The sequence below is a fragment of the Malaya genurostris genome, chromosome 3 (assembly GCF_030247185.1).
Source record: "Malaya genurostris strain Urasoe2022 chromosome 3, Malgen_1.1, whole genome shotgun sequence".
Lineage (NCBI taxonomy): Eukaryota > Metazoa > Arthropoda > Insecta > Diptera > Culicidae > Malaya > Malaya genurostris.
This window is the reverse complement of record NC_080572.1, coordinates 53,714,677-54,003,034: the sequence shown is the minus strand read 5'-3', so window position 1 is coordinate 54,003,034 and position 288,358 is coordinate 53,714,677. Positions and strand designations below refer to the sequence as shown.

General features: G+C 37.0%; 11 protein-coding genes and 2 long non-coding RNA genes across 14 annotated transcripts; 6 read left to right on the top strand and 7 right to left on the bottom strand.

The window, feature by feature from the left end:
* Positions 1–8,488: 8,488 nt before the first annotated feature.
* Positions 8,489–17,126, bottom strand: LOC131438183 (uncharacterized). Its single transcript, XR_009230890.1, has 3 exons — positions 17,027–17,126; positions 9,591–9,719; positions 8,489–9,403 (listed from the first exon to the last, which is right to left on the bottom strand). It is a non-coding gene; the product is annotated as an uncharacterized LOC131438183 (long non-coding RNA).
* A 30,547-nt stretch (positions 17,127–47,673) lies between these two features.
* LOC131437197 (cytochrome P450 4d2-like) lies at positions 47,674–50,919 on the bottom strand. The gene is made up of 2 exons (XM_058606375.1): positions 49,577–50,919; positions 47,674–49,517 (listed from the first exon to the last, which is right to left on the bottom strand). The coding sequence occupies exons 1-2, from the start codon at positions 50,209–50,211 to the stop codon at positions 48,692–48,694; spliced, it is 1,461 nt and encodes a 486-aa protein (XP_058462358.1). The 5' UTR covers positions 50,212–50,919; the 3' UTR covers positions 47,674–48,691.
* Positions 50,920–53,633: 2,714 nt separating this feature from the next.
* LOC131437412 (ceramide phosphoethanolamine synthase-like) lies at positions 53,634–74,048 on the bottom strand. Its single transcript, XM_058606724.1, has 2 exons — positions 74,005–74,048; positions 53,634–54,976 (listed from the first exon to the last, which is right to left on the bottom strand). Exon 2 carries the CDS (start codon positions 54,894–54,896, stop codon positions 53,775–53,777), a length of 1,122 nt encoding a protein of 373 aa, XP_058462707.1. The 5' UTR covers positions 54,897–54,976; positions 74,005–74,048; the 3' UTR covers positions 53,634–53,774.
* Positions 74,049–85,618: 11,570 nt separating this feature from the next.
* LOC131436127 (uncharacterized) lies at positions 85,619–86,811 on the bottom strand. Its single transcript, XR_009230584.1, has 2 exons — positions 86,619–86,811; positions 85,619–85,995 (listed from the first exon to the last, which is right to left on the bottom strand). It is a non-coding gene; the product is annotated as an uncharacterized LOC131436127 (long non-coding RNA).
* Positions 86,812–96,093: 9,282 nt separating this feature from the next.
* Positions 96,094–97,693, bottom strand: LOC131438426 (angio-associated migratory cell protein). The gene is made up of 3 exons (XM_058608441.1): positions 97,434–97,693; positions 96,470–97,364; positions 96,094–96,412 (listed from the first exon to the last, which is right to left on the bottom strand). The coding sequence occupies exons 1-3, from the start codon at positions 97,552–97,554 to the stop codon at positions 96,211–96,213; spliced, it is 1,218 nt and encodes a 405-aa protein (XP_058464424.1). The 5' UTR covers positions 97,555–97,693; the 3' UTR covers positions 96,094–96,210.
* A 9,130-nt stretch (positions 97,694–106,823) lies between these two features.
* Positions 106,824–149,036, top strand: LOC131435956 (Y+L amino acid transporter 2). Of its 2 annotated transcripts, none has more exons than XM_058604265.1 (8): positions 106,824–107,144; positions 119,237–119,915; positions 139,067–139,285; positions 139,352–139,622; positions 139,678–139,798; positions 147,683–147,886; positions 147,998–148,147; positions 148,214–149,036. In XM_058604265.1, exons 2-8 carry the CDS (start codon positions 119,594–119,596, stop codon positions 148,448–148,450), a joined length of 1,524 nt encoding a protein of 507 aa, XP_058460248.1. In that variant the 5' UTR covers positions 106,824–107,144; positions 119,237–119,593; the 3' UTR covers positions 148,451–149,036. The 2 variants fall into 2 exon arrangements, with proteins under 2 accessions (XP_058460248.1, XP_058460250.1); XM_058604267.1 differs by lacking the exon at positions 106,824–107,144 and adding an exon at positions 118,903–119,089.
* Positions 149,037–170,472: 21,436 nt separating this feature from the next.
* Positions 170,473–186,277, top strand: LOC131436430 (zinc transporter foi). The gene is made up of 7 exons (XM_058605151.1): positions 170,473–170,782; positions 170,850–171,757; positions 177,853–178,378; positions 184,719–185,048; positions 185,117–185,271; positions 185,332–185,932; positions 185,990–186,277. The coding sequence occupies exons 2-7, from the start codon at positions 171,581–171,583 to the stop codon at positions 186,253–186,255; spliced, it is 2,055 nt and encodes a 684-aa protein (XP_058461134.1). The 5' UTR covers positions 170,473–170,782; positions 170,850–171,580; the 3' UTR covers positions 186,256–186,277.
* A 9,440-nt stretch (positions 186,278–195,717) lies between these two features.
* LOC131434818 (cytosolic Fe-S cluster assembly factor NUBP2 homolog) lies at positions 195,718–196,678 on the top strand. Its single transcript, XM_058601984.1, has 2 exons — positions 195,718–195,937; positions 195,992–196,678. Exons 1-2 carry the CDS (start codon positions 195,827–195,829, stop codon positions 196,655–196,657), a joined length of 777 nt encoding a protein of 258 aa, XP_058457967.1. The 5' UTR covers positions 195,718–195,826; the 3' UTR covers positions 196,658–196,678.
* A 52-nt stretch (positions 196,679–196,730) lies between these two features.
* LOC131434816 (probable ATP-dependent RNA helicase DHX35) lies at positions 196,731–219,254 on the bottom strand. Its single transcript, XM_058601982.1, has 5 exons — positions 219,115–219,254; positions 217,469–217,686; positions 198,227–198,707; positions 197,863–198,165; positions 196,731–197,791 (listed from the first exon to the last, which is right to left on the bottom strand). Exons 1-5 carry the CDS (start codon positions 219,146–219,148, stop codon positions 196,767–196,769), a joined length of 2,061 nt encoding a protein of 686 aa, XP_058457965.1. The 5' UTR covers positions 219,149–219,254; the 3' UTR covers positions 196,731–196,766.
* Positions 203,780–217,610, bottom strand: LOC131434817 (ceramide phosphoethanolamine synthase). The gene is made up of 2 exons (XM_058601983.1): positions 217,469–217,610; positions 203,780–205,849 (listed from the first exon to the last, which is right to left on the bottom strand). Exon 2 carries the CDS (start codon positions 205,672–205,674, stop codon positions 204,532–204,534), a length of 1,143 nt encoding a protein of 380 aa, XP_058457966.1. The 5' UTR covers positions 205,675–205,849; positions 217,469–217,610; the 3' UTR covers positions 203,780–204,531.
* A 3,023-nt stretch (positions 219,255–222,277) lies between the features above and the next one.
* Positions 222,278–222,661, top strand: LOC131438462 (cytochrome c oxidase assembly factor 4 homolog, mitochondrial). Its single transcript, XM_058608514.1, has 2 exons — positions 222,278–222,352; positions 222,551–222,661. Exons 1-2 carry the CDS (start codon positions 222,278–222,280, stop codon positions 222,659–222,661), a joined length of 186 nt encoding a protein of 61 aa, XP_058464497.1.
* Positions 222,662–222,671: 10 nt separating this feature from the next.
* On the top strand, positions 222,672–223,226 carry LOC131438461 (peptidyl-tRNA hydrolase 2, mitochondrial). Its single transcript, XM_058608513.1, has one exon. It carries the CDS (start codon positions 222,672–222,674, stop codon positions 223,059–223,061), a length of 390 nt encoding a protein of 129 aa, XP_058464496.1. The 3' UTR covers positions 223,062–223,226.
* Positions 223,227–235,081: 11,855 nt separating this feature from the next.
* On the top strand, positions 235,082–283,056 carry LOC131434877 (long-chain fatty acid transport protein 4). Its single transcript, XM_058602101.1, has 11 exons — positions 235,082–235,373; positions 244,982–245,256; positions 257,101–257,486; positions 262,154–262,255; positions 262,890–263,041; positions 281,349–281,549; positions 281,605–281,797; positions 281,864–281,942; positions 282,008–282,277; positions 282,339–282,429; positions 282,496–283,056. The coding sequence occupies exons 2-11, from the start codon at positions 245,060–245,062 to the stop codon at positions 282,802–282,804; spliced, it is 1,980 nt and encodes a 659-aa protein (XP_058458084.1). The 5' UTR covers positions 235,082–235,373; positions 244,982–245,059; the 3' UTR covers positions 282,805–283,056.
* The last annotated feature ends 5,302 nt before the right edge of the window (positions 283,057–288,358 follow it).

Here is a 288,358-nt window from a genome sequence, read left to right as displayed (position 1 = left end):
AAAAAAAAAATGAAGAACATAAACTAAATATGCGTCGATTACTTGCAATTTGCAAGAGATCGATAGTCTTTCTGTAATGTTTGAATCCATTTGATGCAAACATTTCATTGATGCGGGGTTGATCGATGGAACGGTGACCGCGGAACACGGTTTGCTCTGTATACAAAATTGATCATCGGAATTCGATTTAGTTAACACCTCCCTAAGTCCTAAACTAAAGTTATTTTCATGTATTACCAACACACATGGAAAAACCTTTTTTCTGTAAGCCGCTGCCAGACAGTGGGGCGTGGGATAGGTCAAACACACACAGGATTAAGTTTTGCCTTTCTAATAGAAGTTATAGCATTTCTGGAAAAATCGACTTTTGAACGGAGCCTCGGAGACCGATAGTATTACAATTTTACTAAGCTCGACTAAGTCTGAAAAATTTGTGTGTGTATGTATGTATGTATGTATGTGTGTGTGTACCTTTCATCAATTTTATTTCGAGCTCAATATTCTCGAACCGACTTCAACAATCTTAGACTTGTTTGAAAGTTGCTTTTGGGTCATTGATCAAGTTCGATGATCAAAGATCTAAGATTTTCTGAATCCAAAGATATAATGATATAAGTGACGTAACCGATGAAACGCGCTGGTTTTTTACCGCTCAGAGATTACCGAACTGATTTTAACAAACTAAAACTCATTTAAACTTGAACTCGTTTAAAAGCTAATATTAGGTCATTGATTAAGTTCGAAGATAAAATAACTGTCACTCTAGGTTCCGGAGATACAATTGTAAAAGTGACGTAACCAACAAAACGCGCTTTTTCCCTGCGCTCAAATTTCTCATAAATGGCTGAGCAGGTTTCAACAAAGTTTAGCTCGTTTGGAAACTATTATTGGTTCATTCAACTGGATTAAAGTTCAAATGACGGTCACCTACGGTTCCGGATATACAATGGCATAAGTGACATAAATGTCAAAAATCATTACCGCTCAATTTTTGCCATTCTCATACAGAGAGATTATGCAATCACTATGAATACCGACTTTTGAAACGAGGACCGGAGGGCCGAGTGTCAATATACCATTCGACTCAATTTGTAGAGTTCCCAAAATGTCTCTGTGTGTAACGTTTTATGCAATAACTTTTCTCGGAGATGGCTGAACGGATTTTCACATAATTCGACTCAAATGAAAGGTCTTATGCTCCCATACATAAAATTTCTGATTATTGTTTGGATCCGATCCCGGAAAAACAGGATAAAGAGTGTTCAACATATCAAGTTATACAAATTATAGTTATAGAAGTTATACAGAGTAGTGATGCAAAACACGTAAAACTTGGGAAATAACCGTAGTGGGGATGGATTCGTAGTGTCAGTAGGATCGTAGCACCAGCCATGGTTCTGTACACTCTGAATCGGCTGCGAAATCTGTTGAAACAGACGGTCAAATTCCACTACAGGAATGTAATACCAAGGCTCCGAAAGCACAGAAAAGAATGATCACAAACTCTAAACTATAATGAACTAAGTGATGAGTGTCTTATCAGAACCAACTATCCGTGACTGAACCGTGACTGAATTGTCTTATTAGCCTATTGAACGAGGTTGAACTTTGTCCGAATCTGACTTCCAATATAATAAAAGATAAAGATGTCTTCATATAGTTGACGACATAAAAAAGTACGAAATTTTTGAAGTAGATTGTAAATCTATTCGAACTTGTAGGCCATTTAATGGCCATATAAACTTACTGCAACTGTGACAGCCTCCCGATTCCGGAAACAGTTATCCAAAATGTCATAAATTAAACCTGCATCGATTTCTCGTGAAATAATAATGAAAATGGCACCATTACACTACTAGGTAGATTGAAACAGGATTTTTTTAATATTTTTAAGCAAGTTCGAAACAAAAATTTATCTACTGATAGTTTTCGTGTCAGAAATTATCTTAATAAAAAGGCAAAAATATTGCCCTCGGCATCTTCGAACTAAGGCATCCGAGAGCGTTACGAAATTACTTCAAATTTCAAAGTTATTAAACTTTTTCTCGGCTTGATTTTTTATTAACAAAATGAAACGGTTGTAAGAGTTATTGTAAATATTATTGTACGTAAACGTTGTTTAAGTAGTAAAAAAAGGTTTAAACACCAGTTGAGTTCTAATTAACCGAATCTGCAAACGGACTACGGAGGGTGTCACTTCGAGTCCACGTGAAGTAAGTCAGCACTATATCCTGCATTATTCAACTGGTGCTTCGCGTAAAAGAAAATTACAATAACCAGTATCAAGTAATGGAGAAACTCAACAAAATCCGAACAACTATGAAAATTCGCGTTAAAAAGATAAAATAGATTTGATTGTATATAAGATCAAGGCGGCTCTACGTCTTGCCATAACTACAACAAATCGGGTTAGAACTCATTCACTCGAAATTTTATGACATTAAAATTAGAGGTGCTTTAGATAGGAAGAGTGAGAATGCATACTGATTGTCGCTAAAAATATTATCGTAATGAAGACTCCGGTGTTGGACGATACGATACGAGAGCCAACGTAAAATAAATATTACTTCCCTTTAATTCAATTTGGGCGTCTCGAAATGAATCAGTTGCTTCTAGATTTTGCTGGTAAGTTATCCACTACATAGAATAATTAATTAAATATAAGTAAAATCTCATTCAACTTTCAGACCACAATTAGGTTAAATAAACGATATACATCAATATCGTCATTTACGTGACAACGGAAGAAATCTGAGCACAGATTCACATTAATGTAAAAAAATCACTCTAAGTTCTTCGTCAGTTTGTGTTTCAAATCATACACCACCAACTTCAACACATATTTTGGAATAAAATAACATACATGGAAACCTGTTTCATACAATCAAACGGATCACTTTTCACGTGACGACACTTTGCCGAAATGGAAATGGCATGTTGCCGAAACCAAGCCTAATTCTCTATTGACTTGTCGGTGCTATATACGTGAGCCGGAACGCTTACTTCGAACCGTATTTGGATAGAAACTTTCAACAGATTATGGGGGCGATCGGAAGATTAGAGCTTTTATGTTTCCATATCACAAGCTAAGGCGGGTAAGCTTGAACGAATTTGTTCATTCAGGAATCCCTAGTCTAGCATGTTCATACGTTCTTGCATCGAATTCAGATCAGGGAAGCATAGTCTCTGTGATCGCATCGCTCCTTCTTGTTTCCAGTGCTGAGCTGTCGTTCTTTAGGCTATGAGTTCAATAATAACATTAATAATATTACGATGCAGTCGTTACGGTTCAGTGCCGAACAAGATAGCATGAACCCACTCACGCAGTTTACACTTTCAAATTCCACCAAACACCTCATGTGCGGCAAAGCGCAAAAGGATCAACAGCAACAGGTTTTTATGACTTGCCATTGCCCACCTAAGAACTTAGAACCGTCACCATCAGTTCCAAGGTTAGCATAGGAATTGTCGTCTCAAACTCAAAACATGTTAGTAGCATGCCAGGTCTAGTATAACCAGTCAATGTTGGGTCTAGTTGAACTCAGTGTTCCACTTAGAAAGAACATTATTCCAAAATGCTTTGCCATTCTGTACCTACATAGGACACTGACTTGATATCCCGAGAAAATATGAAAAAAAACTTATTTTGCAAGCTGCTTTTAAGCAACTACATTTGGTCTTCGCTGACATTTACGGTAAACAGTGCCGCAGTTGCACTTCAATGTTTTTGCTGTAAGACGACTCTGCGAGAGTGTCATTTGCCTGGGGAAATACAAACTAGGCGAACAACCGGCTTCAAAGCTTATTTTTCGTCGTCCTCCTGTTGAGTAGGTGAATAAGCATCAGACTTGTACTGCTATTGAAAGATATAGACGAGAGGGATTTTGAATGAATGAAAGGGTTTTTTTTATACTCGATTTGAAACGTTTGGTCTTTCGCCGAGGTGGAGAGGGATTCTCTCGATGCATTCATTTGATTGTACACACGGACCGACCGAAATTAGCTCTGCGCCGAATTCGTATTACTGTTTTTGAATAAGTTGATTTCAACAACAAAATTTCCAAAATATCTATAAAATTAGTTAAAATTGAGAATTTATTTTGCTGAAAAAAACTTTTATTTTTTGAGAATGTGTTTAGTTGGCGAATATCCTGGACACAAACCAGCAATATTTCAATCCACCGCGAAATTCTCATTGACAACTAATTTTGTTATTAAAATCAGAAAATTTGTTTCTATTTATCTATCACCATTATTACTGAAGGGCAGCACAAAGAAAACAAAAATGAAATGGGTTTTATTAACAAGTTAATTAGCCAAAAACTCATGAGAAGTGTCAAAGCAAAACAATCCATTAAAAAGCTATAAAAGACAGTCTTGTTGAAACTGCTTGCAAATTGTTTAGATGATAAATTTCTAAACCGATTTGTAAAAATGGCGTAAACTCTTAGTGGAAAGTGTATTTATTCAGAATTTGAGCGCATTAAAAGCGATTGTGCGTAATAATGTTTTTACGCGGAACAGTGAAGTGAGTTTCAAATGTTGCACTCAAATTGTATATGTCAAATGGTGTTTTTTGTATCTTCCAACCTTCCGGGCTACGAAATCCGATGTGCTACTTGTATTCGGTTTTTGTTTTCCGAGTGCTCAAAGTTTTCAGTGAGAGAGTCGATTTCGCGAAGTCGAATGAAGAAAACAGCGATTTAGGAGAAAAATTTTCAAAAAGAAGTTTATGTTTCATTTATGTCTTTTTCTCCAATACAACATCGTATTTATACCTGACAATATAGAAAAGTCACGGTTGACTGAAATTTTTTTCTGTAGTAGTGTGCCATCTGATGGCTAGTAGTCATTACGGTGTTAAAATTTTCTCGGTGACAGAGCGCCATATATCTGCAAATTGCAGAAGCCAATTCAACCATTCATGTTGGTTGAAAACAACGTTCTATTTCTCTAATTCAACTAAAAAATTAACTGAAAGGAAATGAAGTGTGCCTTAGCTAAGAAATGACAGCACGTTTAATTGGTGAATTCAACTAAAAAATAGCTATTACAACAAATATTTTATTATTATTATTATTATTAAGGGAATTAGAACAGAAAATCAAGTAATTTTTTCGCCAAAATGCTGATTTCGGTCTTTCCGTGCATACATTGAAAAATTAATACGAAAATTCTTTGTTCCGGATTGAGAAGTTAATGATTTTCAATATCAGATGGAAATTTATTTTCTTAATCATGTACTGTGCGCATCACAATGGTATGAATGTAGCTTAACATATTATTGAAAACAATGCCACCATAACAAAAAGCGTTGGCTTCAGGAACCAGCATTCATTGCAAGGTGTTGGTTACTACGTCGCGATAACTTTGGCATGTTCGCCTGTGTTCGATTCCTAATCCTGATTGGATTTTTTCAAAATAAAAATACGGCATGCTATTGTCTTCGTGTTGTGTAATTTTCATTTTTAATTACTAAAATTTATGATTAAAACAGTAAACGCGATACGCGGAATCAATGCGATGTACTGTTATAGCATCGCATTCACCCTGACACACGAAACTCCTCGCGATCGTGAAATAACCAAAATATTTCAACTAATCGATAGTTGTTTTTTCTAAACTGTCATTTTTGTTTTTCGATCAACAGAAACGATGGTTGAAATAACAAAATTTTTGGTTGAAAAAAGATGCTGTCAGTTAGTCAAGACACACACCTTTCAATTTCAATAAAGATTTTAGTTACAACAGCCGACCTTGTTTTTGATTTAACAGTTATGTGAGTTGAAAAACAAATCGGTTTTAGTTGTTTTAGATATTACGATTAATTATTTCAACTTAAGCAAAATTATTGATTTGGAGAGATAATAAAATATTCCTTATTGATATACGTTCTGATTTTTTGAATGAAAATTCGGTATGTTAAGATATTACCTTCCATCTATCGGTATGATAAAACCTTCTCAGCCCTTGCTTTATATTAAATGAATTATTCATTGAAACCACTTTTATTTTTGTTTTTAATATACTGTCTTTTAGTAGTGCTGGTGTCAACGAGACTTTCTAATTGTGACCACTATATTACTTACGAACAAAAAGTCGAACCGAATGCACTGATTTTTATTTTTTAAGCCATTGCAACTTACAGTTTCAACAGATTATATGAATGAATATTCAACATTTTCAATTTAATCACTTTGTTCATACAATTTTTGGACATGACTTGAAGATAACATGATCATTCATTAACATGCATTTCACGATGGAGAATCAAGTTGATTTTAAGACCAAAATTCAAACACATACAATTCACTGGGTTCTAGTTTTGGTAAAACACGTTTTGTTAATTGCAATATCTCTAACGGCTATCAGTTCTGTGCATAGCACTACTTTATATCAATCGTTTCTTCTTGTAACATCAAGGTAGTAAAGATGTAGATAATTTATCATCACATTAATATTCTAAACTAGTGTTATGATAAACATTAATTTACTATCATTCAAAAATAACTCTTCACGAGTTTTACAAACGTATAATAAGCGAATTTCGTTTGCATGAAAATGTTTGAATTTCATTTAAAGTAATGATTGATTTTCCATTGCGATTTTTGTTTTGCTTTGTGCTGTTTTTGACATTAGACAGCATTAAAAAGACATATTTTTCAACTACTTCAACTTGGTTGAATCAACTAATTATTAGTTAAAACAACAACTGCAAAAATCAAAAATTGCGAGATCGTATTTTTTTTATTGGAGGGTTCTCCGTGCAGGTTTGATTTGATCAAATGTAACTAGCCCAAATGCGCGTTTCAATGCTTCGCGTGACGCTTTCACTCTGACAGCAACCTAAGACGCTCATAACGTGCAACTTATGCAAATGTTAGAATAAACAATGTTACCCGTTACAATTTAGAGTTAGCCACGAATTTTCAATTGTCTGAAATCACAACGGTTACCTGCAAGTATCCTGAGTAGTTTATTCAGTAGTCTTCAAATTCCACCCGAAAATCGATTACAATTTCAGTGAATTGGGTGATGATCAGTCGATAAAATCCACCTTATTGTTATGTTGCCACTAAAGGGCCACGTGAGCCCGAGTTTTCAACCGTTTTGAAGAAAATCACGGCACAGGCACGAATGTTTGTTATCGGTTTGTGATTTTTATTGAATGCGGTACTGAGGTACAGACAAATCATAGCTGCCTTACGAGATGTGCGCCCGAAAGAGAGGAAGAAATTCAATGGATTCAAGTTTATGTGAAAAACTATTTGCATCGGAATCACATGCTTCGCGATGTATATAAAATTTTTACAGCCGATAGTACACTAATAATAAACTTTCAACGAATTCTATAGCTCGTCTCGCCAAAGAACACTTGCCAGCTGGCAAGCTTCTTGGGATAAAGATGATTTGGGTCGGTGGATGCACTCAATTATTCCGAAAATATCGACAAAGGCATGGTTCAGGGGACTGGATGTGAGTAGGGATTTCATTCGTGTGATGTCCAGACTCATGTCCAATCACTACACGTTAGATTCACATCTCCTTCGAATTGGGCTCTCCGAGACTAATCATTGTGCTTGCGGAGAAGGTTATCGGGATATTGATCATGTCGTTTGGACATGCGTGGAGTATCGTGATGTCAGATCTCAACTAATAAATTCTTTGCGTACCCAAGGTAGACTATCCAATGTCCCAGTTCGAGACATTCTTGCTTGTCGTGACCTTTCATACATGAAACTTATTTATCATTTCATAAAGAAAATTGGAGTTTCAATTTAATAAAGGCCCCTTTTAAGACTTAGTTCTGATTCCAGCTGCGACCATGAGTTCAACCAATAGCTAAATTAGAATCAAAATTATGTAATGATACAAACAAACTCGAAACAGTTTATGAAATTATTAACAAAATGTATGAAAATATCAGCTTATTTTATAATCTATAGAAGTTAATCGTTTGGTTCAAATAATATTTCCGAGTAGATTTCATAATTAATGACGAGTTACCTAAGATGATGTTTAAGTAATAAGAGGAATATGTTTTAATAAATTCAAATCGTTGTGACTATGTTAGAATTAAATTAGGATAAGAATTTTATGTAAAAGTGATGCTACGGCGAAGAAAAACTTATGTAAACTGCCTTAAGAAATAAACGTATTTATGGAAAAAAAAGTACACTAATATCGTACCAGGGATGTAGTGATATCAATGAAAACTGCGAATATAATACCATATTCATATACAAAAGTAACAGAAGTGCAAAATACCGCTTGTTTCGTTTGTTTTCGAATAATTGGTTTAATCGAAATAGTGCAGGAGAGGTAAGCTAAACAACTGGAATTAAAACCAAAGACTTCGTCTCCATAATCAATATTTAGAATGGAATATTTTTTCATTAAATTCATTGTTAGCGAGAAAACAAAATACTATTCCTATAAAAAACAAAACAATTTTTTTTATTAATTCATCTACTGTACTCACCGGCAGATTCTTTCAATGAGTTCCTTAGCTGGTAAAAATTGATGCCGGTATACGACCGTAACAAATATCCGATCGCTCGTCGATCTCGGAAGTATTCAAACAACACCAATTACAACGACTAGCATCAAAACACTGCGCCTTTCGTTTGTGGTAATGAACCAATTATCCGTACAATTCCCAGACACGAATTCTCAAACTAGAACGATTAATTAGCTACGTTTGCTTCGGCGCACCTTCCATTCAGGGTTTCTTCCACACCAATCAAAATTCACCGTCCCACCGATTAAGAAGAGAAGAAAAAACTCCTATTGACCTTGTTTCACGCGGTGAAAATAACTTGACGGCAACCGTCGAGTCTTTCTCACCAGCCAGTGATAGTCGGGCACACTCCCCGCACACGAGCACTCTCTTCGCTGGAACCGGACCAACCGATCCAGGCAGGGTCTGAGGTGCTATTATGGAGCTTTTATTCCACTCCACAATTTATCACTAATCCGTTAAATCTTCCTTCTAATCACACTTTTTCTCTTTCTCCGTCAGTCTTTTCGCGTTGTTCAACAATCACCGATTGCCATCAGTCAGAAAAGGCCGAGGAAAAAAAATCTGACGTATTACGCGACACGTACACTCGCGATCATATATGCACTCACACACAGAAACACAATCGATGTCAAATGATGTTTTTATTCGGGCTGTATATATTTCAGCTCCTATCTCTCACTGGGATCTTCGCTGCTGCAGTGAAAACAAAACCTTTGGATCAGCTTTTATTTCGTTGGAAGAGACACGAGGGGACAGTAAAATATCATTAAAGCATATAATTGCTAACTTTAGCGGCTCGCTTTTTCTTCGCTCAACCCTTGTCGACGCTCCGTTACTGCTGGGAAAAAAGCACTTCACCACACAACACCACCGGCACCCCTAGCGATGAACATAAATATTAGCAATCAATAGCTTTTCACCTTTTCTCGGGCGCACACACTGCGAGTACTATTTCGACCTTTGAAAGACATCCGCTACTATGAACAACACTTGGCACATCATCCGGTTACAGTGGTCAGTGCAGAGCAGTAAGATGTGTACATCGAACAGCATCGATCATAATTACCATATTTTTATGATGCACTACTCATCGATGGCACTCGTCTGCACGCAGGAGAATTGTATGAGTAACAGAATTGGTTAATTATACGTTAACTGACTGACCGGCGCACTGCGTAAGTCCGTCCATTTGGGTCTGGAAAACAATACAAACTTAACAACTAGATACAATCCAATGCAAGAATGGCGTTCGTATGCGGTAGTAGTTCGCTATGATTGTTTTTAATTGCGGCATTTGGCGATGAACTTGAATTCTAACAACGGAAAGAAAACATTTGGGTTCGTTTTGTGTTGGCTCGTTGAGATCATTTCCATAACCTTGAAGCAATTTATCGACAGTCGTCAAGCAAACGGATACCACGCGGGGCTCGGAACTGATGGTAACTAGATCGAATACAACAGCTGTGTGAAACACTTGGACATTGATGAAAACAGACGGATCCATCGAATTAAAAAATAATGGAGACGCGTTGTTTCAAACAGTTCGAAAAAGGTCATTGGAAGCTCGTAAAACATTCGATATTGTCATTGCAATAATTCTTAGTGAAAACTAATTAAAAACTATAACAACCTATGATTTATATATAACTAGCTAACCCGTCGAACTTCGTCTCGCCCAAAAATTATTTGTTCGAATTTATGTTTTCGGGCAAAATTGTCCAACGTTCTCTTCATTATTTTTCTGATTACTTAACCTAAAATCTACGGAATTCGACACACATTCGCTTCAGCTCAGACAAGAAATATCACCAAAAATTAATGTGAAAATTTGAAATGCTTCTGTTGAGCAAAACTTGAGCGAAAGCACAAATTGTTATCTCATCCTTTGAGTTAATGCACTGATCAGAGATCCCTTTCTAATGGCTTCGACATAAATGATAAAGTCATATGTGAATGTTCACTCGACAGAACAAACTTTGAAGCAGTTCCTTATACAGCTTTTAAGCAGCGAGAAAGTTTTCTCAGAGCTTGTTCCGTACGTTCAAGTTGCCAAAAAGTACGACGTGTACTTCAGAGCTATAATAAAATGGATATTTTCAGGTACTGTGGCACTTGGACGCCGCTTAAATTTTAATTTGATATCAATCTTACCAGTTTGAACATTCTTCATAGAATATGAAAGATAAAATGGCAGTTTCAGTCTATTATGGTAATCATCTTGAACATTGATATATAATTGTCACTTATTGTGGGCGCTTAGTCTACACAGATAAAAATATTTTGTGAATTTACATTCACATATTTGAAGCTGGCAATTGAATGGAAAGATACATTACAAACTAAGCGGATACAGTCTTGTTCAATGAAAAACTAAATGCATTTCAATGTAATTTTACATCAACCATGGTTTCAAATCAGATTTTCGTTTCAACTGAAATCTATTTCATAGTACATGTACATGTCGTGTAAGTTTCATCTTTTCTTTCTGTGTAATCTAAATCATTAGAAAAAAGAATGCATCTTTTCATAGGTTCATTAAAAAAATTCTGATTTGTTAATCACGAGCCCGCGATGACTAATACTGTTCATCTGATTCCATTGAACACAATTCATCAACTGGTAAATGATATCAGAACTTCTTCTTCTGGTTAGAACCGGGCTAAAATAAATAACTAATTAACTTTTCCTCCGCTGTAGGCACGGTTTTCTAGAACAGTCATATGCCAAACGTATTTTTCAACGATGTAGTATTTTTTTCTTCGACGGCCAAACACTTATACAACTCGTTATGCGCCACCTATCGATGATCCAGCAAGCATAGGCGACTTTTTCAACAGAACATTTTATTCTCCATACAAAACAACTTCATAGGTTTTTCCCACTTTTACGGCACATTTTACTAATTTTTTTGATGTACGAACCCGGCAAGGGTAGAAACTAATCAAACAAAAAAAAGAATCATGTTAATGCGTCCATCCGTTCTTACGTGATGCGATTACAAAGAATGACCTCTGCATTTTCTCCATCTGTGATGCATGAAATACATAAAAGTCTATGAAAATCTAAAAAACGTTTTTCAACATTATTATAAAAAGTTGTAGAAATCAGTGATTTTTTCAAAAATGTGAGAACGTGTGTAGCAAAAATGATTGAAACATCTGTGGTTTTACAGAAAAAATGTTGAATATGGTAATCCTACCCCTAAAAAGTTATGGATAAATGATCAATTTTAGTGCATTTAAACATTTCGCTTAATTAACACATATTGTGAGGATGAAGCCATCGTTTTTGAATTGCTTCTATTTGCTAGATTCATGCAGAATAATTTGAAAAGTATCGAGAATACAGTTATGGCAAACCAATCTAGAATATTTTAAGCTATTTTGATGTACTCATGTTTTCTGTATTAAGAATAATGGAAATTAAGGCTACAATTTCAATTCATCGTGAAGATGAAAAAAAAATGTATCATTTAAATAGTATGAATCATGAATAAAAAAATAAATTAAGCCTATACTTCTTCACAAGTAACCAGAAGCTTCACAGCAACTATAATTGTCCTCGTTCAAGCTCAACAAAGGTTCAATTTTAATTCCACATGAACTTTCTCGTTTCTTGAACGCACACGATGAGCAGCTTGAAAATACAGAACAGTTTTCGCTTACACGTACACGTACATTTTTAGGCAACTTGAAAGTACAGTGGAAGCTCCGAATGCCCGTCTAATAACATGAAAATACCAAACCAGTTCCGCGTGAATGTGTGAAATATTACTTAGGGATGTTTTCGAGTTGTGTAATTCACATTTAAGAGCACGAATTTTGGATTTCATGACAATATCGACCAATAATCAAAGAGACTTAGATTAATTATGATAATGCCTATCCAACAAGCTCTAGATTGCAAAAATCCATCTGGTATTAATAAAGATTACTATTACTCAATTAGTTACTATTATTACTACCACTTCCCAACTACATATCACAAATTCAGAATATTTAGGATGCTAAGAAAGCGAACTTGAAATTTCCAGGAATGTGCTTACTTTTTGTCTTGTGAAATATTTTGATTTTGATAACATAAAATCTATGAAAGTTTTATTAAAAATCTAACAGCGTTTATAGTGATTCATTAAAAAATGTTATGTTCTAATAAAAATGGTTCACACAATTGTATTTTGATCCAACAAAATCATTTGCGAAGTTGTGAAGAAAGCTTCATCTCTCTTCACAAATTCAAAATATTCAGGATGCTAAGAAACCGAACTTGAAATTTTCAGGAATGTGCTTAATTTTTGTCTTTCGAAATATTTTGATTTTGATTACATAAAATCTATGAAAGTTTTATTAAAAATCTAACAGCGTTTATAGAGATTCTTTAAAAAATGTTATGTTCTAATAAAAATGGTTCACACAATTGAATTTTGATCCAACAAAATCATTTGCGGAATTGTCAAGAAAGCTTCATCACTCTTCTTCGTAGAACGACTTTAGTGTATATTTTACTTCAAAAGTCTGTTCTCGAGTAATGATAACCTTGCTATCTTAAAAAGGTTAGCGAGCATTCTCGTTTATTCGGCATACCCTAGGAGCGAAGAGACAAGGTGAAAATAAATAAGGTGAATAATGGTTTCCAAAGTGTGTTTCATTGCATCCACAAAGCAGTCCATTTGTTAGACCAGTTTTACGAATTTCAAAATTTTTGGAGTTTTGAGTGTTGCCCTTGTGATATATTCTATCGTATTTTTTGTGCAATAAAAATGAAGCGTTTCGAGCCGTATCTTGAATACCTGCTATTGAGCCTTTTAATTTGTGCATTATTTTATGATAACTGCTAAATTACAGATAATAATCATTTTTACAAAATAAGCTTCTAATTCTTGTTCATAAAAGCGCAATAAGTTGCATACCTTTGTGACAGACTGATTCAAGTCATTCTTGTTTCAAAACCCAGGTGTATGACGAAATACTTTTCAAGTTATATATGGATTTGCGTCACGTGTAAATTTCATGATTTTTGCTGTACACCTCTCGAAAACAAACAAACTTTTCGGAACACCCTGTTGAGCTCGCTCGGTTTATAAATTGACTTTAATTGTTGTTTTTTATTCTTTCTTTTCCATTTATTTAACTCTTTTTACTTTGTTAGACTATATAGTAAGTCTGAAGTTATTCACTTTATCTTGAGCAACATGTAGAGGACATTTGCCAAAAAGATAAAAGATAGGCCCTTGGATTCAAACCTGTATTCTACCAATTGCTAGCAAGGTGCGCTATCACTCCGCTATCGAGAAACTGTGCTAATTCGCATAATCCTACATTTCGAGCATTCATTTTTAACTCTTCGAACAGGTACCAATTTTTAACGAAAGTTACTTTTACTAACGATAATGTTCATTTATTATTACAGAAATAACTGTTATTTATTCCATCAAAGCAAAGTCTTCGTATTTCTTTCGTGAACAGTCACCATTCTGTTCCAAAAGGCTCCGCAATCGGCTCTTAGCGTACAAAACCATTGCATGATTGGATTAACGAACACTACGAAAGTTTTCAGGTCGTAACATATACATACAATTGACTTGTAAGATTGGGCCCTATGCATTGAATCTCCAACCCGCATTAGATTTTGATACGGATCAGGTCCGTGCGCAAGAATCATTCAAGAGGGGCGGGGGTTCAAAAGGCGAGGAAACCGCAAAATTCGAAATCAATTTTTGGTGATACTACAAGCTTTTAGATCGAAGATGACGTCGAAAGAAGAGCAAGTGTGAACGGCCCTGGCTCAAGGTTCATTTTAGGTGTAGGAAAATTTTCTTGTGAATCATCCGCAATCTGTACATAATTGATCGTCCCGCAAAGCGTAAAAAATGCGAAAATCATACTTTATGGTTTTAATGCTTAACGTCTACCTAACACTCGTTTGAAATTCCGTTTGTGGAGTTCGAAGAAAAAGGGCAAGATTCCGAAACATACTTTGTTTACCAGGCAATATGCATGTGGTCGAGCAAATATTGTTACCATTCCTACGCAAGCGTGACACACATTCACTATTCTGGTCTGATTTAGCATCCTGTCACTGTGCCAAAGTTGTTTTAAAATGATATGAGGCGAATGGAGTCCACGTTGTACCGAAAGAGACGAATCCACCTAACTTCCTCGTAAAGAGAAAAATCTCTCAGTATAAACAACAAGCTACAACTATAAAAAAAAATCGAAAATCTTGGACAAAAGCAGCTGAACCGGTTGCAACGAAGTCTGCACAGACTCTAATGGCTGGAATAAAAACAAAAGTTCGTAATCTCTTCATGCAGCCTAATTAAGTAACTTAAATTAACTTTAAGATGGCTAATAATGCACAATAAAATGATAAAAATGCATCTTGGATTGAACTAACAGCAAATTTGTTTTATTTCAAATTTAAACTGTCCCGATTTTGTCGCGAACAAGCCTTAGAAGTTTGCTAAAAATTTATGTTTTTGTTTATCTACTCATTACATTGTGCTTCGGAACATATTTCTCTGGAACCAATTGGATCTACAAGCGACTGCAGACTTGCGTTCGAATTCCGACCTTGAACGATTCTAAGAGTCGTAGCATCAACTAGGCAACTACTTTTTACACAAAGGGTTAGGTCGGTTTTCCAAAGGTCAAGTTTCGCATCGGAATGTAATCATGCGATAAAAGTGCATGAAATTTTTTTTAATGCAGATTTACGTCCAAGATCAATCCCATGAGACATGCATTCAACATGCAATATTCCATTTCACTTAATTTAGAACATGGATGGATTCTGATCGCGCCGCCAAGAATATCATAACAATTTTCGTATAAATTTCGTACTGGGCTTTTGGTTTTCATTAATGTTTTACGTTACTTTAGCTATCGTTAAACTTTAATGAATGTGTCTTGTCATTTTGCGAAAAAAAAAAACTGAAACGATCTACTGTGATTTGAATTTTTAAGATATTATGGGATGAGATTTTTCCCACTCTAATTGTCCATTCAGATCTTCTATCTGATGGACACAATAATAGTAAATAAATAAATAAATAATCTAACATCATCTAGAAGAAAGTATTACTTAACAAATACGAAAAACATTCAAATCCAACAGAAAAATATTATCACTTACAGCATACAATTTAAAATACTAATTTATGCAATCAAACATTTCTCCTAGCTAGCTTCCAACACAAACCAAACGCCATAATTTCCAAACACTGATCTGTTTCGAGGAAACCCTTATACCGATAACGGTAGTGTTTTCATGGAAAGTGAAAACCCCAGCACATGAACTTTAAACATAGTTTCTGTGTCTAGGTAGTCGGTGTTTTTCGTTTACCGGTACGTGATTCCTTACGGAAACATCAGTCGGTACACTCTGCCAGCAAAGGAGGTTACATAACGGAACGAAAGGTACTCCCGCGTTATCAGCGTAATCAGCAAAAATGTTTGTATATTTTGATAAATAGCGTGATGAATACTAGTTTATACTGTGGTGAAGCACCAAACAATATCGTGCCACCAGAGACGGAAAACAGTAAAACTGTCTTCCTCATTTGAACATGCTCCCAAAATCAGATCCATACATCTTTTTCTCATCAAATTCATCCAGAGAAAATTACCAGCATGGGAAGCATTGGTGTCGTTTGCTCGGATAAGATGACAAGCACAAAAGATTCAATGCTTTCAACTTTGTTTAAAGCTTTACGTAAAACCAAACGTTCTAACTTTTTGGCTCTGAGTTTGATCAATTGGTAACAATTGGGGTTTGGGAAAAATCTTGCGTTTATTCGAAGTAACAAATTATAATAAAAAGTTAACTATCTCCGTATACTGTTCAACTCATTTCTCATGGAAAGGAACCATCATTATTATTACTTCGTTTTCATATAAACGTTGGGTTTCGCACAAGTTTATAGCAGAAGAAGCTGAGCCTCACGATGTTGTTCCCCTAGAAAAAGAAAAAAAGCTCACACTAGTCGACAGTATCTAGCTCTTCGCTTTCTCCAACATCGGTAAGTTAATACATTGTCCATCAACGTTTGCGCAATTCATTCAATTACGAAAAACCATAGAAGTTTTTTCCCGTTTGCTCGATATATCCGCCACTTTCTACACCGCACTTCTCCGGTTGCACATCGGGCTCTGTCAGCCCGAATTCACCACGTAGGTTCCACGTTCTGCAGTAACCCGCATGCAATTCCACTTCCTCGTAAAACCACAAACACACGCTATCGATTGCACTATCCAGAGCAGATCAAACACGCCAGCAACGTTTCTATCGTTTTGTGAGGCCACTTTAGCAAGCATCAAACCCGGGAAGGCGAAAAAACCGGGAGAACCACTTCAACCGTCCGAATGGGGATACCGGCAAGGCGCGCAAGGCACACGCACTCCAAATTCCAGTCCTCGCGTTCCACTCTACTGCGGCTGCTGAGCCAAACCAAAACACACACACCACCGGTTCCAGAATACACGTTTGCAAGACTTTTTTTACCCAAACTTGCTTCCAAAGACGCACACGAGAGAAAGCGAAATACAAGTTTTCCGAACGAGCGAATGTAAGTCACTGATCGCACCGGGAGCTAAAGACCCACCGTTCCCCAATGAAAACAGACCGACTAGTGGAGCTCAGCGCTGCGCTCCACCAATGAGACGGGTGAGTTACCAGCAGCTCTCACTTGTTTGTTATAAGCGAACAAGCATGATCGCACGTGCTCTCGCGCATTCTCTTAAACGTTGTTCACGATCTCAAAGTGATAAGACTCTCGTCAGTTCTGTAGCTTGCGCGGAGCATGAGTGATCAAAACATTGCAGTGTTATGCCCACTGCATACCGGCTGAAATAATTGACAGGGCAACCACTAGTGCAAATGAGAACAAGTGGATACTAGGAGAAATTTTTTTTCTTAGATGTGGATGCGAAAATTTAATGCTTATAAACAAAATTTACTCGCTACTATTATCGTAATTTAAAATATTTTTATAAAACGCAATATCAAACAGCACAGATTATACTCAATGGAACAATAAATCAATCACCTATCATGCAAGGTAAATGAACATATAACTTCAATGTTGTGTGCAAATTATTTTTTTTTTTGATTGAATATAGAAGCTCTTAGCTCGTGGTCATTCTCGTTTGCTATTAATAATAATAATAATACTATCCAGCACTGTGTACTCGCTCTGTGCTATTATGTTTTAACATAATGAGTTCCAATTTTTTCGTCCACATTTCGAAGTTATATATGTATATATATATATATATATATATATATATATATATATATATATATATATATATATATATATATATATATATATATATATATATATATATATATATATATATATATATATATATATATATATATATATATATATATATATATATATATATATATATATATATATATATATGTTTAACTTCGATTTTTGAAAGAAACCAAGGGATTGTTTACACATTAACTAGTATAACATACAGAATTAAAAAGTGCTTTCCTCGTGTAGGAAATACACTAAGGTCTCTTTTAACACTGGAGTTACGTACCGTGTTAAAAAAATCCGTGTAAAATAAAACCGTGTTTATTGCGGAAACCGTGCAAAAAAAACCGCGTAATAATTCCAAAAATCGTAGCTTTGATTATTTGTTTGTTTTGTTTTTGATAAAATGTAACTGTTTTTTCACAATAAAAACGAAAATCTAAAAACCAGCCTGAGGTTACGAGAAGGGTCTAGTCATACTTTTTTTTTAAATAACTATTTAAATATTTATTGGAATATGAGTTAAAATTAAATTATTAAGATTTAAATTGGGTGTTCAGCCACAAGTGGTGACTTTTAAGCATTATTATATATATATATATATATATATATATATATATATATATATATATATATATATATATATATATATATATATATATATATATATATATATATATATATATATATATATATATGATTTGGTTATTACCATGAGGACATTATTTGTTCCGCAATTCTGAGATTTTTGTGTATGGAAAATTCTAAACCTACTTGTATTGTGTAATGGAGAAAAGGAACTTATATACTAACTTACTAACTAATACAGAGAGCGAATCGATTCAATTGAAGATTGCATCGATTTTTGTCGGAATTTGCTTATAATATTATATGACATTACATCTAATGGTTCTATATTTGTCAGTCTGTGTAACTCAGGGAGGACGCTTCAAAACCATTTTCAGAATTTTATTCTGAATCCTTTGAAGCGTTTTCTTCCTGGTGGAACAACAACTTGACCAAATTGGTACTGCATAAAGCATGGCTGGTCTGAAAATTTGTTTATAAATTAACAATTTGTTTTTTAGACAGAGCTTAGAATTTCTGTTTATAAGAGGATATAAACATTTAATAAATTTATTACACTTTGCCTGGATTCCTTCAATGTGATCCTTGAAAGTGAGTTTTTTGTCATACGTTAAACCTAAGTATTTAGCTTGATCAGACCATGTTAATTCCAAGCCATTCAATTTGAGAATGTGATTATTGTTTGGTTTAAGAAAAAAAGCTCTTGGCTTATGAGGAAAGATAATTAATTGCGTTTTTGCTGCATTTGGTTTAATTTTCCATTTTGACAGATAATCACTGAAAACATTTGAACTTCTTTGTAGGCGACTGCAGATCACTCTTAGATTTCTACCTGTGGCTAACAGACTTGTGTCGTCACAGAATAGCGATTTCTGACAACCAACGGGTAGATTTGGAAGAATAGAAGTGAAAATATTATACAAGATTGGAGCTACGCTCGAACCCTGCGGAACACCGGCTCGTACGGGTAGCAATTCAGATTTACAATTCTGATAGCTAACCTGAAGAGTACGATCAGTTAAATAATTTTGAATCATTTTGATCAAATAAATAGGAAACTGGAAATCAGACATTTTCGCTATTAAACCTTTGTGCCAAACACTGTCGAATGCTTTTTCTATGTCTAGAAGAGCAACTCCAGTTGATAACCCAGAAGATTTATTTGCTTTTATCATGTTCGTGACTCTTACAAGTTGATGAGTAGTTGAATGTTCATGACGAAATCCAAAATGTTCTGGTAAAAAAATTGAATTCTCATTTATATGAGACATCATTCTCAACAAGATAATTTTTTCAAAGAGTTTACTGATAGAAGAAAGTAAGCTAATTGGTCGATAACTTGATGTTTCTGCTGGATTTTTATCAGGTTTCAGGATAGGAATTACTTTAGCGTTTTTCCATCTTTTTGGGAAGTAAGTTAATGAAAAACACTTGTTGAAAATTTTAACCAGGAGTTTCAAGGCAACATCGGGAAGATTTTAATAAGAATATTAAAAATTCCATCATTACCAGGAGCCTTCATATTTTTGACTTTCCTATTAATTGATTTAATTTCGTCAAAATTCGTCTCAATAATGTCATCGTGTGATAACACTTGGTTTGAAATATGCTCATATTTCAGTGAGACTTCATTTTCAATAGGACTCACAACGTTCAAATTAAAATTGTGTACACTCTCGAACTGCTGAGCAAGTTCTTGAGCTTTTTCGCCATTTGTAAGAAGTATTTGACTTCCTTCCTTGAGAGCAGGAATTGGTTTCTGAGGTTTCTTAAGAACCTTAGAAAGTTTCCAGAAAGGTTAAGAATATGGTGCAATTTGTTCAACTTCATTAGCGAAATTTTCATTTCGCAAAAGAGTAAATCTATGTTTAATTTCTTTTTGTAAATCCTTAACTATGTTTTTCATAGTAGGATCACGAGAACGTTTATATTGTCGTCGACGAACATTCGTCAACCGAATGAGCAGTTGAAGATTGTCATCGATGATAGGAGAATTTAATTTAGTTTGAGCTTTGGGAACTGAAAGATTTCTAGCTTCAATGATGTAATGATTCAAATTATCAATTGCTGTGTCGATGTCCGCAGAATTTTCTAATATAGTTTCATGATCCACATGATTTTCAATGTGAGATCTGTAATCCAACCAATTAGCTCTATGATAGTTGAATATAGAACTAATAGGATTAATTATAGCTTCGTTGGAAAGTCTGAATGTTACAGGAAGATGATCTGAGTCAAAGTCAGCATGTGTAATCGGTTCACTACAAATGTGACTTTGATCCGTTAGAACCAGATCAATTGTAGACGGGTTTTTCACGGAAGAGAAACAAGTAGGATTACTGGGATGAAGAACTGTGAAGTAACCAGCTGAGAGTTGGTTATGAAGTATTTTACCATTACTGTTATTTTGCCTACAATTCCACTGGACATGCGGCATTTAAGTCCCCTATTACGAAAAATTTCGGTCGATATCTTGTGAGTTTTTGCAAATCGCCTTTAAAGAAATTTAATTGTTCGCCGGTGCATTGGAATGGCAAATATGCTCCAGCGATGAAATAAATTCCATGAATGGTTTCAACTTCGATTCCCAAGCTTTCAATAACTTTAGTATTGAAAGAAGGTGAAATTCGATGTTTAATTTGCCGTTGGACAAAAATGGCAACTCCACCACCAATTCCAGTAAACCTGTCAAATCGATGAACCACATAATGTGGATTACTTTTCAATTTTACATTTGGTTTAAGAAAAGTTTCTGTCACAATGGCAATATGGATTTTGTGAACTTCGAGAAAATTATAAAATTCATCTTCACTCGATTTCAAAGATCGAGCATTCCAATTTAAAATATTCAAATAATTATTCAACATCACTGTTAAATTTTAAATTCATTATAATATTATTTGCAAATTTCCATCCGATTTGAAATGCTTCAAAAAGTGATGAAGTCGAAGTCATTTGGATGATCATTTGAAAAAGTTGATCTTGTAGGTAGATCATTTTATTTTCAGTTGTATCGCCTAAATCGACTTCATTTAAAGAAGCGAATGGCATTGAAGCAATATTTGTAGGTAGACTGCCATTAGAAGAAGATGATTTGGCCGGTCTACCTATTAATAAATTGTTTTCGTTAGAAGATGAACTGCAAGGCGGTCCTGTGTTTTGATTATTTACATTAGAAGAAATAGGTGGTAGATTTCTACCTAATATACCAGCATAACTGACATTAGAAGAAGATGACGACGAGGTCGATCTATCTGTCAATAAATTGTTTTCGTTAGAAGACGAATTGGCAGGCGTACCTGTTTTTTGTTTTAAATTCGAAGAAATAGGTGCCTTAGAAGAATTAGGCGTGGCATTTGTAACGGTTTTTTGATTTTCAGGTATGTTCTGTAAATTTAAGGTCGTTGATTTGACTTGTTGTCTAAGCGAACGAGCGTTTAAAATTTTTTCCCTGACAGGACAGTTCAAACAATTGGATTTATGATTTCCATTGCAATTTGAACATGAAAAATTATCAGTGGTTTCATTCATTGGACAAACGTCTTTCGAATGCGATTTACCACAATTCAAACACCGTATATCCATTTGACAATTTTTGGTTCCATGACCGAAGCCTTGGCAACGACGACATTGCGTTAAGTTTGCAATACGATTATGCCGTTTATAATGTTCCCAATGAATTTTAATGTGGGAAATGAAACGTACTTTTTCTAAAGTTTTCAAATTGTTTACATCACTTCGATTGAAGTGTATTAGGTAAAGTTCATGGGAAATTCCAGAGCGTGGTTTAGAAGTACCATTCGCTCTTTTTTCATAAGTATTACTTGGGAAAGGGCAAAACCAATCAATTCTTTTAGTTCATTTTTAATTTCATCAATACTTTGATCATTTGATAAGCCTTTCAAGACAGCCTTGAAGGGTCTGTCTGATTTTATATCATATGAATAAAATTTATGAAGTTTCTCGGTCAAATATCGAATAAGACATTCGTAATCTTCCAATCCATCCACCAAGACTCGACATTCTCCTCTTCGTCCGATTTGAAATGAGACTTTTACTTCCGGGAGAAAAGTAGAAAGCTCAGTACGGAATGCTTTGAAGTCGGAAATCATCACCGTCACTGGTGGCATAGATTGATGTTTCTTCCCAGAACGACAAGCGTCAATTTTGGGAATTTTTGAAGAATTTTCTTCTATGTCGCTACAATCGGATTCAGGAAGAATCTCGTAAATATTGTTAGACGGCATAGGATCAACGGAAGGGAAATCCGTCCGTTGTCTTTTATTTTTACATTCAGATTCTATAAGATCGTGAATGTTATTAGAAAAATGTTGAATAACGGATTGTGATTCATTCCGTATTGATTTATTTTTAGCCTTAGGCTTGTTGCCTTTTCGGTTGGACGCAGGCATTTTTGAAATGAATGGAATTTTGAATTTTGAAGTTTGAATAATAGTTCTTTGAATAGCTAGCCTTAAAAAAGGCTGATTAATTTCTTAGTCACTCTAATATCACTTAGTCACTCTAATATCACTCTTTGTATCACTTAGTCACTCTAATATCACTCTTTGTATAGCCTTGAGAAAGGCTGGCTAATTGTTAGTCTTTAAAAGGACTGTTAGTGATTCAGGTAGCCTTGAAAAAGACTGAAGCCTTGAATCAATGAAACTCTAGGTAGCCAGAAAAAATTTCCAGGAGCCAAGAGCTAAAGAAGATCTATGCACTCAGCGACAGAATTAAAGGGGGAGAATTCATAGAGATGAATATGGATCAAATTAGAAAAGGTATTATTATATGCTGAAGCAAAATATATAATTCAAATGGGTTATACTGTACTGTTCGATATGATGAAGATTTGAAGTTAATAAATCCGACTAGTTCTTCAAAGCTACGAAATTCTCGATGATATCAATGACGATGCTGACACCATACACCACAACTGAGCGGAAGAGACGTTGTCGTGTAATTTACGACAGGGATTGAAGATCCGAAGACTGATTAATCATTTTATGGAACGACATAATCGTTTTCTTACAGACAACCTATTCCCTTTTTTTTAATTCTTTAAAAAAAACAAATGACAGTGCTTTTTAAACTCTCACCAGAAACCGTGTTAACTGCGAAAACCGCGTAAACAAAAACCGTGTTAATTCCGGAATCCGTTTAAAAAAAGCCGTGTATAAAAAAAACGTGCGAAAAAAATGTAGAAAGAGACCTCAGTGTACTTAAGTCCACGAAGTTGGATCACTATTATATGTACTTCCAGCACCCGGAAGTCGGTTCGTACGGCCACCAACTAACGTGACGTACGAACTTTACTAGTTTTTATTTAAATTTTTGTAGGATTTTCTCATCGTACTATAAAGGCGGTTTAAATTTTTGTGTTGAATCCGAAAATATGCAGTAATTTTTGGTAGGACCATAAGACCTTTCATTTGACCCCTAGATTGAAAATATAGGTTCTGCATATCTGAGAAAAGTGAATTCATTATTGAGCATATGACTGTCATCTGCCGTCGTTAATCGAAAACCGGGAACCAGGAAAGCCGAAACCGGTTTGCTTGATTACCTACCGATTGGTGTAGTTTTGAGTCCAGATTAGAATTTTTTTGCGTTTTTTGTTCCACCGGTTTAAGTGACGGTATACAATACTGAACACACTTTACCCTATAACTCCCGCGAAACTGTGCTTCCGGAATCGGAGACCGGGAACCAGGATTGCCGGGATCGGTTTGTTTAGTTGCCTACTGATAACAGCTATCGTTATGTGTAGTTTTGAGTCCAGTTTAAATCTTTTTTGCGTGTTTTGTTTCGCCGGTTTAAGTGACAGTGTACAATACTTAATACACTTTACCCTATAACTCCGGAACCGGAAGTCTGATCCGGATGAAATTCAGGAATTCCGTATATGACCGTTAGATCTTTCATTTGAATCCTAGTTTGTAAAAATCGGTTCAGCCACCTCCTAAACCAGAAAACCTAGTGAGATTATTTGGCATATACACACACACATACATACACACACAGACATTTTCCAGCTCGATGAACTGAGTCGAATGGTATATGACACTATTTCTATATGAGAATGGCAAAACTAGGTATAGAATTAGCTCAAACTTAAAAAAGGGCCAAGTGTCATATACCAATCGATTCAGCTCGATGAACTGAGCTTATATAATGATATGTGGATTATATAATGATATGTGTAACTAAATTAATGTAATGACACTAATTTTTCTGAGATGGCTGAACTGATTTCTTCCATCTTATATTCAAATGGAAGGTCTTAAGATCCCATAATACTTCTTGTTTTTTAATCAGATCCAACTTCCGGTTCAGGGGATACAGCGTGATCAGTGTAAAAATGTAAATATCACATAAATTTATCAGATTTATCGGGATTGCAGATTATGGTAGTCGAGGACCAAATAAACTTGTTCCAGTTTTACGGGTATTCGGTTTTTGATCTTGAAAGGAACTCAACAATTCAGTTTGGTATGCGTTCGGGTTCAAATGAGCTGGTTTATAATTCATTAGGGGAATTTAACTGACTTCGATTACATTGACTCTCGAATTCCGGTATCAGGAATAGAGAAGCTTAATCGTTTTCTCAAAATAGGCCAAATCAAATTTCTTAAAAAAAATCAAATTAAAAGACTTACAAAATTGGTGAGTTTTATCCGATTCCGACTTTTGATTAAGGGGGGAGTAAGGGATAATTTGAATCAAAAACCTGTTTTAATCCATTAACTAATGTAATGATGCCTTTCTCATATACACTACTGTGGTATTTTATTTAAAATGTTTCCCTTCGATATTTGAAAGACACCTAGGGATTGTACGAGGTCTGTTCAAAAAGTACCCGGAATTCTCATTTTTCTAAAAAAATATTTATTTATTCGTCTACATCTATATGGTCCCCTTCAAAGTAATCCCCCCTAGATATAATACACTTATGCCAGCGTTTTTTCCAGTCTTCGAAACACCCCTGATAGTCACTTTTTGTAATGCTCTGTAGCACTCCAGCGATTCTGCCTCTATCTCTTCAATCGATGAAAAACGCTGTCCTTTCATGGGTCTCTTCAACTTTGGGAACAGGAAAAAATCACACGGAGCGATATCTGGTGAATAAGGAGGTTGGGGCATGATTAAAGTCTTGTTTTTAGCCAAAAAATCACGAATAAGCAAAAAGTTTTGGAACGAATTTTGCTGCCACTCGTTTCATGCCCAAAACATTTGAAAAAATATGATGGCATGAGCCAACTGATATACCAACTTCATCAGCAACTTCTCTAATAGTGATTCGGCGATCATCCATAATCATTTTTCCCACTTTTCCCACATTTTCATCGATTATTGACGTGCTGGGTCGACCGGAGCGTTCGTCGTCTTCAACGTCTTCGCGGCCATCTTGGAAACGCTTATACCACTCGTAAACACTTGTTTTTTTCATAGCAGACTCACCGTAGGCTCGCTGTAACATTTCGCACACTTGGTTACACTTTATTTCATTTTTCACGCAAAATTTAATACAAATTCTTTGACTCTTCAATTCTTCCATTGTTTAAACTAACAAAAATCGCCGAGCTCAAAAAAACACGTCTACACCAGCCGCTACAAGACAGAATGTAAACAATGAACACAGCTGAAAATTTCACCATACATTAGGGACATATGTACCAACACAATAAAAAAAATTTGACCACCGGACTCTCCAGACGCGCGCAATTAAAAAATTCCGGGAACTTTTTGAACAGACCTCGTATATGCATTAACTAGTATAACATAGATAATGAAACAGTTCTCTGATCGGTTAGGTCATCCATTAGAAAACGAAGTGGGTTCACTATTATATGTATTACCAGCACCGGAACCCGAGAACCGGTATAATCGAAATCGGTTCGTAAAGACACCAATTAACATGACGTGCAAACTTTACTAGATTTTATTCTGGACGATGATTTAAGTTTTTGTTGTATCCGAAAACATGCAGTATTTTTGGTAAGACCATAACACTTTCATTTGACCCTAAGATTGGGAAAAACGGAAAATTTTTACGGTTTTTGTTTCGCCGGTTTAAGTGATGATGTACAATTTTTGAACACACTTTACCCTAACACTCCGGAACCAGAAGTTGAATCGAGATGAAATTCAGGAATTCCGTATGGGACCTTGAGACATTTCATTTGAATCTAAGTTTGTGAAAATCGGTCAAACCATCGCTGAGAAAAGTGAGTGAGATCCATTTTGGGATTTATGACCACTATTTCCGGTGCTTCCGGAACCGGAGACCGGGAACCAGGATAGCGGGAATCGGTTTGTTTAGTTGTCTATTGATCATTGCTATTGATTTGTGTGGGTTTGAGTCCAATTTAGAAACTTTTTTACGGTTTTTGTTTCCCGGGACTTATATATTAGCTTACTAACTAATACGGAGAGCGAATCGATTCAATTGAAGATTGCATCGATTTTTGTCAGAATTTGCTTATGATATTATGTGACATTACATCTAATGGTTCTATATTTGTGAGTCTGTGTAAATCATTTGTACTAAATCAGGGAGGACGCTTCAAAATTATTTTCAGAATTTTATTCTGAATCCTTTGAAGCGTTTTCTTCTTGGTGGAACAACAACTTGACCAATGTGATCCTTGAAAGTGATTTTTTTTTCATACGTTAAACCTAAGTATTTTGCTTGATCAGGCCATGCCAATTCCAAGCCATTTAATTTGTTAACGAGATTATTGTTTGGTTTAATAATAGAGGCTCTTGGCTTATGAGGAACGATAATTAATTGAGTTTTTGTTGCAATTTTCCATTTTGACAGATATGTTAATCACTGAAAATATGTAAGCTTCTTTGTAGGCAACTGCAGATCAGAGGAAAAGTCTTAATTTGCTTGTCTCAAAGACAGCAAAGACGATAATCGCTGCATGAATATTCGCTCCACATTAGCGTTAAGTCATGCGGGGGTTTTTTCAATGTGAATCTCAACTGTGTATAAAAGGCTTACATGCCAGCAGCGATGCTACATCGGCTTCGTTCGCTCCCGATTATACAAACAAGTCCGAATACCAGAGCGATTATAGAACAAAGGCGAAGGAAAGCGAACAATGATCGTTGACGTTCGTTGCATTTTCGATATTCGAGGAGCAACATTATTTTAGAGAAGCACTGGATTGAAAGTGTTGCTCCCGAACGTGATGTTTGATGAATAAAAAACTTATTGATCCACGTGTTGCATCAGAACCGATTCATGAGTGTAGAATAGTGCAGTAAAACTTCACACTCTCACACACATTTCATACGATTCTCTTTCAATCGAAACTTAGTTTTGCCGTCGTCAGTTGATCTCTTGAAATAAAAAAATATCCTTCTTGAATTGAAGGAGACAGCACCCTTCAAACGAGGTTGGTTTAAGATAATAGATTAAAGGTAAACCAGGTACGATAGCCGTAAAAACCTGTTTTAATCCACCTAGTGGTATAATGATGCCTTTCTCATATCAATCATACTATCATTTATAATACTGTGGTGTTCTTCACAATAATTTTCTTCGATTCTTAAAAGAATAACCGAAATCGGTTTGTTTTACCGTCTACTGATAAAAACTATCAAGAAAGAAAGAAAGAAAAAAAAAAAGAAAAGAAGATTTGAGGTCGATTTAGAAAACTTTTTCCGGTTTTTCGCCCTTTTCAGTGATGGTATAAAATTTTTAACACAATTTAATTCCGGAAGTCGGATCCAAATAATATTCAGTAATTTTGTATGGGACCACAAGCCCTTTCATTTAAACCTAAGTTTGCGAAAATCGGTTCAGCCATCTCCGAGAAAAGTTAGTGCAAAAAAACATTACATACATACATACGCACACACACACAGACATTTTGCGTACTCGACGAACTGAGTCGATTGCATATCCTTTCTATATGAGAAAGGCAAAAAGCTACAAAATGAACATAAATTAATTGTTTTCTGTTTTAGTTTTCATTTTTAGGACTTTGGAACACATCTCAATACACTTCAAACAGTCGAAAAAAACGAATAAAACTTGCTGGTGATAATAGAAAACTTAAATAAGAACCGCCACCCTTCATTTATGATTCTGGAGAATTTTTAATAATCGAGTTAATGTTCATGTCTATCGAAATTTCCCATGTTTGTTTATTCGATATTCCCCAAACTACCAATAGCTAAGACAATGAAGCAGTTAGACTACTTGGCACTTGAAAGGTACGGTCAACTATCCAACTCATTGCCGTTTCAACCTTCCGAGCGAACGGACGTGATTTGGATTTACTGCGAAAGCATTGAAAACCAGTTGTGTGTGTGTGATAAAGTGGTCGGACGATATTGTGTGATAGACAATAGTGCTTTTTCCTCTGATAGGTTTTTTTTTCGTATTATATAATAGAACAGTGCCTTATTGCGAGCGGTCGATCGAAACGGTACCGTTAGCCGATTATTGTTTCGCCGATCAAGGCCAATTGTGAGGATTATAAACAAGCGGCCATTGTGTGAGGATTATATATAAGTGTGCCTTTTCCTCTCGGAGGTTTTTTGCACATCATCAAAGCGGCGATACGCCGATCGACGAAGTCCAGCTTGGTGTCCCCCGTTGGATCTTAGTTAAGTACCTTTACTTCGTTTATTTTTATTTCTTTATTTGACCATTATATTTCCCCCCGAATCATTTGTTTTTGCGCGGAAGTAGTTCCGCTATGTCTAATTTAAAACCTGCCCCCCCCGCTCCCGATGTTCAAATGGAGACTTCCCTTGTCAGTAAAAAGTCCCGCATAAAGAGCTATCCTGATGGGCTCGCACTACCGGCCGGGCCTTACGCGGTCTATTTCCGGACCAAATCAAAGGAAAAAAAAACTGAATATTTTAAAAATATCGCGGGACCTGAATTCGCGATATAATACCATAAAAAGTATAGATAGAATACGGCCAGACAAGCTCAGGGTCCTGTTTACCAGCTCAAAACAGGCTAATGAGCTTGTTCAAAATGATCCTTTTACGCTGGAGTACCGCGTCTACGTGCCAGCTCGTGAAGTCGAAATCGACGGTGTGGTCACCGATTCGAGTTTGACTTGCGAGGATATTCTTAAGTACGGGGCGGGTTGTTTTAAAGACCCCTCACTTAAGAATGTCAAGATACTGGATTGCAAGCGATTGCATTCAGTATCGATCGCCGGGGATGGAACAAAGTCTTATCCCCAATCAGACTCTTATCGTGTGACCTTCGCCGGCTCGGCATTGCCCAACTACATCCTCTTGGACCGGGTTCGTTTGCCTGTTCGTTTATTTGTACCCCGGATAATGAATTGTACCAATTGCAAACAACTGGGGCATACAGCTACCCATTGCAGCAATAAGCCACGTTGTGCTAACTGTGGGGAAGCTCATGCGGACGGCTCTTGCGGTAAGGATGCTGAAAAGTGTCTCTACTGTAAGGAGGGTCCGCATGACCTCTCTGACTGTCCCGCTTACAAACTGCGAGGAGATCGGATGAAGCGTTCCCTGAAGGAACACTCCAAGCGTTCCTTTGCCGAGATGGTTAAGAGTGCCACCCCTCCTAAACAGGCAACGAATCCATATGCCTGCTTGTCAACTGACGAGAGCGATTCTGACGACCCTTTGGAAGGTCCATCTTCAGCGGTCCCTCGTAGCTGTAGGAAAAGAATGAATAAATCTTCTCATAAGCTACCTAGTAAGGGTTCGAAAGTGTCTTCCGAAGGGCTTCGAAAAGTTACAGCTAACGGGAATCGGGAAAAATCACCGAAGCAAAAAGCTCCTGGTCTCGGAAAACTCAATTCCGAGATGGAATTCCCACCGCTTCCAGGGACTAAAAAATCCCCAAGCGTCCCTGAAAATCCACCAGAGAACCAACTAGGTGCTGGACTTATCAAGTTTTCTGATGTTGTGGACTGGATTTTTACAACTTTCAATATTTCAGACCCTCTTAGAAGCATTTTAATTGCTTTCATGCCAACAGTAAAAACATATTTGAAGCAGTTGACTGCAAATTGGCCCCTTCTTTCAGCGATTGTATCTTTCGATGGCTAAATCATCCACCGAGGTCACGGATCTAATCACTGTTTTACAGTGGAATTGCAGAAGTATTATCCCAAAAATAGATTCATATAAATTTCTAGTAAACAATCTGAAATGTGACGCATTTGCATTGTGCGAAACTTGGCTAACTTCTGAAATACCCTTAAACTTTCACGATTTTAACATTATTCGTCTGGATCGAGATAATCCCTATGGAGGAGTACTTTTGGGGATCAAAAAGTGCTATTCTTTCTATCGCATTAACCTCCCCTCGATACCAGGTATTGAAGTTGTCGCATGTCATGTTACAATCAAAGGTAAGGACCTTTGCATTGCTTCCATCTACATTCCCCCAAGAGCCTCGGTTGGGCATCGGTGGCTCGGTGATATCGTAGAGCTCCTTCCTGCACCGACGTTGGTTTTAGGAGACTTTAACTCACACGGTACGGGATGGGGCTGTCTTCACGATGATAACAGATCAACTATGATCCATGATATCTGCGACAACTTCAATATGGCAATCTTGAATACGGGAGAAATGACACGGATTCCTGCACCACCAGCAAGACCAAGTGCGCTGGATTTATCCCTTTGCTCGACATCGCTACGGTTGGATTGCACGTGGGAGGTAATTCCTGATCCCCACGGTAGCGATCATCTACCGATCGTAATATCAATCACCAGCGGCTCAAAACCATCGAAGACAATCAATGTTTCGTATGATCTCACACGAAATATTGATTGGAATAGCTATGCGACCTCGATATCTGAGAAACTTGAAAGAACTCAACAACTTCCTCCGGAGGAAGAGTACACGTTTTTGGCTGGCTTGATTCTCGACACCGCGACTCAAGCTCAGACGAAACGTGTACCCGGCGCGAAAACTAACATCCGTCCTCCCAACCCGTGGTGGGACAAAGAGTGCACAAATTTAAACGCGGAGAGAGCCTCCGCGTATAAAATATTCAGAAAAAATGGAACACCTGATAATTACCGGAATTACGCGGCGTTAGACGTTAAAACTAAGAACTTGATTAGAGCCAAGAAACGCGGTTACTGGCGTCGGTTTATAGACGGCTTAACGAAAGAAACATCTATGAGTACTCTTTGGAACACAGCCCGACGAATGCGCAATCATAACACCACGAATGAAAGCGAGGAATATTCCAACCGCTGGATATTCGATTTCGCTAAAAAAGTATGCCCAGACTCTGTTCCGGAACAGAAGATCACCCGCGCCTCGACACCAAATACAAACGAAACACCGTTTTCGATGGTAGAGCTCTCACTTGCATTCTTGTCATGTAACAATAAAGCCCCGGGATTAGACAGAATAAAATTCAACTTGTTGAAAAATCTGCCAGACCCCGCCAAAAGGCGCTTGTTGAGTTTATTCAATAAGTTCCTTGAGGACAACATTGTTCCACGTGACTGGAGACAAGTGAAAGTGATCGCCATTCAAAAACCAGGAAAATCAGCCTCCGATCACAATTCGTATCGGCCGATTGCTATGCTTTCCTGTATCCGGAAATTGTTCGAAAAAATGATTCTCTTCCGTCTAGACAATTGGGTCGAAACTAATGGCTTACTTTCAGATACACAATTTGGTTTCCGCAGGGGTAAAGGAACGAACGATTGTCTTGCGTTGCTCTCAACAGAAATTCAAATGGCATTTGCTCGTAAAGAACAAATGGCGTCAGTTTTCCTAGACATTAAGGGGGCTTTTGACTCAGTTTCTATAAATATCTTATCTGAGAAGCTGCATCAGCATGGTCTTTCGCCAGTTTTGAACAACTTTTTACATAATCTATTGTCTGAGAAACACATGTATTTCGCGCATGGTGATTTGTCGACAATACGATTCAGTTACATGGGTCTTCCTCAGGGCTCATGCTTAAGCCCCCTTCTATACAATTTTTACGTAAACGACATCGATAAATGTATCAACACATCTTGCACGCTAAGACAACTTGCCGATGACAGCGTTGTGTCTATTATAGGACCCAAAGCTGGCGATCTGCAAGGGCCGTTACAAGATACTCTTGCCAACTTATCCACATGGGCTCTTCAAATGGGTATCGAGTTCTCTACGGAGAAAACTGAGCTGGTTGTATTTTCGAGAAAGCGAGAACCAGCACAATTACAGCTTCAACTAGGGGGTGAAACCATAGCTCAGGTCTTCACATTTAAATATCTCGGGGTCTGGTTCGACTCCAAAGGCACCTGGGGATGTCACATTAGATATCTGAAAAGAAAATGCCAACAAAGAATCAACTTTCTTCGTACAATAACCGGGTCGTGGTGGGGTGCCCATCCAGGAGACCTGATCAGGCTGTACCAAACAACGATATTGTCCGTGATGGAATACGGATGCTTTTGCTTCCGATCCGCGGCGAACACTCATTTCATCATGCTGGAAAGAATTCAGTATCGTTGTTTGCGTATTGCCTTGGGTTGCATGCAATCGACTCATACGATGAGCCTCGAAGTGCTGGCGGGTGTTCTCCCATTGAAAAACCGGTTCTGGGATCTCTCATATCGTTTGCTCATTCGATGCGACATTTTGAATCCTCTGGTGATTGAAAATTTCGAAAGGTTAGTTGAGCTTAATTCTCAAACCCGTTTTATGTCCTTGTATTTTGATTACATGGCTCAGAATATTAATCCTTCTTCGTTTGTTTCCAACCGTGCTCATTTCTTGGATACTTCTGATTCTACTGTGTTTTTCGACACATCCATGAGAGAAGAAATTCATGGAATTCCGGCTCACGTGCGCCCTCAAGTGGCCCCAAATATTTTTTATAATAAATTTAGAACAGTCAACTGTGAAAAGGTGTTTTACACTGACGGATCAAACATTAACAAGTCCACAGGCTTCGGCATCTTCAATCAAAACATCACCGCTTCTTACAAACTCAGTGATCCGGCTTCAGTTTACGTCGCAGAATTAGCTGCTATTCAGTACACCCTCGAGATCATTGAAACCTTGCCCAAAGACCATTACTTCATTGTCACGGACAGTCTAAGCTCAATAGAAGCTCTCCGGGCAATGAAGCCAGGAAAGTGTCCCCCATATTTCCTGGGGAAAATACGGGAACATTTGAGTACTTTATCTGAACGGTCTTATTTAATATCGTTAGTCTGGGTCCCTTCGCATTGTTCCATTCCGGGCAATGAAAAGGCAGACTCATTGGCTAAAGTGGGCGCATTAGAAGGTGATATTTATGAAAGACCAATCTGCTTCAATGAATTTTTCAGTATTTCTCGTCAGAAAACTCTCGAAAGTTGGCCAACTTCATGGAGCAATGACGAACTGGGACGATGGCTACACTCCATTATCCCTAAGGTATCGACGAAACCTTGGTTCAAGGGGATGAACGTGAGTCGTGATTTCATTCGCGTTATGTCACGACTCATGTCAAATCACTATACATTCAACGCACATCTCCGGCGTATCGGGATCGTGGAGAACGGGCTCTGCACCTGTGGCGACGGTTATCAGGACATCGAGCATGTCGTGTGGTCGTGCGTAGAGTATCGCGACGCCAGGTCGAAGCTACTGGAATCCCTCAGGGCCCGAGGTAGACCGCCTGAGGTTCCGGTTCGGGATGTGTTGGCGAGTCGGGATAGTTCATATATGCTTCTCATATACCAGTTTCTCAAACACATTAATATACAAGTGTAATCTGTTACATCTGGCTTAGAAAGTTCCTCCTATTTATCGACGTTGTTTCAACTGTGGCTAAGAATTATTTCTCAACTGCAGGTTCGACACTAACTTCCGCCGATTATCCCGATTCCTCATCTGTCCACCATCTTCATCGGAACTAACAAGATCTTTTTGCTGTCACTAACCTTCGCTTCCCCCCTCCCCGTCTTTTCACCATCTCGATGTCAACTAATTAGATCTCTGTCGTTTTAGTCATTTCATTCCCATATCCCCATTTTACTTCGTTTTCCGCAATATTTACTTCGCTATCTTTTTTTTTCATTTTCTTCTGTAACAACACCATCATCGCCCACGGAAACTTATCAACAGCATGCGGGCCACCCGCCGGGTATTCGTAACCTGGGGGTGTTTCCCGCGGACCCACACGGACCGAAGAATGCGGCCAACATGAATATTCACCAACGCCATATGGAAGACTCTCATGAAATATTCAGATCACCGGCCGATCACCACATGAAGGCTGGATCTGCCAAAGTCAACCACTGCGACCCAAATATGACATTACTTAATGATACAACCCTAGTTTTAAGTTAGTCGTAAATTTTAAATTAGTAAAAGCCCTTGGCATCTTAGAGCTTAAGCAGTGTGCCTTAAACATTATATTCTTGAATAAAAAAAAAAAAAAACTATCCAACTGACGATAAATTCTGGGATCTTCATTTGTAGAGTAAGAAGGGATATGCTGACAGTAAATTGTCATATATTTCATTTTTATCAAATAATATTCGATTGAAAATGAACTTTTACCGCACTGCTGTAGATGAAACTGTTTCCTGACTACATGGATAAAATTCCTTTGCCGGAACCATGATGGAAAGTCGTGAAATCCTAAAACATGCAATTTTATAAGCAAAACGATTGAACATCATGCAAATTTTCATAGGGATGAGTTATTGTTCATAATATTAATCATTTTGCTCATGAAATCATGAATAATAAGGCATGAATAATATGTTGCATGTTTTAATGATTTTTAATTATGACACCGTCATTTTTATCCGTGTAGTGCTAGTATTCTATTGACACTTCAGAATCTTTCCATGCCGGGACTCGAACAAACAACAGTTAACTTGCGACATCAGTGCCGTCTTCCTTCGATAACCCGACCTCTCAACATCGCGAAAATCATCGATTATCGTTCGCCTTATATTTCTAGCTAAAAGCATACATTCAGACCCCCTTATTGCGCAACAACCAACATTAATTCAAAAAGTATATCAGTTTAACATTGTCAAACATCGATAGCTGCACAAACCATTGACACGAGAGATGAATCAGAGCAATAATTATCACAGCATTAAATTGGACATTCTCAAACAAGATTTGAATAATAGTGTTGGCGAGTCGGGATAGTTCATATATGCTTCTGATATACCAGTTCCTCAAACACATTAATATACAAGTGTAATCTGTTACATCTTGCTTAGAAAGTTCCTCCTATTTATCGACGTTATTTCAACTGTGGCTAAGAATTATTTTCACCTGCAGGTTCGACACTAACTTCCGCCGATTATCTTAGTCATTTCGTTCCCATATCCCCATTTTACTTCGTTTTCCGCAATATTTACTTCTCTATATTTTTTCGTTATATTTACATCACCATCATCGCCCACGGAAGGTCGCTCTAGTCATGCGGGCCACCCGCCGGGTATTCGTAGCCTGGGGGTGTTTCTCGCGGACCCACACGGACCGAGGGATGCGGCCAACGTCATCTGGAAGACTCATGATATATTCCATCCACCGGCCGGTGCCGATCGCCAGCTGAAGGTTGGATCTGCCAAAGTCGACCACTGCGACCTCAATACAACATTATCCAATCATACTATCCTAGTTTTAAGTTAGTCGTTAATAAAATTAGAAAAAGTCCTTGGCACCTTAGAGCTTAAGCAGTGTGCCTTAAAAATAATTATATTATTGAATAAAAAAGAAAAAGATTTGAATAAAAATATTTGTTACGTGATTGAACATTGCGTTTCAATCGCGAGCTCCGTTTGATTGATTATTTACAATTACAATGATAAAAGAACGTAAACAAAACACACAAACCACACATCACACATGACTAAGTTTCGCATTCACAATGATGCTACCAATTTTACTCATTGAACTTTCCCATAGAGTTGCACATAAGAAAGAAATGAATCATCAACTTATTTTATTAGTCCGACAGTAAAATCAAAGAGATAGTAGTTCACTTTCCACAATGCTGATAACATCGAAATATTCACTTGCGTTTATGCAGGTTATGCAGTTTTCAATTTTATTACCACGACGAAGAACTGTGAGGACAATAAAGTCGACTGTTAGACTAAAGTTCGAAAATCATACTATCCTTAACCGCTCAATAAAGTCAATAAACCATCGCAAAACGAACAGTTAAGCAGCTCGACCTTGTAACCATCAGTATTTCATTGGCATTGTCAGCACAAAATTGAAAAAATTAAGTTCAGACATTGTTCCGCCTTTCAACGCAGAACGATATCACTTTAAACTTGCAAGTTCGGAGTGATCACCCTCTTGGAACAATAGGTCGGCAAATTCGAAGATTCCATTATAAAAGCCGGCAGTAACTGGTACTGTCTGTGTGTTCGTTGGAGCTGAATTTCGTCAAGGACGACCACCGTCAGTTCCGAAAAAGTAACAAATTGCTATTACTGAAGGCCCCTGTTCCTAATTTAGTATGGACAATTGGACATACAATATTACCTCACAGAAATAGATTAAGAAGCCATTCAGCAGTGTGCTTACCTATCCCGCTCAGTCGAAGAGTTCACAATTCATTCAGTTGATCACGACTATCAATGAAATGAACCGATCCGGGGATGCCTGGAAATGCAAACCTTTCGTTCCGATCATCGTTCGAGGCTGGTTACGGACAGCACCACTGGTGTTGGTGAATGCAAAGGCTGGTGTTATAACAAGTCCAAATAAAACGAATGTGGTCCCAACCAACCCTTGCCGAGATTGGATGAATTGGCAAGATTTATTGCGCCAGCAAACTCCCCAGGTAGCAAAGCCAGCCGTAAGTAGCTCAAGCACCCGCGTACCCCACGGACCTGTGCCAATCGGATGAGCACTAATTGATTGGGTCGTTATGCCCAGTTTCACTGGGCACCGTGCTTTTAGGTAACCGTTTGTGAGTAAACACTGAAGAAGGTGTTTGCATAATGTGTACCATTGGCCGCTGTCTGACCGCCATTGTTTATTTTGTAGTGTTTTTGGCAAAACAATAATGTTGACAGGTGATGAAGGTTTTTTTTTCAAATGGATGCTTTAAATTAGTTGAGCAGAATCCATTGAAAACCAACGCAATAGAATAAAAACGCAAATGTAAACAATCCAGTACTGTAGGGTAATCGCCATTCTAGTGTATTACATTATACAATATGTACATACACTTAGAAAATGCACTTGGATACAAAGTGAGAAATGTTAATCATAATTCGTTCAATTACTACTGCCAATTAAATGCTCTGGAAGGAGAGTTAAGGTGACCTGCAAAGCACACCAAATATATGCTTGGCCAATACGCATAAAGTGTTCCCTCTCTCCGTAACAACCAGTTCCAACGAATAAACACAAATCAAGTGAGCAAATCAAAAGACCTCAACCAACACTGAAACGAGAACTGAGTCGGGATAGTGCCTCGTAGAAGCACTGGCAAGCGACGAACCTGGAACGTCGATAGTATACTAACCGGTCCATCCACTTGCGGACGAATGCGAGTTGGCATCATTTCTTCTTATCTAGCACAAACCCTTTACACCGCCTGCATTCTTCGCCGGACCGGCCGTCCATTGCTTTTCGCGTGTCCATCTGATGTCTGCACGCGTTTTACCTTAAAGGTATATTCCCGCCGATGCTGTGAGTGCCGGAGGCAATACTTTCCTGCTTACCCATATAGCAGCCATGAGAGCCGCCGCAGCATAGTCGAAGCATAGCACGATCGCGTGCTTTCGATTCATTCCTTCCACTCGATTGATCAACTGACCCATATTGAAGAAACCGGAGGCCTTCATTCTTCCTTCTTTGGTTGGTTGGACGGTGATCGGTGTTATGGTTGTGTTCACAAATATATCGACGGAAAACAACAGTTCGACTGGCATCCAAGACCGAATTCGATGTGCAATTATTTTGTTTAGCTTGGCAACACCTCACACTGAGCCTTGACCAGCAGACAGGTACCGCGGAATACACCGGCACAGTGGAGAAAATCACGAATTTACTAGATGGCGACTAACTCAACCTTTCTACTCATTCGAACGGATGTTGCTGACTTTCAAGAGTAGGACCATTGTATTTGGCTCTCTCTCTACGAACGACCAACAGATTAAATCCAGGGTAAAATAAATGTCTATAAAAATAATAATATATTTAACTGAATTTGTTTTAAGTAACTACAACCTTTAAACCCAAATGCTTTCCAAAAACATTTTCAGTCTTTCCACATATTGGCAGAGACTCATAAGAAACTTTAGTAGAAATGGTAGTAATTACACGATATCATGTTTTTTGAAAACTTCATTGTTGACATCGATCAATCAGCCTATCAAAACAATGCATCGAATTAATAATTTAGTTGTGAAATGAACTGTTCAAAACATTTTGGTTTGTTTTTTAATTTAAACACCTAACAACTACAAATTAAGAAGCCATTTTCAATCCACCTAGTGGTGTACTGATGCTTTTCTCATATTACTTATATTTTCAACAATATCACTAGAAGATTCCGTCAAGAATTTTTTTTTCAATCTTGAATAAAATAAACTTTCTTTGGGTAAGAACTAACATAACCTTTTCAATTTGTAAACATGTATGTCAAGTTGATATGATGTTTTCTTTATTTTACATCGTCGCACTAAATTATTCAACACACTTTACCCTATATATCTGGGGCGGAAGTTGAGCCAATTTTCACTAGTAAATTTTTCAAATGATTGCATCAATTTTTTATATGAGAAAGGCAATAAGTGTACTTTTATAGAAAAGCATCGTTATCATGATTTTGTGATAATACTAACAAGTAGGTACAAATTGAATAAAAAAGTATGGGTGTGTAATGTAACATAACTGGATGTCGTGAATACAAATATAACTGAAACGCTTTCATTTTACTTTCTAACATCAATTAGTTGATCACTTGAATTAATTATGCCAGCTTTCCCATTCTTCCCTACTAGAATGTGAAACGATTCAAATCAACAGAAAGTTCCTACAACTACGAACTCCAACTGGTTGGGAAAAAAGCCGTATAGCGTAACAGAGGTATTTTGGTTCGCTTCAGGATTGATTTTATGTTAGCCCACTTTGTAAAAATATCAACCAAACGTTGTAATATCTTTGAAAACCCCTTTTCGCAATAGGTATTTAATGTCATTAGCTTCAAATTGAAGCATCTCATTGGCTAAGGTGGACGCATTAGAAGGTGATATTTATGAAAGACCAATCTGCTTCAATGAATTTTCAGTATCTCTCGTCAGAAAACTCTCGAAAGTTGACAAACTTCATGGAGCAATGACGAACTGGGACGATGACTACATTCAATTATCCCTAGGGTATCGACGAAACCTTGGTTTAGGGGGATGAACGTGAGTCACGATTTCATTCATGTTATATCGCGGCTCATGTCAAATCACTACAGTTTCAACGCACATCTCCGGCGTGTTGGGCTCGCGGAGAGCGGTCTCTGCACCTGTGGCGACAGTTATCAGGACATCGAGCATGTCGCGTGGTCGTGCGTAGAGTATCGCGACGCCAGGTCGAAGCTACTGGAATCCCTTAGCTACTGGAATCCCCGAGGTAGACCGCCTGAGGTTCCGGTTCGGGATGTGTTGGCGAGTCGGAATAAACCATATTAGCTTCTCATATACCATTTCCTCAAACACATTAATATCCAAGTGTAATATGTTATTCCTCGATCAGAATGTTATAATCTCCACTTACAGGTTGGACACTAACATCCCCTCGATTCTCTCGATCCCCGTCCCTGTCCACCATCTTCATTGGAACTAACAAGATCTTTTTTTTGTCACTAACTTTTTCGTTCCCCCTGCCCTGTGTCTTCCCCATCACGATGGCAACTAATTAGATCTCTGTCGTTTTCAGACATTTTGTTCCCACATCCCCTTTTTACCCCGTTTCCACAATATTTATTTTTATTTCATTCTCTTCCGTAACATCACCATCACCGCCTACGGAAGACCGCTTCAGTCAAAAACGAGCATGCGGGCCACCCACCGGGCCTTTGTAGCCTGCGAGTATTTCCCGCGGACCCACACGGACCGAAGGATGCTGCCAGCATAGATATTTACCAACGCCATCTGGAAGACTCATGCAATATTCAATTCATCGACCACTGCCGATCGCCAGCTGAAAGCTGGATTTTCGAGAATCCGAGATGACATAGTCTAATGATACTATTCTAATTTTAAGTTGGTCGTTAATTAAGATTAGAAAATACCCTTGGCACCTTAGAGCTTAAGCAGTGTGCCCAAATTTATATTATATTATTAAATAAAAAAATATATGAAGTGGCCAAAATACCTCTGTTACCCTATAGTAAAGTAAAATTTCGCATAGTTCTTTGGTAATATGTAAATCAAACCAAAAAGAACCGATTCGAAGAATTCAGGAATTAGGGACTGGACCTGAGTTCAAGTACTAAATTCAGAAGTTAGAACAGGCTCAGAATTCAATTGTAATTTAGTTTTTGAACTACAGTTTCGAGACTGAATTCAGTTCCAACATGCAGGTTCTGAATTCTAAACCTTTATTCTGGAACTAAGTTCCTGAAACATAATTTTGAAACTAAATTCTCCTCCCGACGATCGAAGTCCAAATGAAAGCACGACCTGAGCATTTCACGCTTCATTCTTGGTGGGAGAACCTCACCCCGACATCCAGTTCCATCTGAAGCACTAGAAGAAATGAACGATTTTCAATCAAAGTTTACCTTTTATGCTCGCCCAGTAGATAATTGAACCATCCAATGAGCGTGATCACCACTAGATAGCGTTATGGTGATTGTTTTGACATATCCCGTGTATTTAGGAAAATTTTTGACGAATTTACTTGAGTTTGAACGAATGCAGATAGTAAAGCCATACAAATATGAGTAAAAAAAAGATTATTCACGTGTTGTCATATGATTTAAAATTGTCCTGTACACTTGACAATTTCGGATGAAATTTTAAATTTTCAACTTACATACAGATTTGATTTAGATGATCAAACATGAGTAAATAGACGAGTAAAATAACTTTTGATCATTATTTATCAATTAATCTCAAAATCCAACCATAAAAACAAAGAATTTCCCAACATCACTTCTTCGAATTTGATATTTCATCATCTTACGATTTCTCCATAAATATCAATTAAACAGTCCGCGGAAAGCTACTGAATCATTAATGATAGATTTTTTTACCAAATTTTCACAAGTTTTTGTATGTTAATATCCGATTCATAAGAAAAAAAACCGTCATTTTTTTCGAATATTCAAACAAAATCTGAACATTTTCACCATTGCTTAGTTCAAAGCTCGCCACTTGAGCAGCGCCGCGAGTTGGTTGGATTCAACTGCCTCAAAACCGTCGTCCGGATACGAAACATGCAAGCAAACGTGATGATTTTTTCTCATTATTTCCAAAAGTGTTATTTTATTGTAACTTTATTTTTCAATTATTTATGGTCATCTCACGCTGTTGAAAATTTTATCGCAAATTCCTGATCATATTTTCGATAACTTGAAGAAAAAATTATGTTGTTGGGTTAAGTACATAAAGTTCGCGATAAAGTTCTGCCCATTCTTGTACAGGGTAATTTGACATATTTTTCACCTGAAAAATATAGATTTAAATGTGGCAACTCTGCACGCTATACGAAATTGAACGAAGCACGCTGCGAACGGAGCAATGCCACACGTACCGAAGCGTACCAGTTTTGCATCGTCATTTTGAATGTTTTGACACTCATTGCCCTATAATTTCGGAACCGGAAGTCCGATCTGGATGAAATTACAATAGTATCTTTTAAGACAATGAGAGCTTTAATTTGAAACGTTGCTGATAAATCCAAGTTAGAAGCAGAAACCGGGGACTAGTAGTCCAAAGGTGGTTTTATATACTCACTAACTAACCAGATCTGCCAACTAGATGAATTTAGCAGTAAGTTTTATAAAAATGTGCACCTCGTTTCGCAATCGCACTATAATACCGGAACCAGAAGTAGTGTCTGGACCAGTTTTTCAAGGACTTTTCAAAGAATTTCAAGATCTTTTATTTGCTTTTTAGTTTGTGAAAATCGGTTGATAAATTTCCGAGTAAATTGAGTGCGCATTTTTTCATAAATTTACACATATTTCCTTGTAATTCTGGAACCGGAAATCGGATCCAAATAAAATTCAAGAAAACAATATGAGGCCATAAGACCTTTTATTTGAATCTTTTTTGTGCACCGGAAGTCGGATCGGGATAAAATTCAAGCGATTTTGTAACTGGTGACCATTTTTCAGGTCTGCGAACAGCCAGTAGTCGCTGGGAGCCAAATCTGGTGAATACGGTGGATGTGGGAACAAGTCGAAGTTTAATTCATATAGTTTTGCCATTGTTTTGATTGATTGACTGTGTTGGTGTGTTGTCTTGATGAAACATTTTTTTTTGCCATATGCGGTCGTTTCTTCGTAATTTCAGCCTTCAAACGCTCCAATAACGCTATATAATATAAACTTTCAATGGTACAATATATATATATATATATATATATATATATATATATATATATATATATATATATATATATATATATATATATATATATATATATATATATATATATATATATATATATATATATATATATATACATATATATATATATATATATATATATATATATATATATATATATATATATATGTATATATATATATATATATATATATATATATATATATATATATATATATATATATATATATATATATATATATATATATATACATATAAATATACAGCCATCTTACGATTTGCCGGTTTCCACAGTGATTGCATAGCCTTTCTTCAAGGGAAATACAAAAAATGATTGATTCACTCGATACGCCATTGATCGAGCTAAATGATCAAATGCGCGTTCCCTCTTCGGTCACAAAAACAAACCGGGCTCGGAGAAGAGTCCAGCTTCGATTCAGACTCAGCACTCATTTCTGCACCGATCAGTTTAAATGAGTCAAAAAGAACAGTTATGTCTTGTTTTGAGTTGTTTTTCCCCTTTCTTCATTTGTATATTTTAATATTTTTGTGTCCCAGTAAAGGGGAAGCATTTTTTGTCACTTAAATCCCAATCCAACTTGTTATGTTCGAAAACCAGCTCAACCGCTTTGGTTCAGCTTTGCAGCGACAGTCAAGCTCGCAGTGACCGCCGCAGTTGCTCTGCAAAACGAGAAACAGATGACCCAAAACATGACCCAGCTCAATCTCGATCTACGCTGGAGGGATCCCTTGAATTTTCGGCAAGCGAACTTGTTGGATGACCCTTTTTCCCACTGCATCCGACAGATTCTGGGAACAATTTTGGGAGGTTCACCACCTCAACGCCTTCCACTCAACTACTGATTGTGGACTGTCTGCATCTAAGCCAAGACCTAAGTGGGGCTAACTGGCTGTTAGTGGCACTGAAGATAAAGAAACACATAATTATTGCTCATTTAGTTTATGGGTTTCAAAGAAAACGGTATCATCGTTAGCAAAGTGAATTGTAATTAAATGCAGTTGAATTAAATAGTGGACCATAAAATAAATAACCATACACAATTATACGCATAAGATTCTAAAATGACAAAAAACGTTACCAGAATAAAAAAAAATCACTGTCTAAAGGTCCATCGTTCCTGTTTCTGTCATTTCGTTCAACGAAAAAGAAAGCAGGCCAAAATTTTTGATTGTCAACGAATAATGGTTCCAGTTCTTTTTTTTCTTCTTTCTTTGGTTACACGTTAACCTGTTTCGCAAAAATTTCATTTCAGAAAAACAAGAACATTCACCAAGATGCTGACGACGATGATGATAATGATGGGCAATCACCGATTGCCCGGCGTTCGAAGAAGTTAAATATCGCTCGAATCACTCACCATCCTTCGTATGAATTGACTTACACTCTATCTTTACACTTTTTCTGCCTTGGTGCGAGATGTCTTCGTACAGGAATGCTGCAATAATGATTGAATTTGCATTTTTGTTTTGTTATTATATTCGCATTTATTTCCCTGTCAAATATATGGTAATTATAGCAACATCAACACCGCTGGTTTCCTGCGATAATGCGGTTTTGAGTTTTTAAAGCTTCATAGCTCAATTTATAGACAACACATATTGAGGAACAATAAGTGCAGTTGACAACACAATTTCATGAGGTTTTGTTATTTTTATAATATTTATTAAAGTCTGGGTAATGCCACTTGGTTTCTCAAATATGTCTATCTAGTAATGTATGAAAGGCTGGTAAGGAATATAATTACCTATCTTGAGAAACAATTTCATCCAAATAAAAATGGTGTTTATAAATGTACATAAAGTTTATAAAAAGTTTTTAAATATTTTTTATTATTTTTTTGCAGTGTAAAACTCAAATCTCATGTTTTGATTCAAAAATTTGACACATTTTGTGAAAGCCAAATTTTCGAATCAAACGACTTTTAAGTATGATTTGTCGTTTTTATATTATATCCATTGAAAAAATAGTGTTACCAAAAATTTCGTGTTTTCTCAAGAAGCTAGAATGCTTACGTAGAACTTGTTATGTACTTTCAAGTTGTCAAAAATTTTGCTTGAGATTTGGAAAACGTTTTTTTTTTTGTCGTGAATATGACTTACTTTACTATGGGGCGCCTTTTCAAAGTTTACCCTCTGAGAGAGTGATAAGTTTTTGATCGTGAATATCTCTTGTTGTATCTAACGAAACAACATAATTTTTCTACATGCCGTCGGAAATATGATCACAATTTTATGATAAAAGTTGTCAGTTGTGTGACATACTCTCAAATAATTCAAAATTAAACTTTTCTGAAATGTTTGGTATAAACGAGTACCAAAGAGGATAATTCATAAGGCGCGTTTGCCTCTCTCGTACTTTGAAAGCTCATAGCTCAGTGATCTGTGAAAGTATTTATATAATCTAACTACCAATAGAATCGAAATTTTTCAACTTAAAAGTGAATAGCAACAGCATTGAAGTATTTCAATAGTACACTATTGAAAAACTTGTCTCATTTTACCAGCCAATCAGAACGCGTTCTGAGGAAGAGAACAAAATATCTACTGCTGTACAGGAATCAGAACAAATTGGCTCAAATGGCCCGTTCCCCAATTTGTCCTGATTCCTGTACAGCAGCACAAATCGTTCGAGAAAAATGTTCCGAACAGTGCTTAATATCGTAGTGAGTTCTACAATTTGGTCCTTCTGAAAGGCAGAAATGAATCCAGTACAGCATCCTGATAGCATTCTGCGAGCAGATGTATTGTGTGTCGTTTGCAAAGCTAGTTTCGCTTCCGACAAGACCGATAACGTCACAGCTGCCAGTTGTTTACATTGGTGAAAAAACAACGAAAAGAGGAGAACGGTGGAGAGCATCACGCAAAATCAGCCGTTCTAATGGTTCTAAAAGTTTTCTAAAGAACTATTAGGATTTCTTGCTCGCAAATCGAAGGTGAATATCTTCAGTTTAGTGCATATCTAGAACAGTTTGACTAGATTTTTGCACTTTTAGCTGTGTGAAATTCACAGTAATCGAGATCAAGTGAAGCCTTCTTTGTTTTTGCAAAAAATGTGAAAAAGGGGAATGCTTGCATAGTTCAAACAATTGATCAACTAATTGATATTCGGAAGTGTTAAGGAACATGTCAGTTGGTTTCGTCTTCGCGAAATCCAGTTATGTCTCCGACATTACCCAACCCGACTTTTTTTCTTTTTCTTGAATTTGTGGAACGTGAAAAGCGAAATGTGCGATTATGGCATACGGAATTTCTAACTCGTGGAAGGTAGACGATAAGGATTCAAACCATAAAGGATTATTTTTATGATTTATGACGATTGCGAAACTTTAAAATTTGCCCGTACCAAAAATGAACCTTGAACCTTGAATCCTGCCCTGGTTCCGCGTGAACTTTCTCGCTTACTAGAAGCTGAACAATGTGTTTTAGAAGTTCGTTCGGTTGCGTTGTGGACTTTCAAATGTACACAGAAAGAAATAATGAAATTTACACGAGATGTAAATCAATAGTAACATGGAATAGACATGAGCTGAATCGAAATTTTGATTGAAAACCTTCATCGATGCAAAACTAAATTGAATTGCATTGAATTTTTAATGAATATAACTGTATCTTTCAATTAACGCTTATTTTGCGATTAAATTCTATTGAAACGTACAGAATAGTAAAGTAATTTTATGTTTAATTACCTGCTCCAAATGTGTGCATGAAAATAGATGTAAATTCACAAAATATTTTTATCTGTGTATATTACTTGAATAATTACAACTCTTTAGCTTAGAACGCTAGTCATGAACTTCGTAAGTCACATAAGCCAAATCAGTTCCTTTTATTCGAACTTTTGGTTAGTTGGGAAGTCTCCGGATTATGTAACGAACGTGTCATTTGAGCAATTTGTTTCTGATTGTGATCCTGAAGCTTTATATTTAGATATTGAAGTAAAAATGTCACAGATTACCTCCATGTAATGAAGTCGCAATACACTGATTTGATTTCCATCTAGCTATTGAAAGCAAAATTGAACCGATGCACAGTAGTTCCAAACTCAAATTTCATACCTTCATTTGGCGGCCTTCTCGTAAACTTTTCCTTGTCTTCTGAAATGATGTAGAATGTATTGACGCGGTCTTATGTAAATGAACGACCGTGTTCCAGCACTCTCACTTCTTACTAATGGTTTTCGTAGATGAGATGACTACTGGAGCCGTTACCATATATGATGAACGCTTACACTTGTCATTGTAACTCAACAAGCTTATCGCATCCGGTGAAAGAGACTCCATGGCGTTTTTGACAGTTTCCGCCAGCCTGTTACCACAGGCTTCTGCTACTGGAACTGCTCTCATAAAGTGACACCACAGAGGAAAAATAAATCTTACATCTCTTCTTCAAGTATGTTAAATCGCCTTTCAATAGGCAACAACCGACACAACTAAAATCGAAGCTTGATGCCGGCGAACAGTTTGACCGAATCGATTGTTAATATTTCAACGAAAGTGCCCAAGCTTAAAATAAAATACGGTGGCTACAGCTTACAGACTGCAGATAATCATAATTGTATTGCAATTTATTATGCATTGATAGGCAGAATAAAATGACCACACCATCATATTTTGTATTTCGTTCACTTATTTGGTTCGAATTAGAGCAGAAACAAGCCGCAATTGGGAATCTTCGGATCTTCTAGAGTGAACTGTGAGAGAGTGAACATCGAGAAAACGCATTCCGTGTCTGGAGTCTTTTCTTTATTCATTTAGTTTTCCGGAAGTGTTTTAATAGCAACTGAGGACGGTCGTAGACCGCCCGTTGACCGCGAAGTTCGTACCAGTTACTAAGAAATATTAGTGAGGCGAAAATAGCGTATATTTTCGCAAAAGTGTCGACCCTCAACCACGTGTTAAAAGCAGTATCCATCACGACGAGTCCTGTACCGACGAGAGCAGTCGGAGGAGGTGAGTCTGATACCTGTCATAATCCTAATCAGCGTCTTCACCCTAGGCGTGAAGAGTGTTTGGGTGCACCACGCCGTGCGTTTGTTGGGTGAACGTAGATTCACCGGTTTCTCTCCCTTACTTTTGTTGCAGACCTGCCCTAACCTCATAGCTCTACAGACACATCGAGCTGCGACTAACGGGAGAAGATCTACGGTCTAATCCGTACACTAAGGTAAATCTCTATTGCCAAGAGAAAATCTAGTTACAAGTGCTTCGATCCGAAAACACAGAAAGAATAATAAGCTTTTTTGGAAGTGTGCCTCGAGTCCTCCTTCTGAAATAGGAACTTCTCTTAAAGAACCGTCATGATTAGCGGAACCTCCAGTTATTCATACAAAATGTCCATGTTTATATATACTATTTTTTTAAACACAAATTTGTTTCAATTTACAAAAGAAACTGAGCATAAAACGGATAAATTTGTTTTTTTTTGTGACACAATGTGACAATGATTTATCAAATTCCTGTGATCTTTTTCGATTATGATTATGATTCTTAGTATCAGTAGGATCCATAGTACTACCATGCAATGGTTCTGTGCACTAAGAATCGGCTGCGAAGTCTGTTGAAACAGAAAGGCCAAATTCCTCAAAAAGTAATGTAATGCCAAGACTTTGCTTTATGATTCATCATTATATCAAATTAAAAATTGACTGCTTTATTCCTAAATTTAAGTCATTTTCTTCTTTAGCGCGCAACAATTTTAACAAAAGTTCCGTTCACTGGACGAAGTACCATATCGGACATAATCCGAACGTTGTTCTATGGATCGCACGGCAACAGCCGATAGGATCCTAGCAATTTGACCAACGTTGCCTTCACTTCCAACATGGCGTACTTCTGTCCGATACAGTTTCTGGCTCCGGCACTGAACGGAATGTAGCTATAGGGATGCCGTTTACTGCTATTTTCCTCATTGAAACGTTCTGGATCGAACTTTTTTGGATTCGGGAAAACCTCAGGATTGTTGTGCATAGCATAGATCAGTATGGCAATATCAACACCAGCATGAATTGTTGCTCCGTCGATGACCATATCATCAGCTGACTTTCTGCCAATGATCGGAACCGACGGATGAATTCGTAGTACCTCTTTGATTGTCATGTCCAAATACTTCAGTTCCTGCAGTACACTGTACTTTAATACTGCGTTTCCGAAATCCTTTCCGATTACCTGTACCATCTCTGAAACTAACTTGTCCTGAACCAGTGAATTTTGAGCGATATGGTAGGCGCAAAAGCTTATGCAAGAGGTTGTTGTATCATGTCCGGCGAACATAAACGTATCCACTTCCTCTCGAATATCTGCATCGCTCAAAGAATGACCTTCAATGGAAATATTTAGTAGTAATTCCAGAAGCGTCATCTTCCGTTTTCCATAGATATCAGTTTCATTCAACTTTTCTTGCATTACCTTTTGTGAATGATCGTTTTTAAGCTGTGATTTCCTTTCCCGAATGACCGAATCGGTAAAACCGTGCAGCTCGGATAACGCAACCTTTTGGCGTTGTGCTGCCTTCGACGTAAGAAAAAAGATTTTGTACTCTCGAGTAATGCTGAATAACCGTAGAAAAATAATTCTGGACATTCTGAAAACAATTTTATGCTATCAGTTCAGTGAATTAGAATATAGGATTTCAATACAAACTCTTTAACAGACTTCACATAGGATGAGTTTGGGTTATCCTGCGCATTTATCTTCACTCCCATGGCAGATTCGGAGATTATATCCAATGTGCAGAGAGTGATATACTCGTAAATATCGAAGTCACCTTTTCCCAAATGGTTCTGTAGTTTGATGACGAATGCCTCGGACCGCTCGTTAAATATCGCCAGAAATTCCTCCAGAATTTTGAAATGAAACGCTGGTGTAACGACTTTCCTACGTTGCGCCCACTTCTTTCCCAACGACGTAATCAATCCCTCGTTCAACCATGGTTTCATAAACTCGTAGATAATAGATTTCCTTATCGTTTTTGCTTGTAGAACCTGCTCAACAACCGATGCACTGGTGACCTGGAGGTTCGGTAGATTGAGAAAACTTTGCGATATCAAATCACTGCCAAAGCGCTGATGTAAGCCACTGAATGTTGCAAATATTCCGGGTGGCGTTCGATCCCGTCGGTAGTGAAGAATTACGCCCAGCACCGGCAGAGCCGGAATACTTCGGAAATTAGGTAACCTACGGCGTAACTCACGAGCCAACAACATATTGTTTACTACCGTAGAGACTAGCCAAATGAGGAAGATTAAAAAGATGGAACATAATACTAATAGCATCATTTTGGTGCTTATTAATCACTTCAATTGATCACTCCAATGTATGTTCGCACACAGTGAGAGAACGTGCCAATATAAACTACGTCGCAACAAGATCCGATTGCCACTGACTCTGTTTATAATTCATGTCATTTGCTACCGCTTGCATTCACACATTGCTGTAGTGAATTCGAGATAATGAATGTGTAGTACAAAGAAGAAAAGGATGATTTTATCGTAGCTTACCGCTCTTACAATTGCAATATTTCACTTTGGATTCGAGCTGACGTTGATCATGTCTGATCTACAACTCATACCATATATTGATATCATTCCTTTCGAGATCTGTTGGTGTATCTGTTGAATGCAATTGCTTACAAGATTTGGCGAAAATGTGCATCTGCTTCACACTTACTGCCACCGTGTTGTTAGTATGTAAATGGAGATTTCAGTGTACACACTGCCCGTTGACACATTAGAACATTTTTAAACTTTTTCAAATCATGTTAAATGAGGCAAATCAATCAACAAATATACAAGCGCTTCAAATTAGGTTCGAAAAATCTATCGCCGATAGTTCTAAATTGGCCCGCTAGTAACCGGAGAATCGAAATAAACAGCTAACGTGTATTCAATACCAATGAATACGGTACCAACACACCGCACACATAAAAAATAACTATACAGCGAGCGAATGAATGTCAGCTTTGTCGTCCACACACCTTTCCTCGCTGGAAGCCATGGGTAAACTAAAGCAGAAATGTATTCGGGCATAAATTTATAGATTCCCTTTCGTGCTATAGATCATACTGCGCAAATCGGACGAGAGTTTGACATCATTCACTGCGACTGTCATTGGTTCGTGAAAACATAGATCAATTCAAACCATTTTTTCAATAGTATGCTATTGAAATACTGAAACGACGTTACCATACATGTTTAAGTTAAAAGTTTCCGAATCAATTGGTTGTTAAATTATATCAATCCATCAACAAATTATTATTATTATTATTATTATTTATTTGTCTTCGATTAGAGTAAAAACTATCTCACAGACTTATTATTATCTATCTAGTCTAAAAACATTAACTTAACAATATTTTCGATTTAAATGTGTCTTTGTTCATAGTAAAATCAAACAGATGATAAACTCGATTGAATTGATTACAGCTAACATCCATTGGATTATTTTGTCCATACTGTGTGCGATGAGCTGATCGTCGTATGAAGTCCATTCTTCGCAAAGATCTTCCCGGAACATTGATATGAATCCTTGCCAGAAGTGTGGGGCGGTCGATGTTATTATTAAGCAAATCAAAAACGAAAAGTCGTTGATGAAATATCCGCCGGTTTTGCAGCGTGGGTAAGTTGATGAGAACACACCGATCTTCGTAACGTGGTAGCTGAAGCCGATTAAGCCAAGGAAGTCTTCGAAGCGCGAATCGGAGAAAACATTTCTGCACTCGTTCGATCCGGTCGATGTGAACGTTGTGGTATGGAGCCCAGATTACAACTCCGTATTCTAGAATACTGCGCACTAGAGCAATGTAAACGGCCTTAAGACAATCAACGTCGTTAAAGTCTTTAGTGTTGCGTTTGATAAGTCCCAGGACGGCAAAAGCTTTAGCAATAACCATCGAAAGCTGTTCGGTGAAGCGTAACTTACGGTCGAGAACTACGCCTAAATCTTCTACAGAAGAAACTCTTTTGACTGGATTCGCCATCATTGAGTATTCAAATAAAATTGGAGACTGAACTCGTGAAAATGTTATGGTATTACATTTATTAACATTAACACTCATGCCGTTTCTATTACACCAATCTATGACACATTCAATGTCCATTTGTAGCGCACAACAATCTACAAGGCTTGTGATGATTCGGTAAATTTTTAAATCATCGGGATACATTACTTTAAACGACGACAGTTCATTGCAAAGATCATTCACAAACAGCACAAACAGAAGTGGTCCGAGATGACTCCCTTGTGGAACACCTGATGTAATATCAAAAGGATCAGAATGTACAGTTCCAACTCGAACTGAAGCACTACGATCTGTAAGATACGAAAGAATCCAGTTTGTTATCCAGTCAGGGAATCCATTTCGTCTCAATTTTTCAACAGCGAGTACATGAGGAACACAATCGAAAGCTTTAGAAAAATCGAAATACACCGCATCAACTTGTTGTCGTTTATCAAGCTTGTCAATCAGAGTAGAAACGTAGCTCATTAGATTCGTAGTAGTTAATCGTTTTTTGACAAAGCCGTGCTGATCGGTTGTGGGGATGATGCGGGTAAATAATATCCAACAGCATACGCTCGAAAACTTTTGGGAGGCAACTAAGGATAGAAATGCCTCTGTAGTTCGTGACGTCATGTATGTTCCCGGATTTGTGAACTGGTACTATTACAGCTTCTTTCCATTTCGCAGGAAAATTGCCTTCAGCGAGAGAACGATTAAAAATAAGAGATGCCGGCAAGGCCAAAGCAGATGAGCATTGCTTTACAAAAGATGGCGGAAGGCCGTCCGAGCCCGGTCCCTTTGATCCATCAACTAATCGTAGATTATTATGCACCTCGTCTTGGGTGAAAACAGCCGCGGGTAGATTCACATTATACAACAGTAGACTATTCAAGTAAGATTCTGACAAAGGTGGTGAGTTGTTACTTAACACGCTTTGAAAGAAAGACGAGAATAGATTGGCTGAGTCAATAGATGTTGTTGAAGATTGGTTTCGATAGTAGATGCTTTCTGGAAATCCTCGGGAAGACTTTTTACTTCGCAGATAAGACCAGAACTGCTTCGGGTCCTCCTTAAAACTGTTCTCCAGTCGAGAAACGTAGAGTCGAAAACACGATACGTTCAATGATTTAAACTGATGCTCTAATTCACGCACCAACAGTTTATCTCCTTCACCTTTTGTCCGAAAAATGACTGAGTTATTAACGTTCAAAATTATGACAGAAAAAGGTTACGCGGCTATTTTTGAAACTTTTAATTGACACCGTATAGCGAAGAGTAAGGCATTTTTAATGCCAAAAAATCATGTTCAGCCGATAATCAAGTAGGGTGAGTAGGTAATTTATCTCAGCTCGATTCAAGTTTTCACGTCGCTATAACAGCAGTATTGCATAATTGTTGAATTTTTGCCTTTCTCATATAGAAAGGTTATGCAATCACTGTGAAAACCGACTTTTGAACCGAGGCCCGGAAGTCCGAGTGTTATATACCATTCGACTCAGTTCATCGAATATGCAAAATGTATGTGTGTGTATGTGTGTATGTGACGTTTTTTGCACTAACTTTTCTCGGAGATGGCTGAACCGATTTTCACAATTTTATATTCAAATGAAAGGTCTTGTGGTCCGGTACAAAATTCCTGACTATTATTTGAATTCAACTTCCGGTTCCGAAGTTCTTAGAGGCGAAGCGAAAATGTTCTATCCAATGTTATCACAATTCCTACTACTAATGAGATGGCTATTGGTACAATAACAATAGTTCCTATAAATTTTAACTAACTCCCGTGGTAGTCTTCAGTCGACCAAAATTACTTCCATTAAACGATAGATTTACTATATTAATTTAATCAGTCGACGAATTAAAGATGAGATTTTTTATCCGATGAAGATGAATCTCGGTAACACCGATAACTATCGCTATCGCCACAAAACCGGTGTACTGAATCAGACGAAGAAATTCCCACAGTTTATCACAAAATATACTCAGCAGCAGAAAGTGAAGAAGAGCATGCAAGTTGAAAATCCGCCATAGCCAACAGATGATGAAGAATCCCGTCGAACGGAACACTGACACTTGTCGTAGAAATTGTGCCGGTGCTACGTTTTCTCGATCAAGTAAATCCTGATAGATGTCAATATGGCGGCACCATCCGATAGCACTCAGCGCCCAAATTGCACCGAAACAGAGTATTTTTTGGACGACCTCTTTTCTCGCTAGATCACCGATAAAGGCAATACTCGATTCCATGAATTTCGGTTTTGTTATCGGAATGATCGGCTGCAATTGTTTGTATACTCCTCGTGGAGGATAGTTTTCGAAGAAGAAATAAATTCCAGCCATTAGAGCAAGCACACCGAGTGCATCGCAGGTTCCATCGATGTAAAACCCAACCGATCCGATATCCGACCGTTCACCATGGGTATGTTTTTTATCACGAGCCACATGTCCATCCAAATCATCCAGAAAGGTTCGAAACTCAAACAGCACAACTCCTATCCTTCGATTTCTCAGTGAATTGGAATTGATCATTCGTGCTGCAGCAATAGCCACAAAAACATGAAAAAACGAAATCATGTTAGGCGTTATTAAATCTCCCTTGGAAATTCCACTCAAATCGTCCGCAATCGTCACCATAGGAGCGAACAGGTAGTGATTAGGATGGTCCAGTATCATTGCCTTTACCGTTACTTCGCATAGTGGATTTAGATCACAAGACACCCAGGCCACATCCTCGTACCGACCAGCAGCTCTTGGATACGGGGATGAGAAAGTGGCTGATGGTTTTGTTGGCGGTTGGGTTGACATATACGCGACACTACCGTTCAGTAGACGGATCTCTGTGCTTCGGATCGGAAAGTCTTGGATGCGAATGTACAAATTAACATCCATCCAAATGAAAAACACAAATAGCCCGAAAATCAGAATCAGGAGCAGTTTGTTTATTTGAGAACTGTAACCGGCCATGTTTTATAATACGAAAGATACTGGATCTCTGTTTAACATACTGTTCACATCCGGTAGATCAACCCGGATCCGGCAGCAATCTGAAACGAAACAGTAAGAAAAAAGAAACTTTATTAGTAAGATGTGTGTCGTATGGACATGAATTAGACCGATTGAAATAATAAAAACCCTATAATTTAGTCGACTGATTGCTTATTCATGTAATCAATATAAAAATGAACCACATCGAGATTTCCATTTACGAACTAAACGGGGGTTCGTTAAAAGTAGTTGGTAAAAAAAGTTGACATTATTTGGGATTTACTTCATAAAAAAAGTTGTGTGTAATGATTGTGGAAACCGCCCATCATATGGCTATATTCAGAACGGATGTGAAGAGTAAGTGCTGTAAATGATGTTTGTGCTCTTTTCAAAAACCAAGAAGGCGGCTTCCGGCTTATTGATGTTGCTTAAGGGGCGGGTAGGGTCTAACACTTTTGAAAAATCATTTATTATTTTCCTTATTTATATTAAAGTAAAACATTTTAAGAATATTCTGTGAAATTTTCAAGTCTATTGGAACGAAACTCTGGAAGTTATGGACCTTCATCTATGGCTATCTCATTCTGCGAAGAAGCGAGGGCTCGGCGCACAGACCCAAGATTTTTATTTCGATTGACTTCAAACATTGAAAAAACATTCTTGAAATGTTTCATTATAATAAATCATAAAAGAAAAAATATGAATTTTTGAAAGTGTTTGGTCCTATGGGCTCCCTGGAGTAATAAATTGTTTCCATTAATTTTATAGACAACAAACTTTAAACGCGTTTTTCTCGAAAGCAGGTTTCGAAAGTCCGTGTCAATCGTCATTCAAAAACTACTGCACCAATTTTTTCAAATTTTGCACACACTTTCTACATATAAAATATATAATTTCCTTTTTGTTGTTTGTTACTTCGGGGAGGTTTTACAGCTACAAAATGGAATCGTAGTTTTCACTTTCAACAACCACCAAAAATTTAAAAAATTAAAAAAAATCAAACAGAAACGTTGGGGTTTAGAAAAACTTCTACTCTAACTATGCTGCGTTCATTTGTTCACTTCTGATTAGTCTGCGCTGAGATACAGTGGACACCGCAAATCATAATTTTTAAGAAGCGTCTTCATAATTACCTCTTCACCGACTTATTTCTCAATATTTTTCCACGAAAAAATTACAAAATGTTGTTCGAATGATGCTTCTTATCATGCAAAACATCCCCCCCCCCCCTTAAAACCTCTAACAGTATGGGTGTTTTCGGAACGGGATTGATGAGTAGATGTCAGAAAACGTTATTGGAAGTGGTTCTCAAATCCAAGATGACAACTTCCAGTTTCTTGATATTCCTTAAAAATCCTTACAATATGAGTACTTTCGGAACGAGATTGAAAAGTAGATGTTGGAAAACGATGTTTGAGGTGTTTCTGAAATTCAAGATAACGACTTTAGGTTTTTTTAGTATTTCTTGAAAGTTTTTATCGTATTCCTTGAAAACACTATACCGGAAGTCACCACATTGAATTCTGAAACGAGGTCAAACATCGTTTATTGATATTTAATCTGTTCCAGAAATTTATTTATTTTAAGGCTTTTCAAGGCATATGGATAAACCGAAGGTTGTTATATTGAAATTCGAGATGACCCCAAACATCGTTTTGCGGCATCTGTTTATTAAATACTTTCCAAAAATACCCCTATTATAAGGGTTTTCAACGATGAACCGGAAGTCGACAGCTTCGATTTCGGAACCACCTCAAACATTGTTTTTTTGCATATCCGTTCTAGAAGTATCTCAATTATAAGGTTGCTGTCAGAGTGAAAGCGTCACGCGATGCGTCTAGGCGCGCGTGCGAGCTGGTTGCATTTGGTCAAAGCAAACCTGTCAGAGTGAATGATCAAAAAAGAACCGGAATTTTCATTTTAAAATTCCCGCGCTTGTCCAATCGGTAAACTTTTATTCTCTCAACGTTGGTAACACTTTTATACACATTCTGTCAAATTTTGACGCATATCGTACGATTAGTTTTTGTTTGGCGTCTATACAAAGAAGTTGAAAAATTTTCGTGTGGCGATTTTTATAATGGATTAAAAATTTCCAACGTGCGTGCGTCAAATTTTGTGTTGCAAATGGATTTAAGTGTTCCGAAACGTTGAAAATGTTAGAAAAGGCCTTTGGTGAATCGTGTCTAGGAAAAACACAGGCATACGAGTGGTATAAACGCTTCAAAGGTGGTCGTACAAGCCTGGATCATGATGAGATCCCTGGCCGCCCAACAACATCTGTTACTGAAGAAAACATTGAATCGGCGAAGCAAATCGTGTTGCAAAATCGTTCTGTACCGATTAGAGAGATTGTTGTGTTGTTGGGCATCTCTTATGGATCAGCCGAACACATTTTAACTTATGTTTTGGGTTTGAAACGCGTCGCTTCTTGGCTGGTGCCAAAAAAGCTGAATTTCATTCAAAAACAGCGTCGTGTTGAAGGGCCAAAGAGATGATTTCCAACGCAGATAGTGACCCCACATTCATCGAATGCATCATAACTGGTGATGAGGTATGGATCTATGAATATGACGTCGAAACCGAATGGCGCTTCGAAGGCGAGCCGTTGTTCTACATTTGCATCCATTATAAAAATCGCCACACGAAAATTTTTCAACTTCTTTGTATAGACGCCAAACAGAAACTAATCGTACGATATGCATCAAAATTTGACAGAATGTGTATAAAAGTGTTGCCAACGATGAGAGAATAAAAGTTTAAAATGAAAATTCCGGTTCGTTTTTGATCGGGAATTTTAAAATGAAAATTCCGGTTCGTTTTTGATCATTAAGTATGCCACCTACACATCAAATTCTCTCCGAAAATATCCACACTATAAGGGATTTTAAAGAATATAGATCATACGGAAGTCGCCATCTTGGGTTTTGGAACGACCCCAAATATTGTTTTCCTGTACCTTTTCATCAATTCTTTCCGAAAATACCCATATTGTGAGGGTTTTCAAGGAATATGAAGAAACCGAAAGTCGCCATCTTAAATTTCAGAACCACCTCAAATATCGTTTTCCAAAATCTACTCATGAAATCCTTGCTTACTCAAGGTAGGCTATCCAATGTCCCAGTTCGCGACATTCTTGCTTGTCGTGACCTTACATACATGAAACTTCTTTATTATTTCCTAAAGGCAGTTGGAGTTCCAATTTAATGTTTATTTTATGTTAGACTCCTTCCTCTTCTATGAATTCAACCATTAGACAGCTATCTTATATTGAATAAATGTGATGAACTGATACAAACAAACCTAAACTAATTATAAGATCATGCACAAAATAAATTATTTTTAATGTAATTTATAATAGCAAATGGCTGGATAAAAAAAGGGTTTTTAGTTTAACGATTGAATACCGACATACTTACTGATATTTGAAATGTATTAGGTTTAAAGTACTGTGTATTGTGGATGCTACGGCGAAGAAAAACTAATGTATATTTTCTTATAAAATGAACTTATTTATGAAAACAAAAATCTACTCGTCGATCTCGTTCCGAAAATGCCCATATTAAAAGAGTTATCAAGGAATATCAAGAAACCGGAAGCCGCCATCTTGAATTACAAAACCACCTTAAACATCGTTTTTCAAATCCGTTCCGAAAATATCCGTATTGTAGGAGTTTTCAAGGAATATCAATCAACTGGAAGTCGCCATCTTGGATTTCCAAAATACCAAATTTCCAATACAAACATCTTTTTTCGGAATCTACTCTTTGAACCCGTTCCAAAAATACCCATATAGTAGTACCGGTTTAAGTTGAGCTGCTAGGTTACATAACAGTTCAACATAAACTGTTATGTACTGACGAGTCGAAGACGAAACATAAAGTATACATATAGTAGTAGTTTCCATGGAATATAATTGAACCGAAAATCGTTTTCGATGTATGCCAAAACCTCTTTTTACGAAGTAGGTTCGCAAAAAAAAAATTTGCGTTATTTGGGTTTTGGTTTCACTCTATGACACACACAATTTTTGCTGACGGCCCGAAAGGGCAGAATTCAGTTCATCACTCGTTTCTTTTCAATCGAGGCTCAGTTTAACCACCGTTAGTTGATCTCTTGAAGTAACAAAATATCTCGTTCAATAGTGTGAGAGCGGCCTTCAAATGTGGTTCATGTAAACATTCTAATTGGTTCAAGAAAACAAATGAAAGACAAACCAGATAACTGAAATTTCAATCACAGAATACACATAAATTAATTGTTCCCTCCTTCAGTTTTCATTTTTATTACTTTACTCCATTTATAATTCTATTCGTTCGAACTCGCTTACTACCAAGTTCGAAGGCAATGAAGCAGGTAGACTACTTGGCACTTGAAACTGAGCAAGCAAAACTTGAAATGACTTCAACTGACAATGAATACTGAGAGCTTCACTTGAAAATGGCTGCAAAAGTCAAATAAATTAGTACACGCTTAAAAATAGTTACTCAAAAATGAGTAAGATCTCACTCATCTACAGAAAAAGTGGAACAACTCTAATTTAGAGTAACTCCGAAGTTACTCAAATTTGAGTTTTTCCACTGGAAACGATATTTGGGTAAAATCTACTCATTTACTGAGTAATACTTTATTTGTACATGTACAAAAATAGAGTAACTATCACTCAAATTTTGTGTGAAATTTTATTTCACATATACCAAATTTGCAAAAAAAATGCTCCTTTTCTGAGTGTATTGTATTAAAATATTAAGTAATTGAACTCAATACTATATCAAGTGGTGGTTGCTTGGAGTAGTGTGTTAATCGCAAATTAACATACATGTCAGTTATGCTCAGGCACCAATCATACACTTATTCCTCATAAATGACATTTGAGCATATTCGTTTCCATTCTAAAGCACAACACGAAGCTGATCATTCCGGTTTTTGCAGACACAACACCGTTTGTGTTGATCGACTCACCTTCGAAATACGCGTCTTACTAACAAAAAATACAACCTGTTGCTACAAATGGTTATTACAACTTTTAGACTTATCGCGAATGCGAATAGTAACTATAAAACGAGATTTCGCGTTAAACTCAAATTTAGAGTAGGAGTTACTCAATATCATTGATGATAACTACTCAATTTTTGACGTTTCCATGTATCATTTGAAAATGAGTAACTAGTACTCAAACTTTGAGTAACTTTTTCTAAGCGTGTAGGGATATGCTGACGGTCGGCGGCCATGAATTTCATTTTCATCTTATATTATTCGGTTGAAAATGAAATTTTACCACACTGATTGGAAGTACAAATTAGTTCGGTTCATATTCAAAATATTGTTTCAGATACAACCAAATATGTTGTGACACTTCCCAAAATGTATCCTTGAAAATACAAAAATACGGATGTTTTGCGTTATAATTTGAAAAAAATTGGTTTCATTTGATATTTTACATGTTATCCGTCTGTCGTTACCGGTAGCGTTACAGTATCATGAAAAATGTAATTATCTCAAACTGTTGGTAATTTCTTTTATTTATTTTGTTATATTCCATTATTTCTATCTACTTATCTACTATTTCTATTATTTTTGTTTATCTTTCTCATAACAAATATTTGATCAAACTAAAGAAAAATTTCCGATGTGTTGAAGAGCATGTCAGTTTTATTCGTATTCACGTCATCCAGTTATATCCCTGAGATTACCCACCCGTTTTTAAGGAAAATTTATATTTCGGTACATTTGTGTTAAGTTTACATGGGCGATTGTACAATTTAAAAAAAATGTTTTGTAATTGCTGGATTTCGTTCTCTTTCCTTGAAGAAGAGGCACTCTTATTGCTATCCAGCGAATTGAATTCGATGTCACAGTTGCTAGCGTAATTATCGTGGCGGGATTTCCCTGTCTAATAGCTGATGAATTCGTTGATAAGAGTGTATCATTGTTGTTGATGACTGTGTTGTTCAGAAGTGCTGGGGTTGTTTGGACCGTTGTAGAAAAAGCACAGCTACCCATGAGTGTAGATGGTTTCTTTTCCAGTTTTTCACAGGGCTTTCCTTAGTGAGCAGCTTTCTGATAATTTCGACATTAGCCAGGTGATGGTCGTATGTTCCAAATGATTTACATGGAGTTCTTGTATCCTTATCGAAAGTTACATTAGATGGTATAACCTTCCAACGGACGTAACTGAAATTAGTGGGAAAAAATCTTCCACTTTCTATCGATGGAAATAATCTCTTCATCTTATTTAGCTACAGTAAATGCACCTGTTTTTATTCGACGTGAACTTGTTTCTTGAGCAAGGTCTCAGTTTCTTTTATCGAAGGACTAAATCGAGCCCGTTTGAAGTCAACAACGGTGGTATTTTTTCGTGTTGGCGGCATACCCTTTAGATTCGTTGGTGCACTAATTTCGTTAACGTATTATTGCTCACGCACGCATTGTTTCCGTTTTTCGTTCTATCATGCTGACCGTAAGAGATTTATTTTGTCGACTGTCTTAAACACGGTATAGGATAACAGTCTTGAACAGTTGACGTTCTATGAATCGTTACTTTAGACGACGGTACGACATTTTTACACACTCCACTCTACACTACCGGAAGGCAAAATCGGATAAAATATAAAACTTCCCATCTGAATCTAAGTTTGTGAAAATCGGCCCACCCATCCCAGAGATCATTATTTTCAGTTCTTCCGGAAACCAGTGACTAGTATAGCCAGAGTCGGATCAATTGGTTATCAACTAACAAGACTAACGAATTGCAATTGTTTTTGGCACAGTTTCAAAGAGTTATGACGTTCATTGCATCGTCACTTTAAACGACGGTTTGATATTTTAGGCACAAATCACCTTATAATACTGGAACCGGAAGTCGGAGTTAGATAAAATTAAGTCGTTATGAAATTAAACATTTGAAAATTGGCTTAGCCATCTCAGGTTCTTTTTAAGATTTTTCGATAAATATATTCGATACTTCCGGAACCGAAAACTAGAGATTAGTTGACTATCTACCAACAAGGTCTACAAGCAAGAGGAAAATAAGAATTGTTTTCAACATGGTCACTTATGAATTCTAGGAATTTTTTATGACATCCTAATACTTTCCATTTGAATCTAATTTTGTAAAAATCGGTGCAATTCCAATGCCGAAGTTCAATGAAAAGTAGCATTCTGTGACAAGAAGATTGACTGTGGTAGCTGTGCTAAACTGGTTGAAAGGAGCCAAACGAAATGCCCAGATATTTGCATTCGTTAAAAAGGTAGCTTTAGTGAAAAAATTTTTTTTGTTCTGTATCAATCGAATACATAAGCTTACAAGATTTTTTCTAATTGTGTGTGCAGAACAAGAAACCACCTAAAAAACATTGGATGTACAATTAATATATAAACCAATATTGCAACCAGGGTTGCGAATGGTACTGGAAAATGACACGAAACAGGAGGCAATCAAACCGCACAAATGACAGCAGTCGCCGATTGTACTTTGCCGTGACTATAGCAGACAAAAAATGTCATAGGTCTCATGACATTTTCTCTCGTGAATATCGCCGTTTGCTCTCATCGATAGCTGTTCTACTCTTTTCAATCTGAGAATGGCTAGCCACAATACACAGTAGCTCCTTCCAATTTCACCAACTTTCGAGAGACAGTCGCCAACAAGACTAAACTTTGAAATTCGTATTATGTCGATTCTCATGAGGTGTAGGGGGACAAGTAAGTCATGCTCCCCAATGCAGACGGTTTTTTGCTGTATCCTTACGTGTTCTGTTTCTCTGCACTCCCGTTGGAAGGAATCGGTTCAGTGAGAAAAGCAAAGTAAATGCTTTGACTTCCAGGTGGATGGTGGGTTCGTTTTGGCAATTCGGGCGATTTTGTTTTATTTCCAGTTGATTGATTTACTTCAAGGCACTTTTTCGATCAAAAAATTAAACCCCGTTTACCATGAACCCGAATTCTAGAAGTAATAGGAGCGCAAAATTTATTGTCTCAGCTGTGAGATTTCTTGCCTTTGCGTCATACAAGAAAGGCAAAAGCTGCGCTCCTGATACTTCGTGTATGAAATTTAAGTAAATAGTTGTAATAGTTTTGACACAACTAGCTTTGTGATGAATTTTTTCAAAACTGAAATTGAACCGGTAATGAAAACACTGCCGTTCGCATTCATATTGTCATCATAGATCGGTCACAGCGAATATGACAGTTCCGTTATGAAAATGTCATGACATTTTGAACTCGTGACATTCTCGAAACCCGTGACCGAAAATGAACAAAGCAGCTACCTCTCCAGTATGTATGTACACAACCACAAAGCGAACGCTGTGGCTTTGACTGCTGTGAGAGAGTGCGACAAAATTAACTGCTCTCAATGTTGCTGTCGTGTGTCGTGGCTCTCATGATTGCGCCAAGCTCTCGTGTCATTGCGTGTTGGCTACTGTTGAACGTAGCAGCTGCGCGTATCGTTGGCAGTGACTATCTTATGTTTGGCGACAGTTTAAAAAAATGTCAAATTTTCGCACCCTTGATTGCAACACCTCTCGTTTGAAATCTAATATGACGAAAATTGATTTATCTGCTGCATCTTTAGAACGAGATGATACAAATTTTAAAAGATAGGATGCAGAACTTAGAATCCAATTAGGTAGTAAAGAATCGTGATTTTAGTAAAATTACAATAGTAAACTAAATTGCAATAGCACTTTTGAATAAAGAACGTGGTTTAAATTTTAATGCATACACAGTTCGAAAAAATCTTTTTAATTTCTATAAATTTTACATCTTATAAGATGCACATTACACTCGGAGCATGTAAAATTCTGTGCAAGTGGAACATTGCGTCATTTGAAAAATTAAGTACACACTTAAAAATTTTTACATCTTATTAGATGCACATAAATGGAGCGTCGCAATTCACGCAAATTTACATGGAAGAACATTTAATATTGTGTTTAAAACTCCATGACATGAAATTCATTGAAATAAAAAAAAGAATTTTTTAGCAACCCACCGCGACTTGAACCGAGAATCATTGGATCGCAAGTACGTCTGTTAATCGACCGAGCCACAGAAGCATGCATCTGCTTGGCTGGTAAAAGGTGCATTTAAATTCATACAGTCGCACCTGCTAGCAGAACGCAAGTTACATTCGAAACCAGTAAAATTCAAGCTCATCTAACACTAAGTCATTACAAATGAGATTTTCCGTCATTTGACAAATTAGGTCTTTATGAATTACATCGTATGAGGGATTAGGTCACTTGTAAAATTCAATTTTTTTTTGGTGTGTAGTTGTGAATTGTATCGTCTGTAGAATTCTGTCACCTGTAAAATTCATATTTTTTCCTGTGTACTCCTAGCTAGGCAACTTGTTGTTAATGTAACTTTGGGCTAATGAAACACTCTCGTACCTGTCTTGTAGAAGTTGGTTTATCTGATAATTTCACATGCTTTTCTGTGCGCCTGGATATATTAAAAAGCTGAATAAGTCACAGACGTGTTGAATAAATTGTGTGTTACAGGCTTACAGCCAAAGTTATTGAATAATGAAATTTCATTTCTATTAGGCGGCAACAGACTCGTAAATGGTGCACGAAATGCTGCATACCAATATGACACCAAAGATAACGATCGAAAATTTCTCGGTTTCGGTTCGAAGGATTTGTGAATTATTGGTTTAAAGTGCCTATACTCATGAGGCATGACTGGTACCAGTCATGGGAAAATTCATTCATTTACCTCACAACACTCAATATTCATTTACCGGCGTTTCACCATAGAAAAATCGATGCTCTAGAAACGGAACTACCAATCATGAACCGTTTCGATGAATCGTTCCAACTACATGAATTACGTCGACGTTATCAGTAATAGTAATAGGGATGATGATTTCTTGATTAGTGATATAGTTGATTTTTCATTTATCATTTATTAATTATCAAAAGTATTATAAAGCGCACCTGCTGGCCAAAATGCCCTCTTTCCTTGTTTTAAGCATTCAAGACATTTTCAAACAAAAGTTTTATCACTAACACTATTTTTTCGTAAGATCTTTCTGTTATGCAAGGTTGGAAAATATGAAAAAACTGAAAATATCGTTAGGCAGCTTCTCAATGTAAGGTTTTGCCTCGACTGATTATTGAATCATTTTAATTGTAACACTCTGACCTATCATTTATTCAGGATTGCTTAAAAGGGATACAACTGATGTTGAAATGGGTCGATGCGAAGCAAATAATTGTGTGTTGTGTAGTTAATAAAGGTATAAATAAGTTTGTTCCGTTTTCTAGCAGATGGCGTAACTTGATTTTTATTCCAATGATTTATATTTCCAAATATGCGCTGGAAAGCTACTGTCTTACAGTTTCAGAATCAGTATGTGACATTAAGCTCAAGCATATACAACAATACTTTTTACTATGAAACTGTCATTTTTTGTGACGTATTAAGTGCTTTTTTGTGAGGAGTTTTTTTTTTTCATTATTTCAATACAAAGAAAACAGCTGCCGAAAGTCATCGTATGTTTGTGAAAATGTATAGTGAGAATGCTCTAGCTGAGCGAACATGTCGGTAGTGGTTCGCATGGTTCAAAACGAAATTACTCAGCAAGCCAATATCTAATGTTTAGAAGCAATGGAAATGATCAAAAAGGTAGGCGAATGGTATGTATGTCAACCAATGTTTTTTCAATTGGCTAAGGTGGGCGCATTAGAAGGTGACACAAATGAAAGACCAATCTGCTTCAATGAATTTTTCAGTATCTCTCGTCAGAAAACTCTCGAAAGTTGGCAAACTTAATGGAGCAATGGCGAACTGGGACGATGGCTTCATTCCATTATCACTAGGGTATCGACGAAACCTTGGTTTAGGGGGATGAACGTGAGTCGCGATTTCATTCGTGTTATGTCGCAGCTCATGTCAAATCACTACACTTTCAATGCACATCTCCGGCGTGTTGGGCTTGCGAAGAGCGCTCTCTGCACCTGTGGCGACGCACAATGGGAAAAAATGGACAAAAACCTTAACAATTATTTTGGAGGCATGATATAGCTGACCACAAAGCACTTTTTTGTGTGAAATGATCAGTAAAATCGATTCCATGTATTTAGATGGACCACACGAAAGCCCCGACCTGGAAGGATTCTTAGTGTCAGTTGGATCCATAGTACTAGCCATGCAATGATTCTGTACGCTAAGAATTGGCTGCGAAGTCTGTTGAAACAGAAAGGCCAAATTCCACGAAAGGAATGTAATGCCAACGACTTGAGACTTGAGACACGAAACGTTATCATGTTCATTTTACCCCAAGTTCCCTTTTTATACTGTTTTGTATTTAACCTTAACTATATAACACAAAACCGAAGAACTTGCAGAAAAGCGAATAGAGTTTTTATGATGTAAAAAAGTCAAACAAATCGATTGTATATAGTTTTAATGACAGCAGCAAACTCGTTGTACCGTTTTACCCCATTTATTTTCTAGATATAATATTCAGTTGAAATATGATCTACAATACAAAAGCAGATTAAATACGATCTTTCAATATTGATTCATATTACGTACAATACAACTGTGATCCAATCAAACACAATGGGAATGACAGTACTAGCCCGTTTAACCCGTTTTACCCCAATTTATATCAAAAGTCGTATATCAGGTTAAACTTTCTTCCGTATACCGAAAGCAGGCTAATTGCGGTTGATGAAAATCGATTGATTTTGCGAAGATAGGCGCAAATATAAGATTACAAATGGATTCAATGACCGCAAGAATCTTGTTATACTGTTTTACCCCAATTTATTTCATAAGTCGTATTTCTGGTTAAACTTTCTTTGGCATACCGAAAGCAGGCTGATTGCTGTTGATGAAAATCGCTATCAATCGAGGCCTAAAAATAAGCTTACAAATGAATTAAATGATCGCACGAATCGTGTTATACCGTTTTACCTCAATTTATTTCGTAAGTCGTATCAATCTTTCGTAGACGAATCGCTGTCAGCAGAAGACACTGACTATACTGATGAGTGGTAATGAGAAAATAGAAAAATAATTATCTGTGCGAAAAAAAGGAACATAAAACATATTTTTTTCACTTTTATGTTTTTTAAATAATTTTTGAAACCAACGTACATTCATTAGGTTACTGCGAAAATGTTCAAAAAGGTGCTTAAGCCAATGTGTATTTTCAACAATCCAATCTGTTTTATCAATAATCGATTCGACAAGACTCCTTTCAGGATTCAGGAAAATTTTACCTCAAAACTCTTATAAAACCTTCAATGACAGTTATAAACCATATAAAATGTATTTGGATTTGGAAAAATAGGGTAAAACGGTATAACAGAATTCGTGCGGTCATTGAATCCATTTGTACTCTCATTTCTAGGTCTTTCTTCGTAATATCAATCGATTTTTATCAACCGCAATCAGCCTGTTTTCGGAATACGAAAGAAGGTTCACCCATAGATACAACTTATGACATACATTGGGGTAAAGAGGGTTAAACGAACTAGTACTGTCATTCCCCTTATGTGTACATGAATCACTGAAGTTTTCTACGTAATATGAACCAATAATGGTAGGTCATATTGGATCTGCTTCGGGAATTAAATCTGAATTCAACATAAAGTTATATTTGTGAGAAACACACCTATCAGTAGAACTTTTTTTTTGTAAATTCATGGAAGAAGATGACTGGGGGTAAAACAGAATACAGTTATTTGCGATCAATCTTATTAAAAACAATCAATTTATCTTAATTATGAACATGTCAGGAATACCTTCCGATTGGTCGAATTAAATTTTTTCCAGAGTTTCACAGTTAGTTTTCGAAGTAAAGTCAGAAAAAAGAGGGATTGGAGCAAAATTGGCATGATAGTGAATTTTGCGGATCTTCTATCTACCATCAATCGATTCTTCGGATAAATTTGCATAAGAAATACTTTATTTTCAAAACATTTGCTTGGGTTTTTATAAAACTATTGAGCGTTTTTGATCGTTTATTCCCCACTGTGCGACGGTTATCAGAACATCGAGCATGTCGTGTGGTCGTGCGTAGAGTATCGCGACGCCTGGTCGAAGCAACTGGAATCTCTTAGGGCCCGAGGTAGACCGCCTGAGGTTCCGGTTCGGGATGTGTTGGCGAGTCGGGATAGTTCATATATGCTTCTCATATACCATTTCCTCAAACACATTGATATCCAAGTGTAATGTGTTATTCCTCGCTCAGAAAGAATAATCTCCACCTACAGGTTCGACAATAACATCCGCTCGATTCTCTCGATCCCCGTCCCTGTCCACCATCTTCATTGGAACTAACAAGATCTAACTCAATCACTAACTTTTTCGTTCCCCCTTTCCCCGTCTCTTCACAATCTCGATGGCAACTAATTACATCTCTGTAGTTTTCAGACATTTTGTTTCCATACCCCCTTTTAACCTCGCTTTCCACAATATTTACTTTTTTTTCATTCTTTTCCGTAACATCACCATCACCGCCCACGGAAGACCGCTCCAGTCGATGAGCAGCATGCGGGCCACCCGCTGGGCCTTCGTAGCCCGGGGGCTGGTACACACGAACCGAAGGAAGCGGCCATAGATATTTAACATAGCCATGCAATATTCAATTCACCGACCACTGGCGATCGCCAGCTGATAGCTGGATTTTCGAAAATCCGAGACGATATAATCTAATGATACTATTGTAGTTTTAAGTTAGTCGTTAATTAAGATTAGAAAATACCCTTGGCATCTTAGAGCTTTAGCAGTATGCCCAAAAATATATTATATTATTGAATGAAAAAAAAAACGTTTTTTCACACGTGTAAACAATTGCTATAACGGCATAAATGAATAGGTTTTAGTATTCTAAATGGCGTACGTTTGTTACGCATTCGCTTGAAGAAGCATTCTTATGTGACTTTCGGTCAAGATACGAGAATTCCGTGCAAATCACTTGTTACCTATGACAATCAGATGGCCACATGTCAATATTGCCAAAAAGCTGTTCACTACGGTAAGCCATGTGATAAACTGGACAAGGAGACAACCACACCAAAGGACAACGGTGCTTCCTTCACACCAACCCCAAGCAAACCCAGTACAACGAATCCATCGTCATCCCCTATAGAACAAAGTACATCAGCTGCATTTAACAACTTACTTAAGATTTTCAAAAACCATTTTTTATAACGATTTGATAAGACATATTTTCAATAATTTTATTGAAAATTTAACTAAAATTTAACTAATTTCTCCTGCAACATATTTTATATAATTTGCCACTGTTTGACTGGCTGTGTATTTAACGGTTTTTTGCACTAACTTTTCTCAAAGATTGCTGGACCGATTTTCAAAAACTTAGATTCAAATGAAAAGTCTTGTGGTCCCATACAAAATTCCTGAATACTATCTGGTTACGACTTCCGGTTCCGGAATTATGAGGTAAAATGTGCAAAATATGTGAAAATAAATGCACCAACTTTTCTCGGAGGTGGCTGAATCGATTTTCAAAGTTGAAAGTTCTTATATTCCCATACAAAATTCATGAGTTTTGATTCGATCTGACTTCCGGTTCCGGAGTTATAGGGTAAAATGTGCGAAAAAATGAAAATATGTGTACTAACCTTTCTCAGAGATGGTGTGACCAATTTATACAAACTTAGATTCAATTGAATGGTCTTATGATCTTATATAAAACTTCGGTTTAAATTGAACTAATAGACGGAGATGGCGGTTTAATTTCAACCGCTTTAAGCACTGATGAGCCGAAGGCGAAACAGAGAAAAAATCGAAACGAAATATGTACTTTTTGTGCAAACCAAAAACCCCTAGATGATCATGAATAGGTTAACTCCAGAACAACGCTTGAAAATCATGGAAATTTATTATCAAAATCAGTGCTCAATTAAAACTGTTTATAGATGGAAATAAAAAAAAATTGTCGTCTTTGGAGCAAAGATAATCCACACACCATTCAAGAATCACCGAGGCATCCCAATATATGAACTTAAAATGAGGAAGGAAGGAATGGAAATCGATACAGAATTTTCATTGCCAAATCTTCAAGATATGGATGTAGAAGAAATGTGGTTTCAACAGGATGGTGCCACTTGTCACACTGCGGCCGAAACAATCCATTTACCGAAAGAACATTGTTTCAAGAAAGGGACCGGTAAACCACCCTTCGCATTCATTTGATTTGACGTCACTCGATTATTTTTTGTGGGGATACGTGAAGTCATACACACCAAATTTCTCCTTTGGTGTTCGTTAAAAATTTTTGCGGTAACGATCTGTAATATATTATTTTTACTGAAAGATACGTAAAATTTACCCAACTTACGGTCATCTGTCAAAGAACTACTAAATATCGACAAATCCTATGTAAAAGTTCCGATAAATTTACTGATACGGTCTGTAAATTCTGAAATACCATTTCTTTTATGGAACTCAAAGTTTTACCAATATTCAGTAAATTAATGAAAAATAATGAAAAATTTCAGTAATCATCACTATACATTCAGTAAAAATACACATCTGTCAAATAATTTCATTTTCGGATGGATTCCCGGCAGTAAGTTTTCACTAACTGGCGGTTATTCAAAAAGTCTTCTACAACTTTTCATTTCAGCACTCTAAAAATATGATTGAGGATTCCATATTCTACTGAAATGCTAACGATGACATCCAAGTGATATGTGATCATTTTATTTGTATAAATTATTTTTGAAGAGCAAATGTAATTTAATTCATTCATCACACGTAAATTAACTAATTATTTGGATGAAAATATGTTATAAAAATAACTCCTTCCTTTCACAGATCTTCAATCAAATTTACAAAAAAATGCTTTTAATGCTTCAGAGGTCAAGACTTTAACAATTTTGAGGAATGTTTTGAAAATTTATCCGATCGTCAGTAATTAATGATGAAGAAGTACGTAGAATTATGACAGATCGAAGCTGGGTGCAACTCTACTGATCATTCAGAAAATGAAACTTTTAATCCGTTCAACAAAAGCGTTCAGCTGTTGGAAAGTTAGTAGAATTTTACCGATATCCGTCAAAATTATTTGGTGTGTAGGTTAATATGGCTAAACCAGCAACGATTGATGATTTGGAAACCAATATTCAACGGGGCATTGCTGAAATACGCCCTCAATTACTTGAAAATGTGATCGAAAATTGAACCTCCATCTATCTACCAAATAAAAATAAATGGCCATTTCATAATTCGGCATGTGTTTTATTTAAATTTCAAATCAACATGCTCCTAAAAAAACACCCTTTACAAACCTTGTAGTAAATTCTATTGCGTAACTCAACTTTGCATTCTAACTAATTTTAAACCCGAATTTATTGACAAATTTGCTAAAACTGAGGCTTTCATCATAGATTCGCTCTCATTATGTTGATACGGTACGCAGAGTCTCGTTTGCAGTTAGTTGGACGCACTATCGTTCACTGAATGTATAATTACGAGTTCTACGAGTCCAAAATAAATCAATTCAATATTATGTGATTATGAGAAACGCTAAAGGCATCTTCATTTGTGGGCGCCTTGTTGAAATAATTATGGATGAATGAAGCACTCACGTACCACACAAGTTGATTTTGTCCGACATTTCTACATCCTTCTTTGGAGCTAGTATAAATACAGTAGAGCAACGATTAAATCACATAAATCTTTAAATAAACTCCTTTCACCAAAATCGTGTTGTAACCGAAATTATTTAACGAAAAAAAATACAAAGGGTATATAGTTTACACGAAGCAACTTGTGTTAGACCACTTGGAATCCATTTTTGCAAACGGCCAATTTTTTTTCGTCTGTCTTGTATATGTAACACCTGTGTGACTGATTGACTTTGACTTTTTGTGCTCTACATTATTGAGACAAGCAGTATTTTTTAATAAAATGAATATATTTATAACTGTTGACGCAGGTTATGAAAAGTAAACGAAAAGTGAATCCATAGTACAGGTTTCAAACCCGAGCAGAGTCATCCAGTCTTCAAGTAAACCAAAATATGAATACTGTTGCGATTTCACAAGCACAGAATATGAAAAATGGTACATTAGATTGTCCTACTCGACTGTACCGAGTCCTTTGTTAATGATCATGCTTGAAGAGTGTAGGGACACCATACGAAAAGCATCACATAACAAAATCTATGCCGGAAAATAATCTTTATTTCTAAAATACTCCAATTCCAGAGCCGCAGTGAGCGCCAACATCCAGAAGACCCCAAAGCATGATGGAATTGCTAATAATTTGTTGTACAGTTTATCAAAAAGTTAATTTCTTACGATTTTGTCTGGGAAAACTGCTGAAATAAGATTAACACCTGAGGATAGTGGCTCGCGTAAAGATTTAGAATCGACCACGTGGCTCCCTCAATTCCCTTTGGGTCTGTATGTTTTGGAACCTAGTTGAAACCGATTTAATTTTTCTTGTCTCCTCTCCTTTTTCCGAACGCTAGCAGGAAGCTAAAGCGGATAAAATGGCGGACGCATCGGAATTATAAGACTTAATTTTTATAGCGACAACATATTTTTTGTACTAATCGTATCTAAGCTAAAATGTCTAACAAAGACGACAATTTCGTATACATAAGATCACGCAAAATCAAAATTAGTATTGAATCGACTTGCATTTTGTGCGGTTCATTAATGCCGTGTAAAAGGATACTGTTCTTATCAGCAAATGGGACTTCTGTGGATTTTTATGCGCCGTTTGCCTTTCATGAGAGACAATGATGATCTAGCTACGCTGACTTTGCGCACTCGAGGTGCTCAACGACTTCGATCATCGAGAGTAGGATGATTTCGATCATAGGTAACATTATGAATCCAAATCGAATCGACTTGTCCGTACAAGCGCTGGTACAAAAAGTCTTTCGCTTAGAGATAAATTATGCGGACCCAGCACCTCTTCACCAACAAAAACAAACTGACGGTAGTTTTAGAGAAATTCCAAATACTGAAATAATTTATCGGAATATATTCCGCCGTGATTCAGAACAAGAATATGAGGAACAACAAAGGTTACTGCTACCTAAATGTTCAAAAGAGCAATTTACAGCGATTTTTATGTTTTTTTTTTGGTTTGTGCAAAAAGACCACATTCTATTTCTATTTCTTCAAGTTACGCCTTCGGCTCACTAGTGCTTGAAGCAGATCAAATTGAACTGCCATCTCCGCCTAGCAATTCAATTTCAAAAAGTTTAAGCACCTTAAAAATTGTCCCTTTGAAAAATCGGAAATGGATGAAGGGAGCCACCCGGCGGTTGAAGTTTGGAAATTTTCGATCTTGAAAAATCACCATAAAAAGAAATGGGTTCAATAAATTTCAGAAATTGAAATTTGTTGATGCCAAATGTCTTAGAATTGCATGAAACGTCGAAATCTAGTGTTATCTCGTGAATTTTTTATTTTAATTCGACTCTGGAACTACGAAAAATTTTTTGATTCCGAATGTCTTAGAATTGCCTAAATTATTTGTCGAGATAACACCAGATCTTTTTCGAAATAACAAATTGCTACAATACGCTCAGTAACAGTAGCCTCGATGTGGTTCATCTCTTCAACTTAAATAAATAAATTTTTCAACAAAAAAATAATTGTTCATTTTCACAACTCTATAAGCGTATTTAACACTCGTTTACTTCACAACAAACACATAATAAATACGTTTCACAAACACAGAATTTAAAATTTTATTTTCAAATGATATTCAATTGAAACATTATTATTCCACTCGAAATTCAAACCATTTTCATCACATCCTAAGTAACCAAAAACTGTAAATATTTGAAACGATTTGCTTTTTGTTTTATTGTATTTTTATCGTACTTGAAAAAATATCGGTTTCTATTCAAATAAAAAATTATTTTGTTGAATTAAAATATTCATTTCCCTATTAAAGCAACGTACCGGAATCGCTGAACAATCGATAGTCTAGAAAACACGGTCCCAATTAAAAACATCTTTTTATCAAATTATCAAGCGTTACCAAGTTTCGTTATAACCTTTGATCGTTTCTGAAGAAAGGATCTGATACGAATTTCCCGAACACTACTGTTTGATTTTTCTCCACTCACCCTCAATGTGATCTTCCCAGAGTGTGATTTGCACTAGTGTCTACCGGCGATTGAAATATTTTGCTGCCACACCAACTGGTTTTATATTACTCTTTCAGCTGTTTTGTCGGCGCCCATAAAATCAACTCTTAAATGAATTGTGTAGAGTAACCACGCTTTCACTGCCCCTATTGAGTTAGGTTGGATCGCGAAACGTGTCCCTTGGCTTGTTTGGCAACAGATTCATATCGACTGTCTTATTAAGACCAGGGATGCCAGGTCATTTTTTCAAAAATCTGTGACCAATCCAAAAACCTGTCTGTGAAAATCTGAGCACGTTTCGTTTCCCGTACCATAATAGCAGATCGGATTCAATTTGGTAAGAAAAAAAGATGTCGCGCTGTACTTTTTGGTGCTAAGCTGTTATCAATTTCAAAAATCTGTGATTAATTTCAGAATCTGTGGAAATCTGTGATCATTTTCAGAAATCTGTGCCATTTTTAAAATCTGTGCAGAAAGTTGAAAATCTGTGAAACACAGATTAATCTGTGAACCTGACATCCCCGATTAAAGTACGATTCAGACGGTCCGGCTTCTTCCGTCACCGTCACCGGAACGTCAACGTCCGTCACCGTCATTCTGATTCACACGATCCGGTTTCCTATCCGTGTCCGTCATGTCATTTTCTTACACGCAGAATTTGAAGAACTTAGTTTCGCACAATTTTATTCCACTAATACAAAATCTGGGAGCTTTTGAAGTCAATCGATCTGTTGTTTTCCTACCTTTTAATCAAATAAATTACTTCCAAAATTAACTAGAAAGAGGAAAAAAACAAAACAATCAGTTCCACTCAACAACGTAACGTACTTTGCAAATCTACTGATAAGTTTAATTGCTTATATGTGGTATATTTCGTTTAAGAGTGGGATCTTGACACCGAATACATACATAACAAACGTCAGCTCAATACCGTAATCATATGAATCGTGCATGTGTGCGATAATCACAGTCCATCAAATATTCTTTCGGAGAAATGTTGACGGAGCTTGCCGTTGACGGACGTTGACGTTCCGGATCTCTGCTGGATCGTGTGAATGCGCAAAGGGAAAACTCATTTGACTAATTTTGACGGAGGCTGGCGTTCCGGTGACGGTGACGGAAGAAGCCGGATCGTCTGAATCGTACATAAGACTTTTATGTACGATTCAGACGATCCGTCTCCTTCCGTCACAGTCAACCTCCGTCACCGTCACCAACAACATGATTTCTCGGGTAATTTTTAAAAAGGGCATATAAGCAAGTGACAGATTCTCTTTAATCACTCTCTCTTTCGATTATTGTGATGTGATTAAAAAGATTTTCTTTGATATCACTATTACTTGCTTATACGCCCTTTTGAAAAATTAACCGAAATTTACTTGCATTCTTATGGAACCATTCACACGTAACGTCACCGTCACGTGACGTCTTGACGGACGGAGCGTGTGAACGTTCCGGTAGAGAAAGTATTAAACTAATTTTGATGGAAGCTGACGTTCCAGGACGGCGACGGACCATTTGAATCGTACATTATCGTCACTGTTAACCTCAATTTGGCTGACAATGAGTTGATACTGCTCACCTGTTTCAATATACGCTAACTGCGCAGCTCCCGAAACGCCACCATGTGGCGCATAGCGGCATCGAGCATATCAGCTGTCCAACGCGGTGTGATTGCTTACAAAGTTTACAATGCTCTCCTCAATCAATGAATTCAAGCGAAATATAATCAAATACAATGTCTTCACTTCGACTCTAAGAATCAATACAACAGAAAAATAGTTCGATAATAGTGTTATGAAGACGAGAAAATACATAGATTTTCATCTAACCAGAGAACGAGTGGATTGAACAGAGAAGGCAGATCTCAGTCTAACTTATGGTTTAAGTAGATGAGATGACCACTAAAACTGATATGGAGGGGACTATATTTTTCTTAATTTACATAAACGCAACCGGTATTTGGGACACTTCAATCGGCATTGCTCATCGGAAATAACAAGAACTTTTAGTGTGTTTTTACCTTTTTTTATAAATTTTTAAAATAGAATAAATTCGCTAAAATTTTGGAAAAAAAAATTCGAGGTCCGGAAACTCAAGTGTCATATACTAATCGATTCAGCTCGACAAACTAAGCAAATGTATGTGTGTTGTTTTCAAAAAAAATCGAGATCTCAGAGATGGCTGGACCGATTTTGATCAAACTAGTTGCAAATGAAAGGTCTACTCGTCAGACAGAACGCAATTAGTTGGGTAAGCGATTTTATGTTTACTTTTTGAATTGTACATAGCCATTCGCAGCGATAGAAATAACAACGATTTTGTTGATAGCACAGAAATTGACATAAGGCCCATTCAAGATGCGGCGGCCATCGATATTAAAGAAGTAATTTTTTTCAATAAATACGTTTATTTCATAGGCAATATACATGTAGGCAGAAATGGGCCGTTACGGTGAAATCAACTGAAACTGGAAAATGCTTCGACCGCAACACATCTCATCTTCGGAAAATTGAAGAACCGGACGAGAAACACCTTCGATCTGACGATACGCTACTGATGCACGAAATTGACAAGCAAACTGTGCTGCGAAGATTCTCAATTACACCTACAGGTATACTTTAGTGCTAGCGTGTAAATGCACATTAGCTCCTTGCACGCTCTTTGAACATAACCAAAGACATCATATTAACAAGATATCCAGCTCTCACATTTCCCGAACAAATCTTTGGCAACATCCTTTTTTGCGAGCATGGTGCCCTCAGGCGAGTCCGCATCGTATCTCGTACATAGAAGTAGGGGAGAGAAATGTCAAATTCGTACACGCCAAAAAAAAGCACTGCGTACCCATACAATTTACATGACATGTTGAATGAGACGCCGTGCGATGGCGTTGCTGAAATGAAGATTGATTTCGCTCCAAGCTGACAGGGTCTGACATAACTCATGGTTTGAGTTGCGATTACTCAATATGTCAAAATTTGAGTATGGATTTGAGTAAAGTAAACTCGTTGCCATGAGTTCTCTCGCATTTATTCATACATTAGAGTAAGCGTTGAGTTTTTGAACATTTGAGTGAAAAATACTTCTTGCAGTTCAGAGCGTTTTCATTCTCGGAATATTCTTATCGAAATGAAGAATGCAAGAATGTGTCGTTTTCCATTGCCGTTTCTAGATCCGGTTTTGAAAACATGAATCAACGTCAATCATTGATGTTTTGTGGTTTCAATTATGCTTAGTGAAAAGCCCAACATAAGGATATGAGAATAATTCAATTTTGTCTCCAAACCGTTCAAAAGGAAACGGTTCTGGATCACAATTTTGCGCATTCAAAGAAAGAAGAATAACTTTGTACATGAAAATAACGAAGAAAAGTTTCTTCATTTTGAGAACAAGGAACTCAAATTTTTAGATGAAATGAAAAATTTTGAAATTTGGAACAAAATATTTTTTTCTTATTTTGAGTAAAAATTACTCAAGTTTTGACAATTTCGTCCCTTAACTCAAAAATGAGTAGGTGGTAACTCAAGTTTAGAGTACGTGCACTTTTGATGAATTTGAGTGATGTGTCACTCAATTTTGAGTTATGTTCAATGAGGGTGTGTGGTTGGCAGTGTACTCCCGGACACCAGACCGATTGGTTGTATCTTACTTAAGTAGCATATAGTATTTCGTCCACATAACTAGAGATTACCACAGGTACCGAGATGTATTTTCTGAATGAGGGAATATGTTGAACAAAATTTAACAGCATTTGGAAGTATGATCGAATCACTATTATGTACTCAAATATACATGAAAATTGTTCTTTACTTTAAGCGAAAATTTTGTATAAAACCTGTTTTAATCCACCTAGTGGTGTAATGATGCCTTTCTCATTTATCTCATATTCTCATATATAAATGTGTGGAATTTCGCAAAATAGTTTTGTTTGATTCTTGAAAAACAAAAAAAGGCGGGACATAACTGGATGTCGTGAATACGAAATCAACTGACATGTTCCTTAACACTTCCGAATATCAATTAGTTGATCAATTGTATGAATTATGCAAGCATTCCCTTTTTCCACAGTTTTCGCAAAAACAAAGAAGGCATCACTTGATCTCGATTACTGTGAATTTCACACAGCGAAAAGTGCACAAATCTAACCAAACTGTTCTAGATTTGCACTAAACTGAGGATATTTACCTTCGATTTGCGAACAACAAATCCTAATAGTTATTTAGAAAACTTTTAGAGCCATTAGAAAGGCTGATTTTGTGTAATGCTCTCTACCGTTGTTTTTTCACCAATGCAAATGACTGGCAGCTGTGACGTAATCGCTCTTGCCGGAAGCGAAACTAGATTTGCAAACGACACAAAATGCATCTGTTCGCAGTGGCGATAGAATCCAAACTGATCCAATTTCGTTTCTAGCATTCAGAACGGTCAAATTGTGGAACTCACTGCGATATTAAGCACTATTCGGAACACTTTTCTCGAACGATTTGTTGTACAGCAGCAGATATTTTGTTCTCTTCCTCAGAACGCGTTCTGATTGGCTGGTGTTTACATGGGTCAAATGAGATAGGTTTTCAATAGTGTACTATTGAAATACATCAATGCTTTTTCTATACACGCTTAAGTTGAAAAAATTCGATTCTATTGGTAGTTAGATTATATAAATCTTTTCACAGATCACTGAGCTATGAGCTTTAAAAATACGAGAAAGGCAAACGCGCCTTATGAATTATCCTCTTTGATACTCGTTTATACCAAACATTTCAGAAAAGTTTAATTTTGAATTATTTGAGATTATGTCACACAAATGAATATTTTATCACAAAATTGTGATCATATTTCCGATGGCATGTAGCAAAAATTATGTTGATTCGTTAGATACAACAAGAGATATTCACGATCAAAAACTTATCACTCTCTCAGAGAGTAAATTTTGAAAAGGCACCCCATAGTAAAGTAAGTCGTATTCACGACAAAAGTTTTATCCATCAACTAATATAACCTACCAGATGACCACTATTTCCGATGCTTCTGGAATCGGATACCGGGAATCAGGATAGTCAAAATCGGGTTATTTTATTTGCCCACTGATAATAGCTACCAAATGAAATAGTCACGAGGTCAGTTTAGAATTTTTTTATGTTTTTTGTTTTGCCACTTTAAGCGAAGGTATCAAATTTTCAACACACGTTACCCTATAATTCCGGAGCCGGAAGTCGCATCCGGATGAAACTTCGTAGTTTTATAAAGGATTATGAGACCTTTCATTTAAACTTAATTTTAGTAAAATCGGTCACGCCATCTCTGAGCAAAGTGATGAAATAATTTGAAATTGTAATTTTTAAACTAATAACCCTGTAGTTCTGTAACCGGAAGTTGGATCAAAATGAAATTCATGAACTTTGTATAAGAGGTTTCAACCATCTATGTGAATTTAAGTTTGTGACAATCGGCTCAGCCATCTCTGAGAAAACTTAGTGCATTTATTTCCATTTTTTTTACACATATTATCCTGTAATCCCGGAACCGGAAGTCAGATTCGAACAAAATTCAGGAACTGGGGTTACAAGACCTTTCATTTGGATCTAAGTTTACGAAAATCGGTCCAGCTATTTCTGAGAAAAGTGAGTGCAAAAAAAAATGTTACATGCACACGCACATACAGACATTTTGCGTACTCGAGGAACTGAATGACATGAATGCTCTGGTAGGCCGGGAGGCAATGTATAGGCCCGTGATCGGGCTGTGGTGTTAGTGGGGCTAGGAAATGATCAGGATTTATCTTGGTAGATAATGTGATCTACTTATTACTTTTAATATTTTCATATGTTTATCGCTCCGGGCAGTCGACCACCGAGAACACGTTGCAATCTTATCGCGTTCTATACCAACATATCAGTGCGGTAAAATTTCATTTTCAATCGAATAATATAAGATGATAATGAAATTTATGGCCGCCGACCGTCAGCATATCCCTACTAATTCATTTGACTTTGGCTGCCATTTTCAAGTGAAGCTCCCAGAATTCATCGTCAGTTGAATAATCGTACCTAGTCATTTGAAGTTTTGCTTGCTCAGTTTCAAGTGGCAAGTAGTCTAGCTGCTTCATTGTCTTCGCTCTTGGTAGTAAGCAGATTCGAACGAATAGAATTATAAATGAAGTAAAGTATTAAAAATGAAAACTAAAGGAGGAAACAATTAATTTATGTGTATTCTGTGATTGATATTTCAGCAATCTGGTTTGTCTTTCATCTATTATCTTGAACCAATTGGAATGTTTACATGAACCTCATTTGAAGGCCGCTCTCACACTATTGAAAGAGATATTTTGTTACTTCAAGAGATCAACTGACGGTGGTTAAACTGAGCCTCGATTGAAGAGAAACGATTGATGACTGAATGCTGCCCGTTCGGACCGTCAGCAAACATTGTGTGTGTCAGAGAGTGAAGTTTACTGCATTCGAGAGATCGTCAATGTGTTCCACATTCAGTTTCAATTGAATTGAATGAAGTTTTACAGCACTGCAACATATGCCTCCTACCAAAATACGAAATTTCCTCCGAAACTCGCAAAACTTCGGACAGCCAGCTGTCGGGAGGTTCGCTATTAATTCATACATTCAACTCATTGTGTTCTGTTTTTTTCTCAATAGACAGCCGTAATACTGGCAAGACACCACTCGATCGTCACCAATCGAACAACAACGTCCCACGCGATACGAAGTAATGCCGACATCTACTCTCTAACCAAAAAAAAGTAAATGAATTCTCCTCGCAGTCCAAATTATATTCACATCCGGCTCTGTTAAGCACGGTCCCAGAAGAAATATCTGCACGGTTATAAACTTCTCGCGTGCATCTTAAACTTAGCGTTTATTCCAATGAAAAATATATCAAACGTACCGCGAATAATCGACGGAGTTCAGTCAAGCCCGAGTTTTAGTATGGATAAACATAACAAGATTGTAAACTAGAAAAAATATTTCTAAGGAACGATCTCACCAGCATCCTGCTTTCCCCACTCGCTCTGCAGTAAACAACGCGAGATGACACACCACTACTGAAAAAATAACATAAACACTCGCGGATGGGTTTGCTGCAGACCAATTTTTGACTTCCAATTTGAATCACACGATTTATTTGTAAATTTTCACACATTCCTTCTAAATCTGATAACATAAATTTGATAACACCGACAATGATAAGAAGATCACCCAAAATAACTGTTTCGATAAATCACTTCACTATAAGTTGTTTGATACATATTGCGCTTAAATGCACAAAAAATGTGTTGAACACCGCCTTGCGTATAAAATGATCATAATTATTGATACATAACTTATATTCAAACGTACGTATGCATCATCTATCTACATTCAATTTTGTATATTAAATTACATTCAATTTGTATATTAAATTTTTATTTATTTATTTGCTCTTCGAGAATTTACATCTCGTAGGCATTAAATATAAATACATATCAAGGCTCACCAATTTTGTCATAATCTTTGTCAAACAGTAGGAGCACACTTTTAGTGGGTTATTCTGTGCATGCGATGAATAAGCAGTCGAAACAGTTCAACGTGTTCTGAAAAGTTTAGTGAAAAAGTTACATTGTTGCATTTGCGTACGTTTACTTCCATTTCGTTGATTATGCGCCAGTCAACAAGTATATTTATGTCGGATTGAAGTGCAGGGCTTGTATTGTGAATCCTCAAACGAACGAAGCAACAAAAAATATCTGCTGTGAACACTTTGCTTGACATAGCTGAATGAGAGACCTATATTAGAGAGATACTGGATGCGTGAGAGTATATGCTACTGAGCAGACCAATTCTCCTTGCCAAGTAAACTGTCTGTGCTCTCAGTCTCAGTTAACACATGAACTAAGCAATCCATGACAATGTAATGAAATGAAGGGTTCGCTCTCGTTAGTATTGTACGAGAAAGAAGACCTTGCCTCACGGTGTGCTACAAGACGCGAAGCAAAGTCATATAGGTAATGTTTACGGTTTATTTTTGAAAAGTAGGTTTACAGAAATCATTTTTAACATAATGTTCGCATTCCAAGACCAAATTTGATCACATTTCGAACATACTTTAAACATTTTATAGCAGAAGTTTTGCATTTGAGCCCATTTTCAAAACGATCAATTCGTTTCTTGGCAGTTTACACTGTGTATATATCCTAGAAACACTAAAAGCAATGTTCTTTAAATTAATATTCATCGGAACTAAAAGTTATGAAACTGGTTTCCTCATAGGCATCTTCAATAGGAGAACCATTCATTAAATGCTAACCTCATGAAGCATAGGTCTCAGCAAGCGGGCATATTCATGAACTAATGAACGAACGAAGCAGCTCTCCTGGCTTGGGTTGCGCTGTGAATTCTACCTGACATACGAATGTGTGTGAATAGCACAGATGGTGAAACCCTTTCGTTCATATTCGTTGCTTCAATTTGCAAGCCCTGTTGAAGTGCGTAGCAGTCGAATATAGGCTTGAAGCATATTAAAAAATATAGATCATCTACGTACAGTAGCTTAGGATATTTTATCGCTCTGCAAAGACCGTTAATAAACAGATCAAGAAACAGCGGACCCAGGGTGCTTCCTTGTTGCAACAACGAAGGGGATTGCATACTTCCAACGCACATTTGGATAAGCCAACCAAATAAATTTAAAATAAGCTAATCCGAATAAATTTTACCTCCAACCTTTGGTTCGGGAATCTATCGGAATCGAGTGAGAATATGCGAACTGAGTTGTCAATTCATTTTTTTTCCCGATTTCTGTTCAAGATTTTCGAATGTATAGAATCAGTAAATAAACAGTTCTTCATAGAATTCCAGTAATAGTCTATACACTAAGATTTGATTCCGTTGATCGGTATTTTCTTGACGAAAATTTATGGTAATGATTAGAAATAACCGAAACCGCGATACATGAATTTCATTTTACAAAACTGGGCAAAGTCTATTTATCCATTTATTATAGAAAATTTTGTAACGTTGAAAAATGACTATTTTATTTATATAATCATATCTTCGACTCATTACGGCTGTATATCTAAACGAGCTACATCTTCAAATTTTGTGTTTTATCAAATAGCTGTTGCTAAATTAGCAAGGTTTGGGTCAGTAACCCATTTTTGGATTGGCATCAGTTGTATACATATGACAAATCGTGAAATGACAGTGAAAAATTGGCACCTACCTTAAACGTCTTTCCGAGTGAACTACGAACATTTTAACGTCGGGTACGTGAGCAGTATTCGGCTAAAAATATAATTAAATTAATCTTGACGTCAACCGAAGTCTGAATCGTGTTTAATGCATGCGTTTCCTGATGAAAACAAACCAATTACAATTGCATTTGTGGTTGTAACTAAGCTGTCAGAATACTCAATTAGTATTATAGTATTAGTATATCAGTCATATATATTAGTATATCAGTCATAATTGTATCAATAGGCGCTTCAGTATTTATTGAATGATTGTAATCTGTTGATGCATAGGATGAAGAGGTTTTATGCCTAATGGGGAAAGTAATTCAACGAATCAAAACATTGTTTTGAAAATAAACCAACTGTGGAATTTACGAAATCGAAATTTTGTTTCACGCAAACCCACATTATCAGATCTGAATGGATTCCGAATCAATTCCAACTCCAGTGCAACAACCGATTCCGAATGAATTTCGCCTACAACCGGTTGATTCGGAAATCTGTTGGAATTGAGTGAGAAGATGCGGACTGAATTGTCAAATTAAATCTTCATGTTTTTCGGATATACAGAACTATTAAATAACCAGTTCTTCTTAGAATTCCAACATAAACTGTTGAAATTCGCTGGAAATTAACAAAACGGCCTACCTTTGTCAGTATCATCCATTTCTCTAGCTGGAGTGTAGTGAAATGGCTTAAGTCGCCTAAATTTTTCACTAACACATTCATAAAATGAACGAATATTCAATAACATTTATAATGTCACTGTCAATTGGGTTGATCGAGCAGCCAACTCAGGCGAAAATTCTAGCGCTGAACCGATCGAGCACTGAAAAATCATGCAGTCGAGTAAGAATTCATTCCGCATTCCGTCATTTCGATAATGTGGGAAATCTCTAAAATGACACAGATTTCCGAAAGCGAACACGGACTGGTACTGAGCCTTCGAAATTCTCAAGTTGTTAGCAAAAACGGAGCAAAAATTTGAAGACTTTTGCAGACTTTTGAGAATCGATTTTTTCGCAGACTTTCGTCAAAATTGATAGACAGACTTTTGAAATTGTCGAGACCTTTGTTTTTTTTGTCAAATCAGTTTAGCGTATCATACTTTATAGAGAAATGGCTGCCAGACATACTTGCTGACTGCAGATTTTTTTCGGATAAACAGACTTTTCCAACCCTGTCTGAAGCTATTTAAAAATTTTACCTGGTAAAAACCTGGGGAAGTTTCGATAAATACAAGAGCTTGAAAAATTTTAACATGGCTTAGAAGCGCGTTGAACACACCCCCTTGCTATGGAAGCTGATTCCTGAAACCGACGCATTTTGTTTTGGTGGCGTTGTTGTCAACAATATGTAAAGCTACGTTCATACCATAAAATCAAACCACAATTGTTTCAAAAGTTAATTTCTTCAAACTTTATATAAATTTAACTCTTGTCTAGTATTCTCTGCAAAACAAGTAATTTGACCTCTTTTTGAAGAAGAAAAAAAAGTGGCTTGTTATAGTTTGATTAAATTCCATCGAAATCATTTCCTTTTGTTGGTGCAACCGCATGAAGAAAGATGTGAACACTGCTTAAACACAGCATTTGACAGCGAACTTGAACCAAAAATTTCGACTTAGGGCCAATTGTATGCGGATGACAATCGCACCACCGAGGTGGTTGAACATTGATTACTGCTACCGATTCGTTGCAAACAACGCAGTCTTGATATTATAGCAAAACAAAATCTTGATGTTATATTCCTTTTGTAGAATTGAACCTTCTGTTTTAACCGGTTTCACCGCCTATTCTTACCATACATCACAAATGCAATCATATTACCCTGCCGAACAATTTGTCGAATAGTCGCAAAGTAGCACGTTCTGCATGAATCCATTATTGAACAAATTTGAAATCTTCATTTGAAGTGCCGGCGGGAAACCTAGTTGCTCATATGCTGAGGTTTCGTATTCATATGCTTCCCCCGAAAACACACATTACTGTTACGCTAGGTAAAATTTTTAATGCTGATCACCCCGATTATGTATTTCGCTCGAATCGGATTGTTTCGATCAAATACAAAATTTGGTATTCTGTAGCCCGATCGAGTTCGAGTTTTTCATACAAAAGCATCACTAGATCGAATTAGAGAATGCAAATTTTTACATTCGTTCGACAAAATCCGATTCGATCAAAATACAGAATAGGGGTGAATGTATTTACTAACCAAGTTTAGATCCTTCGCTTATCTACCTACCGCTCATAATTACCAAGACTTTCGAAAGCGTTTAATCCAATCAAATAACTCAACAATGGAGAAAATGTTCATCGAGCTAACCGAACAAAGGGAATACTTTGGAAACGTAGAATAAAAGTATAATTACACTTTTGATCAGTTTTATTGTTCAATAAATTATTTTTTAAATGGTCGCATTTTGCCGTCTATTGTCCTTACAAACTATTTCCCACAAGAGCAACAACCCTTGTAGGAAAAGGATAGCTTCCGATAATCAACGAAGATGCACCACACTTCTGCTAATTCCGTAGGCTGTTCAGCAGAGTACCTGCGTTAGAGTTGCTGAGGAAGCATGTCTTTATCTCAACCTCTCCATCGCAAAGATACCAACCACTGTAATTTCTATTAAATTTGTTGCCAGAAACATACGCTTATAGCGTCGGTTTAAGGCAACAAATAGGGTCGGTGCGGTAGAGAAGAACTCCATCGTTGGTCAACTGCATGATTCCGGTGTTCGTGTTCTGCAAAATAAAATAAAAATGATTGACAATTGAAGCTTGAAGGCTACATAAATATTTATAAATTTCTTATTAGATATAACCCTACATAACTATTTATAAATTTATTAGATATGTCTATAATTGAAATTAATTATAATCACTAGTTACAAAATCACGAAACGAGTTTTTTGCATGCGAAAAAAATCTAGTAAAGAATAAACCCCAATGACATTGTTTCAAAACACGTGGTTGGAATAAAACTTATGCATCATCCGAAAAAAAATGGAGAAATGGTTTCACACATTGAAAGCAAATTTTGATATACACTATTAGGTACATATATTTCGAAAGAATAATTTTTTTTGTGCATTTCGATCGTGTAAAATCGATAGAAAACTCAAGCATCGATCAAAATACAGATTGGAAATTTCACATTGCATTTAAATATTTCAATTCAATTAAAATACAGAATCGGCTGATAGCTCAAGTTGATAGTTGAAAAATAGTCATTTGCCATACCGCATTTCTACAACGCAGTAGCTTGATGACGCCATGTTGGGAACCACAGCCCTTTTAGAACTAAGCACAAATACCTCACAATTTCGAAAATCAGATAACTCGAATAGATTAAAACAATTACTTACATTTCAAATGATGGAAGAATGCCCAAGTGATGGCCGAAAACTCAATACCGATCAGGACGGCACGATGGGTTCAGAATATAATTTCACGATTATCTACGACCGAAACATTGATGTATAGTGAGAGTGGTCGCAGTTTACTCTTCTTCTTTTATACCATCTGGTACTCTCCTCAACGGTCGTTTTCGCTTACTCCCGAATACTGTGTTGCCAATAAGAAAAATGATTTTTGGTTATGATAATAATCCAAAAGTATTAATGCAAACTATATTTATGGACAAATAGATATAAAACAATAGAATAGATAGAATAAACACAATGTAAAAATGATGCATTTAAAAAATTTTAGATATACAAGAATAAGAAAAGTCTATGGTTTTGAGAACCAATGAAAATACTGAGTACAATGCATTTGATTTAACTATCGATTTCAGTGTGAAGATACGTAAGAAGTAAACGATCAATATATCATTAAAATACAAACAACTCTTGATTGCAATGTTTTAATACATATATAGATCTATTATAACAAGTTCGAGTAAAGTATTATGACTATTGTATCACAATTTGCAAACTGATTGATTTTCAAAACGTTTCGTCGAAAAAACGAACTGGGAACAGTTTCGCTCTCTCGATCAATAATGAGAGCAAGATAAAAGTGAGCGACAAAAGAGCTATCAGAAATTTATTTATTAGCAAATACCAATATCTTATGTTTTGTCAATCAAATAGAATAAACTTTCACAGAACAATAGAAAAAATATCAACATAAACACCAGCATTTACATTGCATTTCAAAATTTTATGTTTGATATCAAGAAAAATGCGATAATTTTCAATAAATAGTTTGAGAGAATTCTCCGACTTCATCAAATGTTGCCATAATTATGGATTTCTTTAGTAAATTGCCAACAGTTTCCTGGACGTCGTAGGTCGCTCGACGTAATAACGTCCTATAAGACACATCCTCTTCGAAAAGAAAATTCTGACGAACGATGACCGCTTGAGATCAAACATTTGAATACCGGACGAAAGAAAATAGCGGCCCATACACGTTCAGTTTTCCAGATAGTTCAAATCAGGCCCGTAGCATAAATCAAATAAACATAGATTTCCCAGTGTAATAGTAATGTAGTTGAGCAACCCGTGACAGCAAAAGCACCGTCTGGTGGAGAATGGGTGCGTAAATGCTCCTAAAATGCATGCATAAAGGTGCCTGCGCATTAAATGTTATGTTTATTTGATTTATGACAGTAGCTAATGGGAAAAAGTACACCCGTTTCTCACTAGAGGTGCTGTTAGTGTCACTGTACAGTGGGAAATCTATGTTTATTTGATTTATGCCCGTAGCCAGGAAATCATTTTGGGAGGGGCCCAAAGATAAAAAATTATGTTACTGAGGATTGCTTATGTACATAATTTTCGGTGCGCCTTTTATCGGTGTTTCCAACAGACACTGGAACTATCATTATTAAGTATTTATATTAAATTTGTAACTGTGTCCGAGATAGAGATGTGCGAAACAGCTCATACCGGTGAGCAGCTCCGAACCGATCAGCTCACTAAAGTGAATCGATTCAATGCATCAGCTCTTCAGCTCATTTAGATTGAACTGAAGGTTAGTTTTGAGCGCCGTTTTTCTTGCACCGTTTTTCTTGTGCCGTTTCTCTTACTCCGTTTTTCTTTCATATGCATGATCGAAATCATTAATGCACAAAGAACAATGCTATGCGAACTAATTTGTGTGTGAATCATTATTATGTCACATTTGTTGGCATCCCTGAATGTACCTTAGCCTACTGAGTGAGAGGTAAGATTTCTTATTGACAATATCTCATTCAATCTGTTAAAGAAGGATAGATGCACATTTGGTAGAACGAATGAAAGCATACATTTCTTCTCATTTAGAAATCGCTCTTCAAAAGCCGAAGATCCGTTCAGCTCGTAGCTTGTTACCACCTTACCAGTGCTGTGAACTGGTGAGCTGCGGTTCTTTTAAAAAGAGCTGTGAGCTGTCAGCTCACTTTAAAGATTCGATCAGAGATGCCAGGTCTGCAGATTTGCCTGTAAATCTGCAGATTTGGGGTATAGTGCTGCAGACCTTTTTTGTTGTGCAGACTTTTGCAGACTTTTGAAATTCTCGCAGACTTTTGCAGACTTTCGAAATTATCGCAGACTTTGGTCTATAATTGAAATTTCCGCGACGTTTTTTTTTTTTGCTCGCCAAGAAAGTTTTGCTTGTCATACTTTATAGAGAAATTGCTGCCAGCAAGACATACTTGCTGACTGCAGATTTTTTTTTCAGATTAACAGACCCTGTCTACAGACATTTGAAATTTTTACCTGGCATCTCTGGATTCGATTCACTAGAACAGCCAGCGATGTCAGATCTACGGATTCGAACATTTTCTACGGATCCGTAGACAAAATCTACGGAAATTGAATTTTTTCTACGGAAATCTACGGAAATTACAATTTATCAACGGAGAACTACGGAAACTAGTTTTGTCTGGAGAGCAAAAAAAAAACTTCACTGTGAGAGCTTCCGAGAAAAATGCCAATCTACGGAAATGACACTACTACTATCCGGCATCGCTGAGAACAGCTCAGGAGCGAATTGCCCATCTCTAGTCCGAGAGAAGGTTGTTGCGTTACATTTCTTAACGTTTACTATCATGCCATTTCAGTCGCACATGTCTAAGATCTCCTAATGTCCATTTCTAGAGCACAAAAATCCACAAGGCTTGTGAAAGATTTCGAGAAGTGGTCCGAGATTGCTCCCTTACTCAGATTCGTGGAGAACGGAACACATCTTCTAAATTTGTAGGTCATATTAGTTGATGGCCACACAAACTTACTCTGGTTATACAGGTTTCGGTATCAGGTCGCGGAAGTAGCGGTCTAAAATGTCAAAACGAAACTCACATCGATTTCTCAGAGTTGATTTGAGGTTTTGGAACAGATAATAGTTCGAAGAAGCCAAATCAGGCGAACAAGGTGGATGGGCAAGTAACTGGAGCCCTAAACCGTTGATTTTAACCGTAGTAGTAATGTAAAGCCCTTTCACAGCGATTTCGGTCTTTAATCGCCCCCTTAATATACGCTAATACTTGTATTGAGGTAATCCTCCAAAAAGTACACTATGACAATCCCAGAAACCCAGCATCATAATCTTTCCGACCCATTCCATTGGGCCTCCCTTCCATGCACTCGTGCCGCTTCGAAGCACGACTTCAGTCCATTGTCGAGTAATCATTTTGTTCTCTAGCGTATAATAATGAATCCATCCAAACATGTACTAGAGGTGCACTTGCGTTCGTCTTCTAAGTCCTGCAGAATCTTGCAAAACTATGGTAAGTTCGCGAGCTTTCTCTTTCCGGTCATCCAGTACAATTTAGTGTCTTTTTTATAATTGTCGTTTATTGATTCAACTGGATTCAACCTCCAGTTCATTCAGTTTTGACACTGTTCTCTTCGTGTCATTCATTATTATTCTGATTTCGAGAGGGGCCAGGACCCCTTGCCACCCCCCTCTCCCCTTCCCCTCTGGGTACGTGCCTGGTTCAAATGAACCTTGAACAGAATTAATAACTGAACGATTATCTGAGCTGAGCGTGTGTGGCCTCAGGTTAATTTTGCGTTTTTTTTTCATGTCAATTTCATCAGTTTTTCCATAGAGGCTCACTGTTCTGGTTAAAAAAAAACTGACGGACTGAACGATTAACTGAAGAACTGTCAGTTAATTGGATAAAAGTGAGCTCAAGAGCTTCAGTCCACTTCCGGTGAAACTCTCAACGGGTGAGCTCGTTGCATCGTGTTAGTCCGGAGAAAATTCGAGTATTTCACAAGAAAAGATTTTTATCCGTACTTTGACGACTCGATGCAGCCACACAGCGAGATTTTCGCTTGTAGTCCAGTGAAAAGAAAGTCCATTGGACTATAAGCGAAAATTAACTGACAATATAGCCTAAGTTGCTGTATCATCAAATCGGCGTCATCTCAAGTGAGGTGACGCCAACCTGAAAAAGAAGAAGAAGAAGGGCTTCAGTTAAAAAACCGGTCATTTGTCCAGATGAACTCTTCAGTCACTTCAATTAATCGTTCAGTCATGACGTCACATATTGGATTATACATGGAACAGTTCATTAGCTTAATGAACTGTTCCATGTATAATCCAAACCATACTCTTGAAAATTTGACGATATCGAGTATAGCTTGTTTATGGTATTTGTTTATGCGGGTAGCCATTATTAAAGAAAACGTGTTATTTTTCGTAGTAAAGTTGAAAAAACTCCGGTAGTTGATTGGTTAAAATTCCTTATGATATTATGATTGGTTCTTTGAAAAATAAAGTTTCTCTCCTCTTGGTGTGCATTTTATAACTATTAATCGGAAACGGAATCACCCAGAGCGGTACACTTCTTACCTGTAAGGTTGTTCGTGGTGAAATGTCCAAAGCAATTCTGTTACAGCTCGCTTGACCTGGTGCAATGATGTCTACCGCAATTTGTCATGGCATACTATACATTAGTTATTATAAACTCGTTTGCACCCACACATCCACCCTCTTCTCAAAAAAAAATGTAATACTAGTTCTCTTAGCTTTACTTCTAATAAATCAAAATAAAAACAAATAAAATAATCTTATAGGTCGATATACGAGAACTTATGTCAGAGAAGGAATAACGTTTCAGTGTAATCATACAGTTTCACTCAAGTTTTCAGATTTTTCGCAATGCACAGATTTTTTTTTAACCTTTGGCATCCCTGGGTGTATCGAGTGGTATATCGCTCGGATCCACGATGTAGAATTAACACTGCACACTTCGAAAAAATCCTGTGATTTTATATTTTATCAAATGCACATAAATGGAGCAATTTTACGTGCAAGAACATTCAATATTATAGCTAAAATTCCATGACATGAAATTCATTGAAATAAAAAGAAGGTTATGATTGCGACCGCTGTGACTTGAACTGAGAATAATCGGATTACAAAGTACGTCCATTGATCGACTGAGCAACAGAAGAACACATCTGTATTCATACAGTCTAACCCGCTAGCCGAATGCACACTACAATCAAACTAGTAAAATTCATGCACTACAATCAAACTAGTAAAATATTAAGCCATTATTTGGAGGCCGCAGAACAAGCCCAAACCAAACGATTTCTTGGTCCATCGTCTAACAGAAGGCCTCCAAGCCCTTGGTGGGACAAAGAGTGCTCAGGTGCTAAACACGCGAAAAAAAATGCTTTCAAAACGTTTTTAAAACGAGGATGAGGAACTCTTCAGAACTTTGAAAAATTCTTGTTTTAGAAACCAAGTACAAGAACATACTTCGAGCCAAGAAATGCAGCTATTGGAGACATTTTGTCGAAGGTTTGTCAATACGACCAGTCGAATGAGGAATCGTTACGTAGGACATGAGAGTGAGGAATACTCGAACAGATGGATATTTGATTTTGCTTCTGTCCGCTCCTCTATAATTGTTACGTAAATGACATTGACAGCTAACCCCATGTACACTAAGACAACTGCAAAAACCATTGCAAGATACCTTAGATCACTTGTCCGTTTGGGCTGTTCATCTGGGTATCGAATTCTCTGCGGAAAAAACGGAGCTGGTCGTATTTTCAAAAAAGCATGATCCCGCGCAGCTTCAGCTTCATATGATGGGAAGAATGATCCAACAGGTTTTGACTTTCAAATACCTCGGAGTGTGGTTTGATTCCAAATGCACGTTGGGAGGACACATTAGGTATCTGATAACAAAATGCCAACAAAAAGTAAATTTTCTTCGAAAAAAAAAACAGGATTTTGGTGGGGTGCTCATCCGCAAGATCTAATAAAATTGTATCAAACAACGATACTTTCAGTGATGGAATATGGATGCGTTTGTTTTCGTTCCCCTGCAAACTCTCATATTATCAAACTTGAGCGAATTCAGTACCGTTGTTTGCGAATTGCCTTAGGCTGGATGCATTCGACACATACAATGAGTCTTGAAGTTCTGGCAGGAGTTCTTCCATTGAAAGATCGTTTTTAGGAGCTTTCATCGCGACTGCTAATAGCATGTGAGGTACTGAATCCCTTAGTTATTAATAACTTCGAAAGGCTAGTTGAGTTTCAATCTCAAACAAGATTCATGACAGTATATTTTATCCATATGTTACAGGAAATCGACTCTTCAAGATATATTCCTATCCGTCACAGCCTCCTAAATGTCACTGACTCAACTTAATTTTTCGACACATCCATGCAGCGTGGAATTCCGGAACACTTACGCTCGATGGAAATCCCAAAAATATGTTCAAGTAAGTTCAGTCCTATTGACTCTGAGAAAATGTTTTACACGGACGGATCGCGAATTGAAAAAGCGACAGGGTTTGGTATGTTCAACAATAATGTTTCGGCCTCATTTAGGCTTCAAGAACCTGCATCTGTTTATATAGCAGAGTTAGCAGCAGTTCATTATAGTTTGAGTGTAATCGTCACATTATCTCCAAACCATTATTTTCTTTTCACAGATAGTCTGAGTGCAATTGAAGCCATTCGCTCAAACGCTGCTGGCAAAAATGAATCATTTTTCTTGGGCAAAATAAAACAGTGTCTGAACGACATATTGAATAATAATTATCAAATTACTTTAGTTTTGGCTCCCGGTTTATTGTTTCATTCTAGGCAATGAAAGAGTTTGTCCAAACGTGGTGCTTTTGAGGGTGAAACTCATGAGAGACCAATTGCTTTCAACGAATTATATAGCGCGTCCCGCCAAAGAACACTTGCCAGCAAGCTTCTTGGGATATAGATTATCTGGGTCGGTGGATGCACTCAATTATTCCTAAAATATCGACAAAGGCATGGTTCAGGGGACTGAATGTGAGTAGGGACTTCATTCGTGTGATATCCAGACTCATGTCCAATCACTACACATCTCCTTCGAATTGGACTTTCCTAGACTAATCATTGTGCTTATGGCGAAGGTTATCGCGATATTGATCATGTCGTTTGGACATGCGTGGAGTATCGTGATGTCAGATCTCAACTAATAAATTTCTTGCGTACCCAAGGTAGACTATCCAATGTCCCAGTAATAGTAAATCGCTTGATAAAAACATACTAATATGATATTCGAAATGTATTACGTTTAAAGTACTATATATTGTGGATGCCACGGCGAAGAAAAACTTAAGCATATTGCCTATTAAATAAACGTACTTATGGAAAAAAAAATTAAGCCATTACAAATGAAATTTTCCAGGTCTTTATGAGTACACCTGTAAAATACAATTTTTTTTTGTGTGTGGTGTATCATGATGGCGAAGCGAAACTCCTACATTATTTGTTTGTACATTTTCTAAATCATTGTCAACATGTTTTCGAGTTCGATTTCACTACCTGAAGCATAACATGCTCAAATTGCACGGCGTTACTGAAATCGTTGACTCCTCGTCAGTCTGATCAACAGATGCGTCAAATGTCGTCTGATTCTCTGCATTGCTCGTACCGCTGACCCATCGGACATATTTTCCGTTATTCTCCATATATCTTGCTTTTAACACTTTTTTTTGTGGTCTGGAATTGCACGCAAAAATATGCGCGTAAGATTACTTACGAAGCAAATGTGCGCGATCTCAAAATCCGCTTTGCAATGCACGATTATTCAAATCCGCTTTTTTTTATTTGCACGGCCACGTTGCCTGCTTCCTTTTGTGCGCGACGTTTCCGGTCCGCTTATTTAAATTTAAATATTTGCGCGACCTTCCTGGTCCGCTCTGTGATGCGCGATTTCGAGAATCCGCCATTTTTATTAAAATTGCGCGACCTTCCTGGTCCGCTTATAATGCGCGACCATAGTGATCCGCTTTTTCATTCATTTCATTTTCTCTTCGGCCATTTTCGTTTCACAATTGAACGAGAAAATCTGCGTACCAGATAGTACGATTGTAGCCGAATATTGGTATGTATTTTGAGTTGCCCAATCGGACATATTTTCCGTCGTTTGCCATATTACTTTAGTTTAACGCCTTTTTGTGGTCTGGAATTATACACAAAAATATATGCGTGAGATAACTTATAACTGAAATGTACGCGATCTAACGATCCGCTTTACGATGCGCGATTATTGAAAATCCGCTCATTAATTTTCTTTTTTTTTTTCATTTGCACGGCCACGTTGCTTGCTCCGTTTATGCGCGACGTTTTCGGTTCGCTCGTTTATATTTAAATATTTGCGCGACCTTCCAGATCCGCTATGTGATGCGCGATTTTATGAATCCACCTTTTTCAATTAAAAAAAATCGTCAACATTTTTTTAAATGTATTTTAATGCGCGACCTTCTTGGTCCGCTTTGATGCGCGACCTTCCTGGTCCGCTTTGATGCGCGACCTTCTTGGTCCGCTTATGATGCGCGACCTTCCTGGTCCGCTTATGATGCGCGACCTTCTTGGTCCGCTTATGATGCGCGACCTTCCTGGTCCGCTTATGATGCGCGACCTTCCTGGTCCGCTTTGATGCGCGACCTTCTTGGTCCGATTATGATGCGCGACCTTCCTGGTCCGCTTATGATGCGCGACCTTCCTGGTCCGCTTATGATGCGCGACCATAATGATCCGCTTGTTCCAGTTATTTTCAACGTTACGTAATCTCCACCGACGCTTCTTTTTTTTTCATTTGAAAATGAAAACCTTTGTGCCAAATATTTGAATAATTTTCTGTTGCTTTAGGTGATTCCGTTTCCGTTTTGAATAACTATGCTATTTGAATTGCAACTCCTGGCAGGATCGCCATTGTGCATTTTATAACTATTAATCGGAAACGGAATCACCCAGAGCGGTACACTTCTTACCTGTAAGGTTGTTCGTGGTGAAATGTCCAAAGCAATTCTGTTACAGCTCGCTTGACCTGGTGCAATGATGTCTACCGCAATTTGTCATGGCATACTATACATTAGTTATTATAAACTCGTTTGCACCCACACACTTGGTATATGCAATTTTAGTATACATTGCCATATCTAGCATATTATATTTATCTACCCTAAAAAGAGGGGTTTTTACTAGATACCTTAATAGTGATGAGCAAATATATGATCTTTTAGATAAAAAGGGCATTTGTTCAAAAGACAGGAAGAAGGCCGTATTACACAAAGAATCAAAAATTTCATAGCATCTGAAAAATCTACGTTTTGCTTCTTAAAAGTACACAATACAGTACAGTATTAATAAATAGAAAGTACAAAAAAGTATCTACAAACACTATCTAAATATTTCAAAATACGTCAAATATTTAGTAAATTGAAGATACAGAATTGAAGGTTGGAGGTGAACTTTTTCGCTGCTTAAAAGTACACGTGTACCTTGAAAGTACAGACCAACTTTGCTTAGAAATGATCAAACAAAACAAATCAAACAAGGATGTGTCTTAAAAGTGACATGTGCATTATTTGTAAATTTTAAATAAAATAAAACACATTTAACAATGGCATAAACCTGTGGATTAGCTCTTGTATTAGCAAGCTATTTAAATGTTCATAAAAAATATTTACTCTATAGTACATTTCATACATTTCAATTGGTTTACTACTAACTCTATCGGAGTTGAAATATTTTCGCAGTTCCATCCTCAGACGTTGAAAGTAGCAAATTTCTAGACATATCGTAGGTAACATCCTGAATATCATTTCGATGACCAAGTAAATCATACTTAAGCGATCCACTGCGTAGATCCCAAACTTTAATAATGCCACCCAGAGTCCCCCCAACCAAACTATTATCTTTCCCCCAAAGTAACCTGAAATGAATGAAAGTATAAATTATCGAAAAACATTTCTAAGATGATTTTCAGTACTTGGTTATTCCTGTCCGATGGGAGTCTTCACATTGGACTCGTGCAGTTTGCCTGGTAACGTCCCATATTGTAACTGTACCATTCAACGTCCCAGTAGCAGCCACTTTCACCTCAAAATCCGGGTAATCAATTACTACCGCTTCCACTGGTCCATCCTCTGGTTGCAGAGATCCAACCGGTCCAGATGGACCCATTATAACAGCCTTGCCTTCTTCGCTTCCTGTTAAAACCAGCTGGCTGTCTCGATCAATTGACATACAGGTGATGTTGCTTGTGTGACCAAAGGACTCATTCGGTACTATATCCAGTGACGGGACATTACTTTTAATGTCCCATATTTTAAACGAACCATTGCCGTATCCAGCAGCGATTTTCTTTCCATCATGAGTCAACTTTGCAATCTCACACTTTTCTCCGAATCCTTGCATTACCTTGCAATCTCCAGATGGTATCCTCCATACATAAATTTCCCCGGTATCGGCTCCTGCAAGAAGAACGTGCGATCCGAAGTGCCACTTCATCCAACACATATCGCCCATGGGAAACTCCCAAACTTTTTTGTAATCTTGTGTAGTTTTGAAAACCTGAATCTGTCCAGCCATATCCCCAGTCGCTAAGAACATTCCATCATAGCTGAACTCACATGCAATCACCGAATCTGTATGTCCAGGAGCTTCAAAAATTACATCTCCACTTTTGATGTTCCATACAAAAGCACGATCGTCTTCTCCTCCTGTCACGGCTAGATCTTCTGAAGGATGCAAAGAACCGCAGAATACTGGTCCGGTATGCTTGGTAAATGTAACCAAAGCATCATCACGTTCCGGAACGTACACATTTTCGGAATCGTACTCATCATCAGCGAATCCGTAATCTTCGTGAGAATCCACACTATCTAAATGCAATATAGTTGGAGGAAAAGTCAGTATATTGGAGAAGACTAATCAATAAATTTGTTACTCACCATCGGCATTGTTTTCCCATTGATCTAAAACTTCATCAGCGTCACCAATATATATCAGCTCATCATCTGCTTCCTCCTCATTTAACTCATAGGGGGACATCGGAGGAGTGTTGTCCTTCATTATAAGCACAATGTGTTTGATTAATCAAGAACCAGAACTTTTACTGCAAAATCAATCAGGTATATTTACAGAAACGGTATACAGCACCGCACACTTAAACCAAAACCAAAACAACTAACCGTTCATGGAAAACATGTGCTTTTGACAGCACTTACGCATCACTTTTTATTCACCACTGTATTTCACCACATAACGCTGTATCGGTAGGGTGGTAACGAAAGAAATAATTCCCGCGAGGTTCAAACGATTTCACATGATAATACAATATCTGGTATCATTTAATCCCAATTTTGAATTTAATTTTTGAAACAATCATCATTCAATCAAAGCTAGCCTTAATCAGCTCAAAGGGACTGCAGAACCGATCAATCGCCGTAGAATGAATCAATTTAAGCATTTATATTTCATATAGAATTTTTTTTCCAAAGATAGGGGTTATTGTATCAATAGTCATCGCCAAGTCATTTTGCGGATTGATCAATTTTCAATCAACGAATTGTGATAAATCATAAAATCGAATAAAATGTCCTCGCTTTGGCTCTTAGAAGCAATAGGCCAGAGAAAATAGTTCGACAGTTGGTAACACAGCTATTATAGCAACGTGAAAATTCGAAACGAATGCACCTATTTTCATCTCATCCTTAGAATCAATGGATCAAAAAGGAAAAACACAGATCTCACTCTTACTTTTGGTTTCAAATTATGAGATGAATAGTGGAGCTGATATGAATGAGGGTACCGTTAACCTACCAATTATTAGTCTAGAATGATTTATGGAAATAAGTAAAAGAGAATAAAATCTGGATGACATAAAGATAAGATTAAAAGGATTGAGACAGAAAAATAAGTTTATATACGAGAAATTAATTCAAGTTTCCATTGAATTGCTTCAACTATCAGGACCAAAACATTGAAATAATAGTTTTTGAAAATTTCGAACCATTTCTGCATCTTCAATACCATGCCAATTTAATTTATTCACCACTAATCAACTTGTAATTCCGGAACCGACAGATGAATTCTATAACGTTTAATTTGAACCTAATTCAATTCATGGTGTACTCATGGGATGAGCTCCATCTTATGAACTTTTTTGCCATTCAGTAAAGCCATTCAAGTGAAGAGGTTGTGTTTCGATTATACTTCTCGTGAGTTAACGGCTGCAGGTAGTTAAAACTGCTGGTGCTAATAGCCAAGGCAATATTCGGGGCGTTTCCCGACTGTAAAGCTAGCAACGAAGGCCATCCCGTTCATACGCACAGAGGTGCGAGCGCATAGGAGTGACGAGTCACAGATGTACCATCGCATAAGGGTGCGAAGACGAAGGGGTGCAAAGGCACAGAGGTGCTAAAGCAACCCAGTGCTGATCTAACAGGTACCAGCATTTGTACGCTGCGTAGGATCGAAAGAGAGGACATATATAGTGAGGTGCTACACTGCAAGGATCGCATTTGATCGCCACCAAGAGCAACAGCACTGTAACACATGGATCAATAAGTCTCGAGACTAAAGCAGAGATGGCGCTCGTAGTAAACCAGTAACCACGTTGTTCCAGAAAGTAAACACCGTCTTTACAGTTGCCAAACTAAGCAGCTAAAAGGCTGTAATTTATTCAATTCATTAATTATTATTCTATGGTAAGTATACTTATTTCATACATATTCAGTGTTTTCTTCTTCTTTCTTTTCAGGTATTGTCACGGAAGGATGATTGCTCACAATCTACAATAGTAACGGTAAGTTTTAGATTAAGTTTCAGGTAAGTATTTTTCAGTGGAAAAAAAACGAGTTTCGTGTTTTGATAAAACATTGTTTTTTAATGGGTAAAAACACCGTGCAAACGAAACAATGGGTTGAAAAATGTTATCCGGACACTTGTCCATCAAAAGCAACGATTTGTCGGTGGTTCGCCGAGTTTAAACGTGGTCGTACCGACACAAATGACGCGGAACTCTCGGGTAGACCTGTGGAAGCCGTTACACCGGAAAATGTGAGTGAAGTGACAAAAATTATAATGAAAGATCGTAAAGTGAAGCTCCGTGAGATTGCTGAGATGACACAGATATCATATGGAAGTGTATTTACTATCCTTCATGAAAAATTGAGCATGAAAAAGGTTTTTTCCAAGTGGGTGCTGCGATTGCTTTTTCATCAAGACAATGCACCCTGCCACAAGTCGATGAAAACAATGGCGAAATTGAACGAATTGGGCTTTGATCTGCTTCCCCACCCCCCATACTCGCCAGATTTAGCCCCCAGTGACTACTGGCTCTTTGCTGATCTTAAAAAAATGCTCCATGGAAAAAGATTTGGCTCAAATGAGGAGGTCATCGCTGAAACTGAAGTTTATTTTGAAACGAAAGATAAATTTTTTTTATGAACATGGTATTGAAAAATTGGAAATACGTTGGAACCATTGTATCACCCTAAAAGGTGATTATGTTGATGGATAAAAAAAAAATTTGCAAAAAAATGTTGTTTCCATTGTTAGTCTCGGGACTTATTGATCCATGTGTTACCTGGGGTCAGATACAGGCAGCACACCAGCATTGAGATAGCAGAAAACGATACCAAAAGACTGCCAATTGGAAATCGTTGGATGAGTTTCACGTCGTTCTTTACGATAGAGGAACAGAGACAACAGAAACAAGGTAGATTTATTTATTTAATTTTTTTATTTCTCTTATAACTGAAATTTTACCATACAAAAGTTTCCATTTTGATATTATCAATTTACAAAAAAAAAAAGTTAATGTAATGGATGATCTCATGGAAGATCATCCGAATCCGATTCCGGATACTAGTAAGATCTTAAATACTCCAAGGGCTAAACATTATCCAAAGGGTACCACTGGGCCATGGATAGTCTGTTTTCGAAAAAAAGAAAAGGTTTAATACAAATGCAAATGCAAATTACAAAGTAATTGACATCACATTTTTTTAAAGTAGAAGAAATCTCTAAAGTTAATAGAGATAAAAATCGAGTTGTTGTTAACGATTTGAAACAGGCAAACGATATTGTAACCTGTAAATTATTTGCTGTTGAATATCGAGTTTACATTCCATCGAAGGAGGTGGAAATTGACGGTGTTGTCACTGCAGCAACTCTGACAGCCGATGATTTACTTAAAAATGGAGGTGGTCGTTTTAAAAACTCCATGCTTGAGGAAGTTAAGATACTCGAGTGCAAGCAATTGTACTCAGCATCTATTGTCGATGGAATTAAGTCTTATCGTCCCTCAGATTCGTTTCGAGTAACATTTGCCGGATTTGGGTTGCCTAGCCATGTCTATATCGATAAAATTCGTCTTCCTGTTCGGCTTTTCGTACAGGATGTTATGAATTGCACGAACTGTAAAAAAATCGGACATACTAGTTGTTGTTGTAATAAATCTAAATGTATAAAATTTCAAGGGCCTCATAAAGATAATCTTTGCGATAAAGATATTAAAAGCTGTGTATATTGTGGGGAGAGTCCTCATGATCTTTCAGTATGCGCTGCATTTAAGTTGCGTAAAGACAAAATTAAGCTTTCTTTAAAAGCACGGTCTAAGCGCACATATGCAGAAATGATTAAAACGATCATTGATGTCCCACCTTTGGAAACCGAAAACGGGTTTTCAATCTGACTCTGACGGAAATAGTGAAAATACCTCGTTTGTCACTCCTCAAGGGTCTGATAAGAGGAGATTACCAAATCACAAATTACCGAAAAAGGCACCTAAATTTACACATTAAAAAAAGATCCTCGTGTTAAAACTAAAAAGCCAAATTTAAAAAAAAAACTGTGCCTCCTGGTTTGTCAAATTCACTGACCAATCCAGGAACTAGCACAAGAAGAGACAACAATCCAGCGGGCTCCGTTTCACAGCCACCATCAGTTTCACTGAAGTTTTCGGAAATTGTAGAATGAATTTTCGCAGCAATCAATATTTCTGAACCTCTAAAGACCATCATAACGGCATTCCTTCCAATAGCTAAAACTTTTTTGAAACAGTTATCAGCTCAATGCCCAGTTCTCTCAGGTTTTGTATCATTTGATGGATAATTTATCATCCGCCGCAAATGATTCAATCACTGTCCTGCAGTGGAATTGTCGAAGCATCATGTCAAAACTTAATTCATTTAAAGTTTTGTTGCATAGTCAAAAATGTGATGTATTTGCTTTGTGTGAAACATGGCTTACATCAAACATAGCCTTAAATTTGAATGACTTTAACATTATACGTCTCGATAGAGACTCTCCGTATGGCGGATTGCTTTTAGGAATTAGGAAATGTTATTCCTTTTATAGATTAAACATTCCTTCGACTTCTAGTATATAAGTTGTTGCTTGTCAAATACACATTAAAGGAAAGGATAATTGCATTGCTTCGGTATATATTCCTCCAAGAGCACAAGTTGGACAGCGAAAGCTTAATGAAATGGTCGAAGCCCTTCCTGCTCCACGTTTGATTCTGGGAGATTTCAATTCGCACGGAATAATGTGTGGAACGTTTACAATGATAGCAAATCATCTTTCATATACAATATTTGCGACAATTTTAGCATGACGGTATTAAATATGGGTAGCATGACACGGATCCCAAGACCTCCTGCACGTCCAAGTGCATTAGATTTATCTCTTTGCTCGACTTCAATTCGACTAGATTGCACCTGGAAAGTATTTCCTGATTTACACGGTAGCGATCATTTACCAATCATCATCTCAATTAGCAGCAACAAAGGCATTGCTAATTCAGTTAATATTCCATATGATTTGACAAAAAATGTTGACCGGATTAAATACCAAAGTAGTATCTCAAGTACCTTGAACTTCAATGGATGAGCTTCCCCCACTTGAAGAATATGACTTCCTCGTTTATTTGATTCTGGAGGCCGCAGAACAAGCCCAAACCAAACGATTTCAAGGTCCATCGTCTAACAGAAGGCCTCCAAACCTTTGGTAAGACAAAGAGTGCTAATATGTTGAACACGCGAAACAAAATGCTTTCAAGACGTTTTTAAAACGAGGAGGAGGAACTCCTCAGAATTTTGAAAAATTCTTGACTTTAGAAACCAAGTATAGGAGCATACTTCGGGCCAAGAAAGGTAGCTATTGGAGACATTTTGTCGAAGGTTTGTCAAAGGAAACCTTAATGAGGACTCTTTGGAATACGGCCAGACGAATGAGGAATCGCTACGTGGGAAATGAGAGTGAGGAATACTCGAATCGATGGATATTTGATTTTGCGAGGAAAGTTTGTCCAGATTCTGTTTCTACGCATTTTATTATTAGGGAGTTTTCTCCTAATAATGAATGAAACCATAGCCCTTTTCAATGATGGAATTTTCCATAGCACTCATGTCTTATAACAATAACGCTCCTGGGTTGGACAGAATTAAATTCAACTTGGTGAAGAATCTGCAAAAAGATGTTAGTTAGAATTGTTGCAAAAAGATGTTAGTTAAAATTGTTCAACAAGTTTCTTGAGCAAAATATTGTCCCACCTAACTGGAGACAAGTGAAAGTTATCGCCATTCAAAAGTCGGGAAACCAGCTTCCAATCACAACTCATATAAACCCATTGCTATGTTGTCCTGCATCAGAAAATTGTTCGAAAAAATTATTCTTCGATGTCTCGACACTTGGGTCGAGACGAACGGTTTGTTGTCAGATACTCAGTTCGCTTCGCTCAAAAACAACGAATGGCATCTGTATTTTTAGAACTTCAAGGAGCATTTGATTCAGTTTCCATTGATGTTCTTTCAGACAAGCTCCACCAACATGGACTTCCAGCGATTATAAATAATTATTCGCACAACCTTTTGTCAGAGAAATGCATGTATTTTTCACATGGCGATTTGGCAACCTTCAGAATTAGCTACATGGGTCTCCCACAAGGCTCATGCCTCAGTCCGCTCCTCTATAACTTTTACGTGAATGACATTGACAGTCTAGTAACCCCATGTACACTAAGACAATTGGAAGATGATGGCGTGGTTTCAGTTACTGGATCCAAAGCTGTTAACCTGCAAAAACCATTGCAAGATACCTTAGATATTCATCTGTTCATCTGAGTATCGACATTAGGTATCTGATAACAAACACACATTAGGTATCTGATAACAAAATGCCAACAAAGAGCAAATTTTCTTCGAGCAATAACAGGATCATGGAGAGGTACTCATCCGGAAGATCTAATAAAATTGTATCAGACAACGATACTTTCAGTGATGGAATATGGATGCGTTTGCTTTCGTTCCGCTGCAAACTCTCATATTATCAAACTTGAGCGAATTCAGTATCGTTGTTTGCGAATTGCTTTAGGCTGCATGCATTCGACACATACAATGAGTCTTGAAGTTCTGGCGAAAGTTCTTCCATTGAAAGATCGTTTTTGGGAGCTTTCATCGCAGCTGCTAATAAGATGTGAGGTACTGAATCCCCTGGTTATTAATAACTTCGAAAGACTAGTTGAGCTTCAATCTCAAACAGAATTCATGACAGTATATTTTAACCATATTTCACAGGAAATCAACCCTTCAAGATATATTCCTATCCGTGTCAGCCTCCTAAATGTCCTGACTCAACTCTATTTTTCGACACATCCATGCAGCGTGAAGTGCGTGGAATCCCGGAACACCTACGCTCGATGGAAATCCCAAAAATGTTTACAGGTAAGTTCAGGTATATTGACTCTGAGAAAATATTTTACACGAATTGAAGAGGCTACTGGGTTTGGTATATTCAACAATAATGTTTCGGCTTCATTTAGGCTTCAAGAAACTGCATCTGTTTATATAGCAGAGTTAGCAGCAGTTCATTATAGTTTGAGTATAATCGTCACATTATCTCCTAACCATTATTTTCATTTCACAGATAGTCTGAGTGCAATTGAAGCCTTTCGCTCAAACGCTGCTGGCAAAAATAAACCGTTTTCTTGGACAAAATAAAACAGTGCCTGAACGTCATATTGAATAATAATTATCAAATAACAATAGTTTGGATCCCGGCTCATTGCTCCATTTCAGGCAATGAGAGAGCCAATATTTTAGCCCAACGTGATGCTATTGAGAGTGAAATTTATGAGAGATTGATTGCTTTCAACGAATTCTATAGCGCGTCTCGCCAAAGAACACTTGCCATCTGGCAAGCTTCTTGGGATAAAGATGATCTGGGTCGGTGGATGCATCCAATTATTCGTAAAATATTGACAAAGACATGGTTCAGAGGACTGGATGTGAGTAGGGACTCCATTCGTGTGATGTCCAGACTCATGTCCAATCACTACACGTTAGATGCACATAATGTATTTATTATGTATTGTTTTTGATGTAAAACCTAGAGTGGTACCAAAATTGTAAGTGCGAATAAAACAAATTTTTGAACATATTTTTCTCATGAAATACAATTTAGAAAAAAATCAGAAAAGTTTCCCATAATTCGAAAAATATTCCTGATTTTTTAAATTTTTTTTTGCTGAAGAGGTTTTTGAAAAATTTAAATAAAATTAAAATCAGAAGAACCACCCCAACTCCATCAATATGGCAGTTAAAGGGTTAATTTTTGGGAAAATCATTTCCAATATAAACCCTTTCAAACAGCGTATATCAAATTATGTTTTCTGTTTGGGGGCAGTTTTTATATGCAAACCCCTTTTGCCAGGAAGTACTGTGAGAGGCGATGTGTGGTTGCCGTAAATAGAGCAAGTTTTCTCAGATCGGTTAGACCATTTCTGAGAAAACGAAGTGAGTTTCATTATTGCAGGTACTTCCGAAACCGAAATCCGGAACCGGCATTATCGATGTCGGTTCGAGAAAAGTGCCTGGGATCCATTTTTGAGTCTATGGCTACAATCTCCGGTCGTAGATCGAAAACCGGGAGCCAGGAAAAACGATACTTATTTACTTGGCTTCGCTAATGACAAAAGTTATCGATTGGAATCCGAATGATATTCAAGAATTCCATATGGAACCAACATACCATTTGAACCTAAGTGTGTAAAAATCGGTCGAACCATCACTGAGAAAAGTAAGTGAGATCTATTTTGGAATACATGATCACTATTTCCGATGCTTCCACAATCGGAAACCGAGAACCAGGGTAGCTGGAATCGGTTTGTTTGGCTGTCTGTTGAAAATGGATACCGACTGCAGTAAATTCGAGTCCAGTTTAGAGTTTTTTTTAACGTGTTTTATTCCGCCGCTTTAAGCAATGGTATCAAATTGTATTGACAAACTTTTCCCTAGATTTCTGGAACCGAAAGTCGGATTCGGATTGAAGTTTTGTACGGGACCATGAGACCTTCCATTTGAATCTGAATTTGTTAGAATCGGTCACGCCATATCTAAGAGAAGTGAGGAAAATTTGAAATTAATTTTTTGAAACCAGTCGAATCGAAATAAAAATGTGTGGGACAACTATACTATTCATTTGAATTCAAGTTTGTGAGAATCGGTTCAGTCTTCTGCACTTATTTTTATTATTTTTGCACATATCACCCTGTAATTCCGGAAGTAGGATTCGAATAAAATTCCAGAGCTTTATATGAGGCTACAAGACCTTTCATTTGAATCTAAGTTCATGGAAATCAGCCATCTCCGAGAAAAGTGAGTTCAAAAAAATGTTACATACATACATACATACGCACACACACATACACCTACATACACGCATACCGACATTTTGCGTACTCGACGAACTGAGTCGGATTTTATATGACACTCGGCCCTCCGGGCTTCGGTTCAAAAATTCCTATATCAGAAAAGCAAAATGATACCAGATGATAGTGAATCGGATGAATATAGCATGTTTTCACAGATTGTTGCCACATAAATTACTACTAAAGCCCGAAAGTGAAATTTGGTGTGGAAGTGGCATATAAATTCTTCTTCAGTTCGAAATAGCTATTCCAAAGATTGATCTGCGCTGTAACGTATAATGAATTGTAATCTTCAACTTCAAACAAATGTTTCTACAGTAACTGAAAAAAAAACTAAAACCAACTCTCACTTCTGATAGGAACAGAAATGAAAATTCGTCATGTTACGACTAACAGAACAAATTATGTTGCACTTTCACAGCTGCTCAACACATGCAACACTATCTTGTCTGATATCTACAGAGAGAGAGCGTCCCTTATATACTTCGAATGTAGCATATTTTTGGCCGCACACGCTCTTTTCAGTTTGAATTTAAACAGCATGGTTTGGTCGGATGAGAGAGCCTTGCCAATAAACGCAAACCATGCTTGAACGAAGTTTGGGAGAGTGCTGAAGCCATCATGCGCGATTTAGTGTACGTGGGCAATTCGGCCGGCAATGTCGTTGAATTATAACGATGAGTACGATTTTTTAAAAGAAATATGAATTATACTTGTAAAGTATACGGCAATCAAGTTTGTTTTTCATAAGTGTTCTAAGATATTTTCCAAAACGTGACAGCGGTTCATTTGTTTTCCTTGAACGTTAAGTGAAAGTTGCTAGTATTATTCGATACTAAGAATGATGTGTAACCATCGAAGTGTTTCATCATTCATTCTATAGCCACAACGCACCTAATGTGTAATCTTATGAGTTTTATGAAACCGACTAAATCTCGTGAAAAAGGTAAACATGAACTGTGGGAGCACCAGTGAAAATTGCTGCAGAAGAAATTGACAAAACACACGTGGAGACTAGTTTCATATATACCTACTTCATAGATTTACTCTGTATTAGTGCCACTGTATTCAGGCGGTGTGGCTTTTTCGACTTTTTCACGTCACGCTCGATATTTTAGATACAGTCAACGTATTTTCGTGGAGGCAGTGAATTCCATACGTACTTCATTTTTATTGTTGTTGCAGTTTCCTTTTCGGACGAAGAATTAATACATCCATTTTTCGCAATTAATGCACTCGTACATATAATTTTAAGAATTTTTTCATCAATTCATCTCGAATATGAAAACCATTGGTTAGAGTAAAATCGTTTAATGAATTGGCATAAAAGGCATAAATTGGTACATTTGCCTCCAATTTTCGCGTCGCCATTACAGAAGAATATTTTGTGAAAATAGTGATATTTTTTATGTCCGAAAATACTTGCTTTGATTGCATCGCAATCCATTGATTGCAGGCCGAGTAGCCACACGGAAAGTCCAAAATCAGCTTTTTGTCGAATGAATTAGGTTAGATTTTCTGATTTATTGTTTAGGACAACTAACAAATTTTAACTATTTATGCATTTAATTAATTGATCTTGATCTCCTAAATAATGCTAACATTTTGGAATTTGCGATTTTTGAAATAAATTTGTCATTTAAACATGCTGTCACTTTTAGGTGGCAACTTATCCCATTTGCGTTCAACTAACTTTTGGTTTAATCATCCATATGCAGCCTGCTATCAACTAATATTACTTGTTGGTTACAGTACAAGAATGTGCAGAATTCATTGATGCATTCAAAATTTTCTGCATACTTGAACAAAAAACCGATTTTAAATGTAGTGATATTCTTACCAATTTTAATTAAACTATGGGGCTGTCCATAAAAGACGTCACGTTTTTTTTGACGATTTTTGACTCCCCATCCCCCCTTTGTCACAAATTGTCACAGAAACAAAGACCTCCCCCCCCCTCCCTATGTCACATGTCATTCACATGTGAATTCAAAATAAATAAAACTCATCTCGATACATTCTCAATATGTATGACAAACCATACAAATATGAGGGAAAAATCGATTTAATACATGCTGTCATTAGATTCAAAAATATCCCTAAAACTACAAAATCATCGGAATTATTTTTTTAATATCAATTATATAAATTTACAAAAGTATTTGGTTGGAATTGGTGAAACATTTAAATCATCTGTTTTATTCCTTCTAGGGGTACACAGATATATTATTGTTTTAGGTAAAGTATAATATTTCCTTAGTGTAGCATACAGGGCTGAGAAAATAAAGACCAAAACCTCATCAAAACGAGATCACTGCCGGAAAATCTTTTCATGATCAGTGATCAGTGAATTTTAAATCACATCGATCAATATCGGTACTGATCTTCCGTCACACAATGGGTAGTGATTTTGAGCTAAAATGATTCTTGATTTATGTAAGTTAAATCATTGGATGATTCGATAAGCTTTGATGTTGGTGGAGGAAAATCACATATGATCAAGATAAGACATGACATGATCTACGTCTGAAATCGTTGATCTCCCGCCCTTTTTCAAATGTAGTACAATTGAATAAACTGCATCAGAATCAGACAAGAGAAATTATTATGATATACTATTATCAATGCTAGAAAATCAAATTACTGAAAAAATTGTCAGTGCATAACTTAAGTTAAGCCGTTTGAAGGCACATTATTCTTTTTTACTCATATTAGGCAAAATTTATTAATTTCGCTAATTTACTCGCTCCTTCGTGCACTTTTGCTGATCACAACAGAAATGATTTCCTGCATCATTCGTTTCCGAATTTACAAGAAGACATTTACATCAACAAATACACGTTTCCCTATAGAAAGTAAACGTTTATTGTGAAGATTTTTTCAGGAAATAGGGCAAAGCAGTAATATAATTGGTATTTCAAAAATGCGCTCATTGAAAATATTGGAGGTAACATTCCAAAAACCTCCCCCCCCCCCCCCCTTCGCCCTGTCACAAAAGGTCACGTTTTATGAAACACCCCCCCTGCCCCTTGCCGCGTTACGTCTTTTATGGACAGCCCCTATTGATTTGAGCTATTATGAATTATAAATTCAACTAAATATTTTATTGATTTCAAACAAGTCACTGGGAGCCATACCTGGTGAATATCATGGGTGGGGCAGCAATTCGAAGCCCAACTTGCCATGGTTGTCATTGTCGGTTTTGGTCCACCGTGCGCAAACGTGGCACCCACTTTAACAACAGCTTCTTTATAAACAGATGTTCATACAGTTTGCCACTTAAGATGTAAGCTATCTCTTATGTTTTAAGTCATGTACACTTCTGCACAAACTGGCTACCAAAACATCCAAATGACGAGCTATCTCCCGCAATTTTGATTTACGGTTCATAGAAACGATTAGACGTGAATTTTCCACGGTTCTCGGTGTAATTAACTCATTTGGCCGGCCAGAGCGTTCAACATCTTCAGTGCCAGTACGAGCACGTTTAAACTCAATACACATACACACTAAAATTGGATTACCGATCTCAGCTGTTCAAATCTCGTTAGGTGATTTTTTCGGTGAAATAACCTCTCATCTCAGCGGTCCCGAATTAAAAATGTTGTAGAAGAACAATACGAACAAAACCTGCCACAATTTTGCTTTGACCATTGAAAAATATTTTAATGTATTGTACACTATTCAATTAAAGCTTGCTTCAGATAGAATTGGAACAAAATTGCCTGTAATTCAGTTGTTTATTATTGAATTCAAGATCTTTCTTTATACAAATGTAGTGTTTCCTTCATACTTTTAAGAAAAAATACGTATAAAATTATACGTCATGGTTTCGAAGGAATTCTTGAATTTTTCCTGTAACACGGCTCATTAGGCGGCGCACACCTTCTTCGTCCATCGTTTTAGCTATGTTATTCCATCAGGTCGTCATCTGATTGATGTCTTTGACAACCTCTCCCTTTGCCTTGAGTCTCCTCTTCATGATTGCCCAGTATTTCCAATAGTGCGGAACTGGGGGCAGTTGGGTGGGTTAAGGTTTTTGGGAACAAACTGGACCCCTTTCTCTGCATACCATTCTTGAACGACTTTGCTGTAATGGCAGCTTGCCAAATCTGCCCAAAACATTACGGGATGGTCGTGGGATCGAATGAACGGCCAAATTCGTTTTTGGAGACACTCTTTTTGGTATAGTTTCGATGTCATTGTCTTATTTGTAACAAAAACTTTCGTTTTTTTTGCCACAGCTGCAAATGCCCTGCCAAATCATAAATTTTCTTGCAAATTTGTCGGCAAAAACAAATTTAAATTTGGCTGGAACATCCCCCCGAACCGTTGCCAAGTAAAATTTTTGACTTGGGATTTGCCCGAAGTCAGCCTTGACATAGGAGTCATCGTCCATCAGAAGACACCCGTCGAACTTAGTCAGCATCTGGTCATATAGTTTCCGAGCACGAATTTTGATTAGTCTATTCTGTTTTATGGTCCGATTTGGCTGTTTGCTAGCTCGATACGACTTGATTCCTTCCCGGAGTCGAGTTCTCCTCACGGTACTATGGACAGCACCGAATTTTCTGGCCAAATTACGGTCCGACAGATTATTATTTCTCTTAATCGTCTTCAAAATCTTACCACGCAGTTTCCGGTCGACAGTTCCACTCCGACGATTGGCTTGAGGCTTCCGAATCGTCGTCAATGTTTCCTTATACCGTTTGATAGCGCGCCATACGGTATTTCTGGTCAATTTCAGCTGTTTAGCTAGCCTAGATGCAGACCACAATGGATTTTCCAAATAACTGTGCAAATTTTTTCCCTTCTTTCGGCTTCCATGTTAATTGTTTACAAAGTACAGTCGATTTGCGGAATGTCAAAAATCATACGTGAAGCTGACAAAATTCCCGACACGTGGGGGCCAAGAACTTCCAAATCCGTCTACCAGGAGCGCCACAATATTAGCAAAAGTTTGTTCCAATTCTAAATGAAGCAAGCTTTAATTGTGAACATGCTTTTACAACAGAATGTATAGGTTGTTAAGTATCGTAACAAATTATAAAATTTTCTCATACATATTTCCTTGGAAAAGAATCAATTGTACAGTTTGCATATTGTTTGAAACACCACGTGTACAATAAATTCAATTGTAGAATTGTTTATTTTTTACGGGGTACCTTGAGGTACTGCTGTCAACAAATGTTTAATTGTACTGATATATTGGCAGAAGGAAAATACTCGGTAGTTCAGCTGTTCAAAACTCGTCAAAAGATGACAAAATAGTCGAACGAAGTTGAGTGTGTACCACTGCCAAGTGGTTGTTTTTACAGAACATTATCTCCTTTTCACCTTTCAAGCGATTGCAGAGCTTCCACTAATTTGGAATGATAAATCAACCAACGAAATTGTTACGAATCTAATGTTTTGAAAATATCAAAACTGGCGTCATGTAAATCGTTGGCCCACACATCAGAATGTCATGAAATTTCATCGTCATTCGTCATCGGGACTTATTGATCTAAGTGCTGAAGCTGAAAATGACGCCCTAAATTAATAATCTATAGTTTAACAAACTATTTATTTTGACATACATCCAAGTAATATTGAGGAATATTGTTATGGCAGTTGATCGAGTAATTTTTGTGTAATCCTTCCGGTAAGGAGGTAAAGCCGTGGTTCCAGTAAAAGCGAGAATCGTGCTAATATCAAACAAACAGAAGAGAACATACAAAAAGAATGATTTTGTTACTGTTTTGTTTCCCCTTAAGCCACTTAAACTTAAAGGTACAAAGACACCGAATAGCATTTGGATTCACTCAGTGCCATCAAAGAGAGACGGATTTCATCGCAGCAACAAAAAACCGGCATGGTTCATTTAACATAGAATGGATACCAGTGCGAGAGCGAATTTCTCTCGATGACTTGATGGTTAGCACGCTGCTGTGGGGATTCTCTCTGAAGCAACCAACAGTCACTTATTCTCGTTTCGCGATCCGATTTTACATGGCCGCGATCCGATTTTACATTTGATAATTGCGATAGAATCATTTTACTATTGCCGCTTATTCCAACTATGTGCATATATCCTTTGTATAAGTTGGTATATGAAAATGTATGTGAATGCAAGGGTTTTGAAATATTGCAACCTAGTTTGAGAATCATCAAGTCGAATCATCGATTCGATTTTCTGCGATTATTGTCAATTGCGATTCTCTTTTGGTAAATTCCTCACAGCACCGATCATTATCGGACTGTAATTTTTTTAGGTGCCGTGAAATACTCAGAGTATGAAGTGGAGCGAAGATATGTAGAAAAATTCTCTCACAGTTCACGCATTGAGAGACACGAGTTCTTGTAGCATCTTCTACCGGATTGAAAACGTATAAAATATAGATAAATATCGAGCAGCTTCTGTCAAATTATCGGCAATCACCAACACTGCTTGTAGCAAAAGATTTAGTATATCCATCTGTGTTTTTGTTAATTCAGTGAGAAAACAGTATAAAGCATTTCCACGTTTCTTTCAATTATCATATACTTACTATTTAGTTTCAATACTCGTCACTGATGGTGAACAACGAGTAACAATTCAATTGTAAACATACGGATTGGAACCAATTTTGACAGTTCAATTGGAAGCATAACAAAATCTCTGTTCTCTGGTTATAGGATCACTAGTTCGATGGATATCTGCTCTAGAATAACTGCTCCACATCACCCTGGGCGTAAGGTTTTGAGAGGGGCGGCAAACTTGTGATCTTTTTGTTTGCTGGTCCAAGTGATCTCTCCGAAAATTGAGTTCAACCTTTTATAGTTTTGCTCATCAAACCAACGATAGGAGACGACAGTGCCAAATTTCGTCGGTACGCCCCTGCTTTCAACTTTGATGGTGATAATTAGACAGTATAAAATTTTAGGATATTGACCATATGAATAGTTGCTTTTTTTCTAGTTGTTTGTTTGTTTAGTTTTGAATTTAACTAATCTAAAAGCAAAACCATTAACTGGGCGCAGAGATTTCAATGTGTGTATGAAATTTAACGGTTGTTTGATAAAGCAATCACCACCATGTAGCAATTCGCCTATAGAGGCGCTTTGAGCAGATTAGCAATTGCCTATGGGCTGTTCGAGTTTGCATATGATGGTAATTCATGCGAGCAAAGTTGTACATAACAGTGATATTTAACGAATTTTAACTTGTATGCTTAACACAGATTTTTTTAAAAGATTGTACTAGCTTGGGTGTCTGTTCTCTGTGGTAAAACTAAGTAGTAGCTCAATTGGTATCTAAAAATAAATTCTAGTTATTTTTTAAACGAAATCTCCACCACCGGTTCTTCAAAACGATATCGTATAACAGGTTTAAACAGAAAAGCTTTAGGACATGTGATAATATAATTAGTAGTACTACCTCTAGCCCAAGTAACGTGGCCATTGGCAAAGTCACATGACCAGTGGCAGTTTATATATGCTAGTAATTTTTCGCATTCCTGGTCTGTTTTCCTAAAAATATCCACGAGATTTGTAATTATTTGATATTTAAAAATCGAACACCGTTTATATCAGCAAGTTTGATTGTAGACCAGCGAAACCGCCATAAATTTACCGTTTCACCCTCCTTCCGTTATCAACCGAAAACGTTGGTGTCAAGATATGCGGTTTTCTAGAAAAAAAAACGATAATGGCGAAAAGTGATCAATAGAGCTACTTGTTACCATTTATGAAAACGGTATTAGATTGGATCGAAATGAAACGTCAATTCTTACAGGTAGGTTACTACTCTGCTTGAAATAGGAAATACTACGCTCTATCATTATGACGTGAACAATTATATTTGCACAGCTTGGCTATTTCATTTCTCTTCGATGTTAGTTCTTCACAGCTTATGCCCGTTATGTGAGTTCTACGATTGCAAAGAATATGTTTGCGTTGCGACTCAGCATATCTTCTTTCAGAAAAGTCAATAACTCCGAGTGTACTTATATCTTACGAAACAAGTTTGTAGTCTCCTGGTATTTCAATTGTGTTCGGCGACCCTTAACTGAACATTAAACTGTTTGTATATATTTCATATGGAATGTGAAGTACATATTCAATATAAAAATTGACTTCCGATGCAATGAATTGTGAGTTCCAAAAAATGTTTGCGTTAGCTAAACTAAAACACCATAGATGGAGCTTACAGGGGGCAGACCTAACAAGAAAGTTACGATCACAGAGCGCCTTTTATTTGCAATTGATATCTGAAGGTTTGAAGGTCATCATAATAAATATAACAACTGCACCCTTTACCACCTCAACTCCACCACTGATAGTATATAATAAAACCAGAACTTAGACTGAGATCTATGTTATTGCGTTGGTTTCGCACTTCTGTGCCGCTGTAACAGAAATAATGCACAGTTTCACCTCTCTCTATAGTATTGATGAAAAAAAGTCTTTTCATCATATTATTTTTGTTACCTACAACTTTTGACTCAGTGTTCACTGTTTTACGCTAAATTTTGCTCGGAGATGCTCGATTCCAACAACCTAAGACTCGTTTAAAGGCGTCAATGATCGATTTCGAAGGGTAAGTTACCGACACTTTCGGTTCCGGAGACGTAATCGTAAAGGTGACGTATCTGATAAACCGCTATTTTCTCTATCCGCAAAGTTTATAGGAATTCTTCGTTTTGCACTTTTGCTCTACATGACGGTATATACATATATTAAACATTTTCCACCATGTTGTTCCGGAACCGGAAGTCGCATCCGATCAAAAGTCAATAGCAGTCTATGATGCCATAGAACCTTTCATTTAAGTCTAAATTTGTGAAAATTTACTCATTCGTCTCTGAGAAAATAAAGAGTGTTCCGTTGTTGAGTTTTTACCACTATTTCCGAAATTTAAGGAAACCAGGAACTGGGTCCGGCATGACTGAAATCGGTTCGTTGGACTAGCAACTAACGCAACCTACAAACTGAAACAATTTTGAACCAAATTTAGAAGAATTTAACGCAATAAATGACGGATTGCAATTTCATGCACATTGAATCCTGTATTTCCGGCACCGGAAGTCGGATCCGGGAAAAAATCTACACTTACAAATGGGCCAATAATACCTTTCATTTGGATCTAAGATTGTGAAAATCGGTCTAGCCGTTTCTGAGAAATTAAAGTGATTTCCGGTTTGGAGTACACGATGATTTTTTTCACTACTTCCGGAACTGGAAACGAAGATCAGTTATACCTAAAATCAACGTGTTTGGTCATCCACTCATCAAACCTGTTCAGTTGAAGAATTATACGGATAGTAGAAAGTGTTTTGTTCGATTTATCAATGTCATGTATAAAAACACGCTTATCAGCCGGTAATTCCAAAACCGGAAGTCGTATCCGGATGAAATTTCATAAGGTTCTATGGGTTTATAAGACCTTTCATTTGAAACTAAGCTTGTGAAAATTGGTTGAGCGGTCTTTGAAAAAACCGAGTGCACTTTATTCCTTTTCTTCCACATTTTATCCTGTTACTCCAGAACCAGAAGTCGAATCAGGATGAAATTCAATAGCAGACTATGAGATTATAGGACCTTCAATTTAAATATATGTTGAATAATATCGGTTATGCAAAGCCTTGGTATTACATTCCTTATGTTGAATTAGACCTTCTGTTTCACCGAACTTCACAGCCGATTAATAACATACAGAACTATTGCACGGATGGTGCTACGATCCAACTGACACTAAGAACCCTTCAAGGTTGCAAGTTTTACCCCCTTACTCTCGAACCGGAAGCTCGATCTGGGTAAAATTCATTACCAGGCTTTGAGACCGAGAAACCTCTAAGTTTGAGAGAATCTAAGTTTGTGGAAATCGGCTCAACCATCTCCGAGTAAATCGAGTGCACAATTTTGTTACATACACACATACATACACCCAAACACATACAGTCATTTAGCGTACTCGTCGAATTGTATATGACCTCTGTTCAAAAGTCGGTATTCACAGTGATTGCATCGTCTTTTTACATGAGAAAGGCAAATCTGGTGATTATACTCCCAAACATATTCCATATATTGTAAACTGAAAGCTTTAAAGGAAAAAAAGTTCTACTAACTAGAAATTTTTCTTCTCCATTCTTGTGCTTTTCGCAAATGTCGGGTAACTAGCGATATAGTATTCTGTTAAATTTCTTTACAAATCTAATTCATGTATGATCATGACTGTTAAGTTTTCGGTTTCACGATTTTTTTATATTTATTTTGCTTAAAAGCACTCATCTAGCATTTGTGGGGAATCTACATACTAATTTTTGGACAAAATTTCTTCAAAATTAAAAATGGCGTTTTTTTTTTAAATTGACTTTGAATATTAAACCGATTATTATAGTAAAAGATTACAACTGCTTCTTCTAATTTCATTAACTACAGGACTTAATTAGTCCTATTAGTCCTTCAGGACTATTATTTGAATGATAAAACTCATCTCTCGCGAAAATCTATGGGAATTACAATGTTCATAAAGTAGATTTGCGGTATGTTGAATAAAAACAATGAAAATACTAGAAACGATTGATAATCGCACTCCTGATAACCGATGGGAGATCCTCAGTTAGGTTACATTTCACACTCCAAACTATTATAAGAAAACCCAATGATTTTTAACTCGGTTGCCGGCTTCCTATACGTTCGATTTTGTTCTATAATCGATCGGTCGATATATTATTATAAATACACTAATTTATCGTGATGATAAAAGTGGAAAAATTAACTTGGTTTGAAAGATCACTTGACAGCCGGCTGTTGAGGTGTAAGCAAGTTTAAGAGGGATTGCGAGGGATTTAAAATTGAATAAATTAATTTTCCTGAGTTAGTCCACAGTTTCAAATGAATTGCCCCTTGCCTTTGAAAATCTTCTTCCTTCAATTCGTAGGGCTCCTAATAGCTTAAATCATTCCAATCATTAGGACACAAGGAAACATTTTACTGGTTCCACGAGTTCCACTTACGTTAGTCTATGGTATTGGTCAAATGAATGATTTAGTCGTCTAGTTTAAGTTCCTATAAGATTTCTTGTACATACAGCTGATATTACAATAGCTTTCAATTTGGAAAAAGTCCCCAATAACTTTCTAATTATCGAAATTTGTTTTGTTGAACCTGTTTTGAATTGATTGATTGATTGATCGTTTTTCAACAGAAACTCAATTGAATCTATAACATGTTCCGAATATTTTAAACAGAAGCAGCAAGAAGGATTTTTCACGCGTTTGCATCTTGGCATTGTCTTAGGTCAATTATTTTTATGGCTGGAGAAGATAGAACTTCTATAAGCGAGTAAAAAATTAGCTGCTCAATACAAACTGCTAATACACTGATGAGTCGAAGACGAAACATAAAAATAAAAAATTAGTCAGGTACACTTAGCACGACCAGTTACGCGATAACAATTCTCCCAATTGAGCAAAAAATTATTCTTGATTTTTTTTCATCGAGAGGAAACATGTTAGCATAGTTCTGTTTGCAAATGCTAGCATAACTGTAAATATCTTGATAGATTTGAAACCACAAGCCAACCGGACCGCTAACTCCTATTTATAGGGAATTGTTGATTATACTCCGGAGACATGACTACATTCAGTTGTTTCAAACAACAATGCTAAGCCGAACGGACGAAGGCACGACATAGGTAATTTCCAGCGTGCTTTCACATATATAATTTGCATTACAAGCTGACTGGTTCCTTGAAAGGCAACAATACTATAATTTAATCCTCAGCAATTGGTCTTTTCAGCACCGGTAGAGATCTGATCCGACTCGTCGCCACTCTTCGTGAAACGAACTAGATTCCATCTATTTTTCTCAAGATATTAGAAACTTACTTCACACTACTATAGTTTATAGTAACGAACTCAGGAACTGGACCAGATGATTTATATGAGTGTTGGCGAAATGAATGAGCCTTTGATTAGATTATCTGGTACTTTTGTGTGACACTTGTAGCGCAAATTTGGTCTTTGGATTGATTCCGACGAAGGCAATTTGAAGTTTATGCGAATCAAGACGCTCGAAACGGTCCGAACATCGGCGTGACTTGTACTATACCGCTAACTTATAGAAACGCTTTCACCAAACGCCACTACTTACGCATATTCATATCCCGGTTCGATAACCTTGACGCTTAGTTTGTGTTGGCATAGGAATTTGATTGTTTAGTGTCTTCAGTCTTCCAAAATTTGAACACGAATCGCCTCCTCTAGGCAAAACAAGACTGAATTTTTTTGGTATGTTGCCTTTGAGTGTTCTTTTTGTTTCGTTCTGATTAATCTCCCTACTGAAAAACGCATTAGAAACAATTGAACAAAAACATTTCCTTTGCTAGTTGGGTCGTTTTCTCCGTTTATAATTTAACTAAAGATCCTTTATACTTCATACTTTCAGCAGGTATTAAAAAATGGTTAATGTCATATAACTTCTTTTTGGTTTTAAAAAATAGATACCATTGTTTTGTTTTTTTTTTGTTTCTAAATTTTTGATAGTTAGGTGTGAAAAAAAGATCAACTACTATTGCATTCAATTATCAACGAATGGATAACTAGCTGTACTCGAGTTATGTTTGACAGTTTACCTGAGGAATTCAATACCATTCCAAAGCATTTTGGTGCTCTACAATTTGAAACAATTTCGCTAACGACAGACGATCCTCGTTCGACCGCACTCAAATCAGTTTCAGTAACATTTTATACGTTGCCAGTGGAGCAGGTCCATCGTTGAAAACAGAATCGTTGTATTTGTTCCATGCAGATGTTGGCAAGAGCTTCGAACTTTTGGTGTATCTGTGCATAATTCTCGGCAATCGTGCCACAAAAAATTGGAAAAACAATTTACAACGCTACCAGCTAAAATCGAACCGCCAAAATGGTATACCTGGTTCATATTTTAAATTGCTTCCTACATTCGCCGTTTTCTGATTATAATAATTACACCACCATAGTTTTTGTTTCGTATCTTCGTTCACCCGATTTGTTTTTTTGTGGTCATTCTTCACCTGTTGTATTTTATTTTCAGGTCCCAGAACGTTGACTGCGTTGCCTGTATCTGCTTACGTGATCACACTACTTGAATTTCAGTTGACTGCGACGCTTTGCGAGGCGGAGAATTCTTTCATTTTGTAGTGTTCTAAAGCACGTGGATTAAATTCCGATTTCAATCGGAGCAACAAGTTTGATGTGAAAATATTGCTAACAGTTAGCTTGTGATAAAATTGAGTTCAAAGTTTCCCAATCACAGTTGCAAAAGTGCCAAGATAAGCTATTTGGAAACAAGTCAATTAGAAAGTGCTAGGGGAGAAGTAAATTAGAAACAAAAGTGGTGAGATCGTTGCAGTTACCGCGATACAGAGTGTAAAACGGCCAATCGAAGATAATGGCGAAAGTGGCCGCTGGTGACGCGTTGGCCCCAGTGCAGGGTTTCGGTGAAACGGCCTCTCGAAGTCGCCCCGGCAGCAATACGAGTGCACAACAACAGCCAAACCAACCGGATGGCGAAGATGGTGGCATTAACCTGAAAAAGGAACTCGGTCTAATGGACGGAGTGGCCATTATCGTAGGAGTAATAGTCGGTGCTGGGATTTTCGTGTCGCCCAAAGGGGTGCTGCTGTATTCCGGATCCATCGGGCAGGCTATCATCGTATGGATCCTATCCGGTGTTCTCAGTATGGTGGGAGCATTGTGCTACGCTGAATTAGGTGAGCTATTCATCAGTTGCTTCATTCAATTTTTATATATGTATATTCGCTGGAAGTTAAAACTTCAGGCAATCGTTTCAGTAATGTGGTTTTCCGAGTAAAAGTGTCTAACAGTTTCGGAGTGATATATTCTCATGCCAATGACGGACAAACATTTCGAATCATTTTACTTATTGATCATTGCAAAATGTCGTTTCCTGGTTTAGTAGAGCATGTTTCTGCAAACGTAATAATATGACCGGGGAAACTATCAGAAATTAAATATTGATTCTAATTGACTGCACAGAAAAAAATCACAAGATGTAAATGTGTGGGAATATAATTGATTGAAAATACCATAATCAATGTGAAAGAGAATTGCAAAGCATTTTTTTTTTTCAAGCAATGAAATTTCGCCAAAATGAAATGAATAATAAGAAACATTAAATCATTTTTGCCTTTCGATTTGCCTCAGTTCGACGAGTACGCTAAATGTCTGCATGAGTTTATGTGTGTATAAAATTTTCTTAGAGATGGCCTAGTCGATTTTAACAAACTGATCGCCGGATCCGGAATTACAGAGTGATTAGTATATGAATTTCAATTTAATATTACTTAATCACTATTCTCAGAGATGGTGAGACCGTTTTCTACAAACTAAAGTTCAAATGAAAGGTCTTACGGTCTCACACAAAACTCCTGAATTTCATCCAGATACAATTTCCGAACTCACAGCAGCGAAGCAAAATACGTATAACAAATTCTAAACTGACATCAAAACTATTTCAATCGGTAGTCATAATCAGTAAAAGGCCATCTAAACCTATTCCGGCTATCCTGGTTCCCGGTTTCCGTTTTCAGAAGCCCAGAAATAGTGGTCATATACTCCAAATTCGAACCCACTCACTTTTTTCGGAGATGGATTGACCGGTTTTCACAGTCGACAAAAAATGGCCGCTTCTGGCGGAAAAATGAAACCAAAAATCAATACAATGTGTGATCAATAAAGCGATTTCGAAATGAGGGAACCAAACGAACAAAGTAGACCTCCGCCTATATGAATTAAAATTGATGCATTTATTGCAGCTAAAGAAAACACATAGCGAAATATACGTTTGGTTCTATAAGAAATGCAAAGCAATAGTATTCGCCTACAAACTACAACAGCATACATTGCGTGGAGCATGAAAACATCAAATTCAACATAGCAGTGCATAGTGGTTCAAAAGCGCAATTTCACGCTCTTAAATGATAACTCATAGAATCGTTGTTTTTGAGGTACAGTATCTTCAGCAAAGTTGCTCAGAATGATAGGCGCCGTCTTTCGGCAAAATTTATTTATGTGATTAATCCTCCTAAAAGTGAGATAAATATATTATTTTAGCTCAGGGCCAACATAGAGGCTAAGTTACTTCGACAAAGTTGTGCAGAAAGTTATTTCAAGCAAGTTTGCTGAAGGTACTATTCCCGTAACTTGAGTGTAATTCGTGATATAATGTATTTTCTGAAAAGGGTGTCAAAAAACCAGTTTTTGTAAGAAAACATATATATTTTCAATTTATATGAGTTTTTCATGTTATACTAAGTTTTTCATCTTTAAAAAATACACAACTTTCTCAAAGATAATATGCTGCTATCATTTCTGTTTAATGAAATAGAGCAACTTTTCATGTTTTTTTTAAATAAAATTCTAACTTGTTTATTATCAAAAGGCGCAAGAAGGTGCAGATGAGACTACTTACATATTAAACTACTTCAAATAAGGCTATAATACCGTGGTTGAATTACTCGTCTGCGATCATCTGCAGGCGAGATATGTTCTTTTCAAATATCCTTGTCCTTGACATTTGCAATGATAAGCTTCATTGTATATCAGATCAGATTTCAGTATATATGTTATTCGTTACCATGGAAACTCTCACAATAAAAGGTTTTTATGGACATCGAAGTCTACAAATAGAAAAGTTTAGTAATAATTACAGATGTTTTTTGAAAGTAACTGTCCAATAGAGTGGGACAAAATATTGATTTCAGCTCCACTAAACTTTTCGTGTTCCTTTTGGGTCCCATAGAAACTATGCAAAATTTTAGCTCGATAGGAGAAACTATATTGTCGCGCCCGCGGTTCAAAGTTTGTATGGAATTTAGTATGGGAAAACTAACTTTTAACAAAAAATCATCTGGAGGTCACCCTATATACTCAAAAAATCAGCGGACATGTAATTTTTGTAGGAAATTTAATGAGGAAGAAAACCTTCGAAGACTGTAACATAATCCAACATCTGTAAAAAATGTTATTAAAGAAAAACCGACACAAGGTCCGAACGATGGCTCATTCCTTAATATATCTAGCACCACTGCTGCTAGTGGTGGTAATATGAGTTTGTTTCTTTTATTATGCTACAACGGCTGATCTGAGTTGTTTGATGTCTTCACAATAGTTGCTCAGTGTAGTTTGGAGATTTTTTTAAACTTAAAAACCATGTTCCAATACTCACTGTAAAGACACACAAAAAACTAACTTTTTTATTTGAAGAAATACAATTTTGAAATCTTCTACAATATTGTTGACGAACTCAAATACTATAACTTTGTCGAAGACATGAACCATCTGCCTCATATGGTTTAGAAGATATGGATGATTTCATATAATACTATGAAGAAAACATTGATTCCAAGTTTTTCTTTTACTTGTTTATCTATCTTCTAAACCATATGAGACAGATGGTTTATATCTTCGACAAAGTTATAGTATTTGAGTTTATCAACAATATTGTGGAAGATTTCAAAATTGTATTTCTTCAAATAAAAAAGTTAGTTTTTTGTGTGTCTTTACAGTGAGTTTTGGAACATGGTTTTTAAGTTTAAAAAAATCTCCAAACTACACTGAGCAACTATTGTGAAGACATCAAACAACTCAGATCAGCCGTTGTAGCATAATAAAAGAAACAAACTCATATTACCACCACTAGCAGCAGTGGTGCTAGATATATTAAGGAATGAGCCATCGTTCGGACCTTGTGTCGGTTTTTCTTTAATAACATTTTTTACAGATGTTGGATTATGTTACAGTCTTCGAAAGTTTTCTTCCTCATTAAATTTCCTACAAAAATTACATGTCCGCTGATTTTTTGAGTATATAGGGTGACCTCCAGATGATTTTTTTGTTAAAAGTTAGTTTTCCCATACTAAATTCCATACAAACTTTGAACCGCGGGCGCGAAAATATAGTTTCTCCTATCGAGCTAAAATTTTGCATAGTTTCTATGGGACTTAAAAGGAACACGAAAAGTTTGGTGGAGCGAGAAAATAATTTTTCCCATACAACCTTGTCCCACCCTACTGTCCAACGTTTTTTGAAAGTGAGATAAGAAGCCACGACTTTGAAAAAAATCATCATGTCGAATTACTTTATGTATTTTTTGGTAAGTTTTTCTATAGAAAATCTCTGCGGATAAATATCCTCTATTCATCAATTGAAGTGGAGATCAAACGCTTGCTATATTGTACTGTTCACATTGATTAAGAAGTTTCTTTCATACAGATTTCGAGAGTATTATACACGCGAGCAATACAGATCACTTACGAATCGGGATCCCATGAATTGGTTATTAGTTTCATCGGATTCTTTGGTTACAAATATTTGTGAGTGGCCAAAACAGTCCAAGAAGAATCTGTCGGACGATGCTAAGAGTCTTTTAGCTGGTTAAGGACATTGTCACCTATCATAAAATAATTACAAATAACTAAAAAATGAGTTTTGATCATATTTTTCTCTACCAGAAGATGACATAACATAATTCGATTTGATGATTACTTTTTTTAAAAGTCGTGACAAAACAGTTACTAAACTATTCAATTTACAGACTGTGCAAAAGAAATCATATTTTGGGGCAAATACCATAATAAAGAATATATATTGAAATCTGATCTGACATGAAGTGAAGCTTATCATTGCAAATGTCAAGGACAAGGATATTTGAAAAGAACATATCTCGCCTGCAGACGATCGCAGACGAGTAATTCAACCACGGTATGAAAGCTCTTTTGAAGTAGTTTAATATGTAAGTAGTCTCATCTGCACCTTCTTGCGCCTTTTGATAATAGACAAGTTAGAATTGTGTCAAAAATAACATAAAAATGGCTATATTCCATTAAACAGAAATGATAGCAACATAGTATGTTTGAGAAAGTTGTGTAGTTTTTTAATGATGAAAAACTTTGTAGAACATGAAAAACTCATATAAATTCTAAATATATGTGTTTTCGTACAAAAACTGGTTTTAGGACACTCTTTTCAGAAAATACATTATATCATGAATTACACTCAAGTTACGGGAATAGTACCTTCAGCAAATTTGTTTGAAATAACCTTCTGAACAACTTTGTTCAAGTAACTTAGCCCCTATGTTGGCTCTGAACTAAAATAATATTTTTATCTCACTTTTAGAGGGATTAGTCACGTAAATAAAGTTTGCCAAAAGATGGCATCTATCATTCTGAGTAACTTTGCTGAAGATACTGTTTCTCAAAAACCACGTTCCTATGAGTTATCAATTAGGAGCGTGAAATTGCGCTTTTGAACCACTGTGCAGTGTAGATGTAGGATCAATCCACAGACGTACGTGTGCATTATCCACAGCCATTCTTTCTGTCGAAAAAGAAAAATGGATATTTTTTCCCTGCGTATCCTCAATAGCGTACGTTTGTTATGCATGCGCTTAAAGAAAGTTATACCTTCTTATGTAACTCTCGGTCAGGGCACAAGAATCCTATGTGAATCACTAGTCACCTACAACCATCAACTGGCCACATGTGAACCCCATCCATTAACAACTGCCCCATATATTCACGATCCAGTTTATGATCAAATTTTTATATGTTTTTGTATGTTGGTATTCGATTCTGTGTATGCTAATATTTACCAGTCTTTAATAGAATAAGAGTTGCGCGAAGAGTGTAGCCAAAAGGGCCAATCTTAAAAGTAAGCAAACATTATATTCTAACAAAACCGATATCGAAAGGAGTACTGTAATCAAGTCCAAACAAATTCACCGTGGAATTACTTTGGTAAAAATGAGTAAACTAAATGGATTTGTTTAATAAGCAGTCGATTCTTTGAATGCATTTGCTAATTTATTGTGTCAATAATCAAGTAACATGAACTATGGGCCTGTATACTGAACCAAAAACATGTTTAGTCCACCCAGTGATGCCTTATATTTGTTAATATGACAAATTGATGCAAATTCCATTTTACGATTTTTCACCATTACTTCCGGTATTTACGGAACCGTATCCCAGAACCAGCTATACCCGAAGTAAGTTTCCACGGACATCGACTAACAAGACTTAATTTATATCGTTTATTTATACCTGGCTTTAACCTAGACACTAACGAGACTTTTATACATATAGAAACAGTTTCATAGAATTTCTACGTTTTTTTGCATCGTCCTTTTGTAGTACTGGAACCGGATAAATTGACCAGCCAGCTAAGGAACTGTAAGACCTTTGATTTAAATCTTAGCTTATGAAAATCAATTCAACCACCTCTGAAAATTCGGAGTGAGTTGCATTTTAGAGTTTTTGGTCACTATTTGCGGAAATGGAAACTGTAGATTGGTAGAACTGAAGTGAGTTTTTTGAGTCATCAACTAACATGTTCTATAAAGCGGAATTTTTTTTGTTTCGATTATAGAGGTTTTAAACTATAGGTAATTCGCCTCTTCGGCACAGAAAAACTATCTGATACTATGTGCGGAGTTGATAATCGAACCCAGATGGGATGCGTGATAGGCATCGACGCCATACCCGTTGTCTAGAGAAATTGGTTAACCAACTTTGAATGGCCCGTTATTCCGAAATCGGAAGTCGAAGCCAAACAGATCTTTTTTTAGTTTTGTGAGACCATTCATTTAAATCTATGTTTATTAAAATCGGTGAAGACACCTTTGAGAAAATAGCGTGAATATTTTTCCATGTTTTACTCCGGCACAAATAAAAGACATACAAATGGAATTTTCCCCCCATCCCTGCATAAATTTTAAATTAGCTATACGTTTAAAATTCGGGGCTCACTTCTGACCCCTACTCGACTGTTCGCCTTATTCTTACAAAACGTTCCACTTCATTCCGGAACGATAACAAAGTTCTCTGATCAATTACAGAAACTTGCCAGCTACAACGATTGGAACACTTTTAAAAAAGGCGGGTGGGTAATGTCAGCAACATAACTTGATGTCGCGAATACGAAAACAACTGACAACTTAATACTTCCGAATATCAATTAGTTGATCAATTGTATGAATTATGTAGTCCCGAGACTAAAGCAGAGATGGCGCTCGTAGTAAACCAGTAACCACGTCTTTCTAGAGTACTAACCTTTGCTTGAAACGGGTCATAATTTTAAGTCGATCCGACCAGAAACAGCTGAGTTATCGAGGTTGGAGTAAAGTCGTTTTGTAGTTTGTTTAAAAAATGGAATAAACCGAGTTTCGTGTTTTGATAAAACATTGTTTTTTAATGGGTCAAAACACCGTGCAAGCGAAACAATGGATTGAAAAATGTTATCCGGACTCTTGTCAATCAAAAGCAATGATTTGTCGGTGGTTCGCCGAGTTTAAACGTGGTCGTACCGACACAAATGACGCGGAACGCTCGGGTAGACCTGTTGAAGCCGTTACACCGGAAAATGTGAGTGAAGTGACAAAAATTATAATGAAAGATCGTAAAGTGAAGCTCCGTGAGATTGCTGAGATGACACAGATATCATATGGAAGTGTATTTACTATCCGTTGGAACCATTGTATCACCCTAAAAGGTGATTATGTTGATGAATAAATAAAAATTTTTGCAAAAGAAATGTTGTTTCCATTGTTAGTCTCGGGACTTATTGATCCATGTGTTAAGCATTCCCCTTTTTCACATTTTTCGCAAAAACAAAGAAGGCTTCACTTGATCTCGATTACCGTGAATTTCACACAGCGAAAAGTGCACATCTATTCAAACAGTTCTAGATTTGCACTAAACTGATGTCGTTTTTCATTGAGAACACTCGTGGAGTGTTTTGCTCGATTCGTGCACTTTTCGTGCAGTCGGGCAATCAAAACAGGTGCACTGTGTTTCATTGATTTGCACCGCACGAAAAAAATGCACTTTCGGGGCAATTCGCAGGCAACTATTTGGCACCCGTTTTCTTTTCCGAGCAACATGCGTTCAAATCAAACTTTACAAAACCGTTTCATTGATCGGCTGTCAGGGCAAAACATTGGCACCGAGCGAGTGGAATCAATGAAAAACGACACCTTCGATTTGCAAGCAAAAAATCCTAATAGTTCTTTAGAAAACTTTTAGAGCCATTAAAACGACTGATTTTGTGTGATGCTCTCCACCGTTGTCCTCTTTTCGTTGTTTTTTCACCAATGCAAACAACTGGCAGCTGTGACGTAATCGCTCTTGTCGGAAGCGAAACAAGCTTTGCAAACTACACACAATACATCTGCTCGCAGTGGCGATAGAATCCAAACTGATCCAATTTTTGTTAAGAGGTTTCTTTTTACGTGATCTCGTTTGCAGCTTTTTCACTAATGGGCGGTCCCAACGGCTATAAAAATATCAGCATATAGAATTTTATTGTCGATTATTTAATTTCAGATTTGCATTTCATTGAAAAAAACTATCAGGATTCTGTACGGGATTCATTCCTGCCTTCCAGAAGGACCAAATTGTGGAACTCACTGCGATATTAAGCACTGTTCGGAACATTTTCCTCGAACGATTTGTTGTACAGCAGCAGATATTTTGTTCTCTTCCTCAGAACGCGTTCTGATTGGCTGGTGTTGATATGCGTCAAATGAGACAGGTTTTTCAATAGTGTACTATTGAAATACTTCAATGCTTTTGCTATACACGTTTAAGTTGAAAAATTTCGATTCTATTGGTAAATAGATTATATAAATCCTTTCACAGATCACTGAGCTATGAGCTTTCAAAATACGAGAAAGACAAACGCGCCTTATGAATTATCCTTTATACTTTATCTTTGATACTCGTTTATACCAAACATTTCAGAAATGTTTAGTTTTGAATTGTTTGCGATTATGTCACACAACTGAAAATTTTATGGTGATCATATTTCCGATGGCATGTCCCATAGCATAGTACAGTAAGTCGTATTCACGACAAAAATGGGGCAAATCTTTCTTCGAAGATGATGGGAAAATGTGTATCTGGTAATAATACTTAACCGATACTTCGAATAAATAAACTTTACATTTTCATGCTCGAATAAGAGTTTTTGTATTTTATTGCTCTGTTCAAAAAGTACCCGGAATTCTCATTTTTCTAAAAAAATATTTATTTATTCGTCTACATATATAAGGTCCCCTTCAAAGTAATCCCCCCTAGATATAATACACTTATGCCAGCGTTTTTTCCAGTCTTCGAAACACCCCTGATAGTCACTTTTTGTAATGCCCTGTAGCACTCTCAGCGATTCGGCCTTTATCTCTTCAATCGATGAAAAACGCTGTCCTTTCATGGGTCTCTTCAACTTTGGGAACAGGAAAAAATCACACGGAGCGATATCTGGTGAATAACAGCTCCTGAGCAATGGTAATGCGTTTGTTTTTTTGATCAAAATTCAGCAGTTTTGGAACGAATTTTGCTGTCACTCGTTTCATGCCCAAAACATTTGAAAAAATATGATGGCATGAGCCAACTGATATGCCAACTTCATCAGCAACTTCTCTAATAGTGATTCGGCGATCATCCATAATAATTTTTTCCACTTTTCCCACATTTTCATCGATTATTGACGTGCTGGGTCGACCGGAGCGTTCGTCGTCTTCAACGTCTTCGCGGCCATCTTGGAAACGCTTATACCACTCGTAAACACTTGTTTTTTTCATAGCAGACTCACCGTAGACTCTCTGTAACATTTCGCACACTTGGTTACACTTTATTTCATTTTTCACGCAAAATTTAATACAAATTCTTTGACCCTTCAATTCTTCCATTGTTTAAACTAACAAAAATCGCCGAGCTCAAAAAAACACGTCTACACCAGCCGCTACAAGACAGAATGTAAACAATGAATACAGCTGGAAATTTCACCATACATTAGGGACATATGTACCAACACAATAAAAAAAAATTTGACCACCGGACTCTCCAGACGCGCGCAATTAAAAAATTCCGGGAACTTTTTGAACAGACCTCGTATACACTGATGCTAACGTCTTCCGGCATACCAACTTTTTGATATGACAGTCTGATAGTTTTCGATAAGCAATAAGATGTTAGTTATATAATGAAGAGATTATATTAATATCCAATGACTTACTTACATTACTTTACCAGCCAGTCTGATGCTTCCTACACAATCGTTGAATTTGGATAAATCTATCGTGCGTAGTGTCTTTATCGTTCCTACGGGAGAAGTAATGTAATATGTTCTTTCGAGATACCAAAAAAGATGGACGATGAATAGTATGAAAAAAATAAACCCTGGTCGGTGGTTCAAAGATTAAGACGCTTGGGTTATTTGGTTTTGCAAGCCAGTTGTCGTTTGTTTGAGTTTCGAGCATAGATGGGTTTTCATTGTCAGTAGGGGATCGTAGCACTGCTATACTATACTTTCATACTGTGTACTGAATAATCTGCCTTCGAATTGAACTTATTCGCAAATCGACGCCTTAATTTGCTATTCGTTTATCACGTATTTCATTCAATCACAAATCGAATATTTTGAGTTCTTACAGTCGCTAAAGTAAGATAGAGTAAAATGCAGTCATCGTTTTTGTCAAAAGTTTCGAAGAAATTCTAATAAAACTAAGCTAATCATGGTATTCGGGCTTCTCCAACAAGAAGACAATGATTTGAGGCTAGCGATAGCGATATGCAATTCAAAAAGAAGTTTCTTTTTTACTAAAAACTACAAAACAGTTAACTTTCTTGCATAATCTAATTGCTGCTACGATCAAACTACTACTAATAAAACTACTGCTACTACTACCATTTTGTTGGAACACAATATTTCACCTTGAACTTTAGATAGCAAAAAGCAGCCGAAAACAAATCATAAATTATATCAGGTTTTGTTTTATTGCCCCTTAACTATCGAAGCGTAGCGATGATTGAACACGAGCGACGAAATGAAATTTCTTCTAAACTAACTTTCAAACCATTAGACAGAGCACCGATGTCGTAATCACAGGAACGCACGAGTAAATAACTCGAACCGATTTGTGACGAAAACAAAAACAAAACCATTTAATAGTGAGATGGGATCATTTTAAAATAGTTTCGCATATAAATTGTGTCCCTCAACGTTCGTTGCCGTTATTATTATTTTTTTTTTTTGAATAATTCAAATTTTTGTCATCCCAAAAATCAAACAATTCCTTAGAAATCAAATTTGTATATTTTCGACATTGAAACAGTAAATAAATAAATAAACCTGGTGGACCAATTCTAACCAATGTTTTAGTCGCCATATTCTTTTCGTCTAATACTTTCCGGAGAAAAATAGTAATGTTATCAGTCTCCTAATGGACTCTATGACACCTTGATCGTAAGATGTCGAAATCCTAAACTTATCAGAATGGAACCTTTGATTTGCGATTCGTCCTATTTTTTGCTTCTTTTGTAAATTCAATCTTAGCACCAAATAAATGCTTTTAGGCAACAGTTTACACTGCCTTGAATTCAGTGGGTCATGCAAAATAATTATTTTTTGTACAATGTGTTATAAAAACTATTAACTTTATATTCGTTTTGATAATGTTAATTGCTTTACATATGCTTTCTTAATGTAAAAATTGTGCTAGAATGCGCAACACATATAAAAAGCAAACAACTTGTGATTGGCATGCTTTCCGATTGTCAGCATGTCATGATAATGATCGTGTAATGCCACTTGCTCTTCGTGGATGACGTACTGCCGGTTGCATTGAATATGCTAATCAATCGATAATTACCCGATCAACATATCACAACTGAACTATTTCTCGTTTTGATACTTGTTAGACAATGTTGATAACAGGCTTCTATCAGCACTTGTTACGAAAACAGCTTTTTGTTACAGCTTGATGATCGGGTGTACATTACAAGAAAGAGATGCGCACGTGTGCTTTTTAAATTTAAGATTGCGATTAAGATTTGAACTCAGGTCAGTGGTGTGTATGACAACGAACTTTAGCTAGATTGTAAAAGCGTTACGTTGACCACAGAATGTAGGATGCTCGTCGCTCCAAGTTTCTCCAATCGTCAACGAGTGCTATCTAATGTTGAAAATACAACCAAAAAATCTGGAAAAATGTTGGACAATCACAACATCGAGTCTGTTTATTAAACTCAGCGTCACCATACATACACTTCTACGATTATCAACATCCATTCTAATAGTGTTCATTAACTAAAATCAGAATCATTGTTACGCATAGCCTTCACTCAGCAAGCACAGATTACCAAGCGTATTACCGGTATTACTGAGGCCTCTTCATCCGACAGTTTAGTTGATAAGAACTAATTGATTGTAAAACAATTTTTAAAAGCTTGACAGAGGTTGTAAATGATTTATGAACCATAGCAAGATGTTGCTTGTTATGACCCTATGTAATCAGACAATAAAATAACAAACAAGCAATCGATGCTCACGCTGATTTCATGCGCACGTTCAAAAAAATTTAGACTGTAGTGTAGAATGAGGCTCTTGATTTATACTGCTAACTATGAAAAACTATCTTTTTTGTCTTGATTCGTTGTTCGATTAGTTTGGTCGTATATCGCAAATTTCGACGAGTTTTGAACAGTCGAATTACCGAACATGTTCATTTTACTGATATAAAAGCACAAATAAGCATTAGTTGACAGCAGTACCTCAACGAACCGCTTTGATGAAACGTAATTTGTACTGAAAAATCACCAACCGAGATTTAAACACATGAAATCGGTAATCCCATTTATGTACGTAGACTTGTTAATACAGTGCTATTTAAGGTGTTCATGGAAGCGAGCCACAAATATCAACCAAGAAACCATCTACCCTCCGTCTACACCTACTACACCGTCCGTTATTTTGCCCAGCAAACAAACCGGGTGGAATTGCTACTGCAATTTAGTCACATAATCATTCGTCGTAGTGATATATGTTTACGATAAACTATCAACTCTGAAGAATGATTTGTGCAAAAATTTTTCGGACCTTCATTGGAAGTATTTTCTTAGAATGTTATTTTTTGTCTCTCACCTCAAGATTTCAACTGCTTTTTATAGCTCTGTGACATAACAGTTCGGCTGAAAAGTTCGTATCGTTTAATAGAAACACACATTTTTTTGCCGAAATTCGTTTTTATTATTCAACATAATTGCCATCAGAGGCGATACAGCGATTATAGCGATCTTCAAACTTTTCGATACCATTTTTGTAGTACGATTTGTCCTTTGCCTCAAAATAGGCCTCAGTTTCAGCGATTACCTCTCCATTGCTTCTAAATTTTTTACCAGCGAGCATTCTCTTGAGGTCTGAGAACAGGAAAAAGCCAAATCTGGAGAATACGGTTGATGAGGGAGCAATTCGAAGCCCAATTCGTTCAGTTTCAGCATGGTTTTCATCGACTTGTGACACGGTGCATTGTCTTGATGAAACAAAACTTGTTTCTTCTTCAAATGAGGCCGTTTTTTTTAATTTCGTCCTTCAAACGCTCTAATAACGTTATATAATAGTCGCTGTTGATGGTTTTTCCATTTCAAGGTAGTCGATGAAAATTATACCATGCGAATCCCAAAATACAGACGCCATAACCTTACCGGCCGATTGTTGAGTCTTTCCACGCTTTGGGTTCGGTTCATCGCGTGCAGTCCACTCAGCTGACTGTCGATTGGACTCCGGAGTGAAGTGATGGAGCCATGTTTCGTCCATTGTTATATATCGACGAAAAAAATCGGTTTTATTTCGATATAACAGCTCCAAACACTGCTCAGAATCATCAATTCGTTGTTGTTTTTGATCGATTGTGAGCTCACGCGGCACCCATTTTGCACAAAGCTTTCTCATATCCAAATATTCATGAATAATATGTCCAAGACGTTCCTTTGATATCTTTAGGGTGTCAGCTATCTCGATCAACTTCACTTTACGGTCATTGAAAATAATTTTGTGGATTTTTTTCACGTTTCCATCGGTAACAGCCTCTTTTGGACGTCCACTGCGTTCATCGTCTTCAGTGCTCATATGACCAGTACGAAATTTTGCAAACCACTTACGAATTGTTGCTTCGCCCGGTGCAGAGTCTGGATAACACTCATCAAGCCATTTTTTGGTAACGGCGGCACTTTTTTTCATCAAAAAGTAGTATTTCATCAACACACGAAATTCCTTTTTTTTCCATTTTTTTTCACAATAACAAAAGCTTCACTCAAAATGCAATATCTCACAAACTAATAATCAGACAGCTGTCAAATTTATACACGTATCTTTTGAAGGTTGGTACTAACTGAAAATGGTATGGATTTAATTCTAGTGGCGCCCTCTCATAGAAACGATACGAACTTTTCAGCCGATCTGTTAAGTAAGCTTTATGAAACACTTTTGGGTTGTTCTTCACCGATAAACTTACCCTCCAATCTAAACATTTTATTATAAAACGTTTGAATAACTCATAGTCCTGGTTTTGAAATTTTCCTAAAATCCCCGATAAAAAGCTTGCCGGCGTGATTTAGTATTGGTAATACCACCCTTTTATATTGGCAGTGATGTCATACATAATTAGAAAAAACCTTGCAATGCACTAAAAATGGTTTTATTTTCTATTAGTCGCACATTGATGTAGTTAAAATTGTTTCCTAACGATAACATTTCCTTCATTTCAAACATTGTTTCGCCTCCAAGTTATCTGCAACTCTTTTGTCCTATTTACCGTCGCAATGGAATGGAAAAAATAAACAAATAGTTCATGTATTGCAATCTCTTCAAAATGCCTCATTCACATAAGAAAACGAAAGTCGCGCTCATTCGTGAAAATCAAAAGAAAAAAAGTAAGTGGCTGATTTTATACAATGTTGTCCACTTTTCGTTTTCTTTCTCTCCAATGCAAACGACCAGCAGCTCTGTTGAATGATGCAATTGCTCTTGTTTGAGTTGAAACTAGCTTTGCGTCCAAACTGCAACACATCTGCTCGCTGTGCCAAATGATGCGAAACTGGTTTAATGCGTCTTGAGGTTTTAAACCACGCAGAAGGTGCGCTCTCCGATGCCGCTGTTTGAATACGTCTTCTCGTCCCGATATCTGCTTTCATTCAACGCAGGAGAAGAAATGAAAGATATGTGCCTGACTACCTCAAAATCGTCGTTCTCGCGCGAAAAACGCAAGCAAAAGTAAAGAGTTTTCCGCGTTGTTTTAAAATTTTCAGAAAACCTAATTTTTGAGTTGTTCGTGGTTATCTCACACTGTTCAAAATATTATCCTAAATTCCTGATCATATTTTTGATGTAGTAGTGAAAGAATTATGTGGATGCCTTTAATACAAGTCGAGATATTCACGATTAAGTTCTGCCCATTCTTCCATATGGCTAATTTTGAAAAGGCGCCCCATAGTAAAGTAAGCCGTATTCACGACAATAGATGGAATACGTTGATAGAGTGTGTTTCGGATGATGAGTATGTACGGGACTCATTAGTTCAAGTATTGGAAAAACTGCCAGAAGTACCGGTATAAGACAATACCACGGAATTCAGAAACTATACTGAATCCAGTAACTTTGTGTCAATTGGTAGAGTTCTAAAATATTTTCGTCAATATATGAATTTATAGCTTCAAAATTGCCTGATAAATCTTTTCAGAGCAAATAGCCGATTTGTCATCAAACCCTCTCGTGCAACCGGAAGTGCCACTTGACTGTTCTCTGGGTGAGGTTACCTTCCTACCCGAACAGGATGAGTTTGTCGACGGAAGACAAAAAGTAAGCTATCTTTTTTTGGCACAATCAATATGTTCTTTTGTTCGCATGATTGCAATTTGTTAACTCCAGAATAAGCATTAAGATGAAATAAGTTCACTCTGTTCTGATAGGTGATTTGATTAGTTTCAATGTTTACATTTTGTTCTTGTAATTGTTTTTTTTAGCACACAAATATTATTACTTCATCCCTCTCTACTCACAAATATTATTACTACATGAAAAAGTATTGTTTCACCAATACTTTTACATTTACTTTCCCTGGCTTCTATCCACGGTCACCTTAACAAAAACCTTAGTTCTTTGTATTTCATGTCCAAATATTTCGAGAGCGGTTACGTCTAGGGAAAAGGTTACTATGGACAAAGTTATTGCTTTTAATAAGCAAAATCATATTTTAGTTTTTAAATTAGTTATCAAAAACGTCAAGTTTTTCAAATGCAAAATTGTTTAAGCTGTAACTACATTTTTAAGACACTGATTTTATTAACGTCAAGTTTAAAACAAAAATATTGTGAAAAAATATGCAAAATTTTTTTTGTCAATTATATTACTACAATTTATTTTCGAATTTTCGAAAAAGCATTCATGTTTTTTTTCAAGTGCATAATTTTTTCCGTACATATAACTGACAATTTCTATTTGTAGAGAGAAATATTTAAAATTTTAGTAAAAAACAATAACTGCTATGCACTAACGAATCGAAGTCATGAGAAAAAAAATGTTTTTTTCTATATTCAATGACAACTGTCAAATAATTATTTGGCTAATTTTTAGAGGTTATGTTATGGGATACAGCATCTTCAACATCTTTGACTCAATAGCCTAGTTGCTTAAGAACAAGAGTTATATTATTATTATAATATATATGTATATATATATATATATATATATATATATATATATATATATATATATATATATATATATATATATATATATATATATATATATATATATATATATATATATATATATATATATATATATATATATATATATATATATATATATATATATATATATATATATATATATATATATATATATATATATATACATACACTAGACCCTCAAAAAGCATTTGCATGCATATTGTTCAAATCTAATAAGTAGAAGTAGGTAGTAGTAGGTGGTTTTGTCGAAAGACTACTACTGAATTTTTGTCGGATCCTTTATCCGGTTCCGAAGTTAAGGGATTTTGTGTGTGTTCAGAAGAAAATCTCAAATTTTATATCTGATTACGTCGATTTGTGGGCCTCGGATGGATTCCTCGACTGGCAGTAGTTTAAAGATAAAATATCATGCAACTGAAGTGAGTTGCTTATTCAACATTTCTTGTTATGCCGCAAATATCATAAAATCGTGATGTAATACCTGATGTTGGAGACGTACTTGAGTATTCATTAATCCACTCTATTCGCACTTTGTTAGAGGTGTATGTATTTAATTACGGATCTATTTTTTCGGAAGAACTACGATGCGTAGGAGATGCTCATGGTTTTGTCTGAGTTGGCTAATTCAAGTCTTAGCAACAATTTTTCATCCGGCGGTTAATGCTTAAGACATTTAGCTCTCGAGTTGTGAGATCTGATATCGCAGCAGATGGAAAATTGAAATAATTTGTTTCTTATTGTAATATTGATTGAATTCTTCAATCTATGCAAGAATGATATGTTTGACTTTATTTCTATAAAATTACTCAAAACCAATAATCTTTACTTCAGCTCGTCTTGAGTAATCATAATATCTTGATTAAAATGGAATGCAGACAAATACATTTTCAGAATCTTGTTCGCAATTTTTTTAACAAAACTCGTTAGAAAACCTGTACGAAAAGCTAAAACTTTTTTGTATATGTTCTGTAAAATAGTAACTTACAAAATGTAGTCGCCGTTTCATCACATTTTCCATCTGATAAAATTTAAATATTGTTATTCCACTATGGCTGTGTCTTGCTCTGTAGCATTTTCTTCCTCCGCCTTTTCAATTTAAAATTATTGACATTTATGGTAACATTTTACAAACTGTTAGAATTGATCCTGTATTGTGAACAAAATACATTACCTACTTGAAATACTGTAAGAAGAGCTTCGGCGTGACAACACACAATCTAGACAACATCGAATAAAAATAATCCACATCGAATTAACCGTGTCTGTAGATTCTAGAACAGAAGAATAGACGAAATTACCATATGTATATAAGCAAATACTTTTTTATTTTTAAGAAATGTAAATGGAAAGCCTACCTTTAGTTGTGTTTCAAAATTATAAAGTGTGTTATTTAAAAATTACATATAAGATTTCATTGTTGTGTTTCATTCTTTAGCGATCCAAAACGAATTCTCTGATATTAAATTTTATTGTTGAATCCAACCTTGTCCTAGTAATTCATTTGATTATAACTTTTTTGTCGGTTTTTTTAACGATATAAAACTAACTAGAGATTATAAGAGGAGAAAGAATATGAAATCATAGAGCCAAAGTTCTCAAGGAAGAGCAAGGATGTGAAGAATAAAGTGCGGAAAAGTGAGACGTGACAAGGGTCATTTAAGTAAGCAGAAGGCTTCTCGTATCTAAACTTTTACCTTCTACCAGAGGAGTCGAACTTAGGCATCTTAGCGATACGAGTCATCCGAGTCTCTGATATGTCAGAAAGTAAAGGCAAAGGTCGTTTGCCATTTACTGTCCGAACCGGCAAAAGTAAAGTTACGAGAAGTTGTCACATTCTGCCCACGACGGTTTCTCACACAATGTGTTTTATTGTGTTGATATTTTCTCATACAGTTAGTTATAACACCGGAATGGAAGATTTGTCCGAAACTATTGGTTGAGTGCCTGGAGTTGTGGCGTATGGCTATGCGTCCCAGGGTGCAAGCGGCGCACGGACAGCGCTTCATTCATCGCTGTGTGTGATGGAATCCCATCAAATTATTACTTTTTACTTTTTTTTTATTTATGACTTCTTTGATTATAACATACAAACAAGCAATCTCGTAGAAGGAAATACTAGATTTACTATGTCATATATCTTCAGCAGGCGAACGATAGGAACGAAAATGTATCAAATGTTGTGAGTATTTTGAAAACGCTTGTTTGTGATATACATACGGAGTACAAGTAAAATTAAAAACTTATCTACATGGACCTTGGGAAATTTAAATGTACAACGCTCTGTTCAATCGAATTGTCTTCTGAGATGTGCTTTCTCGCATCACAGGATAGTTAAAATGGTAGAACTACTTTAGTGATTGGAAGTTTGCAAGTTCGAGTCCTGTCTCTGAAGATTTCTCTTTTTTTGCCATCCCATCTTCTCATCTAGCTATTCCCAATTTGTCTTTTTTGAGTATTGATAATACGTTTAGTTAAGTGAATGATTATTTTAAGTCATAAACGATTTAAACCACGAATTTTTGTAAGTTCGGAGGCACCTTCTTTTAGGCCTAATGCCTGCATTTGTTTTCGATGGCCGGTTGTGAAAACGGCAATCCAAATGATTCAAAATAGAAGTCAGCACGATTCCTCAAAGATGACTGGGTTGCCTTCGCAAATTAAAATTCAAATGGAAGGCACCTAATTGTTCACTTTTGAATTTCAATCAGATCAGACAAAATTTTCAGAAATTCTCCATTGAATTACGACGCGAGAGAAACAAAAAATCTAAAATGTTTACGCCGAATGATGACTTAACTATGTCTCGATGGTAAGGAAGATACTCCGCAGTTAGAAGAGCACCCGGAAGTAGTGACCTAAACAATTTGAAATGCAACTTAATCCGACTTCTCAAATGGTTGAAACGATTATTTTAAACTTAGATTCAAACGAAAAGTCTCAGTCTTATTTCGATTTTTGTAGAATTTTTTTCGAATCTGACGCTCAGTTCCAGTTCCAGTTCCAGTTGATGAGTAAATTGAGTAATCGGATATAAATTCGTGAAGACAGACTTTAAAAACAGCTTTATAGACAGGAACATTACTCGGCGACTGAAAGAGAAAAAGTGGGAGAGATTTTCAAATCCGTTTAGTTGAAAAAGTTCGCAAAAATATATCTCGTATGGCAGGTTCATCTGTTACGGTGGCTTGAATAGCGAAATGTATGTTGCATATATTTTTTCACTATGTTTCTATTCCTTAATACGTTATTTTGGAGATTGAAAAAAATACTTTACCCTGCATGAAATAAAACGAATGACTTTCGATTTTCCATAGGCACTATGATTCCTAAGTCCGGAGGCGATTACGCGTACATTGGTGAAGCGTTCGGACCCCTACCGGCATTCCTGTATCTATGGGTAGCATTGTTAATCCTAGTTCCAGCCGGCAACGCAATAACGGCCATCACATTCGCTCAGTATTTGCTACAACCTCTGTGGCCTACCTGTGAACCACCGTACGAGTCAGTGCGATTGCTAGCCGCTCTCATAACCTGTAAGTTTTGCCGATGTCATTGGCTGGCTCTAACATAGAATCAATACTTTTCTCCAATAAGTACAGGCCTGCTTACGGCGATCAACTGCTACAATGTGAAATGGGTGACCCGAGTTACGGAAACATTCACCGGGATGAAAGTGCTGGCCCTGCTGGTAATTGTGGCTGCCGGCGCCTGGTGGCTGATCGGCGGGAATACCGAGCTGCTAGAAACTCCTTTCGAAAATTCCAAAGTACAACCGGGCTTCATTGCATTAGCATTCTACAATGGACTGTTTTCATATTCAGGTTGGAATTATTTGAATTTCGTTACGGAAGAACTGCGAGATCCCTATAGGTGAGTTGACACAGCACAGAATGACGTTGTATCTAATCTTCATTCTTCATTGTAGAAACCTTCCACGAGCCATCTGCATTAGTATGCCAGCGGTTACCATAATTTATGTTATTACTAATATCGCATATTTCGCTGTTCTGCCACCTGATGTTATGCTGTCTTCGCAAGCTGTCGCGGTATGTATCTTGTACTAATATATTTTACTACAGAGAGATTGTGCACAGTTTAAAAAATTTCTAAATCATCATATAATACGCACATAAGTAAAATGTCGCTTTTCATGAAAAATATAAAATTGTGTGATTCGAAAATTACATGGTTTGAAATTCAAATTAAAAAAAAAAAATTATTGTTTCGAACCGAGAATCATTAAAACGCAAAGTTTGTTCGTTAATCGGTTGAACCATACACGCTTAGATAAAAACGAAATTTACGCTTGACGTAAATTCAAGCATGCCGTAGTTTCTATGGTGATGACACAATATTACATCTATCAACATGTGAAAATAAATTTTGCGCCTGTAATTTTGCGCGATGTAAGCTTCAGCTAAATGAACTGTGAAGTTAATGATATGACTTATCTTTACTTGCTTTGTGAATGTAAGTGAATCGCGATGGTCCTTTTATGTGCATCTATAAAGATGTAAATTTTCTAAATGTGTAGAAACACATCTCTGCTCGGCAGATAATTGGTACAGTAACATGTAAAATTCGACATGAAATCTTGAAAAATGCAATTTTTGTTATTTGACAAGTATTGCCTTTTTCTATAGAAAGGTGATGGAATTGCTGGAAAATCGATTTTCGAACCGAGATCCAGAGGGCCGAGTGTCAAACACCATTCGAATCAGTTAGTCGAGTACGCAAAATGTCTGTGTGTATGAATGTCACAAAATTGTGCAGTCGATTTCCTCGGAGATGACTCGACCGATTTCCACAAACTCAAAGATTCAAATGAAAGGTCTCTCGGTCTCATATCCCGCTATTGAATTTAACCCGGATCGAACTTCCGGTTCGAGAGTAACGGGGTAAAATTTACAACAAAACAGTAAAAAGTTCTCTCGGTTTTCTCAGAGACCGCAGTACCGATTTTTTTAAACTAAGATTGAAATGAAAGGTCCTATAGTCCCATAGCCTGGTATTAAATTTCATTCCGATCCAACTTCCGGTTGCGGAGTAACGGGGTGAAATGTGAAAAAAATTGAAAAAACATCCATCTTAATCCACCTAGTGGTGTGCCTTTCTTTTGCCATTCAAATAGTCTCATTAAAACATTTGTAAAATCCTGTCCTCGGCCATTAGTACGGTAAGCTTAACAAATAACCCAATAGTACCCCCCGGTGAACGATCAAAAGGGTAAAGCCGGGGTAAAATAAATGATATTAATAATTAATAACCTTATAGTAGCGTTCAGACGAGTCTATGATTTTCAAAATTGATTAGTTACATATGGAATTAGATCACTCGAGCCGGAAAGGTTTCCATAATCCTTTCAAATTTGATCGACATTGTTAACTTTAAAATAAGCCTAAGTGCATACAAATTAGTTGAGTCATCTTCGGAAAAATTCCGCCCATGAAAAATGCGCTGTTTGTCGATAACAAGACTTATACAATAATATTTTCGGAACCAGAAGTGACAGCCAAATGATTTTCAAATTTCATCTACAAGTCAATAGTAACTTTTAAACGAGCCTAGACTTATAGAAATCAATTCTGGCATCTCTGAGATTCTTTTATTTAAAAGATAGCTTTAATCAGGCCTATTTGCGTACAAGCTTTACGTGGCCGATTGAGCCGATTTTTTAAATATTTTTTTTGAGTTGGATCTCGTTGTCACCCTTTTTCTAGGGGGAGGGGAGCTTCCATTTCCCTCCTGCGAGGATTGAGGGGCACTTCGTTCGTGGCTCGTCTCGTCATCCATTGTCGCATCGATGGTATTGTTGTCGATTTCCGTCTTCTTTTTGTTGCTAGTTGCTGTAGATGCACCTTGTTGTACATTGGTTGCAATTGCTGGTTGGTTGGAGGGTAAGTTGTTAACTGCAGCTGGTGTACTTTGTTCTATAGGGGATGATGATGGATTCGTTGAAGGGGATGCTTCATTGTTGTTGGTGGCTGTCACAGGTGTACTAGGGTTGCTTGGAATTTGTGTGAAGGAAGCACCGTTGTCTTTTGATGTAGTTGTTTCCTTGTCCAGTTTATCACATGGCTTACCGTAGTGAACAGCTTTTTGGCAATATTGACATGTGGCCATCTGATTGTCATAGGTAACAAGTGATTTGCACGGAATTCTTGTATATTGACCGAAAGTCACATAAGAATGTATAGGCCTCTTCAAGTGCATGCGTAACAAACGTACACCATTTAGAATGCCGGGGAAAAAAATCTTCCACTTTTCTTTTTCGATAGAGAGAATCTCTCCGTATTGGGACATAGTTTTGCGAATATATGAATCGGTGACGCTTGAGGGAAGATCATGCACAAGCACTTTAATAGCACTATCTTCCATATACACTGGAATGTTGTACTTAATGTTCTTGTGCTTCACATAGTGTACATTGTTATTGTCTCTTTCGAATTGCATCGCATCCAACTTTTTATAAAACTGAATGTAAACAACATTATTTGTCTTATTGCATTGAAGTAAATGTACACGTTTAATGTCAAGATGCATTTACTCCTTAAGCAAACCTTCAAGTTCTTGTATCGAAGGTCGAATTTGATTTCGCTGTAAATAATTAACAAGTGTTAGATATTCAAATTTTATTCGATATACTGATAATATTAGACAACAACAACAGAATATTATTCTCAACATTTGCTACTTAGCCATTGTAGACTCCTCATTAAATTCCGTACAGACTTCTTGGCGACAAGTTTTGACACTTTTTTCCTATCTTTTTCGAACTGTTGAATGGTTTCGGCTGCCGAGACATGTTTCCTAAGATGTGCCTTCGTTAATACCAAAAATTCCTCAATTGGTCGAATTGTGGGCAATTTCTTGGATTCATGTCTTTTGGGACGAAAGTGACATTTTTGGTAGTATACCATTCTACCGTTGATTTCGAGTAGTGGCAAGAAGGAAGATCTGGCCAGAAGACAACAGGATCCTTTTTTTTAAAATAACTGTTTATTGGAATATGAGTTGAAATTAAATTATTGAGATTTAAATTGGGTGTTCAGCCACAAGTGGTGACTTTTCAGCCCAATTATATATATGATTTGGTTATTACCATGAGGACATTATTTGCTTCCGCAATTCTGAGATTTTTGTGTAGGGAAAATTCTAAACCTACTTGTATTGTGTAATGGGGAAAAGGAACTTATATACTAACTTACTAACTAATACAGAGAGCGAATCGATTCAATTGAAGATTGCATCGATTTTTGTCGGAATTTGCTTATAATATTATATGACATTACATCTAATGGTTCTATATTTGTGAGTCTGTGTAACTCATTTGTACTAAACCAGGGAGGACGCTTCAAAATCATTTTCAGAATTTTATTCTGAATCCTTTGAAGCGTTTTCTTCCTGGTGGAACAACAGCTTGACCAAATTGGTACCGCATAAAGCATGGCTGGTCTGAAAATTTGTTTATAAACTAACAATTTGTTTTTTAGACAGAGCTTAGAATTTCTGTTTATAAGAGGATATAAACATTTAATATATTTATTACACTTTGCCTGGATTCCTTCAATGTGATCCTTGAAAGTGAGTTTTTTGTCATACGTTAAACCTCAGTATTTAGCTTGATCAGACCATGTCAATTCCAAGCCATTCAATTCGAGAATGTGATTATTGTTTGGTTTAAGAAAAGAAGCTCTTGGCTTATGAGGAAAGATAATTAATTGCGTTTTTGCTGCATTTGGTTTAATTTTCCATTTTGACAGATAATCACTGAAAATATTTAAACTTCTTTGTAGGCGACTGCAGATCACTCTTAGATTTCTACCTGTGGGTAACAGACTTGTGTCGTCACAGAATAGCGATTTCTGACAACCAACGAAATTTTCATTTCGCAAAAGAGTAAATCTATGTTTAATTTCTTTTTGTAAATCCTTAACTATGTTTTTCATAGCAGGATCACGAGAACGTTGATATTGTCGGCGACGAACATTCTTCAACCGAATGAGCAGTTGAAGATTGTCATCGATGATAGGAGAATTTAATTTAGTTTGAGCTTTGGGAACTGAAAGATTTCTAGCTTCGATAATATAATGATTCAAATAATCAATTGCTGTGTCGATGTCCGCAGAATTTTCTAAAATAGTTTCATGATCCACATGATTTTCAATGTGAGATCTGTAATCCAACCAATTAGCTCTATGATAGTTGAAAATAGAACTAATTGGATTAATTATAGCTTCGTTGGAAAGTCTGAATGTTACTGGAAGATGATCTGAGTCAAAGTCAGCATGTGTAATCGGTTCACTACAAATGTGGCTTTGATCCGTTAGAATCAGATCAATTGTAGACGGGGTTTTCACGGAAGAGAAACAAGTCGGATTACTGGGATGAAGAACTTTGAAGTAACCAGCTGAGAGTTGATTATGAAGTATTTTACCATTACTGTTATTTTGCCTGCAATTCCACTGGACATGCTTAGCATTTAAGTCCCCTATTACGAAAAATTTCGATCGATATCTTGTAAGTTTTTGCAAATCGCCTTTAAAGAAATTTAATTGTTCGCCGGTGCATTGGAATGGCAAATATGCTCCAGCGATGAAATAAATTTCATGAATGGTTTCAACTTCGATTCCCAAGCTTTCAATAACTTTAGTATCGAAAGAAGGTAAAATTCGATGATTAATTTGCCGTTGGACAAAAATGGCAACTCCACCACCCATTCCAGTAAACCTGTCAAATCGATGAACCCAGGCGCGTAGCTAGAGAAAATTTTCGGGGGGGGGGGGGGGGGTTTAGAACATGGTGATAAATCAACACATGTACAATTTATATCACAATGTTTCCCATGGGTTATAATTTTTTGTTTCGGGGGGGGTTTGAACCCCTAAACCCCCCCCCCCCTGTGTACGCGCCTGGATGAACCACATAATGTGGATTACTTTTCAATTTGACATTTGGTTTAAGAAAAGTTTCTGTCACAATGGCAATATGGATTTTGTGAACTTCGAGAAAATTATAAAATTCATCTTCACTCGATTTCAAAGATCGAGCATTCCAATTTAAAATATTCAAATATTTATTTAACATCACTGTTAAATTTTAAATTCATTATAATATTATTTGCAAATTGCCATCCGATTTGAAATGCTTCAAAAAGAGATGAAGTCGAATTCATTTGGATGATCATTTGAAAAAGTTGATCCTACACAAGGTAGATCATTTTATTTTCAGTTATATCGCCTAAATCGACTTCATTTAAAGAAGCGAATGGCATTGAAGGAATATTGGTAGGTAGACTGCCATTAGAAGAAGGTGATTTGGCCGGTCTACCTATTAATAAATTGTTTTCGTTAGAATTATTTACATTAGAAGAAATAGGTGGTAGTTTTCTACCTAATATAACAGCATAACTGACATTAGAAGAAGATGATGACGAGGTCGATCTACCTGTCAATAAATTGTTTTCGTTAGAAGACGAATTGGCAGGCGTACCTGTTTTTTTGTTTTAAATTCGAAGAAATAAGTGCCTTAGAAGAATTAGGCGTGGCATTTGTAACGGTTTTTTTGATTTTCAGGTATGTTCTGTAAATTTAAGGTCGTTGATTTGACTTGTTGTCTAAGCGAACGAGCGTTTAAAAATTTTTTTCTGACACGACATTTCAAATAATTGGATTTATGATTTCCATTGCAATTTGAACATGAAAATTTATCAGTGGTTTCATTCATTGGACAAACGTCTTTCGAATGTGATTTACCACAATTCAAACACCGTATATCCATATGACAATTTTTGGTTCCATGACCGAAGCCTTGGCAACGACGACATTGCGTTAAGTTTGCAATACGATTATGCCGTTTATAATGTTCCCAATGAATTTTAATGTGGGAAATGAAACGTACTTTTTCTAAAGTTTTCAAATTGTTTACATTACTTCGATTGAAGTGTATTAGGTAAAGTTCATGGGAAATTCCAGAGCGTGGTTTAGAAGTACCATTCGCTCTTTTTTTCATAAGTATTACTTGGAAAGGGGCAAAACCAAGCAATTCTTTCAGTTCATTTTTAATTTCATCAATACTTTGATCATTTGATAATCCTTTCAAGACAGCCTTGAAGGGTCTGTCTGATTTTATATCATATGAATAAAATTTATGAAGTTTCTCGGACAAATATCGAATAAGACGTTCGTAATCTTCCAATCCATCCACCAATACTCGACATTCTCCTCTTCGTCCGATTTGAAATGAGACTTTTACTTCCGGGAGAAAAGTAGAAAGCTCAGTACGGAATGCTTTGAAGTCGGAGATCATCACCGTCACTGGTGGCATGGATTGATGTTTCTTCCCGGAACGACAAGCGTCCATTTTGGGAATTTTTGAAGAATTTTCTTATATGTCGCTACAATCGGATTCAGGAAGAATCTCGTAAATATTGTTCGACGGCATAGGATCAGCGGAAGGGAAATCCGTCCGTTGTCTTTTATTTTTACATTCAGATTCTATAATATCGTGAATGTTATTAGAAAAATGTTGAATAACGGATTGTGATTTATTCCGTATTGAATTATTTTTAGCCTTAGGCTTGTTGCCTTTCCGGTTGGACGCAGGCATTTTTGAAATAAATGAAATTTTAAATTAAATTAACTAGGCTAAATTAGTCTTCGATTAGACTCCTAGCTAGCCTTAAAAAAGGCTGATTAATTTCTTAGTCACTCTAATATCACTCTTTGTATCACTTAGTCACTCTAATATCACTCTTTGTATCACTTAGTTAGTGATTCAGGTAGTCTTGAAAAAGACTGAAGCCTTGAATCAATGAAACTCTAGGTAGCCAGAAAAAAATTCCAGGAGCCAAGAGCTATACGCGTGCGGTGCGAACGACTGTTCAACACCGACTGTTCAACAACAACAGGATCCTTGTGGCTTCGAATCATGGGTAGAAGTCGTTTTTGTAAACAATCCTTGATGTATACCTCACCGAACTTCCTGATTGCATTTCGCACGGCTTTTTCACTTACTCGTTTCATTTTTGCTATCTTTCTCAGTGACAGTCCGCGTTCTGTGCACCATTTGTACACAATTTTTCGAAGTTGTTTTGCTGAAAGTCCACGCATTTCGAAACAAACCAATGAAAACGAATAAACAACTGCACAAGTGGTTAGAGAAGAGTCCAAACAACAGGACGCAGCCATAAAAATTGACAGATTCTGAATCATTGCGAAATGTCAGCGGTTTTTGGTTGCGTCCATACTTTCTGGAACAGTCTTTAATACTACTAATCTTTTATTAAATAGTAGGTAAAATCAAACAGCTGTCACTTACGGTTCCGGCGTTCAACTTTTTCGAGTATGCGTTAACCGATATCAATAAAATTTAGGCTCGTTTGAAGCTAGAATTCGACTGTGAGTCGATTTCGAAGATCATATGGCTGACACATCAATTTTCGGAGATATAATCGTACAAGTCAGAAATTTTTGTTCTATCCGCACAATTATTTCCGATAGTGATCTATGATTTACGCGAAAGACTATAATTAAGTTAAAGCCGTGTGAGCCCCAGTTAGTGTCAGAAATTATCTTATTAAAATATCAAAAAAGATTTTAATGAGACTGTGCCGATGAAACAGAAAGGTATTATCACACCACTAAGTCGATTAAGAATAGGGATTTTTTTTGACTACCACTGCGGACAAGGCTTGGTGTGTTTGTTTGTTTTGGCAGTGCCGGCTCAGTGCTTTTTGCCACACAGGATGTTTTGATACGATTTTTGCATCGCTTCCGCATCAAATTTATGTCCGGTTTTTGAACCCATGAATACTTAAATGGATTTTCAATTCAAAGTTGCACTTATCAGATTTCTGCATTCTGCCAATTATATGTAATATGTTATAATATAAGCCTCCGACTAACCGTTAACTTCAAAACCAATTACAGGTTACCTTTGCAGATAAGATGCTCGGATTTATGGCATGGGTTATGCCACTATTTGTCGCTTGTTCAACATTTGGCTCGCTAAACGGTGCAATTTTTGCCTCCTCACGTCTGTTTTTCGTCGGTGCCCGAAACGGTCACCTTCCGGCTGCTATTTCGCTAATCAACGTGAGCTGCCTTACCCCGATCCCATCGCTTATATTTTTGGTAAGTTTTGAGTAAGGAAAATTACATTATTACCAAACATATTACTTCGTCTTGGCGTAAGCCAGGCTACGATTATTAATGCATCAATAAAAAAAATATTCATCTTCTCAGTGCCTTCTGACCCTGTTACTACTGTTCATCAGGGACGTATTTACGATCATCAACTATGTGAGCTACGTGGAAATCCTGTTTATTTTCATCTCAGTTGCTGGACTACTCCGACTACGTAAGAAAAACCCGGACGCCAATCGGCCAATTAAGGTTATTATCATTTTGTCCTGGCATATCCTCCTACCAACATAATTTTAAAATCTTAAACCATTACAGGTATCCCTGATTGTTCCAATCATCTTCTTGCTTACGGCGGGTTTTCTGGTGATATTCTCTGTCTTTGAGTCGCCGACCGAGGTGGCAATCGGAACAGCGATTATTGTTCTAGGCATGCCGGTGTACTATATAACCATCCACAAACCCTGGAAATGGTTGACGGAAAAATCCCAAGCAATCAACACATTCTGCTCCAAACTGTTCGTTTGCATGCCTAACAGTGACAAGTTGGAGTAAATCAGACATAGCACAATCACATACTAGGTGATGATTGTAAATAGATCTTTCCAGTACAAGTTAAGGCCTGTGTAACGATGCGCACACTAAACACTAGCAGATAGGTTCCGTGACAGTTTACAATCAACCTTCGGGTGCCTTAGAGGTTCGCTTACGCAACATATCGTATTTATGTGTATGGAAGGATAGCTTCGTTACGAACTTATTATTACACGATTTTACTATTTAAAAAAAAGTCGGATTAGATTTCAGCTGATTAATGAGGTACGAAGGAATCCCATCATACGTCAATTCAATTACCACCTAATATAGACATCTATCCGAATTTAAAAATGAAAAGGCTGTTTAATAGGACAAGGTAATGTGTTTTTTCTTATTATCTAGAGAAATGAATGATTAAGCTTTTCAACTATACAAGATCTATGACAGAGTAAGACTGTTTCAGGGAAAGCTCTTTGGAGTTTGTTTGTACATCAATAATCCTTATACAATGACCGATTGTATTAGTACTATTAAGAATTTTTTCTACAGGATGCTTTTTATGATGTAAAAATAAATTTTGGAAACAGATAAAATTTTACTTTACTTCACCATTTCATTTTTTTTACAATGTGAACCCAATTTAGCTGTCAGCTGTGGAATTTTCCTTCCAAGCATATGTAATATGCGTGAATTCAAACAGTCAATCCTGAAGATGGTTTCCGTTTTTTTTCACGTCACTTATTCTATTGAAAAAATAACTTAATCTTTAAGCTAATAATCCTGTTTAAATTGACTTAGGTGAATAATAGTTCGACTCTCAATCATGGAATGAATGTTAGTTTCCAAGCTCATAAGGTGCTTACGCTGATAACGTTACTCAACAAATCAAAAGTCCCAGTAACTCTACGTTTCGAGGTGAAATTTGAACTTACCATAACTAGCAGCAATTGAAAAATCCAGTCCACCTTTTGTGAACGGAGCCTTACTCAAGTGACGTGCTTTGAACTAAACAATGGTGGTAATATTTTGATTTTACTAGAATATTTGAAATTGAATTTGAATAGAATAATAAACATGTAAACATTGGGTAAAAACATCAATATTTCAGTGACTTTACGTGGTATGTTTGATTATGGAGAAATCTTAAAATGAAATATCAAATTTTAAGTAGTCAGGTTGAAGGCTGTTTTCAAATCTGGGAAATTCTTAGTTTTAATGAATGGATTAAGAGATACGTTGATAAACTATGATCGAAGTTGTATTGTATTCATTTACACCTGTTTTTACACCCGAATCAAATATGTATGTAAACTGTTCTAAATTTCATCTTCCTCCACTGGAATGATCTAATTTGCTAGCTGCACTCTTCTTCATTTTGTACCAACCGGATCACATTCAAGAACTATGTTTACTTGTTTCATGTTTCGTTTCGTTTCGTCATCGACTCATCAGTTTTTTAAGCAGATTATGTTGAACTGCTGATGCAAAGCCCCGGGTTATTACCATGAGGACATCATTTGCTTCCGCAATTCTGAGATTTTTGTGTAGGAAAAATTCTAAACCTACTTGTATTGTGTAATGGGGATCCTTAGTGCGACCATTGCTGGAAAATGCCAGTTTGGTATGGAGTCCATATCAACTCGTTTGGAACTTGCGGATTGAGCGTGTTCAGAAATTTATTCGGCTTGCGCTAAGAGATCTTCCCTGGCGAAATCCCTTGGATCTGCCACCGTACCCTGATCGATGTCGCCTGTTAGGTCTTGACGACCTGGAACGACGAAGAAAGATTCAACAAGCTGCGTTTGTGGTGAAGATTATCAACGGCGGAATCGACTCTCCATAGATCCTGTCTCTCATTGACTTCCGGGTTTCACAACGAACTCTACGATCAACAGGTTTGCTACAACTAAGATTCCATCGGACATCGTTTGGAGCCAACGAACCTATTGCATCGTGTGTTCGAACTTTCTCCCTAGTTGAAAATTTATTCGATTTTGGTGAATCATCGCATCAGTTTGTTTAGAAAGTGTCGCAATCCTCGATTTTATAACTTGACCTTATATTCATTAGGACTTTTATTGTCAGATGGAACAAGCAAACAAATAAACAAATACAGAGAGCGAATCGATTCAATTGAAGATTGGATCGATTTTTGTCGGAATTTGCTTATAATATTATGTGAAATTACATCTTAAGATTCTATATTTGTGAGTCTATGTAACACATTTGTACTAAACCAGGGAGGACGCTTCAAAATCATTTTCAGAATTTTATTCTGAATCCTTTGAAGCGGTTTTTTCCTGGTGGAACAACAATTTGACCAAATTGGTACTGCATAGAGCATGGCTGGTCTGAAAATTTGTTTATAAATTAATAATTTGTTTTTTTGGCAGAGCTTAGAATTTCAGTTTATAAGAGGATATAAACATTTGATATATTTATTACACTTTGCCTGGATTCCTTCAACGTGATCCTTGAAACTGAGTTTTTTGTCATACGTTAAACCTAAGTATTTAGCTTGATCAGACCATGTCAATTCCAAGCCATTCAATTTGAGAATGTGATTATTGTTTGGTTTAAGAAAAGAAGCTCTTGGCTTGTGAGGAAAGATAATTAATTGCGTTTTTGCTGCATTTGCTTTACTTTTCTATTTTGATAGATAATCACTGAAAATATTTAAACTTCTTTGTAGGCGACTGCAGATCACTCTTAGATTTCTACCCGTGGCTAACAGACTTGTGTCGTCACAGAATAGCGATTTCTGACAACCAACGGGTAGATTTGGAAGATCAGAAGGGAAAATATTATACAAGATTGGAGCTACGCTCGAACCCTGCGGAACACCTGCTCGTACGGGTAGCAATTCAGATTTACAATTCTGATAGCTAACCTGAAAAGTGCGATCAGTTAATTAATTTTGAATCGTTTTGATCAAATAAATAGGAAACTGGAAATCAGACATTCACGTTCCGTCTTCCATCTGCACTCCACCATGGATGATTCACAGAACGTTTTCAGCACAATGTTCATAAAGAACAACTAGTCTAACGTCCACTGTTCGACCGAAGGGGTTTCCTGAGTTGCAAGTATACACGATTTCCTGCCTAAATACGCTGCTGTATTTCTTTGCTAGTATCATTATTGGTCATTCAGTAATAGCCGTTCAACCGATAAGGTTGTGTATAGAAGCGTACAGTTTAATAACGCTGGTTGGTTTACACGCGTTAAATACGACAACGGTTGAACTACAGGTAGAAACCTGTTGGCAGCAGCCGTTAAAACGTAAAATCGTGCTGCATAAGAGAGCCCTAGTGCTGGGCCAAGCTGGTGAAGGAAACAACAAAGGGCGTTTCCCAAGCTCTACCCAGGCCACAATATACAGCCACAAGTGCTGAGCAGGAGAGTGCAAAGGCACATTGAAGAAGAAGAGTGCAAAGGCACACAGAAGCAGGAGAGTGCAAAAGCACACCGGTGCGAAGGCACTTCGGTGCAGAAGCATATCGGTGCGGAGCACAAGGAAGAAGGAGACAAGACAATTCGGTCTTTCCACTGCCATACAACACGCAGGTATACACCGGTGACCTGCGCTGGTTGCAGCTGGCGAAGACAAAAGTAAATCGGAAATCGAGTGGAGCTGGATGTCAGGTAGCAGTAGCATCACATCCAACAATCAGCATCCAACAAGAACATCTAGAGCAACGAGGATCTACACGGCAGTGCAACGGAGATAGACAACGATTTTAAGGTAGAAGTTTTTTCTTTTCCTTTTGATTGAGTACTGTGTAGTGTTGGTTTCATTTTTCATTTTAAAGTTTGTTTAAAAATTTAAATGTGATGGATGAATCCATGGATGTAAATCCTAGCATGAATCCTATACCCCCACGAACGAAAAAATATCAGGAGAGCTCTTCTGGGCCTTGGATAGTCTTTTTTAGACGTATATCAAAGCCATTAAACATTTACCAAATTTCTAAAGGTTTGACATCACGATACTCTTCAATCAAAGAGATCATAAAAGTAAATAACGATAAAATTCGTGTTGTGGTAAATAATTTGAAACACGCGAATGATATTGTCTCTTCGGAACATTTCATTAAAGAGTATAAAGTTTACATACCCTCCAAAGATGTCGAAATTGACGGTGTTGTTACCGAAGCGAGTCTTTCGGTAGATGATTTACTCAAGCATGGTGTTGGTCGTTTCAAGAACTCTATGCTTGAGGGTGTGAAAATACTGGAGTGCAAACAACTGTACTCAGTAGTTTATGAAGAGGGAAAAAAAGTTTATCGCCCATCAGACTCGTTTCGAGTGACATTTGCCGGATCTGCGTTGCCGTCCCATGTCTATGTCGATAAAATTCGCCTCCCTGTTCGGCTTTTTGTTCCAAATGTAATGAATTGTACGAACTGCAAAAAATTCGGACACACAGCTACTTACTGTAGCAATAAACCAAAATGTATTAAGTGTGAAGGACCTCATAAAGATAATGATTGCAACAAGGAAATTGAAAAATGTCTTTATTGTGGGGAAAGTCCTCATGAGGATATTTCAGTATGCACTGCATTTAAAGTGCACAAAGACAAAATTAAGCTTTCTTTAAAAGCACGGTCTAAGCGCACATATGCAGAAATGCTTAAAACGGTCATTGATGTCCCCCCTTTGGAAACCGAAAACGGGTTTTCAAATCTAGAGGAAACAGAGGACTCTGACTCTGACGAAAATAGTGAAGGTAATTCGTTTATCACTACCCAAGGGTCAGTTAAAAGAAAGAAGTCTTCTTCCAAATTACCAAAAAAGACACCTAAAGTTTCATCTTCAAAAAAAGATCCCCGTGTTAAACAAAAAAAGTCAAAACCAAAGACTGTGCCTCCTGGTTTGTCAAATTCACAAACCAATCCAGGATCTAGCACAGAAAAAGGTAATAATCCTGTGGGCTCCATTTTACAGCCACCAACAGGATTACTGAAGTTTTCGGAAATTGTTGAATGGATTTTCTCAGCATTCAATATATCTGAACCCTTAAAGACCCTCATAATGGCATTCCTTCCAATAGCTAGAAATTTTTTGAAGCAGTTATCAGCTCAATGGCCAATTGTCTCAGGTTTTGTATCTTTTGATGGATAATTTATCACCCGCCGCAAATGATACAATCACTGTCCTGCAGTGGAATTGTCGAAGCATCATGCCAAAACTTGATTCATTTAAAATTTTATTGCATAGTCAAAAATGTGATGTATTTGCTTTATGCGAAACATGGCTTACTTCAAACATAGCTTTAAATTTTAATGATTTTAACATTATACGTCTCGATAGAGACTCTCCGTATGGTGGAGTGCTTTTGGGAATTAAGAAATGCTGTTCCTTTTATAGATTAAACATCCCTTCAACTTCTAGTATAGAAGTTGTTGCTTGCCAAATAAACATTAAAGGCAAAGATATTTGCATAGCTTCGGTTTATATTCCTCCAAAAGCACAAGTTGGACAGCGACAGCTTAATGAAATGGTTGAAGCCCTTCCTACTCCACGATTGATTCTGGGGGATTTAAATTCGCACGGAATGATGTGGGGTTCCGTTTACAATGATAGCAGATCATCTTTAATACAAAACATTTGTGACAATTTTAGCATGACGGTATTAAATATGGGTAGCATGACACGGATCCCAAGACCTCCTGCACGCCCAAGTGCATTAGATCTATCTCTTTGCTCAACATCAATTCGACTAGATTGCACCTGGAAAATATTGCCTGATTTACACGGTAGCGATCATTTACCAATCATCATCTCAATTAGCTGTAACAAATGTATTGCTAATTCAGCTAGTATTCCATATGATTTGACAAAAAATATCGACTGGATTAAATACCAAAGTAGAATCTCTAGTATTTTGAATTCAATGGAAGAGCTCCCTCCACTTGAAGAATATGACTTCCTCATTTGTTCGATTCTGGAGGCCGCAGAACAATCCCAAACTAAACGCTTTCCTGGGCCAACGACTAACAGAAGGCCTCCCAACCCCTGGTGGGATAAAGAGTGCTCAGAGGCTAAACTCGCAAAACAAAATGCTTGCAAGACGTTTCTAAAACGGGGAGGAGGAACTCCTCAGAATTTTGAAAAACTTATGGTTTTAGAAACCAAGTACAAGAGCATACTTCGAGCCAAAAAATGTAGCTATTGGAGACATTTTGTCGAAGGTTTGTCAAGAGAAACCTCAATGAGCACTCTTTGGAATACGGCCAGACGAATGAGGAATCGTAACGTGGGCAATGAGAGTGATGAATACTCGAACCGATGGATATTTGACTTTGCTAGGAAAGTTTGCCCAGATTCTGTTCCTACGCAAAGCATTATACGGGAATCTCCTCCAAATAATGGTTTTATTAATAACCCATTTTCAATGATGGAATTTTCTATAGCACTCTTGTCTTGTAACAATAACGCCCCTGGGTTGGACTGAATTAAATTCAACTTGGTGAAGAATCTGCCCGACCTGGCAAAAAGACGTTTGTTGGAATTGTTCAACAAGTTTCTTGAGCAAAATATTGTTCCGCCTGACTGGAGACAAGTGAAAGTTATCGCCATTCAAAAGCCGGGGAAACCAGCTTCCAATCACAACTCATATAGACCCATTGCGATGTTGTCCTGCATCAGAAAATTGTTCGAAAAAATTATTCTACGACGTCTCGACACTTGGGTCGAGACGAACGGTTTGTTGTCAGATACTCAGTTTGGCTTCCGTAGAAATAAAGGGACGAATGATTGCCTTGCATTACTTTCGTCTGACATCCAAATTGCCTTCGCTCAAAAGCAACAAATGGCATCTGTATTTTTAGACATTAAAGGAGCGTTTGATTCAGTTTCCATTGATGTCCTTTCAGACAAGCTCCACCAACATGAACTTCCAGCGGTTATAAATAATTATTTGCACAACCTTTTGTCAGAGAAGTGCATGTATTTTTCACATGGCGATTTGGCAACATTCAGAATTAGCTACATGGGTCTCCCGCAAGGCTCATGCCTCAGTCCGCTCCTCTATAATTTTTACGTGAATGACATTGACAGCTGTCTAGTAACCCCATGTACACTAAGGCAATTGGCAGATGATGGCGTGGTTTCAGTTACTGGGCCCAAAGCTATTGATCTGCATAAACCATTGCAAGATACCTTAGATAACTTGTCCGTTTGGGCTGTTCATCTTGGTATCGAATTCTCTGCGGAGAAAACAGAGTTAGTCGTCTTTTCAAGAAAGCATGATCCCGCGCAGCTTCAGCTCCATATGATGGGAAGAATGATCCAACAGGTCTTAACTTTTAAATACCTCGGGGTGTGGTTCGAATCCAAATGCACGTGGGGAGGACACATTAGGTATCTGATAACGAAATGCCAACAAAGAGTAAATTTTCTTCGAACAATAACAGGATCTTGGTGGGGTTCTCATCCGCAAGATCTAATAAAATTGTATCAAACAACGATACTTTCAGTGATGGAATATGGATGCGTTTGTTTTCGTTCCGCTGCAAACTCTCATTTTATCAAACTTGAGCGAATTCATTACCGTTGTTTGCGAATTGCCTTAGGCTGCATGCATTCGACACATACAATGAGTCTTGAAGTTCTGGCGGGAGTTCTTCCATTAAAAGATCGATTTTGGGAGCTTTCATCACGCCTGCTAATAAGATGTGAGGTGCTGAATCCCATGGTAATTAATAATTTCGAACGACTAGTCGAGCTTCGATCTCAAACAAAATTTATGACAGTATATTTTAACCATATGTCACAGGAAATCAACCCTTCAAGATATATTCCTATCCGTGTCAGCATCCTAAGTGCCCCTGACTCAACTTTATTTTTCGATACATCCATGCAGCGTGAAGTGCGTGGAATCCCGGATCATCTACGCTCGACGGAAATCCCAAAAATTTTTTCAAGTAAGTTCAGGCATATTGACTCTGAGAAAATGTTTTACACGGACGGATCGCGAATTGAAGAAGCGACAGGGTTTGGTATGTTCAACAATAATGTTTCGGCCTCATTTAGGCTTCAAGAACCTGCATCTGTTTATATAGCAGAGCTAGCAGCAGTTCATTATAGTTTGAGTGTAATCGTCACATTATCTCCAAACCATTATTTCCTCTTCACAGATAGTCTGAGTGCAATTGAAGCCATTCGCTCAATCGCTGCTGGCAAAAATGAACCGTTTTTCTTGGGTAAAATAAAACAGTGTCTGAACGACATATTGAATAATAATTATCTAATCACTATAGTCTGGGTCCCGGCTCATTGCTCCATTCCAGGCAATGAAAGAGCCGATAATTTAGCCAAACGTGGTGCTATTGAGGGTGAAATTTATGAGCGACCGATTGCTTTCAACGAATTCTATAGTTCGTCTCGCCAAAGAACACTTGCCAGCTGGCAAGCATCTTGGGATAGAGATGATCTGGGTCGGTGGATGCACTCAATTATTCCGAAAATATCGACAAAGGCATGGTTCAGGGGACTGGATGTGAGTAGAGATTTCATTCGTGTGATGTCCAGACTCATGTCCAATCACTACACGTTAGATGCACATCTCCTTCGAATTGGGCTCTCCGAGACTAATCATTGTGCTTGCGGAGAAGGTTATCGGGATATTGATCATGTCGTTTGGACATGCGTGGAGTATCGTGATGTCAGATCTCAACTAATAAATTCTTTGCGTACCCAAGGTAAACTATCCAATATCCCAGTTCGAGACATTCTTGCTTGTCGTGACCTTTCATACATGAAACTTATTTATCATTTCATAAAGAAAATTGGAGTTTCAATTTAATAAAGGCCCCTTTTAAGACTTAGTTCTGATCCCAGCTGCGTCCATGAGTTCAACCAATAGCTAAATTAGAATAAAAATTATGTAATGATACAAACAAACTCGAAACAGTTTATGAAATTATCAACAAAATGTCTGAAAATAACAGCTTATTTTATAATTTATAGAAGTTAATCGTTTGGTTCAAATAATATTTCCGAGTAGATTTCATAATTAATGACGAGTTACCTAAGATGATATTTAAGCTATAAGAGAATATGTTTTAATAAATTCAAAACGTTGTGAATATGTTAGAATTAAATTAGGATAAGAATATTATGTAAAAGTGATGCTACGGCGAAGAAAAACTTATGTAAACTGCCTTAAGAAATAAACGTATTTATGGAAAAAAAAATCATTATTGGTGATCACTAATGAGTCCGAATTCATCGACCACCTCGAAATCGTCACCGTTTATCAATATTCGAGGTGGGAAACGTAGTGTCAAATGGTGAGTCGTCACTCACAAGTCCCTATCTCATGTCTCCACAAGTATCCTATGATGACCGGCGTCGAATGGGTGCTACCGCCTTCCGACTGAGTGCTAGTGCTACCGCCTCCGGTACTAGCAGACTGATTAAAGGCCGTATCTTTAATAAGAAGAAGCATTTTACGCGAAGCTTGAACGAACCTACCACAGCTGTCCACGACGATATACTCATCTTCGGCGACATGAACACTCAGATTGGCCGGGAAACAATGTACAGGTCCGTAATCGAGCTGGAGAGTTTGCATACGGCTTCCAACGACAATAACTGCGTGAACTTTGATGCCTTCCTAGGAATGGTAGTCCGAAGCATCTCCTTCCTCCACAAAGATATCCGAATCATTCGAAGCACCTTGTTCATTCACAAAGATATCTGGATATCACTTGATCAACAAATCGAACTCGTTCTCGTCGACGGACTGCAGTGCTAACATTGATTCTGACACTTCACGAAGTTTCCGGACCTTGAGTGCCTGGCGAATAGCGGCCATGGATGGAACTACATGGCTACGTTTTTTAGATACAGCAAAGAACACCACACGACAAGGCTGATAGATAAGGTAAGTATATACTGCTAATACACTGATGATGCGGAGACGCATTATATTTATGTTATTTATATTTTGTACAATAGGACATTCGAAGGCTATATTCGATGAAAATTCAATAATTATTAAAATTATTAATTAATTTATTCATTGAATTCATTCATTTATGGAAAACTCAACTGTTGACCCAAATATATATATATATATATATATATATATATATATATATATATATATATATATATATATATATATATATATATATATATATATATATATATATATATATATATATATAAATGATCATTTTGGGGTTATCCTAAGTTTGTGCTTTGGGCACATAACCGTTTTTACTTTTCTTTACGTTTCGTCTTAGACTCGTCAGTGCAGACCAGTTCAAATTGAATTGCTTATTGCAAACTTAAACAGTTCAATTTGAACCGCTAAGTAGACGTAAAGTTAATGCGAAACGTAAACAAAAATATAAATGGTTTATATATGTTTCTGGAGAAAATCTGTTCGTAACATCGTAATTAGAATACTACTTTCAAGACCCGAGTTTAAAGATAAGATCTAGCAATTCGATATACATTCATTATTTTCCTGCTAGGACAATGCTTATTTTAGGATGTAATCTTTCGCAAGTATTTAATCGTATTGCTTAACAATTTCAATACTTGCAATGTTGCTCTCAAACTCATTTATATCATCACAACTAATTGTGAAAAAGCATTTGAGAAACGCTATATCGTTCACGATGAACGGATTACCACAAGGGCCAAACCAAAGATGAAACCAACCGATCAAGCCGAGTTCAAGCGGAGCATGGCGATTCAGTGCAGTAGTTTTTCTGTGCAAAAGTAAGTTAGATTGTGGTGAAAGTAAACCACCCGTAACCTACGCTATTTGTTAGTTAATAATTAGTATACCTCTGTCTAATTACAGTTAAATATGCAAGTGGGCAGGGTCGAGTTTAAGTTTTTAAACACAGACGAGAAATATTGTTTATTCCTGTTATCAATCTCATAAAACATTCAGACGATGTGTTAGTTCATCAGATAGTACATTGCATAAAATATTTCATCATAGCTTCTTAAATCTGATACATTACTAGATACCAAAGAAACGGTCGTCTGAGTAACCGGTTATCGTATCAGCCAGGCTAGTAATAAACACTATCTTCAAAACTAATCAAATGTATCGTGTATGTTGCACAGCAGAACAACCTCCAAATTAAATATATTCATGCGATAACCAGTAAAATGAAACACATTTTTTGTCCAATCTTTGTTCCAGGCGCATACTTTCACTTCCTTTTTTTCAACTTGAGTATTCGATGCAACACATTGTTAATTTTGCATGTTGACGTTCTATTTTTGTTTTATGTTTAGACATGCTTAGACACCGTTGAATCAACAAAATCAAAATCTGAGTCATACATATGAAACTGAATCACGTTCATTCAATGTCTTATGTTGTACTAAACTACATTCATGTAATTTTCATGCGGGGATACGCACCACATAAAAAAATGCATAGCTTCGAAAATTCGCAAATAAAAATAACCGCATAACTTTAAAAATTCGCATGAAAACCGCAAAACTAATAATTTTATTTCTTAAAATCTCATGAAACATCGAGATCGAGAAGTTATCTACAAAAAACATTTTTTGAACAATAACTACATTGAGCTTCTCGAAATAGACATTTTTAGGTCAAATATTTTAGACATTCATGAAACGTCGAGATCTGATGTCATCTAAATTTTTTTTCTGAACAAAAAAGTCCCAGAAAGTCGATTTTAATTTTTTGTTAGACAAAACAAGAAAACCGCAAAAGATGTAAAAGTCGCATATAAACTGGGTTTGATGTATAATTTTTTCATAATTTTAAAAGTGTGAGGAGGTTACTTCAAGGTATCGTGGGGGCTATGAAGCGATTTGTTTCTTTGGCTGATACATTTCTTTTCATCACTTGTAGGTACTTTAGCGAACCCTGTTCAGTACGAAAAAATATGTAAAGTTACGTCTAAGTAGAAGACAATGATGTATTACAAACACTTTTACAACTATTAGAAATATAATGCCGATATTCGACTATGCTGTTGAAGAAATTGTCAGATGTATTGCGGTGAGTTTTGTACAGAATTGATTAGTTTGAGAGCTCTGCTACACAGAAGGATGCAGTGCATACTGATATATATGTATTCTCATTCAGTAAAAACCATTCAAGCGAAGAGGTTGTGTTTCGATTGTACTGGCTCGTGAGTTAACGGCTGATACCGAGACAATTCTAAGCTTCAGGTAGTTAAACTGCCCATAGCAAACGTAATATTCGGGGCGTTTCCCGACTGGAAAGCTAGCAACGAAGGCCATCCCGTTCATACGCACAGAGGTGTAGAAACACAGAGGTGCGAGAGCATAGAAGTGACGAGTCACAGAGGTGCCATCGCATAAAGGTGCGAAGACGAAGGGGTGCAAAGGCACAAAGGTGCTAAAGCAACCCAGTGCTGATCTACCAGGTACCAGAATTTGTACGCTGCGTAGGATCAAAAGAGACGGCATATATCGCGAGGTGCTACACTGCAAGCATCGCATTTGATCGCCACCAAGAGCAAAAGCACTGTACCTGGGGTCAGGTACAGGCAGCACAGCAAGTGCAGTGGTGTTCACAACGACGGCAGAGCAACTGAGATAGCAGTAAACGACAGAAGACTGCCAATTGGAAACAGCAGAAGACTGCCAATTGGAAATCGTTGGAAGAGCTTCACGTCGTTCTTCACGATAAAGGAACAGAGACATCAGCTACAAGGTAGATTTAATTTAATTTATTTTTTATTTCTTATATCTGAAATTTTACTAAACATAAGTTTTTATTTTGGTATTATTAATTTACAAAAAAATTTAATGTAATGGATGATCTTATGGAAGATCATCCGAATCCGATTCCGGATTCTAGTAAGAGTTTAAATACTCCGAGGGCTAAACATTATCCACAGGGTACCACTGGGCCATGGATAGTCTATCTTCGGAAAAAAGAAAAGATTTTAAATTTGATGCAAATTACCAAGGATTTGACATCACATTTCTCTGAAGTTAAAGAAATATGTAAAGTTAATAGAGATAAAATTCGAGTTGTTGTCAATGACTTGAAACAGGCGAACGAAATTGTAACCTGTAAATTATTTTCTGTTGAATATCGAGTTTACATTCCATCGAAGGAGGTGGAAATTGACGGTGTCGTGACTGAAGCAAGTCTGACGGCCGATGATTTACTTAAAAATGGAGTTGGTCGTTTTAAAAACTCCATGCTTGAGGGAGTTAAGATACTCGAGTGCAAGCAATTGTACTCAGCATCTATTGTCGATGGAAAAAAGTCGTATCGTCCCTCAGATTCGTTTCGTGTAACATTTGCCGGATCTGCGTTGCCTAGCCATGTCTATATCGATAAAATTCGTCTTCCTGTTCGGCTTTTCGTACCGCATGTTATGAATTGCACGAACTGTAAAAAATTCGGGCATACAGCTACTTACTGTAGTAATAAGTCCAAATGTATCAAATGTCAAGGGCCTCATAAGGATAATCTTTGCGATAAAAATGTTGAAAAATGTGTTTATTGTGGGGAGAGACCTCATGATGATCTTTCAGTATGCGCTGCATTTAAGTTGCGTAAAGACAAAATGAAGCTTTCTTTAAAAGCACGGTCTAAGCGCACATATGCAGAAATGCTTAAAACGGTCATACATGTCTCCCCCTTGGAAACCGAAAACGGTTTTTCAAATCTTATGGAGCCAGAGGAATCTGACTCCGACGGAAATAGTGAAGATACCTCGTTTGTCACTCCTCAAGGGTCTGTTAAGAGGAGATTAACAAACCACAAAATACCTAAAAAGACACCTAAAATTACATCTTCAAAAAAAGATCCCCGTGTTAAAGCTAAAAAGCCAAATTTAAAACCAAAAACTGTGCCTCCTGGTTTGTCAAATTCACAAACCAATCCAGAAACTAGCTCAAGGAAAGACAATAATCCAGTGGGCTCCGTTTCACATTCACCAACAGGATTACTTAAGTTTTCGGAAATTGTAGAATGGATTTTCGCAGCATTCAATATTTCTGAACCTCTAAAGACTATCATAACGGCATTCCTTCCAATAGCTAGAACTTTTTTGAAACAGTTATCAGCTCAATGGCCAGTTCTTTCAGGTTTTGTATCATTTGATGGATAATTTATCATCCGCCGCAAATGATTCAATCACTGTCCTGCAGTGGAATTGTCGAAGCATCATGCCAAAACTTGATTCATTTAAAGTTTTGTTGCATAGTCAAAAATGTGATGTATTTACTTTGTGCGAAACATGGCTTACATCAAACATAGCCTTAAGTTTTAATGACTTTAACATTATACGTCTCGATAGAGACTCTCCGTATGGTGGAGTGCTTTTAGGAATTAAGAAATGTTATTCCTTTTATAGATTAAATATTCCTTCGACTTCTAGTATAGAAGTTGTTGCTTGTCAAATAAACATTAAAGGAAAGGACATTTGCATTGCTTCAGTATATATTCCTCCAAGAGCTCAAGTTGGACAACGACAGCTTAATGAAATTGTCGAAGCCCTTCCTGCTCCACGTTTGATTTTAGGAGATTTCAATTCGCACGGAATGATGTGGGGTTCCGTTTACAATGATTGCAGATCATCCTTAATATATAATATTTGCGACAATTTTAGCATGACGGTACTAAATATGGGTAGCATGACACGGATCCCAAGACCTCCTGCACGTCCAAGTGCATTAGATTTATCTCTTTGCTCGACTTCAATTCGACTAGATTGCACCTGGAAAGTATTTCCTGATTTACACGGTAGCGATCATTTACCAATCATCATCTCAATTAGCAGTAACAAAGGCATTGCTAATTCAGTTAATATTCCATATGATTTGACAAAAAATATTGACTGGATTAAATACCAAAGTAATATTTCAAGTGCCTTAACTTCAATGGAAGAGCTCCCCCCACTTGAAGAATATGACTTCCTCGTTTGTTCGATTCTGGAGGCCGCAGAACAAGCCCAAACCAAACGATTTCTTGGTCCATCGTCTAACAGAAGGCCTCCAAACCCTTGGTGGGACAAAGAGTGCTCAGATGCTAAGCACGCGAAACAAAATGCCTTCAAGACGTTTTTAAAACGAGGAGGAGGAACTCCTCAGAATTTTGAAAAATTCTTGACTTTAGAAACCAAGTACAAGAGCATACTTCGGGCCAAGAAATGTAGCTATTGGAGACATTTTGTCGAAGGTTTGTCAAGAAAAACCTCAATGAGCACTCTTTGGAATACGGCCAGACGAATGAGGAATCGTAACGTAGGAAATGAGAGTGAGGAATACTCGAACCGATGGATATTTGATTTTGCGAGGAAAGTTTGTCCAGATTCTGTTCCTACGCATAGCATTATTAGGGAATCTTTTTCAAATAATGGTTCCATTGATAGCCCCTTTTCTATGATGGAATTTTCCATAGCACTCATGCCTTGTAACAATAACGCTCCTGGGTTGGACAGAATTAAATTCAACTTGGTGAAGAATCTGCCCGACCTCGCAAAAAGACGTTTGTTGGAATTGTTCAACAAGCTTCTTGAGCAAAATATTGTTCCACCTGACTGGAGGCAAGTGAAAGTTATCGCCATTCAAAAGCCGGGGAAACCAGCTTCCAATCACAACTCATATAGACCCATCGCGATGTTGTCCTGCATCAGAAAATTGTTCGAAAAAATTATTCTACGACGTCTCGACACTTGGGTCGAGACGAACGGTTTGTTGTCAGATACTCAGTTTGGCTTCCGTAGAAATAAAGGGACGAATGATTGCCTTGCATTACTTTCGTCTGACATCCAAATTGCCTTCGCTCAAAAGCAACAAATGGCATCTGTATTTTTAGACATTAAAGGAGCATTTGATTCAGTTTCCATTGATGTTCTTTCAGACAAGCTTCACCAACATGGACTCCCAGCGGTTATAAATAATTATTTGCACAACCTTTTGTCAGAGAAACGCATGCATTTTTCACATGGCGATTTGGTAACATTCAGAATTAGCTACATGGGTCTCCCGCAAGGCTCATGCCTCAGTCCGCTCCTCTATAATTTTTACGTAAATGACATTGACAGCTGTCTAGTATCCCCATGTACACTAAGACAATTGGCAGATGATGGCGTAGTTTCAGTTACTGGACCCAAAGCTATTGATCTGCATAAACCATTGCAAGATACCTTAGATAACTTGTCCGATTGGGCTGTTCATCTTGGTATCGAATTCTCTGCGGAGAAAACAGAGTTAGTCGTCTTTTCAAGAAAGCATGATCCCGCGCAGCTTCAGCTCCATATGATGGGAAGAATGATCCAACAGGTTTTGACTTTCAAATACCTCGGGGTGTGGTTTGATTCCAAATGCACGTGGGGAGGACACATTAGGTTTCTGATAACAAAATGCCAACAAAGAGTAAATTTTCTTCGAACAATAACCGGATCTTGGTGGTGTGCTCATCCGGAAGATCTAATAAAATTGTATCAGACAACGATACTTTCAGTGATGGAATATGGATGCGTTTGCTTTCGTTCCGCTGCAAACTCTCATATTATCAAATTAGAGCGAATTCAATATCGTTGTTTGCGAATTGCTTTAGGCTGCATGCATTCGACACATACAATGAGTCTTGAAGTTCTGGCGGGAGTTCTTCCATTGAAGGATCGTTTTTGGGAGCTTTCGTCGCGACTGCTAATAAGATGCGAGGTACTGAATCCCCTAGTTATTAATAACTTCGAAAGGCTAGTTGAGCTTCAATCTCAAACAAGATTCATGACTGTATATTTTAACCATATGTCACAGGAAATCAACCCTTCAAGATATATTCCTATCCGTGTCAGCCTCCTAAATGTCCCTGACTCAACTTTATTTTTCGACACATCCATGCAGCGCGAAGTGCGTGGAATTCCGGAACACCTACGCTCGTTGGAAATCCCAAAAATATTTACAAGTAAGTTCAGGCATATCGACTCTGAGAAAATGTTTTACACGGACGGATCGCGAATTGAAGAAGCGACAGGGTTTGGTATGTTCAACAATAATGTTTCGGTCTCCTTTAGGCTTCAAGAACCTGCATCTGTTTATATAGCAGAGTTAGCAGCAGTTCATTATAGTTTGAGTATAATCGTCACATTATCTCCAAACCATTATTTTCTTTTCACAGATAGTCTGAGTGCAATTGAAGCCATTCGCTCAAAGGCTGCTGGCAAAAATGAACCTTTTTTCTTGGGCAAAATAAAACAGTGCCTGAACGTCATATTGAATAATAAATATCAAATCACAATAGTTTGGGTTCCGGCTCATTGCTCCATTCCAGGCAATGAAAGAGCCGATATTTTAGCCAAACGTGGTGCTATTGAGGGTGAAATTTATGAGAGACCAATTGCTTTCAATGAATTCTATAGCGCGTCTCGCCAAAGAACACTTGCCAGCTGGCAAGCTTCTTGGGATAAAGATGATCTGGGTCGGTGGATGCACTCAATTATTCCTAAAATATCGACAAAGGCATGGTTCAGGGGACTGGATGTGAGTAGAGATTTCATTCGTGTGATGTCCAGACTCATGTCCAATCACTACACGTTAGATGCACATCTCCTTCGAATTGGACTTTCCGAGACTAATCATTGTGCTTGTGGCGAAGGTTACCGCGATATTGACCATGTTGTTTGGACATGCGTGGAGTATCGTGATGTCAGATCTCAACTAATAAATTCCTTGCGTACCCAAGGTAGACTATCCAATGTCCCAGTTCGCGACATTCTTGCTTGTCGTGACGTTCCTTACATGAAACTTCTTTATTATTTCATTAAGTCCATTGGAGTTCCAATTTAAATTTTATTTTATGTTAGATTGTTTCCTCTTCCATGAGCTCAACCAATAGCCAGCTATCTTATATTAAATAAAAGTGATGAACTGATACAAACAAACCTGAAATAGTTATAAGATCATGTACAAAATAAATGTATTTCATTTAATGTAATTTATAATAGCAACTCGCTTGATAAAAACAGTGTTTAGATTAACTAATGAATACCAACATACTAATAGGATATTCGAAATGTATTAGGTTTAAAGTACTATGTATTGTAGATGCCACGGCGAAGAAAAACTTATGTATATTGCCTATGAAATAAACGTATTTATGAAAAAAAAAAAAATATATGTATTCGTGCGAGACGCGGTCGAATTTGTTAACGGCTCTCACTCTAACCTCATTCTTTTAAATTCCGTATATTACATATCTTACTAGCTATGATGAAACGCGAAAAAACCTGCGAGACAAACAGAAAAACAGTGCCCGAGTTGATCATTAATGATTAATTGTATTTCTAGTTTCCAATATTACCTCTAAAAATCTCCACATTAACACTTAGATTAGACTAGGAGTGTCATTTGCTGGATCTTTTGATTATTTTTCCATACGAAATACGAATTTTGTGAGGCTGCCTTCAATGCTTCCAGACCAATAATGCGCACGGATTTCTCTTATTTCTAACAAAAATAAGCATCATGAATCATTTATAATCCTAATCCCGTTTGAAATCGAAAATATTGGTATTATTAAAGAAATCTCAAAAGTGTGACGATTAGGGTTTTTTCTGTTTTTATCAGCACATGATTATAAGCATGAGCTCTTCCATAGCTCTTCCGCACATGTTATCAGATTCGCTCTTATCAATAGTAATTGAATACTTTCTTTCGCATTGCCATTGACTATAATGCTGTTTCCGTCGGTTCACTCTACCAATTCCATCTCGTAGCTCAAAGCCAGTCATCACATATTCATTAGAACATTGCCTGCTCTTATCGGTTCATTTCGATTAAACAAATTGGAATTACAGTTGGGAAATCCTTAGGTCGACTGTTTCACTGCTAAGCTTGGTGGCGTGAGGTTTTATTCAAATACCAGGTTTAACCCTTTTGATTCCAATACTCAACTTGGACAGTATCACTTTTCTGAGCAAGAAATATTTATTTTCTATGATACACATGGGATTTCGATGTATCACTGAGAACTGAATTCCGGGAATTCCAAAACAATGAGACAAAAGAGAACTTGACACATACAGTCATTTTCCTATCTCGTCGAGCTGAGTCAAATGGTATATAACTAGAGATCTTCGGAGCTCTAATCAAAGGTAGGTTTTCCAGAAATTCTATTACCTTTCTGTAGATATAGGCAAAACAATGGAACTATTCGATTAGGTTAAAGAGCGAACAATAGAAATACCAAGCGAAAGATTACTATTCAAGGACTTCACAATACCATTTATTTATTCCAGTTTTTTTTCCAGACACTATAGAAGAAAAGCAGTTTTCAAATTATGATAAAAGTAGAATAAAATATAACTACTTTTTTGCATTGAAAAACATAGCGATCCGTTACGTCACATATAACATTATATCTCTCCAAATGAAAATGTTCGCCATAACCCTTCTAAATTTGATCGACATTGTTAGTTTTTAAACAAGCCTAAGTTTATCGAAATTTTTTGAGTCATCTTCGAGAAAATTTAGACAATGAAAAATATGCGATTAGTCATTTATACCACTTATACCATTATATGTCCGGAACCAGAAGTGACAGCCTAAGCTTGTTGGAATCGATGAAACCATCTCCAAAAAAAAAATGAACGGTAAAAACAACGCGTTTTGTCGCTTAAGTCACTTATACCATTATGTTAAAATCGGCTCAGCCATATCTGAAAAAAAATTGAGCGGTAAAACACAACGCGTTTTGTCGGTTGCGTCACTTATACCGTCTTATCTCCGGAACAGAAAACGACAGACATTTGATCTTCGAACTAGATCAATGGTGTAATAGTGGCTTTCCAAACGAGCATAATCTTGTTGAAATCGGTTAGGCAATGTCCAAGAAAATTAAGCGATTCCCCAGAAATTTTAATACCTTTGTATAGAGAAAGAAAAAACATAAAATAAAACTGATCCAAGAAAATGAACCTGTCATTCTAATAAACTCAGGAAACATTTGAAATTGACAAAAAAATCAATTTTCTGTAAATTTTATTTTGAAACAGTTATATCTCGAGAACGGTATTTTTTCGTTCAATTTTTCCGTTTTCACCTATAGTGCCAATAAAATTCAGCTAAAACATATTAAAAATTAAAATAAATCAAAAATATCAGTTGTGAGTAAATTGATTATTTAATTTTATTGTGGAATCAAATTTTTATTATTATTGTTATTTATTTCACTCCGCTTTTAACTATTAAACACCAAATCAATCAGACTAATCGTAATCGTAAATGTATATATATTTATCAGGTGTACAACTTTGCTTCCGCCGTTTTTCTCCAAAATTAAAGCTTTATTACGAAAAAGTGCTTACAGATGTATTATTCAAAGTATTGTCCATCGCTAGTGACAACTTTCTCCAATCTTTCCGGTAATTTTCGGATCCCGACTCAAAACAAGGAGTCCTCTTTTGACGCTATCCATGAAGCAATCCATTTTTCCAATTCTTCGAAGGATTGAATATGTTGATCTGCCAGGTCGTGTGCCATCGAACGGAATAGATGGAAGTCAGAAGGGGCGACATCTGGGAAATTCGGCGGGTGGGACAAGACTTCCCTTTTCAGCGTTTCCAGGTACTTTTTGACCACCTTTGCGACGTGAGGCCGAGCATCGTCGTGTTGGAGGATGACTTTGTCATGTCGCTCTTGATGTTGTGGCCGCTTTTCTTTTAGCGCGCGACTAAGGCGCATCAGTTGCGTTCGGTAGCGATCTCCTGTGATGGTTTCACCCGGTTTTAAGGGCTCGTAGTAAATCATACCGAGCTGATCCCACCAAATACAAATTATAAACTTGGCGCCGTGAATATTCGGTTTTGCCTTCGACGAAGTAGCATGCCCGGGCTTTCCCCATGATTTTCTGCGTTTAGTATTATCGTATCGATCCCACTTTTCATCACCGGTTACGATTCGATGTAAAAACTCCTTACGATTTTGTCTTTCATGCAGTTGCTCACATACAAATAGACAGCGCTCGATGTCCATCGGTTTCAACTCGTACGGCACCCAGTTTCCTTCTTTCTGAATCATGATCAGGGCCTTGAGACGTTTTGAAATGGCTTGCTGACTCAAATTTTTTTTATCACGATGAATGTTTATGTAAAATTTATGTCAAATAAAAAACAGAGACGACCTTTGAACAGAGAGAACAGACATCCAAATTGAAATTTCAATGTGTGTAACAAATTTAACAAAAATTTGCAAAATTATCATCTAGTACTAATTTGCCTATATAGGTACTTTTAGCAGCCCAGCAACAGTGCTTCGAATTCAAACGCAATTGCTCTAATTGACAATTCTAAAATGAATTTTCAATGTAGTCAATCAGTAAGCAATTGTTTTACAATTCTTTTTTGAGCGTAGAAGACCGTTTCGATCGAAATTTGACCAAGGACCAAGTAAAGATAGTTCGAATATTTTATGGCTTTAATATTCACAAGGAAAATGTGTTTTAGATTCATTTAATATATAGGGAAAAATAGTATTCAGCGCCTGCCTAAGACTCCCATAATTTCTGATGCAGATAAAATGACCGTTCAAGGGACATAATGCATCATTGTTATAGGACATAGTTTTATTTATACGATTATGTTTCTCTGTCGTAATTGCAATAAAGTACCCACATTCTCGAAGAAAATTTAGTAATACATAAATATCTCAATATCTTCTCAAGAGAGCCATATTATAACACTTTACCCTACAATGTATTCAACAATGACAAAAATATTACCGGGTTTGACGAATTCATAACAGCTGTTGGAAATGGACTATGAGTTTCTTTAATAACATAACACAAATGTCAAAACCATAAATTGATGAACCAAATGAAATGGTATTTCACCTAGCGAAAGGGCACTGTACAGTATCGCTACGAGGTCGAATTTTACTTTCATCAATATCCGCACTGCGGAAGTGCCATCTTTCAGTGACGAGATCATGCCTCGAAATCGCTTATCGCTCTTCCAACATACACACAAACAAATCATATCATGATGACAGGCTAATCTTACTTGTTACTCTCTCGTCTGTTGTCTGTTGTGATTCAAAGCGAACCCTATCAGGACGTGTTTAAGGCGCGCGTAATTTTAATTCAATGTTTGGTTTGGACCAAGTTGTAATAACAGCACACCTGTGCATTCACTAAAGATCAGATCAAGAACTAGACACGAAGCATGAATGTTCAAACATAAAATCACTCACGGCGCTCCATTTACAATTGTTAATAATTACAACACTAAAACTAAGTAATCGTGAAAAGATATTCTTCAACAACAGTCCGGAAAGGGTTAACACGATCACGAATCTCTTAGCTAATTTCACCAGATCCAGCCGCGATACCGGTTCTTCATCCCAGAGCTTGTAAGTATGAGTATGGAATATGGCACTAAACTTTGTATAACCCTGCCCGTCCGTTATATTCTCACAGTGTTCACAGAAACGGTCAGCACAACAATGGAGAGACTTCGATTAGGTACTCCTCAGGTTGGATATCAACGACACGCTTGACTCCAGCAGTATTCAGTAACGATCGAGAAGGCGCGGTGGTAGGACCAGGAATACCGAACTAACGCGTGTGCTCCACATTCGCCTGCGTCGAGGACAGCACCTGCGCGATCTTTCGATTGAAAACCAGAAGACTATTTTAAACTGTGTAGCGTCTATTCTAGTAGTGTAGTTGCTTTGGTTAACAAGTATTTTCTATTTTTGTTTGCTTTATTTAACTTTTGTCGAGTCCACTCGTTACACTTCAATTGACCTGGAAAAGTACTTTTTAGTGGATGAATGTCATTCCACTAACGATTTTTTTTGTCGTTGATGCGACTATGCTTACAGAAACAATATGGACCAAGTGTAGGACAGTGATCGTATGATGCACAATGCTTTTATAGTGCGACAATCCTGAGAAAGAGATAATAGGTCTTATCTCCCTACGGTGATATTTTAATGTTTCGCTATCACATCAATCTTCAAGTATTCAATAAATGTATAGCATCACTTTACACAAAAGATGCACGTGTAAATTATTAGAGCAAATAACAATCCATGAAAGTGTCAGTATCGTTCCATAAAAGCATTCAATTTGCTGTACAAGAAGCTCAATTGCTGAGGTTTGAATCAGTAAATAAGTAATAAAGTGAAAAACAAGCTGCTGTCACCATGAATCGTGGTCTACGGGTTGGATTTGTCATTTTTGGTGCATTGCTAGTATTTGGCAGTTTTCCGATCACGGTCACCGACGCCAATGGTGTTCAGCAAACTTCATCCACCGGTGAAAACAAGTTCCTCAAATATCTATTCAATAAATATGGCAGCAAGGGAGTGATCTCGTTCGAGGTGAGTTGTTTGTATATAAATTTATCCATATGCGATGTTTCATTTGCCCAAAGCTTTTTTTTTTGCATCTTTTGGCACCAATCGTCAAAGATTCCACCTTTGAGTTGGTATTATCAACTGTTTTTACATCTGAACTTCCTGTTGCTCTTGTTGTTTATAGCATAGAAAAAAGGAAATCAGATAAGCCAAGATTTTGTTGATATTTTAAGTTCAGTATAGATTTGAACAAAAGCAGTATTGTAATGAAATGGGTAATTTGTCCTATTTATAAGTAGGGTACATTAATTTTAGTTCATTAATCTTGAATGAATCGTCTTCTTAAAATTGAATTTACGTCATATAATCATTTAATTTATATAGAAATAATCAATAATATCGTAATTACTTTGAAAACCTAGTTTTGGCGTTTTACATTTCATCAGGTTTATAAGGGTAAACACAAATAAATCATTTTGGAGGAATTGATATTGGCTTCGTCCTGTTGTCTATATGCAGGATTTTAAACTTTAATGTTTTTTGGGAAGGCCATGAGATGTGGTCGAAATACGTATCTGTGAACTTACACACGGAACGACCGAAATTAGCTCTGCGCCTAATTCGGTTTACTGTTTTTGAATTAGTTGATTTTAACAACAAAATTTCCAAAATAACTATGAAATTAGTTAAAATTAAGAAATTTACTTTGCTGGAAAAAACTTTTAATTTTTAGATAATGTGTTTAGTTGGCGAATACCCTGGACAAAAACCAGTAATATTTCAATCCAAAACGAAATTCTCATTGACAACAAATTTTGTTATTAAAATCAGAAAATTTGTTTTTATTTATCTATCACCATCATTACTGAAAGACAGCATACACCAATACAACATCGTATTTATACCTGCCAATATAAAAAAGACAACCGCGAGTGAAATTTTTTTCGGTACTAGTGTACCATCTAGTAGCTAGTAGCATAAATAAAATAAACCTAGATTCCCCAGTATAATAGTACTGTAGTTGAGCAACTCGTGACACCAAAAGCGCCGTCTGGTGGAGAATGGGTGCGTAAATGCTCCTAAAATGCATGCATAAAGTTGCCTGCACAGTAGCTAATGGAAAAAAGTACACCCGTTTCTCACTAGAGATGCTGTTAGTGTCACCGTACAGAGGGAAATCTATGCTTATTTGATTTATGCTAGTAGTCATTACGGTGTTAACGTTTTTTCGGTGACAGTGCGCCATATAGCTGCAAATTGCAGAAGCCAATTCAATCATTTATGTTGGTTGAAAACAACGTTTTATTCAACTAAAAAAAAGCCATTTCAACAAATATTTTATTCTTGTTAAGGGAATGAGAATTCAAAAATCTAAATTAGCAAAGTAAGATTTTTTAGTTGTCTCAAAAAATTACTAACTAAAATCAGAAAATCAACTATTTTTTTCGCCAAAATGCTGATTTCGTTCTTTCCGTGCAGTTTTTCTAGTCTCTCCGATTTATTGTTACGTATATAGTAGTAATTAGGTAAATAAATTCTTGTTTATTGCGACATTTTAGGAACAAAAAATGAACTAGAACTTCTCTTTCTTTTAAGAAACGGTAGCAGGTATTCGAATAGATAGAATCGGTATCTAGGTAGATTGAGACATATTTTTACTCAATTTCGAGTGTTTGAAACTTTTATCACACGTCCCATTATAATTCAGGAATCGTATCATATATGTATATAATATTAGATAATGAAACCATAGGACTTTCCTTTTGAGCTTAAGTTTTTCTAAATTGGTTCAGCCATTTCTGGGAAAATGAATTTATTTTTTTTTTTTTTATAAAATTTTTTTATTCAGGCCGATTTGCGTACAAGCTTTACGTGGCCGAATGAGCCATGTTTTTATTAGATAAAATAATTTTTTTACCGTTGGATCTCGTTGTCACCCTTTTTCTAGGGGGAGAGGAGCTTCCATTTTTATCTTGCGATGATTGAGGGGCACTTTGTTCGTGGCTCGTCTCGTCCTCCATTGCCGCATCGGTGGTATCGTTGTTGGTTTCCGTTTTTTCTTCGTTTTCCTTGTAATTCGCATTCTTGGGTTGGTTGTTAGTTGCTGTAGACGCGCCTTGTTGTGCATTAATTGCAGTTGCTGGTGGGTTTGATGGTACAACAGGAGTACTGCGCTCACTAGTTTCCGTTGTTGGGCGGTCGTCCTTATTTTTGTTTGAAGATGTTCTTTTTACAGTTTCAGTGCAAGGTTTGCCGTAGTGTGCAGGTTGTTCACAAAACTGACATGTAACCAGTTGATTTTCATACGTAATCAGCGTTTTACACGGATGTATCCCGTCTTGATCACAAATGATGTAAGATGGAATTGATTTACGTAGTTGCATACGTACCACTCGCACGCCATTCCGGATACCCGGAAAAAAATTCCGCCATACTTCCCTTTCGATGGAAAGAACTTCACCGTACTGCGACATACTCTTCCGAACATACCCATCGCTGGTCTGCGGGGGTAGGTCATGCACGCGTACTTCTATGGCATTGTCCACCATGTACACTGGGATTTTATATTTAACATTGTCATTATCAATACTGTGCATCCCGTTATTAACCGAAGCAAATGCAATTGCATCTTTTTCACGTTTGAACATTATGTACACACAGTTAGACGCCTTGTTGAATTGAATCTCACTTACATCATTAACGTTTAGATGCATTCGTTCCTTAAGCAAGATTTCAATTTCGGTTGCTGCTGGTCTAACTTTGCAGCGCTTGAAATCAATACAAATTGAATTTGGCCTTGTAGGCCAACTTTCAGGCTTTGTTAAATCGTATTTGCCCATTTCGTACACTCTATTGTTCGCTACACTGTATTGTCTTTGTTTCTATCGTCTCGACCGTAAGCAATTGTCGACTGCGTCTGATGAGATGCGAGCACGAACTCGATGAATTTATTTGTTAAGTTTAACACTATAATCGGTATAAGCCGGCATACTCGAAGATGGCTCGTTTGGTCAGTAACTGATTTTGCCTACAAATTGAAAAATTCTGAGCAAAATTTAGAAAAAAAAACGTTTTCTTTTATGCATCGTCGCTGTAAACAACGGGCTTTATTTTCAAACACATTACGCCCTGTAATTCCGGAACCGGAAGCCATACCTGAACAAAATATAACAACAAATACATTTCATTTAATTCTTAGTTTGGTCTGGCCGTCTCTGACAAATTGCATTGATTTTCGTTTTTGAGTTTCTCACCACTATTTTCGGTAGGTTCGGAACGAGGAACTGAGATCCGGTATACCAAGAATTAATGTTTTTGGCTATCAACTAACCAGACCTGCTCAACTAAAGAATTATACGGCTTGTCAAAACTACTTGGCTCAATTTTCCAACGTCATGTATAGCAACGTTGTTGAAATAAACATTTTGTCTACATATCAGGCTGAAATTTATAAATAGGATGTCATATCCAGATAAAATTCAATACAAGATTGTAAGAACTTTCATTTGACCCCGAGTGGGCTACACCTATACCGGCATGGCGTCTCATTCGAATTTACCCTAATTTAAATAAGGTGATTTGATCATCAACTAATAGGTTCTATAAACTTAACTGTAATTTCTACTACTTCAGGAACTTTCTATGGGCTCTTTAGTACTTTCATTTGAATCTAAGTTTAAATAAATCGATGTAGCCATCTCTCAGAAAATTATGTGCTTCTCTGCATATTTTCCTCATATTCTACACATGTCATCCTGTAACCGGGATGACAATCAAAAAATTTATAAAATTGGTTCGGCCATTTACGAACAAATTGAGTGCATATTTGCGTTCCACATACATAACATTTTGCAATCTTGAGGAACTTAGTCGAATGGTATATGAAACTCGTACATCCAACCAAGTCTTTGTACAAAAGTCGATTTCCACAGATTGTTTATCCTATATATGCTTCGTGAAATTTTGTTGCATTGAAAAACACTAGGATTTGTCGGTTACGTTGCATATAACGTTTACGTCACTTATATCATTATATGTCCGGAACCAGAAGTGACATTTGATCTACGAACTTGATCCACAATTCAAAAATAGCGTTCAAACGAGCCTAGGCTTGTAGAAGTAGACGCAGCCACACTCCAAAAAAATTTGAATTTTACAGGTGACTTAATCCCACATACGATGTAATTCATAAAGACCTAATTTGTCAAATGACTGAAGATTTTATTTGTAATCTAACATTAAGTTAGATGAGCTTGAATTGCGTTCTGCTAGCTGGTGCGACTGTATAAATTTAAATGCACCTTCTACCAGCCAAGCAGATGCATGCTCCTGTGGCTCAGTCGATTAACAGACGTACTTTGCGATCCAATGATTCTCGGTGCAAGTCGCGACGGTTGCTAACAGTATTCTTTTTTTTTTTTTATTTCAATGAATTTCATGTCGTAGAGTCTTAGACACAATATTAAATGTTCTTCGACGTTAATTTGCATGAACTGCGACGCTCCCTTTATGTGCATCTAATAAGATGTAAAATCACAGTGTTTTTTTAAGTGTGCATGTCTGAGAAAATCGAGCGGTGAAAACAACACATTTTGTCGCTTACGTCACTCACACCATTATCTCCGAAACCGGAGTGCAGCCTTTTGATCTTCGAACTTGATCAATGGTCAAATAGTATCAAATAGAGAAAGGCAAAACTTTGAATACAAAAACCGGACAACAACTTTGCTGGTTCATCCGATACAAATGTTTGTATGTATACGGTTCTTAAATTCAATTTTGTTCCTGTCAACTGTTGCTGTGAAACGCAGCCAAATCCGAATCTTTAAAAAAAGATGTTTTAAATTAAATTTATACCTATAGACAGCAGAAGAGACGAAACCAAAATCTCAAATTAGTGGCTGGCAGCAAAGCAGAACAGACTTGTGACGCGGTTTGTGTTTGTTTTCTGTTGACTGTGTTTCCATAGATACAGGACTATGATTGAATGCCATGGTGCCCAAGTAAAGCGAAACATGCTTGGTTCTTCTAGTTAACAAGGCCTTCTCTTCATGTTTCTTCATATGCAGGGTAGTTCAATTGGCCAAACAATTTCCTTGGTTAGGAGCTAGCTACGGGGTCGAGTCCCGTTTATACGGTAACATTAATTACATAGTCATTTTTTGAATCTGTTTTCCCCGTTAGATACCGATCAAACTAAGAACTAACTCAAGACGGCTCTGCGTCTAAACAAGACTAAAACAAATCGTTGATGTTTTTAAATTATGTTTGCATTGCAAAGATTCATGTCCGGTTTTTGCACTCAGTGTTTTTCTCCGATTTTTGCATAAAAAAAACTTCATGCTTGTACCAAATTGCATTTATCCGACTTCTGCATTCGGCCGTGCATATGAGAATGGCAAAACTTGTTAAAACTAGCGCGTATCTTAAAAAAAAAACAATGCAAAAAAGTCCTCTATTACTGATGAGAACGAGGGCGAGCCATAACACTCTGGGTGGCGGTCAAACGGATAATACACCGATCTTTACAAGCCAACCAGGAAGAGTTTGAGCTCTTATTGTCGATGGGATAAGATTGCATTAGCCATGCAATTGTTCAGTACGCTATGAATCAGCAGTGAAGAAAAATGTATCACCACGAGTCTGTATGACTTTGGCAGACAATTCCAGATCGGCAACCAAATTTACCTAGATGAATTGATCCAATGTCATCGAGTCGCATGCATTTCCGGATTGGTGGTTCAATGCATAGATCACTGGTCTTACAAGTGAAAAATCTAAAACCGCTTCAAATTTTGAGAAGGTTATGCGCCTACTGGTAGAGAATATCTTTGTGAAATGAAAATATCATATATAACAAGTTTCGGTCTATGTAATTTATAACCAATTCCTTAGAAAATCTTCAAACCACTTCAACCAGAGATAGTTGACTGATAAACAAATACTTTAATCTTCTCCAAGATCTCGTATCGTTCCGTAACATCAGACAACGAAACAATCAAGTGTCAACATTTCGTCGTCAGGCTTGATTTGTTTTGCTCGCACCACACTATTGAAATAACACATGATTGCTACAGATAATTTGAATAATAGTTTATTTCTCGTTTATTCTTCATTAGGGCCTGGAGCATTTGATGCACAGTCTCGGTTTGGGTGGTTTGGACTTTATCCCGACGCATACGCTTGATGAACACCGACCGGATGGTTTCAAGACCGAAAAGGTGGTGGATTCCTTCAGTAATACTGTCGGTGATACCAGTGATAAAGTAACCGTTTCATTCCCCAACATTGCCGATAACGAAGAGAGTGAACCTAATCGACCCAGGTATGAAACGGTAATCATCAATAGGCATACTCCTATCAGTACAATCACCGAACCTACGCAGCATAGCAGCCACGAAGACTCCGGACAAAACTCTACCAATTCGCGCCAAGATACAATCATCAACAATTCGTACCAAATTAGTAACTTGAACGAAGTGCGACCGGCGGATGTCAATACTGACCGGCAGCAAAACAAAACCATACATTTCAGCAGTGACGAAAGTGATGATAACGCTAGTAGCAAGTGGCACAATGAAGTATGGCAGGAAATTATCTTTAAAGAGATTCACGATCCTCAGCATCGTCATCCACGTCGAGACGGTAAGATATTGCGCACGGCGTTCATTGGTTTAGTGTCGGAATTAGGACTGAAGATGTGACAATCCCTCGTACAGTATTCATATACTTTTAATGTGGTACCGTGCACTTAATTGAGCTGTTGATTTACAATTTGAGCCAACTAATTAAATAAGAACATTAAGTAACGTTCTGCTTATCGCCAACACAGAAATATGGACATATTGTCCAAAGTAGATTGATCTTTCGGTCTCCCGCATTACCAAGCAATCTGCGCACATCGCACGTGAATTGAATGCATTTGACTACACACCTCAGCAAACGTCACGATTGAAACAAAAGCTTTACCGGTACGTTCTATAGGTCTTTGCTCTGTATGGCATAGAATTTCTATTGATATGCTGAAAACCGGTGGTTTGTTGATATTTTATTCCACGCAATATTCATCTGGTAAATGGCACATCATTTCAATGTTTCTGCGTAGCGATTGTATTTCCATTGAAAATAAATTTCGGATTGCTATTGAATTTCAGCGTGCTTTTATAGGGTAAAGTGTGCAATCCGTCTTATATAGAAACGATGCAAAAAAGGGTAAAATTCCACTAGATTTGGCTCATAACTGATTTAATTTGTAGGCCATATTTGTTACTTCCGGAAGTACCGGAAATAGTAGTCAAACACTCTAAAACGAAACTTACTCTCAGAGATGATTTGATCAACTGTCTCAAACTTAGGCTCAAATGAAAGATTTTTATTTTTAAATCGACTTGAGATTTTCCAAATCGATTTTTGTTCAATATTTTCAATCAAAAATTTTACTTATTTTGTGAAAATCTGATACTGGTGCGACAGTTTTTTGAAGGATTTGTCATTTTCAGGATGTCTATCCTTTTCGAATACAGTCTAGATCAATTCTGGGAAAGCAAAATTTGCAGAGCGATTTTTGTGACAAAGTCTACATGTCCAGAAAGTTTCATTTAAATCTGAGATGGTGCTGTCAACTCCGATTTGACGCGAAATTCGTCTTTTACATAAGTTTTGAAAGCAGCTTCCAAGGTATTCTGCCCCACATCAAATTACTCCCATGAACATAAAACGATAACTTAGAAGAAGAATCAATTTCTGCAAAAGAAATTAGATATTAAAAACAATATGTATAACATACTTATTAAAAACGGAGGATTGGCACAGACTTTCGCTGGTTACAAAATCGCTTCCATAAATCAAGTGATTTTACTATTAAACAAATATCAGTACTAAATTTCTGTTTGAGCTGTTAGTAGAATATTCTCACTAATAGTACTGGTGTTGCACCGTTTAATTCCACTATGTCACGTCATTACACTTTCACAAAGTCACTATTTTCACAGTCACTATTGTCACGAAAGTGTATCAAACGTTATAATACAGATACGTATTTCAGAATGTTATTTACATCCTTAAACTTATAAAACCGATACACTGAAGAAGGATGTAAATAACATTCCGAATTGCGTATCTGTATTATAACGTTTGATACACTTTCGTGAAAATAGTGACTTTGTGAGAGTGTAATGACGTGACATAGTGGAATTAAACGGTACAACAACAGTACTATTAGTGAAATATCATTAATTACGGGAAGATGTTCGGTTGCCGGCACCCCACCGTAACTTTTGACAGAAAGCAGATAGCGTCATTCCGACAAATGTCATGTGTGTGTGTAATAGCAGCACGTTCTTTTTGTGCCGAATACCAAAGCAAACAGACGATTGTACTTTTTGCTGCGCTTAAAACAAATTTTAATTGCGTGAAAAACAACATCAAAGTTTTTATGACTTTTTTATGGTATCATAAATTGAAAAGCATCAATCGAAAAGGTGAATGGATTGAATATTTATGAGGTGAAATCGATCTATTTCGTGATTTAATACCGGATACTATCAAAATTTTCCCAACCAAAGTTTTTTCTTTTTTTGTAATTTTCAAAATGTCTACCGATTTCGGTTACCGGCACCCCATTTTTTTCGACAAATCGCGAAAAATTGTCAGTGATATGCAGAGATGCCAAGTCTGCAAATTTGTCTGTGAATTATCAAATTTCTTAGTTAACATGTAAACCTTTTTCCGTCTAAACAGACAGACTTTTGAAACTTCGATTGTTTGCAGACATTGGCGCGATCGCTTTTTCGTTTTTGCTGGCTCAACTTATTGTATTGGGGCTGTCCATAAAAGACGTCACGCTTTTTTGACGATTTTTGACTCCCCATCCCCCCTTTGTCACAAATTGTCAGAGAAGCAAAGACACCCCACCCCCCCCCCCCCCCCCCCTCCTATGTCACATGTCACGAATTCAAAATAAAAAAAAATCATCTCAATACATTCTCAATATGTATGACAAACCATACAAATATGAGGGAAAAATCGAGTCATTAGATTAAAAAATATTCCTAAAACTGCAAAATCATCGGAATTATTTTATTAATATCAATTATATAAATTAATAAAAGCATTTGGTTGGAATTGATGAAACATTCAAATCATCTGTTTTATTCCTCCTAGGGGTACACAAATATATTATTGTTTTAGGTAAAGAATAATATTTCCTTAGTGTAGCATACAGGGCTGAGAAAATAAAGACCAAAACCTCATCAAAACGAGATCACTGCCGGAGAATCTTTTCTTGATCAGTTGATCAGTGAATTTTAAATCACATTGATCAATATCGGTACTGATCTTCCGTCACACAATGGGTAGTGATTTTGAGCTAGAATGATTCTAGATTTATGTAAGAGGAAAATCACATATGATCAAGATAAGACATGACATGATCTACGTCTGAAATCGTTGAACTCCCGTCCTTTTCCAAATGGAGTACAATTGAATAAACTGCATCAGAATCAGATAAGAGAAATTCTTATGATATACTATTATCAATGCTAGAAAATCAAATTACTGAAAAAATTGTCAGTGCATAACTTAAGTTAAACCGTTTGAAGGCATTTTTTTCTTTTTACGCAAATTAGGAAAAATTTATTAATTTCGCTAATTTACTCGCTCCTCCGTGCACTTTTGCTGATCACAACAGAAATGATTTCCTGCATCATTCATTTCCGAATTTACAAGAAGCAGCTTTTACATCAACAAATACACGTTTTCCTATAGAATGTAAACGTTTATTGTGTAGATTTTTTCAGGAAATAGGGCAAAGCAGTAATATAATTAGGTATTTCAAAAATGCGCTCATTGAAAATATTGGACGTCACATTCCAAAATCCTCCCCCCCCCCCCCTTCCCCCTGTCACAAAAGCTCACGTTTTATGAAACACCCCCCTCCCTCTTGCGGCGTGACGTCTTTTATGGACAGCCACTTACCTGGCATCTCGGGAAATACGCAACACGTGGACAACTTGACTGCTTCAATACATTCGTCATATAAGTAAAAACATTGGTTCTCTGGTTCTGTTAGTCATGACGACTTCAAACAAATCGTCCAATTCAAGGACTAAATTGATAATATAGTTTTTTCAATCGATTGAATCAACTTATTTTCTTATTCAGTTGTTAACTAGGGACTTTAGCTTTCCATTGATGTATAGATGTCTGCATAATGTGCACTTAGTCAGAAGATATAAGCTTAAAAGAAAAAGGTGCCGGTAACCGAACACTCTCCCTTACATAAACTAGTAAGCCCGTGCGAACTTTCGCTACGTGAATGTTGGAGAACGATGTTTTAAATATTGAAGAATGATGTTTAGATCTGTCTCAGGCCGACTGACGTGTCCGGCCTCGCTGCAATAACGCGGAGAGAACAGATTCCTGTAGTCGGATGCAAACTTTGATAAATTGGGCCCGCGCGAAACATATCCACCGTGAATCCACCGTCGAATGGCCCTCTGCTGTTAAGAAGGCCAAAATGAGTTTTGAGGATCCGGTGCTTTCCAGCAAAGACATCTGACCATTTAAGAGTTTCGCTGTACCAGCTTAAATCAGCCTGATGGTTTGTTTGTTAGAAGGATGCGTTTTATTCAGTTCAGACCTTCAGGGGAAAAAACAAAGCTTCTCCCATGTAAATCGAGTTAACAATTCACTCCTTCCTTCAGTCATTCATTTGTAAGATAGCCTGATACATTTTCAACCCTCCCCGTTGGCGATATAATTAAGCATAATAGTATATAAAAATATATGCTAATAATATTATACAATAATAATAATATTAATAACAATATAAAATTATATAAAATATAACATAAATAAATATAATACAGCATAACATAATATGATACAATGTGATGTATAATAAATTATATAATAAAAAAAACAAATGATATGTTGCGACACATCATGTAGAACAGGCTTTAATTTATAAGCCATTTCGCGCCCTCTCATTCTGTTACTAACACATAAGGCGATAGCACCCAGTCGACGCCGCTCTATTGACCAAATGTCATCATAGACTCACGGGGAGGCATGGGCTAGGAACTAATGAGGACTTAGTTATCTCACCTTTTGACGACCGGTGGACTTTATTTTTGGTACAACACCGGAATGGGATCCTAGCGAAATATTATATAGAGAGATACATCTAATATAATTCAATAATTTGTTTGACTACACAAAAACAGTAACGTCCGAAGTGCGGCGAATGACCATAAACGGTTAAAATCGCTAATAAAATAAAACAAACAGAAACACAACAAATGAATAAAATGATTGAATGGCAAAGATGAGGATGAGCTTACTGGACTCCTTGCTCATAACCAGTGTATGGCAACGACATATTTTAAACTTGTATTTGATCATCATCTATTCGTTATTTAAATTCAAATACGAATACTATAAATAAAAATATTAAAAGCAACACAGATGGTTCAAGCTGTTTCAGTAGATGTAATCTGATTATCAAGAGTCTATAAATCATTAAAGTCGTCAACACTAGCGCCTAGGTGTTGCTTGGTCAATATTTGACATTAAAACTATTATCAGACACCTCGAAGTCATTTTAAACGTGCACGAGTTCATTCTCGAGCGCTGATGTTGTTTCCTCATATTTTTATAACAGAATAATGCACGCTACATTGTTTTATCCGACTGCTCCCACACGGAACGACCGAAATCAGCATTTTCGCGAAAAATTTAGTTGATTTGCTGATTTTAGTTAGTTATTTTTTGAGACAAATAAAAAAATCTTACTTTTGCTGATTTAGATTTTTTATTCTCATTCCCTTAATAATAATAAAATATTTGTTGAAATGACTATTTTTTTTAGTTGAATTCACAAATTAAACGTACTGTCATTTCTTAGCTAAGGCACACTTCATATCCAGTCAACTAATTTTTTAGTTGAATTAAAGAAATATAATGTTGTTTTCAACCAATATGAATGGTTGAATTGGCTTCTGCAATCTGCAGCTATATGGCGCCCTGTCACCGAAACGGTAACACCTTAATGACTACTAGCCACTAGATGGCACACTACTGCCGAAAAAAATTCAGACGCGGTTGTCTTTTCTATATTGGCAGGTATAAATACGATGTTGTGTTGGAGAAAAAGACATAAACGAAACGTAAACATCTTTTTGAATTTTTTTCCTTCTAAATCACTGTTTCTTCATTCTCACTGAAAACTTTGAGCACTCGGAAAACAAAAACCGAATACAAATAGTACACCGGACGGCGCAGCTCGGAAGGTTTGAAGATACAAAAAAACTTCATCACAATTAAAGTGAAACATTCGAAATTCACATCACTGCTCCGCGTAAAAACATTATTACGCACAATCGCTTCAAGTGCGCACAAATTCTGAATAAATACACTTTCCACTAACAGTTTACGTCATTTTTACATATCGGTTTAGAAAATTATATAGGGATATATCGTAACACATGCGAAAAACATCTAAACAATTTGCGAGCAGTTTCAACAAGACTGTCCCTTTTAGCTTTTTAATGGATTGTTTTGCTTTGACACTGCTGTCCTTCAGTAATGACGGTGATAGATAAATAGAATCAAAGTTTCTGATTTTAATAACGAAATTAGTTGTCAATGAGAATTTTGTGTTGGATTGAAATATTGCTGGTTTGTGTCCAGAATATTCGCCAACTAAACACATTCTCTAAAAATAAGTTTTTTTCAGCACAGTAAATTCTACATTTTAACTAATTTTATAGTTATTTTGGAAATTTTGTTGTTAGAATCAACTAATTCAAAAACAGTAATACGAATTAGGCGCAGAGCTAATTTCGGTCGTTCCGTGCAGCTTTAAGTTTTATACCTAGTTGTAAATCATTGCTAAACACTGCATACGAACGCTAAACATACATATTTCGAAATAGTCGAAACCGTTATCCAAACGAATTCAAAGAACTTACAATACTTTTTGTAGATCACCGAAAGTCTTGCCTCTCGCCCATGTCTATGGTTCATTTGATCCTTGAGGAACCAACGAATACCGAGGATTTTCTGCATGCCAACTTTAACTACGAGCTAGACCCGAACAATCGCCATCGTCGTTCGTTACCTCACGAACATGATCATGAACAAGAGGATTGGGAACAGGATGTAGAAGAAATAATTGCTGCCAGAATAAAGATCACCCCGGCTACTTTCAAGGACCTGTGTCCCGCGCTGTTAGCTCAAATCGACCAAAGAGCGTGTAATCAGAAATTTCAATTGAACGATCAACCTCACGTGGAGAAAAAACTTTTTGCTAATGGTATAATCATGTCTAGAAAGTATCAATGGTAATTGAATTAAATTTGAACACCATTAACCCAATTTCAGCATGGTTGTATGCAACGATCTGCGTTACAATAATTTCGGTATGTGGTCTTACTGGTGTCGCGATGGTCCCTCTGGCTAAATCTGTTGCCTACGATGAAATTCTTCGTTTTTTGGTAGCTCTTGCTATAGGAACACTGTGCGGAGATGCATTGATGGTAAGACTTGTATCAAATCCAAACATCCAGCCAAAGAAAAACAACCCCATATATTTTCAGCATTTATTGCCTCATGCCTTAGTGGCCTCGACCAATCAGGATGGTGCACAGGAGAGTCCTACAGGTGGGCACAATCATAGCGACGAACCCGTTTGGCTTTGCTTCTGTGCATTTCTAAGTGCACTGTTTATGTACACTTTGGAAACGTTGTTGCCACTTCTCAGATCCCCGCTGGATGATGGTCATCACCACCACCACCACCACGGACACTCACATTCAAGAGTGACTGCGGTAGTGGAGCCGGAGCCGCAGCAAACAAGACGGAATACAAACATTACCGACGATATCGAAATGGATCTGCAGGATTCCAAACGGAAAGAATTGAACACAATGCTGGAGAAACAAAAAACTGCCAGCAAATCTTTGAGTCCGGTGGCTTTCATGGTCATACTAGGAGATGGTTTACATAACGTAACTGATGGTCTGGCAATCGGAGCAGCATTTGCTGCGGATCCTGTCACTGGAATGGCAACTTCATTTGCTATTCTGTGTCACGAATTACCCCATGAGCTGGGAGATTTTGCGCTCCTGCTGCAGACCGGAGTCAGTATCCGACGAGCATTGTTGCTTAATGTTGTTTCCTCCGTATTAAGCTTTCTTGGTAAATAAATATATTTCCTAATCTGACTCACAAATCTAATGTAATGTTACATTTCAGGTATGATCATCGGTCTTTTGATAACCGGACTTCATGAATCAGTGGTGCGATGGATTTATGCAGGAACGGCTGGCACGTTTCTGTACATCGCGCTAGTAGACTTGATACCTGAGATGAATCGAAGCCACGTTGAAGCTTCGGAAGGGATGCCAAAATCTAGCAAATTAAGAGCAGTATGCTCACAAATTTGTGGCATGTTAATGGGCGGATTGATAATGCTATCGATAGCACTGAATGAGGATCATTTGCGAATGTTATTTGAATAAATTATTCATTATATTATTGTTACTTTTTGTGTTTTAAGTTGTAATCTAGAAATTATCAAATCTGATTAAGAAAACCAGGTAACAAACCATCAGAGATTTTAAACTACTGTATAGATCGTACGTTTCAACTAATGAATCGCTTTCCGATTAACATATCGGATCTGAAGTATGTCTCGATTTGATACTTGTTAGAAATTTTGATATTTCAACTACTAACGAAGTCAGACTTATATCAGGACTTACAACAAAAACAGCTTTTTATTATAAACTTGTTACTTGACGACAACACAGTCTCGTACAATATTTTGGGTGCGATATTTCGAAATTCCTACACGCATAGCCCGAAACGGTTCGTATTGCAGTTCGTTACCTGGTCATTTTTGAAAGAAACACAGCCCTAAAATTAAAATTTTTGCGCATATCATCCAGTTATTTTGGTACAGGAGGTCGTATCAAGGAATTTAGTGTGCACCGTGTTTTAAATAGAATCCTGTGTAACATTTTGAGTACCATAATGTTTAACAATTGGGTACCATTTATTTTTTATTTTACTAGCTATTCACGGACATGCGAAACGATATTGGTTCAATTATAATGTTCCACTCTAAAAAAATCAATATTCGTACAAGGAATTAAGATTGACATTACCTCCTTGACAGAGTACAAAAAAAATATTTCCCTTGTGCTACGATTTTTCAAACGAATTTGCTCGTCTTTTTCTATCAGAAATCGTTAAAAATATAAACTAGTTTAAAATTTCCCTACAGATTTGACAGATCTTGCTGAAAGTATCATTTATGCCCCGTTAACACTTCTGCTGGCTGCCAGCATGCTGGTGTCAGTGTACTGCCCTCTTAGGAAAAAACGTTCAACTGTGGTCCAATGATCCAAAGTATTAGACCAACGAAGGACCACCGTTGAACGTTTTTTTCCTAAGAGGGCAGTACACTGACAACAGCATGCTGGCAGCCAGCAGAAGTGTAAACGGGGCATTATCAACGAGCTGCGTCTCTGCATTTAATTCCATCACAAATGTCCTGACCTGCGTTGCCAGGTCATTTTTCCAAAAATGTGTATTCGGCGCAAAAATCTATCTGTACCATATCAGTATCAGAATCTCGTCAACATAAGTTCACGGGAATATCACCAAAGTTCATTTTGGTGAGCAAAACAAAAGGTCTCGTAGCAACCTTTTGTCCTGTCTATCCATGCTATTTTGGAAGTACATATCTGTATTGCGGTATAGAGGTCAAATATCTGTAGAAATACCGATACCATTTTCGTTCAGCGGAAGGATACAACTAAGTTTCTGTCAAATCAGAAGTGACATTGAGGTTACCAATGTCGAAATAACCGCTACTTCAAAAATAAATGTTAGATGGCGGACCATGTGGATTTTCAATGTCTTTGGTACTTTATACTCATTTACAAATGTCATCAAAAGGGAGTAATATCAACTCAAATTTTTCGAGAAGCATTTTTACCCAAAATGTCGTAATACCCGTTGTATTCAATTTTGGGTAGGTATGGTTTTTACGAACCAGTGCGACTTTTGATCCAATTCTTTAGAACCACAAGTAAGCGTGCTCATTATCTTGACACACAAATAAAAATTCACATTCGAATCACTTGAAAAATCACGTAAAATAGTTCCAAATGTCAAATTGAATATTATACGTGACGAAAATGGATGTTATGCGAACATCCCCTAAAATGATGTGTTATCAGTTCGTTTACGTGAATTGACCAAAGAATCAAACAATGTACGTGTATTCCCGGTGTGAAAAATTCAATTTTGAACATGGTGAACAGTAAGTCCTTCAAGTGTAAGTAGTTTGAACATGCGTAGGAAATTTTCTTGGTTACAATTTTTTACTACAAAGCAAAATGAATTATGATTTTGATTTAAATTAATCTGTCAACTATGCCCGTTTTGTAAGCCTCACAAACCCACACCCACGATGTTATAGGAAGCTGGTGGTTTTTACAGCCATTAAACCGGTGGAACCCTCAACGAGTGAATACGGTGAAAATTTGAGTATTTCGCGAGAAAAGATTTTCACCCTTACTTTTGCGACTCCACGTTGTCACGCATCGAGATTTTCACTTGTAGTCCAGTGAAAAGAAACGAAAATTAACTAACAATATAGCCCAACTTGCTGTGCCATCAATCGGTGTCAATTCAAGTGAGGTGACACCACCCAGAAGTGCAGAATAAGAAGAACTTCTATGAAGATTTTCTGAAATAAATGTTCATGTTTTTATGATAAGAATCCTAATGATTTTTATGAAAATTTTGAAAATCTCCAACCAATATTCAAAATAACAGTTTTCTGGTATCTGAATGTGATATAAGTACTACACTACATTTTATATACTGCCCATACTTGCATATCAGTCCCATATGGGAAATCGGCATGTTGAGAAAAAGACGATCAAAAGTTTATTTCCGATTTTTTTTATTTATTGTGCTCCCTAATGCTGGTCCCGGGTTGGCGGTTCAATGCATAGGACGCTGGTCTTACAAGCCAGCTGTCGTATGTTCGAGCCCCGACCTGGAAGGATTCTTAGTGTCAGTAGGATTCATAGTACTAGCCATGCAATGATTCTGTACGCTAAGAATCGGCTGCGAAGTCACGGAGGAATGTAATGCCAAGACTTTGCTTTGCTCCCTAATGCTAAATCTTGGTATTATTACATGAAATATCGGTAATACACCTTTGCTGTTCCAATATTGCAACAAATAAAATTATTGAACTTTTGCACTGAATGGGACTGATATGCGGGTACTTTAGCATATGGGACACAGAACTGAGTTGATATTTTTTTATATTTTACTGAACAAACCCTCAACTTTCATTGCAATTTCTGAGAGTATATTGAGGAAAGACTCCATTCCTCAAGCTAACTCAAAATTGGCGAAAATCGATATGAGACTGATATGCGAGTATGGGCAGTATATGAATCAAATAATTTTTACTGGATTGTGCATTGAAGCATTAAAATGGCAGTCCATTAAAACCTACGTGAAAAGTAGATTCCGACCGCAACATCATAGAGCTAAGGCAGTGTGTCTTATTAAATATGTTATAAACAAAGTAGGGCGGGAAATATTCACATAACTTTTCACGTAACTATGATTGATCTTTTTTTTAAATGAAGAAAAAAATGTTTTTTTCTGGAAAAAGATGCCAGTTGACAGGTCTGGTCCTAGACGCGAATGTCAAAACCCCTTGAATCAAATTGATTATTTTTCGGAAGAACTGTTTTGCAATGAAAAAATCTCGTTAACGTGTAAACATATTTATGTGAAGTATAAATGGTCGGGTAAACGATCCGAAAAAAAATTTTCCCGTACCCGACCCGTACCCGTGTAAGCAGTAAATTTTTTTACCCGTACCCGACCCGTACCCGAGTGAGCAGTAAAATTTTTTACCCGGACCCGACCCGTACCCGATTAAAAATAAAAATTTTTACCCGTACCCGACCAAAAACCCGTCGGGTACGGGTACGGGTCGGGTTTCGGGTAAAATACCCGATACCCGACCATCTCTAATAGCGACCCCTTGACAATGATAAAAATAATTTTCTTGAGCAACACTGTTTAAGTTGCTACGAACTAGTTACCAAGGAGCCCCATAATAAATAAACAAACCATTTGAGAAAGTTTTGAAACAGTATTATTATTTTCAATTGTGTGCCATCAGTGGCAAATTATTAAAAAAGCAAGATTATTCTGAAGACATCGAGAATGTACGTAGCTGTATGAGGTGTCGCGAGCCATTGGCCGGGGACTTGTCCCTCTGGGGATGTTCAACGTAACTGGTGACTTGTAAAAGCCGAAGGAGCTAGGCGTCTACAAGTTCAACTCTTTGGATTTGCACTAGCCGAACTGGGACTGGAGCAGGGTGCCCAATATCCAAATCTAACACTAGATGTAGTGCTATAACAGACATGCGTCATCTTATATCATCATAATCGCTATCCAGTAGCTCTACCTGTAATTTAGTGTTATCAAACTCATTCATAATGCCGGTCATTCTTTTCAGGAATATTCAATCGAGTTTCCGAAACATCACCATAGCTTAATATATTGTCATCAAGCTAGGAATTTCGTGCCAGTCTGCACGAAACAAACAAAGAAATCCGATATTCTTGACATTCGACTACTTCAACAGGTTCCAGATACCTTACGGGAAATCGTAGTTATTGACTATTTTCTGCTTGAGAATAAATTATCAAATTATTTGAAGGAAACTTGTTTTTACGGGTGGTTTACAATGTGCATTTAAGAACTTATAATTTTGATCAGAGGAGCTTGATTCCCGCACTTTTCAAGTGTCTTTCATGTTCATCAAATTCTACACACGCTTTGCGAAGGTCTTCAAATAACAGAACAGAAGTAGAGGAGTTTCTCGAATGTTTAAAATATGCCGGCGAATTGTTTTACAACATGTACGCTGATCAGCAACGAGGGTTGAACGATTTGGAACAAACTCAGAAGTGGCAAATATACAAAGATTTGTGGAACAATTGAAATAGTTGTACTTTCAAAAGTCATTAGAAAAGGGCAAATATGAATTCGGTGTATTTGTACCTGTATATGAAGTGCGATTCTGGAATGGATTAAAAAATAAAGCTCAAAGTCTAAAGTATCTTTGATTTGCTGCACTCGAATTTCATGCATTTCGTAGAATAGTACGAATATACCGGATCGATTCAGTTTGATCATTTATATTTCGATAATGAATTTCGATGATTGGGCTGATAAAAAGTTTCGCAACAGAGGTACTCCATACAAAAGATCTTGGTCACATACGGAAACCTGATTGCGCTGGATTTTTCATATGTTCGAGCCCCAGCTGAACTAATCGATCCACTGTCCAGACGTCTAATGATGCTGCAGAACTTGTAACTTGCCGCGAAATAAGGATTTTCCACTCGAGGCAGTTAGTTTTGTTTACATTCCTCAAGTCTTCAATAAGCGGTAACCAAGGTTTCGATAATTGTTATTCAAAATCAATAATTCGTCAACTTGTGTCGCCAGTTTCAATAGTTTTTCAGGTGATTTCATTTTGACATTACCAGTTACTGAGGGGTACTTAAATTTGCGATACAGTTTCGATAGACGAGTGGCAGGTCGTGTCGTCGGTCAAATGTTCCGGCTGACCGTAATTATAAGCACCGTCCAAAACACTGCACAATCTGTCGAGTTCACCAGAAATTACCCTCGAACAATTTTTGTAGGCAGCAAGTAAAATGTGATTTATTATTTTCTGCCTATAAGTAAACACAAAGTTTATAGTGGTTCTAAGGGCATATTCAGGAGTGTTCTAGTTCTAGATGCATAATTTATGTCAGTTCTAAAATTTAAATCTAGAAATTATAACCAAAAAAACTAACAGCCCCAGCAGCGTTTTATCTGTGTTTCAAATATAGAAAAAATAGAACGGCAATGTATACCAGTTTTAAATTTGACAGTAGAACTGGTCGAATAAATAAAACTAAAACGGATTGCTGGGGATACGTTTGTTTCAGTTTCATTTACATTATAGACCACCGATATGAATCTTGCAGCTGCTGAATTTGCTCTAATGTTTTAAAAACTTTAGCACCTGTACCTCAATCCATTCGATGTACTATTTAAGATTTTTTTGTTTGGTTAATAGAAAGACCCTTACTGAAAATTTATAGTTATGGCGTTTTGAACTGTTTTATACTTATGGCGTTTTTCATTGAGAAACACTGGTGGCGTGAATTGCTCTGGTTTTGCACTTTCGAGCAGAAATGGCAATGAAACACCGTCAAAATATTGCATTTCTGCTCGAAAGTGCAAAATCGGAGCAATCCACGCCACCAGTGTTTTTCAATGAAAAACGGCATTAGTTTCACGACAATCAGTTTTCACAGAAGTTCGGTTATTGGAAGATAATTTTACCATACGGACAGTATGGTTTTTACCGTACTCGGCGGCTATTTAGATTTACCGTATGAATTGTATATCTATTTACAAAATTCTGAAACGAAAATTTACGTCAAACTGATCGTCCGATAAATAATTGCATAATTATTGTAAAATATAACTGATGTACCGAAATATCGGTCATTTCTATAGATTACCGAAATTTCTCGTCAAAAATATTACCGAACAAAGGAATTAATTCTTAGTGTGTATATTAGAACTTAAACTGTATCCCCAGCAAGCCGTTTTGATTTAATTTATTCGAACAGTTCTACCGACGACACGACCTGCCACTCGTCTATAAAAACTGTATCGCAAATTCAACTACCCCGCAGTAACTGGTAATGTCAAAACGAAATTGCTTGAAAATTTATTGAAATTGGCAACAATTGTCGAAAACTGTTGATTTAAAATAACAGTTATCCATGGTTACGTATGTTGTTTCATTGGAATATATTTTAAAAAATCTCAGAAGAAAAACAACACGTAATTTTTGAGAATCAGAAGGAGATAAGATTTTTGTGAATCAGAAGCAGTAGAAAATATTCAATATTATCACCGGGGCCCAGAATTATCACAAAATGTAACAAAAATGGCACATTCGTAGGTATTAGCTTTGAATTACCATTTTGTTACGGACCTTAACTGGATTTTTTTCATATTGTAGATCATACACTTTGGCATGAAAGAAGTAGTAGGTCTCATCTTGTCCACGGAGGAGAGCAGGAGAAATCCATGTGCGGGAAAGTAAATTTGTTAAACTTGGAATTCTAGCTTTGCTCGGGAAATAAATCCTCAACTACGGCCCAGTAGTCGAACTGATCGGGTTCCTATGTACGATAATGCGAAGCATAATATTGATCCCGTGTATTTATACGAAATCAAAAACGTTTTTTCATAGTAATGCAAATAAATATTGGAAGAAGCCTTTTCAAATTGCTAAATTTAATATAACCTATAATTGTTTATCATTATTTGAGGAATATAATTAATAATTATTGTGAAACTAAAAAAATTTACTCTTTTCAATGAAATTTCGAATTATTGCGGTACAATTTAAACGATTTTTATCAGTTTTACGAAACTGAGCTCTCCGGATATTATTCAACATAAACGTTCAACGGCTTAGTAATCAATACACAAGACAGTAGACAATAAGAAACTCTCAATTGTTATTGTTAGTCATTTAATAAAATAAAAATTTCTTAAAAAATCACAAAGAATTGTAAGGTAGATTTCATCTCAGCGAATGACCATTGTATCTGGTTCTTTGTGCCACAGGGTTGTGTTTGGTGTTTGTACTTTAATGTGATTTTGTGAAAAATTTCAGTCCGAACCCCAATATGTGTATGTTACGCAGGAATTGTCTTGGGTCTATGATGTTTTATACTTGAAAATGGGCTCTCGAATAGTGAATTTCTCCGGCTTGAGTAGCTGTTATCGTGGATATGTAGTATTTGTACGTATCAGAAAAAACGGTGTCTTGCCATGGTCGTAGTCTGCATTCTGTTCGATTTATTGCATGTGCTTTCTAGCAGATAATCGTATCTGACGGTAAAGGCTATTTGCTTCAGTTTATTCGATCGCTTGGTAACTCGTGGTATGACTATAGAGCACTGACGCAAACATACAAAGAAAAAATATGGTTTTTATTATTTCTACTTTTTTACAATAATGTAATGTCGACCAGTATTAAACAACGGAGTTTTTTACTCACCTATTTAATCATATTGCCAAAAATTGCGTGCTAAGCCCTGCGAAAACTTCATTAATCTGATTGAAGAAGACTTTGTATTTGTTTATTTGTGTTGCAAAAGTTCCTTGGTGACTAGTTTATAGCAACAAGAAAAGTGTTGCTGGAAACATTTTTTTCAATGATTAACAAGGGGTCGCTATATTTTTGGTAACTGGCGGTAAATCGCTCACGAACACTTTTTATTCTAATTTTTCTTCGGAGTGCCTGGTCGTGTCGTCGGTTCTACCGACGACACGACCTGCCACTCGCTTTCAGAACTGTATCGTAAATTTAACTACCCCTCAGTAACTCGTAATGTCAAACTGAAGTCTTTGAAAATATATTTGAAACTGGCAACCCAGGATTATAAACTGTTGTTTGTAGAATAACAGTTACGAGAGCCATGGTTACTTATTTTGTATAAATGAAAAATGTAAATAGAACAAAACGAACCAAGATGCAGCACCTAATTTCACCACGGTTTTAGCGTCGTTTGCATATGAATAAGATGAAAATATTTCGTATAGGTATAACAGAAATATTTAATCTATATAATACCTAACAATTTATATTATGTGTGTTTTACATAATCTAAAAGAATTCAGAATTGAGCTGTAATTGCTGATATAAGACTTCCCTCCCAAATACGACTAAGAGAATGACCTGCTGATCAAATTCTTATAATGAAGAGAGGCTTTTATATGCAGTTAGGCTCTTTTGTCGTAGGACTATCAAAATATAGTATTCGGATTCTTAATCCGAATGCCTAGGAATCCCAATGAATGAAAAATCGTATAGAAAATTTTTGGTCCGATTTATTATTTACTTATAGTTTGGCAGCGTGCCGCGTAACAAGTGCCGCGAGTCATGCCTAAGCTGATTCCCCCGTATGTTTGCACTCGGTACTTGTGAACTAATTGTTGCATATATCTTGAATAGTTTTTTATCTAAGAAAAGTAGAAATATATCATGGTAGGATCAACTGTTAGCATATAGACTGAACACGCTTCCAAATGATGTTACAATTAGGTTTCGGTTTTATTCATGAAAAGACATCCTGCTAGATGAGAGAATTATAACTCGTTTGAATAAAAAGTAATAGTTTTTTTTTCAAACTTACGCAGAAATAATCGAGCGATACTCGAAATCAGAATAACTTGTCCAATTTGTTTGTTTATTTACTTTACTAGAGCACCTTGACAACTAACTTGTAGCAACCAGAACAGTGTTGTCTGAGAAATTTGTTTTATTGAATTACAAGGGGACGCCCAATTTGCGGTAACTGGAGGTGAATCACTCACGAACACCTTTTATTCAGATTTTTCTTTGGAGTGGCTGGTCGTGTCGTCGGTTCTACTGTCAAATTTAAAACTGGCGCTGCCGTTCTAATTTTCCAATATCTGAAACACGCGTAAAACACTCCTGGGCTAAAAATAAATAGTTTTAAAAATTCGTTTCCGGAATTACTCATTTCGTTTGGTTGTTTATGATTTGAAACATCATAGTGAGTTGGCATAGCACCAAAAAATTGACATACAAGTATAGAATAGAATTTAAATCTTCAAGCTCGAGTTTTATTTTTGACAGTTTTGAATTATGCGGCGGCCTGTCATTTTAGAACAGATATGCATCACACATTGCGAATAACTTTAGAGCTTATTTGTTCGTAAAATGTGAGAGCTGAATATCTTGGTAATGTGATATCTTTGCAGTAAAATAACATGCGATTCACCACTCGTAACGCCCGGAGCCCTCAAAAGAAGTTGTATTCACCATTATCAGATGTTTTTTGTATACAACTCTTGTTACACCGAGAAGTGAACAATATATTAAACTTGATTAATTTACAACTATTAAACTTAATAAAACTGAAAATGTTGGATAAGGTAAAACACATAATCCTAGTCTTATCAGGAAAAGGTGGTGTTGGAAAATCAACTGTTAGCACTCAATTTGCACTAACATTAACAGAATTTGGATACAAGGTGAGGTAATGCCATCATTAGACTACAAATCATGATGTTCTCCTGTTGCATCAGGTCGGTTTGCTAGATATTGATCTATGCGGTCCTAGTGTGCCTTATCTGTTAGGACTAGAAAACCACGACGTTCATCAGTGTGACGAAGGATGGGTTCCCGTTTATACCCGTGCAGATAAGAGGCTGGCCGTTATGTCGATCGGGTTTTTGTTGAAAAACCGAACCGATGCGGTTATCTGGCGAGGACCGAAGAAAACAGCAATGATCAAGCAATTTTTGGAAGATGTAGCTTGGGATGAGTTAGACTATCTTATAATTGATACCCCACCAGGAACCTCCGATGAACACATTACGGTGATGGAATGTTTAAAAACAGTCAATACTGATGGAGCGATAATCGTCACGACACCACAAGAAATGGCACTTGAAGATGTACGGAAAGAAGTTACCTTCTGCAAGAAGACGGGTATCCGGATCATTGGAATTGTGGAAAATATGAGCGGATTCGTGTGCCCCAATTGTGCTGAATGCACTAATATCTTTTCTTCAGGGGGTGGAGTATCGTTGGCCGAATTAGCAAAAGTCCCCCACCTGGGTACATTGCCGATTGATCCTCGTGTTGGTGAATTAGGCGGCTCTGGTAAAGCATGTGTTAAAGAATTTCCAGAATGCACCACATCCTCGGTTTTAGGTAACATTGTTAAGAGTATAACAACAGAAGAATAATATACTTCAAAATTATTGTGATATACGCACTTACTTACGATGGACATGAATAGAACAAAAAGAAACAAATATGTGAATGTTGAGACTGACTGACAATTGATATATTACTTCAATAATCATTCTTAACTGTAATTTTATGATAATAATGTGGCGCCAATTCAATAAGCCAGTCTTGTTTGATGACGGTGATATCCTTCATGAACAGTTTCGTTGTATGCAAAAGTTCACAGAAGATCACCCACTGAGGCTGTACAACTGTGTAAAGAGCCGAAAGGGGGTGAACAGCCAATTCCGTATTCCCTCTAACCGTCTTATAAACTCCAGAATGGTGCAGATATGCAGCATATGGGAAAAATCCTGTCAAAATACAGCGGCAAATAACTTCCACATTTCCATTGCAGGAGACCAACGGTATATTCAGTTCCCTCTCTAGCATGCTACATAATTGAGACTTGATTTCATGAGCGCGTTTCAGGTTGCGATAAATCAGAAAGTTTTGTCCACAGAATTCTTTTGTTCGACCATTTTCAACAAATGCCGTATAAACGTTTAAAAGAGTGATTAGATCTCCTTCTTCTACTTCAAAATTACGTCTTGCGATTCGTGCTCGTATCGAAGCCTGTCCGCTAACTGGCTTGGAAAATACAGACTGAACTTGCAACATTGCAATGATTATGATAATTTCTTCAGAGCATCCCATTTCTCCAGCATTAAATAGCATCTTTGCCATCATTGGACTAATTGGCATTTCAGCTAGAAAATAACCGACAGGACTAGTCAGGTTCCCTTCAGCATCTAGTGCCCCTAAGGCATACAATGTCTCAACTGAAGCTAATAAATGTTTCGCTGGTGGCGGAGAAGGAAAGGTAAATCTTACAACATTATCAATGCCAAGAGCTTTCAGATAGAGGACCGTACTGCTCAGATCAGTACGACGCATTTCAGGCGGGGTGAAGTCTGGTAGTTTTTCCCAATCTTCTTCAGTGTACAGTCGATAGACTTTTCCACTGCGTACTCGTCCGGCACGACCTGCTCGCTGCTCAGCAGCTGCCTTGCTAGTTGAAACTACGACTAGGCTATTGGTTGTACTCTCGGCCGAATACCAGTTCAGTTTCACGAAACCGCAATCAATAACTGAAAAAGAAAGTCAAATTAAGTTTTTATTAATAAGGTTAGATCTAAATTAAATGAAAAATTTTTCTCACCGTATACAATTCCGGGAATAGTTATCGACGTTTCTGCAATGTTGGTAGCTAGAATGATTTTACGTACTCCTTTAGGGACATTGAAAAATACTTTTAGCTGATCTGAGTTGGATAATGTTCCGTACATAGGTAGTATCATCATATCATCTTTACCGCTCGCTTCTTTATGTTCCCGCAAAAGATCTAGTGCCTTAAGAACTTCTTCTTGACCAGTTAAAAAACTTAATACATCTCCCGACGGCTCGTTTCGATGAATTTTCATCACAGTTTCAACAGTCGCTTTAATGTAGTCCGGACAAGGTTCTGAAAATATGTTTTAAATTACGAATATTTTTAGGTTTGATAACTTCAGATCGTGGCATACCTTGTAAGTAGAACACTTCATAAGGAAACATACGACCCTCTACGGTTAGTATTATCGAAGTGTCTTTTTCATTCTTCCTTTTCTTCAAATTGAAAAACTCCTGGAATAATTCCGCATCAACCGTCGCAGACGAAATTATAATTTTGAGTGCGTCTCTTCGCCGAGCGATTTTCTTCAGTAAACCCATAACAGTGTCGGTGAGGACACTTCTCTCGTGCGCCTCGTCTATCATAATTACGCTGTACTGCGTGAGCAACGGATCAGCCAACATCTCACGCAATAGGATGCCTTCGGTCATGTATTTAATTTTGGTCGTCTCAGGGTTACATTTGGAAATGAATCGAATCGAAACACCAACGGTTTCTCCGGTTAATTCACCCCGCTCCGTTGCCACCCTTTCGGCCAGTGTGACGGCTGAAATTCGCCGCGGCTCGGTTATACCTATCAGGCCCTTGGTATGCCATCCGAATTCGTAGAGATACTGGAAGAGGAATAAATACACCATAATTAAGATTTTTTCATTTACAATCAATCAACAGACATAATTTGGTTCTGATAACTTTGTATAATATTTAGAAAATTTGTACGCATTCTTCTTCGTAACCCAGATTTAAAGATCTCTGCCAGTGCGGAAAATTTCAGTTTCAATCGAATATTATCATAATAGCATATCGATACAATACAAATACAAATACAAATTCATTTGACTTTTGCTGCCATTTTCAAGTGAAGCTCTCAGAATTCATCGTCAGTTGAATAATCGTACCTAGTAGTAAACCAGCTATATGGTTTGTCTTTCATCTATTATCTTGAACTAGTTCGAATGCTTACATGAACCTCATTAGAAGGCCGCTCTAATACTATTGAAAGATATATTTTGTACCTTCAAGAGATCAACTGACGGTGATTAAACTGAGTTTTGTGTTGAAGAGAATCGATTGAAGAACTGAATGCTGCCCGTTCGGTACGTCAGCGAACGTTGTGTGTGTCAGAATGTGAAGTTTACTGCAGTAGAGAGATCGTCAGTGTATTTCGCATTCGGTATCAATTGAATTGAATGAAGTTTTACTGCACTTATCTCTGCAAACCAATAACAGCGCCGTTCGTGCCGTAGTTGGTGTCGTCTAGGAAACCAAAAAACAACATGAATACAAAGAGCTTTGGGTTGTAAATTAATTTTTACTTCATTGATCAAAACGAAACAGTCATTCCTATTGTTGAAGATATCTGTGTTGCGTCGAGACGGTCGAGGCCGATTAGAAGCCCGCGTCACTCGGTAGTTGATGAGGATCGTTCCACAGCAATCGGCGAAGAACGAAACGAACAAATCTGCGTTTCATCGGCTCGATTTTATGAATACCGTTCAGATAGCAGGGGTTCCAAACTACCGAGAAATATACGGAGTTTGAAGGAACAATATATAAATTTTAATCCGTCGCAAAGTGGGGAAAATGTATCAAAAACGCAAATTTACTCAATAACTTCATAGAAATCTAAGTGAATATTTTCGCAGTAATTATTTCTTATGCGAAAATTGCCTTAGAATCGATTCATGATAGTTAAAATAACTGCCAAATTCACTATCATGTTCGTTTTGCCCTAGTTTCTTTTTTTCTGACTTCGAAGATTGAAAAACAAATGAATTCAACAAATCTAAAGATACTCCTGACATGTTCATAAGTTCGACGAATAAATTGCTGTTAATTAGAACGACCGCAAATAATTGTGGTCTGTTTTACCCTAACTCTTCTTCTTCCCAAAATTTACAAAAAAAAATAAAACTCTGATTAACCAAGTTCTATGTTTCGCAGATAAATTCAAAAATTAGTTAACAGATAGTTTCCATGATCGCATGAATCGTACTACATCGTTTTACTCAAACTTAATTTTATGATGAATTCTGATTTTCAATTCGGAAGCAGATTTAATTCTACCTATCAATATTGGCCCACATGACGAAAAAAACTTCAGCGATCTAACTATACAAAATGGGAATGACAGTATTCATAATTTGTAATTTCGTTATTCTTGAATTGAAAATCTATCATCTCATATACAAGAGAAGCTTTAAATGGGGTTCTTAAAATTACACATCAAATCATATTTGCGGATGTCGGTAAAATTTTACTGACTTCCAAACAGCTGAACATTCTGTAATCAGTTCAGTAAAAGTTTAATTTGTTGAATGATCAGTAGATTGATCATATTCCTGTCATTCACCCCGATTCTGCAATTCGACGGATTTATGATACGAACGAATCTACTTCCGGTCGAGTTTGAATTTTGAATTCTTTAATCCCTTCGACTTGTATGATTCGATCGACTCTCGTTCGGGAACACTTGACATTTCGAACACTAACCATCAAAGCTGTCAACACTACTTACACGTTCCATATTATTTATATTATTCATTTTTTAGTAAACGAAACCGTCACACTTGTATAAACAAATTAGAACGATTCTAAGCCGAACAGAAGTAATATGTATGCAAGTCGATCGAGTAATGTTAGAAAATTGAAAAACTCGAACGAATGATATTGGAGTTCATACCCAACTCGAAAGGAATGCAGCATAGAACTTGCACATTCGATCGGAATATTTCGAATCGATTGACGTACATAATAGAGGTGATTATTATACTGACTTTTTACCGTTTATTGCCAACGTTTGGTGTAATTTACAAAAAAGCAGTAAATATATTAACATATAGGAATCATAAAATTACAGAAATTATAACTAATTGAGCGATTCTTGTACAGCCACCTCCGAGACTAAGTTTTCGCTTCCGAAAATGAAATAGTTGGACAGATATGATTCGCACCGATGGAGTCAGTAATGTTAACTGAAATGCTTCATTATTAACAATTGATTCACTGCAAATTGGTAAAACTTTTACTGAATAGGTAAAATTTATCACATTTCAGTACGAATATCAAGTAAGCAGGTCGCCTCTGAAGAGGTGCTATTTATAGATGCCTACCCGCATCTGTGTTTTGAATTCGACTATAAATGTTATTTAATGTTATCAATAAATCTTCTCAAATAACTGCAAAGGTTCTGTACCTTTCATATAATCGCAAAAAAAATCTACAAGAAATGACATAATTTTCGATCAAATAATAAACAGCTAAGCTGTCGAAGATTGCAAAAGAATATCTCATGGGACACGCCAGCCGTTCTTATGGTTTGAATTAGAGATGGTCGGGTCTCGGGTATTTTACCTGAAACCCGACCCGTACCCGTACCCGTCGGGTTTTTTGTCGGGTACGGGTAAATATTTTTATTTTCAATCGGGTACGGTTCGGGTACGGGTAAATTTTTTTTCTGATCGATTACCCGACCATCTGTACTTCACACAAATATGTTTACACGTTGACGAGAATTTTTTATTGCAAAACAGTTTTTCCGAAAAATAAACAAATTGATTCAAGGGGTTTTGAAATTCGCGCCTTGGACCAGACCTGACAACTGGCATCTTTTTCAAAAAAAAAAAAACATTTCTTTTCTTCATTAAAAAACGATCAAATCAAAGTTAAGTGAAAAGTTATGCGAATATTTTCCACCCTACTTTTTTTATAACATATTTGATAAGACACACTGCTTTAGCTCTAAGATGTTGCGATCAGACCCTACTTTTCAGGTAGGTTCTAATTGACTGCCATTTTAAAGCTGTTTAATGCGCAATCCAGTAAAAGTTATTTGTTTCATATATAAAATGTAGTGTAGTACTCATATCACATTCAGATACCATGAACATTTATTTCGGAAAATCTGCATAGAAGTTCTTCTTATTCTTCATCTCTGGGTGGTGTCCTCTCATTTGAAATGACACCGATTGATGGTACAGCAAGTTAGACTATATTGCCAGTAAAATTTTCGTTTCTTTTCACTGGACTACAAATAAACGTAACAACGTGGAGTCGCAAAAGTACGGGTGAAAATCTTTTCTCGCGAAATACTCAAATTTTCACCGTGTTCACTCGTTGAGGCTTTCACCGGAGGTGGCACAGAAGTTCAATGGCTGTAAAAACCACCAGCTACCGTTAACATCGTGGGTGTGGGTTTGTGAAGCTTACAAAACGGGCATAGTTGACATTAATTTATATCAAAATCATAATTCATTTTGCTTTGTAGTAAAAAATTGAAACCAAAGAAAATTCTCACGAATGTTGAAACTAATTACACTTGAAGGATTCACTGTTCACCATTTTCAAAATTGAATTTTTCACACCGGGAATACACGTACATTGTTTGATGTTTGGTCAATTGACGTAAACGCACTGATGACACTCTATTCATTTTAGGGGATGTTCGCATAACATTCATTTTCGTCACGTATAATATTCAATTTGAAACTTGGAACCATCTTACGTGATTTTTCAAGTGATTCGAATGTGAATATTTATTTGTGTGTCAAGATAATAAGCACGCTTACCCGCATACGCATGGCTGCCAGATGGCTGACTAAACGCTGCCAGCTGGAAAAATATGGCTGGCAGACATTCTGGTGACCGACTGCCTCACCGCTGCCAGGAATACAACTCAAACGATACAACCGTATCCACCAGGATTTTTCCACATTGAAATCTTTGACATTTTCAGCGAAGGTGAGAAGATGAAAACGCTCAGCTAACTTGGATACAGGCGACTTTGTTTTGTCAAATTGGATTTGACAACCGTCACTGAATCAATTTTGGTAGCCTTCTGGTGGCCATGGCTGCCCAGGTAGCTAAAACGCTATGCGGGTACTTGTGGTTCTAAAGAATTGGATCAAAAGTCGCACTGTTTCGTAAAAACCATATCTACCCAAAATTGAATACAACGGGTATTACGACATTTTGGGTAAATATGCTTCTCGAAATATTACTCCACATTTGTAAATGAGTATAAAGTACCAAAGACATTGGAAATCTATTCATGCTTCACAGTGTATTTATATGTTCAAATGTAAACAAACATTTTAATGTATTTTACTTACCAACTAGAGCCTGATACGGCTCGCTATCTAAAAACCATTATTTTCTCCATACTGAATTTTGGAAAAAATTTTACTACTTTGGAAAAATTTTTACTACTCATTCGGGCCGGGTACGGGTACAGGTAATTTTTAATCGGGTACGGGTAAAATTTTTAATTTTTTATCGGGTACGGGTAATTTTTTTTATTGTTGATCGGGTACGAGTAATTTTTTAAATTTTTATCGGGTACGGGTCGGGTTCGGGTATAAGAATTTCTATACCCGACCGTCTCTAGTTTGAATAGTGACATTGAAATCGCGACCCAAACCATAAACCAAAGTTCAACCAAGTTTTCTTCAGCTTTCAATTGTATGGATTTGACAGCATTTGGGGTTTCGAGCGAAACGAAAAAAGACACAATTTACAGAGCCAATATGAGTTCAATTTACTTTTCCGCACAAAGGGTCTGAAGACCTGAAAATCTCAAGAAACGAAATAAAAACATTTGTTTATCTTGTGACTGCATTTAAAAGGATAAAATAACCGAGTGTGAAATTTGAGGGCATTCATGCATACATTCAGTAAAACTGCACGGTTCAAACATTAGATATACACATATATTTTGCATCTCATTTCGATTTCCGCAAGATTAAAAGCTGCTTCACAAGGACAGTATCTACGAACGCACCAACATCTTGCAAACTGGCTACCAGGTTCACTACGCATATATAATTCTTCTCTAACATGTCTGCCTTTCTTCTTATGTATGTTGCGATTGCACATATCGTCGTCCATCCGGGTCGCGGTAAAGTAGATTTGATATTGTTCCGGTTTCATTTCTGTCAATAGAATATACTAACATCTAAATATAGAGCTATTTCACATCTTTCTCTTACACGTAAAACCTACAAATAGAAATTTCTCTTTGTGATTTCCAACACTGAACATAGTTTCATCTTTTTATTGTATGTTTGTTATTTATCTTCGTCGAAGTGTTTTCATGGGGTTGTTCGAAGTGTTTCTCTATTGGTTTAAATGTCGTTTTTTACGTTGGTTTCTTCTTCCTAGCGATTAAAACAGTTCAACGTTTCGCGTAAAGACTCACCACGACATTCAATGTGTAGTGGGGGCCTCATAGGACGAATCTGATTTCTTCTGCAGCAGCTTCTGTGGCTTTTGTCTAACATTTAAGGCTTGCAGTGTGGCATTCCCTACTAGAATACAGTATAATCAATGCTTTGTAAAAAGTCACAAACAAATAATATGAATTAGTGGGACGTAAGGGACTACTAATTCTTTAGGACGCCGAATGTTATTCAATGTTTCCTTTCCATGACCTTAATTTAATCACAACGATGTATTGTTACCAGTCAACGATTTATAGATAAAATTTTGCACCCCAAGAAGATGCATTTCGGCCACACTGATGATAACCAGCAGCATCACGAAGCCGGCGTACTGGATCATGCGCAGGTACTCCCACAGTTTATCACAGAAGATGCTCAGCAGCAAGTAATGAAGCAGGGCATGTACGTTGAATATTCGCCACAACCAACAAATGAAGAAGAACCCAGTCGACCGAAACACCGACTCCTGGTGAAGGAACTGCGTTGGAGTGACATCCTCTCGTTCAAGCATGTCCTGATATATTGCAATATATCGATTCCAGCCAGTGGAACTCAACAGTAAAATGCCACTGTAACAAAGAACCTTTCGGACAACTTTCTTGGTTGTTACCTTGACCTTGTAGATAACGCCCGATTCTGAATTTTTCGTGTCCATCACCGGGATGATCGATTGTAGCTGCGTGTATCCCCGTCTTGGAGGATTATTTTTCAGAAAGATGAACACTCCAATCATCAATGCAATACAACCCAAACCATCGCATATCCCATCGATATAATAGCCAGCCGAACCAATATCCGATCGTTCGCCTCGAATGTGCTTCTTTGCTCGCGCCACGTGTCCATCCAAATCGTCTAGGAACGTTCGAAACTGGAACAATACTACTCCAATTCTACGATAGCCCAACGAATCGGAAGCTATCATTCGTCCGGATGCAATAGCCACAAAAACGTGGAAAAACGAAATCATATTGGGCGTTATCAGGTCCCCTTTGGAGAATCCGGCCAGATGATCCGCCAGTGTTGCCATCGGTGCGAACAGATAGTGATTGGTGTGATCCAACATCATCGCCTTAACCGTGACGTCACACAATGGGTTTAGATCGCAGGATACCCAAGATACGTCCTCGTACCGATCCGACACATCCGGTTGCCGTAGCGGTGTTACCGACGTCGCACGGGACGATGCTACTGGCAGGGTTGGCTTCAGGACCGTACTGCCATTCAGTAGCCGAATCTCATTATCCCGGATCGGATAGTCCTGGATGCGAATGTACAGATTTACATCCATCCAGATGAAGAAAATAATTAGTAGAAAAAGCAGCGTCAGCAAAAGTTTGCTGATTTGCGAACTGGGACCGACCATGGTGCCGCTTTCGGTTACGGGAACACTGTATGGTAAATTGGTTCAACTGGGAGTTAGCTTTAGCTATCGGTAGGTTTTGTGTCTGATATAATTGCAATCTCGCACCTGTCGATGACGACCAGCGCAGATAAGCGCATAGGGAAAGTGATTTCTACAACCCGACAACGGCCACTATCTGAAACGGAATAGAGAAAAGAAAGAACCACCATCAGTATGTGATATGTCGGTTTGATTTCCTATACATTGCACATGTGCAGATAATCAGAATAGTGGAAAGGAATCAAATACTCGAAAAGGTTTGGTTTTCGTTCCAGTTTCTTTTTGTATAAACAATGTATATCTACAAACAATGATAATTTAGTTGATTCTTTTTATTATGTACAATTTGTTTTGAATTTTTAGTAATAATTGTGGCGTGGCGAATATATCCTATTCTACGAGAAGTCGCAGTGCTTAAATATTGAAACCACACAGTTGAAACACAAAACCACCTGAAAAATTTAGCAAACTAGACCGATTTACCATGTAGTGTTCCCTAGAATTATATCCATTAATATGTTAATAGCAAATACCTACATTGAACAATTATTTACTAATAATTTGTTTAGGGGATTTTTGTAAATTAATCTTTTTAGATGAAAAGTAACTGAGAGCATTTTATGCAAAGTGTTTAAATCTGTTCATTCCGAAAGAAAAAGTCTGGAAAAAACCTGAAAACATGTATGTTATCCAAACAATTCCTATCTTCGACTCGTCTATAAATTAAGAGTTCGTGCAAATTAACTCAAATCCCTACACATCCCCATAAATTCAACACTGATAAGGAAAAAAATATGATTGCTCTGTGGCGCACTGTCTTTCGGACATATCGAACCAAAATTGGAAAATCAACCGTCGTGTCGTATCGATACTTTGCTTTGTTCTCGCAACCTGATTTTAAAATTATTAATTTTTCTTCCGGATAATTAATCGAGCCATAGCAATTTGTGCTAGATTATTTTGAACATTTCTAGTGAGCGTAGGGTGGCTCAATATAAAAAGTTGTCGACTATTGCATATTCGATGCTTTATTGATTAGTGAGTCAATTGCACTTTGCATTGGGTAATTTTGGACATTTTCAGTGAGCGTATGAAAAATTGTACTTTAGTTACTATATGAAATATGAAAAATTGTACTTTAGTTACTATTATAAATTCGATGTTTTGTTGATTAAAGCTTGCTTCAGATAGAATTGGAACAAAGACAATTGCCTGTATTTCAGTTATTTATTATTAAATACAAGATTTTTTTTATACAAATGTAGCGTTTTCTTCATAACACATGGATCATTGAGTCCCGAGACTAACAATGGAAACAACATTTTTTCTTGCAAAATTTTTTTTTATTCATCAACATAATCACCTTTTAGGGTGATACAATGGTTCCAACGTTTTTCCAATTTTTCTATACCATGTTTATAAAAAAAATTATCTTTCGCTTAAAAATAAGCTTCAGTTTCAGCGATGACCTCCTCATCTTTTCACTGGAGCATTTTTTTAAGATCAGCAAAGAGCCAGTAGTCACTGGGGGCTAAATCTGGCGAGTATGGAGGGTGAGGAAGCAGATCAAAGCTCAATTCGTTCAATTTCGCCATTGTTTTCATCGACTTGTGGCAGGGTGCATTTTGTTCCATCGAAAGCATACGCGGCACCCACTTGGAAAAAACCTTTTTCATGCACAATTTTTCATGAAGGATAGTAAATACACTTCCATATGATATCTGTGTCATCACAGCAATCTCACGGAGCTTCACAAGTCTACCCGAGCGTTCCGCGTCATTTGTGTCGGTACGACCACGCTTAAACTCGGCGAACCACCGACAAATCGTTGCTTTTGATGGACAAGAGTCCGGATAACATTTTTCAATCCATTGTTTCGCTTGCACGGTGTTTTGACCCATTAAAAAACAGTGTTTTATCAAAACACGAAACTCGGTTTTTTCCATTTTTTTAACAAACTACAAAACGACTTTACTCCAACCTCGATAACTCAGCTGTTTCTGGTCGGAGCGACTTAAAATTTTGACCCGTTTCAAGCAAAGGTTAGTACTTTAGAAAGACGTGGTTACTGGTTTACTACGAGCGCCATCTCTGCTTTAGTCTCGGGACTTATTGATCCATGTGTTACTTGACATAGGTTTCATCGTCCATCAGAAGACACCCGTCGAACTTGGTCAGCACCTGGTCATATAGTTTCCGAGCACGAATTTTGACCACACTATTCTGTTTTATGGTCCGATTTGTTTGTTTGCTAGCTCAATATGACTTGATTCCTTCCCGGAGACGAGTTCTCCTCTGGGCAGCACAGGCCAAATCACAGTCCGACAGATTAGGATTCCTCTTAATCGTCTTCAAAATCTTACCACGCAGTTTCCGGTCGACAGTTCCACTCCGACGATTGGCTTGAGGCTTTCGAATCGAATTTCATCAACAAGAAAACTGTGCAGAGAGAAAAAGCATTTCTCATATAGAACGGCTATGAATGTGCTATCACTGTGAAAAGCAACCTTTTAACCGTTAATGTTATATAGCATTCGATTCAGCTCGACGAACTGAGCAAATGTTTGTATGTGTGACAAATATTGTCACTCAATTTTCTCGGAGATGACTGAGCCAAGTTTCACAAACTTTGATTAAAACGAAAGAACTCATGCAAAGTTCATAAATTCCATTTGGATCCGACTTCCGGTTCCGGAATTACGAAGTGATATGCACCAACAAAATGAAAATAATATCAGTAACTTTTTTCGAAGATGGTTCAACCGATTTCTACCATCTTAGATTCAACTGACAGGCCCTCAGGTGCCATAAGATTATTTCGATTTTTATTTAGGGCCGACTTTCGGTTCCCGAGATCGAGTGCTGAAATGTTACAAATGTCAATTTCTGAAGTAACCATCTGATGAGTAGCGAATTCTAATAATTTTATCTAGTTTGCAGATCTAGGGCCAAAAAAACTCATATAATATTTCATATTTCATAAAATCAAACTCAAATTAACAGGTCTTATAATCCCATAAAATATTCAAATCCGACTTCCGGTTCGAATATTACAACGTGATAGCAATTTTCGACCTTCAATAAGCGAAATCAAAAGCTTACTGAAGGAAAAAGTGCACCAATTCACAGATCTCTTGTTTTTTTTTTTTGAATTTCGGAAACAAAATAATCTAATTGAAAAATATTATTATTTTTTTTAAATTTGCACTTAAAATTCATATATCCCAACAAAGTATTTTTGATTTTATTAATTTTTTTGTATGTGGTAGCTAAAGTTCAAATCAAAATACTGTCAAATTCTTAGAATGAAGTAATAACATTTGAAAAAGTTACATATCTTCAAAATTATGTAATTTTTTCAAAATCAAGAAAAATTTCAAAATCAAAAAAGAAACAATCAACAATTTGTGGTGGACATGACTTAACATCGGACACTTGCAACACTTAAATGTCTTCAGTTCTTGTAATTATTTCTTCTGTATCAATACGTGTTCAGCAACAAACCATTTTTCATGGCAGTAATACGCCTACGATACCCGGCATGCGTTAATGTTATCACGTTTCATTAACTTGCAACAAAATCATCTCATACTCCTTTCCTACCCGCTGTTAGACTTCCTACATCGTTATCAGTTTCGAATGTGCGATAATGAATTGAAACTGTCTATGGCAACATGACTAGCGAAGCTGGTCGGTGAATTTATAAAATCGAATGTGTCTCAATTACAATACTGGCAATTATTTTGGTGATTCATATTGCAATTGCTGGTCAATAGCTCTCCGAAATTTTCAATACTACAGCCCTTGTTATACTTCACTCTGTTCCGCACCCAACTTCAGATCAAAATAAAACTTTCAGATGGCTTAATATTTACACGCTTGTCAATGTTTTAGTTTTTAGCCACCCAAACATCATTTGCTCTCAATGAATCATGTTTTTTTAATGGGAAATTACCCGAAGTTTCTACAAATGCTGTAGAAAGCACCGGATAGTACTACGAATGAAATTCATTGTTTGCGGCTGCTCGGCCACCAATGGAAATTGATCTTCAATGTCAACATATCTTTCTGAACAGATTAGACAGCCGTGTAGTGTCGGTAGCGGTTCTCAACTGGCTAAGAATAACAGTACGGTCCACCTGTCCCGGGAGTATAAGTCCACCAAACAGATAAGCCGTGTGGCATCCGGCAGAATTATTTCAACCTAGATTTGATCCACTGGTTTCCAGTTCTATGTCGTAAAAGGTCACGGGAGCTCGCAAGACAAGGTGTGTTTCCGTACCGATGACTGAATGAATGCAGGAGCCCAAAAAGGCACTCGTAAACGTAACATTTATGAGCTTTACCCTTGCGGAGCTCAAAACACTGTGTCACAGTTAGACTAATCGATGGCAAAGACAAAAAAAATATATCTATTTTTCAGCATATTTGTCGTATAACCGGTTTTCGCCGAGCGACGACTTCATATTCTTCGTATAATATGTATTCCAGTGAAGTAGTCAAGAGTAAATGCATTTCTATTTATTTGCTCTCATACAATACTTAATAGTTTGTAGTGTTAGTTCTGGTGCCACGAACGAAAGATCCAGCTTTATTACTGTCAACTAGTTGGATGACGCACAGGATCCGTTCTTGGGCTGCATCCAAACATACCAGCTACTGGTGCAGCTTGCAAACTTTCGCTCAGACATCTGCATTTTTACCAGATTTGAACCTGAAAATGTCAAAATGTGTACTGAGTATTATGTTTGTGATTTGTGTGATGATTGCGATTGCGTACTAAAGGGAGATTTTTTAAGAGCTTGAGAACTTTTTTAAACAATAAAACGCATAAAATTTGCAAAATCTCATCGGTTCTTTATTTTAAACGTTAGATTGGTACATGACATTTACTTTTTGAAGATAATTTCATTTAAATGTTGACCGCGGCTGCGTCTTAGGTGGTCCATTCGGAAAGTCCAATTTTGGGCAACTTTTTCGAGCATTTCGGCCGGAATAGCCCGAATTTCTTCGGAAATGTTGTCTTCCAAAGCTGGAATAGTTACTGGCTTATTTCTGTAGACTTTAGACTTGACGTAGCCCCACAAAAAATAGTCTAAAGGCGTCAAATCGCATGATCTTGGTGGCCAACTTACCGGTCCATTTCTTGAGATGAATTGTTCTCCGAAGTTTTCCCTCAAAATGGCCATAGAATCGCGAGCTGTGTGGCATGTAGCGCCATCTTGTTGAAACCACATGTCTACCAAGTTCAGTTCTTCCATTTTTGGCAACAAAAAGTTTGTTAGCATCGAACGATAGCGATCGCCATTCACTGTAACGTTGCGTCCAACAGCATCTTTGAAAAAATACGGTCCAATGATTCCACCAGCGTACAAACCACACCAAACAGTGCATTTTTCGGGATGCATGGGCAGTTCTTGAACGGCTTCTGGTTGCTCTTCACTCCAAATGCGGCAATTTTGCTTATTTACGTAGCCATTCAACCAGAAATGAGCCTCATCGCTGAACAAAATTTGTCGATAAAAAAGCGGATTTTCCGAATGGACCACCTAAGACGCAGCCGCGGTCAACATTTAAATGAAATTATCTTCAAAAAGTAAATGTCATGTACCAATCTAACGTTTAAAATAAAGAACCGATGAGATTTTGCAAATTTTATGCGTTTTATTGTTTGAAAAAGTTCTCAAGCTCTTAAAAAATCACCCTTTACATAGCATCTAATATGTAACTGTCCCGCATTGACGAAATTATGTATCCGGGTTTTTGGTTCTCTTTACCCTGTGTATATGGAGCTAAAATTGAATGATATTCTATCTTGTCTGATCCAATCTGGTAAGGAGCTATAGTCAGAGGGTTGGTTAGTTCTGATTCCTACAATATAATTCTGACCAGAAAAAACCGCATACCTCATTTCCAACTTAACATTCCAATGAAAGAAAATATCGTAGCTCTGCTTGCTGGTTCTAAAAAGAACCGATTAATTAAAATATTCCAAAATTCAACAAATGTTGACATTTTTTTCTCTCACTAATCATTGCGAGTGACTTCTTATAGTAGCGTATCTTATCTTTTTTATCAACATTATTCCTGGGCTCATTTCTGATACCAATCCTGTCAGATTGATTCCGGTAGTTCTCATAAGCATACTTCATCGCATACGTCACATATTCGGAAACTTTTCTCAAACCAAGTGTATGAGCAATAATATATTTGAACGTGATAATAGGTCATTCTCTGAAATGTCAAAAACTTTTCACTCTTAAAGAAGGCAAATTTTGTAACGGCTACTCATACTGAAATAAGACGAATTCCCGTTTAAGAAATGTTTATTTTTCCCAGATCCTCTAGAAAGGAAAAAAAATAATCCGTAGGCCGTAATTCCACAGACTAACAGACATGACAGTATGAGTAAATTCTTATAAAAATAATTTTTCGTGATGCACTAGTTCCACCTATATTGTACTGCGCGAACTATTTACTATCGATACACCCCTTGTGTTATGTAAAAGTTTTTTTACTAGTTGGTTTCCCCTCGTTTGTCAACACCGATCAGCTGCTTGCAGGGATGCCTGATTTCATCATAATATTTGAAAATGAATCGTCACAATAAATTATTGGATTACGTTGATAATATATTTAACTTTTTCACGATGTTGGAAGGTAACCATTTATTTTTCTCAACGTTGTTCATCTAGACTATTTTTTATTGTGTTGGTAATTTTCACCCGAAATTAATTGGCGGCAGACCAGAAGCAAGTAAATATTGTAACAAAACGGGTTCGAATTTGTATTGCGTTGGAGGAGGAGAAGTAGGCACAATTCTGTGTACAGTTCTGGCAATATGTATTAAATCTGTATCCTGCATGAAATTCGCATGGACGTATACAAATCAATACATTACGGGTAAATCTGTATGAGTGGCAACTCTGTTGGTAAATGAAAAAAATAAACACAGTCTAGATGACAGACAGGATGTTTTTGATAGGGTAACATGGCGCCATCATGCCATATGCGAATACTGTCCCAACTAAAGGAATATTCGAAATGACCGTTAAAATGATTGAAGAATCTAATTTGAGTGTCCTGTCTGTTAGTCTGTGGTAATTCTTCGTAAGGTAAGATATTACTTCTGAGATGATTCTGAATTGTTTGCATTTTTATTCATTTATTTATTTAACATGGTTTTAGATCCGTAGCGTTGTATATTTTATATATATTAAGCATAAATAAGATCATTAAAGTGTTTTTTTGATATCAGTCTGGGTTGTTCCCTTCCTTTGGGGAACAAAGAACACAATTTGGAAACTACTGCTTATGTCATTTATTTATTTCGTTCTCATAGTTTGTAAGCAAAGCTGAGAGTGACATTTATTTCTCGTCGTGTCCGGCTATTTTGAGTCAATGAAAATTACTTTTATTACGCACCCGGACGACGGTTTTGAGATTTTGATTAAAAACTGTTAATTTCTTCTATTGCTACAGACGAAATTGGATGTCGAGGTGAGGTTCTCCCACCAACATCAGTATGAACGAACCAAGTATAAAGGACTATTCACACATATCCGGTCCGGTTCAGTGCCGGCACGACACCGTGCTCGGATACTGACATTATTTCATTCGTTTTCTATGCGCGCATTCGAACCTATCCGGCACCGTGCCGTTTCAGTGCAGCTCGCCGTCAGTGTAGCGTCCGTCTGGCAAACTCAAATTCGCCATCACCGATATTTTTTATTTTCACTGATGTCGGTATGTCATTGCATTTGCTGTGCCTGAACGGAAACAGCACGGAAACGGAACGGAAGGGTTCCGATAAAAAAAAGAACACTGACAGCGCACTGAAGGCACTTTCACTGAACCGTCACGGAACGGAAATGTGTGAATAGTCCTTAAAGCGTGAAACGGTCTCCCTCTCATTTGGACTTCGGTCGTCAGGAGGAGCAGTCGGCAATGGAAGTAGACCCTTTGCGTGGTGCTAAGCGTCAAACGGTCAGGCCACAGAGCCAGTTTTCAGGATAATTTGATTAGCTTTGTGCAATTTTCGCAGTGCAAAATTCACAAACCGTGTTTAATATCTTAGAGAATTACACAATTTGGCCCTTCTGAATGCCAGAAATTTATCTCTTACGGCATTTTTAAAAACTTTTTTCACTGAAATATTTAAATCCGAAACGAAATAATTGACATTAAAATTCTGTATGTTGCTATTTAGAACAATAATTGTATACCCAAAGAATTATGCGAAATATTCCTCACTATACTGTATACGGCCCATTTTTCAACCACTTGTAGTTTGTAGTAAAACTTTCTGCTGATTTGCTATATGAAATGCATAGCACCGACTCAGAAGCCATTAATGAAAGGTTCCTTTCAGAACCACTATTTTTTATCATGAAGAACTATACTGGTTACTTCTTAAAATTTAATTGTGTGTCAGAATGTTTAATGTAACTAATCTGTACTTTATTTTAGGTGTATCGTTTCAAATTCTAGTAGTGAAAAAGAGGAAAGCTTGCACAATTCACGATCAACTAATTGATATTCGGAAGTATACAAAAAGAGTGTCAGTTTTATTCGTATTCACGAAATCCAGTTATGTCTCTGACATTACACACCCGTACTTTTTTCGTTGCATTTTTGACTACTCCCGCAATTGAGAAGGTACATTATGTATATGTGCGTTCATTTATTTAGGTATAATCAACAGACATTGGTCTCAATGATAATTTCTAATTATATACAAAAATTATATACTGTGTGATAGATTAAAGTCAAACCTTAATGATACGCGATTGAATGATCTCTGCAAGCCAATAACAGCATTGTTAGCACCATAGTTGGTATGTCGTGAAGGAAGTCGAAAAAAATAAACTGTTGGTATGTCGTGAAGAAAGTCGAAAAAAATAAACAGCACGGATCGGACGTTGATATTAATATCGTGAAGCAAAGCGGTCAATCCCTGGTAACCAGTAAGCACTAATAATGGCATTAAATTAGCATTTTATGAGCACCAAAAATGCTTAAAGCTCTATATTTGCAATTTGAAAGCTTATATGTTGTAAATCAATCAGAATTCAGCTTTCAGAATGCACACCAGCCATAAGTAAGCATTATTTATGAATAGCCGTATATTTTGCCAAAGTCGCCCTTAATTCAGTCTCAAGTGCGATTGAAATGCCAATTAGCGATCATTTACTGTCATAATGCGGCATTAGTATGTGCTTATTGATTACCGGGGATCCTGTTATTCAAAGCATCTGCTATTGATAAAGTACGTGCAACATCTCATCCAAGGATGGCTTTTATCGTATCGAAGAACGTTCGCTCGCAACTCTTCCACGATTGAATCAGTGCCATCAAAGAGAAACGGAAATCATCGCAACAATAAAAAAAAAACCGGCATGGTACATTTAATATAGAATAGACATCAGTGCGAGAGCGAATTTCTCTCGGTGAACCGTCTGAGAATCAACGGCTAGCACGCTGCTGCGTTTCACGATCCGATTCAGTATGGGCAGTGGATAATTGCGATAGAATCATTTTACTATTGCCGCTTATTCTAACTATGTGCATATAACCTTTGTATAATTTGTGTTTATGGAAATGTATGTAAATGCTCCACACAAGGGTTTTAAATATTGCAACCTAGTATCGATTCGATTTGTCAACTTGCGATTCTCTCTTGGTAAATTCCACACAGCGGCGATCATTATCAGACTGAACTTTTTTTTAAGGGCCATGAAATACTCAAAGTATGAAGTGAGGCGAAGAAATGTAGAAAAATTCTCTCGAGGTTCATGCATTGAGAGACTCGAATTCTTGTAGCATCTTCTACCGGATTGAAAATGTTGTATACAATATAGATAAAAATCGAGCAGCTTCTGTCAAATTTTCAGCAATCACCAACACTGATCTCATAGAACCTATAGTCACAGAGAACAGACATCCAAGTAGAGATTTCAATGTGTGTAAGAAATTTAACGGTTGTTTTAAAAAGCAATCACCAAGTAGTAATTCTCCTGCAGAGGCGCTTCGAGCAGCAGTCGTTTATGGGCTCTTGCGTTCGAGCTTTCATATATAACGGATTTCCACTTGTATGCTTTATACAGCTTTTTTGAAAAAGTTTGTACTAGCTTGTATGTTTGTTCTGTGTTATAGTGTATCAAGACCGATTAGTAACCCACGACTTTCGTAGCTTAGCGGTGAGGATTGTTGCACAGTAATCGCCGAAGAGCAACACATATGAATCTGCGTTGTATCGAGTTGATTCAATGAGGACCGTTTAGGTAGTGGAAATTTTCAACGACTGAGAAGTAGTCAAGGGTTGAACGAACAAGTTAACAGTATAGAGATTTTAAGCCCCGTAAAGTCTGTAAAATGTTTAGCCATTCTAATCACAAATCCTGAATTGAGAGAAGCTTTAGAAACAATATAGCAGATGTATTGCTTGAACGTGAATTGCTCATCGTGAAAAAACGAAGATCTTTAACGAAATTATTCTAAATGAAATATTTCATTTCTCTTGGTAAACGTAATGATCGAAAGTTTGTTGGAATTCACTTTCATACGGTTCATTTTATACCACTCGGCGAAGCTCAGCAACTGTCGTTATAGAAAAGCTGCATCTTCCTGGGCTTGTGATATAATAATTGATCTTGACATGAGCAAACGATAGGCGAGGGCCCTCCAGAGAAAAGTTGACGTCGTTATATATTAAAAATATTAAAGACCCGTGGATGGCCGCCCTGCAGAATTTCGAAGCGATAATCTCATTGGATACGTGATCACCGATTTTCACTGCTAAACGACAAACCATAATGTAGTATTGAAGCCATCGAAAGTTGTACCAACCGAATCCAAGTCTGTCCAATTTAGCAATCGTAATATCGTGTTTAATTATATAGAAAGCTTAGGGAAAATCAGTGTAAATAGCGTCTATTTGTAAACGTATTGACATACTATCAGTGACGTGGGACACAAATGACAATAGGTTGGTGGTTGAGGAGCGCTTAGCCATAAAGCCATGTTGAGAAACTCTCAACGGATGAGCACGTTGTATCGTGTTAGTGCTGAGAAAATTTCTGGTATTTCGCGAGAATGAATTTTTTACCGTACTTTGACGACTCGACGTAGCCACACAGCAAGACTAAGAAAGCGTATCGACAATGTATTGCTTACAGTCGGTGAAAATCGGTGTCAGAATAATCTTTTCGATATTTTCAATAGCAACTTTTGTACCTTTTCATATCGAGGTGCGTGTTTTTCTTCAGTTAGGTTTAAATTTCGCTTACTGAATGTTGAATATGGCGGTCTCTGAAGTCAATAACAATTGACCTTGATCAAATAATCATTGCCTTTTATTCTTTGGGTTTGCTCATCTCACAATCGTCTTACTGTTCACTACACTATATCGTACTTTGTTTCCACCACCGAGACTATAACGGCCCGCCAGTTTCCATCAAGGCACGCAAGCGAACTGATCAATTACTTGTTGACAGGCGGAAACCAGGTCAAAACAGAAGTAAATCAAACTAAAGCTGTTAGTACATATATTTCCTAATCATCATATCCACAAATGTATGTATGTCGTCCCAAACATATTAGAAAAATTAAACAATATCGATTGAATCAAATTACATCGCTATTGATTAATTGATTTAGAAATTAACAAACACAGCCACTTGAAGACTGATTCTCGGAGCAGATCTCGACAGTGACAACAACGAAACTATAAACAAACCAAAAGCAGCGAACTCACCTGCGGCACTTGAGTGCTCTTGCCGGAACCGGTTTCACCGACCAGCACCAGCGTCTGGTAGCGCTCGAGGCAGTAAAGGATTTGGTCACGATACTGCCGTATCGGAAGACGTTCACGCTGGGCTACTAGGTTAAGCGAATGGTGTGCGTTGAACACGAACGAGGTTACGTGATCATCGGTCGGGGCAGCGTCACGTTCTGATGAGAATGATTCGTCATCTGGAAGAAATGCAGGAGAAACGGAACGGTTTCGGTGATTGGTTTTCACAGACAGACAAGTATCTAATGTGCTGGCGTGTGCGTGTTTGTGTTGACACAATGATAACTATTACCTCAAGTGCCACAAAATAAACAGAAGCCATACCGTTCGAGTGTCAATTGGATGGTACATTCTATCCCAAAAGGTACGACAACAGTGGGTTATTACAGTGATAAGAATTAGTGTGAAAAAAATGCACATGATCGTTATTTCAATAACTATAACAAAATTAAAATTTACTTCCTAACACACAAAACTCTTTGGGTTTCAGTAACCTGTCCATATGTTAAATCAACACAACATGAAACATTTTCAAGAACATGATTTTTGCGGGGAAATTAAAAGGGACCGCTGCACAACATATTCTACTAACAAAAACTGTGTTTCTAACAGGCGCCTAAATTCTATGTTGAATATTCAAACCTGCGTTCAAGGTTGAATCAAATCAGAATATTCAATTAAAACATTTTCCTTCACTAGCGCGCGATCGATTCGTGACCGAAGTGCACAATAATTTCTTGTACGAAGTCGTTGCCCCGGCACGACAATTCCACGTATCAACTGATGGAGCCTGACGGTAAAGCAGGAAATAGCGTATAGTGTGCCATCCACAAACACGCTTTCAAATACCGCATCATTCGATGTGGACGCGTTTTGATCACAAACACACTGTGTCAATGCAAACAATATGGTCCAAATGCTGTGCTAAGCTTTTAGTTGAATCGAAACGCAATTTTCCTTAGTTCAATTAGGACATGTCAGGCTTTCATTGTTCGTCTTATGGACGAGCTGTTATAGACAAAAAGTAATATTATATAATATGTAACATACTTATAATTTATTTCACTTGTTTTGTCCATCGTACTGAAGCGTAGCTACACTGTGCATCCGTACAAGTAGAGAGGCAGTAATTGAGCGCGATACCAGTGATAATGGATTTCACAGGAGAAAATGTTATCTTGGTAGGCTGGTTGATAGGCTAGTTTTTATTCTATTCATTCGATTCTGTGTGCGTGCAATCCTGTGTGCCATGACGAGTTAATATGCATGAATTATTGATTGATTAACAAATTGTCGAATAATTGATGTTTTACTCAACCTTTTGCTGAATATACCTTCCTAAGCAGCAGGTTATCTGATTTGGAAACTTGTAAAATGTGCGTCGAATCCGAACAAAACTCAGAGAAAGTAAACAAGATGAGTCGCAGATATGACACACGACTTTTGACTCGAAAATGGTTTGCTGTTCTCATTGTTTGGTCATTCTCATTGCGATGCTAACTAATGAGTTTTAATTCGAGTTTTCTTGATATAAACTTGTAACGCGTTCGAGCTATATACCTATATTTGAAACATATGAGGTAGAGTAAAATCAAGCATAAACTTACCCGGTTTCAAGAACTTTGGAAATCTCGAGCTCATAATCCAAAGCACCGAGCTCACTGCTGGTTTTGTACTACTCTGTTAAATTTTTAGTCGAGAAAATTCACAATGATGTTCTTTCTATAATATAAGTATCCGCTACGGGTAAAATTTAAATGTTTACTGTTCACCCTATCGTCAGACTGTTGTAGTTTCCGCTGTAACTGGAGCAATCATCGAACATTTTCTCTGACCTCGAAAGTCAACATTGAACAAACGCGCTTATTTTGTTTTTATACGCAGCTACATCAATTGTATCGAATCCATGCCATTTGTTTTGTTTCATACACCATCAGTCAGATACTGCGAGAAAAGGGATGAACAAAGAACGGAGAAAAAAAAACTGCAAGCGATGATATCATACTACAATCACGTTCGCCTGTTAGATGTACAAGTCGACGAACGGTTCTAGTAGTTTTTCAGGGTTATTACACTTCCACAGGACAGCAATCCACTTCTAATGCCAATAACAGTGCCCCAGCTGCGGAATGTCTGGAAATTGTAGAGCTTCCCCTAAGTAGAAGGTCGCGCTACGACACACTTTGGTTACACACTATGCCGCTCTAAATTTAGATATTTTTTGAAGCGACAAGAACAACAAATTTGTACATTTTCCTTCATGCGAGTATTGTCATTAGAGATTGAGTTTGTTTCTCCACAGCAAACAGCAGAAACGATGAATTCGCGTTAGTTTTATTTTCCCAACACTTCCAACGCAAATACAATCAAAACATATTTCATACAATCAGTAGTAGGAATTGTTACCACATTTACAATGAACTATACTAAAAATTTTCTAAGTTTATCAACTAAAAACTAATCTGTGTAAATACATGGACGCCAAAGAAACCGAAAGCAAAAGTAACTATCTTCCAACACGAACAACGATTATCCGCGAACTACTTGGAATACTTGGATGATTTACTTCGTTCTTCTGCAGCGTTGCCAGGTTGCCAGATTTGTCTGGAAAATAACAAATATTTCTCGTTTCGAGAGACACTCAAACCACAAACGAATTTCCAGACATGACAGTCACGATCTTTTTTTGGCGCACATCTACGGTCCTCCGTGAAACTGGCACCAATGGTGATAAATTGGTTGCACTGCTGAGTTCCCATCATCGCATTCATAATGCAAATGTCAAACCGTGAGAACCCTTTCGATACGTTAGCTCATTTGTATATATTGAGATTTCATGGCACACTTTGGTCGAAATGATAACAATGCAATTAATCACGCGCTCCGCCAAGCGGTGAGTGCGGTCATTTCAGAAGGTACCGGGAACGGACCAGATTTTTATTTAATATTTGTAAGCACATACATGTCTTTATTATTTGTCTTTGCTCAAACTAACCAGATCTTTGCCAGAATTTCCGAATTTTCCCAGATTTTCCAAATTTTCCTAGATTTTGTCAGATATCGCTAGATCTTTACGGTTTTGCCCTCTATACGATAAGTGGGGAGACCTTTTTTTTTGCTCATTGAAAATGAAGCCCGGCAAAGATTTCCTTGACTCAAACAAATCCAGATAATTAATGTTTGAGTTTTGACAGATTTTTGAAAAGAATAACCTGGCAACTCTGTTCCCCTGTTTTCATAAGGGTGGCTAGTTTGGACTTTTATATAAAGCAACCAAGAATTCTTGATGTTGATTTTTCATTAGAGCGTATAAGCAAGTTACAGTTTCTCTTTAATCACTCTCTCTTTCGATTATTGAGATGTGATTAAAAAGAGTTTCTTTGATTTCACTACTCTGTTTGAAAGTCGAAAGTTTAGGGTATCATTTTATGGAACGAGTTGAGTGATAAACGTGGAAACCGCTTGGTAATAAAATTAATAGAAGAGAGACTAATGTTAGTTATGGTTGGCCCATAGCTATATGTATGATACACTCAGGCAAATTGAGTAGTGAAAATCATAAGAAAAATCTTATGATGCATCGAAAGTCACCATTTCATAAGATTAATATACCTCTGCATTATACATATCATCGATCACTATTATAGTTTTCATACGAACAACTTCTGAATTCCACAGTATATGAGAGAAGTTATGTTTGTCATAGAAATTTCGCACAATGTTCCTAAAAATTTCGCATGAATTTCGTTAGGCGTTTTGTTGGAATCCCAATTTTCGTGACTTCATAAGGCGGACTTATGATTTGCGTACAATATTCTTGTGGTTAAAAACCATACGATATTATGAAATTAAAAATATTTTTTGCTGAGTGTAGGAGCAAAAATAGATTTAAATACACGTGGAATTAAATAAACTGATAACTCAGTTATATTCAATCATGGATATTTCTGGTCACACTGTTTCGTCGTGGTGAGCAGAGATGCCAGATATTTTCATAGGAAATCTGAATTACTCTTCATAAAAAATCTGTATTTATCTGTGTTCACTAATAAAATTAAATTTCAACAATAAAATGATGTTAAAAGATGTTATTCCAACACATTATGGCTGTAGAATGGTAGGTTCAATGAGACCAAGACTTTGATTCTCGTCACTGCAATCAAATATTAATTGATTGCTCATACGAAAAAGTTTTTATTTTGCTTTTTGGGAGATTCGTATTAAATTTAGGAAATCTGTATAAAATCTGTATGCGTATGTAAAAATCTGTATAATACAGATAAATCTGTATAAATGGCATCTCTGGTGGTGAGTGTTCGCCTGACTTCATGAGATTGTCAAATTTTAACCCATGAGGCGCTTCACGAAAAATAGTACCCAGCAGAGATGCCAGGTCTGCAGATTTGTCTGTAAATTTGCAGATTTGGGGTATAGTGCTGCAGACATTTTTTGTTGTGCAGACTTTTACAGACTTTTAAAATTTTGCAGACTTTTGCAGACTTTTGAATTTCTCGCAGACTTTCGGCTATGTTTACAGACTTTTGAAATTTCCGCGACTTTTTTTTTTGCTCGCCAAGTCAGTTTTGCGTGTCATACTTTATAGAGAAATTGCTGCCAGCAAGACATACTTGCTGACTGCAGTTTTTTTTTAAATTTACAGATCCTTCCTGCAGATATTTGAAATTTTTACCTGGCATCTCTGGGTGCTACAGAAACAAGAAATTGTTATTGAAATGAAACCTGCTCTTATTTAAAATAATACGTGAAATAATGAGTGATGTAGAGGATCCAGTAGAGCAGATGCTAAAGCGAACAGGTTGTATAGACCTTCATTACAAAGTACAGGTAAATAATATTATAAATAAGCAGTACATTTTAATAAGTAATACAGCCGAGATTGGAAAAATTATACAATAATAATTGAATAAGCAATTAAAAAAAAATTATCTGCATATTTTATATCAAACTAAGCAAATCACCATAGTTTGCCATTGGATCAGAAGCCAATACCAAACGATCTGAAATAATTTGATATTTTTCCAGGAGTGCATTGCTGAAACCGGCGATTGGCGTAAGTGTCAGGAAGTGGTGAAACAGTTCAAGACTTGTATGCAGGGTTATACGGAAAGGCAGAGGCAAAAATACGAAAAGTGATGTCGGTAGAATGAACTTTCTAAAAACGCTGGCATCATCCGTTGGTGGTCCCATGAAGATGGTTTTAGTCGTGCGATCAGACTTAGGATTAAGTAAAGGAAAAATCGCCTCCCAATGTGCACATGCTGCCATCATGTGCTATATCCGGTCGACCAACGTTAACGAAGCAAAGTTGCAAAACTGGCTGCTGCAGGGTCAACCGAAAATTGTTGTCAAAATTGAAAACTTGTCAGAATTTGAAAAACTTGCTGCTCTGGCGCGACAAAAATCGGTTGTTGCAGAGATTGTGAGGGACGCTGGACGAACACAAGTTCAGAGTGGAACGGAAACTGTACTAGGGCTTGGTCCGGATGTGAGTGAACTAATGGATCCTTTAGTAGAACACTTAAAGTTGTTATAGTTTGTCAATTAAAAAAATAATGCAATGATGTAGTCAATATGTTAGTCTTCTATTAAGTGAATATATGAATATAAAACTGATGTATTTTTGCTTGTATTATATAAATAGTTAATACACAATGATATGGCAAAGCTGAGAAATATAAGTCGGAACAAGGATGTTTAATTTGTGCATTGTCTGCAATTTGAATTTATAAACAAAAAAAAGTATTCGTTAAGCAAAGTCAAAATCTTTGTATAGTTTGTTAATCTAACTTTTTTATATTAGAAATTTCCCAATTAATCGAAAAATATGGACTTCGTTGTTCGCGCCGGAAGGTATATAGCTTCTTTATCCAGCGTGAATTGCGCCGTAAATATCGGGGCCGTTTTGAACCAAAAACTGATACGATGCGTCAGTGTCATTTTTATATACGGACCTGCAGCAGGTCGTAAATAACCTAAACCATGCCCACGATGCTCAAATGACATGCTTTGGTTTATACTTGCTCAAAAACTATCACTCTCATTCTTGTTTACGTCCGTTCGTATGGGTAAACATGCATGCTATTAAATGCATGATTTTACCAATGTAATAAATATGTACACTATCGAAAACACGACAAAATTGCAAGAAAATTGCAACATATTTTTCGCAGATACTACTGATAGGACTGCTATTTTAAATGCTTTTTTTACGATGCTTCTTTTGCAAAGGAATCGCGTTCGTACACATTCGAGTGAAAACAAGAATGACTTGTACGCATTCGTTCGAAAGCATGTGTTCGTCGAATAGTCGATACGGACGTAAGCAAGCATGATGATACAAAATCAACGAAAAAAGTACAGGTGTGTAATGTCAGAGACATAACTGGATGTCGTGAATATGAATAAAACTGACACTCTTTCTTTATACTTCCGAATATAAATTAGTTGATCGATTGTGTGAATTGTGCAAGTTTTGCCCTATTACACTTAGTATTTTGCTCCAATGCAAACGACCACAAACAGGATGATGTAATTGTTCTTCTTCGAAGGGAAACTTGATCTGCGAAGTCCAAAATGAGAGCACGACCTGAGCGTATGAGGTTTGATACCACTCAAAAGGTCTGCTCTCATTATTGACGACTGCTCCACCTGACGACTGAAGTCCAAATGAAAGCATTGCCGACTGTTCCACCTGACGACTGAAGTCCAAATGAAAGCCCGACCTGAGCGTTTGAGGTTTGATACCACGCAAAAGGTCTGCTCTCATTATTGACGACTGCTCCACCTGACGACCGAAGTCCAAATCAAAGCATTGCCGACTGCTCCTGACCTGACGATTGAAGTCCAAATAAAAGCACGACCTAAGCGTTTGAAGCTTTATACCACGCCAAAGGTCTGCTTTCATTGCCAACTGCTCCACCGGACGACTGAGGTCCAAATGAGAGTTGCGACTAGGGATATCGTAATATCAATCGATTGATCGAACAATCTATAAATAACCCAGATAATCGAGTATTTTTTAATCGAATAGTTTGAAAAATTAAATGAGAATAATCGAGTAATCGATTAATAATCCAGATAATCGATTAAAGTTTAATCGAATAGTTTGAAAATTATACTCGATTATTGAATAATCGAATAATTAAAAAAACCCGACTTCTCTAGTTGCGAACCGAGCGTTTGAGGTTTTAAACCACTCAGAAGGTGCACTCTCCGAAGCTGCTGGTTGATTAAATCATTCGCACGACGTCTGCTTCCATCCAACGCACATGAAGAAATCACGCGTTTTTCTAGAACGGCTAATAAGCCAACTGTGTACTTCCACTTTCGAAAGAAATTGCAAGCGAGCTATGAATAATAGAGTATTAAATTTAACACCAAACGAAAGAGAAAAGTTTTCTCTTTCGTCGGGTGTTAAAATTAATACTCTATCTTATTATTAGTTTATTAGCCGTTCTCAAAAAAAGTGAAATGATAGATTTTCGACCACGGTTTCCCGCAGTCAGTTGAAGATATGTGCCTGACTACCTCAAAATCATCGTCCTTGCGCGAAAAAGCCAAGCAAAAGTAAAGAGCTTTCCGTGTTGTTTTCAAAGTTGGAGAAAACTTAATTTTTGAATTGTTTGAGGTTATCTCACACTGTTCAAAATATTACCCTAAATTCCTGATCATATTTTTGATGAAATGGTGAAAGAATTATGTTGCTTCCGTTAATACAAGTCGAGAAATTCACGATTAATTTCTGCCCATTCTTCCATATGGTTAATTTTGAAAAGGCACCCCATAGTAAAGTAAGTCGTATTCACGACAAAAAACAAGTCAAATAACAAATGATATCAAAGATTTTTAATTACAACTCAAATCAGTACCAGAACAGATAGTTTAAAGTTGGATGGGCGTTGTTTTTATGCATGTACGATGTTTAAAAGTGTGATTGATTCGAACGTAAACGGGAATACGAATTTGATATACTCTAAAAACCAGCTATAAGGGCTGAGGACAGTACGTTGAAGACGTAAGTTTTTTACTATTATCCCGTTAAATTTTAAATTAAATTTTCCTGAAAACGGTGATGAATATCGAAAAATCCACCTTTAAAATTGCCTCATTCGATGATATTGGTACTAAACACATAGACGCAAAGCGAATTTAGAGAGTCACGTGGTCGATTCAAAATCTATACGCGACCCGCTGTCCTCAGGCCATAACGGTTGAATTGCTTGATGTCTTCAGAATAGTTACTCAGTATAGTATGAAGATTCTTTTTTAATGACAACCCATGCTCTGATGAATAATGTTGTGTTTTTAATTTTCTGAATAAATTCCGGGAACTTTTTGATCAAGGTAGTAATCGGAGAGAAATAGAAAATGATAGAAAGAAATCAATCATGTAAATCAATGTTTTATTAATTGCATGAAATGGTGACGTCCATGTCTCCTAGATAAAAAGTTACTAAACCTAAAGGCAGACCAGTAAGCAGGTTTAACCCCCTCCCCCCATGGAAGATTTTTCAATATTAAGTTCCATGAACAATTGAGTACTTATTATATAAAAGTGCAAATAACTTGACTTTTCTTTTAAATTTTCGCGCCTTTTCCACCTTTTTACCCCTCTTCTTCCCTTGAATCCACACTCCCTCTCTTGAACCCATGTATAGAAAACTATTTTTCTGTCTCTGCCACCTTGGCATCACTGCGCGTAGCTCTAAATGTACACCCAAACCTCCATTTACGTAACTTATACACCGAAACCTCCATTTACGAACTAAACGGGGGTTCGTAAAAAGAGGTAGTTCGTAAAAAAAGTTTACGTTATTTGGGATTTGGTTCGTAAAAAAAGTTTACGTTATTTGGGATTTGGTTCGTAAAAAAAGTTTACGTTATTTGGGATTTGGTTCGTAAAAAAAGTTTTGTGTGATTATTGTGGAAACCGCGCATCATATGTTTATTTTCGGAACGGATGTGAAGAGTAAGTGCAAGAAAATGATGTTTGGGTTCGTTTCAAAATCCAAGATGGCGGCTTCCGGTTTATTGAGATTGCCTAAAACCCCTAACAATATGGGTATCTTCGGAACGGAATTGATGAGTAGATGTCAGAAAACGATGTTTGAGGTAGTTTTGAAATTCAAGATGGCGACTTCCGGTTTGTTGATATTTCTTGAAAACCCTTGCAATATGGGTATTTTCGGAACGGAATTGATGAGTAGATGTCAGAAAACGTTGTTTGAGGTGGTTTTGAAATTCAAGATGGCGACTTCCGGTTTATTGATATTCCTTGAAAACCCTTGCAATATGGGTATTGTCGGAACGGGGTTAATGAGTATGTATCAGAAAACGATGTTTGAGGTAGTTTTGAAATTCAAGATGGCGACTTCCGGTTTGTTGATATTCCTTGAAAACCCTTGCAATATGGGTATTTTCGGAACGGAATTGATGAGTAGATGTCTGAAAACGATGTTTGAGGTAGTTTTGAAATTCAAGATGGCGACTTCCGGTTTGTTGATATTTCTTGAAAACCCTTGCAATATGGGTATTTTCGGAACGGAATTGATGAGTAGATGTCAGAAAACGTTGTTTGAGGTGGTTTTGAAATTCAAGATGGCGACTTCCGGTTTATTGATATTCCTTGAAAACCCTAGCAATATGGGTATTTTCGGAACGGGGTTAATGAGTAGATATCAGAAAACGATTTTTGAGGTAGTTTTGAAATTCAAGATGGCGACTTCCGGTTTGTTGATATTCCTTCAAAACACTTGCAATATGGGTATTTTCGGAACGGGGTTAATGAGTAGATATCAGAAAACGATTTTTGAGGTAGTTTTGAAATTCAAGGTGGCGACGGTTTGTTGATATTCCTTGAAAACCCTTGCATTATGGGTATTTTCGTAACGGAATTGATGAGTAGATGTCAGAAAACGATGTTTGAAGTAGTTTTGAAATTCAAGATGGCTACTTCCGGTTTGTTGATATTCCTTGAAAACCCTTACAATATGGGTATTTTTTAAACGGGGTTAATGAGTAGATGTCGGAAAATGATGTTTGAAGTGGTTCTGAAATCCAAGATGGCTACTTCCGGTTTGTTGATATTCCTTGAAAACCCTTACAATATGGATATTTTCGGAACGGGATTGATGAGTAGATATCAGAAAACGATGTTTGAGGTGGTTCTGACATCCAATATGGTGTCATCCGGTTTCTTGATATTCCTTGAAAACCCTTACATAATGGGTATTTTCAGAACGGGATTGATGAGTAGATGTCAGAAAACAATGTTTGAGGTGGTTCTTAGTTCCAAGATGGCAACTTCCGGTTTCTTGATATTCCTTGAAAACCCATACAATATGGGTATTTTCGGAACGGGATTGATGATTAGTTGTCAGAACACGATGTTTGAGGTGGTTCTTGAATCCAAGATGGTAACTTCCGATTTGTTGATATTCCTTGAAACCCCTTACAATACCCATATTGTAAAAAGAAAGAGATTTAAAAGTAGACGTCGGAAAATTATATATGAGGTGGTCTTGAAATACAAAACAGTGACTTCCGGTTGATTATTATCTTTTGAAAGTTTTTGCCATTTTCCTTTAACTCTTTATTCCTTTAAAACACTATACCGTTCCGAAAATACCCATATTGTATGGGTTTTCAAGGAATATCAACAAACCGGAGGTCGCCATATTGGATTTCAGAACCACCTCAAACATCATTTTCGGACATCTACTCATTAACCCCGTTCCGAAAATACCCATATCGTAAGGGTTTTCGAGGAATATTAACAAACCGGAAGTCGCCATCTTGAATTTCAAAACTACCTCAAACATCGTTTTCTGACATCTACTCATCAATTCCGTTCCGAAAATATCCATATTGTATGGGTTTTCAAGGAATATCAACACACCGGAAGTCGCCATCTTGGATTTGAGAACCACTTCAAACATAATTTTCCGACATCTACTCATCAATTCCGTTCAGAAAATACCCATATTGCAAGGGTTTTCAAGGAATATCAACACACCGGAAGTCGCCATCTTGGATTTGAGAACCACTTCAAACATAATTTTCCGACATCTTCTCATCAATTCCGTTCCGAAAATACCCATATTGCAAGGGTTTTCAAGGAATATCGATAAACCGGAAGTCGACATCTTGGATTTCAGAACCACCTCAAACATCATTTTCCGACATCTACTCATTAACCCCGTTCCGGAAATACCCATATTATATAGGTTTTCAAAGAATATCAACAAACCGGAAGTCGCCATCTTGAATTTCAAAACTACCTCAAACATCGTTTTCTGACATCTACTCATCAATTCCGTTCCGAAAATACCCATATTGTATGGGTTTTCAAGGAATATCAATCAACCGGAAGTCGCCATCTTGGATTTCCAAAATATGTCAAACATCATTTTCCGGAATCTACTCCTTAAACCCGTTCCAAAAATACCAATATTGTAGTAGTTTCCATGGAGTCGGAAATCACTTTCGATGAATGACAAAACCTCTTTTTACGAAGTAGGTTCGTAAAAAAAGTTTACGTTATTTGGGATTTGGTTCGTAAAAAAAGTTTACGTTATTTGGGATTTGGTTCGTAAAAAGAGGTTACGTATAAAAAGTGTTCGTAAACGGAGGTTTGGGTGTATATGTATATATGTATTAATATACGTACGCATGTGTGCAAATATTTGTATTTCTTAATACATATAAATATTGGTGAAGTAAAAGCGATCATTCATATGTATAAATATATACATATATATGCAGACATGTGAGTGTGTAAGCATACATACATACATATATAAGGTACGTAAATGGAGGTTTGAGTGTACAAAGTTGCTGACTTTTATCAGACCCTGTCAGCTTGGAGTGAAATCAATATTCAGCTAAGCAACGCCATCGCACGGCATCACATTCAACATGTTAATTGCATAGGTGCGCAGTGCTGCTATTATGGCGCGCACATTTCTCTCCCCTTTGTCTATGTACGAGATTCGATACGGACTCGCCTGAGAGCGCCATGCTCGCAAAAAAGGATACTGCCTCAAATTATTCGAGAAATGTGAGAGCTGGATATATTGTCTTATGATGTCTTTGCTTTTATTCAAATCCGGAATTACAGGAGGATTATTCTACAAGAGTTTCACACTGTTATTAAGAATGGAGATGCAAGACGCAAAAAGCAATCAAAAATCTGTTACAATTCGTAGGCCATGTTAGTTGTTGTTCATACGAACCGACTTCGGCTATATCGGTAACGAGTGAAAATCCGTTAAAAATCACCGTTGCGTACGACTTCGCACGCATGAATTACCATTGTATGAAAGCTCAAACGAAAGAGCCGATAAACGACTGCTGGGTTGCTCGAAGCGCTTCTATAGGCAAATTGCTACTTCACCAAACTACCGTTAATTTTTTTACACACATTGGAATCTCTATTCGGATGTCTGATCTCTGTGGTAATAGATGTCAGAGCACGACAAATATGAGATACATCGCTAGGTGGTTTAAAAATGTATACAAATGCTTATTTAGGCTTACCGTGCTAATTCCAACCCATAACTTGGATGCAATAAAACAACTATATTGTTTTGCTATGAAATTTTGAGATAAACAAAGTTAAACATAAATTGTGTTTACGTTAAAAGCAATACATATCTTAAAAATTTAAAGCACAAATAGTTACACGGATTTAAAATGAATAACCAAATTTTGAAAACTTGCGCATTTTGAAATTTTGTTTATTCTAGGAGATTTCAAAAACCGTGTCATCTGTTATTCAGTCAAACTATCTAAACGACAAAGAGACTATATAAATCACTAACGTCTTGACTAGGTGAACGCTAAGAAAAAATGTGAAGAGAAGTTTGAGTTCTACCTCTGCGAAATATGTTTTAGCAAATTTTGTGGTGTTAGGTAATTTTTTAATTTTTTGGTGGTTGTTCAAAGTGAAAGCTACGATTTTTCACGAAAAAATCGGCCATTTTGTATCTGTTAAACCTTCCCAAAGTAACAAACACCGAAAAAGAAAAAGTTGGGGTCTGTTTTTTTATATGTAGAAAGTGTGTGCAAAATTTGAAAAAAATATTGGTGCGGTAGTTTTTGAATGACGATGGACATGGACTTTCAAAACCTACTCTCGAGTAAAACGCGTTTTAAGTTTTTTGTCTATGAAATCAATTAATTACTCCAAGGAACCCGTAGGGTCCAACATTTTCAAAAAGTCATATATTTTCTTTTATAATTTATTATAATGGAACATTTCACGAATGTTTTGTCAAGTTTTGAAGTCAATCGAAGTAGAAATCTTGGGTCTGTGCGCCAAGTTCTTGCTTCTTCGCAGAATGAGATAGCCATAGATAAAGGTCCATAACCTCCAGAGTATGATTCCAATAGGCTTGAAAATTTCACAGAATATGCTTGAAATATTTTACTATAAGTAAATATAAACAAAATAATAAATGATTTTTCACAAGTGTTAGACCCTACCCGTCCCTAAACAGAAAAAAAACCAGTAGTGGTCATGTTTCACTTCGTGAATCTCGTGTCACTTAAAATGCTTTTCATAACCAAAAACCTGTTTTAATCCATCCAATGGTGTAATGGTGCCTTTCTTATCAAAATTTCACGAGAAATCGATGTAGGTTTCATATTGAATATTTTGGATTACTCTTTCCAAAACCGGAATCGGAAGACTGTCTTAGTTGCAGTAAGTTTTTAGGGCCACTAAATAGCCAGGCCTACAAGGTCGAATAGTTTTACAATATGCTTCGAAAATCTCGTACTTTTGTATATCGTCAACTATATGAAGGTTAGACTGTCGGATCCGGACAAAATTCAAACTCAGCTTATTTTGGTTGGACGCATCACCTTGTAATTCCGGAACCGGTAGTCAGATTCTACCTTTCAATTGAACCTAAGATTGTAAAATCGCTCAAGCCATTACTGAGAAAAGTGAGTTCGTTTCACTCTAAAGCTATCACTATTTCCGATGCTTCCGGAACCGGATTTGAATCTAAGTTTGTAGCCGAACCCGACCCGACTCTACATTCGGATTTCAACACGCTGATCAGCAAAGGACTACAGCCAACAATCCGTTTATGTACTGAAGACTACAAAATAACTGTTCCGGCATTGAACCACTACAAAGCAGTGGAATGTTACCTGAAGCAGACAAAAGCGGAATACTTCACACACGATATTGCCGCCAATATCCTATGAAGGTTGTACTTCGAGGACTACCCGACATGATGGAAGCCGAACTAAAGCAGGCACTGTCGGAGGCTGGACTAAAGCCTGTGATGGTGTTTAAAATGAAACGACATAACACGGACAAAAAGTTTCGAGATTTTATAAACTTGGTTCGTCTGGCAAAGGGCTCTATCACCATGAGTCAACTGAAAACGATAAAATCGTTATTCCATATAGTCATCGAATGGCAAAAGTATAAACCGGTACATCGGGATGTCACACAGTGCTTGAACTGTTTGAACTACGGCCATGGAGCGAGGAATTGCCACATGAAAAGTCGGTACGGGAAATGTGCCGAATCACACAATACCAACGATTACCTACTAGATGACATCGTGAACTGTGATGGCGACCATCCATCTACTAACAAATCGTGTCCCAAACGTGCTGAGTTCACAGAAACTCGACAACAGGCGTCTCGTAAACAATCAACGAAGGATGAAACTAATTTCCCACGGCTCCAACCGAAGAGGGATATTCCAAATTTGCCGCCACTTCCTCACAGCATTCCAAAAGATTCAGCCGTTGGATCATAAAAATATCACAATCACAATGCAATAATCAACCAAATATCACAATCACAATGCAATAATCAACCACAAGCAAAGGATGACTCTGGTGACTTATTCTCTGCTGAACAACTGATCGTCATTTTTGAAACAATGACAACAAAACTACGAAACTGCAGAACGCGGTTAGATCAAATCAACGCCTTTGGCAAATTCATCATCGAATATGCAATATAATATGTTGGTTGTAGTGAATTGGAATGCTTGCTCACTTAGGAGCAAAACTGCTGAATTAATCGACTTTCTTCAAGAGAAGAATGTCGATTTTGCTATTTTAATTGAAACTCATCTTAAACCTGAAATTTCTATTTTTATTTCCAATTACAGGTTTCACAGGCTCGACAGGACAACTACCAGAGGAGAGGGAGTTGCCATTGCTTCTGTCAACCTTTAAATTGCAACTTATAGAAGCCATCGGAATTGAGATTACAACGACGATGGGACCCATCATCATCATTGCAGCGTACTGCCCCAAACAAACCAATCTTCGAGATGGTACGTGTGAATCATTTAAGCGAGATCTGGCTATGCTCACTCGACGACAGAACAAATTAATCATTGCTGGAGACCTGAACGCACGGCATGAGCTGTGGGGAAACGAAAGACAGAATCGAAACGGATTCGTACTTGCCGAAGATTACGAAGCTGGACAATCCAACATCCTCGCTCCGGATCAACCAACGCGATTTTCCAGATCGGGAGTTCATTCCATTTTGGATATATTCATCAGCAACATCGCCATAGACAGCTCTCCGGTTGTCTTCAACGAGCTCTCTTCCGACCACTTTCCAGTAATATTGACGTTGGGATCTTCACCAGAAACAGTGCCTATTCCTCGGAGGAACTATTATCGCACCGACTGGGTCCAATTTCAACAAATCGCCGACCAACTTATTAATATCGATTTGCCACTAGATTCCCCGATGGAAATCGATGCGACCCTATCTTCCTTCCAGCATTCAATCACAGTCGCTCGTGATAGGACGGTTCCAGTACAACATATGCCGAGTTCTTCTTTTCAAATCGACAATGTCACCAAGAAACTCATCCGACTTCGAAATATCTACCGGAGGCAGTATCAACGAACTGGTATCCTAGATAAGAAGACTTCTTATAACAACTTAACTAGGATAATCCAGGAAAGGATATCTGAGCTTCGCAACAGGAACTTCCAGAAAAAGCTTCGAAAAATTCTTCCACATTCAAAGCCCTTCTGGTCCTTAACGAAGGTGCTTAAGAAAAAACCGAAGCCTATTCCTCCTCTGATGTCACCCCAGGACGCAGCTGAAGGAATACCTTTAATCACACCAGTAGAGAAGGCAAATGCACTAGGCCAGCAGTTTGTGTGTTCTCACAATTTAGGACATTGTTAGTCCACATGAAAGAGCCGTTGCCGATAGCGTAGCTGAGGTTAACCAATCAGACAGCTTGGTTCCTGAGGAAAGTAGAGTCGAATTGGCTGATGGCTATTGTGAAAAAATCCAAAAATTTGATGGCCCCCGGTTTCGACAACACATTCAACATTGAGCTGAAACATTTGAGTATTCGCTCATTTGTTTTCTTAGCTAAAGTTTTTAACAGGTGCTGGTAGCTTGATTACTTCACTTTAAAGTTTACTAAAGTTATCCCAGTTTTCAAACCAGGAAAAGATCCTTCCTTTTCCAAGAGCTATCGGCATCATCTACCCCGCAATTAAATACGCAGTCCCTGTTTGGCGGGGCTGCGCACGAACACACAAACTTAGGCTTCAGCGAATTCAAAGTAGGATCTTGAAGATGATTCTAAATCTACCCCCTTGGACAAGGACTAGTGAAGCCTCCCTGGATATACTAGAACAAAAATTCGAACAATACTGAACGAAATTTGAAGAGAGGTGCTCAATCTCTGTAATACAAATAATTCAAAATTTGTACGTATTAGGTTAGGGATAGTCATAAGTAGGTAGATATTTTATAATTAATTAAAATAAATATTATGAGTAAACATTAGTATGTAAAACAAGAGTAACTAAAACACCTATTATTAATAACGAATCGTATGAACAACAAAGATGAAAGGCCAAAGGGCCAAAACACTTGTACTGTAAAATGTGGATGTAATACACAAAAATAAGATTAATAAACAGATATTTATGCAAAAAAAAAACAAATATCCGAAACCCAAACATCTTTAGTATATGTCGGCTCAAATCGGTTCAAATGTCGGCTTTTACAGTGATTGTAGAACCGTTCTATATGAGTAAGGAAAACCGTTTTTACGGAAATTTGATCGTCAAATTGGTAATCTGTTTTTTGTTTGCCTACAGAAAATATACATACAATACTTTCATGCAGTTTACAATTGTATGTTTATTAGATTAATTTGTATTGCAATTCTATGCATTATAACCCGGCCCATTACTGACGAACGAACGTAGATCGAACATATGATCCGTCGTTCTCTGTTACAAACATGAAAGTAAATATTCAATTGAATTTTCCGCCATTAGCGTTCTATGCGACGCCAACGCATACGGCTATTCATCGTTTCACTATCAGGGCCATTATTGGACTCATTTGTATATCTAGAACTTCGCTGCTCTCGACTGATGGAACACGCTACTAACGAGTAGTGCTGTCAACATGTGTACATCCTTTTCTCTGTCTCTGTGTGGCAACGCAATCCGACACACGACGTAATCAGCTTCAGTATAGCGGGTATTGTGGTGTTTAAATATGCTATACTACTGCGCATTGAACTGAGCCCGGAGGACCGGCTGCGCTCCACGACTTCAGTTTTAGTACCAGTCTTGAATCCGAATCAGTTCGGAACGGTTTATTACAGCGATAGTGAGTTCTGGGTGTTTGGACTGATCCGACGTCAAGTTACATTTGTTGCTACAGTTATTTCCAAATCGTTACTCGAAATTGAACTATTAGTGTTTGATAAGCGCACGACAAGTGCAAATTGATCTGTGCTGTGTTCGGTGATAATACGGACTGATTAGTGTAAAATGTGATAACAAAACCACAGTAAACGAATTGTCTCAAGTAGGTATATTTGCCGCAGGCGCAGTCTGATTTCTGTTGTTGTAAGCTTTCGGTCATTTCCCTTTACATGACCTATCTTATATTTAATTAAGTATTTCCCTCTCGCGATTCTCATAAATTGACTTGTCGAAGGAGAACAGAAATAAAAAAAACACAGTGTTTTGTGTTGTCGTGTGCGGATCACTCATGCGGGCCTCTGGTGAAATAACCAAAACAGTCTACACGAAGACAAGTGTTGTGGGTTGTCTGCCTTGTCTAAAACTCCGCTTCTATCAAGGGCATATACGGGGTTCCGATCATAATGTGAGCCGAAACTCGATACTGTTACATGGATCGAACAAAGCTACACCAACAGTTACTTCGTTCGAAATAGTGAATAATCGTTCTCTAAGCGAGTAATGAGCAATTGAAATATAAGTTCCCTTTAAAAAGCGTATATATTTATTTCCGTTTTCTTTTCAATAGAAGTTGAAATAATTTATTCCAACTGACCTCAGTTTAGTGTCTACAAATTATACGGAAAAATCAAGTCACACTAGGAGACCCCGTGAATTGAATGCCATGCATTTGAGGTTCCGTAAAGTAAATTTGATTTCATTTGCATTTACAATTCAAAACGATGAGAAGTAAAGCTCTAGTGGATCGCGACCAGTATCTGTAATTGTGGTTTGTGTACAACAAATATAGTACGTACTGTATACAGTATCGTAGTATCCTTCAAAATTCTTTGAAATTATGTATTTGTGGTTACTATATGTTGGAATAATCTTATGTGTTTGTTTTATACTATTTATTGCCTTGTTCATTGTCATACACAAATGTCCCAATGTTTTGAATTCAGAATCAATGAATGTAGATCGATGGCAATCAATGTTAACTTTCATTAACTTGGAATTTCCCCTTAGTTTTTGGTGGTTCAACATTGCTTAGTTATCCCCTCTCAGTCGTGCGGCGGAGAAGCTTTGTACTGTCTATATAATGTACCTAGACTACCGGTGTATGTTTGATAAATAAAGTAACCCCAGTAAAAAATGAATTCACCATTTGTCACATGTATATATCATGGAGTTATCAAGGTCAAGTCAAACCACTTCTGATAAATTTATTGATTTTGGCATACAAAATTACGCTTATTCTTCTGTATATGGTACTGGGTGACAGTTAAAAAACTTCAAAACCGCGAAAGATGTCTCTGTCATAATCTTGAGCAGCTATAAAACAGAGTTTGTCTAATAAATGTATACAATTTACTTACCAATCGGTTCGAAAACATTTTTATTTAAACTCGAATTACAATGCTGTTTCAGTATTGTAATAGTACATCAATGAAAAATCGCTTTGAATTGAGCTTTGTTCTCACGAGTCAATCACAGGAGGCATTAATGATGTCATCTTTTTTAATCCTTTGCTTTACATCTCGCATTTTATTCAGTAGCCTTTTTGCGTCATGCTTGAAAATATACAGCATCTTTCTGCACAGCAGCGAAGCTAGCCTTACGGATTTATTCGTAGATCTACGGGTTTTTGGATTATCTACAGATCTGCGGTTGAACATCTAACAATCTACGGATTTTGCATTATTTCTTTAGAAATCTCCAGATTTTGCATAATTTCTCCAGATATCATACCGCGGTCGGGGAGTGTTACGTGAAGGGGAAAAAATCCCATCTGAGTTCCAAGATATTGTTTCGGACCGCTTTTTCTGTCTGTGCGTGGCCATCGTCGTACTGCAAAATGACCTCTTACTGACTTGTAGAGTATTCCGGTCGTTTTTCGAGCAATGGTTTATTCAATTGCATTATTTGCTTTCGGTAGCGATAAATGTTCACAGTTTGTCGTAACTTGAGAAGGTTGTAGTGCAAGACATCACAGCATCGTTTTTTATTCAGACGCGGTTATGTTTTGCAGTTAATGTTGCCGGTTGGCCAGGTTGGATGTTTTGCGCACGAGATCTGGTACAGTAAATCTATTGTTTCATACTGAGCGAGTAAAATTTTGCACACCGATTTTCACTTTTCCTACCCTATGTCATTCAGATCACGAGGAACCTTCGACTCAATTCGGCGCGTACACAAAATTTCTGTGTGTGTACGTAACAAAATATGAGCTTGATTTTCTACAGGGTCCGGCACTCGAAGTGTAACCAATTAAAAAGTCCATAAATTCAGTTTGGAAAATTACTTTTACTTAATTCAAAGTACAAAATGTGTAGAAATACTACAAAATTCAGAATCAATTCGCTTTTGCTCGATATGACCACCTTTTGCCTTGACTATGGCCTTGAGACGGTCAAAAAACGAATCGCAAGCTGCCCTAATGTGACTTGCAGGTGTATTTTGGCCCACTCGCGGACAATAACTTTTTTCAGCGCCTCGAGACTGGTGTATCTTTTAGTTCGGACTTTGCTCTCCAAAATGGCCCAAAGAGAATAATCCATTGGATTCGCATCTGGTGAATTCGAGAGCCATTGTGTGGACGTGATGAAGTTCGGAACGTTGTTTTTCAGCCATTCTTGGTTCACTCGAGCTTTGTGAGACGGTGCCGAGTCTTGCTGAAACGTCCATGGTCTGCCACCGAAATGTTTGTCTGCCCACGGCTTCAAAGCAACCTTCAGAATACTTTCCCGATAATATGTCGCATTTACCTTGACGCCAGGCTCGAAGGTCTGAAGTTGGTTACACTTCGAGTGCCGGACCCTGTAGGAAATGGCTGAACCGATTTTCACAAACTTAGATTTAAATAAAATCCGAATCGAACTTCTGGTTCGGGACCAACAGGGTAAAATGTGCAAAAAAAGACGTGCCTAATCCATCTTGCAGTGAGATGATACCTTTTTTATCAATCTGCATGTGTTTTTGCGTGAATATTATTCGATGTTTTTAGTTTTCATTAAATATTTTTTAAGGCCGTTTTAAATGACAATTTCATACAATTTCAATCACTCATTACCTAGAATTTTTGGAGCTGCAAGACGAATCGAAGATATAAATTGTATGAAACCCTAACATTATTTCTTTTAAATTAAACCTGTGACAATCGATTAAGCACTCCATGATATGTAGAAGCGAGTTCCTCTTTAGAATTTTTGGTCATTATTTATGGTACTTCCAGAAACGGTATTCAGAGACCAGCATAACCCAAGATAGTTCGTATGTCCATGAATTAGAATGACGAATACATTTAAACAGTTTTGAGCCCAACTTTGAAGATTTTTTGGTGTCGTTAACAATATTCTGTGACGGTTTGAATTTTAAAAACTCATCATCCTGTAATTTCAGAATTGGAAGTCGGAATCGGATAAAAGTCACCAATTTTGTATAGGACCATAAGTTTATTTTAATTTTAATTTTTGTGTATTAAATTCTTATTTGGCATTCGTTTAGCTTCTCTATTCAAGAAATTTTCAGACACGGAATTCGGAAATCAGTGTAGCCGTAGTCAGTTAAATTCTTAGAGAAATCGTAAGAAGTGTATCGAAAAGTAGTTAGCAACATCTATTATTGAATAAAAAAGCGAAAAAAACATTTTTTGACATCAGTTTCCGTTATATTGTAGAAAAATTACATTTTTATGCATTTCACTGATTATATTGAAGAAAATCCTAGTTTCTGTGAAACGCTCGCACTTTGGACTTGACATTCTTCATTAAATTCTGCACAGTTACTTTTGTGACATTCCTGGTGGCAGCTGTCCAGTTGATTTTGATGATGCATGTTTGGGACACTGTACCTTCCTTCCGAAAGTGCCGCTTGACAATTGCCCAATACCTTTCAATTGGCCGAAGATCCGGGCAGTTCGGTGGATTGATGTCCTTTTCCACGAATTGTACATTATTTTTTGATAACCACTGTAGAACGGAGTTGACGTAGTGGGCTGAAGCCAAATCCAGACAGAAGAGAGGAGGAGCCTTATGCTTTCTGTACAGTGGCAGCATTCTCTTCTTCAAACATTCTCCCTCGTACACCTTGGCGTTAATTGTGTCCTTCGTGAAGAAAATCGACGACCGCAAATCAAAGGTACAAATTGCTTGCCAGACCAACATCTTCTGGCCAAACTTTTCCATCGCCACCGTGGTGTCAGCGTCGTCCAGGTCCTGGTACACCGATTTCGTATAATATTGCGGTCCGAGCAGCGCTCGAGAGTCTCCTTGACGTAGGTTTCGTAGTCGATCAGGATGCATCCGTCTTTATTCTGTAGAATCCGGTTATACAGTTTTCGCGCTCTTGTTTTGGCCTGAACTTGCTGTACCAGGGACTTTTTCGGCACCTTCACCTTGTACGTTTTCAGGGAGTTCCAAACTTTGATCCGTTGAATCATCCCGATGCTGATGTTGAACTGCTTGGCCAAATCCCGCGTCGACGCCGATGGGTTTTTCCTGAAGTACTCAACTACTTTTAAGTCCCAGCAGGGCTGGCTGGGACCCGTTTTCCTACCGGATCGGGGCAAATCTTCCATGGAAAGGGTCTTACCGAATTTCTCGATAGTATTTTTGACACTGGTGTGGTGCACTTTCACCCGTTTTGCAATTTCGTTGTACGTGACACCACTTTCTGAGCACCAAGTGTGCTGAATTTTCTTTCGCGTTTCCGGATCAATTCGACTCATCATTGAAACGATAAACCGTACCGAAACCAATCGATTGCGCATTTTTTTTTTGTTCAGATCGTTTATTTGATATGGCACATAGCTTTAGCTCAGAGGTGTCAAAGTCTGTATTGTATTTTTTCGTACAATATAATTACAATTATTATTTAACATATATACATACACATACAAGGTTGGTGGGAGAGTTAAAGAGTGGGGAATGCAATTATGTTTAAACTATAGAAAATTAAAGGTTAGTGTTTAAAAGGGAGCCGAATTACTGGCGGTTACTCCAGGTTAGTATGGAAAAAACAAATAGTTACATACACACTCAAACAATATACAATAACACAAAACAGATAATAATAATATAATAACTTCAAAGTCTTCGTGTAATCTTCGTTTCATTTTGGCTCAAGATTTCCGTTGATTTCTCATATTATGTTCAAAAACATCGCTAGAAGATCATGTCTAAATTTTTTTCTAACTCGTATAAAATCGAAAAATTAAACTACCATAACCTTTACAATTTGTAAACAGTTATGTCAAGTTAATATAGATTGAAATCTGGCAACTCTGCACGCTACAAAAAAATTGAACAACGCACGCTGTGTGCTAGACGGTGGTGTTTTCGTCTTCCGTACCAGCACGTACCGATGCGTATTAGGCTTGCATCATTTTGTATGACAGTTTGAAATTTTTGACATAATCCATTTAAAAAAAAAACGAATGGTTTGATATAATTTGCAGACGTTTGGGCTTAAATGAATAACCGTATTTGAAATTTGAAACATTTCCAACAATTTGGAGGTAATTTAGAGAAAAGTCCGCACAAAATCTCCTGAAAAGTATAAATACATCTTTCGAAAGATTCATGTTGAAGATCAATGTATTTGATACTAATGCATTTGCATTAAATTAACAATATTTGAAAGAAGTTTCGCTTACTCACAACAGCAATTATGATTTTACGTAGGGTTATTATACCAATAGTCATCTCATTAGTAGAGTAACCATATTATTTTGCCGATTTCTCGACTTTCGTTGAATCAACGAATTGTGATAAAATCGGATACAATATCTTTGCTTCGACTTTAAGAAGCAATTACCACATACAGAAATATGTCGAAAATTGTTCAATACTACTGTCATAGCGACGCGAAAACTCCAATGCACCTGTTTTCAACTTACCCTGAAAGTCAATCTACCGAACAGAGACAGTGGATCTAACTCTGACAATTAGTTTATTGTGTATGAGATGACTACTGGAGTTGAGATGAACGGGGGTGCCGTTACCATACCAAATTATTTTCGCATTGAATGTACTTCTTGTAACACAGGTGTGTTTGAGTTAATCTAATGAATTTCAAGATGTATAATTATACAACTGGTGATGCAAATTTTACTTTTCGGACATTGGTAATGCTTATGCAAAATTCAAGCTGAAAAACATCTTTCGAGTTCAAGTGGAATTGCTCTGTAAGGTTTAGACCTGAATAGTTTTGGTTTTTGTGTTAACAGTGACAATTTGACTTTGCCACTTGCACACTTCAATCCTGTTGTATCTGAATGAAATTTCAGCGCATTGTGACAGCAATAAAAACATCCATCGTGGAGATAGGGATTCACATATCTGGAATTTTAAGAAAACAACGAATCATTAAATTTAGTGGAAAATCTCCAATTCCAGACAACTCAATTTTTTAGATTTTCTCTATGTTTTCTAATAATTTTTTTTATTGTAATACTACTGTGTAGTTTTCAATTATATTTCGCTCGGAAACCTCGATTCGTCGTTTTTTTTTCGAGGTTGTTGTGACTATCAGTGACATCTGTGCTAAGTGTCACGTCAAAATATTCATTAATGTTCAGTATAAGTCTGTCTTTCTGATGTATTCAAAGTACAACCGGCGATTTGTACAATGAATAAAATTATTAAACAAAGAAATCTCATTGAATTTTGTGTGCGGAATCAAATTTCTGGTACCGAAACGTTCAGAATGTTGCAAAAGGCCTTCGGGGATAATTTTATGTCGCGAGCAAGTGTTTTTGATTGGTACAAGTTGTTAAAAGAGGGCCGAGAACACGTTGACGACGAACTACGTCCAGGACGGTCATCGACATCAACTGATGATGAACACGTCAATAAAATCAAGGAATTTGTGCTCAAGAATCGACGATCAGAGACCTTACTGGAATCGTAGGAATATCGGAAGGATCAGTGAATACCATTTTGAAAGCTCATTTGGACATCACGGTATGCATTGATTCTTCGTGTTTTTTTTTTGCAAAAAATCAACCAATATCGTCTCGCAACCATCGTATTCGCCTGATTTAGCTCCGTGTGACTTCTGGCTATTCAGCAAACTCAAACGATCGCTCCGGGGAAACCGTTTAGAGTCAATTGAAGACATTTGTAGGTCGGTCCACGCATACCAGAGAACATTCGCTACACACACTTTTTCCAACATTATTATTAATATTATTATTATTATTAATCTTATTATTACGATTTTTTTTTATTTAAAAGATATTTTATTCAGGCCTATTTGCGTACAAGCTTTAAGTGGCCAATTTAGCTGAGTTTTTAGATAAATTTTTTTTTGTATTGGATCTCGTTGTCACCCTTTTTCTAGGGGGAGAGGAGCTTCCATTTTCCTCCTGCGAGGATTGAGGGGCAGTTTGTTCATGGTTCGTCTCGTCATCCATTGCCGTGGTATTGTTGTTGATTTCGTTGCTAGTTGCTGTAGATACGCCTTGTTGAACATTGTTTGCAGTTGCTGGTTGGTTGGATGGTAAGCTGTTAACTGCAGCTGGTGTACTTTGTTCTATAGGGGTTACGTTGGATGGTTTCGTTGAAGGGGATACTTCCCTGTTATTGGTGACTGTCACAGGTGTACTGGGGTTGCTTGGGGTTGATGTGAAGGAAGCACTGTTGTCCTTTGGTATAGTTGTCTCCTTGTCCGGTTTATCACATGGCTTACCGTAGTGAACAGCTTTTTGGCAATATTGACATGTGGCCATCTGATTGTCATAGGTAACAAGTGATTTGCACGGTATTCTTGTATCCTGACCGAATGTCACATAAGAAGGTATAGGCCTCCTCAAGCGCATGCGTAACAAACGTACGCCATTTAGAATACCGGGGAAAAAATTCTTCCACTTTTCTTTTTCGAAAGAGGGAATCTCTCCGTATTGTGACATATTTGTTCGAATATAGGGATCGATGAAGCTTGAGGGAAGATCATGCACACGCACTTCTAAAGCACTATCTTCCATACATACTGGAATGTTGTACTTGATATTTTCATGCTCCACATAGTGCACATTATTATTGTCTTTAGCGAATTGAATTGCATCCAACTCTTTATAGAACTGGATATAAACAACATTATTGGTCTTATTGCATTGAAGTAAATGCACACGTTTAATGTCAAGATGCATTTGCTCCTTAAGCAAACCTTCAAGTTCTCGTATCGAAGGTCGAATTTTGCACTGTCTGAAGTCAATAATAATTGTATTCTTTCGTACCGACGGTAGCTTTTGTTCGTTTGGTTCACTCATTTTCGAGGTCTATTGTTCACTACACAATACTGTACTTGGTTTCTTCTGTCCCCAACGTAAGCGGTTTTGTTTTATCGACTGACTTGGATGAGATGTAAACCCCAACTGTTTACTATTGTTATTATTATTATTATTATTATTATTATTATTATTAGTATTATTATTATTATTATTATAATTATTATTATTATTATTATTATTATTATTATTATTAAACATATTATTATTAAAAGTTGCAAATATACAATTATCTAACACATATGGTCACTTGGGCAATAAAAAATGTGTTTCTGCAGCAGAGTCGCAATATTGATTCTGCAGTACTTATAAGGATTTCTAAAATGCACCACCCGTTTTCTCCTCTTTGTTATGCATCAAACAAACCGTCACAGTATTGTCAAACATTCCTGCTCCTTGCGGTAGAAAAGGAAACAACAATAGACACATTTCTCGCAATAAAATTTAATTGGCTTCACTATGTCAGCGAATGTCAAGTGATTTATAATTATCTTCCCACATCAAAGGGATACGGACAATGGCTTTTTACGTTTCAGAATGAAGTCCATCTGCTCATCAGTAGGTTACACGTGCGGTATCGAACTCGAGAATCAGCTGTTTGCTGGAATATTCAATACTATTTTTATTTGAGCTACATACACGCAATATGTACAACGCACTGATAATAGTGTAAATGAAATGAATTACTCGACTGTGGCGGCAACGGGCACGATCGGTGCACATGATGCAGATCGACAAACACCGGTACAAAGTACGAAAATATCTTCAATTGACTGATGCATTAGATGGCGGAATAATGTATGTGCCTTATCGTCTTAGTAGAGGAATTTCGTTTAGTTTTCTTACAGTTATGTACACTGCTTCCGATTTATAATAGAAATTAACGATGCATTGAAATAGAATGGTAGTCTACTGAACCTTAGTAAGCCGAATATAAACATTTTTCATTTATTTTGTATTTAGTATACTCGATTGGGCTAGCTACCATATTTCTGTTCTAATTTGTGACTTATACTGAAATGTACGCGCGTACGTCAGATTATGTCATTATAACACCAGAGTGATAAGAAACCGGTTGTCCTAAATTAAAACGAAAGACAATGTGAGATTAAAGTACACTTGTCTGTTTACTGAACGGCTTACAGCATCCGTTGTGCGAGTGGATTCTTATCGTGTCAGGTTTCTCTCGAAATAGATAAGTATGTAGAGCATTTTTAAGAAGGAAAAAAACGGCTCGGATTAATCGAACCAATCGTTCTTGGACTAAGGATCGGTGTTTTACCATTTACATTTACATTCTGCTTGCTGCTGAATAAACAGATTTGAATATCACTATTGTTAATGTTTCGACAGTGGTAACTAGTAACTCAACTCGTGTGAATCATAACAGATAACATCATTTGATTAAAGTTCAAAATTTTAATGGTAATAATATTTTTCAGAATTAGCAACCCAGTGAAGCCCTTCAACTGAGGTATCCTGTTTACGCCTAAAGCATCTTCCGACAATATCCCGTCACAATGATAGTGGAACTGACATTGAAGCAAAAGACGGCGACCTTGGCCTGCATCACAGCTGTTGCCTGCGCTGCATCATTGGCAATCGGACGGCGTGCCGTTCCGCAAACACTACTGTCCGGAATCGTTATGTATCTGCTTAGCGGCGACCGGCCTACGATGGTATATTCGATGTTCCGGACACTTCCCCGGGATATACAGTAAGTACTTTACGGGTTACTATTTTTATGAAGAAAAAAGTAAATTCAATTCTGCAAGGGGCTGAAGTCCAGTAGGATAATGAAAGTACCTTTTTCTTTCTCCGGACCAGTGTTGGCATTATCATTCTCAAAATATCAAAAATCAGTTATTATCGCCGATAATAATTGTTGGTGATTATCACTTACAAAATCATCGCCGAACATCATGAAGAAAATCATTTGATATTCTGAGAATGATATTAGAAAACGATTATCACTTAATATCGGTGTGCGAAATTTTCAAAACATCAAATATCACCGCTGAGTATGGGGGAAATCATCACCCGTTCAATCTCACTTTAGCGATGTTTCGTAAACTCACACATGATTATCATTCAAAAGCATTATCACGATTATCACCCATGCGCGATTTTCACTACCACATGGTGATATTCCGTGAGGTGAGTGTGGTATTGAAAATCAATTTCAACCAAATCTTAACATGCAGTATGATTATTTTTGGAACGGGTGGTGTCGAAAATCATTGTCTGAAGTTATTTGAAATTGATGATAGTGAATTTCGGTTCGTAAAATTTTATCAAAACCCATGCAATATTGGTATTTTTGGAATGGGTATGATGAGTAGATGTTGATTATCGATGTCTGGAGTTATTTTGAAATCCAACATGGCGGCTCTCGGTTCATGAAAATTCAACTAAACCCATGCAATATGGGTATTTTTAGAACGGGTATGATGAGTAGGTGTTGAATATTGGTGTCTGGAGTCATTTTGAAATCCAAGATGGCGGCTCTCGGTTCATGAAAATTCAACGAAACCCATGCAATATGGGTGTTTTTAGAACGGGTATGATGAGTAGGTGTTGAATATTGATGTCTGGAGTCATTTTGAAATCCAACATGGCGGCTCTCGGTTCATGAAAATTCAACTAAACCCATGCAATATGGGTATTTTTGGAACGGGTATGATGAGTAGATGTTGAATATTGATGTCTGGAGTCATTTTGAAATCCAAGATGGCGGCTTTCGGTTCATGAAAATTCATCTAAACCCATGCAATATGGGTATTTTTGGAATGGGTATGATGAGTAGATGTTGATTATCGATGTCTGGAGTTATTTTGAAATCCAACATGGCGGCTCTCGGTTCATGAAAATTCATCTAAACCCATGCAATATGGGTATTTTTGGAACGGGTATGATGAGTAGATGTTGAATATTGGTGTCTGAAGTGATTTTGAAATCCAAGATGGCGGCTTTCGGTTCATGAAAATTCATCTGAAACCATGCAATATGGGTATTTTTGAAACGGGTACGATGAGTAGATGTTGAATATGGGTGTCTGGAGTCATTTTGAAATCCAACATGGTGGCTCTCGGTTCATGAAAATTCAACTAAACCCATGCAATATGGGTATTTTTGGAACGGGTATGATGAGTAGATGTTGAATATTGATGTCTGGAGTCATTTTGAAATCCAAGATGGCGGCTTTCGGTTCATGAAAATTCATCTAAACCCATGCAATATGGGTATTTTTGGAACGGGTATGATGAGTAGATGTTGAATATTGGTGTCTGAAGTGATTTTGAAATCCAAGATGGCGGCTTTCGGTTCATGAAAATTCAACTAAACCCATGCAATATAGGTATTTTTGAAACGGGTACGATGAGTAGATGTTGAATATGGGTGTCTGGAGTCATTTTGAAATCCAACATGGTGGCTCTCGGTTCATGAAAATTCAACTAAACCCATGCAATATGGGTATTTTTGGAACGGGTACGATGAGTAGATGTTGAATATTGGTGTCTGAAGTGATTTTGAAATCCAAGATGGCGGCTTTCGGTTCATGAAAATTCATCTGAAACCATGCAATATGGGTATTTTTGAAACGGGTACGATGAGTAGATGTTGAATATGGGTGTCTGGAGTCATTTTGAAATCCAACATGGTGGCTCTCGGTTCATGAAAATTCAACTAAACCCATGCAATATGGGTATTTTTGGAACGGGTATGATGAGTAGATGTTGAATATTGATGTCTGGAGTCATTTTGAAATCCAAGATGGCGGCTTTCGGTTCATGAAAATTCATCTAAACCCATGCAATATGGGTATTTTTGGAACAGGTATGATGAGTAGATGTTGAATATTGGTGTCTGAAGTGATTTTGAAATCCAAGATGGCGGCTTTCGGTTCATGAAAATTCATCTGAAACCATGCAATATGGGTATTTTTGAAACGGGTACGATGAGTAGATGTTGAATATGGGTGTCTGGAGTCATTTTGAAATCCAACATGGTGGCTCTCGGTTCATGAAAATTCAACTAAACCCATGCAATATGGGTATTTTTGGAACGGGTACGATGAGTAGATGTTGAATATTGGTGTCTGAAGTGATTTTGAAATCCAAGATGGCGGCTTTCGGTTCATGAAAATTCATCTGAAACCAAACAATATGGGTATTTTTGGAACGGGTACGATGAGTAGATGTTGAATATGGGTGTCTGGAGTCATTTTGAAATCCAACATGGTGGCTCTCGGTTCATGAAAATTCAACTAAACCCATGCAATATGGGTATTTTTGGAACGGGTACGATGAGTAGATGTTGAATATTGGTGTCTGAAGTGATTTTGAAATCCAACATGGTGGCTCTCGGTTCATGAAAATTCAACTAAACCCATGCAATATGGGTATTTTTGGAACGGGTACGATGAGTAGATGTTGAATATTGGTGTCTGAAGTGATTTTGAAATCCAAGATGGCGGCTTTCGGTTCATGAAAATTCATCTGAAACCATGCAATATGGGTATTTTTGGAACGGGTACGATGAGTAGATGTTGAATATTGGTGTCTGAAGTGATTTTGAAATCCAAGATGGCGGCTTTCGGTTCATGAAAATTCATCTGAAACCATACAATATGGGTATTTTTGGAACGGGTACGATGAGTAGATGTTGAATATTGGTGTCTGAAGTGATTTTGAAATCCAAGATGGCGGCTTTCGGTTCATGAAAATTCATCTGAAACCATGCAATATGGGTATTTTTGAAACGGGTACGATGAGTAGATGTTGAATATGGGTGTCTGGAGTCATTTTGAAATCCAACATGGTGGCTCTCGGTTCATGAAAATTCAACTAAACCCATGCAATATGGGTATTTTTGGAACGGGTACGATGAGTAGATGTTGAATATTGGTGTCTGAAGTGATTTTGAAATCCAAGATGGCGGCTTTCGGTTCATGAAAATTCATCTGAAACCATGCAATATGGGTATTTTTGGAACGGGTACGATGAGTAGATGTTGAATATTGGTGTCTGAAGTGATTTTGAAATCCAAGATGGCGGCTTTCGGTTCATGAAAATTCATCTGAAACCATACAATATGGGTATTTTTGGAACGGGTACGATGAGTAGATGTTGAATATTGGTGTCTGAAGTGATTTTGAAATCCAAGATGGCGGCTTTCGGTTCATGAAAATTCATCTGAAACCATGCAATATGGGTATTTTTGGAACGGGTACGATGAGTAGATGTTGAATATTGGTGTCTGAAGTGATTTTGAAATCCAACATGGTGGCTCTCGGTTCATGAAAATTCAACTAAACCCATGCAATATGGGTATTTTTGGAACGGGTACGATGAGTAGATGTTGAATATTGGTGTCTGAAGTGATTTTGAAATCCAAGATGGCGGCTTTCGGTTCATGAAAATTCATCTGAAACCATACAATATGGGTATTTTTGGAACGGGTACGATGAGTAGATGTTGAATATTGGTGTCTGAAGTGATTTTGAAATCCAAGATGGCGGCTTTCGGTTCATGAAAATTCATCTGAAACCATACAATATGGGTATTTTTGGAACGGGTATGATGAGTAGATGTTGAATATTGATGTCTGGTGTCATTTTGAAATCCAAGATGGCGGCTTTCGGTTCATGAAAATTCATCTAAACCCATGCAATATGGGTATTTTTGGAATGGGTATGATGAGTAGATGTTGATTATCGATGTCTGGAGTTATTTTGAAATCCAACATGGCGGCTCTCGGTTCATGAAAATTCATCTAAACCCATGCAATATGGGTATTTTTGGAACGGGTATGATGAGTAGATGTTGAATATTGGTGTCTGAAGTGATTTTGAAATCCAAGATGGCGGCTTTCGGTTCATGAAAATTCATCTGAAACCATGCAATATGGGTATTTTTGAAACGGGTACGATGAGTAGATGTTGAATATGGGTGTCTGGAGTCATTTTGAAATCCAAGATGGCGGCTTTCGGTTCATGAAAATTCATCTGAAACCATGCAATATGGGTATTTTTGGAACGGGTACGATGAGTAGATGTTGAATATGGGTGTCTGGAGTCTTTTGAAATCCAACATGGTGGCTCTCGGTTAATGAAAATTCAACTAAACCCATGCAATATGGGTATTTTTGGAACGGGTATGATGAGTAGATGTTGAATATTGATGTCTGGAGTCATTTTGAAATCCAAGATGGCGGCTTTCGGTTCATGAAAATTCATCTAAACCCATGCAATATGGGTATTTTTGGAACGGGTATGATGAGTAGATGTTGAATATTGATGTCTGGAGTCATTTTGAAATCCAAGATGGCGGCTTTCGGTTCATGAAAATTCATCTAAACCCATGCAATATGGGTATTTTTGGAACGGGTATGATGAGTAGATGTTGAATATGGGTGTCTGGAGTCATTTTGAAATCCAACATGGTGGCTCTCGGTTCATGAAAATTCAACTAAACCCATGCAATATGGGTATTTTTGGAACGGGTATGATGAGTAGATGTTGAATATTGATGTCTGGAGTCATTTTGAAATCCAAGATGGCGGCTTTCGGTTCATGAAAATTCATCTAAACCCATGCAATATGGGTATTTTTGGAACGGGTATGATGAGTAGATGTTGAATATTGATGTCTGGAGTCATTTTGAAATCCAAGATCAGCAATAAAAATATACTACGAAAGTAAGAAAATTGTTTGAAGTGATAGATTAAACATAGCAAATTTTCGAAAATATGTATAATTGGATTGTGTTAGTTTTCAATCGCCAATCATTTGGTTGACAGCAACCAATTTGATGTCAACAATTCGACTACCAGAATGCTCAACAAACGAGTTCCTTACTTTTCCCAAGCTTTAGAACAGTAGTATTGGTTCAAGTGCAATATTTGCAGAACTGTCGATGATAAATTTTTGATAGTGATTCTTAAATAAATGTCTGCTTTCGCACAATGAATTCAAATCTACAATACCGTCTCGAAGTGTTGCACTAATTTTTCAAAGAAAATTGTCCGTTTTTATCCGAAATTTGAAAAAAATTACCTCTATAAACAAACGGTAAGTAATGTCGGAAACATTACTGCAAAATCGACGTTAATGCGCAATAGCCTGCACAGTTGTCTTCTAGTAGACCTACAAGCTTATGAAATTAGAATTTAGAGATGCAGATTATAGCGACAAAATTACAAGGTTGTGTAGCAGATACTACCAATCACGGTGACGTTTAATATTTTCAATTCACACTTAATGCCATTTAATATATAGTAAATGGTTAATTGATGAGTGTTACTTGCCGCTAGATGACACTCAACTCCCGAAAAAGTTAAAACTCCGTGGTTTTCACTTCAGTTTTGGTGGGTAAAACACGGTGATAGATTGCATTCACGAGAATAAAATACCAACACCAAAAAAGAACTTCCATGCACTGTCCACCCTTCTGGCATCAGTTGTAGTTTCTTTCCTCTTTCAAATTCATCATTTCTCCGTTTTTAACAACAAAAATATTGAATGCAACACTGGAACCTGCAGAAAAATCCGACCGAAACACAGCGAAACAACGCAGAGCAACAAAGAAATACAATCGCACGCGACGAGCGTTCTACACAAACTAAGTTCAAATTTTTCGAAAAATTTTCATAAACTAGAAGTTCACATTTTGGATATCAAAATGACTCCAGACATCGATAATCGACACCTACTCATCATACCCGTTCCAAAAATACCCATATTGCATGGGTTTAGTTGAATTTTCATGAACCGAGAACCACCATGTTGGATTTCAAAATCACTTCAGACACCAATATTCAACATCTACTCATCGTACCCGTTCCAAAAATACCCATATTGCATGGGTTTAGTTGAATTTTCATGAACCGAGAGCCACCATGTTGGATTTCAAAATGACTCCAGACACCCATATTCAACATCTACTCATCGTACCCGTTCCAAAAATACCCATATTGTATGGTTTCAGATGAATTTTCATGAACCGAAAGCCGCCATCTTGGATTTCAAAATCACTTCAGACACCAATATTCAACATCTACTCATCGTACCCGTTCCAAAAATACCCATATTGCATGGGTTTAGTTGAATTTTCATGAACCGAGAGCCACCATGTTGGATTTCAAAATGACTCCAGACACCCATATTCAACATCTACTCATCGTACCCGTTTCAAAAATACCCATATTGCATGGTTTCAGATGAATTTTCATGAACCGAAAGCCGCCATCTTGGATTTCAAAATCACTTCAGACACCAATATTCAACATCTACTCATCATACCCGTTCCAAAAATACCCATATTGCATGGGTTTAGATGAATTTTCATGAACCGAAAGCCGCCATCTTGGATTTCAAAATGACTCCAGACATCAATATTCAACATCTACTCATCATACCCGTTCCAAAAATACCCATATTGCATGGGTTTAGTTGAATTTTCATGAACCGAGAGCCACCATGTTGGATTTCAAAATGACTCCAGACACCCATATTCAACATCTACTCATCGTACCCGTTTCAAAAATACCCATATTGCATGGTTTCAGATGAATTTTCATGAACCGAAAGCCGCCATCTTGGATTTCAAAATCACTTCAGACACCAATATTCAACATCTACTCATCGTACCCGTTCCAAAAATACCCATATTGTATGGTTTCAGATGAATTTTCATGAACCGAAAGCCGCCATCTTGGATTTCAAAATCACTTCAGACACCAATATTCAACATCTACTCATCGTACCCGTTCCAAAAATACCCATATTGCATGGTTTCAGATGAATTTTCATGATCCGAGAGCCGCCATCTTGGATTTCAAAATGACTCCAGACATCGATATTTAACATCTACTCATCATACCCGTTTCAAAAATATCCATATTGCCATGGGTTTAGATGAATTTTTACGAACCGAATTTCACTATCAACAATTTCAAATTACTTCAGACATCGAGATTCGACACCACCCATTCCAAATATAATCATACTGCATGATAAGATTTGGTTGAAATTGATTTTCAAAACTTCACTCACCTCATTGAATATCACCATGTGATAGTGAAAATCTTTGCATGGCTGATAATTGTGAGAATGATTTTCAATGATGATAATTTATAATCATGTGTGAGTTTACGAAACATCACTATGGTGATATTGGACGGGGTGTGATATTTTCCATACTCACTTCGAGTGATCACAATTATCATTGATATTGTAGATAGTGATAATCGCTGTCGAAAATCGCGCATGATTTTCTGCAGCGGTGAGATTTGATTATTTGATATTTTCGCAACACTGCTCCGGACAGGACTAACCGAGAGGTCGTGTGGAATCTGTGCGGCGAAAAAGATTCACAGGGTTTCTGCTTCCATGTCGTAAAAAGACCTAATTGCAGGAGTTACTTTTTTCTGACTTTCAGTATTTCAATGTTTCAATGTTTCAACTTTGTTTGTTTTCCATATTTATTCTGCAGGGAAAATTTTCTTTCTGATTTTGATCTCAAGTGGTACTTTCCCCATGTTATTTGGAGATTTGCGCCTTACGATGGCTTCTTATCATTTTCCTGATAAGAGAAATTCGTAGTGGATGATGTGGGAAAACAGAACAAAACTAACACAAATAAATCGTTCAGTATCCCCGACTGGATGCTAAACGATCTGAAGCTGTCAAAATGCAATTCACAATAGGTATGAACAGAAGTAAACTCGGTACACTAAAACCTCAATTTACGCTACTATTTAATTTACAAATTAATTGACGCTACTTTTTCACCCATTTTATTTGAAATAACATCAATTATGATTTTATTTACGCGATAATCGCGTAAAAAAAGTTGTGGCATAATAAAGTAAGTACAAACATGCTTCAGTGAATTGAATATTATGAAACGTACAGTGCGAAATTGTTCGGTTTCATAGAATCTGGTTATGATTATGGGTATGCAGAAATCCTTTGGAAAATAGAAATCAAATTTTTCATGACTTTTGTGCGCGTTATGTGCCCGTACTACTATATTCAGCAAATTTCAATACGATGAAAATGCCTTTTGAAGCTCTTGTCCATTCAGACCTTCTCAGAACATAGGGCTTAAGGTTTACCAAGGTAACCGATGACATTAGTGAATTTTTATTTTGTGGCCCATATTCGTGGTATCACATTCGGTTAATGGGATCATTGTGATGAATTGTTACCCAAGTAACAATTTATGTTATGCTAGCTTATTTGTGACTAGTTTGCAGCCAAAAATTTGAGTTATTGTTACTAACATCTAACCACTTGCGTGTCTCAAAAAGCGCAGTTTCTACTAGTTTCTATGTCGGTTAAAAATAAGTTGACGTTACGTTGTAATGCCATACTGAAATAACTTATTTTCAAGTAAACTTGTTGAATCTTTGTTGCCATCGACATTATAAACATTGAATGAATCCATAATGTTTTTCTATCAACAATGAAAAGACAGTATAGTATTTGAAATTACAAATTTGATACAAGGTACAAATTTCACAACGATTTTAAAACTGTCGAGCGGAATTAAATTTTAATTAACTGTTTTTATACGCCTTCAATCAAAATCTGTTTATGAAGATATGAACAATAAACAACGAAAAATCCCTATGTTCAGAATGCTCAAAATTAATCCATGTAGAGTGATTCTCGTTATTTTAAATTCATATATCATGATAATTGCAATATCAGTTCATAATAGTGCATAGAACAAAAAGGACTATTCTGCATTTCATTATTTTCGTCAAAAGTAGTTTTAAAAAAAGTAATACCCTGGTTTTATTTATGTTTTATACACTTCTTGCGACTCCATAGTGTGATCGCCATATTCAAGCCAACAAAAGTTTTATAGGTTGCATTTCCGTTATCATTACATTGAGAAAACCTACCGATAGCTATCTGAATCAATGCAGAAATTGTATGTTATAATCTTATAATATCTAAGTTATTGCTACATCAATTAACAGTAACAATTTATATATACGCTTACGTATTTATAATGTTTCGCAACTTTTTTCAACTATTATATAAAACCATAGCTGTGATTAAAGATATATTAGAATCAAGTAACTATAACTTACAAATGATAGCTAGTTCCATGTTCATGTTATAAAGAAACACTGCCGTCACCTTGTTTTGACCAGCATAATATAAAAAACATGTTCGTGCTCTTGTTGCAACATAGTTGGGCTAAGTGGTATAAGAACTAGTTACGGGTTGCTAATATTGGAGTCAAATAAACTTATTTTCAACTAGTAGATAGAAGCATAGTTGTAATTAAAGATATGTTTGGATTAAATAACGATAGCTTATAATTTATAATTAATTCAATATGACAAGAAGATGTGGTGATTTGATTCCTAAATAACTATTTCGTAACTAGTTATGTTATGAAGAAACACCTTGCTTTAACCAGTATAACACAAATAACATATTCGTGCTCTTGTTGCAACATAGTTTGGAGTTAGTCACATCAGAACTAGTTGCGGATTGCTACTTGGGTAGGAAGTGCGTGTTCATCAAAAAAACCACCTGGAGTATAGGCCTGCGTTACCAAGTGAACTAACAAGATCATCCTTGTACATCGTCTATGCTCGTGATACCACATGCAAATAATTGACGTAATGTAAATGTTTTAAGTCATCCAAAAACTACCTTGAGTGCAAGCCGTAATATCTACCAGCATAACAAAGTGCATCAATGAACTTTTTGTCCACGATCTATACTCGTGATACCACTTACTATTAAGAGGCTTACTGTAGATGTTTTGGGTCACCCAAAAACTACCTGGAGCTCAGGACTCATGGTCTACCAGCATAATCCACTGAATAAAGGAAATTATTGTGTTCGATCCATACTCGTGATACCACTTGCAAGTAATAGGCTCATTGTGAATGATCTACGCCATCCAAAAACAGTTCTGTTAAATTTTGTCTGGTGACCTATAAATCAACCGGCTTGCAAAAGTCATATTCACTCGTTTCTACTGCAAAAATGTTTTTAAACTACTTTTATATTGCAAAATCCAAGAAATAAATAAACACATATTAGTCATGTTCTCACAAAATTGGTATACACTGAAGTCTATATACGCGAGGATACGTACCGCATAAAAAAACCACAGAAAAAGAACACGTAACTTTGGAAATCCGCGTAAAAAACCACGTTACTTTAAAAATTCGTGTAAAAACAACCACAAAACTGTGGAAAATTTTTTGTTGTTGCCAAATGTCTTTATATCTTCATGAAATTATCTCGAAAAAAATTTGAAAAAAATAAATGACTTTGGAGATATTAGAAAAGGATTTTTTTATACCAAATGTTTTAGAAATGCATGAAACGTCGAGAGCTGGTGTAATCTCAAAAAATATTTGTTTTGAAAAAAGTGTCAGAGGCATAAAAAATGTTTGGGATAACACCAGATCTTGACGCTTCATTTATTTCTAAGACAAAACAAAATAATCGCATAACTTTGAACACTCGCATAAAAAACACATAAAACCGCGTAAAAAAACGCGTAACTTCGTAAATCTGCATAAAAAATTACGTGAAAATGATCTCAGTATATTCAACTTCATCATGTAGGTTATCCTTCAAATCCTACGCAACACTTCCACCATTGTTCTTACTATCATTCACTATTTCTTCAAATCATTGTTGTTTTTGAAGACTTTCCCTGTTTTCCAGAGCTTGATTTTCACAATCACCTAGAATTTTTCTATTGGGTGAAGTTCTAGTGGATTTGCCTTCTTCGGTACAAAAACAACATCGTTGGCTTCGTACCGCTTCATTACCGGTCTCGTGTAATGACACGTTACCAGATCCGACCAAAACAGATTGTTACCTTTGAGGGATCGAAGGAAGGGTAACGGGTATTTCTGGAGGCATTCTTCTTCATATATTTGGCCGTTGTTGGTGCTGGCCGTTATGTACGGATTGCTGAATTTACCGCAACTACAGATCGTCTGCTACACGAAGTATTTCTTGGTAAATTTTTCCACCGAAATGTTCAGGTGGAAATAGATGACGAGAGAACTTCTGACCGGGGGATTACTTGGCGCCCGCTTCAATGTACTTTTCGTCGTCTATTACGATGCATTTTGGTTGTACTAACTATTCGCGGTACAGCTCTCTGGTACGAAATTTGGCCACTGTATTCAGTATATCGGTTCAGTTAGGGGCCTTTCTTATTTTTCTTAGCAGTCCAACACGCTTCATTGTCTGTTGGATGAACCAGATGGAAAAGTTTGAGGTCACCTCAATAACTACTAGACAGATTAGGATGAATTGTCACACATGTAAACTTACTTACAATTTGAACAAGTTTTACACAAAATTTAATCATTTTTCACTTATGCAAAAAATACTGGATCCGTGAATAATAAACGAATATGAACTACCATATATTCGTCTCATGGATTAGATACGTTTCTTCGCACCTCTCTTGGCGATTAATAAATAGACATATATTGCTGGTAGAAACATTTACCATCATGAGCCCGGAATAAACAGATTCTTTTCTCTACTCTCTTCCAGTGCCATCGTATGTTTCCTTCGGCTCAACATTGCCCTGCATCGGCTGGAGAACCACAAGACGGTAGTGAAAGCTTTCGAAAATGTCGCCGCCCGGCAGCCGTCGAAGGTTGCTCTGCTGATGGACGATACCCGGTTGACCTTCGGTGAGGTGAAACAGCTCTCGGATCGCATCGCAAGTTATTTCCACTCGAAAGGATTCACCAAGGGTGATACGATTGCGCTGATGATGGAAACCCGCACCGAATATCCGTGCGTCTGGCTGGGACTGGCCAAACTCGGAATCGTGACGGCCCTGATCAACACCAACCTACGACGGGAAACGCTGAGGTACTCGATTGCGGTGGCCAATTCGAAAGCCATCATCGTTAGCACCGAACTGGCAGGAGGTAAGAGAAACCCTATCCGCTCACAGGTGAAAATGCGGTTCGGCAGTGAGGAATATTATTCAGCAGCAAATTGAATCTGTCAGTCAATCATTTTGGTATGAACTGTAGACTTTATCGTATCATGTCCTTTAAGGATGAAGGGGGAAGGCTTGTTTTTCCCAGCAGCATCCTGGACAAACGTCTATAAGTCCAAGGTAGAGTTTGCTTAATAGGAAAACATTGGAAATGCAATTTCTAGAAAATTAGAATAATTGAAGCTTCAATTGTCATTGAGTGACACATTTTAAAGTTTAAACTGTTACTAAATAAAAAAATGTCAATCCACCTAGTGGCGTTACGGTACCATGCACATAAGCGTACTTATTTTTAAAGTTTCAATTTAACCTATCAGAAGAAAGAAGAAAGTTCGTTTTTAGCTGATATGTCTTAACAATTTTATATTAAGATCTCAACAACGTTTAGTTAAGGTGGAAGTTTAACAGATTTGCATCACTACGTTCCTTTTTTGGTATTTGACCTTCTGTTTCAACAGATTTTTCAATTGATTCAAAGCGTACAGAACCATTGCATGGCTGGTGCTACGATTCTACTGACTTTAAGAATCCTTTTAGTTCGGGCTCGAACATGCGACAACTGGCTTGTAAGACCAGTGCCCTATGCATTGAATCGCCAACTCGGGATTTGCGTCATAGTAGCGGACCTAGAAGCCAAACGAAGAAATCTCGATTGCATGTTGTTTCTGTAATTCAGCGGTGATGTTTCAAGGAGAGATCCAATGGGTGAAAAATATTGCGCTCTCAATTTTCTTGTAATGAATCCAAGATCTTTATTTTCCTGTGCTCTACTAAGAGAATGGTGATCAAGGAGATTTATTGACCTTGGCCTGTGCAATAACATTTGTTGTCTGAACAACTATTTAACATCAAGAATTCGAAGATTTTCGAATACCGCCAAATAATTCAATTGAAGTTTAATTGACTTTTGGAGATCCGAGATAGGCTATCTATTAGATCTAGGATAATAACGCAGAATTACATTTCTCAGCGCATTTCCTTAAACGCAAATGATTAACAGCAGACTGTCGGTAAAAAAATTGCACCGCAGTAGCATTGTACTCAGTGTTGATTGATATAAAGACTGTCCCAGAAAGTATTGACGCAACCAAAAACCGCTGCCAGTTGTTTATTCGTTTTTATGAGTTTGTTTCGAAATGCGTGGACTTTCAGCAGAACAACGTCGAAAATTTGTGTACAAATGGTGCACAAAACACGACTGTCACTGAGAAAGATAGCAAAAATGGAAGGAGTAAGTGAAAAAGCCGTGCGAAATGTAATCAGGAAGTTCGGTTAGGATAACACCTTTGAGAATAAACCGAAAACGGGTCGAAAAAAAGGTTCTGCTAAACCTCAGTTGGATAAACGTATACTGAAGGCATTCGAGCAAAAGAAGGAGGTTTCAGTTCGGGATGTGGCCAAAAAAGTGGGCACTTCGAAGTCAAATGTTCTTCGTGCTAAAGAACGTTTGAATCTTCGAACCTATAAGAAGCACAAACAACCAAAACGTACAGTTCGGGTTTACATCTCATCCAAGTCAGTCGATAAAACAAAACCGCTTACGTTGGGGACAGAAGAAACCAAGTACAGTATTGTGTAGTGAACAATAGACCTCGAAACTGGAACCACAACCAAACGAACAAAAGGTACCGTCGGTACGAAAGAATACAATTATTATTGACTTCAGACAGTGCAAAATTCGACCTTCGATACGAGAACTTGAAGATTTGCTTAAGGAGCAAATGCATCTTGACATTAAACGTGTGCATTTACTTCAATACAATAAGACCAATAATGTTGTTTATATCCAGTTCTATAAAGAATTGGATGCAATTCAATTCGCTAAAGACAATAATAATGTGCCCTATGTGGAGCATGAAAATATATGGAAGATGCATGATGCATGTGCATGATCTTCCCTCAAGCGTCATCGATCCTTATATTCGCGCAACTATGTCCCAATACGGAGAGATTCTCTCTATCAAAAAAGAAAAGTGGAAGAATTTTTTCCCCGGTATTCTAAATGGCGTACGTTTGTGACGCATGCGCTTGAGGAGGCCTATACCTTCTTATGTGACATTCGGTCAGGATACAAGAATACCGTGCAAATCACTTGTTACCTATGATAATCAGATGGCCACATGTCAATATTGCCAAAAAGCTGTTCACTACGGTAAGCCATGTGATAAACCGGACAAGGAGACAACTATACCAAAGGACAACGGTGCTTCCTTCACATCAACCCCAAGCAACCCCAGTACACCTGTGACAGTCATCAACAACAGGGAAGTATCCCCTTCAACGAAACCATCCAACGTAACCCCTATAGAACAAAGTACACCAGCTGCAGTTAACAGCTTACCATCCAACCAACCAGCAACTGCAAACAATGTACAACAAGGCGCATCTACAGCAACTAGCAACGAAATCAACAACAATACCACGACAATGGAAGACGAGACGAACCACGAACAAACTGCCCCTCAATCCTCGCAGGAGGAAAATGGAAGCTCCTCTTCCCCTAGAAAAAGGGTGACAACGAGATCCAATACAAAAAAAAATATCTAAAAACTCAGCTAAATCAGCCACGTAAAGCTTGTACGCAAATAGGCCTGAATAAAATATCTTTTAAATAATAAAAAAAAAAAAAACAAAACGTAGTCTGAAACGAGAAGCATGGATCAGGCCGAGGGTCCGAAAGCTGTACAATACGATTCTTGCTGGAAATTTGAACTGCAAAATCATGGACGACGAAACCTACGTGAAACTTGATTACAAATCCTTGCCGGGACCACACTATTATACGGTGCGAGAAGGGCAAGTGTTAAACCAGTCCGAGACATCGATTGAAGTCGAAAAATTTGGTAAGAAAGCTATGGTCTGCCAAACAATTTGTAGCTGCGGTAAGATTTCGAAACCCTTCATCACCACTGCTTCAATGAATAGGGAAATATACATCAAGGAATGTTTACAAAAACGACTTCTACCCATAATTCGAAGCCACAAGGATCATGTTGTCTTCTGGCTAGATCTTGCTTCTTGCCACTACTCGAAATCAACGGTAGAATGGTATACTACCAAAAATGTCACTTTCGTCCCAAAAGACATGAATCCACCAAATTGCCCACAACTTCGACGAATTGAGGAATTTTGGGCATTAACGAAGGCACATCTTAGGAAACATGTCTCGGCAGCCGAAACCATTAAACAGTTCGAAAAAGATAGGAAAAAAGTGTCAAAACTTGTCGCCAAGAAGTCTGTACGGAATTCAAGGAGTAACGTTCGCCACCTTCTTGCGAAGCTAGTCTACAATGGCTATGTAGCATATGTTGAGAATAATATTCTGTTGTTGTAGTCTAATATTATCAGTATATCGAATAAAATTTGAATATCTAACACTTGTGAATTATTTACAGCGAAATCAAAGTGCGTCCATACTTTCTGGGACAGTCTTTAATACTGAAAATATTTCCATGAAGGACTCTTTTAAATTGTAGTCTAATTTTCGCTTAAATCAAAATGGGAGGTCATAATGGGTGCTGAACCAACGAACAGAGTTTTTGGTTCATATTTTCGTTTCGATTATAGAGGTTTTAACCTTGAGGTCATTCGAATTTCGGGTTAGAAAAAGGTTAGGGTTGCTCCTACGTGTGGATTCTCATATTTGAGTGTATGAAAATATTGTAAAGCTCTTTGGGTCAGAAATATTATAAAAAGAATGATGTGTTGCATTTTGTTTTTAAATGCCGATTCACGACGACGTCTAACTGCGCGATATTGTTACGATGTAATAATTATATTTAGAAGTGACATACGTCAGGTACAGTTCGGATTTATATTTGATTATTTTTGCATTTAAAACTGCTCTGAAGTTACTATCATCCTAATTTGACCAATTGAATTTTTTTAGCCATCAGATTCCACATCGCCTTTAGGACAGTCTTATCCGGAGAAAGATAAAAGATACTATCAATCCACCATTGCACCCCAGCCCCTAGTCGCCGTTTAGATTTTAACAAGTCATAAAGCATATGGACCGACATTTTGCACTTTTGAACCCTTATTGTGGACTAATTGGGACTTGGTCTTTTGAAATACATAAGTCCACGACTTAAGACGAAACCATCCCGCTGCCTTTACCATCATAGAAAAACGTAGATTATTACTGAGTTCCTCTATCCCTCTAATGAGCCTACGTGGCTCATGCATGACTTCATAATTCGATGCTAGAAAACATGCACGAGAGTGTATTTAACTCATCCCTAGAAAAATCTAAGTTAACTAAAAATGCTAGTAAGAATTTTTGACAAACTGGTTGCAGATTCCAATTGGAGCACTCGATTTTTCATCGGTAATATATTTCAAAATGCAATTTTAATGCAATACATATATGTACAAAAACAGATAGCCTTAATTTTGATATTTTTTTTATAAAAGTCTCATTTGTTTTCTCAACATTGCATATTTATGAAATTTAAAGTCTTTAGAGTAAATTAAGTGGTATCATTACTACAGTCACTATTAGTCAGCCGCCTTTCACCTTATTGAAAACAAATTTGCATATTCGTAGAAATAATACCAATTATAAAGATCGTTATTTCGGTTTGATTACAGCACTGGCAGAAGTAATAGATCAGGATGGAGTAAAAGGTCTTCCAGTTTTCTTGTACGGTTCCGAACTATCTTCAGATGCTACAACATTGGAAGGATTGCCAGGTAACTATAGCTATCTTCATCAGGAAACTGTATCAATACCATAACCAATGAGAATCCGATTTTTGTAACAATCTCCATTACTATCTGCTAAACCTAACTCAAGTGTTATTCGCAGTAAAAAGTTTCTCACGTTTTTCAGTAAAATTTATTTGTTAGAAATGTTTGCTAAATTTCAGTTATATGTCACATTGGTTTGTCGGTAAGATAACAGTAATCCAACAAAGTATTCTATTATTCCCACTGTCGAAAACGGCTGCCAAGTTCCCATTGGGTAAAGACACATACAGGTGATGTATTTTCGTTCCAGTTCATTTCCTGCTAAATTCCTTTTTTCCAACACACGCAAAGAATCGCAGTCCGGCTCAATTACTGGTCAGACTAAACATTTCCCATGTATTTCTCACATAATCGAAAAGGTATCTACCTTTTTTTAGCTACTGTATGACTGAAAGTTTCCCACAGAAAAACATACGATGTTTCTATCGTCATCACTTTCCCGCTCCTATAACATATAATAGATAATCATAAATCATTTTCTCACCAGAAAAATCCGCACCGTTTTTGTGGGTGGGCTGCTTTTGATGAGTGAGACTGTATGTTTTCCCCTTCCATTTGCACCGTTGTTTCTTTTCAGACGCCGAAGATCTGCGGCACGCTCTGGTGGACGTACAGAATGTAGACTTAAGCGCTATCTGGGATGATGTATCACCGAGAGATAAATTAGTTTACATCTACACGTCCGGTACAACCGGATTGCCCAAAGCGGCTGTGATCACCAATTCCAGGTGGGTTGATTCTTTACAGTACAATACATATACAGTTTTCCACCTGAGGATTTTGAAGAGCTACGATTCTATTCTGTTTCTATCGAGCAATTTCCTAAATGTATAGCAGGTCACAGACTTCACGTACTCCGATTTAAATGAAACTTTGCACATGTTTTCAATATGACGAACTCTTTATTTTTCCACGGCTGGGGAGGACTAAACACTTATTTTTGAGAAGAGCGAATGATTTTTTGTATTCACTTCTTTTGTATCACAGTAGCTCGGAAATTGTATATTGCACAGAAAATAGTTCGAAGAAGAAGTTCTAGAGAATCGGTTTTACACTTAAAATGAGGAACCAAAAAAACATAATTAGAGAAAACATCTCATATTTTAAAATTTAAATCCTCTTTTGATGTTAATTTGATTAGGGTCGATTAAAAAGTGAAGAGTTACATCCGAAATAACTTTTATCCATTTTTTCCAGTTTTAAATTTCCGATAAAAAAAGTTATTTTAATTTTAGAATATGGATTTGCAGATAAAAAAACAGAAATTTACGCTTAGTGACTTTCCGCTTAGAAGTAACCGTTTTCGGGATACACAAAGCAAAGTAAAAAAGCAAAGGCTTGGTATTACATTTCTTTTGTGGAATCTGGCCTTTCTGTTTCAACAGACTTCGCAGCCGATTCTTAGTGTACAGAATCATTGCATGGCTAGTACTATGGACAGGCCCCAGGATTTCGTTTCGGAAGGGGCCCGAAGATAAAAAAAATAATGCTACTGAAGATTATTGCTGATGTGCCTAATTCTCGGTGTGCCTTTTACGGATGTTTTATAACATACACTTTGAACTTTTCCATTGGAACTGTTATTGTATTACACTGCTTTACGTTTACTGTCTTGTTATTTCCTGTAACACATGTCTGAGACCTTCTAAATAATTATATTTCTGTTTTTGATTTCGGGAGGGGTCAGGGCCCCTCGGGCCCCCCTTCTGGATACGTGACTGACTATGGATCCTACTGACACTAAGAATCCTTCCAGGTCGGGGCTCGAGCACACGACAACTGGCTTGTAAGACCAGTGTCCTATGCATTGAACCGCCAACCCGGGAGTGATACAATTAGTTCAAATGAAGCATACAACCACTTTTAACTCGTTGAATCGGCATAGTTCGACACCCTTTTCTTATAAGCTTATAACTTCTGACTAAGTGCACATTATGCGGACATATAACCATCGATGGGAAGCTAAAGTCCCTAACTAACAACTGAATAAGAAACTTGAATCAACTTAGTTTCTTTGATTGAAAAAAACTACTATTATCAATTTAGTAAAGTGATAAATTTTGACCATTACAAAAAAGGTGTTTGGTTACCAGCACCCCACGAAATTTCGCTAAAAATGGAAAAATATAAGTAAAAACTGCCATTATTCAAAAAAAGAAACGAAATTTTTTCTTTTCGGAGGCGTTTTGAACAAAAGTCTTCATTATCTGATGGTGACTTTGCCTTGGCTCTCTTGACCAATGATTTAGATGGTGGCGCCTTTGGTGTTGATTCTAAGCCGGTGTTTGGAACCTTGGGGTGTGACCTGTTATTCGTTGGTCACAATGTTGTTCCTTTGGTCACTGAGTCCAGCTTGTATATATTTTTCAAATATTGTATAGTTTTGTTTATTTCATTGTCAGTAAATGTCTGAGTAGAATTTAAACGTCAATCGCGTTCACACTCCGTGTTTACATGTTTGAGTCACGTTTAAGTTCTACTTAATAGCAAAGGTTGGTGTCAAAAGTAGGGTCTTGTTCAATTATTTATTCTATTTATTTATTTATTTATTTATTTATTTATTTATTTATTTATTTATTTATTTATTTATTTATTTATTTATTTATCAATATATTTATTTATTTATCAATATATTTATTTATTCATTTTCATTTATTTACACTATTTATTTATTTATATTATTCATCTATTTACATTCGTAAGTTCATATATTTCTTTATACAAATTTATTTAATAAATTATGATTATTTCGGCAAAAGGAAACAAAATAGAAAATACACTTATAGAAGTACTAAAATTCAAATACACAGTTCATGACACCAACCATAATAAAACGATAAATTATTGTAACCGTCATCTGTCTGCACACTGTCATCGTCGTCATCATCGTCATCATCGCAACATAATATGCGGGGTGGCATGCTTTGAGGGTGGCGGTGGGTATGCGATGGAAACCGGACAACCAGCCTATAAAACCCGCGGGAAAACCATTGCGGGGGCTCGAGGATATTACCAGCCCGGTAGAGTGATGATCGTAGCAGCGGTCACAAACCAATGTGACAGTGCGGTTCATTAGCAGAACAAAAAGTTAGTGGAAGTCTATCCAAATGGATCAAATCCGTTTCAGAAGCCCTTCATCGATAAATCAAAGTGGATCCAAAGGGATCAGTAATAAATATCGATAAGTATGCTGCTAGTCCGACGTGTGTGCCTTCAGGTTTTTTTCTTACGTTAACCGAAAAACGTAAATATAGTGCACGGTACCACTCTCCGGGTAGTGTACAAAACGCTGGCCTCCGCTACACACAGGCCGAGTTGCTGCAGCATCTGGATACTGATTCATCGCCCCCGGAGCTAGCGCCGCCCCGCTCGTCGTTGCCAGGAACCATCAAGTCGACCAACGTGCATCACGGCCGCAACGGAGCGTCGAGAACAAAATATCGACCGAAAAAAAGCGCAAGTAACAATAGAGACATTCTGTGCCGGGGTGCCGGTAACCGAAATCGGTAGACATTTTAAAAATGACGAAAAAAACTTTGGTTGCGAAAATTTTGATTGCTTACTTACCTTACCTAACAGCTATAGGCCTGGGGTGTCCTTTGCTGTATCAAGAATACGTCTCCACATAGCTCGGTTCATGGCTGCTCGTCGCCAGCCACTCAAGGCACGGACGCTTCTTAGATCACCCTCCACTTGATTGATCGATCGAGTTTTGATTGCATTGGGTATTAAATCACGAAATAGATCGATTTTACCTCATAAATATTCAATCTACTCACCTTTTCGATTGATGCTTTTCATTATATGATACTATAAAAAAAGTCATAACTTTCTCGTTGATTTTCACGCAATTAAAATTAGTTTTAAGTGCAGTAAAAAGTACGAGCGTCTGTTTGCTTTGGTATTCGGCACAAAATGAACGTGCTGCTATTACACACACACAAATGACATTTGTCGGAATGACGCTATCTGCTTTCTGTCAAAAGTTACGGTGGGGTGCCGGCAACCAAACATCTTCCCCTATGTATTTTAAATCTTATGACTATTTTCATCAGAAATTTGATACTGGAAAAATGTCTAAAACAATTTCAGCTATAAATTTTTAACTGACACTAATGAAATTAACAACAAATGTGGATTTGAAGTTTGAGTTTAAAATAAAGTTATTTAAACCAAGAACGAAGACGATTTTTTAACTTTAGTTGTTTGACGTGAAGCCGCCATAACTAAGTTCAATTTTGCAATGACTGAGCGGAAACATGTATTGGAGAAGCCAAATGAATGAAAAACTAACAGAAAACATGAATTTTTGGAAAAAGATAGGCTCAGAGACAGGACTCGAACCTGCGTTCTTATGCATTCCGTGCATACGCGCTACCAAATTCACCACTCTGAATCTTGTTTTAGTCACTCTAAAACGCCAGTCGGACACAATAGCGCGTACATCGAACATGGTCTACATCCTGGCCGTCACCCGACCATACCTTATATCCAAACATCTTCTCTGTCCATCAAACACTAGTCTTCTCGCTTTATACCTATTTCTCCGATCAAGCATTAAGTAGGAGAGTGTATTTATAATCGCTTGTCACCTTCTTTAATGGTGCCAGTCGCTGGCTGGACATCGTCAGCGACAGACCCCTATGAAGTTAGTATTGATTGTCTGCCCTTTCCTACCAGAAGCAGATTGTTACAAAAAATCAAACCGCAATTGTTTTTAACGATTTATTAAATTTTAGTTGTTTGACGTAAAGCCGCCATAACTAAGTTCAGTTTTGCAATGACTGAGCGGAAACATGTATTGGAGAAGCCAAATGAATGAAAAACTAACAGAAAAGATGAATTTTTGGAAAAAGATACGCTCAGAGACAGGACTCGAACCTGCGTTCTTAAGCATTCCGTGCATACGCGCTACCATTTCGCCACTTTGAACCTTGTTTAGTCACTCTAAAACGCTAGTCGGACACAATAGCGCGTACATCGAACATGGTCTACATCCTGGCCGTCACCCGACCATACCTTATATCCAAACATCTTCTCTGTCCATCAAACACTAGTCTTCTCGCTTTATACCTATTTCTCTGATCAAGCATTGAGTAGGAGAGTGTATTTATAATCGCTTGTCACCTTCTTTCGGAGAAATAGTACGATTTGAAGACTTTTTCATCCGTGCAAAACAAATGGTTTGTTATACTTCAGAAGTGTGCAAAATTTCATTCAAATCGGAGCAGGTCGATCCTGATTTTGCCATCGTTTCTGGTGTTGATTTCTGGAATTGCTCAATCATCATATACTTTTTTGCAAGGGCTTCCAAAAGACAAAAGAAGTGAGACCTATTCCAGGATTACCCTGATTGTTTTCAAGTAATCTAGTAATTAGCGACTTACATTTAGAATACTAAAGTAATCATGTAAGCAATCAGAGTAAAAATTAATTAAATTAATTAATGATTAAAACAAAATGTATTGAACAGTTTGATCTACCTGTGAATTATAACTGCTATGTAACCTGAAAAGCGTAAGAGGCGGAGCTTGTGCGCCTTACCGAAATTTATCAGACGAGTTCACAACGAAACAGAAAATATAAGTTTATGTCAAGTTACAATTTGTTGATGTTTTTCCCATTCAACATTTATGACCAAAGATCGGTATCCGATGATCAGAATTGAAATATAGAATTCAATCTTGTTTAACCTCACTATGTCTACTCAAAATCTACGTGCTATTCGATATTTATGGTGATTTGATCATTGATCATTTTACGTATTGAAAATGTGCGCGCCTTCAATATTTTGTGTTTTAAAATATAGACATTCAAAATGATATTCACATTTTTATTCCCACCGTATGAAATTTAGAGCTAAAAAGTTGAAATGTGTTCAGATAGATATTTTTTTGTTATTAATATTAGTTTCTCAAATACCAAAGTTAAAACAGCACTGCATTGCATTTTTGAAATTTTATAAACATTTCATTCACTGGTCATAATGGTAGCCATTTGCATGTTGTCAACGTCTTAAGAGTCATCAAAGACATCATATTAACAAGATATCCAGCTCTCACATTTCCCGAACAAATCTTTGGCAACATCCATTTTTGCGACCATGGCGCCCTCAGGCGAGTCCGCATCGAATCACGTACATAGAAGTAGGGGATAGGAATGTCAAATTCGTACGCGCCAAAATAGCAGCACTGCGCACCCATACAATTGACATGACATATTGAATAAGACGCCGTGCGATGGCGTCTTATTCAATATGTCTGACTGACATTTACAAACGTATCACTGATATGCATAAAAATGAAAAATCGTTTATCTCATCAATGAGCAATAAACTTAATGCTACTGTCTCTGCCGCGGTGGCTGAGCAGATGCAACAAGTTCGGGATGAAGTTAGGGTTATTACTAGTGCTGTGGAGTCTTCGCAGAATTTCTTGTCTGAGAAGTTCGATTCAATAGTTTCGGATTTCAAGGACTTGAAGTCTGAGAATGAGCGTCTACAACTAGAAATCGATACATTGAAGCTTTCACTATCTTCGCTGACTGCTACTGTTAATAAAATTGAAAATTATTATGCTAAGGAAAACAAAAAAACAGTAGCTAATAACGCGATGATATTCGGCTTGCCCTCACTCCCCAATGAAAATGTGGGGGAGCTTGTGCTAAAAACATTCAAATGTCTTGGTGTTAGTTTGTCCCGTGATTCCGTTGTTTCGTCATCCCGATTGTATGCGGGTAATAAAAACAGCGGCGCTCCAATTCCAATACGAGTGGTCTTCAAAGACGAAGCCATTAGAGAGACAGTTCTAGACAAGAAGCAGGAACACGGCCCTCTGATTGCTACTGCTGTTGACAAATCCTTCAAGACTAATGGAACTGAAATGAAAGTGGCAGTTCGTGAGGAGCTGTCAACTGCTTCTTTGGAACTGTTAAAAAACATGCGAGAATCTCAAAAATTATTAAATATTAAGTATGTATGGCCAGGTCGTGGAGGAGTTATATTAGTAAAAAAGGATGACTATTCTAAATTGGAAAAAATTCGTAACAAAATAGATCTGGATCGTGTTATACATTTTTACCGATCCACACAATTGACGTCTCCTTCCCCAGATCAAGTAACACTCAAGCGTGAAAGAACTTAATTTAGTTATTATATTGATGTTACATGTGTTGTTATTTGTTTCTCTTTTAAATGGATAATACGACTACCAAAAATTTTTTTCACGAAAATATTTATAAGTTCAATAACAACTATACAGTAAACGACAAAAAAACACTTAAGATTTTGCAATGGAATGTAAGAGGTATAAACGATATTTCAAAATTTGATGATATATTAATTGATATTGACAATTTTAAAACTCCTATAGATGTTATAGTAATCGGAGAAACATGGTTGAAAAATGAAAATTGTGCTCTCTATAAAATACCGCATTATAAAGCCTTTTATGCTTGTAGAGAACATTCTAGTGGAGGCCTAGCAATATATGTCAAACAAGATATTGAACATAGACTGATTAAGAATTACACGTCCGATGGATTTCACCATATAAACATCGAGCTTTGTATCAAAGGACATTTTTATAATATTCATGGTGTGTATCGTCCCCCTAGCTTTGATTTTAACGAATTTTCCGTTTACCTAGAAAGCTTGATGTGTTCAATTCAACCGAAGCATACGTGTTTTATTGTAGGTGATATAAATGTTCCTATAAATCTCATTCATAACAATATTGTGACAAGATATAAGGCTCTGCTAGAATCATATGACTTTTCGTGTACAAATTGTTTTAGTACAAGACCAATTAGCGACAATATACTTGACCATATTATTTGTAAACTTGACGACGTTAATCGTATTCGCAACGACACAATATTTAATGAACTAAGCGACCACTCTCAAATCTTAACAACTTTCAAAATACTGGCTGATAAAGAACCTATGACGTTAACGAAAAAAATAATTAACTATCGTCAGGTAAATCTTGATTTTTCCAATTTTATTAATAGTATTGATGTCATTGAGGACGCTGAAACAGTTCTTCAATCTATAGTTTTCGTATATAACTCTCTACTCGAACAACATACAAGAATAATAACTAAAACAGTCACAGTGAAAGGTAATCATTGCCCATGGATGAGCTTTGATTTATGGAAACTAGTGAAAATAAAAAGCAATTACCTCAAACGTATCAAGGCAAGCCCCCACGATCAGCATCTCAAACAAATGCTATCACATATATCTAAAAAGGTCGACTCCATGAAAAAGGCGAATAAAAAAAATTATTACGAAAACCTTCTCATTAACGTACCTCATTCGAAATTTTGGACAAATCTTAAATCTACGTTCGGAATAACAAAAGAAAAGGATAAGATACGCTTGATCGACAGGGGCAAAAACATTAATGACAACAAGGAAGTTTGTGATATTTTCAACAAATTCTTTTCAAATATCGGTAACGAATTAGCTAAAGCTATTCCTGTAAACTCATCTTTTTGTCCAATAAGTAACGTTCGTCGTGTTTGTGATTCTATTTTTCTACGTCCTTCATCTGTAAATGAAGTGATACTGTTAATACAAGGTTTGGATAATAAGAAGAGTAACGGCCCTGATAACGTCTCTGTCAGTGTACTAAAACATAATTCATTTGCATTCGCAAAAATACTCTCTCAGTGCTTTAACGTAATTATTCAGACCGGTTACTACCCTGATTGCCTCAAGGTGGCTAAAGTCATTCCTGTGTTCAAATCGGGTAACCGTTGTGATTGTAATAATTACCGTCCTATATCTACATTGTCCGTATTCAACAAAATATTTGAAAAACTTCTAGTCACTAGACTTATCGAATTCCTAAGTAAGCATAATATCCTCTTTAGATTCCAATATGGCTTCAGACAAGGTTCTAGCACCCAAACCGCTATAATTGAATTAGTTGACGAAATTATAAGCGAGATCGATAGTAAAAATATAGTTGGTGCATTATTTTTAGACCTTAAAAAAGCTTTTGACACATTAGATCATAGTATACTTTTGGACAAACTCGATTGCTATGGGATCAGGGGCATTGCTAATTCAATTATCCGTAGTTACTTGACTAATAGAAAACAATTTGTATCCATCGAAAGTGACAGTAGCAACCTTGCTCCAATAAACATTGGTGTTCCACAAGGAAGTAATATTGGTCCACTATTGTTTCTTTTATATATTAATGATATAGGTAATTTACATCTTAAAGGAACTCCACGACTATTCGCCGACGACACAGCTCTGTTCTATCCTGACAGTGACATCAATGCTATTATTAACTCAATGGAAAGTGATTTAAGAACTCTTGATCAATATTTCAATGCGAACTTATTATCATTAAATGCCACAAAGACTAAGTATATGATTTTCCGTTCCACAAGGAAAATTATACCAACGCATAATCATCCCCAGCTTGGACACAATATTATTGAAAAAGTTGACTATTTCAAGTATCTGGGCATATATTTCGACCCCACATTAACCTGGGCTCACCACATAAAGTTTGTTGCCAAGCACGTGGCGTCGTACTGCGGTGTTTTATGGAGAGTCAAGTCCTTTGTTCCCCAGCGTGTGCTGTTAAATTTTTATTTTGCTTATATCCATTCACAGCTCAACTACTTGGTATCGGTGTGGGGGCGAGCCGCTAGTTCTCATCTGAAGAAACTCCAAACTCTACAGAACAGATGCCTAAAAATCATTTTCAATAAACCCTTACTATTCTCGAGTCTATTGTTATACTCTGACAGAAACCATAATGTTTTACCAATAACATACTTATGTGATGTCCAAACGTTGCTATTCATCCATGATAATTTGTATAAATCCACAGTACACCATAACCTACAGTTCCCAACTATATCCCATTCTAGAACAACACGCCGTAGTAACAATTTGTTTCGTGTTCGAGCAGCTACAAGCCTTGGTCAAAGACGGATCCTTTTTGTTGGTCCAACTAAATATAATGCACTTCCGCCTGACATGCGAGGAATAAGCAATCGTGCCACATTTGCGACTAGACTAAAGTACCATTTTAAGCACAGACTGAACGAGATATTTAGCTAATTTAGTTTTTTGTTTTATAATGTAATGTATTTATCGTCAACAGTATTTCATATTAATAACTAATTACCTAATTTAATTTGTACTTTCTTTCCAACATAGCGTAGTAATTAAATTGTGGATCCCTTAAAAGGAAATCTTTTCCACTGGGATTCCACTTTAATAAATTGCACATCAAACCATGAATAAATAGAATCTCAGCGGACTTTGAATCAAAATTAAATTTGTATTTCTAGTATTATTATTGCCAGTGTCTATTTGTTTCTTGTTTTTCCGCTGAGACTAGTTGCGTCCACTACCAGGGGGCTTCAAATTGAAGCTTTTTGGTGTGGGGGAGTGTGGTGGGCAAATATAAAAAAAAAAAAAAAAAAAAAAAAAAAAAGGATCAATGCGCTATTGCCCCTAGTCCCTGGTCAGAGCCACGGGGACCGTCTGGGGTGGGCTCCGAAGGCCTCTTTTACTGGCGAGCTCGAGCGTGAGGTTCGGAGGCTCAAGGTCGGCTCTATACAGGGTACCCAATCAGAAGCTCAAACACGGTCTCAACTTTTTTTGTATTTTTATTTCTACTTACAATTGGTTAGTGTAGGTGTGTGTGTGTGTCTCGACGGTATTCGGCCGGCCGGCTGGATCTGGGTGGCGCTGGGAAACTCTTATCTGGTTGACTGGAAAGCTCGGTGGTTGCTCGGTGGTTTCTCGCTGATGACCGTTGCAGCATTCGGGGGGGATTACCAGTCGTACGTTGCTAGTTCGACTGTCGGCACTAATGTCCATTTGCCAGCGTTGCCATGCTAGGGGTACTTCTCGAACATTTGGTTACTCCGATTGCCTTAGGGTACCATCTGCTGGGTCCTAATTCACGAGTAGAGAGAGAGGTAGGTGCTATTGGCCTTGCTGAGGCTGCGGTTTCATACCTGATTCTTTATTTTTGATTTTCACCGTAAGTAAGATGTGGTTTACAATGACTTTGGTTCACAACTTTCCTAGCGTCTTTTTAATCTGCTCGGTTCGAGGTGCGAGTCCAAAATGTCAGTCCGGCTTAGATTTGCCAAGAACTACTCTCTCTCTTCCTCTATCTCCCTCTCTCTCTAACACAAACTATTCAACTTTCTAGTCAAATACTTCTATGGTTTCCGGTTTCCGCCAACTGTGTTTGAAGTGTATTTTGTATATTTTGTGTACGTGATTTTACATTTTCATTTTACATTTCGTTATAGACCGAACTATTAAAATTTAAGTGCCTAGTTTTATCATTTCTACCATAATACATATTCTATTCCTGTCTATATCTGATATAATTAATATTATGAAAAATGGACGTGATTTTAGACTAAAGATATACATATATATTTATACAAATTCAGTTTGCTATAATTTTTATGGGTAACTATGATAGCAGATCTGTGCTTTTGACTTGTCTCTCGCCATTCTCATTTGTTCGCTCAGTACTGGCACACAGGGGAAACCATCCAAATGGTAACACGCCTTGGAAATAAGTTTTTTTTAAACATATTTTAACAACGATTTTTATAGAAAGGAAAAATATTTTCTTTGAGCTTTAAAGGGTTAAGAAACTACTAATCTCGGGTTGGCGGTTCAATGAGTAGGGCGCTGGTCTTACAAGCCAGTTGTCATATGTTCGAACCCCGTCATTGAAGGATTCATAGTGTCTGTAGGATAGCCAGTCTGTTGAAACAGGAAGACCAAATTCCACAAAAGTAATGTATAGTCAAGATTTTGCTATTAGGAAATTACCAGGTTTTGGTGAACTCCAAGAAAATATTACGAAGCACTTCTTAGCATTTCACTAATACGATCTGTAAACTTTGAATTGGTACAGAGAAGGTTTCTAAAATTTATTCTAACTAATTCTTAAAATGTCATATGTATGTTTTTGGAATTGGTTTGATGAACAGGTGTCGAATATAGTGTTATTTTATAATCCATGATGATGAGCTCTGGTTTACCGAAATTTTCCAAAAACCAAACGATTGGAAAGATCATGATTGATAGGTATAGAGTAGCGGTTTGTAACGGGTTCTGACAATCCGGAAGTCGCAATCCTGGATTTTAAAAATTTTTTCGGGCCTTAACATTAATTAACTATTCATCATACCCGCTACAAAACTACCTATACAGCACCCTCTCAGATTTGAGTGAAGAACTCAAGATATGTCATCATATTCCCTTTCAACCGTTCATATATTGTAAGATCGGTATTTTAAGGAAACAAGTTTTTTTAACAAAAACTTGTTCTTGTCCAGTACAGATACGTTTTGCAAATATTGGCAACTAGCGATAGAGTATTACGTAAAATCTCCTCACAAATCTAGATTCATTGTATTCTTGGATGATTGTAACTTTCAGTTTAGTTTAGTTTTCGATAAAAAGACGCTGGAAAAATCTGTTTGGACAAGAAAAATTTTCGGTTAGAAAAACTTATTGCCTTCCTCATATAGGCTATGTAATCAATGTGTAAACCGACTTTTCAACCAAGACCCGAAGGACCGAACATCATATACCATTCGATTCAGCTCGAGGAACTAAACAAATGTCTGTGTGTATGTGTTTGTGTGACAAATATTGTCACTCTGTCATACAGAAGGTTCTCATGGTCCCATATAAAGTTCCTGAATTTCACTTGGATACGGTTCCGGAATTACAGGGTTATATGCACCAAAAAAGTGAAAATAATTCCACTCAATTTTGTCGAGAATTGCTAAGTAAAGCTAAATTATCACAAATCATTCAATGAGAATATCACCATTTTAATTCATCCACCAGGAAGAAAACGCTTCAAAGGATTCAGAATAAAATTCTGAAAATGATTCTGAAGCGTCCTCCCTGGTTTAGTACAAATGAGTTACACAGACTCACAAATATAGAACCATTAGATGTAATGTCACATAATATTATAAGCAAATTCCGACAAAAATCAATTGAATCGATTCGCTCTCTTTATTAGTTAGTAAGTTAGTATATAAGTTCCTTTTCCCCATTACACAATACAAGTAGGTTTAGAATTTTCCCTACACAAAAATCTCAGAATTGCGGAAGCAAATGATGTCTTCATGGTAATAACCAAATCATATAAAAAAGTCACCACTTGTGGCTGAACACCCAATTTAAATCTTAATAATTTAATTTTAACTCATATACCAATAAATAGTTATTAAAAAAAAAAAAAAACCATTTTAATTCAGATCCAACATCCGGTTCCGAAAATAGGGTTCTTAGAGTACAAATGTCAATTTCAAGGGCATTTTCTCAAATATGGTTGAATCGATTTTCACTACCTTTAATATAGTATTTGAATGTATAGTAGTATTATGCAAAAGAATATGAATAGTAGTATTATGCAAAAGAACTCTTAAAAACTGGGTTCTAAACTTTTTTCAATTACTGATTGACAAATGTTTTTTTTAAAGGGATTTTTAATTATACTGATGAATGAATTATGAGCTGACTGTGCTCGTAACGTGTGCAAAAAACGAATCAAATAATGAAGATTGTACGCAAGTTCAAATAATACGAGGCACATTTATAAAATAAGGGTTGTTTTGTCAAAGGAATTATAATCAAATAGCACATTTAGTTTCCTACAAAGTTACTTTACATTTCCACATAATCGCTGTTCACTTCTAAGCATTTTAGCTACCCACTGCATGAGATTTCTTAACCCCTCTGCATAGAGGCTCACAAAGTGCAAGTGCATCAGTCGGTGTTGAACAGTCGTTCGCACCGCACGCGTATAGCTCTTGGCTCCTGGAATTTTTTTTTCTGGCTACCTAGAGTTTCATTGATTCAAGGCTTCAGTCTTTTTCAAGGCTACCTGAATCACTAACTAAGTGACTAAGTGATACAAAGAGTGATATTAGAGTGACTAAGTGATACAAAGAGTGATATTAGAGTGACTAAGAAATTAATCAGCCTTTTTTAAGGCTAGCTAGGAGTCTAATCGAAGACTAATTTAGCCTAGTTAATTTAATTTAAAATTTCATTAATTTCAAAAATGCCTGCGTCCAACCGGAAAGGCAACAAGCCTAAGGCTAAAAATAATTCAATACGGAATAAATCACAATCCGTTATTCAACATTTTTCTAATAACATTCATGATCTTATAGAATCTGAATGTAAAAATAAAAGACAACGGACGGATTTCCCTTCCGTTGATCCTATGCCGTCTAACAATATTTACGAGATTCTTCCTGAATCCGATTGTAGCGACATAGAAGAAAATTCTTCAAAAATTCCCAAAATGGACGCTTGTCGTTCTGGGAAGAAACATCAATCTATGCCACCAGTGACGGTGATGATTTCCGACTTCAAAGCATTCCGTACTGAGCTTTCTACTTTTCTCCCGGAAGTAAAAGTCTCATTTCAAATCGGACGAAGAGGAGAATGTCGAGTCTTGGTGGATGGATTGGAAGATTACGAACGTCTTATTCGATATTTGTCCGAAAAACTTCATAAATTTTATTCATATGATATAAAATCAGACAGACCCTTCAAGGCTGTCTTGAAAGGATTATCAAATGATCAAAGTATTGATGAAATTAAAAATGAACTAAAAGAATTGCTTGGTTTTGCCCCTTCCCAAGTAATACTTATGAAAAAAAGAGCGAATGGTACTTCTAAACCACGCTCTGGAATTTCCCATGAACTTTACCTAATACACTTCAATCGAAGTGATGTAAACAATTTGAAAACTTTAGAAAAAGTACGTTTCATTTCCCACATTAAAATTCATTGGGAACATTATAAACGGCATAATCGTATTGCAAACTTAACGCAATGTCGTCGTTGCCAAGGCTTCGGTCATGGAACCAAAAATTGTCATATGGATATACGGTGTTTGAATTGTGGTAAATCGCATTCGAAAGACGCTTGTCCAATGAATGAAACCACTGATAAATTTTCATGTTCAAATTGCAATGGAAATCATAAATCCAATTATTTGAAATGTCCTGTCAGGGAAAAAATTTTAAACGCTCGTTCGCTTAGACAACAAGTCAAATCAACGACCTTAAATTTACAGAACATACCTGAAAATTCTTCTAAGGCACCTGCCAATTCGTCTTCTAACGAAAACAATTTATTGACAGGTAGATCGACCTCGTCATCATCTTCTTCTAATGTCAGTTATGCTGGTATATTAGGTAGAAATCTATCTCCTATTTCTTCTAATGTAAATAATCAAAACACAGGACCGCCTTGCAGTTCTTCTTCTAACGAAAACAATTTATTAATAGGTAGACCGGCCAAATCATTTTCTTCTAATGGCAGTCTACCTACAAATATTCCTTCAATGCCATTCGCTTCTTTAAATGAAGTCGATTTAGGCGATATAACTGAAAATAAAATGATCTACCTACAAGATCAACTTTTTCAAATGATCATCCAAATGAATTCGACTTCATCACTTTTTGAAGCATTTCAAATCGGATGGAAATTTGCAAATAATATTATAATGAATTTAAAATTTAACAGTGATGTTAAATAATTATTTGAATATTTTAAATTGGAATGCTCGATCTTTGAAATCGAGTGAAGATGAATTTTATAATTTTCTCAAAGTTCACAAAATTCATATTGCCATTGTGACAGAAACTTTTCTTAAACCAAATGTAAAATTGAAAAGTAATCCACATTATGTGGTTCATCGATTTGACAGGTTTACTGGAATTGGTGGTGGAGTTGCCATTTTTGTCCAACGGCAAATTAAACATCGAATTTTACCTTCTTTCAATACTAAAGTTATTGAAAGCTTGGGAATCGAAGTTGAAACCATTCATGGAATTTATTTCATCGCTGGAGCATATTTGCCATTCCAATGCACCGGCGAACAATTAAATTTCTTTAAAGGCGATTTGCAAAAACTTACAAGATATCGATCGAAATTTTTCGTAATAGGGGACTTAAATGCTAAGCATGTCCAGTGGAATTGTAGGCAAAATAACAGTAATGGTAAAATACTTCATAATCAACTCTCAGCTGGTTACTTTACAGTTCTTCATCCCAGTAATCCTACTTGTTTCTCTTCCGTGAAAAACCCGTCTACAATTGATCTGGTTCTAACAGATCAAAGTCACATTTGTAGTGAACCGATTACTCATGCTGATTTTGACTCAGATCATCTTCCTGTAACATTCAGACTTTCCAACGAAGCTATAATTAATCCAATTAGTTCTATTTTCAACTATCATAGAGCAAATTGGTTGGATTACAGATCTCACATTGAAAATCAAGTGGATCATGAAACTATTTTAGAAAATTCTGCGGATATCGACACAGCAATTGATAATTTGAATCATTATATTATCGAAGCTAGAAATCTTTCAGTTCCCAAAGCTCAAACTAAATTAAATTCTCCTATCATCGATGACAATCTTCAACTGCTCATTCGGTTGAAGAATGTTCGTCGACGACAATATCAACGTTCTCGTGATCCTGCTATGAAAAACATAGTTAAGGATTTACAAAAAGAAATTAAACATAGATTTACTCTTTTGCGAAATGAAAATTTCGCTAAAGAAGTTGAACAAATTAAACCATATTCTAAACCTTTCTGGAAACTTTCTAAGGTTCTTAAGAAACCTCAGAAACCTATTCCTGCTCTCAAGGAAGGAAATCAAATACTTCTTACAAATGGCGAAAAAGCTCAAAAACTTGCTCAGCAGTTCGAGAGTGTCCACAATTTTAATTTGAACGTTGTGAGTCCTATTGAAAATGAAGTCTCACTGAAATATGATCATATTTCAACCCAAGTGTTATCACACGATGACATTATTGAGACGAATTTTGATGAAATTAAATCAATTATTAGAAAACTTAAAAACATGAAGGCTCCTGGTAATGATGGAATTTTTAATATTCTTATTAAAAATCTTCCCGATGTTGCCTTGAGACTCCTGGTTAAAATTTTCAACAAGTGTTTTTCATTAGCTTACTTCCCAAAAAGATGGAAAAACGCTAAAGTAATTCCTATCCTAAAACCTGATAAAAACCCAGCAGAAACATCAAGTTATCGCCCAATTAGCTTACTTTCTTCTATCAGTAAACTTTTTGAAAAAATTATCTTGTTAAGAATGATGACTCATATAAATGAGAATTCAATTTTTTTACCAGAGCAGTTTGGATTTCGTCATGAACATTCAACTACTCATCAACTTGTCAGAGTAACGAACATGATAAAATCAAATAAATCTTCTGGGTTATCCACTGGAGTTGCTCTTCTAGACATAGAAAAAGCATTCGACAGTGTTTGGCACAAAGGTTTAATAGCAAAAATGTCTGATTTCCAGTTTCCTATTTATTTGATCAAAATGATTCAAAATTATTTAACTGATCGTACTCTTCAGGTTAGCTATCAGAATTGTAAATCTGAATTGCTACCCGTACGAGCCGGTGTTCCGCAGGGTTCGAGTGTAGCTCCAATCTTGTATAATATTTTCACTTCTGATCTTCCAAATCTACCCGTTGGTTGTCAGAAATCGCTATTCTGTGACGACACAAGTCTGTTAGCCACAGGTAGAAATCTAAGAGTGATCTGCAGTCGCCTACAAAGAAGTTTAAATATTTTCAGTGATTATCTGTCAAAATGGAAAATTAAACCAAATGCAGCAAAAACGCAATTAATTATCTTTCCTCACAAGCCAAGAGCTTCTTTTCTTAAACCAAACAATAATCACATTCTCAAATTGAATGGCTTGGAATTGACATGGTCTGATCAAGCTAAATACTTAGGTTTAACGTATGACAAAAAACTCACTTTCAAGGATCACATTGAAGGAATCCAGGCAAAGTGTAATAAATATATTAAATGTTTATATCCTCTTATAAACAGAAATTCTAAGCTCTGTCTAAAAAACAAATTGTTAATTTATAAACAAATTTTCAGACCAGCCATGCTTTATGCGGTACCAATTTGGTCAAGCTGTTGTTCCACCAGGAAGAAAACGCTTCAAAGGATTCAGAATAAAATTCTGAAAATGATTCTGAAGCGTCCTCCCTGGTTTAGTACAAATGAGTTACACAGACTCACAAATATAGAACCATTAGATGTAATGTCACATAATATTATAAGCAAATTCCGACAAAAATCGATGCAATCTTCAATTGAATCGATTCGCTCTCTGTATTAGTTAGTAAGTTAGTATATAAGTTCCTTTTCCCCATTACACAATACAAGTAGGTTTAGAATTTTCCCTACACAAAAATCTCAGAATTGCGGAAGCAAATGATGTCTTCATGGTAATAACCAAATCATATATATATAACAGGGCTGAAAAGTCACCACTTGTGGCTGAACACCCAATTTAAATCTTAATAATTTAATTTTAACTCATATTCCAATAAATAGTTATTTAAAAAAAAAAAAAAAAAAGTGCAAGTGCAAGTGGAGCCAGTTTTCAACGTCGCTCTTAAATTCGTTGTCATTTTCAAAGTCATATAGCCACTGAGTCAGAATTGTACAGTGGGAGTTTGAATTTTCATTTGAGTCTTGGCTACGATGTAAGGACGCGTATTGTATAAACAATGGAGCGTCCAAGGTTGAGGAATTTATCAGTCAGGCTACAAATCGTCAACCGTTGATCAAATCGCAGTTTAAGGTCAACCAGGAAAAACAATTTCATTGGTTCGCATTATGAACCTGTAAATCTGATATTCCTCATAAACATTTGTCTGTATGTTTTAAAACTGTTCATTCTCTAACCTATCCTACACTCGCTATAGTCGGTGTTTAAATTATGAAACACTCTCGCAGAATTTCAGTAACTGAAAATTATTTAACACACTAATCTAATTATAGCGCGAGCTACTTACCTGATGAGAGCAACATTGTTCACTGTACGCAAAGATAGGAAAATGACCTAGAGTTTTAAACAAATTGAAAAATATTGATAATTTCACTCCATGTTATTGAAATGGATTCTCATCATCCAAACTGGTTTCATCATGATGGGCAGTGGAGCCTACTACATGCTGAGTTTACGCAATGACGATATCATTTACAACCCACTGCCGTTGTATCATTCCGCGGGCGGAATGGTTGGCATGGGTGCAGTATTGTTGTGCGGTTTAAGTATGGCACTGCGGAAGAAATTTTCGGCTTCTAACTTTTTCCTGGATTGCGCCAAGTACAATTGCACGGTAGGTCCCTATTATTCCAAATCTACTGTCTCTACATTCTAATTCGTAACCGAAGGTCGCTCAGTACATTGGAGAGATTTGTCGGTTCGTTTTGGCCACTCCGACGAAGCCGTCTGACACGCAGCATCAGGTTCGGGTTATGTTCGGCAATGGACTGAGGCCGCAAATTTGGACCAGATTTGTGGCGCGATTCAATGTCAAACAAATTGCCGAGTTCTACGGATCAACTGAAGGGAATTCCAATTTAAGTGAGTTAGGTTTTTGACAATACGTTCGTAATGAATAAATAATTGTATTTTTTCCCGATTTTATAGTGAATATTGATAACACCGTCGGCGCTGTCGGTTTTGTACCGGCATTCGCTGGAAAATTCTACCCGGTGACATTGGTTCGGTAAAAGCTACTTTTACGTACAATTCATATAGAGCACGGCATAAGAAAATTCTTTGTCTTTTTAGATGTGAGGAAGATACTGGAGAAATTATTCGTGGTAGCGATGGCTTCTGTATTCGTTGTAAGCCAGGAGAACCGGGTGTTTTCATTGGGAAAATCAATCTTAAGAATTCTCTCAACTCGTTTGTCGGCTATGCAGATAAGACAGCTTCAGATAAGAAAGTGCTGCGTGATGTATTTGTCAAGGGAGATATGTTCTTCAATTCGGGCGACATTTTAGTGGCGGATTTATTCGGATATTTCTATTTCAAAGATCGCACGGGAGATACTTTCAGGTGAGTTGTTCGCAGAGATGTGGATATTGCTTATATGGGAATGGATGATTGATTATTCTAGATGGCGCGGAGAGAATGTTGCGTCGTTTGAGGTCGAGAACGCCATTACTAATATTGCTGGATTGACGGGATGTGCTGTCTACGGAGTTGATGTAAGTTACAACAGTTTATACCAAAAAGCTCTAGAACTCATTCAAAAAATATGTTTGTTTCTATAGATTCCCGAAATAGAAGGGAAAGCTGGTATGGCAGCAATTGTAGACCCCGAAGGTAAACTGGATATGGAAAATTTAGGGGCGGGTATTCGTGCCAGTTTGCCTGTTTATGCGAGACCTTTGTTCATTCGTGTATTGTCTGAGGTTCCCATGACAACAACATTCAAGCTAATTAAGCGTGACCTTCAGATGGAGGGTTATGATATAACTAAGATTAAAGATCCCATCTATTTCCTACAAGCAGATAGTACATATCGTCTATTCAGGCAAGAGGATTATGACATCGTGAGTAGCGGTAAGGGTAAGTTTTAGGAACCTCTGATCCGTTTAAAGCGACTAGAAAACTAATTTAGTATATGTGCCTGAATTATGATACCATACAATTCCAAATCGACTGATAGTTTTGTTTGATTTCTACATTTAGCTCGATGAAAAGATCTAGTGTTTTGAAAGTTTTAGTAGTGATTATTTATTTTGAATTCCATTGTTTACTAGGTCATTTATTGTTTGCCATTACAATTGTATTTTAAAATTTAAGACGTGAAAATAAACAAAAACCAAAAAAATAGAGTTTAATTTAAACTGCATACACTATTCGATCAAAAAGAAATGATTGTTTCCATTCAATTCCACTATATTTAAGAGTCTTTACTATTACGCCACTAACGTCACGAGGTAGTAATAGACCCAGATACCAGTATTTCGGTGTGAAATTTGCTACCTTCTTCAGTGTATCAAATCAAACCTTTACCGGCACTGACGAAACTACCCATACTACATCAATCATAGTAACCCGTGAGTCAGCAGACAAAATTTGACAGCTCTATCAGTCGAACTCTAACCGTGATGGCAAAAACAGTGAAGCAACTCCGTTCAGAAGTGTGCACGTTCAAAGAACGGCACCCTGCCGCGTCCAAAACGAACAGTATGCGGCACTCTGTTGACGCCTGATACGACGCCCCCCCCCCCTATAATTCGGGAACCAAAAGTTGTATCTGGATGAAACTCTAAAGCTCAGTATGGGACCATGAGGCTTTTGTTTGAACCTAAGTTTGTGAAAATCGGTCACGCTATATCTGAGGAAAGTGAGTAAGTAATCAGCTTCGGTGTGTGTATAGTTTGTGGAGCGTGTAGTGTTTTCTTCTTCCGTGCCTGCACGTACCGTTGCTTACCGGCTTTGTATAGTCATTTTATATTTTAGTCGCCCTGTGGTTGCGGAACCGGAAGTCGGATCTGGATGAATATTCACAGAAGCTTTTGAGACAATATGAGCTTTAATTTAAATCAAGATTTGTGAAAATCGGTTCGGTTTCTTTTGAATCGAAGTGTCTCAGTCTCCGAGAAAAGAGAGTATATATTTTTGTTACATACATTCACACATACACACACAGACATCTTCTCAGTCCATTAAGCTGAATCGAATGCTATATAACATTCGGCCCTCCGGGCCTTGGTTAAAAAGTCGGTTTTCACAGTGATTGCATAGCCTTTCTGTATGAGAATGGCAAAACACGCCCCGGAAAATAAAATTTTCCTAACTATCTGTTTGTAATTCCGCAACCGGAAGTCGTATCCGGATGAATCTTGGTAGGGTTATATGGGGTTGTAAGACCTTTAATTTGAACCTACGCTTATGAAAATTGGATGAGCATGAATTAATCATTTTGCACATTTTACTCCGCAACTCCCGAACCGGAAGTCAGATCCAGATGAAATGCAACAGCAACCTATGGAACAATAACGCTTTTAATTTGTATTTTAGTTGAAGAAAATCGAGTGCACTTTTTCTTCATATTGTTGCACATTTTACCCCGTTGCTCGCGAACCGGAAGTCATATCCGGATAAAATTCAATAGTAACGAATGGGACCAAGAGAACCTTAAATTAAATCTATGTTTGTGAAAATCGGTCCATCCATCTCCAGAAAATCGGGTGCACATTTTTGATACATACAAATATACATGCACACACACACGCATACATTTGCTCAGTTTGTCGAGCTGAGTCGAATGGCTTGGCTCAAAAATCGGTTTTCACAATAATTGCATAACCCTTCTGTATGAGAAAGACAAAAAGCCATCTACTAATTCAACCAACAAAAGTGGTTGTAACCGTTCTTAGTGGAATCTAACAGGCTTGCATAGTTTTGTGTTGTGCTCCATCAGACTACCATTGATGTAGAAGTTTATCCAGATTTAACTTTTATTTCCGGAAATATAGGGTGAAATGTTTATGAAATTGCAACCTGTCATTAAGAGCGATAATGCAGAAAACGTAATAACGAAACGGCTCAAAATTGTTTCAATTTATAGGTTGTGTTACCGCTGGTCTTACAAGCCAGTTGTCGTATGTTCGAGTCCCGACCTGGAAGGATTCTTAGTGTGAGTAGGATCCATAGTACTAGCCATGCAATGATTCTGTACACTAAGAATCGGCTGCGAAGTCTGTTGAAACAGAAAGGCCAAATTCCACAAAAGGAATGTAATGCCAAGACTTTGTTACCGGTTCCCAGCTTTCGGTTCCGGAAATATCGGAAATAGTGGTTAAAAACTCAAACCCGGAACTCTCTTCATTTTCTCTGAGACGGCTGAGTAGATTTTCACAAATTTAGACTCAAATGAAAGGTTTTATGATCTCATAAATTGCTATTGGTTTTCTTTCGGATGCCACTTCCGGTTTCAGAATAACATGGTAAGGTGCGTTTAGTATTTATACCGTCATGTAGAGCGAAAATTCAAAAGAAAACTAAAAACTTCTGTAAACTTGCCTCACAACTTTTTAAAAAATTTTAAAGGTTATGCTAGTGTATGGTTAAGAAAACTGATTTGTTCTTATTCAACAAATCAGTTTTCTTGAGCATACACTAGCATAACCTTTACAATTTTTTAAAAAGTTGTGAGGCAAGTTTACAGAATTTTTCAAATAAAAGTTTTTCGAAGAATCGCTTAGTAATATTTATGAAAACATGAGTTATACGAGAAAGGCATAACACCACTAGATGGATAAAAGACAAAATCAGAAAAGTGGCTTTCTGTAACAAAGTCTTCCTGTACAGAGAGTTTTATTGAAACCTGAGAGGATGCAGCCAACATTTGTTCGATATAGCACGAAATTCGTCTATTGTGCAAAAATACAACTAATTCGATAGTCCCACGACAAAAGGGCCTAACTGTAAATGAGAGCCTCTCTTCGGTTACCGTCTCTTTCGATTATTACGAAGTTGTTATTGAAATTTGGTCAAAATTTTCAATATTTTTTTTTGTTTCGATTATAAAAACCTCTATAACCATTAGGTCATTCACAAAACTCTATAACCATTAGGTCATTCGCCTCTTCGAGCCAGAAAAGTTTTCTGACCCTATGTGCGAGGTTGAGAATCGAACCCAGATGGGCTGCGTGGAAGGCATCGACTTACCCGTCACGCTATACCCGCACCAAATTTTTTTTCAATATCAAACGAAAATTTGTCCTTTTGGCTTGGAACTTATGCGAAGAATTAAGCTTCAAATATAAAATCAACATGGTAATTCTCGAAAGAAAAAGTTAACAATGAGAAATAGGCATCTGCATCTCATCCCTTTGATTGTGAAACGATCGAAATGTATAACATTTAAATTAAAATGTAGGTAGAATGCCACCCCCTGCAAACGACCGAAAGTTCAAAACTGGGGCAAAACAAAACGAATAATGATAATGATAAGTCTCTGCAATTGTGATCGAAAGAATGATTAACTCGAAACAAAATTTACACTTTATATGGAATGGGTCGTCGGAATTCGAATACAATATAATCCGCCTGATTTTGAAATTTATGTTATTTCCATGTATTCATAAATCAGCTGTTTTTTTCTATAAGCCGTAGTCAGTCAGTGGGACTTGGTATACGTAAAACATATGCACACACCGATATTATCTCTTTATTCATGTTTGAAAATATCAAATACCTCAAAGGTCAAATTTTGAAAGCGATAACAATAAACTTAAAAATCTAATCTCATCTACAAGCAAACCTATCGGGAACAGATTCGTATTATCAGCTTCCGTCGCAACGTTTCAGATGAACCAGTACGTGACTGCATTTTCCGGTGAAAGTACAGCACCGGTCAAGTATAATGATGTTTTGTAATTTCAGAGCTTGCATGTTTCTGATGTGTTCGATAATTGATTTTATTGAAAATTAATAATGTCAAAAGCTTGTTTACAACCGCAGCAATAATTTCTGCTTGTGTTCGACAAATTTTTTACCGCTTTTTCCATCCCCTACCACCATGTGCCCGGTTACCGTGTTTGTAGATGTCGGCAAATAAACGAAAAACTCTTCGTCGTTCCTTTCGTCACTCTGGCAGCTAATCCTGACCGGACTCGGCAAAACACGTGAAATTTTCATCGTGAACTAAGGAGAGGGGGGAAGTGAGAATCGCTTTTCATAAACCATTTCATATTGACTGGCCTGCCAGAACCAGACGAACTCTTTTTTTTTCATCCCTGGAGGATGCCGTCTATTCATAATTTTCACAATGTTGATCATAATTAAAATTTTCATTCCAACGTCAGTTACCAATCGTAGTTTCCTAGTTCGCAATAATTTCAGCATAAAACTTTTTTGCTGTTTTAATGGAATTTCAAAAGGATAACTTTATAAGGTAAAGTATTGGAAATAAAAAAATAGAGGTAGAAAAGGAGGAGTTTGAAAAAGGTTTGTGTATCCATTCTTTCATTTCATAGCTCAAATAATAGAGAACAAATAACTAATGTATTATATGGTGATTCGTTCTATGTTATGATACTGACGCAGTGTACACATTTGTTTCTTGCTCAATATTTTTCCCAAATTCATCTCATCACCTAATAAGCTACACATGCGACTAAAATGTTGACTTTCATTCAAACTAATTTGCTTGGTGGAAAACTTTCACAGCGGCAGCGAAGCATACACTATTATTGTATAATTAATTTCCCTGCTAAGTTTTGTTTGCGTATCCTACCTTTCATATCCTGTCTAATTTATGCAGATGGAAAATAGTTTCGACGGACTGTTGGAGTTAAGCATCACTTTTGCATTCCGAAATATCCTGTACACGTCGGAAAAAAATCCTGCTGAGTTTCGTGTAAAATATGGCTCGGTTTATGCTAGTTAATCAACGTCGTGCGCACCTACAACGCTGCAATAGAATCAAAGTTATTCTCTATTCCCGGTAATTACCAACTGACCAACTAGCTGTTAGCTCTGATGGGAACTTATTTTGTTTGCTAATGGAATATGTCGGGTTATTTTCATATCATTATGAAATTTTAGTTTCCGGTAACAATCATCAGCAGCAAACACTGGCAGTAACCTGAAAGCTTATGTACAACCAAACCTGATGAGGTGAGTTCTGGAATGAGTTTTAGTATTCTGCTGCTGGTTTGGACAGCTTCGATTTAGTCTAATTTTGGATTAAATTCACGACCTGATGATAAATATGCTTTTTTGGTTGATTGAGTGGCTACAGAGAGGAGTGGATCATTTCGTTTCCCCGAAAACGTCATGTCGCTGAATAGTTCATTTTGATGAATCGGTCGTTTCGCCGAAAGAGAAATTTCGCCGAAAGGAAAACATCGAATACATCACATAAAGGGCTGAGGCCAGTAGGTCGCGTATAACCACGTGTCTCGCTTTGCGTATTACAAGTTTGACTACATCACATAAAATCCAATAAAGCTACCGCTTGTTTGGTAGCCTTCCTGAGCCGATTTTTTCTCTCATTTTTCGTAACGTTACCAGGAAACTGGAGCAGAAAAAATGGCGCGTGCATAGAAATCGACTTACCTTCACAAATATAACGTTCACTCAATTTTTATCGCGACAACACCTATGTGTGTATGC

Bases quoted from the DNA above. Each gene is read 5' to 3' on its own strand.
- LOC131436430 (XM_058605151.1), top strand. From the start codon at position 171,581: ATGAATCGTGGTCTACGGGTTGGATTTGTCATTTTTGGTGCATTGCTA. The intron at 185,049-185,116 runs GTATAATCATGT...ACCCAATTTCAG, and splicing joins GAAAAAACTTTTTGCTAATG to CATGGTTGTATGCAACGATC. The intron at 185,933-185,989 runs GTAAATAAATAT...GTTACATTTCAG, and splicing joins CTCCGTATTAAGCTTTCTTG to GTATGATCATCGGTCTTTTG.
- LOC131434877 (XM_058602101.1), top strand. From the start codon at position 245,060: ATGATAGTGGAACTGACATTGAAGCAAAAGACGGCGACCTTGGCCTGC. The intron at 245,257-257,100 runs GTAAGTACTTTA...ACTCTCTTCCAG, and splicing joins ACACTTCCCCGGGATATACA to TGCCATCGTATGTTTCCTTC. The intron at 281,798-281,863 runs GTGAGTTAGGTT...CCGATTTTATAG, and splicing joins TGAAGGGAATTCCAATTTAA to TGAATATTGATAACACCGTC.
- LOC131435956 (XM_058604265.1), top strand. From the start codon at position 119,594: ATGGCGAAAGTGGCCGCTGGTGACGCGTTGGCCCCAGTGCAGGGTTTC. The intron at 139,286-139,351 runs GTAAGTTTTGCC...CAATAAGTACAG, and splicing joins GCTAGCCGCTCTCATAACCT to GCCTGCTTACGGCGATCAAC. The intron at 148,148-148,213 runs GTTATTATCATT...AAACCATTACAG, and splicing joins ACGCCAATCGGCCAATTAAG to GTATCCCTGATTGTTCCAAT.
- LOC131438462 (XM_058608514.1), top strand. From the start codon at position 222,278: ATGAGTGATGTAGAGGATCCAGTAGAGCAGATGCTAAAGCGAACAGGT. The intron at 222,353-222,550 runs GTAAATAATATT...ATATTTTTCCAG, and splicing joins ACCTTCATTACAAAGTACAG to GAGTGCATTGCTGAAACCGG.
- LOC131437197 (XM_058606375.1), bottom strand. From the start codon at position 50,211: ATGATGCTATTAGTATTATGTTCCATCTTTTTAATCTTCCTCATTTGG. The intron at 49,518-49,576 runs GTTTGTATTGAA...AATTGTTTTCAG, and splicing joins TATGTGAAGTCTGTTAAAGA to AATGTCCAGAATTATTTTTC.
- LOC131434816 (XM_058601982.1), bottom strand. From the start codon at position 219,148: ATGAGCTCGAGATTTCCAAAGTTCTTGAAACCGG. The intron at 217,687-219,114 runs GTAAGTTTATGC...CATTTCTTCCAG, and splicing joins TCCAAAGTTCTTGAAACCGG to ATGACGAATCATTCTCATCA. The intron at 198,708-217,468 runs GTGAGTTCGCTG...TTCCTCTTCCAG, and splicing joins AGAGCACTCAAGTGCCGCAG to TATCTCTACGAATTCGGATG.
- LOC131438461 (XM_058608513.1), top strand. From the start codon at position 222,672: ATGAACTTTCTAAAAACGCTGGCATCATCCGTTGGTGGTCCCATGAAG.
- LOC131434817 (XM_058601983.1), bottom strand. From the start codon at position 205,674: ATGGTCGGTCCCAGTTCGCAAATCAGCAAACTTTTGCTGACGCTGCTT.
- LOC131437412 (XM_058606724.1), bottom strand. From the start codon at position 54,896: ATGGCCGGTTACAGTTCTCAAATAAACAAACTGCTCCTGATTCTGATT.
- LOC131434818 (XM_058601984.1), top strand. From the start codon at position 195,827: ATGTTGGATAAGGTAAAACACATAATCCTAGTCTTATCAGGAAAAGGT. The intron at 195,938-195,991 runs GTGAGGTAATGC...CTGTTGCATCAG, and splicing joins TAACAGAATTTGGATACAAG to GTCGGTTTGCTAGATATTGA.
- LOC131438426 (XM_058608441.1), bottom strand. From the start codon at position 97,554: ATGAAGGACAACACTCCTCCGATGTCCCCCTATGAGTTAAATGAGGAG. The intron at 97,365-97,433 runs GTGAGTAACAAA...TATTGCATTTAG, and splicing joins ATGGGAAAACAATGCCGATG to ATAGTGTGGATTCTCACGAA. The intron at 96,413-96,469 runs GTACTGAAAATC...CATTCATTTCAG, and splicing joins CATCGGACAGGAATAACCAA to GTTACTTTGGGGGAAAGATA.